Source organism: Cervus canadensis, chromosome 23 (genome assembly GCF_019320065.1).
Source record: "Cervus canadensis isolate Bull #8, Minnesota chromosome 23, ASM1932006v1, whole genome shotgun sequence".
Classification (NCBI taxonomy): Eukaryota; Metazoa; Chordata; class Mammalia; order Artiodactyla; family Cervidae; genus Cervus; species Cervus canadensis.
The window spans coordinates 23,418,641-23,706,998 of NC_057408.1; the positions used below are offsets into that span (position 1 = coordinate 23,418,641).

General features: G+C 42.5%; 3 protein-coding genes and 1 pseudogene across 11 annotated transcripts in view; 2 read left to right on the forward strand and 2 right to left on the reverse strand.

The window, feature by feature from the left end:
- Positions 1-15,777: 15,777 nt before the first annotated feature.
- Positions 15,778-48,411, reverse strand: SOCS6 (suppressor of cytokine signaling 6). 3 transcript variants are annotated; one of them, XM_043444028.1, is made up of 3 exons: positions 48,270-48,411; positions 42,586-42,772; positions 15,778-21,425 (listed from the first exon to the last, which is right to left on the reverse strand). In XM_043444028.1, exon 3 carries the CDS (start codon positions 21,294-21,296, stop codon positions 19,719-19,721), a length of 1,578 nt encoding a protein of 525 aa, XP_043299963.1. In that variant the 5' UTR covers positions 21,297-21,425; positions 42,586-42,772; positions 48,270-48,411; the 3' UTR covers positions 15,778-19,718. The 3 variants fall into 3 exon arrangements, with proteins under 3 accessions (XP_043299963.1, XP_043299964.1, XP_043299965.1); XM_043444029.1 differs by lacking the exon at positions 48,270-48,411 and adding an exon at positions 47,567-47,880; XM_043444030.1 differs by lacking the exon at positions 42,586-42,772 and having other exon boundaries at positions 48,270-48,396.
- A 57,553-nt stretch (positions 48,412-105,964) lies between these two features.
- RTTN (rotatin) lies at positions 105,965-224,696 on the forward strand. Of its 4 annotated transcripts, none has more exons than XM_043444405.1 (49): positions 105,965-106,192; positions 106,501-106,688; positions 107,533-107,710; positions 109,919-110,008; positions 112,047-112,140; positions 113,491-113,605; positions 114,548-114,698; positions 118,403-118,568; positions 120,447-120,610; positions 123,148-123,263; positions 129,705-129,875; positions 134,993-135,205; positions 136,427-136,539; positions 138,314-138,440; positions 140,129-140,254; positions 140,808-140,924; positions 141,736-141,875; positions 144,885-145,056; positions 146,599-146,698; positions 148,673-148,761; positions 149,344-149,461; positions 151,042-151,138; positions 151,781-151,849; positions 153,980-154,168; positions 154,819-155,058; positions 156,280-156,424; positions 162,514-162,668; positions 164,018-164,237; positions 169,231-169,359; positions 169,824-169,934; positions 171,838-171,996; positions 173,173-173,244; positions 184,936-185,125; positions 186,584-186,675; positions 196,361-196,454; positions 198,803-198,995; positions 200,516-200,606; positions 203,754-203,907; positions 204,923-205,060; positions 205,374-205,591; positions 206,084-206,189; positions 207,148-207,245; positions 208,933-209,010; positions 212,369-212,495; positions 213,550-213,752; positions 216,889-217,156; positions 222,147-222,250; positions 223,243-223,312; positions 224,389-224,696. In XM_043444405.1, exons 1-49 carry the CDS (start codon positions 106,162-106,164, stop codon positions 224,472-224,474), a joined length of 6,675 nt encoding a protein of 2,224 aa, XP_043300340.1. In that variant the 5' UTR covers positions 105,965-106,161; the 3' UTR covers positions 224,475-224,696. The 4 variants fall into 4 exon arrangements, with proteins under 4 accessions (XP_043300340.1, XP_043300341.1, XP_043300342.1 ...); XM_043444406.1 differs by having other exon boundaries at positions 112,050-112,140; XM_043444407.1 differs by lacking the exons at positions 105,965-106,192; positions 106,501-106,688; positions 107,533-107,710 and adding an exon at positions 107,753-109,236.
- Positions 128,339-129,204, reverse strand: LOC122425788 (annotated as a pseudogene).
- A 43,435-nt stretch (positions 224,697-268,131) lies between the features above and the next one.
- The window catches only part of CD226 (CD226 molecule), a 102,052-nt gene continuing 81,825 nt past the window's right edge, over positions 268,132-288,358 (forward strand). For all 4 annotated transcript variants that reach the window (XR_006265001.1, XR_006265002.1, XM_043444410.1 and 1 more), the window contains exons 1-3: positions 268,132-268,702; positions 273,094-273,258; positions 273,587-273,922. Coding sequence is in view for 2 of the 4 variants with exons in the window: in XM_043444410.1 (XP_043300345.1) it covers positions 273,213-273,258; positions 273,587-273,922 (382 nt within the window). In the remaining 2 variants the exon portion in view is untranslated. The remainder of the gene's footprint in view (positions 268,703-273,093; positions 273,259-273,586; positions 273,923-288,358) is intronic.

The following is a 288,358-nucleotide window of genomic DNA, read 5'->3' on the forward strand; positions in this document are numbered from 1 at the left end:
TACCTGCCTCACTGAACCCACAGAATAGACTTTCATTTGTGAGTTAAGCTGCAAGGGCATGCATGCTCAGTCGTGTCCGTCTATGCGACCCTGCCAGGCTCCCCTGTCCATAGGATTTCATGGAATCTTCAAAAAAAATCATATGACAAACACTGATTGTAGTAGCTCCACTAAGCTTAAAATCCCATGTAATTTGTTTTTTTTTAATTGGCATTTCTCCCTACAAGTTTAATAAAAGTCATTTTTAAGACTGGAGACGAGAAAGGCTACCCACTCTAGTATTCTGGCCTAGAGAATTCCACGGACTGTATAGTCCATGGGGTTGCAAAGAGTCGGACACGACTAAGCAACTTTCACTTTCACTTAAAGACTAGGTAAATTCTGGCTCAGTAATGCTATCAAGAAAGGAACCTTTAGCACTTTAATTGCCTAAAGTCCATGTACACCAGAAGCCTTATACGGGAACTGAGCCCCTCCCATGTTTGGCAAACAATAGTGGTTTATAAGGGCAATTAAGATATTTCTGGAGCTATCACTGATTATTCTGTTGAACTAGGAACCCTCCTCATGTAAGTAAGTTTATAAACTTTGTTTTTTAATTAGCTTAATCAAATGTATCATACGAAAATCCCCGCTGTGGAGAGAATACACGGACAGATATTTGACGAAGCAAACACAGTAACATTTTAATTATAGAATCTAGGTGATAGTGACATGGATGTTGACTGTACAGCTCTTTCCACTTTTATACTTGAAAGTTTTTACAGTAAAATGTTGGGAGAAAGATCCCATTTTATAAAATATGTATTGTATATTCTATGAATGGGCTTCCCAGGTGGAGCTAGCAGTAAAGAACCCACCTGCCAATGCACATAGATACCAGAGACAAGGGTTCCATGCCTGAGTCAGGAAGATCCCCTGCAGGAGGGCATGGCAACCCACTCCAGTATTCTTGCCTGGAGAAGCCCATGGTCAGAGAATCCTGGCGGGCTACAGTCCATGGGGTCACAGAGAGTCAGACACGATGGAAGAGACTTAGCATGCATCTCTACGAATACTTCTTGACTCCTTACTATATGCCAGGCACTGGTATATGCTGAACACTGAGCTCGGAGTTTGATGCAATGATCCTGCAGCGTTGGCTTAGGCTGGACTTAGAGCCCACGGCAGAGGACCAGATATCCTTTCAGTTGAGACACGAACACCCCCATGGCCTATCCGTGAGAAGACTCCCCCCCCAAAAGCCTAAGGACAGTTAACCAATCCAAGACTGTCAAATAAGTTTGCAAGTCAGTCTGAAGACTCCTCACCCACTACCCATTCCTACCACCTCCAAACTATTTTCAAAAACCCCACCTGAGGGAACAATCCCTCCCAAATAGGACGATGACCAAAGACTGAAATTTCCTCCTTTTACTCTACAAAATCATCCTTTCAAACCCCTTTGAGTCTCTTCATTGTTGTTTAGTCACTCAGTCATGTCTGACTCTTTGGGACTTCATGGATGGTAGCCCGCCAGGCTCCTCTGTCCTTGGGATTGTCTCAGCAAGAATACTGGAGTGGGTTGCCATTTCCCCCTTCAGGGGATCTTCCCAACTCAGGGATTGAACCCCAGTCTCCTGTGTTGGAAGGCGGGTTCTTCAGCGCTAAGCCACTGGGGAACCTTGAGTTTCTTATAGGAGTGCAATAGTAATGGACTCCCTCTCAACTTGGATGAGCTCCACAGGTGATCTTCAACCTTCAGATAGTCCTCAGCTACCATCTACATGCTCAGTTAAAATCAGCTGTGACAACCCTTCACAAACAAATCGGTCCTTGTTAGTTATTCTTTCATAGGTTCTTGTTGGTTATGCATTTTATATATAGCAGCGTGCACATGTCCATCCAAAACTCCCTAACTACCCCTCCGCCATCCCTCCCCCAGCCCTGAACAAACATAAGTTCATTCTCTAAGTCTGTAAGTCACTTTCTGTTTTGTTAGTAAGTTCATCTGTATCTTTTTTTTTTTTTTTTTAGATCCCACACATAAGGGATGTCATACTGCATTTCTCCTTCTCTGACTTAACTGCTTCACTCAGTATGACACTCTCTAGGTTCATCCACAGTGATGCAAAGGGCATTATGTCATTCTTTTTAATGGCCGAGCTATATTCCATTGTGTGTGTGTGTGTGTGTGTGTGTGTGTACATATATATATATATATATGTACCACATCCTCTTCATTCATTCCACTTTGCTTTTTCATTTGACTGTGCCTTAGTTGTGGCACACAGGATCTTTGATCTTCATTGGCAGCATGTGGGATCCTTAGTTGCACCATGCAAGCTCCAAACTGTGGCTTGTGCAAGCTAGTTCTCTGACTGGGGATCAAACCCTGGGCCCCTCAATTTGGGAGCACCAGGGAAGTCCCCTAAACTCCATCACACTTCTCTTGCAAGGTGAGCTGCTGAAGTCAATATTTTATTGACTACAATAAAAACAGAGAGAATATCCAGGATAAGGATGCCAGGATACGCTTCCTATTTTCCTATCCGCAGGAACTCTTCTAGAAGTAACACACAGAATTGATTGTGCTGTATATTGCCTAGTGATAAGGTCATCCTATGCCATTCTTCAACTAATTAGAGCCAACAAAATACAAACTTCACTATAAAAGCATGGAAATCAGAAACAGTGATTTAAAAGGACAGACCCATGAATTTCAGATGAATTCCAGCTGTCCATAAACTTATACCAAACACGTTTTGGACAGAAAACTCATAGTCCAGGCACCTTTGGTCATTCAGAGCCTAGAAATGAAACTGTTCACACCTGATTCCTAGAATCTGAACTATTACCCCTTTAACTGGGGCTTCCCAGGTGGTACAGTGGTAAAGAATCCACCTGCCAACGCAGGAGATGCAAGAGAGGTGGGTTTGATCCATGAATCAGGAAGATCCACTGGAGAAGGGCATGGCAACCCACTCCAGTGTTCTTGTCTGGAAAATTCCATGGACAAAGGAGCCTGACGGGCTACAGTCCATGGGGTCACAAAGAGTCAGACATGACTGAGCGACTGAGCACACAGACACACACAGCACACCCGTTCAACCTCTCATCATTATTTATAAAATCAATAGCATCAACAGTTGCCTGCCCCCTTCACAAGGCAGTTAAGAGCAACAGATCCCCAGTGGTAGAGCTTTACCCCTCGATTCTTCAGCTTGCACAGTTTTGTGGTGCTTTGGGTAAATTTCAAAGCGATTTAAACGAACCTGCTCTGTTCACCAACACACAGGAGCTGATCACCTTTCGTGTAGCCAAGCTGGGAACCCAACTCTTCCATGCTTGGTAGGAAGTGTCAGCAGCCACCGTTGTAACTTTCTCCGTGTCTGTTCCTGAGCCGGGGAGGCTGTCGTCAGATGCTGCCGTCTGTAAACAGAGTAGAAGCCAGAGAGAGAAATAAAGGGAGCTGGTTAGTTGCAACAAATGCTTTGGTCAGCAGTTCCCCACCCCTTCTCTCCCACCTCCAAATGCAGATGCCGAAAAAGCGAGAGCCTTCCTTTTCCAGCCACTTATGTGGCTCAGAAAGGGAAGCCATGAGACCCCTTCTGCCCAGAGAGATGTAGGCAGAGCGACCTCCGGGAAAGATATTTCTCCGCAGATACAGGAGACAGGTGTGTGGGAAGGGTGGCCTTTTCCACCCTGACAGCCCTCCTCTCCTGCATTCACACTTGGGCATGTGAAGACCTGCTGTCTGTGGGTGTGGCAACCACCTGGTGACCTTGAAGCATGCCACCTAAGGATAAAACGAGAACCTGCTACAGATGTTGAAACATAAGGAAATGTGACTTCCCTGGTGATCCAGTGGCTAAGACTCCGTGTCGCCAATGCAGGGGGCCCAGGTTCGATCTCTAGGCAGGGAACTAGATAAAGCGTTCTCATGACACAGTGAAAGATCCCGTATGCTGTAACTAAGACTGGGCACAGTCAAAATAAATAAATAAAAGTAATTTTTTTAAAAAAAGGAAACGTAAGGAAAGAAAAGAGCACGGGACTCCCATGAAACTAAATCACAAACCAATTCAGAAGCACCTCCCGCTAAACATCAAGTTAGCAATAAATGTGTTTTCTTAACAGGACACCTAAAAGAACAATACTGACTCAGTTTTAGCATTGGGACCTACCAAATCATAGGGGTTCTAAAAATACAACACAAAAATAACTCAAGACCTGGCAACAGTAACGGCCAAATCCACGAACAACCAGTTTAAACAGCTTGTTCATGGAAATATTTACCTGGCAAGAATAAGAACCTGCTGGAACAATTCCAGAGTTCCTCAGCCTCCAGGTCAATTCAGAATGAATGCCAGACTTCTCTGGAAGGAATTGCACAACACCCTCTTCATTGAGAACGTGCTGACTTACCCTACAGACACAACTATAAAGACCAAGGAGGGACTTCCCTGGTGGTCCAGTGGCTAAGACCCCACGCTCCCAAGGCAGGGGGCCCAGGTTCCATCCCTGGCCGGGGAACTAGATCCCACATGCTGCAACTAAAACCTCTCGCATGCCACAAATGACACCTGATGCAGCCAAATAAATATTTAAAGTAAAGATATATTCTTTTTAAAACAGACCAAGGAAATAATGAGAAGTGTTTCTTAGATAGAAAACACCTCCAGAAAGATTGGCAATTTTGTTTTTAATAGTAAATCATTGGACTTCCCTGATGGCTCATCAAGTAAATAGTCTGCCTGCAATGCAGGAGACAGGAGACTTGGGTTCAATCCCTGGGTCGGGAAGATTCCCTGGAGGAGGAAATGGCAACCCACTCCAGTTTTCTTGCATGAAAAATTCCATGGACAGAGGAACCTGGCAGGCTACAGTCCATGGGCTCACAAGAGTCAGACAGAGTCTTTGCAATATCCCAGTTGGGGTGGGATAAAGAATAATTACTGCCATTTTACAGGGAAAAAAATACAAATAACATGAGATTAAGTGATCACTTATACATCATAGTCAACATTCAGCCCCACGTAAAGATAGCCAGGGACTTCCAATAGTTAAGACTCCACGCTTCCAGAGCAAGGCGCCCACCTTCAATCTCCTGTCAGGGAGCTGATGGGAAGATCTGACTCATTGAAAAGACCCTGATGCTGGGAAAGATTGAAGGCAGGAGGAGAAAGGGACGACAGAGGATGAGACGGTTGGATGGCATCACTGACTCAGTGGACAGAAGTTCGAGCAAACTCGGAGAGATGGTGATGGACAGGGAAGCCTGGAGAGCTGCAGTCCATGGGGTGGTAAAGAGTCAGACACGACTTAGCGACTGACCGATGACCTGCCATCCAAATGCCAAAGTCTGTTTTAAAGTATTTTATGAGTATATACTATTATTTCTGTATTTCTTGTTTAAGCCTTAACATTAAGACAAATATTTAACTCTTCTGTGTGCCCACACATTCACATCATACCTACTCCTCCTTTCCCCATTCTACCAATTTATCAATGATTTAACCAAAAATTATATCCAATTTTTGGTTAAATCATTATCCAGGTGTTTACATTATTAGAAGCATGTAAACATTTTTAGGCTTCCCTGAGGGGTCATATGGTAAAGAATCCATATGATTCTATGCAGAAGACATAGGAGACACAGATTCCATCCCTGGTAAGGCTGCTCCCTGGAGAAGAAAACGGCAGCCCACTCCAGCGTTCCTGCCTGGAGAATCCCACGGACAGAGGAGCCTGGGGCCTGCAGTCCGTGGCGTCGCAGAGTCGGACACGACTGAGCACACGTCGTGGAGACCGGGGGTGGGGGGGTGGGGGGGGGTGGGGTGTCCACAGCAGCCCGGAGCCGCGGGGTAACAGAGGACGGCTGCGGAGGCGTCGCCCAGAAGGGCACCTCCATCGTGGCACGTTCTCAAGCAGATCACTTTTAGAAAACAGCAGACACTTGCCAATCTGGGACATGGTTCTCTTAGAATATCCATGCCTCCATGGTTGAGAATAGTTTTCATGTATTTTACCTCTGGACTTAATCCACACGCTTCACACAGTTTGAGGACCACTGTTTTAAAGCATTAACTCTTTCTGGTAACGTGGGATTCAAAAGGCAAAAAGAAATAAAAACACGAACTTTCTTATGCTCTCCTTATTTTTAACTTGGCGCCTTTACTATTTTTTTTAACAGAAACAAAGAGCTTTAGTTACTTCGTTCTTCTGAAACACTTCCTCCTTCCACCTAACAGAATGGGGTGGGCAAAGTGGCTCAGCAGCTTCGATGTGATCCCGATGTTCAATAACCTGTAATTCCCTAGAGTCTAGAATACGCCAATAGAATCATCAACGATGACCATTTTCTTTTTTTCTCATTTAAAAATTTTAACTGGAAATGTCTATGGTCCTGTTGGCAAGATGCGAACATTTTAAGATGTATATGTACACTATAGACAAAAAAAAAAGAGAGATTCATGATATTTACAGATTTTAAGATAAAGATGATTTTAAGAAGTCAAGATAAAGAAGAAAAGAAAGATCTCAATAATTTTCCAATCACCCTTATCTTTATTGTGAACACTTTTGGCATATGTGCCTGCTAAAGAAAATTATTATTAATTTTAGTAAAATTTTAAGAAAGTCACCAAATCCTAGATGCTGAATATTATGGAAACATTATAACTGTACTTTCCAGGTTCTTATCATCTGTTTGTGGAGACCAGACAGTTAATCAGTTAAACAGTGTATGATTAATTGCTGAAATGAGAGCTATGAAAATATAATATCTTAAACAAAAGAAAATATCTGATTCAGGATCATTAAAGACTTAGACTATTAGGAAATTTGCTCCAGAACTTTATCTTTCATTTATTTAGATGAAAAATAAATTTGACTAAGCTGTGAATTGCTGAGAAATGCAACTGAAAAGTTGACACTAAAATTCATACAGATTACCTTAATATATATTCAACCTCTGGGTCTAAGCATATTCATTTCTACCAGAAGTTCTGAATAGAAACAAACATGATACTAAAATTGAATTTTAGTCTAATGCCAACACAGAAACAAAAACTGAAAAACAACAGCACAATATGGTACATTTATTTCTTTTATTCGGAGTTTTGTGAAGAGTTTGAAGCTATTTGAACATTCAGACTTCTTACATTTTAACTTCCTCTGAAAACAATAGACATATATTCCCACCCTGTTACAATTTTATCTCCCAGTTCCTATAGAGAAATCCTTTCAACTGAAACAGTTTACAAAAAGGTTAAAATCCAAGATTCTATCAATTAATGATGAAGTTTAGCAATTTAGTAGTTGATAAATGTTACATATTTAATGTACTTAGATGAATTCTTTCATGCCCTTGAGCTAATAATGCAAATTAATTAAATTATTAATTTAGTTAAATGCAAAATTAACATTTAATCTTCTTGTTCCATGGCAAACTTATCTTTTCATCACATGGCAAATGCTGATAACTTGAAAAGCCACAAATGATTAGATATGTGTGTAGCTATTTCAGTATATAGAAAAGAAAAAAATTTAGTATCTGGTTCACATTTTTCTAAAAACTCAAGTTCAGACTTCCCTTTTCAGTCAGCATTTGCCACACCTCTGGATTCCACCAATTGTCTCTAAGTTGTAAGCAGTGAAAAACTACTTCTTCAGAAGTAGACCAAGAAAAGAAAGAAAATGAAATCCCCTTTAAAGCAATGAAACCCAACCACCGACCATCATTACTAGGGAAATAAGTAGTCAGGGTTTCAGTGAGACCCGAATATAAACTTCCGCATACCACACCTGAGCTGTGCTTCTCATCCGAAGGCTCCAAAAATTACATGGTTTCTAACAAGTGAATTGGGCTTCCCTGGTGGCTCGGTGAAGAATCTGCCTGCAACTCAGGAGACCCGGGTTCAGCCCCTGGGTTGGGAATATCCCCTGGAGAAGGAAATGGCAACCCACTCCAGTGTTCTTGCCTGGAAAACCCCATGGACAGAGTAGCCTGGGGGGCTACAGTCCACGGGGTCACAAAAGAATCAGCTATGTTAGCGGCTCAACAACAATAAGTGAAATAAATTTGTATTTTTTCCATAATCAAAGGATATAGATCAAAGTTTGAGTTCTTTAAGCAACCTTGTTGCTTCCTGAAGTGGCATTCTCATGCAAAAATGAGGCCATCACCGGGTAAATCAAGACACCAGCTCAGAAAGTGATCAAAGTAGTGAAAAAGTCATTTTGTAAATTATTGAGGGGTATGCAAACACACTCTATTGAGAGTTCCAAGGTCACAGCAGAGAAAAGTATTGAAGTATATTTTTGCCTTGTGCTTTATCATTTTCATTGAAACGGCTTCATTTGGAGGCCTATAGGGAAAGGCAGTGTTGTACCAAAAGAAGGTAAAGAGGCTGTAGATTTTAACATTTCATGGAATCATTTAGATTTCCTTTTTTACCTTTAATCTATTCATGTGGAAGAAATATTTTGGAAATGAGCCTCTACCTTTCCCCGAAAATCAATTCTTGTTTTTGAACAGGGAATTTTGTTAGATATTGCTCATCTTGCACAAATCAATATAGAATGAATTAAAATGTTATTTCTGGAAAGAAAAAAAAAAAGGCTGAGTTACAGTTGGAAGACTTCTGGATGGGGGGTGGCAAGAACAGAATAAAAGCAAATTAATAACAGGATGTTTTCCATCCTGAGCTAATTCATCTACTGACAATGAAAGGGTTGGAAAAAATTCTCTTGGTTATGGATTGGGTTCAGAACTTTTAAACAACCAAAAACACTGTTACAAATCATATGCGCCATGAGAAACACTGTTACAACTAAACATTTAACTAAATGGGAAAAAAGTTCTGCCCATTAGGCAATGCTAAGTTCTTAACTTTGTTATAATGAAAGTTGTCCCTTTAAATAATTCAGTAAAACAAAGGCTTTTCTTTATTTCCATAAATGGGTCAAAGGTATATGCAGGAACTGATAACACTCTATATATAGAGTAAGCGCTCTGAGCACAGCAGTATTCATACCCCTGCAGACAATTCTTTTAGGAAAAAAAAAGAAAACAAAAAATAGAAATAACGTAGAAAATTTCATTCTAAGGGAATCTTGTATCTATTCTGCAGCTAATACACCTAAAAATTATTAGTTATCAAATGATTGTCAATCAGAATTATTTTTAATTCAGTTCAGTGCAGTCACTCATTCGTGTCCAACTGTTTGCGACCCCATGGACTGCAGCACGCCAGGCCTCCCTGTCCATCACCAACTCCGGGAATTTACTCAAACTTATGTCCATTGAGTCGTTGATGCCATCCAACCATCTCATCCTCTGTCGTCCCCTTCTCCTCCTGCCCTCAATCTTTCCCAGCATTAGGGTCTTTTCAAATGAGTCAGATCTTCACATCAGGTGGCCAAAGTATTGGAGCTTCAGCTTCAGCATCAGTCCTTCCAATGAATATTCAGGGTTGATTTCCTTTAGGATTGACTGGTTGGATCTCCTTGCAGTCCAAGGGACTCTCAAGAGTCTTCTCCAAAACCACAGTTCAAAAGCATCAATTCTTCGGTGCTCAGCTTTCTTTATAGTCCAACTCTCACATCCATACACAACCACTGGAAAAACCATAGCTTTGACTAGATGGACCTTTGCTGGCAAAGTAATGTCTCTGCTTTTTAATATGCTGTGTAGGTTGGGTCATAACTTTTCTTCCAAGGAGTAAGCGTCTTTAATTAATTATTTTTAATTAAGATACTTCAAATTGTTTTAAGTGTTTTAGTTTAGGCAATATTTATTAAAGTCAAAACATAGAAAAATCAGAAGTGAAATTCAAATAACCTCCTCTCTGTTCCTCATTTTAATGAGATGACTTTATTCTAAGAGGATTTTCACTTTTCTTTGATCTCTATCAAAACTCAACATAAACTGACTGATGTAATCACTAGACTTACAAGGTTCATAAGTGGTAGCTGGAGAAAACTAACAAGAGAATTTCTGACTAGCGGAGGGAATCTTTTAGAGTGAGCAGAAACTTTTCAGTCAATGAAGCTCACCTGCCACTAATGGGTCAATAATTGTGTGCACTTAGTCGTTTCAGCAGAGAAGGCAATGGCACCCCACTCCAGTACTCTTGCCTGGAAGATCCCATGGACGGAGGAGCCTGGTAGGCTGTAGTCCGTGGGGTCACGAAGAGTCAGACATGACTGAGTAACTTCACTTTCACTTTTCACTTTTATGCATTGGAGAAGGAAATGGCAACCCACTCCAGTGTTCTTGCCTGGAGAATCCCAGGGATGGGGTCGAACAGAGTCGGACACGACTGAAGTGACTTAGCAGCAGCAGGAGTCGTTTCAGTTGTGTCCGACTCTTTGTGACTCCATGGACTGTAGCCCACTAGGCTCCTCTGTCCATGGGATTCTCCAGGCAAGAATACTGGACTGGGTTGCCATTTCTTTCTCCAGGGGATCTTCCTGACCCAAGGATCAAACCCGCATCTCTTATGTCTCCTCCACTGGCAGGCAGGTTCTTCACTAGTGAAACCTATTGAGTGATAGTTGCTCAGTCATGCCTGACTCTTTGCAACCCCATGGACTGTAACCCACCAGGTTCCTCTGTCCATGGAATTCTCCAGGCAAGAATACTGGAGTGGGCTGCCATTTCCTTCTCCAGTGAAACCTATTAGAGGTAGTTTATTTTTAATTATAATACAAAGGCACTGAAAAGATTTCAAATGTTTTCACATAATTTTCCAAGAAATGGTCAACACTGATATACTGTCCCACATCTATGCCTTCTAGATACTTTATTATCTGATGGGGACAAGTTAGCCAGGTAATCTCACCATTCTATAAAATAAATAAATCTAATCATGCCTACAGTAGCTAATCCTACTTGATTACCTCGTAAAATACAGTGTGGAAGATCTACTGCAATATTTAAATGTGCTTCATAAAAAGTGATACTTAACACAAGCTATTCATGGGAAAGTACTCACATTTTTATACATATTGAACTATTTTGATTTTATTAGCACGTGTTTTGGTTCATTAACATAGTGAAGCATTAGGTACCACCTTCCCCTCTGTGAGCAAGAAGGGGCAGGTCTAGTTGGAACAGACTCCTGTCTTCCCACCATGGAGTAGCCATGTGACCCCACTGGATGCATCTGAGAATTTTATTATTCTGGCCACAGAGATTCGTTCAAGAATGAATATATGATCCAGTTTAAGCAAATTAGGAGTCTTGGCTAGGATCACTCTGCTGTACCTGAGAGGAAAGAAACACCTTTACTCCACTGATTACAAAACTATAACAATGTGTCTTGGGGACTACCAGCAGTCAGGTCCCTCATCACATGGAAAAGCTGGAGAACAGAGCTGACATCCAGAGACGACAGGTGAAATGAAAAGGTCAGGATGGCATGGAATCCCTGGTTCGAGCTCTGGGAGTGAGCCACCCACCAAACCATGAAGTTATAATCTATGATTTGGGGGAGTAAAGGCATTGCTTATTTAAAGATGGAATAAACTATCTTCAGTTCCTTGATAACCACCTCCCTCAAGATTACATTAGGTCTTACTGAACCCTACCTTTCTTTAACACTCATCTCACTTATAATTACTTTTACAGTTTGGACACATAATAGAAGCTCAAGAAATACTTTTGGAATCAATGAGTGAACCAATGATAAAGGAATCCACTAGCAGTGGAACATGAAAAGTGTGAAAGTGTTAGTCGCTCAGTCGTGTCTGACTCTGCGACCCCATGGACTGTAGCCAACCAGGCTCCTCTGTCCACGGAAGTCTCCAGGCAAGAGTACTGGAGTGGGTAGCCATTCCCTTCTCCAGGGGACCTTCCCGACCCAGGGACTGAACCTGTGTCTCCTGCATTCTAGGCAGGTTCTTTACCTCTAAGCCACGGGGGAGCCCATAAAGCAGGTATAAACCGTTATTTCCCAGAAATGTGGAAAGGAATGTTCCTTAGATTGATCACGGCATTTATCATATGAACAGGTGGTATATTTTTCTACCCATTTAAGTGAAGGCAAAGAAGCTAAAGACAAGAGTTTAAGTATAGCTAGAACTTCTTCTGTAAGGAAGTTCTTGCTCAGGGTGTGGAAAGAGAGTTGGCTAAGCACTGGAATAGGAAATGAAAGAGAGAAGGTGGACAATCACGGCTACTAGTACAATAGGGCAATTTCATTATTTATTAGCAAAAAAACCCAGAATTAATGCTTTTCCTTATGCACCAAACATGTGGAGAAGTCCTCCCAAGAGTTCAGCTTCACTGAATCTTGTTCTTATGTTAGTATGTTAGGTAGTTAAAAGAAAACTTGACGAGACCATACAAGGGACAGCAGAGGTCACCTCCCTCAGTAATAGAAGATAAAGCCCCCCAGATACACCACCAGCCAGGCTTCTGTCAGTCTTTTTCTGCCATTGCTTAGACAAGAGTATTTTTTGCTTAAGCCACAGAGTAATCCCCTAGAGAAGATAGTAGGTCATTCATTTACTTACGCTACAGTTCTTTCCCAGACAATCACAGACAGAAACGCTCCAAATAATAGAAAGCCCCGAAGAAAGGAAGGAAGTATATCCTACAGGCTTCAAACATAGATTTTTGGAGCCAGACCGTATGACTTTAAAACTGGTGGGGTTTGTTTTTTTTTTGGTATGTGGCTAAGGGAAGGTTCACCTCTGTGTTTCACTTTCATTTTTTATAACCCTCAAGTGTCTGCCTTGCATGGGGCTTAGGAAATGTGAAATAAACGTTAAGCGTTAGAGGTATCAGGTATTAGAAATATGACTTAGCGGACACGACTTAGCGACTGAACAACACTGAAGCACAGTTCATTTGCTATCATAATTGAGAAATAGTGCCAAATCCAGTTCTCGTTTCACCTACTGATTCCATTAACTGTATTCTGGGAAAACTCGTATTTTCTTGCAGACTAATGGATTCTTCTGCATTTAAAGATATATCAATGCATCTGTTGATTTTCTGGGCAAGTGTCACACCCCATGGTCACAGTTAGGCTTGTAATTCTCAGCGCCAAATGGGGCTAACGATTTGCCAGCCACAAGAAAAAAGGTGCCAAAGACTCCAGTGAGAAATGGGCTGCAGTGAAGGCCATTTAGGTGAGAAGGAGGCTTCACAGTGACACTTCTCAGTGGGGAGGACCAGAGACTCCACGTTCTGAAGCTGTTACATGTGCAGTGGGGACAGAAGGCAGATTATTTACACAGAGGAGGAGAGGTTCTCTTTAATGAGACTCCAAGATGGAAGCCCATATACTTAAAAGAACATTTTATGGGCTTCCCAGGTGGCACCAGTGGTAAAGAAAAAGATCTGCCTGCCAGTGCAGGGGATGCAAGAGACAAAGCAAGGAGACGCAAGACAATGGCAGGAGAAGCAAGGGTTTGCCCTCTGGGTTGGGAAGAGCCTCTGGATTGGGAAATGGCCACCCACTCTAGTATCCTTGCCTGGAAAATTCTACGGACAGAGAAGCCTGGCGGGCTACAGTCCATGGGGTTGCAGAGTCAGACACGACTGAGCACACACACACACACACACAACTTATGACCTAAGCTGTTATCAAAAACTAGTGTGTATTAGACTTCCATAGGGTCGCAGAGTTGTACACAACTGAAGTGACTTAACACACTCACACACACATTAGACTTACAGAACAGAGACCAGAAAAAGCTAGCCTCCTAAAAGAATCTGTGCTTCCTAAAAACTTCCTTGGTGTGAAATCCATGGCTCGTGATCGGAGTCTCTTTCCAGCTTGAGATGTACCCTTATTTGCAAGCCAGTTAGCAAGGACAGAATTTGACGGCCCCAAATGACCTCTAGGCCAAGGCAACTGGCCCTGTTCATAAATCCTGTAAAAGTATTGATAATCCCTGCTCTGGTCAGCCTCTCCTGGGCTTTTACAATCTGAAGGAGCCTCTCCTAAGAGGAGACTCCTCTAATTCTTCCGGAAGAGGTGGGAGGCTACCTGGTATGAAACAGGGAAAATGCAATTCAAAACAAAACTCCAGGAGTCTAACGACTACAAACTTCAGCTGTGCCCAGATATGGATATTTAATGTCGATGCTACTGAGCTCTTTGTCAGTGTCAGGCTCTGGTGCTATCAGGAGGCCCTGGATTCTGGGGAGGTAGCTTGGGGAAGGGGGATGGGGAAGGCGGATGAGGCCAAAACATCCATTAGCAAGACAAGTCATGCAAAAACAGCAGGAAAAACAGAAGTCAATTTTTTTTTTTTTTGAGATGTTACTGGTTAGGAAGCCCTTAAAACTGGAAAATGGAATACAAATACCAAAAAGAATTAAAGGATTTTTTTTTAAATGAAGTTTAAGTGAAGCTAAAGAGTTGAAAAAAGACTGGAGATTAAAATAGCAGACAATAAGGACTAAATTCAAGTGAAATAAAGGTTAAAATATTTTTGATTCAGAAAAGTTGAGAAGCATAAGTAAAACCTGTGGGGTTAAAAAAAAAAAGAATTTAAAGATGAGGTGGCAGCGAGTACTGTCTGCATGACCATCAATTAAGAGGAGCTTCATCTGTATTATTTCATCTGATTGATGACTGTCATTTATCACTTTATAGATACTTCTGTCTCGGGTATTCCTTTGGAAAAGGTGTACGGATTCATTACCTATTCTAATGAATTGTTTATAGGTTATAAGCTAAAGTCAAGCATGTATCTGCTGATACTTTTTAAGTTGACCTGTCTTTATACTTAGAAATGTCTCTTAATAGTAAGCTACCCCGGTGGCTCAGATGGTAAAGAATCTGCCTGCAATGCAAGAGACCTATGTTCGATCCCTGGTTCAGGAAGATCCCCTGGAGAAGGAAATGGCAACCCACTCTAGCATTTCTGCCTGGAGAATCCCATGGACAGAGTCGGACACGACTAAGCGACTCTCACTCACTCTCAGGATGTTCTCAGTAAGTCATCTCTACTGTAGAAACAGGTCTGCTCTGTTTGAAAGAGTAAGAATCTATTTGGCTAGGGTGTTAAGTCTGTAAAGTCTAAACTTCTACATAGTTCTTGAGGCCTGACGATCTCTTTTCCTTAATTTCCCATTTCATTAGCACCACCATCAGCAAAGTCTGATACTGGAATCAATCCTGTCAATTGATACCAGTCCTAGAAAACATGGTTAGAACAAGACATTATTTGCATTCTATGAAAGTCAAAATTTGTGATATATTCTCAACCAGGTCATTAAAAAATTTATCTTTGTATTAGCTAGAATAAAAGACCTGTTAAAATGTTAACTGAACGACAAATTTTGAAGTGAACGTTCAACCCGATGTGGTGTTTCAAGAACTTCATAACACATAAGGCAACTCAGTGGCTATCAGAAATCATTTTCTATGAAAGGATTTTTAAGTAACTCCTACAGAAAAGATCACCTGATTCTATTAAATACCATGAAGTAATAAGGGACATATTTTTTAAATGTCAAAATCCAAACATTTTTATCATTTGGCCTAACATTCTGTTAGAGAGGTTTTATTATTACTGTGTTCACTTTAATTAGTCTTTGTTTTGCAAATGTTCTGCCAACTCTCTCCAGCCTTTGTGCTGAAGGCTTTAGGATATTAGCAACACTGACTGTCTCCCCTATCACCATTTCACTCTTCCCGTTTTACTAAAACTTGGTCCCTACCTCCAGTCTCTGCCCAGTTTATGGGACATCCAGAAATTATCTAGTTAGCCCTATACTAATTACAGGTCAAACTCTGCATCTGATTATTAAATAGACCACAAGGCAGATCTTGTGAACGAAATTTTTATTTACACATTGTATCTAGAAGCAGATACATAAATTCTTTATACGATTAATCTCCAAAAATGTGCAAGAAATTACTATAGTTTGTTTACAAACCAAAACACGTATTAAAATCAATGGACTTTGGATAATTCATTCTGTGGTGTTCTCAGTACAAATGGTACACACCTGATTCGAAACATACAGAAAAAGTGTAAACTACAGCAATCTGGATTGCAAGTATTAATTCCATGGCACTCCGACAACTATAAAACTTCTTTAACCCAACATGTATACTTATTACAAAATTCTATAAGAATTTTTCATCATCTCTGGAAGTAGAGGTTGGATCACTTTTCAGAAACAGCAACTACACATTCGCCATGTTATGACTGATTAATAAAAAGGATGTTTATAAAAAATCTTCTTTACAGGATTAAAAAAGTATTAAAAGAAACCGAATTTGTGATTACTAGCGTACCAACACTTTGTTTTAGAATTTTAAAGTTATTTATGGAACTGGCAAGTGTTCCTTATTAGAGTTTTCAACAAAACTGTCTATTGCTGGTAGTGTGATTTCAAATTAAGACTTCACATTGGATGAAAAGCCATGAAGATTTAAAACGGATTATTTTGAATCATTCATAAAGCAAATCTCTCTCATATACAATGTGAGCTGTACAATGATGAAAATTGGCATCCTGAAAGCATTGTTAAGAAAGAGATTCAGGCTGGTAGCACTAGCAGGGACACTGAATATAACCTACTGAAGATTTCAGTAAATTTTATCCTGTTTTGGTAATACTGGCTCAGAAATTATCATGTATATTGTACTTGGGTTTTATTTCCTATATTCCAATGGTTTAGCCTTTTGGCACGACTTCTTTTAACAGCAAGATGGTTGCCCTGTGTAGCTGGTTTCCTTAAAAACTCTTTTAAATTCTATGATCGTTTCCTGTGACATTTTTTGACCTTCTAAAATTTTCAAATTATTGCACCAAAATGGGGCACAGTTTTCCTTAGGAAGAGAAAGGAGACTTTTTCAAGTACTTTCTATGCTTTCTTATTATTTGTTAAAAAAAAAAAAGCACAATAGTGTCCTAGTAAGCCTGGAAATAGCTTCTGGCTTCCATCATGTCTCTGGGATGTAATATTTGATAAAAAGCAACTCTGATTCATTTCGTACGGCAGAAGGATACAGCTTTCCTGTGTTTCTCTTGCCTTGAGCTCAGATTTTCAGAAGCAAACATTTAAGAAATCACTTATAAGCAGCACCCATGTCATCTAAGCCACCATTCTACGGAATCCAGAAATTCACCCAAATGCTACCTGCAAAAAAACTACAGGGTGAAGACTTCTCTTTTTCCCCTTTCCATTTTTAACCAGACCATTTTACTAGCCTATAAAGCCAATTGTTCACATTATGTTGTGCTGCCTCAGCCAAATGGTTCTCTCTAAACAAAAGCAAAATAATTTGCAATATTCCTTTCTGTTTGTAAATGATTTCTTGGCAAACACTTTTATTTTTATTGATACACTATCAGACCCTAGCAATCTGAAATTGGATTAGAATAGGGCATTTTACTTAAAGGTATTTTATATTATGAACATACAAAAGTATACTACGAATTGGCTTTCTGAATTAGAACAGTATCAAGACTTGCCCTCCATAAAAACACAAAATACAATTTTTAAGACATTTATATGGAAATCAGGATGATCTTAACTTGAAACCAAATGGCTCGATCTTAAACACATGGTTATCATGAGGAAGGCGTGGGGAACAGGCTACGCCCACACAAGACGGGGTTCAGGGCAGTCCAAAGACCTCTGTGCACCACGGTCTCACAAAGAGTACATGTCAATGCTTCTAGAAACACGGAGAAGCCATCTCAACACTTATTATTAACACACAGTGACTCTGTGACAATGCCTGCCATCTAATATAGATGCACAGGGACTTTTAACTCACCCTAGATATACTTTAAATTGTTTAAAAATAAATAGTTTTGCAAAAAAATAGTTTAAATGTCTTGCATTAATTTGATAACAAGTTTACAACTCTGTAATAATTCTTAATCCAAATAGCTTATAATGAACACTTAAATTATATTATTACAGTATACTCCATATTCCATCTTATTAGGTGAAAACATATCAGAAAATGAATGAGGAGTCTTTGCAACAAGGTACAATCAAACATTCCACCAAAATTAAGTACCTTTTCCCCTTTAAGTCAAAATACCATAACACAGGTATTAATACACTGGGCCTTTTCTTGGTAATCCTCAGTTGACTCTAAATAAAAAAAACAAAAACAGAAAAAAAAATGGGGATACTGATATGTCTGAATGACAAAGTTATTAAATTTGACCTAAGACCTTTACTCTGTTTTTTTTTTTTTTTTAAATGGGGTTAAGAGATAGGAAAAGGAAGAAATGTCTTAAATTACATGTTTCATTGGAAGGGGAAACATTTCCTTTAAAATTATGTAGCTAGAAACATCTTCTGGATGGAGCAATTTCAAAACACTAAAGAATCTGCAGTAAACAGGCACTGCATTTCAAAATAACTAAAAAGTATTGGCTATAACATACTACCCCCACCCCGCAAGGGCTGAATCAAAAGAGATGAAAAAACTAATGATGCTAATTTACTTAAGACTTAGCTAAATTAAAAACAGAAACCCTATTGGTAATGGCAGTATATATGGTAGGTAAATGCACACACCTGACTCAGTGTTAACATTTCTGTTACACAGTGCGCCACAATTTCCACAATTTTTCAACTAAAGTCACTGGGATTTTTTTGGTTTTGTTGCTTGTTTTTTTGGTGGGGGAAGGAAGTGTTAAATCTAGCACATTTTAATGGTGACGACATTAAAGAAAAATATAAACCCAACTTTAAAACATTTTCTTTCTAGTCAGATCAATTTAAAACTTTATATAGACTTTAAACGTTGCAAGAGGATCTAGTCCATTTATGAAAAGCATTTCGACATCAAGTTCACCCAAGAAAATGTTGTCTAAGCTAAAGAAATCACAGATAAAACATTTTACCAGAGGAAAGTATAGACAACAAAAAATTGCTTATCACAGGAAACTAAGATCATCTAATAATTTCTTTAATAGTTCTAGTTCCATAGGTCTTTATACATTAAGCCAATTTGTACCAGAGTTTAATGACAGAAAAGGCAACAATTTTTAAATTGGTGGTATACATTTCTTTACAACTTTTTAATGTAAGGCCATTTATTAAAAACAGACGAACCACAAGATGAAAACGAAGGCAACAGAAACATCCAGCTTCTAAGAACCAAAAGACAGCACAACCTCAAACATCGTTTAGAAACGAATGTGGCAGAAAGATATGTCGCAGACCTGCATTCTATTACCCAAGGTGATGTCAGTTCACAATTCTAAATAAACCTTTGTAGAGCATGAAATTAAAAATCATTTTCGCTGTAGGTGTAAACTCTTGTGATGAATCACACGGCTATGCTGACTCAACACTATCTTTGAAGATGGGCCATTGAAAGAGAGACATAACAGGTTCATTCTGCAAGTTTCATTCAACTTTACTCAGGATTGGATACACATGAAATGTGCTTTTAATGCATAAAATCACAGTGGATAGCAGCAAAGGACTGGGGGTGGGTGGGTAAGGAGAATCTGATCATTCACATTGTGATTATTCTGCGCGCTGATGGAAGAGACTTCACACCTCCTCAAACCTCCAGACTTCCCTTTGTAAAGAACGAAAATGAACCCAAGACACCTCGCGGACGGTTCCCCACCCCTAAACGGACTGGACACTCTTTTACACATAAAACTGAAATAAAGAGTATGGCAGCAAAAGATTCTGATGGCGATGAAGAGTCTGTAAACTGTATCTCAGTCTCTCTCTCTCTCACTCCCAAAGTGCACGATGCCGGGCTGCGGTCCTGTCAGTAGTGCTTCTCCTGTAGGTAATCCTTCATTTTGTTGGGCAGGGGCAGCTTCTGGATCAGGTCTATCCGGGTGTACTGGCGGATGACGAAGCGGCACAGGTACTGCAGCGAGCGCACCTGCATGAAGCGCGACACCGGGTTGGTGAGCCGCACGGGGTAGGTGGCGGAGCCCGGCAGCCGCGAGCGCGAGTAGCAGAAGGCGCCGTTCTCCGAGTCCCTGATGGAGTGCTCGATGAGGTCCACGATGGACGTGTGCCCCTCCACGTCCGGCTGCTCGTAGAAGCTGAACCGGCCGTTCGAGTGCTCGATCCGGGTGTGCAGGGTCTTGCCGTGCGAGCGGAAGCTCAGGCTGAGCAGGTAGCGGTCGTCCGAGCTGTCCCGCACCAGGAAGGAGCCGTCGGGCACGTTGGCCAGCTTGCCCTCCGCCTCCCAGCGCGTGATGGGCCCCCAGTACCAGCCCTGCCGGGCCAGCTTCTTGAGCTCCTCCGTCAGGCTGGTCACCGCCAGGGGCCCGCTGCTCTGCACCGAGTCGTACACCCTGGCGACCCCGGGCGCCGAGGTGGGGTCGAAATTCAAGTGGCAGCGCACGCTGTCGGCCGCGTGGGCATCCGGGCCAGCCAGCCCGGAGAAGGTCCTTTGGCTCGGGTCGGTCTGCAGCGGAGGTAGCAGCGGGGAGAGGGGGGGCCCGTCGTCGGGGCCCGCCCGCGGGCTCGGCAGCACCCCCGCCACGGGGCCCGCCAGCAGGCCGCCCGCTGGCGGGTCGCCGAAGAGCTCGGGCGCCTGGCGCCCGGCGTCCTCATCGCGGCGGGCGGGGCAGGGGCCCCCGGCGGCCGGGGGCGGCGGGACGGCCGAGACCTCCATCGGGGAGGAGCCGTCCAAAGGCACGGTGTACGGGAGGTAGTCCTGAGGCAGCAGGCCCAGGACCACAGGCACGTGCTCGCCCAGGCGCAGGCGTAGGTCCCCGGCCGCGGGCACCGGGCTCCCGGGCGCGGTGGGCGGCTCCGGGCACGGGCAGGCAGGCTCGGCCGCCGGGCGGAGCTCACCGAAGTCCTTGCGCACGCCGTTGAGGGCCGGGCCGGCGCCGGGCGAGTGCACCAGCGCCTTGACCCGCACCTCCATCCGGATGCACGTCTCCTCCGAGGCGGTGGGCCGCAGCGGCCAGGGCGTGGGGCTGTAGTGGTGGCTGCGCAGCGACGTGGACCGCATGGGCCGAGGCGCCCGCGCGTCCTTGAACACCAGCGGCGCCGACGAGGACGAGAACGTGTCCTCGTCCGCCGCACCCCCCGCCGCCGCGCCGCCCTTGCCCTTGGCCTTCTGCTTGGCGCTCAACCGCCTCTTGAGCGTGCCCATGAGGCTCTCGCTCTTGGCCCGGTTCTTGCCGCCGCCGCCCTTTTCGTCCTCGCTGTGCAGCTCGCAGCCGGCCATCTCCTTCCCGTAGCAGCTCCCGAACAAGGACTCCTCTTTGCCGAAGTCACCGGCTAGTGCTGGCTGTTGCACTACCATGAATTCCGCGTCTTCTTTGCTCTTACTCAAGTTGAAAGATTTCCGGAAGGTCTTAAGGCTGATCTTCTTCATTCTGACGAGCTACCTGATCCGAGGGGCTCAATTTCTCTCGGGGAGATTATCCGCGAACATCTGGGCAGGCTGCAGGCGAGGCTGCATCCATGCGTTTTTCTAGCTTCATTTCCCCTCTGGAGTCACTGTCTAAAATAAAAAAAAAAAATTAAAAGGTCACATTAAATAACGTCCCCACAAGTCTTGGTTTTAATTCTTCAGCTTCTGAACAAGGATGCCTGAGTATAAAAAGACTGCAGCAGATTTTTTTCCCATTTCACACAGCACAGTAGATCGCTGCGTATTTGACCAACATTTGATAATGCTTCAGGAACAAACCCTAACTACCTTTTGTCCCTGCACCTCTCCTTTGGTTTAACCCTAATTATGGTCCATGTGCCTGTCCTTCTGAACACTGAGTCAGTTGCCCTTTTCACACTGACCCACACCGGTCCTGCCGCTCCTGCCACCAGCCTGTCCTGCAGACAGCCAACACTCAGCAAAGGAGGCACCACGTCGGTAACAAGCCCAACCGATTCTTCAACAACCTACATGTATTTTTAAATGTTTAAACAGCTGTAAAAATGAATTAAAGGAAGTCCATAATCTGTGACAAATTATCTGGGGAAAGCCTAGACATGCCCTCCATAGCCAGGAGTCTACTGAGAACAGTCTGTCCACCTGCAAGATCCCAGAGCCCGCCCAGCCCAGACCTCCCAAGACAGGCGCTTTCCCCGGCAGGGGACACCCATAACAAGAGGTACAGTTCTTCACAGTAGGAGAAACTGCGTTATTTGTCTTAACAGGCAGAAAATGGTGATGTGAAGACTAATAAAAAACTCCGAGTGTTAAGTGGTCATTTTCTGGCTCACTAGCAACGAATCCAATTTTGTCCACCAAAAAAATCGCCATCAATTTACAGAGATTAAGAAAACTTAATTACCAATATCCATAAAACTAGAGGCAGTGAATACAAGAGAAAACAAACATGCTTAGCCCCCACAACAGAGATGCTGTAAAGAAAGTACCGTTTATAATAAGAACCGAAAATCAGCAAATTCTTGATAAACTAGATCAATGGCTCAGTATCCAAAATGGATTATGTCTGGTGTGTCTGGAGTGTTACCCCAATATCTCCCAAACCCAAGCAGGTAAACCTGTTGTACTTAAAGCTTGACCTAGTGGGTCAGGCCCCATCGGCTTTCTATGAATGGTATAAAATGTTAGTTCAGCTCTCTATTATTTAAAAAAAAAAAAGCAAACCAAAACTACAATGAGGTACTAGCTCACATCCCTCAGAAGGGCTGTCATTAAAACCTCTACAAATAACAGGTGTTAGAGAGGATGTGAAGAAAAGGGAACCCTCTCCTACACTGCTGATGGGAATGCAAGTTGGTACAGCCACTATGGAAAAGAGTATGGAGGTTCCTTAGAAAACTAAAATCAGAATTACCATATGATCCAGCAATCCCACTCCTGGGCATATATCCAGAGAAAACTCTACTTCAAAAAGATACATGCACCCCTTTGTTTATGACAGCCCGATTCACAACAGCCAAGACATAAAAACAACTTAAATGTTCATCAATAGATGAATGGATGAAGAAGATGTGGTTTATACACACAATGGAATACTACTCAGCCGTTAAAACAGAACAAAGTAATACCATTTGTGGCAACATGGATGCAACCGGAGGTTATCATACTAAGTGAAGTAAATCAGAAAGAGAAAGACAAATACTGTCTGATATCACACATACGTGCAATCTAAAACATGACACAAATGAACCTATCTGTGAAACAGACTCACGGACACAGAGAACAGAACTGTGGTTGCCAAGGAGGATGGAGAGGGGAGGGACGGACTGGGAGGAGGAGTTTGCAGATGTAAACCATTACATACATAACGGATAAACAAGGCCCTACTGTGTAGCATAGAGCACAGGGAACCAGTCAATATCCTCTGGCAAACCCTAATGGAAAACTGCCTCATTTGAAAAACAGATGAACATTTCTGAATAAAATGCAAGATGTTAAAATGTTAAAAACAATCGCCTAGAGTCATTTGGAGCACTCTGGGAGGGCTATCCAAGCTTTCCCAGCACTCCCTGTAGCCTCTAAAATTTTCTACCAATGAATGGGCAGGAAGAGCTCAAGTTCAACACATAAGCACTGGAGAGACTCAAATATGAGTCAATTGCTAACATCTAACTTCCATTTGCAAGTAATTCTTCATAAGGTCCCAATTTTGTGACATAATTTTAGGGACATTAAGTAACATTCAGCCTCAGTTCTGGCAGGCAACAGCTGCAGCTGCAAACCCTTCTAGGGCCACCAGTTACGGCTATACTTATCATTAGAAACATGTGTGTGCAGACACAGTTAATGCAGCGAGGAACACACACAGACGTGTGCCAGGGCTGGAGGGAAAACCTCTGCGGCACGTGCCACATGCTGTAAGTCCAAGCTTCAGAGATGCATAAGGAGGTTAAGTCCTGAAAAGCAAGCCCAGAAGATGAAGAAAGATCCAGAACACGATGCGGAAAGGAGGCCTGACTAGGAGAGAATCCGCGGCAGGATCTGGACTGCCTGATCCTGCCCACAGACACTCTGGTCTCCCTCAAACCCTGCCTGCCCCACTGCAGGATGACCTGAAAGAGCTTCTGGGCTCCCTCAGTACAGGACACAGGGGCCTGAGGCTCCCGTCCTCAGCCCGTTCCTCCTGGTGCTCAGAACACTATAAACTCGCTGCCATCGAGGGCCTGGGTGCTGGCTGCAACATTATAACCCCCCACCCCCAGCTTCGGTCAAGTCTTCCCAATGGTCACCTTTTTGATGAGACCTGCCCTGATCATGACATTCAGGCTGCACCACAAACCCTCTTACCCAGGACAACCGAAGTGTCTTGCTGTAACAGGCTCTCCGTCACTCCCCTCCTCTTCCACTCACTGACGTGTCCCAGGCATCCAGGACCGTGGAAGGGGCCCAGGAGTTGCAGTGATCGGACACCCCGCCCACCTCTACTTCCCTCACACGTCACCTCAAGAGGTAATTCATCATCACAGGAAAAGGTTACACAGCTCCTTAACACGGTCAATAAAGTTCTACACGGTGTGGCTGTCCTGGGTGATTTCTGCTCCACTCATATTCACCATATCCTCATTCAACACAGAACTTTTTAACACATTGCTCCTTGGACCTGAACTGCTTCTGTATTCCTTCTCCTCTGACTAATTCCTTTGAACTTCAGCTCACCTGTCAGTTCCTCAGGGAACATAAGCTGCTCTTCCTGATTAGGTGAAATCCTCCAATTAGGGGATCTGAGGACACTGCACACCTCTCCAGCTTCTAATTTCCATCTGGGATGTGTGCTTACATCTATCTGTATGATTACGTGATTAATGTATACCTATGACCCCAGAAGGCTATAATTGACACAAAAGCAGAGACTAGTGTCCATTTTTTTCTCAGCATGTTATCCCAGCACCCATCATGGGTCTGGCCCAAAGAAGGCACGCCACAGATATCTGTTGAATGAACAGCAAAGTAAAATGAGTGAGAACACTCAGAGGAAAGGTCCGCAGTGACCGACAACTCGATGCTGATGTGTGCAATTGCCTCAACAGCACAATCAGTAACCAACTCGGATGTGCAAGTGTCATTTCAACTCACCCTTACTAGGTCTGGCTTCCCTCGTAGCTCAGATGGTAAAGATCTGCCTGCAATGCAGGAGACCCGGGTCCGATCCCTGGGTCGGGAAGTTCCCCTGGAGAAGGAAATGGCAACCCACTCCAGTATCCTTGCCTGGAAAATCCCAAGGACAGAAGAGCCTGCTGGGCTGCGGTCCACGGGGTCGCAAAGAGTCGGGTACAACTGAGTGACAACACTAACTAACTACTAGGTCTGTGGGTCAAATGTCCCTGCTTCCCACTGTCGCATCCATCTCACAGAAAACAAGACTGGTAACTACACTAAAACTACTTGGTAACTATCCACTTGATGATAATTCCTTTTTTCAACTATAAATCCATATGCAACTTAATAATAACACTCAATAAACAAAATTCAAGCCCAAACATAAGAAACTACACAAAGTTCTATCAGGCCATATGGTCTTTTATCTCTTCCTTTCCTTTCCTAGGCAAAGATTACTCTGGAATTTTTAAGAGTATCTGTTTTTCTGTTTGCACTTCCAAAAATATATGCCATCTTTTTATAGGACTACCATCTGTCTCATCATGCCTAAGTACATGTTCTGAATTAGTTTCACTGCTTTTCTAATTGTAAAATTTTAAGTTTACACATGTATTGGCTTGGCCAAAAAGTTCACTCGGGTTTTTCCATAAGCGCTCACAAGAAAACCCGAACAAACTTTTTGGCCAACCCAATACTCGCACATGTGCATAAAGGTTCAAGGGGAAGTTTTAGACGTGAATACGCCACCCAGGCAGAAGATAACATCTTCAAATAATTTCACAATCTCTTTTTTAAGAAATGATGGGTGGTAGTCATGCTTGGCACTGTAATACCTAATGAAAAAACTTTAAAAGACAACATCAAAACAACTACTTAACCTTCAACGAACAAAACAGCTTTATTAACTGTCAATTTTACAAGTAAGGAAACTAAGTCTCAGAGACAGAAAATTTGCCCCAATAGATTAGATAACTTGCCTCTAGGAAAAACAGCAGATCCAGGCCGTAAAGCCAGCTGTTAACTCGAGACACACACTTTCTCCTCTAACAGCCGCCCTGTTGGTCACGATAGCGCTGAAGTCAGTGGTTCCCAAACTTCCGGGTCTCGGGACCTCTTTTTCCTCTTAAAAATCACTGAAGATTACAAAAAGCTCTGTCTATGTAGGTTATATAGAAATTATTTCTAAAGTCAGTTGCTCTGGGAAATCTGAAAGCTTTTTTTTTTAACCCTATTACATTCAATTCCTATTAGAAATTAAAACTGAGATTTAAAAACATTAATTCATTTAAAATGACAATGTACTCATTACATGTTAACATAAACCACTTTTCAAGAAAAATAGATACGTTTTCCCAAAGAATTAAAATTCAGAGAGAAGGGGCACTGTTTTACATGAGTGTAAATCTTTTCCTGTCCGATTTATTAAGACAACTGGACTCTCCTCTGTGTTTGTACGGAATATGTTACAATATGTTGTCTTAAAGTGGAAGAAGAAAACCCAACCTCTGACAGAAGCAGAACTGGAAAGGCAGGATACTTTAATAACCTTCCGTGTAACTGTGGGTGGTCTTCTTGTGATAACAGAGCAAAGTCAAGGGATAGTTTCTTAAAAGTCAGTATTGCTGAGAAATCTACAACCATATCATTTTTTTTTACTCTATTACATTTAAATCTATCGGTCTAGGTTACACTTTGAATGAATCTTTTATACATGCCTGAGTTTTTAACATCATGTATTAGTTATTTCATCATACAATATGAAAAAATTACATTTACTATCACCACTGATCTCATAAGCAAAGTCTTTAAGTATTGCGAAGCTGTGAAGCCAAGAGTGGTAGGCAGAAGAAGTTTTGCAGTTGATTTTTGCTTGAAAGCTTGAATTTAACATGGGCAACAACACTGTCAGTGAAGTGAAAGGCTGTACTTTGACCATTTATGAGAAACCATCTACTAAACACTCAAGATGATTAAGTATCATCTGTCAATTGTTCTTTTAGGTAAAAGCAGTGCATCATGAAAAAGCAGCTAGTTAAGTCAGTTGCTCACACAAGGCTTTACTGTGGACACCTTCTCTAGTATGTGGTAGAAGTGCTTCCTACACACTTCCATTTCATCGTAAGGATTTTTAAAAGATGTGTACTCAGGGTCAAAATTTGATAAAAATAATAATTTTTATAGCCACCTCAATGACATTCTTGAATGTAACAGGAATCTTTTTCCTACCACAGTGCTTGGAGGTGAAGAACATATGGCCATCATGAAAGTTTAATACGATCACAGTCAGTGCCCAGCCTTGTTTGTGAACAGGCACCATCATTTTTATTCACGGCACTTTTGCACCTTCAGCAGAAATGGCAAAAACAGTGGAAAAGGCAAATAATGTTTCAGCATTATGATGAAAGGGGATCCACAGACCGTATTTTGAGGATTGATAAGTGAAAACTATCTGTGAAGACAGTTTAAAAGAGAAAGACTTTTAATGTAGGCAAAGTATCCACATAAAAAGTCAACAAGACAGGAGGCTGGTTCACCACTGTAAATATCTCTCTGCAGGTCAACGTCCAGCCAGTCTTCACGCACACTATGGCTCATGCCTTCCAGGTCAGCGCCCTGGATCCCACTCCCTGCTCCTGAATCTGCCAGCTCACTACCTGTCATCACCTTTACCTAAAAAAAGGGAAAATAAAAAACAGATACAAAAGCCTTTCCATGAAGGGAGAAAACAGAAATGAGAGAAAGGAACAGACCAATAAAAAAGAAAAGAAGGGTAATGGCCAATGTAAATGAGATGGAATTTATGGCCCAGGGCTTGCTGCGACAGTAAATATGAAGGGGGTACCCCCAACTGTAAGAAGAGAGCGACTTTCAGAGCTGGTTTTTAAAACTCCAGTCATATGTTATAATTTTTTTATCAGCTGAATTATATCTGCTTGTTTACTACTTTAGATCTGGAGCACTCACTATTACTTGGTCACTAGTTGGACCCTATACCTGAAATAGTTCCTGGGCACTGCTGACATTCATCCAAACTTTGCTAAACTTAAGATTCATTGTTTTTTTTTTTTTAAGTTCTTTCTATTAAAAAAAAGTTAACTGATTTGTAAGCACTAAATAAATGCAGACAGCTGTAATTTTTTTCTATGGAATTAGATGTAAGCAAAAGCACTCTAAAAAACTATGAAAACAGTACCTTAAAAAAAAAGAAAAAAAAAATCTAGGCCTTTGTATGAAGACTGCTTTGCAAATGTGATTAACTTCTAATTTTACTTAAAACTTAAGTGCCAAACTGGAAAATCATAGATGACGCATTATGTAAAGCCAGAGATGACATAATTCAAACCAAGTTTAGTCACTGAATATTTAAAGAAAGACATTGGTCCTACACTTGGAAACAAACAGTGCATATTTACTTCTTTTAATTTAAAATAAAATGTTTAAAAGTACAAGAGTACATACTTTCATGCAATTTTTCAATGAACTAGTAAATATCAATACTAATTATTTTCAGAAAAGATCCTCTAACAGAAAAGAATGAAAAAAGGCATATGCTAACAACAACTGGCTGTGAGAATCAGGAAAAAGGGGGGAATGGATTCATACAAAATTGGAAATGGAAAGAGCAGTTTAACAATAAATCTATAAGAAATCAAAATATGTAAAAGTACGTGGAGATGCTATGAAAATTAAGCTGAAACTCAGAAGAAATGGACAATTTTATGGCTAATATATATTTTTACACCAAATTCTATCAGAGGAGGCAGGAACCTAAAACAGGCTGACAGCTGTCAAAGAACCTGAGAAAGTTACCCAGGAACTACCATGGCCTTCTCTTCCCCTGAGGAGAAAAAATGACAAGTCACTGAAGACATACGTCCAATATTCCCATACTAAACTACGTCCAGTACTCACTAAACTACTTCAGGGCAGACAGGGAAAAATTGGCTCCCAGATTTATTTTTGAAGTCAAAAGAACATTGATACCACAACTGGACTAAGACAACAAATTAAAAAAAAACAAAAAAACACCCAAAACACCAATCTAACTTATGAATACCAAAACAGAACTCTTAAATATTAGCAGACATTGAGAGTGGTAGGGGGAAACAACTCAAATTAGATAAGATACATCCCAGGTTTGCTGGTATTACTGTGTATTTGTAAATCTACTAATATAATTTACCATAGATCAAGAAGAAATATTATGATCACAGCTGGAAATAACAAGAAAGATCTGAAAAAAATAACATTAATTCTTGATTCCCCTCAAAAGTAGTCTTTGCAAAATAGAAACAGATGGACATTTAACACAATAACTGTAACAAAATATGAGCCATAATGAATAAATGCTGACAGGCGGCAACAAGGAGGCCAATTATCAATACTATTAATTAGCATTATTTTAACTGAGTAGACAGTTAATCTGTCAAGAGTAAGAAGCATAAATATTGGAAAGGAGGAAACAAGTTGTCATTATTTACAAATGACATGATTGAATGAACACTTGGAAATAACAGATGCAGCTGAAAAACTACTGGAGGGGGAAGAAAATTCAGTCAAGTAACTACTTACAAAATGTATACATAAAAATCACTAGTAATTCTATATTTTTTAAAAAGCTGATAAAATATAATAAAAGACTAGATTCTACTTATAATGGTTTTTAAAAGATGGAGGGTCAGGATGGGGAACACATGTATACCCACAGGGAAAAAAATGAAGAAACTAATTTTTTAAATGTCCCGAACTTTATGAAAAAAATTCTTCAAACTCCTCAGAAGGGAGCATAAAAGACCTAGACACATTATGTTCTTCAATAAAACAGTTCAATCCTCTCAAAAGACTAGTTTCAAGAGCCCTTGAAAACATCAGTGATGTTTTTGCAAGAAACCTGACAAGATGATGTTGAGCTCAGACATACAAATGATGAAAAGAGAACTAAGGAAGACACTACAGGACAAACAAAAAGGATGAGCTGCACAGGGTCACCACCCACTGCCGGAGCTCAGACCCGAAGGAAGCCTGGAAAGTCAAGAGACAGACCACGACGCACGGAAGGAGTCTGTGACGAGGAAGACAGCTTGAACTACTGGACGGAAGGTGGGTTACTAAGGAAGCGATGAGAGAAGGCTGGAAAACCACTTGAGCATGGTGGGGAAAGCAAGACTTTGACTTCATTTCTTATGCAACTATAAATTTCAGAAGGATCAAACTCGCAAACAAAACAGATAAGTGAAAGTTGAAAGAACTCTTTAAAAACTTAAGACGGCAAGTTTCTATGCATAACATAAAACCTTGACTCCATAAAGGAAAAGATCAACAAACGTTAACAATGCAAATGTACGGCATAAATAAACCCAAAAAACAAGCTGGAGGGAAACTGCGACACATATGTTGCTGTTGTTTTGTCTCTAAGTTATACCTGACTTTTTTGTGACCTCTGTGGACTGAAGGCCACCAGGCTCCTCTGTCCACGGGATTCTCCAGGCAAGAATACTGGAGTGGGTTGCCATTCCCTTCTCCAGGGGATCTTCCCGACCCAGGGATCAAACTTGCATTGGCAGACAGATTTTTTGGGTTTTTTTGTTTTTCTCTAAAAAACACACTGAGCCATCAGAGAAGCCTGCAAACACACACGACCAAGGATGAATTTCTATCACAGAGACCATGCTCTTAGAAATCAGCAAGAGGAAGGTACACGTTCTAGAAGCAAATGAGCAAAATATAAAAAGGAAAAATTGACACAAAAAGAACAGAAGGAAAGTCAGGAAAACAACAAGAGAGAAATCAAGCAATCAAGAGAAGGAGACAAATTCAAGTGGCCAGTCAACACCCTAGAAGATCCTCAACTCATCCACCACGAAGAAATTAAAGGAATCTGGGCATGATGGGAACTCTACTGATACACTGAGATTGTGGTGGTAGCCACATGACTGAGTGCATTTGTATAAACTCAACAGATTGTACACTATACAGGGTGAGTTTCACTGTATTTAAACTATTAAAGAGATGGGAATACCAGACCACCTTACCTGCCTCCTGAGAAATCTGTATGCAGGTCAAGAAGCAACAGTTAGAACTGGACATGGAACAACAGACTGGTTCCAAATCAGAAAAGGAGTATGTCAAGGCTGCATCTTGTCACCCTGCTTATTTAACTTATAGTGCATCATGTGAAATATTGGGCTGGATGAAGCACAAACTGAAATCAAGACTGCTGGGAGAAATATCAATAACCTCAGATATGCAGATGACACCACCCTTATGGCAGAAAGTGAAGAGGAACTAAAAAGCCTCTTAATGAAAATTAAAGAGGAGAGTGAAAAAGCTGGCTTAAAACTCAACATTCAAAAAATGAAGATCATGGCATCCAGTCCTATCACTTCATGGCATATAGATGGGAAAACAGTAAGAGACTTTATTTTCTTGGGCTCCAAAATCACTGCAGATCGTGACTGCACCCATGAAATTAAAAGACACTTGGCTCCTTGAAAGAAAAGCTATCACCAACCTAGACAGCATATTAAAAAGCAGAGACATTACTTTGTCAACAAAGGTCCACCTAGTCAAAGCTATGGTTTTTCCAGTAGTCACGTATGGATGTAAGAGTTAGACTATGAAGAAAGCTAAGTGCCGAAGAAATGATGCTTTTGAACTGTGGTGCTGGAGAAGACTCTTGAGAGTCCCTTGGACTGCAAGGAGAAAAACCTGTCAGTCCTAAAAGAAATCAGTCCTGAATATGCATTGGAAGGACAGACGCTGAAGCTCCAATACTTTGGTTACCTGATACAAAGAACTGACTCATTGGAAAAGACCCTGATGCTGGGAAGGACTGAGGGCAGGAGGAGAAGGGGATGACCAAGGATGAGATGTTGGATGGCATCACCAACTTGATGGACATGAGTTTGAGTAAGCTCTGGGAGCTGGTGATGGACAGGGAAGCCTGGCGTGCTGCAGTCCATGGGGTCGCAGAGTTGAACTGACTGAAACTATATGTTAACTTTAAAAACTCACTAACAAGAAAATTCAAAACAAAACAAGACAATATCCTTCACCAGTGAGTTTGAAAAAACTAAATCAATAACAATGCTGGCAAGGGTATGGGGAACTAGCCCTGACAGTTAACCAACTGCTCAAGTGTAAACTGGTACAACTTGTGGAGGATCACTTGAAAATATTTATCGAAATTTTAGAATTCACATATGCTTGAGCGAAGTAATTATGCTATTAGGAATTTGTCTTTTAGATATATATACATGCCAAAAACAGGGACATATGGAAAATGATGTGCTGCAGAGAATTAAAAAAAAAAAAACAGAAATATTACTTCATCATTTACCTAGTAATGACCTACTATTAGCAAATATAGGCCACATATTGGCCTACTATGTACCAGGCCTTGGAATATACTGCGTCTCATTCAATCCTCATAACCCAGTGAGTTTGGTTCTAGGCACAAGGAGTACCAAGTCTGACACAGCGGGACGCACTCACCTGGAGCCAGACTGCTCCGGGTCACCTGCATCCCAGCTCCAATTTCATCAGCTGTGTCATCTCAGAGGTATCAGTGTCCATCACCCAAGTTAGCGGTGAGATTTCAATGTGCCCATATATGTGATGTCCTTAAAAATGCCACCCACAGATTAAGCTACACAGGTGCTCGCGGCTAAAGGCAGCAGGAACATGAGTAACGCCAGCTCTGTACGAGTGGGGAAGCTGAGGCAGAGATCACGGCGCTCGCCTGCGATCACACCCTGATTCTGCAGGATGATCTGCTTAATCTAAACTGCGCGAAACTTCTGCTGCATAATGCATTCTGGTAAAAACGTGGAATTGATCTGAATATCAGGGAGCAACAGTGAAAATACACATCAAAAGTTAGTGAACTAGTTTAGTAAGTTATAGTCCATCAATATGATGGAGTATTATATACATAAAGAAAGGGGTCCAAGAGACACTGGAAAAAGGCAAGTTACAAAAGAAAAGGCAAATATGATCCCATGTGTGTATTTATATGGCTAAATATATACAGTATATTTACTGTATATCACTGTGTATCAGCGACCACACGTCCAGGTGGACGACACGGGATCAGGAAGCCACAGCTGCAAGGAGACACACGTTTCCCACAGAGGACCTTCCCGTGACCACGGAGCAGGTTTTACTTTACACAGAGGCACCAACACTGCCTCCTCCCCGCGGGCTAGGGAAACAAGTGTGTGTCTGTGTGTTTTCGCCACCTGGGTCACAAAAGCAGGACGCTGATGCCCTCGGGGTCAAAGGTCTCAACAGCTTTCCTGAGTCGCCCATCTCTGTGGACCCTCTTGAACTGCTTCCAGTCCTCCCAGTTTCCAAACTCGTGATGCACCTGCCCCCCACCCCGGGCCTGGCCTGGTCTCACCCCCGGTACCTCACTGTCTCAGTCTTCCGCTTCCCCACTAAGACTCCCCCCGGGCTCCGCTCCTATGAACAAAAGCCCTGGCGCCTGACAACCCCAGGACCTGAGCTCAGCCCGGACAAGGCGTCCTCACCGCTCACTACGGTTTCTGTAAGCTCCCTTAACCGCGCTCACCTCTTTGCCTCCCTCTCCTGCGGTATTTATCACTTCAGCTCACACACGTGTCTTGACACTGATAAAACACTGCACTTCCTCCACCAGTGTGAGGCGAGAGCTGCAAACCAGGGATGAAAGATAAAGTCCTGACCCTCCAGGGCCTTCGATCCTAGTGCAGAAGGTAAGTAAGCAAACATTTGCAGAAGGGTTGTAAAAGACACATATTTACAGCCCAAATGACGCTCTCATCCTTGAGAGGAGAGACCTCGCTCACACCAGGAGGCAGAGGCTTCTTGTCACCCACTGCGATCACTTCTGCTGCCAGACTACTTCCAACGCCACCGCAACCAGCAACCCCAGGGGGATTACTGAGCACAAAAAAATGCACATGAATCTTCCTGAATCCTCACAAGAACTCTATTTTCAAGGTTCCAGCTTTATTTCTGTTTTATAGAAGAATAAACTAAACCTTAGAATGTTTATCAGTTGGCCTGAAGTTGCAAGGGAATTTGCCAACCAACAGACACAAGAGCTGACTGTCGGCAGTTCCCGACAACGTGCTGTTTTATCTAACTGCGTTAACGCCGAATGGAGCTGGGAGGACAAAGCCTCGCGGTTCTGAGCAAGACTCTGCAGTCACCACTGCCTAATGACCCTGGGCCCCACGCCTCAGTTTCCTCATCTGAACATGAGAATTTAAAAGCATGCACCAAGAGGGATCCACTTCTGGCATGATGGAAAGGGAGGCTGGTAGATCTTCTCTCTAAAAAGCAGAGAAAAACTCTGCAAAAACTATAAAGTTTTTTTCCTCTGTAAAAACTATAAAGCTGGGCCAAACTGTCGACAGCAACCATTTCAGCATTTTAAAGATAAACTAACAGAATACAACTGAGAACTGATTCATAAAAACCACTAAGCACTGGGACTTCATTAAAATTAAAAACTTACATGCTCCAAAATGCATTGTTAAGAAAAAAGACAAGCTACAGATCGGGAGGAAATATTTGCTTACCGTGTATCTGATAAAGGAATTGGACCCACAACAAATATATAAAAAACTCTTAAAACTGAATGATAAGACAATCTGTTCTTAAGTGGGCAAAAGATTTAAATAAGACCTTTTACCAAAGACATACAAATGGCTAGTAAGGACATGAACAGGTGCTTGACACTACTGGTGGTGAGGAAAATGTAAATGAAAACCGCAATGAGGGACCACTACCCAGCCCAAGGAGGGCAAGACCTAGGGTCAGCAAGGAGGGAGAGAAAGTGGAACCCTTCTACACTGCTGGTGGCAATGTAAAATGGGCTCTTTTAAACACTCTTCCTTTTTTCCTTATTATAGGGAGAATTACTAAAATGCATAAGTAGATGTGCACATCACAAAGGCTTATGACAAGGCAGGTGCGTTTCAGACCCCTAGGACTCACCCCGTCAGTTATACAGATCATCTACTTTCTTTTTTCTACACTGTATAGTACTTGTGTCTTGACTTCTTCCTCTTCTTGTGGTGTCCTGAGGAACTGAAGTTTCTCAATGTATTTCAGCCGAATCTGTAAGTTTTCTTTTATTGTCGGCTGCTTCTATTGTCTTAAGAAACACCTTCAACACAGAAAGCATGCTATCTCCTGTTATTTTCTCTAGAAAAGTATTACAGGGTTTGTTTCTCACAGGTAAGTTCTCACAGGTGAGTCCTTGGTTAATACTTGGTTAGTACTGACTCAAGTGTGAGGAAGGGATTAATTTGCATCTTTGCACAGGGGTAACCAATTAGCTCGACATATTCAGAGAAGAACATTGACCCTCTAAGAATCCAAAGAAATGCAAATTAAAATAGTAGTGATTTTTCACAAATCAAATCAGCAAAGATTTTTCTAAACAGTGATATGCATTAGTTGAAAACACCTTAATATAGCTGTAAAACAGCACCTGGCTATATGCAACTCTTAAAAACATACTCTTTGACCCAATAATGCTATTTTTATGAATCTTGAATATAAAAACAAAGCATAATAACATCCCCTGCGTTCATAACGTGGTGAAAAGATAAAATAAATTTTAAAAAATCAGAAACATTCTGATTTCCAACATTATGAGAACTGTAAACAAAATTCTTGCACATCTACACAATGGAACTTTAGGGAACCACTAAAATTGATATTTAAACAGAGTTATAAATAACATGGGGGAAAAGTTCATATTGTTCATTTGTAACGTGCAAAAACACAGGAAATGAAATCTTATGTAAAATGTGGCCTCGATTATGTAGAAAGAATGGGGAGGAAAATCAGACCAGAAAGAAATACAGCATAACTGTCAACTGGATCACAGAAGACTTTGTAAGTATTATTTCCAATACCTTATTTTCAAAATATTCTACAAAAAACATGGAGTGTTTTTTCCAGAACAAGGTCTGTAGGCTTGTTTGTTGGTAAGGCACTGTTTAGAAGGGGATGGCTGAGTAAATCCATCAAGTCAGAGCAGAGTGCAAAGCCTTTCCTCGGTTCTCAGGCACGGCATGATCATCAAATAATAATGCAGGTCAACAGGTAAAAAGTTATTATTTTTGCTGTATTAAGAACCTAGACAGCCTCCTCCTCCTCCTCAGCCCACTTAAAATAACTTTTTGCCAATCTGACATTACATTTTATTTAGTGTATATGTAGTCTGGACTGAAACATTCGGAGTTTAAACGTTAAGAGTAATAGGCCCACCAGCTCTTCAATGGCCTTACCCCGGCTTGTATTCCACGGTTAATCACCGTCATTCCATAGAACATTCCTTCAATTCCCTTCCCCCATTCTCACTCTGAAAAACGGTCCTGGCAGAACCACAACCCTGGGGACACCGGCTGCCTGCAGCCTCCCCAGGAACGGGGCTGGAGAACCCGGCCGTCTGGCTGGTCTCAGTCTGCAGCCGTCTCCGTGAGCCGCAGGGCAGCCTGAAGGCACGTGGAAGTCAGGCTCCAGCCCCGGGCCACTCAGCTCTCCCCTTCCTCGCCGGGACCGTCTCACGTCTCTCTTCCCGCAGACCTCTGACATCTCCCCACCCTTCGATCTCAGCTGAGGGCCCGGCTTCCCACTTTTCGGAGACAATCGAGACCTTCAGAAGCAAAGGCGAGGCTGCGGCCCGCGTCAGCCCAGGCCCACCCTAGCCCAGGCCCGCCCTGTTACCGTAAACCCCGGGGCCTTTCCACAGGCCGCTCCGCTGGTGCGCGTGACTCCTTCTGCCAAGCGGCCCCTCGCTGGGTCACTCCTCAGGATGCCCCTCCACAAAGACACACACCAGCCTGCCCCACCGTCTATGCTTCGCTCTTTAATCCCCCCTGCATCTTACCACACGTATACTTGAGGACTCCCTTGCCCCCATTTTTCTGAAACTCCCACCAGAGACCTTCTCCCCCGCGGTTACAGGGACCGCTCTCGCCAAGGTCACTAACGCCGGCTCTGCTGCAAATCCAGCGCCCGCCCTCAGGCCTGCGCTCGCGGACCAGCCGCACCCCCGACACGCTCGGCCAAGCACTGACTCGGGTCGTTTCTCGTCCGTCTGCACTCACATCCGTCATCCTCACGCACGAGATCACAGATGTGCAGCCGGCTCCCGAACCGCCCCTCTGTTCAGTCCAGTTCCCGCCAGGTCCTCTTCTCTGGACTCTGCCGCTGCGCTGTCTTACAGATACCTGAGACTCAAGCACGTTCAAAATGAAAATTTGGATTTTTTTTTTCCCATCCCAGCCCTAAACCTGATCAAGCTGCACTCTTTCCCACTTTCATTCATGGCTACTCTGTTCTTCCAGCTGTTCAGATCAAAACCTTCAGCACCATCCAGGGCTCTCCTCTTTCACTCCACATCCAATCTCAATCCCTATCGTCAAAATATATGCAGAGACCGCTCACTTGTGGGTCCACTCACCACACCGGCCATCACGGCCGCAGCCTCCTCACTGGTTTCCTGCTCCATCTCCCCCCGGCCCCACATCTTCCCTCCACATGGCACTGGCAACAGATGCCTGTTACCATCCTGAGTAATAAAGGCCTTTATCTCTGACCCAGGAGTCTCATGTCTTCTGGCAGCAGCAATGAAACTGTTTTTGGCGAACTTGGTAGCCTGCAAGTAGCATAAAATCTCTGACTCTTCACTAAATAAGTGAAATGCAATAAACGTAACAGAATCGCTTTGACTTCTTTTAGAGTCTCTGATCTTTGCACAATAAGCTTTAAGAAGTCATATGAATATTTGCATGGCTATAAAGGTAGATAAGTGGGTTTCCCAGGTGGCTCAATGGAAAAGAATCCCCTGCTAATACAGGAGACGGGGGTTCAATCCCTGGGTCGGGAAGATCCCCTGCAGAAGGAAACGGCAATGCACTCCAGTATTCTTGCCTGGAGAATCCCGTGGACAGAGGAGCCTGGTGGGCTACAGTCCACGGAGTTGCAGAGTCAGACACAACTGAGGACGCACACACTGTGTTGACTTAAGTCGCAGAGTCATATCCGATAATCAAGTTAAGAAGAATGGACTTAAAGTTGCCATATAATTTAAAATTAAGAATGATGTTTATGAGTACAACAAAAGCTCTAATAAATTTTCAAGTTCCAACTCCCACTTGTGGGCTAGATACAAAACTATACCGTGGCACTAAGTTTTCTGTGTGACACAGTCCATCTCCAGTCTCAAATCTCCCATATAAAATGAAGACGCTAATCTCTAAAACACATGCAGCTCTAAAATTATCTGATTCAGTGAGAACAAAAATGTGCAGAGACTTAGAAATTTAACCTGTAGAGAACTTTTATGTGAGCACTTCTAAATACATTTTCCTATTACTGTGTCCAACACATTCCTATTAAATTGAATACAGAAAAATTCATAAATTCAGTCATTTAAACCATCAATGGAGCTAGCTTATAAGATTTGATTACTGAAATAAACTCGCTCCTCGATTTTTCAACTGAGATTTTAACACTTTGGATTTGAAAAGTGTGTGTGCGCGCAGTTGCTCAGTCGTGTCCAACTCTTCGCAACCCCATGGGCTGTAGCTGCCAAGCTTCTCTGTCCATGGCATTTTCCAGGCAAGAATACTGGAGTGGCTTGCCATTTCCTATTCCAGGGGATCTTCAGAACCCAGGGATCAAACCCACATCTCCTGCATCAACAGGCAGATTCTTTACCACTGCACCACCAGTTACCCATTAAAAAGCAGTACACCTATTACTAGTTCATTACTGTCTCTATGTATACATGCTAATGTTTATTTATTTTTATCATTTATTTTCAAATTAATGCTATACTATCTAGTGTTATTACACTGTCTGTTTACTGTGCGGGGTCTCTGTTGTTGCTCGGGCCTCCCTTCTTGCTGAGGACGGGGGGCGCCTCTCTAGCTGCGGTGGGTGGGCCTCCACTCCTGCTGAGGACAGGGCCCCCTCTCTAGCTGCGGTGGGTGGGCCTCTCGCTGTGGCGGTGTCTCTTGTTGCCCGAGAACACAAGCTGAGGAGCTGGCATGCGTGGGCTGACGTGCTCCACAGCATGTGGGGTCTTCCCGAACCAGGGATCGAGCCTGTGTCCTGCACTAGAAGGCAGATTCTTTACAGGAGGCTGTGCATCTTCTGAATATATACATTTTTACACCTTTCCAGGCACTTACCAATGTTTTAGCTAAAAAACAGCAAATTTCCAAATAATCTCACCACTTTCACTGCCGATAAGAAAGTATTAAACTATTGGTTAAACTACCAAGTAGGTAAGATCCTTTGAGAATTCCTGACCAACTGTTGACAATTAAGCAGGGCCCAAGTATCTGTCTGTTATTTACTTTTATTCAGGGGCAGGGGTGCTGTCCTAAACAGTGTAATGATGAAGTTCCTTCATTACTTTTCATTCTTCAAGATTTGTTTCTACACAAGGTCTATGAAATATACTGAACTACTAAAGCAAAAATTTTTAACTCCTAGTGGCAACATGCACATAAAAATAACTGAAAAGTAAAGCAACTGCTTTGACTGTTTTCAGCCTTTCGGTCTTAACACAAAGCTCCAATCTAAAAGGCAATTTGTCAATTACGTGCTCAAACGCTTTTGCACAAACATTTAAGTTTTTCATTTGATTTGCATTAGAGAATAAGAGTTTTTAGCTAAAACAATCTTTTCCTCATTTTATGTAAGTATACACAAATAAAGAAGAGCACATTTGAGATACAAAAAGTAATCCACATAAGATTTATTAAATGTATATTAACAGTGAATGTAAACTTCATTCATTGATAAGTAGCGATAAAGGAGATCCCATAGAGCAATAATTATTCAAATGAATGATACAGCCCTATTAAGCAAATATAAATATCTTACAAAACGGAAAAGGTCATACACATTGTAAAATGGTAACTTAATTGTCAAAAGTAATCACTAATTCAAGGCTGCCAAACAGGGGACATTTAATACTTTTAAAATGATCCAAGTGAAAATAATTCACATTGCCCACTGCTGATCAGCAGGTATTTCGTAAATTAAGTTCCACAAAGTTCAGTGGCATGGGTGTGGCTTCATGACAGCACTAACTGAAAACACAATGAAAATCTTTATTTAAAGAAAAATCAGACTCGGGTTTCCCCGAAAGTAAAAGACTTTATTATTCCCTGATGCTGGCAAAACAAACACTTTGGACAAGCTTCTGATGAAACATACACTTCTTTATCACCACAAAAAAACCCACAAGGAATGTGGAATTTCCTGGCGATCCAGTGGTTAGGACCCGGTGCTTCCACTGCAAGGGGCCTCGGTTCAATCCCACCAGCCACTGAGCCAAAACATTAAAAAATTAAAAAAAAAAACAGGAGGACAATGAAAACTGGAATGCAAATAACAGCAGATGACAACAGTGTTAACCAGCTCAGACAAATGAGAGAAAGCTGAAATTTAAGCCTGCTACAAGGGCAGGCAACAAAAACAAACCTAAGAAAAAATATCACAAATCTGAAACAAGAGTCAGATGCTAGTCATTAAAAAGTGGGAGTAGAAAACAGTTAGAAAACAAAAACTCTTACAGCCAAAATTAAAATTCAATAGAAGAAAAACTGAGAAAATCCTCCCCCCCAAAAAACCCCCAAAATAAACTGACTTAAATATTTGAGAAAAAGCTAAAAAAAAAAAATTAATACATCAGTCTAGGAGACCCAACACCCAACAAAGAAGAGTTTTAATCAGGAAAGGAAAGCAAATGAAGAGGGGGAAAAATTATAAAAGAAAATTTTAAACTTTTGCCCAAACTGAAAAATGCAGTTTCCACACTGAAAGACTCCATGGAATTCTCAGTACACACACCCAAGAAAAAAAAATAATAATCAGGCACATCGCGGTGAGATTTTAAAATTTAGGTGATAATAGAAGAGATATTATAAAGTTCCAGAAAGAGAAAAAAATGTCACGCACAAATGAATGGGAAAGAGATGGCAGCTGACACAGTGGCAACACTGAAAGCTAGAAGTCAGCCTTCCATTTCAGGAGGAAGCCCGCTCCCAGTGCGGCCCACGTGCACGTCACCAACTCTGCCTGAGCACACCCCCCGCACCGCACCCGCAGGGCCCCGTGAGGGCTTCCGGCCAACCGACTTCCAGCAGCAAGGGCAGTCACTTCTGGGCGAGACAGCTCGTGCCAGCTAACCAGCTCTCTTCTGCACCTGCTGGGGTAACCCGGAGCCACCAGGCGACACGATGGGGGACTGCAGGAAGGCGCCAGGGGAGCCCCCGGCAGTGGACTTGGTGAAAGCGAGCAAGAAGCATCACTCACACACGGAGGTTTCAGACTTTCATCTGCCACTGCAGCAAAACCTATCCTGTGCCGACTAACACAGCGACCTCGCGCTTCTCCAGGCAAGAACACTGGAGTGGGTTGCTGTGCCCTCGTCCCGGGGACCTTCCCGACCCAGAGACCCTGGTCTCCTGCGCTGCAGGCAGATTCTTTACTGTCTGAGCCACCTAGGAAGCCTGAACACAGCCAGACAACAAATCAAATATTTAGAACACAGACATTTTCTGACATGTAAGATCTCACGCTCCATCACCTTTCTAGGAAGTTACAAGGAGGATGAGCTCCATCAAATCAAGGAAGTAAACCAAGAAACAGAGAACGGGTAACGTCACCTAGAGAGAAGAGAAAGCAGCCTCTAGGTTGACGGCTCCCGCTGCTCAGCCTGTCTTCGATACTGTCCTTTCACCTACAGCCCTGACGAATGCTGCCCCAGAGTCAGCTCAACTGTGACATCCTCCTTGAAGACACAGTCCACGTTCCCTGGCTACCAGAAGTAATACATCCTGCATCGATGGCCAGGGGAGCTGCATTCTGAAATCTGCCAGCGACGTGGTACGCGACTCAGGCACGCTACATTAGCACTCTTACCTGCCTCCTCATTGTCTGCATGAGGATAAAGTTATCAGAAGGTGCCCTCTAATTCGAGAAAGGCAGTAATTCTTCAAATGAACAAAAGCACTAAAATCCTAATATAATTCTTTGTTTGGTATACGTTATACACTCTGACAGCGATACTTGGTAGTAATGTTATTCCCTAAATATATATACGTATATTTTTATGTTAAAAGCAATGTCAATAGACAGAAATGACTTTCATCAGAGGGACGATACCTTCTTTAAAACCAAAACTCAGGTATAATAACAGACACTTTCATTATTATTATAAACATCAAAACAAAAGGGAAGTCACATGAAGTGACAAGTCTACCAGTAAAAATTCATCTTCCTTTTTTAAAAAGAGTATTCATTAACCCTGCTGCTCCCACCACCCAGCATGTTGCTGATGTGGCCAGAATACCGCCCATCACAGTAAGGACAACAGCAGGCAGCATCAAATGATGATCTGCAGCACCTGCTGCATACATCTTTTCCAAACAGTTCGAAAGAGTAACATTAAACTGTCTTTGCAAGAACTGTTGTCTAAGAGCAGGTATATATTCCACTGCCTTCTTGGAAGAGACACTTTACACACAAGCGTGAGATGCCACTAAACCGCTCCAGACAGACAGACATCTCTTCACATGGCCAGACTCACCTGGTGGCAGGCTTCAGGACGGCATGGTGACGCCGGCAGGGTTCTGACGCCCGACGCCTTCGGCTCCCAGGCCTGCAGAGCTGTGGTCTCGTCCTCTGTGTTCCTCGTTCTCTACTATGCGAGAGTCGGCTCCCCAGGACAATGGAATAGCCACCGCTCCCCAAACATAGTCTCCAAGTGTGATGTCCTTTTAATAATTTTAAGAAAAAATTTCAGTGGGATGGCTGTTAAGAGTGATAACACAACATTAAAACACATAGGAGGAGAACAAGCGCCAGGGACCTTGCAGGTAGCCGTGTGTGGTATGTTCCACTCAAGATTTCCCACCAATCGACCACGATGACCCGGGGCCAGTTAGCCCACCGCTGCTCACACTGTCAAAGTGTCAGTCGCTCAGTCCTGTCTGACTCTTTGAGGACCCCATGGACTGTAGCCTCTGTCCATAGAATTCTCCAGGCAAGAATACCGGAGTGGTTGCCATTCCTGTTTCCAGGGGATCTTCCCAACCCAGGGATCGAACCCAGGTCTCCTGCACTGCAGACGGATTCTTCACCACCTGAGCAGCTAGGGAAGCCCCAGTGTAGCCACGTGTAATCCTCAAACTCTAGTAGCTGCACCAGCAGTACTTCCGTAGACGCCCATTCTCCTTCCTCTTTTATATCCATTCTTCTCCTCTTCTTGGTTTCACACCCTTTCCCCACAGAAGGCTTGCTCAGCAAGAAAAACCAAGTCTTATGCAGATACTGCAGGTTAATCAGAATACTTCTTTTAACTAATCATGGTATAAGGGAAGTGGAGTCGCTCAGTCGTGTCCAACTCTTTGCGACCCCACAGCCTGTAGCCTACCAGGCTCCTCCGTCCATGGAATTCTCCAGGCAAGAATACTGGAGTGGGTTGCCATTTCCTTCTCCAGGGGATCTTCCTGATCCAGGGATCGAACCTGGGTCTGCCACCTTGCAGGCAGACGCTTTACCGTCTGAGCCACCAGGGAAACCACCCGTCATGGTATAGCTTAAACTAATTATTACTGTTGTGCGTGCTCAGTGGCTCAGTCGCGTCCGGCTCTGTGACCCAATGGACTGAGCCCACCAGGCTCCTCCGTCCACGGGATTTTCCAGGCAAGTGTACTGGAGTGGGTTGCCATGCCCTTCTCCAGGGTATCTGCCTGACCCAGGGATCAAACCCAAGTCTCCTGCATTGCTGGTGGACCATCTGAGCCACCACGGAAGCCCCTTACATACATCATCTCATTTAATTTTTACACCAATGTGGAAGAAGACACACTATTATTATTTTACAAGAAGATAAATAAGATTTTTATTTTATTTTAAAAATCACTGCCCCATAAAATCACAGGGCTGAAATTCAGGCCTTGATCTGCAGCCCTATGAGAGTGCGCCTTCACCAGCTACGCTCAGAGTCACCTAGGTCTCTGGCTGGTCTAATTCCAAATGAGTTCTTCCTTCCTGCTGCATCCTGAGGGTGCCAGAGGTTGCAGACAACTGGAGTCTCATCCCACCAAGTTCTGTAAAGCAACTTCAAGGGAAACGTGCCCTGGGGCGGGTCCTCTCATCACACTCTAGGCAACTGTGATTCCAGACGAGACAGACCAGCCAGCCGGGTGCGTGAGTGAATTCATACAAACACCTCGGCCCGACAGGTAGGGGTGACTCTCTCCACGTGCGGCTATGCAGGCCATGGAGTTTCAAGAACTCAGGCCTCATTAGTGCTATGATTTATTCAGCTGAGCAGATCAGCACAGCCAGGGGTGAAGAAGAGAAACAAAAAAACCAACAGGCGTCCACGATCCAAGCTGCACACAGCTGCCTTTACTGTGTGGACAACCACGTGGAAACCACAAGAGCTTTCTGCACCCGCATCCCCACCCAGGGACAGGAAGCACGAGAAGTGTGAGGCGGACAGAGGAGGAAGACCACAGCCCAGGCCCTCCACAAGTAACTCAGTAATGAACGTTAGATCAGAAACACACCAACTGATAAATGGGATTCCTGAAGGAGCTGTGAGGAAGCGGAGTCATGGAGGGCTTCCCTGAGACGGTGACCCTGGCGATACAATCCGAGGATGAACCAACCTCAGGAGGAGCCAGTGAAGAGCAGCCCTGGGCAAGGTGAGGACCGAGATGCAGCCCGGAATGCCGAGGGAGAGAAGGGCTGGACCACGACCGCGCGAAGGCAGAGAGAGGTTCTTCAAGACGAACCGAGAAGTCAGGCAGAAGTCTCACTTGTGACAATGGTAAACAGCTTGCACTCACAGTAACTCTGTCAGATGGATTATTACCCCCATCGTAGCCCCAAATGAGGTATAAAACTCCGAGGGGATATATAGTGTGTTCAAGGTCACAAGCTAGCAATGTACACTCCCCTCCAAAGACTTAACGCCTCCAAAATGTCCTCTGTATGCAAAGGGAGTGCGGAAAACTTCAATGACTTATCTGTCTCCGACTATTCGTCTATTCTTCAAACATCAACAAGGCCAACAGTCACCCAAAACAAATGTCACAACAAAGTAAATGTAAAGTCTGCATGAATCATCAAAGACGACCCCAACGGCGGTTTAAGGGGAAATAGGCCCTAAGTCCAAACGTCTTCCCTACTTAACAGATAAAGCAACATGTTATGCAGCATAATAAATTAACCATAAAAACACTAATGACAATTTCACTCTCAGTACACTTTAGAACACGTCCCACTGTTGTTTCTCTTTTACTACCTGGATAGCTTTTTTTTTTTGATAACTCTTTCAATCAGGCTAGTCATACAAGAAAGTTTCCCCTTAGCATGACACACTAATATTATAAATGTCTCTCTTGCAAAATGACTTTCATAATTTTATGAAAGTACCTGGACACCACAGATGTGCCATGTCCACAAGTGGAAAAGGTTAGGAATGAGGACGGAGAACTGAAATAGACAATCTTCATTTCCCATAAAAGATGCAACAAGCAGAAAACAGAAAAAGGCGATCTTTTTACCTCTAGGTCATTTACCTACCTGCCCTTTTTAAGTATTAAAATAGATGCATACACATCCATTAGTTACACCAGATTATAAATAACATGGGGAATCTGACCTCACGTGTGTGTGTTAGTTGCTAAGCTGTGTCCAACTCTTTGCAACCCCATGGATTACAGCCCACCAGGCTCCTCTGTCCATGGGATTCTGCGGGCAAGGATACTGGAGTGGGTAGACATTCCCTTCTCCAAGGGATCTTCCCAACCCAGGGATTGAACCTAGGTCTTCCGCCTTGCGGGCAGATTCTTTACCAGCTGATCCACCAGGGAGGCCTCATACTTCAACATATTTGTTGAATACCTGACTTCATACTTCAACATATTTGTGTGTATCTTGTGTGTGTGCATGACGCATTTTGCATGACTGCATATTTATGAGCGAATAATAACAGTAATTGCCACAAACTCAGAAATGATCCTCACAGTTTCCTCGTTTTTGGAGTACTCTATTAGTTGCTCGGTTGTGCCAGACTCTGCGATCCCATGGACTGTAGCCCACCAGGCTCCTCTGTCCATGGGATTTCCCAGGCAAGAACACGGGAGTGGGTTGCCATTTTCTTCTCCAGGGGATCTTCCCGACCCAGGGATCAAACCCGGATCTCCCACATCGCAGGCGGAGTCTTTACTACCTGAGCCACCAGGGACTTGGAGTATTGTATGTTATAACTCTGAAATAAGATCACACGATTACTTCCATGAGCCAAATAAAAGAAAATACCAGTAAAAAAACAGCTTCTTGAAAACTGATCACACTGAAGAAAACTACCTGAGTTTTCTCTAAAGAGTGACGGTTACCTAACAAGACAGGCTTAAGAAGATGCTTGCTTCTGCTCCCTAAAAAGAGGGCCATTAAAAGGAGCCTGAGATGATTAGGAATCCAGTCAGCACTGCTGAGTTTTCCTCCCAGGGCACTGCCCAGCCCAGGCTGGCTGTAGCCCAGGTCAATGGCACCCCAACCCCTGCTTGGCCACTCCCCTGCAAGGTGCTACAGGGGAGGGTGTCAGGTGACACCCAAGGGTGTGCCCCTGGGTCCTGTGAGGCCATGTCTGAGGCCTGCCCATCTTCCCACTAAGAGAAGGGAAAGGGGCAGGGCCAGGCACTTCCCACCAATTCAGGAGGTATTTAAAGATCCTAAGGGGGAAAAGTGCTTCAAAAGAGATGCTGAAGGGAGGCCCCAAAAAGGTAAAGGTTCCGGTGAATAAGGTGGGGGATCCTATCCAGACCAGAAGAAAGTACTTGCCAGGTCACAGGTGAGCTCTTCTAAGAATCCTAGTTACGTCCAAGGTCAGTCTGACAGCTTCCCCAAAGGCAACAAGAAACCATGAGGGACACTGTGGGAACCAAAGGGTTGGTCACATATTCTGCTTGGAGCAGGCGTGGCCTCTGAAACTTAACCATATCCATGCTACCTGATGCAGAAATACTGAGAAATAAGACAGCACCGGAAGCAGATCACAGGCTGTTTCCAGGTTTTCTCTGTGAAACTTGATAAACAGCGCCATTCACGTTTTTAAATAAAACATTCCCCACAGCACTACATATTCCACTGAACATTCATTCATTCAACTAAGCTAAGTAGATTTCATGTTGTGATATTTGTTGCGATAACCAGAAAAAGGAAAAAAAAAAAAAAAAAATCAAGATCACTGCACATCTACCGCGACTGGGAACACCTCGGACGTTTCATCTTAAAGAAGAGGGCAGTTTACTTTTGTTTGATGACAGACATGTGTGTGGCCAAGGACCGCCATCCATGAAGAACGTATTTGGGCAACGTTTTGTGTCTCATTCACATCGTAACTGTGATTACTACGTTCTCCATCCTCATCCACAGGAAAGTGGCAGGTCGCCTTTTCCAGGGCAGACGTTTCAAGAAAACATTCGTGGAACTGAATCCAGCATTATTATATTTCACTACCGGAAGCCTGAGGTCTGCCCCCATATTCCCACCTGGCCCTGAGTTCCAAAAAGTGGGGCTGGGAACCCCGAATTCCACACGCCGACTAAACGTGAAGTTGGCCTGCAGACGACCGCACACGTTCCAAGTTCTGGGCCGGGACCTGCCCGAGGAGAAATGTCAATAGATGCGACCCAGAAGGGAGGCACCAAGGTGTCCCCAAGCGAACCGAACGCCGCGGCCCGGCCCGGCCCCAGGGGCGGGCTCCCGTCCGCCAGTCCCCACGGCCACGAGGGTCCGGCGGCGCGTCCCCGCGCGGAGCCCACCGGGGTCCCTGCCCCGCCGCGACCCGGGCCTCCCGTGCGCGCCCGCCGGCCGCCGGCCCCGGGGTCCGAACACGCAGGCCCCGCGCCGCCGCCCCAGGCCTCGCCGAGCCCCGGCCTCTCCCCGCCGGGCTGCGGGCAACAAAGGCGACGGCCCGGGCCCGGCGCGCGCGGCGAAGGGCCGGAGGCCCCGGGGTCGGGCCGGCGCGCGCGGCGGAAGCAGGCCTCGGGCCTCCCCGGCCCGGCGCCCCGGCCCGGCTTCCCGGACGCCGCTCCTCGCCGGCCCGGCGCCCGCCCGCGGACCCGCCGAGGCCCTGGCCGCTCCCCGGCCCGCCCGCGCCGGAGCCGCCCCGCGCCGGCCCGCGGAACCGCGGCGCCCCCGGCGCCCGAGGGGAGCGGGCGGACGGCCCGGCCCCGCGCCGCAGACGCTCACCCGGCGGCGGCCGCTCCGCGTCCTCGCCCCGCGCCGGCGCGACTGCCGCGCTCGGCCCTGCTCGCCCGCAACTCCGCCTCCCGCCGCCTTCCTCCTCCTCTTCCTCCCGCCTCGCCGCCTCCTCCAGGAGCGGCGCGCCGGCCGCCGGCCCGAGCGGAGCCGCCGCCGAGGAGCCGAGCGGGCCGCCCCGCGCCCACCTCTCGGCCCGCGGCGCAGGCGGGCGTCGGCGCGGGGGGCGGGCCGGCGGGCCGGGGCGGGGCCGGGGCCGGTGCGCGCCGGGGTCCGGGAGCCCGCACCCGCCCTCCGGCGCCCCCGGCCCCTGCGCGCCTGCCCGCCCGCCGCCGCCTTTACAGCCTCGCCTCCGCGGCGGCCGGGCGGACGCGGGAAGGACCATGTCCTCGGCCCTCGGGCGCCGGCCCCGGCCTCGTCCCCCGAGGTCGGGGGTCCGCTCACCTGGCGCGGTGGCCGGGACAGAGTGGCCGAGCGCGCGCGCCCGAGCCGGGCCCTTCCCACACCTTTCTCTAGCTTAACCGTGAGATGTGCTGATTAAAAGAAAAACTTACTCCTTGTTTCAGCCCATCTGCTTTTCCCTTTAGTTCTTGTTAGTGGGTGTTTTTTTGTTTTTTTTTTTTTTTTAATGCATGGGTTTTTTTATGCGTGTTTTTTTTTTTTTTTTTTAACGCAGGAATAGTTTATTGTTTGTGCCGCCGAGTTCCAAGGCAGTGTGATGTCAAGTTGAGTGTTGGTAACTTGACTCACTTTTTGGAAACCAAACCCCGTTGATTCTTTGCTACCTGCATATAGAATTAACAGCAAATTGGACTTTTGTCAACGAGAAGCTACAGGAACATTTTTTATTTCTCTTTTCATCCGAAGAAAAGTGGTTAAAGATAAGTATCATTAAAATCTAACTTGAGAATTAGTGTTGGCTTTGAAAGTTGTATTTCTTGAATAGCATGGAGCCTTTAAAAAGGAAACAAGGCTAGGGGAGAAAAGTCGTAAAGTTTTTCCAAAGTGAATGTATATCTGAGTTATACCTCAGTAAAGCAGTTAGTTTTTTAAAAGTTCAAGTAATTGATCTTAATTCTTATGAATGTTGGATATATAATTCTAATCTAAACACCAAGTCTAGATTAATAATTTAAAAATTGCATTGTCAGGTGATTCAGCTGGTTTGTATGACTGAATAGTATATATATAAGGTTGATGTCATCTGTTACCTGTGATTCACCAGACCTTTATCATCTTTAGTTCTTATTTGAATTTGTTATTAAACTCCTACAGGATCTTCCCTGGTGGTCCAGTGGTTAAGACTCCCTGCTTCCATTGCAAGAAGTGCAGATACCATCCCTGATCTGCGAACTAATAGCCCGCATGCCTGGAGGGAGGCGGAAAAATAAGTAAAAATAAACTCCTATTATTAATCTGATTTAAATGCAACTCAGTTCTCGAATATCCAATCACAGTGAATGTTGACTGAAATAGACCTGTCAGAGTAGTGAAAATAGTAAGTAGTAATTAGAGATGAAACAAGACAGAGGATGAAATGGTAGGATGGCATCACTGACTCAATAGACATGAGTTTGCGCAAACCCTGAGAGAGAATGAAGGACAGGAAGCCTGGCGCGCTGCAGTCCATGGGGTCGCAAAGAGTCAGACAGGACTGAGCCACTGAGCAACAACAACAGAGATGAAACAAACTTTTCAACCCACCCCTCCTGTGGTTCAGAAGACCGTTCAGAAGGAGAAGGCGCGGGACAGGCTGGAAATCGGACTGGTGTTTCCAGTCCAAAGAAGGCCAGTAGTTGGAGGCCAGGGAGCAGGGCCGATACGCACAAAGCTAGCAGTGGGCTGGCTGCTCCTCCAGGAGACAGGATCAAGACCCCGGCTTCTGAGTCTGGCAGAGCTGGTGTGGCGCTCAGCCTTGACAGTTCATGCAGATGTGTGAGCTCAACCAAGCTTCTCAGTTGTAACCTCAATTTCTTACAAGAAGCGGGGTGAGAATGGCGGAGGCATTTTTTATATTTTTGTATTAACTCTATTAAATCAGTTCATTTCCGAGTCTTTGAGACCCCACGGACTGTAGCCCAGGCTCCTCTGTCCATGGGAGTCTCCAGCCAAGAGTGTTGGAGTGGGTTGCCATTTCCTCCTCCAGGGGATCTTCCCGACTCTTATATTAAACAGTTGTGGCGATTGCTTGAGGTAGTGCTCAAAAATGTTTAACTCAGTACCTGGTCCATAATGATTGCTGTTACTAAGTAGTGTGTATTTTACAAGCAAAGTATGCAAATATTTGGGGGCATATATTATCTACTTTAACAGTCAATTTGTAAGATCTGTATTATCATCATCCTCACATTACAGGTGAGAAAACTGTGCCTTCTTGGTTATAAGTAGTAAGTAACTTTCCCAAGTCACACCCTGCTAGGAGGCAGAGTTGGAATCCAGACTTAGGTCTCTCTGACTCCAAAATATGAGCTTTTAACCACTAAAATAAAATAACAGTGATAACAGTATGAATAATACAACAACAACTTTAGGGTAGAGATACCCCAGTGGATAAATACACTATTAAAGTCTCCATGCTAATCTAAAGAAATGGTACTGATGAACCTATTTGCAGGGCAGGAATAGAGATGCAGACGTGGAGAACCGACATGAGGACGCCGTAGGGGAAGGAGAAGGTGCAACCAGTTGAGAGAATAGCACTGACATATATTAAATAGATAGCTGGTGGCAAGCTGTTGTATCACACAGGGAGTTCAGCTTGGTGCTCTGTGATGACCAAGAGAGGTGGGATGGAAGGGGGTGGGAAGGAGGTTCAAGAGAGGGGCTATATGTAAACATACAGCTGATTCATTTTGTTGTATAGCAGATACTAACACAATATTGTATAGCAATTATCCTCCAATAAAAAATTAAAAAATAGAAATAGTGCTGTAGATAAGAAAGAACACACTAATTACTAAAAAAGTTTTTTTTTTTAATAAAGTCTCCATGTTTGGCTGAATTCCAACATTTTGGCTTTAGTCAGCACTGTCTGATAGATGTGCTCAGTCATGTCCAACTCTTTGAGACCCCATGGACTGTAGTCTGCCAGGTTCCTCTGGCCCTGGGGTTTTTCAGGCTAAAATACTGAAGTGGGTTGCCATTGCCTCCTCCAGGGGATCTTCCTGACCCAGGGATTGAACCTGTGTCTCCTGTGTGTCCTGAATTGCAGGCGGTTTCTTTACCACTGAGCCATCCGCTGAGGAAGCCCCTGTCTGATAGACATACTTGCTAAAAGACGGTCCTGGCAAAGGGGCCTATTGGAAGGAGCTCAGTTCTGCCTCTTCCTCCTGATGTCACAGCTTGTAGGGCCAGAAAGAACCTTCTGGACCATGGTCAGCATCCTCATAGTATGGAGGAGGAAAGAGATTCTGAGAAATCATATGACTTGCCCAGGTGACAGACTTAAAAGTAGCTGAGTCATGACTTCAACTGCCATCTCCCAATTTCACCTCTGGCTTGATTTCTAGTATTAAAGATCTTATTTCCACCAGAAGAGGAAAAATGTGGACCTTGGACTGGAGAAAACTGGGTAGAAGCAGGATGGGACATGGTGGGTAGCCTTACAAACTCATCCTGACATTGCAAGTCCATCCTTGGTGCTAAAAGTCCTGGGGGAAATTGGCCCAAGTAAGCAACCCTGAACACTTTCTACATCCTTCTTGCTTCCCACTGCCGTTCTGCTGCCTTGCACCTTCTTGTCTTTGAAGATCTTGAGAGGTCCTCCACTCATGCAAAGTTCCCTGATCGATATGGGATGGAAGAGTGTCCCCAAAGATTCATGTCCTTCTCGGAACCTCTGAGTGTGAACTTGTTTGAGAGTGGGGTCTTTGCAGATGTCATTAAGTTGGTACGTGGTCATACTGGAGTAGAGTGGGCCATTCATCCCATTTGATTGTTGACTTCATAAGAGGAAAAGAGACACAGAGACATGCAGAGATGCTCAGGGAGAATCCCCAGAAGGCAGAGATGGCAGCGATGTGCCCACAAGCTAAGGACAGCCAAGACTGCTGCCAACACCTGGAGCTGGAAGAGGCAAGGGAGGATCCTCCCCTACAGCTTCAGGGAGAGCATGACCCTACAGGCAGCCTGATTTCTGCTGCTATCCTCCAGAACCAGGAGAGGAAGTACTTCTGTGGTGGTAAAGCACCCGGTTTGTGGAGCTTACCCAGTGGCTCAGTGGTAAAGAATCCGCCTGCAATGCAGGAGACTCATTTTCAACCCCTAGGCTGGGAAGATCCCCTGGAGAAGAAAATCGCAACCCACTCCAGTATTCTTGCCTGGAGAATCCCATGGACAGAGGAGCCTGGCGGGCTACAGTCCATGGGTTTGCAGAAAGAGGTGGACATGACTGAGCAATTAAATAAAAACAACGCAGTTTGTGGTGCTTTGTTGTGACAGCCGCAGGGACCCAATGCACTGGTCCTAGGCCTGCCCACCCCTCCACCCCTGCCCCTTCCACCCTGAGGGCCTGTTCTCGGGAATGAAGTCACTGCAGTCGCCTCCCAGGCAAAGCTTCTCCTTGTAGAGCTTCCTAGTTACTAGAGTCACCGAACGCCCCAGTTTGCCCAGGATGGCACCAGGTTATAACTATCGGTCTGGCAAAAATGTGAATGGTGCGCCTTTCATCCCAAAGTTGTTCCTGTTTGGGAAATAAATTCTGTGTTCACCCTGCCTTCTCCATAAAGCACAGAAGAGTGACTCAGTTACTTGGCATTCAAAGAGAGAGTTGGACCCAACCCACTTCTCCAGCCCCGCCATCCACTGTTTCCTCATATTACACTTTGCCCGGCCAAGCCGGGTAGCTCCATCTGCAAGCAGTCCCGCCCTGGGCTTTTCTCTTCGCCTAGAATGTTCTTCCATCTCAGCGCACCGCCACCCCGCCAACAAACACACCCTCTGATTACTTCTATACATTGAAAACCTTACTCATCATCTGTCAAGGCTCAGATCCACCCCATCAGAAAAGACGTCATGCTATCGAGAAAGCCCACGTTGGATTTTACAGCACATCCTATATTCTACCCTGAATTGTAGCAACTCTCTCTTCTCCTTTTGAGTGCAGATACATTATCTTATTCATCTATTATGCTATTAGTACCTACAATGAAAAATGTTCACACAGTAGGGACTCAGGAAATCTTTGATAAATAAATTTGAATATTTCATTCCTCTCTCCATCTATTTGAGAATAGCCTGATGATAAATGAGTTTTCAAAACCCCTTTTAAAGATCCACTTTAAGATAGAAGAGTGGCTAGTTTGTCGTTCGGGAAGTAACAGGTACCTGATCTCCAGAGCATAATTATGTGGACTCCCAAAAATATTGCCTGCCACGTCAGTAAACGTCCAACAAGTTGCCCACTGTCAAGCCTTCAGCCACAGTCGCAGCTCTGAAGGTGCACCCCGAGGGGAATTCAAGATGAAAAAACAAGATACTGCCACTAGATAGTTAAGATGCTTATCAAAGGAATCATCTCCACGAAGCCAAACACTTGCATCTTCCCATACATGGAAAGGCACTAAAATCATTATCTTGGGATGCCTGGATGTTTTGGTGTGATTAGCACTAGGTTTTTGACGTTCAACTACATGTGTTTGGAGCAAAAACTGCTGTATATCCTTGTGTGTGAGGGGGGATGTGTGTGTGTGTGTGCGTGCGCACGCATGCGTTCAGTCGTGCCCAACTCCTTGTGACTCCATGAACTGTAGCTTACCAGGCTCCTCTGTCCATGGGATTTCCCAGGCAAGAATACAGGAGGGGGTTGCCAATTCCTTCTACAGGGGATCTTCCTGACCCGGGGATCAAACCTGCATCTCATATGTCTCCTGCATTGACAGGTGGGTCCTTTACCTGCAAAGCTTCAGTATATCCTTACTCCTCCTTTAACCCTTTGGAGCAGTTCCTCAGAGTTCTCCAAGAGGCTGAAGCTCAGGCTATTGTCCTCAGAAAGCCACTGAATAAAAGATAATTCTCAACTCCTAGCTTGTACTGTTTTTTTCAGTTGACAATTATTAAGAGGAAGTGCTGCAGTCCATGGGGTCACAAAGAGTCGGACACGACTGAGCAACTGAACTGAACTGAATCATTTTCCTGGGCTATTTCAATCAGTAACTGGATTCTGCTCAGTGGGGATATGTTGACTATAAAGGAATGGTGCCTACCTCCCAAATGATGGGATCTGAGGGTTTTTAAGACCTGGCAAGAGGTATGTGGGAACTGATTTGTTTGCTCAGAAAGGTGGCACTTCCTCAAATTATTGTCCCTACATGGTGACAGTCCCTTGTAGGCTGTTTCCTATTTATTCTTCATTTTCCTATATTCCACATATATGTGTTATTTTTCTCTTTCTGACTTACTTCCCTCTGTATGACAGTCTCTAGGTCCAGCCACTTCTGTGCAAGAGAATCCCATTTGTTAAAAAAACTCCTCTTTATAGCAAGATAACGCACTGAACTCAAAACCTAGAAATCCAAAGCAGGATCAGCATTTTATAGAAAAGTAAACTTCTACCAATGTTCATAATTTTAAAGCATCAGGAAGACCTAATGATCCATAAACAAAGAGAAAAAATACTGTACTTTCTATGGATGGATTAAAATTTTGTATTAGAGCATTGTTCCATTATATTTGGTGTCATTAAAGTACAAATTTCTCCCTAGAAGCAATATCAATTTAATCATCAGTTGTTTATATTCTGTAACCTAAATATTACTATCACATTGTTATTTGATTTTTGCATCATTTTTAACTTTTCACATCTGTTTCCCCATTCACCTATAGTTTATATGAAATTCATTTTGCTCTTTTTAATGAACAGCAGACATTTAGAAGGTGTGAGATTTCTCCGAGAGCAAGAAGAAGTATTGGTCATTCAAGTGTCTTGTCGTATAACGATAATGAACACACCTGAAATTGGCATGCACACCTTTTCCATCCTGAGTCACGTGTGAGTGGCTGACAGAGAACTTGAGATCAAAAGGCACTCTCTTTGAAACAACACCCGCCATAAAATTTCCTGTGAATGACTTTCCAACAGGATCCATTTGAATGTCCCCCTGGCCTTGAGTTTTGATGGAGACTGGGAATCATAGGCATAGGTGTTAAGTGCTAATCTAATCGCAAAAGGAGTGACTGCAAAACCTGTTTTGCCTGAATTAGCCAATCTGCATAGCTTCAGGGTGCAGAGGAGGCTCTACGCATCCCTTCCTCCAGTGAGGGAGAGAAGGGGTTGTCCCCTCCCCATTTGAAATCTTGTAAGGGAAAGCTTCAAGAAAATCAGAGCTCTGGACCTAAGCCCTTGGAGGACCTGCTGTAGGACAGGAAAATGCTGAGAAGATAGCCCGACCAGAGCTGCCCTCCCCCAGCAGAGAAAGAGGGGACCGGCCCACACCCCCGAGCAAGGCAAGCGACGCCCTTGGGCTTTGTGGGCATCCCTGCTGGCTCAGTTGGTAAGGAATCCACCGGAAATGCAGGAGACCCGGGTTCGATCCCTGGGTTGGGAAGATCTCTTGGAAAATGAAATGGTAACCCACTCCAGTATTGCCTGGAGCATTCCAGGCAGGATTCTTGCCTGGAAAATCCCATGGACAGAGGAGACTGGCAGGCTATACCGTCCATGGGATTGCAAAGAGTCGGACAGGACTGAGCATCTGAGCATAGAGAAATAGAGATGCGAGCTGGAGGCAGGAAATGCAGACGACTTCTTTCTGTTCTAAAAGGGTACTAAAGAGGAAATACAGTAAGTCACCTACGTACAAACATTCTGAGAGTGCCTTTGTAAGTCCACTTTGTTCGTAAGTCCAACAAAGTTAGCCTAGGTACCCAACTAACACAATTTGCTATATAGCATTGTACTGTAATAAGTTTTTAATACTTTTCACAGAAAGTAGTACATAAAAAATGCAAAAAATAAAACATGTTTAATCTTACAGTGTGGTACCTTGAAAAGTACAGTAGTACCAGTACTATTTCCCTGGTGGCTCAGTCAGTAAAGAATCAGACTGCAATGCGCGGGAGAACCGGGTTCGATCCCTGGGTCGGGAAGATCCCCTGGAGGAGGGCATGGCTACCCATTCCAGGGTTCTTGCTTGGAGAATCCAGTAGACAGAGGAACCTGTCGGGCTCTGGTCCACGGGGTCACAGAGAGTCAGACACAACTGAGCAACTAAGCGTACCAGCTATACCGCCGCTGCTTTTATGCTTGCTTCTGGATATCCTGGGCTGGAAATAAAGACACTGTATACTACTGTGGTCTATACAGCGCCGTACAGTAGGTTACACGAAGCTCAACCACTTGCAGAGAACACACACATATGACCATGCACGCTGGACACCTGAACTAACTGATGTGATTGGACATGTGAACACGTGTGCATCTTTGCAAGTTTGAAACAGGAAGGTTTGTGTGTAGGGGACTTACCGTTCTCCGACACTTGTTAAAACAGTAAGTGAAGTCGCTCAGTCGTGTCTGACTCTTCTCGACCCCATGGACTGCATGGCCTACCAGGCTCCTCTGTCCATGGGATTTTCCAGGCAAGAGTACTGGAGTGGGTTGCCATTTCCTTCTCCAGGGGATCTTCCCAACCCAGTGATCGAACCCAGGTCTCCCGCGTTGTAGACAGACTTTACTTTCTGAGCCACCAGGGAAATGTAAGGAGGGCTTTATTTTGATACGTGTCAAGACTACAGCAATAGGGCAAAGTGGTTGGGCTTAACTCTGGGAACAGTAAAGACAGTCAGCGATTTATAGCCAGGGAGCAGGGTGAAGGGAGTCAGTACACGGAAAATTATTAAGAGGAGGCATGAAGGGCAAGGGGGGTTCTTGCTAAACCACCCCCATCTTGTGAGGGGACTCATGCAGCCTGGGAGGAAGAAGCCCACGTGGACGGGAACAGAGGCCCACACCCAAAACCCACACCACACAGTGAAGGTTACTGGGAGCCCGAGCCGCAGACAAGCCTTGGAATGACGCAGCCCACACCTTGACCGCAACTTCCTGAGACCCTAAAGCAGAATCACACAGCTAAGCTGTTTCTGAATTCTTGACCCAAAGAAACAGATAATAGGGTTCATACCCCGCCTTAATCATCACATACTGCATCTCTGCCCCTGAAAGAGAAGTGTGATGTGCAGTCTGGGGACAAATAGGATTTCTAAGTAGCCAATAGCTATCCGGGTATCCCAATGACACTATTGTATTATATGATTGTTTTCAGAATTTTAAATAAACTTTAGAGAAAAGTAGCTGATTTTTGTTTTAATCATCAAGGCTTTGCAAGTATTTGAATGTACTCAGAAGCTGACAATGCTTGATTGAATGTTTTATAATAAAGATATTATTGGGGGGGTCAGATCTTAGTTCTCTGACCAGAGATCAAACTCACACCCCTTGTGTTAAAAGTGTGGAGTTTTAACCACTGGGCCACCGGGGAAGTTCCTATAATAAATATTTTTCTATGCTTTTTTCATTAATTTTGTGTGGGGGGAGGGGAAGCGGGAATATATTTCTTTTACCCTGATTAACCTCCCGTCTCCATTCGTATGAGCCTAGATTATAAAATTTGATTTGTGATAGACTGAATGGTTAATTTAAATAACCCAATGAAATATAAACATATTAAGAAAATAACATTCAACATCCACTCATGAGATTTCAAAATATAGAAGCTGCTTCCTTGTTCTCATTAAAAAACCAACCAACACCCCACCACCACCAAAAAGACCCCCACACCCTCACCTCATTCTTTTCGAATCTCTCTCCCTAGTTTCTCTTTACTCTTGACGTCAAGATTAATCCCTTGCTGTGCCTGTGGTAACCATGTTTTGCAGGGAAGAAATGATGCAATAATTATATGAAAAAAAGGGGGGAGGGGCTGACCAGTTTTCAGCGTCATCTTATTGCTAAAACTTTTGCTCCAGCGGCGCTGGGAATAACTTGAAAGTAGAGTTAATGTTGATCACAACTTGGTAAATGCTGAGTCAGCCACCTATACACTTCTTTCCTCTCTCCTTTTCTTACCCTGTGGTGGTCCTCATGAAAAAGTGTGACTTCAAATGAAACCCAGAAGTAGAAAAGGCCTTACACTCCCTTAAGAATAGCACTTTGCAAAGAATTCTTCATTATGCAAGGAACTAAGGAAATGTCTAGCAATAAATACCCATTTGACTATTACATTTTCACTAGCACATAGTGCGTACTTTAGTAAGGTAACAAACTAACGCCAGTTAAAAATAGTCGATGAATAATTGGGACCCAGGTCTTCAGTAATAGTCTTCTTACAGATTCGCCCTTTAAAATAACTGCTGAGTGTGCGTAAACTCAGGAAAAATCTGGCACCTCCAGGATTTAACTTGAAAAGAGAAAGCTGCAGAAGACCTGGGGAGCTATTAAGGAAACATCAGTGTGATTCAGACTTCCTTCTGTCACTGACTATTTTCAGGTTCAGTTTTGTTTGAAAACAATTCTCCTGGGATGGGGAGCAAACAATAGCCGTCCCAGCACTTAGCTGTTCCTTTTCAGAGGACTCGCTGGAGCCCTGACAGGTCACCACCACAGAAACACGCCTCAGCTCAGTCACTGCTAAGCTTGAGAGGCAGAAGTATAAACACTTGATTCCTGACAAATGGCTGGAGTGTATTTAAGTCTTTATTTCCGGCCAGTGCAGAGAAGTCGGCTTAACTTTGGACAGACACACACAGGGAAGGTTGAGAAAGCCCACAAGGATAGATCTGAATTCAAGATTCTTCCTACACTGGCCCACAGGTTGTTCCAGGGCCTTCAGGAGGGCAGACCGAAAACACCCTTTCATTTTACCTCTGCTCCGTCATTCTGACAGGCAATGGAAGGCCCAGAGTTCAAAATCGTGCTTTAACAGGGCAAAAAGTTTTACCAACTAAAACGTGTATAGAGCAACACAAAATTCAGACATTTTCTGTGGGGTGACATAAATTCTCTTTGTATTTCCTAAGGTTCTTGCTGATTTTACACCCTTGAGTGGCCCTTCTTATTTTGAAAGAGGAGTTGATAATCCATACAGTAAAAATGAAGAAATACCCATGCAGGTTTAAATAACACCTAAATTTCAGAAATACTCCGGTTAAACATTTTAACATGAATGCTGCCCGTTTAGAATGACTCATTGTTTCAAAAATATTTTGGTTGAATTTTAATGTTGGTTTATTTTAAACTAGTGAATAGAAGAATCCAAAAGGCAATTTCCTCTCTAATCTTATTTATACCTTTTAGTTTCCTGCATCAGAGGCTTTTAAATCATTTACCTAATATATACATAATATTTAATTCCATCTTGTAATTCAAGACTGTTACAAGAATGAAGTGTTTCCTAAGTAATTACTACAAGAAAGGAAGGAAAAAACTAAAATTATTTTACTCAAATTCATACTTTATAAGGCAAGGCCAGAGCTTTCTTGTTAATTTCTTAATTAAATATCATACCAAAGAACAGAAAGAAAAAAATTTGACAATTCCTTTCAGATCATCAAATCAGTGGAAATAGACACATTGAAATGGACATTCAGTTCTAATAAAATTAATTGATATCAATAGCTTAGTTTTGAGAAACTCAGGTAGGTTGCAGAAATGTTTGCATAGGATTTCCTATTTTTAGTGTTTGTAAAAAAGAGTCAAATGTTTGTCCAAGAGTAGTAATGCTCTTTATCAGTGTCAGAATAAAAATTCAAATTTTTAACATTCAGAAAGAAGCAGAATAGTGTTGTTGCTTTTTTTTAACTGAAAATTGAAACTGTAACTCTGTAAAATGCTTTCAGCTGTTTATCAAAGCTACCTTGAAGCCTGAGTTTCTCTCAAGATAAAATTTTCCTCATCCATGCCAGTATTAAAGATTTCTTGTTACTGAAAATATAGCCACATTCTAGGAAAGCATCGATCAATGAATAATTAATAAATAGAAAACCCCATCACTAAATTAAGAAGAAAAAAAAAGAACAAAAAAATCTTTATCTCAAGGTCTGAAACACTCAACAAAGATGCCTCATTTTAAGACTATTTGCGAGATGTTCCAGCCACTAGGGATCGGTTCAGGAAACTGGCTTCATTTGCACTGTGGTTAAAGTCCTTGAGAGAATTTCTTAAAAAAAAACAGAAAAACTACTGTAAAGGCCATTCTGGGCTCGATTCATGGGCTCGGGACCAGCGCTGCTGCTTGGCATCCAAGTCAGAAGGTCCCACAACTGTCGGTTAAGGCTCTGTCGTGGAATTGAGTGGCTTTCCTTTAGCATTTGAGTTTTTTGAGTGAAGCGTGCTCTAGGGCTTGGAGTCTCAGCTCACACGTACTCCAGCTCCCACTGTCTCCTCGTCAGGTTCTAAGTCACGCCCTCCGGTTCTCCGGCCTGGTCTTTGCCTGAGGTCCACACGCGCTGAGATGCAGGCGGGAACTGGGGCCTGAAGCGCATGCGCAGCACATCCTGGCGTGGGGCGTGGCTCGCCCAGGGCTGGCTGCCCCTTGGTTCTTCGTGGATGACACACAGGAGTAGGCTTTTGCCCTCTTCCTTCCAGCTCCCTAGAGCACCCCTCAGAGGAAGTTGCAACAGTCTTGGCCTTTGGGAGGGGGCAGCTGGCCCAGGGGCAGGAGAGACGTTGCCCCTGCTTCCAGGCAATGCAGGCAAGGCATGATGGTTTGATGCCAGGGGGCCAGAGGCGCAGAGAGGGAGCGGGGACCCAGCCGTTGATGACCTGCACGCACACCAAGTCGGGGGTAGGGGCATCTGTGAGGGTCTGCACTAGCTTTGTGAGTGTCCTGGGGCCCGAGGGAGCATGGCATCGAACAGCAAATTAAAACACACCAATATGGCAGAGAGACAGACCCTTAGGAACAAGTATCTTCTAAATAGTATTTCTGAGACATTTGTCAACCCTTGTAAAATTTACACAATTCTGTTACTGATTTGTAACTTCAGTGGGATAAGAATGAAAAGAAAGTGAAGTCGCTCAGTTGTGTCCAACTCTTTGAGACTCCATGGACTGTAGCCTACCAGGTTCCTCTGTCCATGGAATTTTCCAGGCAAGAATACTGGAGTGGGTTGCCGTTTCCTTCTCCAGGGGATCTTCCCAACCCAGGGATGGAACCTGGGTCTCCCGCATTGAGGGCAGATACTTTACCATCTGAGCCACCAGGGATAAGCAACTGTCTATTCAGGTACAGATGTTGCTTATGAGGGGTTTCCCAGGTGGTGCTAGTGGCAAAGAACCCACCTGCCGATGCAGGTAGATATAAGAGACATGGGTTCGATTCTTGGGTTGGGAAGATCCCCTGGAGTAGGAAATAGCAACCCCCTCCAGTATTCTTGCCTGGAGAATCCCACGGACAGAAGAGCCTGGCAGGCTACAGTCCATAGAGTCGCACAGACTCAGACGTGAGTGAAGCGACTTAGCACGCACACATTTGCTTATGTAAGGGGGCTATTTTGGTATAGGTTGTTTTTGGCTGAAATCCACCCTGAAGCTTCTCCTGTCTGTGCTGTGTTCTAGGAGGCTGCCCTCTATGGGTCACCGGTGTCCAAGTAGGTCCAGCAACGTTAGGAAAGAGGATGTGAGTAGAGACCCACAGTGGAGGGAATTTGGGAGCTTGTTTCCCTGGTCTGTCCTTGCAGAGGCTGCCTTCCTCGGTTCTAGGTCTTCTAGACACGCCTCTCGGCCACCTCTCCCTGGTTCACGGGGGTTGTTCCCTCTCCTCTCCATTTTGGTTGGTAATGGACTTCCCACTCTTGCCAGTTCCCGGGTGTCATTGTCTGGTGTTAGTCCTTACCCGTGCTCACCACGCTGTGTACTCTTCCTTGGTGTGGTGTCCAAGTTGCTCAGTCGTGTCCAACTCTTTGTGACCCCATGGACTGCAGCACGCCAGGCTTCCCTGTCCTTCACCGTCTCCCGGAGCTTGCTCAAACTCATGTCTGTTGAGTAAGTGATGCCATCCAACCATCTCATCCTCTGTCGCCCCCTTCTCCTCTTGCCTTCGATCTTTCTCAGCATCAGGGTCTCTTCCAATGAGTCAGCTCTTCGCATCAGGTGGCCACAGTATTGGAGCTACTCTTCCTTCCTTAAGCTTTCTTTGGTGAAGCCCTTTGGGTCTGCCTTCTGTTTTGCCAGAACTCTGAGTGAGACAGCACCTCTTACTGACAGAGTGTCCAAGTGGCTGCAGCTCAGCTTTCTAGTTTGGAGGGGTTTTACTGGAGCATACATCTTAGAAATGCTGTCATTTCATTTCTGGATAATCTCTAAGCATCCTCTGGTGGCCTGGCAATATGCTAACTTGGCTGAGACGAACCAGCAGTTCCCGGAATTCTCTTCCCGGGGTATTTCTGGTTAGGGCTGGCCACAAAGACATTTGAAAAGGGGAAGTGAAGTCGCAGTTACATTACTTGTATGCCTGGGAGATCGGTGGAGAGGCCTACGGGGCAGTTCACTCCTGATGTCGTGTACCTTCCAGCCCACCTCGTGGGTGTCCGCAGCTGCTCCATCATCCCCCATCCTGCTTTTCACTTTTGTGGTACCTGGACCAGGGGTGTGTGTTTAGCTCTAAGATGAAAAATGCCAGGTCCCCGTGTGTCTCTGTGGGCTCCAGCTCAAGTTCATGCACCCAGTTAGCTCCCTTTCCTCCCCTCCAACCCTTCACCTCCTTCCCTTTCTGCCCCTGGCCCTGTAGACAGAAGGTCAAGCACTACCTAACCAGTTGCTAGGATTGTGGGAGGTCAATCTTCATAACATAACCTTATTTGAATGATAAAGAATATATATATATATATATATATATATAGTGGTTCTGTGTCTCTGCTAAATCCCTCACATAGTGACACTACTATTTTCTTATCTTCCCATATGTACATTAGATGTTCAAATCCTTTTGTTATATTTTTATCTCTCTTCTTCATTAATGCCATTTCAACTCATTTCAGAGACTCATTACCTTCTAAAATATCTTAGAAATAGCACTGTAAGACTGTATTCTCTTTGAGAACATAATTAAGTAATTAGCATCAGTCTGGATGCTTGATTTGAGGCCATTAGCATCCTCCCAGAAGCTAAGATTTGGACATTAAAATTCAAATTAGCTATTTTTCATTTTTCTCAAACTGTTGTATGATAGTTATTAGGTTTTTTAAAAATATTTTAAAAATCATTAACTTATAAATTTGAAATGTTCTGTGCATTTCACTTAGCTGTGTTAATCCTACTCTTTCTCATCCTGTTTCTCTTTTGTTTATGGGTGCCTAAATTGGTCAGAAGTACTAATGTATTACACCATAGTGGTGGTTTATTCGCTCAGCCTTGTCTGATTCTTGCGACATCATGGCTGCAGCCCGCCAGGCTCCTCTGTTCATGGAATTTTCCAGGCAAGAATATTGGTTTCCTCCTCCAGGAGATCTTCCCCACCCAGGGATTGGATCTGCATCTCTGGTGTCTCCTGCCTTGGCAGACGAATTCTTTACCACTAGCGCCACATGGATGTCTAATTTGGTCAGAAAATGGGTGTTATTTATTCTTTTCCTAAACTAGTAAGCAGTATCCTTTCATTCATTATTTTACCAGTGGAAGGTAAAGACTTCCTATTATTGGACCAGTAAAAATCCATCCATGTGAACACATTTCTGATTGTGACATCCTTTGCAATCACAGAAACATTTTTCATATTCCACATATTTGAAACTCATTATTATGTCACCCATGCCCTTTGTGGGCATAAGAAACAAAGGATGCTAATTAGTGTACTTAAAAATAAATCCTAGATGTGGCTACATTCCTATTTCTTTTCTTACTTTGGAATTTATCCTTCAAAGTTAGGACTCAGATGCATAGTTTATTCATTGCCTGATATCCACATCTGATTTTAAAAAAAGGTGATATGTTAGGTAATAATATTCAGAACAAATTAGGTCAGGATTTTTTTTTATGAACATCTTTGCTTTTATGGATTATGTGATGTTGTGGATTGCACCCAAATATTTTTATATTAGAAAAGGGAAACATTTATTTTTTCAAAGATAAGTGTAATAAACATAATCAGTATACCTAAGAATCATAAGATCTTTTGTTTATTTTATAAAGGAAAGTGAGTGAGCAAAACCTGAATCTTAGCTTGTTAATTTGTGAGGTTACCTAAGTATAGCACAATCATTATTTGGAAAAAGTTATACTTCAAATATCTTTTTATATACACCAGTCTGAAAAATATTATTTAATATAACCATTTTTTTTGTTACTATGTGAACTCCATCTTAAGAGATAAGTAAGAACATTCATATTAATAAGGACATGCATTATCTTATTTAATTAAATACCATCCACAGTGGAACTCATCAATCTGAAGAGGATACTGCACTTGAGTAATGGTAGACCATTACAGAAACTTAGCCAAGACTTTCTTCTAATTTTAAAAATCATTTTCTAAATCCAATAGATATATTGGCACAGTGTTCATTTTAGTTAAAAGATGTTTGCTTTAAAAGTGATTGACACAGAACCTGGCCAGTGTTCTAATACACTAATTTTATACTCCTGGGCTACTCACTACAGAGATGAGAGGCATGGTCAGTTCTGAGCAAGAACTAAGTTTGTAATTAACATGGAGTTTGTTTGGATGGTCTGAAGGAAGGAGAGAGAAATAAATTCATAGCAATGGCATCTGAAATTAATATTAAACTTTCCATACTGAAATATATTTTGTATAATTTACCACTAGCAAATTGGTTTTATTTGTGTGATATATATCCCATAATCCTTTAAAATATAGACTAGCATGATCAACAATGATATCCAAAATAGTCATTACCTAGATTTTAAAAAGTCACTGGAAAAGAAGCAACCAATTTCTGTTTTCAATGTGTAGAGAAAGGAAGGGACATTTGCCCTATGCATTTAATTCCTTGCTTAATGGAACAATTATTGGACATTTTGGAAAAAAAGAAAAAATTAATATTTCAACAAAAGAAAATGACCATGTAATCTTAGATCCAGAGTTCCTGGTGGGATTCCAATAGATAAATTAAAGTGCTACTTTCTTTTTCAGGAAAACAGAGTAATTAAATTATCTTCTTTTAAATAAGATTGATTTTTTAAAAATTCCTTTTACATTGATCTAAGGGTGGCTCAGACAGTAAAGCGTCTGCCCTCAATGCGGGAGACCTGGGTTCGATCCCTGAGTCGGGAAGATCCCCTGGAGAAGGAAATGGCAACCCACTCCAGTACTTTTGCCTAGAAAATTCCATGGATGGAGGAGCCTGGTGGGCTACAGTCCATGGGGTTGCAAAAAGTTGGACACGACTGAGCAACTTCACTTTTCACTTTAAGGTGATTTCAATATTTTCTAATTTGTAACATTGAAATGATCCTTTCACATAGTGTGATAATATTAAGCACATTATTTTTCTTGGATTAGATGCCTAGCATTCTAGTTCAAATTAAAGTTATATATTCACTTTCAATCCCCAGTACCTTACTCGTGGGTGCTAGCTCTTTAACTTTCTTAATATATTAAGATGAACAGAGCAAACATTTCAGTGCATCAGTGTGAGCATATTTACATGTCTGGAATTTTGACCAGACCCTCACTCTGTTGGCTTCAGCAGCACCAAGTTACAAGAGAAATTTTGGATGATGCCGTTCAGATTGATTTTCCTACGTGAATTCAAAGACAAAGATGGAGGTTTAAGTCTAGGAAATTTTATTGCCAGAAACAAGTCTTTAGTGTTCTAAGTCTATACAAAAAGAGTCACTGGACTTTTTCTCACCCATATTTTAATGTTATGAAGTAAGTTACCTCAACTCTCCTGCACGGGTTTCTACTCCAGAATATAACTGCAATGCTAAGCCTTTAGTAGAGGCCAATCTATTTGCAGAATTGTCTGTCATGAAATTACTGATTGATCCCTTCGATTGAACCCTGTTAACTGATTACTTCTCTTTCTTTTAGATAGATTAATGGACCTATTAGACATCACATAAAGCTAGTAATGTAGAAATGTTCCTCAACAAGGCTGCACAGACCATGTTAGAAAGTATGATGTGAAAATTTTAAAAGCAGGTTTAGAGTCTAGAACCACCTTTAACATTTTTTTCCTTAGAAAATTGCAAATCCTTGAAAATAATGAGAACTTCTTAAAAATAAATTAAACAATATAGTGCATCAAAAACATACATGAAAAGCTTTCTTTTGACATTAATCATACACTTCTTGCCACTTATTATATTTTGATGCTTTTGCAAATTTCTTCTGTGGTCAGAGCACAGTAGAAATTTAGAAAATTCTAAATAATCAAGCGTTACAACTTAATATTTTATCTGAATTTCAAGATAATTCTAAGTGTGTTTAGTTTTTAAAAGGATCTTTTGTTACATTGATGAATGAGTTGTTGATATCCAGCAGTTTGTGAACTCTTTGGGAAAAAGGCCAGGATCATAAGGCTATGGCGTGGTTTCACTATATCAAGTCATGCTGCACCAACCTTATTTCTTTTTTAGGCAGCGTGACTAAAGGGGAAATTAAGGGGCATGCTATAGACCCAGGGTTTCTGGACTTGAGCAAAGCATTTGACGAGTTCTCTCACATAATGTCTTTGAGGATCAACAGAGAAATGCTAGCTGGAGGCAAAGACATATTGCTGGAAGGAGCTCTAGATTAATGATTATCATCAAGGGCAAACTTGGTCTTTGGCCCTTTGCTGATCGAGTTTATTAGTGATTTAGCTAAAGAGCCCTTTAATTTACAGCTTGTATAAAAAACTGAATAGAATGACCTGGACAATTGGGTTGAACTTACAAAAGTGGAATTTAATCCAATAAATTCATAATCCTTGGTCTTTAAAATTTTTTTTTGAACAAGTGTGGTTGGAGGAAATTTAGCTCAGCAATTTTAGTGAATATATGAATCAGCCATATGATATGACCTCAGCAAAGCTACCCTGACCTTGGGCTATATTACTGGCCCTATAATATCCAGAGTGAAGAAGACAATTGTTTCAACCCACTCAATCAGACCCCACTTGGGAATTACAATTTCTGTGTGCAAATTGGAGCCTGTTCAAAAGAAAGCAACAAAAATGGTAAAGGAATTCCAGAAGCATATGATCTGGGAAACAGCTAATGAAATGGGGGTGTTGAATTGGGAGACAAGAAGGCTAGAGAATATAAAATCGTGGCTTTACAGCATTTGAAGGATGGCCAGGAAAACAAGGATTAGACTCCTGTCTCGTCCAAAGGGAAAACACTGATGATTCTCCTTACAGAAGCGGAAAAGCTCTTCCTGCAGATCAACGTTAGCTTATTAGTCGCTCAGTCACGTCTGACTCTGCGACCCCATGGACTGTTACCCGCCCGGTTCTTCTGTCCATGGAATTCTCCAGGCAAGAAATACAGGAGTGGGTAGCCATTCCCCTCTCCTGGGGATCTTCCTGACAGAGGGACTCGGGGATCAAACCCAGATCTCCCGCATTGCAGGCAGATTCTTTACAGTCTGAGCCACCCAGGGAAGCCCATAAATGTAAAAGGATGGATGGAATTAACAAGTCAGCCCTTCACTAACTGTGATTGAAATCACTGCCTCCAGCCAGGATAATCAATGGACACTAAAACTAGGAAGAGAAAGGTTGGTGAGAAACAAGGTATTCATATGGTATCAAAAGCTTACTTTCTGCTATCACACTTATTTTATTTTTTTCTCTTTTTAAAACCCACATTTTGTGCAGGCATGGAGAACATACTTGTGGACACTGTGGGGGAAGGAGAGAGCGGGATGAATTGAGAGAGTGGCATTGACATATCTACATACATTCAAATTTGTTTACTAGAAAAAAAATGAAAGTAATTACTGTCAAGTCAATATTGTAGTGCCTGATATTCAAAACTACAGCCCCCTTCATTGAATCATGGGTTTCAGGGAATTATATTGGAAGGCCATGAAATAAATAAATGGTTCATTTGTGTGAAACCTGTGATGATAAGCCTTCCCTGGTGGCTTAGGCAGTAATGAATTCTCCTGCAACACAGGAGATGTGAGTTTAATCCTTGGGTTGGAAAGATCCCTCAGAAAAGGGGATGCTACCCACTCCAGTATTCTAGCCTGGAGTATTTCTGGACAGAGGAGACTGGTGGGCTACAGTTTGTGGGGTTACAGAGAGTCAGACATGACTGAGCGACTCACATTTTCTATGATGATGAGGTGAGAAGGGTATTCTGAGGAATAATAGCATTGGTGTGAAAAAATAAGCAAAGACTTTTAGGGACCATTCGTTAAAGTAGGACAAAAGCAAAATCTACTAATATGTTGGCACAAAATCTTGATTCTAAAAGAATCATTGTGAGGTCTCTGTGCCTGCAAATCTTGTCTTGGCCATAACACATCAGTCTGCCCTACTGCTGCTGCTGCTGCTAAGTCACTTCAGTCGTGTCCGACTCTGTGCGACCCCATAGACGGCAGCCCACCAGGCTCCCCTGTCCCTGGGATTCTCCAGGCAAGAACACTGGAGTGGGGTGCCATTTCCTTCTCCAATGCATGACAGTGAAAAGTGAAAGTGAAGTCGCTCAGTCGTGTCCGACTCTTAGCGACCCCATGGACTGCAGCCTACCAGGCTCCTCCGTCCATGGGATTCTCCAGGCAAGAGGACTGGAGTGGGGTGCCATTGCCTTCTCCGCCCTACTGCTTAGAGAAGACTATATCAGAGAAGCTACTGTCATAGAAGTTCATCTCAGGTAAAAGCTATCTCAAGTTTTTAATAAGACAGATTCTTTTTCAACTAGTAAAAAAGATAAACTCATTAGGGAAAAATGTCAGTTACGTGGCCTATGTTATATAAATCTGATTTTACTCTTTAAGTTTTAGAACCAAGTGTGATAAACCGTGATCCCACTGTAGTCACCTGTGATTTATTACAGCTCTTCACCACTGACAGAGCTTTGCTTTTTTTAGACTTTGGCTTTTCTTTGAATTGTTCTTTTTACATTTTCTCTACCGACGGGAAGGAAGTCAATTTTATTTACATAAATCTAAGACTGCTTAAATATCAGCTTATTTCCCAAACCCAAAAATTGGGGATCAGTATATCAAAAGTGAGGCTTCCCTGGTGGCTCAGATGGTAAAGAATCTGCCTGCAAGGTAAAGAATCTGCCTGCAGTGTGGGAGATGCAGGTTCAATCCCTGGGTCAGGAAAATCCAGGTCAGGAAGATGCTACTCTCTCAATTCTTAACCCTTATTATGACTTCTGGGATTCCCTGGTAGCTCAGACGGTTAAGAATCTGCCCACAATGTGGGAGACCTGCGTTTGATCCCTGGGGTCCACAAGAGCCCCTGGAGAAAGGAATGGCAACCCACTCCAGTATTTGTGCCTGGAAAATCCCATGGACAGAGGAGCCTGGCGGGCCGCAGTTCGTGGGGTCACAAAGAGTCGGACATGACTGACAGACTAACACACACGTGTATAAAAATGGGGGCTTCCCTGGTGTCTCAGGTGGTAAAGACTCTGCCTGCAAGCTAAAAAATCTGCCTGCAATGCAGGCGACATGGGTTCGATACCTGAGTCTGGATCAGGAAGATTCCCCTGGAGGAGGAAATGGCAACCCACTCCAGTATTCTTGCCCGGAAAATCCCATGGACAGAGAAGCCTAGTGGGCTACAGTCCATGGGGTTGTGAGAGTCAGACACGACTTAGTGACTGAACCACCACCATGTCAAAATTATAAGACAAATTGTTACCTTCCAGTTTTTTATTCAGAACAAAATTTTCGTATAATAGACTTGACCTCTGTCTCAGAGAGTCACAGGTTAGAGCAAAATTAATTCTTATGGAGAAGAGTACTGGGGAAATGGGAACTGGTTCTAGGTTCTGAGTCCTGTGGGCTGTGAATGAGACAGAAAGTGGGGGAAGTGAGCCTGGGGTCACAGTGGCCGCCCCAGATAGGGGCTCTCATTGCTGCTACGTCTGACACCAGCATGCTAGAAAAAAGAAAGAGGATTTGGAGACAACATTGAGAAGCCAAAAGGACTAGTACATTTCACACACTGGTGGATGCATACATCTTGGAGATGATTTTTTTGCATCATATTTTTTTAAAGTATTTTTTTGATGTTCACCATTTTAAAAGAATATTTTATTGAGTTTGTTACAATATTGTTTGTGTTGTGTTTTGATTTTTTTTTTTTTTTGGTCACATGGCATATGGGATCTTAGCTCTCTGACCAGGGATTGAATCCACAGCCCCTGCATTGGACAGTGATGTCCTAACTACTGAACCACCAGGGAAGTCCCCTTACACCATTGTTTATAGTCAAAATATGTCTATTATTTTTGCATAACAGATAACTTATCTCTTCCTCCCTGAAATCTGTAACTTCCAGAACTCTGACGTCTCAATTTTAACTGAGAGCTGGCCACAGTTTACAGTTTCTTTCTTTCTTTTTTGCCACGCCCCGAAGCTTGTGGGATCTTAGTTGCCTGACCACAGATCAATCTCGAGACAGTGAAGCAGCAGAGTCCTAACCACTGAACCACCAGGGAATCCCCTACAGTTTGCAGGGTCTTGACTTCATGTTGGGAGCCTTCCCTAGACCATAGATACCATCCATCCTCTGTCTTCAAGGGGCTCAGTGTTGGAGATGGGCAGGAGGAAAGAAAGAAGTTCATTCCATTTTTTTCCGCCTCTTCTCTTCGTTGATTATGGCTTATTTGATTGGTATATATACTTACTCTGCACGCTCCCACCACATTTCTAAAGCAGTCGAGGAAACTGTCCCCCCACTCTGCCTTTTTGTGGCCTTGGTGTTTCCTCAAGGGAGACTGAAATTTATTTAACTACATTTCAGCTGGACTAAACTGATAGTTAGGAAGAGAAAGAAGCATATAATGTGATTACGTGTGCTCCAATACTTCCTAGAAATAGCCCCGTGGACCAAATTCCCCTAAGGAGACATTTTGCCCTTGTATAGTCCACACAGCATCTTATAATTATATAGCCATTTATTCCTTTTCCTGCTCCCAATCTGACTGATTAACTTATCTAACCATGCCTTTAAAACCCATGTATCATTTTTCACCATTAATCAGTTATTCATGAGTTTTATTCATGTCTGAAGTATGTTCATCAGGAAAAATGGCTTCCATTTGCATTTTAATTGACCAATATATAGTGGGATCTGATAATACACATGGTGATTTCTGGCTGAGTAAAAGCTGATGTTTAGGAAGATTAAAATTATCTTTATTTGACAGTTCTCTGATGTGATTTTCATGAATGAACTAAAGTAAAAAGTAGGAATTGCTTATATGTTAAACTGTTTTTAACAATAACCATCCAACTAGGATTGCCAGATAAAATATAGAAGAATTTAAATAGAAAACAAAAGTTTTTTCTATTTTTTCTAAATTTCTAAATTTTAAGAAAATAGCAAATAATTTGGTATATAAGTACACATACAATATTTCAGGGACATATTTATAAGAATATTGATTGCTTATATGAAATTGAAATTTAACGAAGTGCTCTGTATTTTTATTTGCTAAATCTGGCAATCCTGAATACATATGTATGTACAACTACGTACAAAATCAAAACAATCACTTTAATAGCCTACTGTTAACAAGGGTTTCCTATGTTAACTGTGTATTCATGTTAACCGTGAATACTCTTTAAAGTATATTTTTGATAATTTTGAAAGTAATTGCTTTACTTGAAATTACTGAAGTCTTTTCAGATTTCTTTGTCTATAAAATATAAACAGACTTATCTCTATATAATCTTGAATGACTTTATCAGTAGCAGCAGGAAACAGTGTTGACTTTCACTTTCTACAAGGCCTTCTAGAACTAACACCAAAAAATGATGTCCTCTTAATTATAGGGGACTGGAATGCAAAAGTAGGAAGTCAAGAGATACCGAGTAACAGGCAAATTTTGCCTTGGAGTACAGAATGAAGCAGGGCAAAGGCTAACAGAGTTTTGCCAAGAGAATGCACTCGTTATAGCAAGCACTGTCTTTCAACAACACAAGAGAAGACTCTACACATGGACATCACCAGATGGTCAATACTGAAATCAGACTGATTATATTCTTTGCAGTCAAAGATGGAAAAGCTCTATACAGTCAGCAAAAACAAGACCAGGAGCTGACTGTGGCTCAGATCATGAACTCCTTATTGCCAAATTCAGACTTAAGTCATGAAGAAAGTAGGGAAAACCACTAGACCATTCAGGTATGACCTAAATCAAATCCCTTAAAATTATACAGTGCAAGTGACAAATAGATTCAAGGGATGAGATCTGATAGACAGAGTGCCTGAAGAACTATGGATGGAGGTTCGTGACATTGTAAGGAGGCAGTGATCGAGACCATCCCCAGAAAAAGAAATGCAAAAAGGCAAAATGGTTGTCTGACGAGGCCTTACAAATAGCTGTGAAAAGAAGAGACGCTAAAGGCAAAAGAAAAAAGGAAAGATATACCCATTTGAAAGCAGAGTTCCAAAGAATAGCAAGGAGAAATAAGAAAGCCTTTCTCAGTGACCAATGCAAAGAAATAGAGGAAAACAATAGAATGGGGGAAGACTAGAGATCTCTTCAAGAAAATTAGATATACCAAGGGAACATTTCATGCAAAGATGGGTACAATAAAGGACAGAAATAGTATGGACCTAACAGAAGCAGAAGATATTAAGAAGAGGTGGCAAGAATGCACAGAACTATACAAAAAAGATCTGCATGACCCAGATAACCATGATGGTGTGATCACTCATCTAGAGCCAGACATCCTGGAATGCGAAGTCAAGTGGGCCTTAGGAAGCATCACTACAAACAAGATAGTGGAGGTGATGGAATTCCAGTTGAGCTATTTCAAATCCTGAAAGATGATGCTGTGAAAGTGCTGCACTCAATACGCCAGCAAATTTGGAAAACTCAGGAGTGGCCATAGGACTGGAAAAGGTCCATTTTCATTCCAATCCCAAAGAAAGGCAATGCCAAAGAAGGCTCAAACTACCACATAATTGCATTCATCTCAAGTGCTAGCAAAATAATACTCGAAATTCTCCAAGCCAGGCTTCAACAGGACGTGAACCGTGAACTTCCAGATGTTCAAGCTGGATTTAGAAAAGGCAGAAGAACCAGAGACTAAATTGCCAACATCTGCTGGTCATCAAAAAAGCAAGAGAGTCCCAGAAAAACATTTACTTTTCCTTTACTTACTATGCCAAAGCCTTTGACTGTGTGGATCACAACAAACTGTGAAAAATTCTTAAAGAGATAGGAATACCAGACCACCTGACCTACCTCCTGAGAGATCTGTATGCCGGTCAAGAAGCAACAGTTAGAACTGGACATGAACAATAGATTGGTTCCAAATCAGGAAAGGAGTACATCAAGGCTGTATATTGTCACCCTGCTTATTTAACTTATAAGCAGAGTACATCATGCAAAATGTCAGGCTGGATGAAGCACAAGCTAGAATCAAGACTGCTGGGAGAAACATCAATAACCTCAGATACACAGATGACACCACCCTTATGGCAGAAAGCAAAGAAGAACTAAAAAGCTTCTTGATGAAAGTGAACGAGAAGAGTGAATAAGCTGGCTTAAAGCTCAACATTCAGAAAACTAAGATCATGGCATCTGATCTCATCACTTCATGGCAAATAGATGGGCAAACAATGGAAACAGTGACAGACTTTATCTTCTTGGGCTCCAAAATCACTGCAGATCGTGACTGCACCCATGAAATTAAAAGACACTCCTTGGAAGAAAAGCTATCACCAACCTAGACAGCATATTAAAAAGCAGAGACATAACTTTGCCAAAAAGGTCCATCTAGTCAAGGCTATGGTTTTTCCAGTAGTCGTGTATGGATGTGAGAGTTGGACTATAAAGAAAGCTGGATGCCGAAGAATTGATGCTTTTGCACTGTGGTATTGGAGAAGACTTTTGAGAGTCCCTTGGACTGCAAAGAGATCCAACCAGTCAGTCCTCAAAGAAATCAGTCCTGAATACTCATTGGAAGGACTGATGCTGAGGCTGAAACTCCAGTACTTTGGCCACCTGATGTTAAGAACTGACTCATCTGAAAACACCCTGATGCTGGGAGAGAGTGAAGGTGCGAGGAGAAGGGGACGACAGAGGATGAGATGGTTGGATGGCATCACTGATGCAATGGACATGAGTTTGAGTAAGCTCTGGGAGTTGGTGATGGACAGGGAAGCCTGGCGTGCTACAGTCCGTGGGGTCACAAGGAGTCAGACACGACTGAGTGACTGAACTGAACTGAACCTGCTGTTGAGATAATCATGTTCTATCTTTCCAAGTTTTCATTGTGTGAAACCATGTAATACTTGCTATAAAATTTCGTATCTATCAGGTAACAAATACACAAAATTTTGCATAGCTAAGTCTTAAACATTTGTTTAATTGACGTGCAATTTTCTTCTTTCTTAGAAGAGTTAAAAACAATCTTTTGAGTCAGTTCATGTCCCTACTTCAGAAAAACAATGAACATACTGTAATCTAAAAATAATCATCAGATCACCCATCTTAATTTTTGTTTCTCATTTTCCTTGACTTCAAGGGAAATATATTAGTTTCCAGTTACTGCTGTAACAAATTACACAACCTTAGTGGCTTAACACAAGACACATTTACTCTCTTTTAGTTCTACATGTCACAAGTCCGAAATGAATCTGATGGGGCTAAAATCAAGACGTCAGCAGGGCTGGTTCCTCCTTGGCGCTTCTGGGGAGAATGCATTTTTTTACTTTCTCCGCTGCTAGTGGCCCCTGGCCTTCCTTGACTCATGACCCTGTTTTCATATCACCCCCACTTCCTGCTCCATCATCACATGTCGGAGGACTCAGTCTGATTTTTCTGTTTCTTCTGTCTGGTCCTACTGACCACATTGGGTTCACGCTAGGAATCCAGAATAACCCTGATCTCAGAATCCTTGATTTAACCACATCTGCAAAATCTCTTTAGCATGTAAGGTCACACGGTCACATGTCTGGAGAACTCGGATGTGAATCTTTGCAGGAGGGGGCCAGTATTCAGTCAGACTCAGGGAGGGATTTCCACAGCTGTTTTATGAATACATTATATATACACACACACACACATATATGTTACAGAGTTCAGGAAGTCCCAGGGTCACGTACAAGCTGGAGGATCAGAAAGGCTGATGATGTACACTGAAGTCCAAGTCTAAAGTCCTAAGAAGCTGGAGTGCTAATGTCTGAAGGCAGGAGAAGGTGGACGTCCCACCTCAAGCAAACAGCAAATTTTCACCCTTTCCCTGTGTTTCTGTCCTCCAGATATTGGAGGACGCCCACCTGCAAGGGAGGACAACCTTCTTTACTTAATCTGCTGATTCAAATGCTAATCTCTTCCGGGTAACACCTTTGCACCTGTTCCGAGAAACGCCCTCAGAAACTCACCCAGGTATAATGTTTCACCGGCTATTGGGGTATCATTTAGCCCTGTCGACTAGAGACATAAAACTAACCATCATGCTGTCATTCTTCATTGAGTTTAGGGCAGGTTTATAATTCTAGGTTGAAATCTTTCCTCTAAAGGGTGACCGCACGGCCCCACCCCATGGTCTTCCAGCTATTGAATTCCCTGCCTTTACATAGAACCTGTTTTTGTTTTGTTTTTCCTTCTAGGAGCAAGTAAGATCCTCCTCTTTTCCCCATTGCTTTGAAATTTCATAAAATAGTTTCTGTTTTATCCTAGATCTTTTTAAAGACTTAGACATTTTTTTATTTCTGTTTTATTTTTTATTTGTGGCCGTGCTGGGCCTCCGTTGCTGCTCGGGCTTTCTCTAGCTGCAGCGGGCAGGGGCCACTCTCCAGGCGCAGGGCTCGGGCGTCTCTTCGTGGCGGCTTCTCCTGCTGCAAAGCGCAGGTTCCAGGGCTGGCGGGTTTCAGTCACTGAGGCACGTGGGCTCAGCCTTTGTGACTCGGGGGCTTCAGTGTGCAGGCACAATAGTTGTGATACACAGGCTTAGTTGCTCCTCCACACGTGGGACCTTCCCAATGAAAGGGTTAGAATGGGACCTCCTAACCCTTGTCTCCTGCACTGGCAGGCAGCTTCTTTACCACTGAGCCACTGAAGCCCCAGTCATTATCACTATTTTTTTAATGTGGACCAATTTTAAAGTCTTTATTGAATTTGTCACAATAAGCCTCTGTTTTATATTTGGGGTTTGGGGGCACAAGGCATGTGGGATCATAGCCCCTCAACCAGGACTCATGCCCTCACCCCTTGTCCTAGAAGGGGAAGTTGCAACCACTGAATCTCTAGGGAAGTCCCACCAAGACATTCTTTGACGTTGGTCTCTTCCCATTCATTGTGCTGTGCTGTTAATAGGGGGTTTATTAGTCTTACTTTTCAATCTGTGTGATGTTCTGTTACACCTTTGATAAGTCTATTTTCTCTGTTCTCTGTTCCTGGAATTCTTACCAGCTGGATGCTGGGTCTTTATTTTGTAACCTTATTCTTTTTCATACTTTTCTCATATATTCTATCTATGCTTGTAATTCTCTGAGAGGTGTGCTCCCCTTTATCTTCCAGTCCTTCGATTGCATGTTTTATTTCTGCTATTGTTAGGGGAAGCACACTGACCGAAACCGCCCACCCTGGCCAGGCCCTTTAGTAACCATTCGCATGAGTTGTTTTAGGACAGGAGGTCCTGGTAAGGAATACGGAACTAATAAGCCGCCACCAACTGGAAGAGTTCAGGAAAGGTTGAAAGGAGACACCGCATGTCCGTCCACTTCCCAGAATCCCTCTCGCTAGCATCCATCTTGGCTGAACGAGGCGTGCGCCACTAGGAAAGACTCTGAGTCACAATGATTGGCCAAAGACCACCCGGAAACTAATCCCATCACCATAAAACCCAAGACTGGGAGCCATGCGGCAGAGCCGTTCTCCTGGGTTCCTTCACCCTGATTCTCTCCACCCGGGCACCCTTTCCCAATAAAATCTCCTGCTCTGTCAGCACGTGTCTCCTTGGACAATTCTTTTCTGAGTATTAGACAAGAGCCCGCTCTTGGGGCCCTGCAGGGGGGCCTCCCCCTTCCTACAATACTATCATAGTATTAATTTCCCAGAGCTGTTTTGGTTTTATGAACGCTCCCTTTAATGCAAGACCAGACTTTGTTTCATAGAGGAAATATATTCTTGTGTAACTGAGAATCTATTTTTTTTTCCCCACTGCTTCCCCCTTTCCAGGTTTCTTTGTTTCGTTCTTGATCTTTCATTTCTGTGGGTGTGTGCTCAGTCGCTCAGTCGTGTCTGAGTCTTTGCGACCCGTGGGCTGTAGCCCGCCAGGCTCCTCCTTCTGTGGGATCTCCCAGGCAAGAATACTGGAGTGGGTTGCCATTTCCTTCTCCAGGGGATCTTCCCGACCCAGGGATTGAACCCGCATCTCCTGCATTTCTGAGTTTCTTCAAATAAGTAGTGAGCGCTCCTGGTCTATTCCTACTTTAAAATGAGGCTGTACAAGAGTTTTCTGGAAGCTCTATATGTTTGAGCTGGACTTTCTGTCTTGGAGGTGTCTGGGACACGGACCTATCTTTAATGTTGGCTTTTTTGTTTGCGTGTTTGTGTTCTCTTTTTTGACTGGCTGGTTTCCTCAGAAAGGAAGACGTGGCTGCTTACATTCTGAAGGAGGGGACAGAAGACACGTTCCATAATGAGGACTTTCACTTAACCCATTCCCCCGTTCTCAGCACAGGGGGAAGTGTGCATCTGTTTCCTGCCAAGGCCCAGCCTGCTGTACTTTTGGCGTTGCTAGAAATCTGTCATCAAGAGCCCTCTACTTCAGTGCATTCCACGAATAAACCTCTAGTCTTCACCGTACATGGAGGGAGGAAACAAGTGTTGAATTCGTACAATAGGATACAAGTTATCTACAAATTACTCTGCCCACATCCTATTTCCACATACCTCCTATATGTTTATATAGGCATTCACAATATCTGGAAAAATATACATTGTGCCATTAACAGGGTTATCTCTAGGAAATGGACTGTGGGGAGAAGGAAGAGAGTGGGGACTTCCAGTTCCTAGTTCTTGCAGCTCTACACTTTCCACGGCTTTATCATAATTTTCAGAAATAGCTCCCAGTGTAACTGTGATGTCCATCTAGACTTGGAACCACTGGCCATGATCTGACTTCTAGGTTCCCGTCTCATCAGTATGTTGGCTATAATAGGAATTACAGCAAAGGCTGCATGCGTAGATGAAATAAATTCTGCAGAAGTCTTCCTGTATGACGCTATGGGAATGTGGGTGTTAGCAAAAAGGAAATGGTAAGCTTGGAATTCATGGGTTTTTTTGGTTTTTTTTTTTTCATTTGATGCATTTTTGGCATAAAAGTGTCTGACTGGTTATTTTACAGAGTACTGTGGACATTTAATAGGTATTGATAATTATACCAACAGTCTACCCATGATCCTGAGCAATGCTGTAGAACATGATGCAACACAGCTTTAAGTTGAGTAAACAATTCTGTATAAATGTTCTCTTATACTTAAAATATACATACTGAAAACCATTGATATAAATTGATTCTTTTTAATATCTATATATCTCTACTTATCTTTATGTGTGTATCTATCTATATCAGAATATTTGTAAAAACAAAGAAAGGCATTAATAACCTGACCACCTTAACACAATGACTATTTTAAAAAATATTTCTTTACATCTGAGGTTTTGATACATTCTCCATGTCAATAAAAGTTCTTACATTTTGTCTGACTTTTACGGTTCTGAAAATTATTTCACTTTTCAATACATGTCACTTTTTTGTACACTGGTTTTTTTAACAGATAAACTGCAATATGTTTGAAAACTGTTAAATAAAGAGTAAAGTACTATGTTTCTAAGTGTCTGTTGTTACTCTTTCCACCCACTAAAAAAACATTCCATTGCTACTCAAAAAATGTCACTTTTTTTTTCCTGAAACATTGTCAGAAATTCCTGCTATAGTCTTTTTCTTCTCTTAATTCTGTACTAGGGTGGAACGGAGTGAATATTACATTGTAGACTTTTGTCTTGCACACCATTGTGATTAGATTGTAAGAAACATAATTTTAAGAAAGAAATAAAGCACCAAATACTTTATTTGTAAGCACAGTTAAATCATGTGTGGATCTTTTGTTTCTGGATATGGAGAAGGTAAATAGAGCAGTTCCTCTTATTACTCTGTGGCAGGTTCCATTAAGTTTTCACGTGTGCCCAAGTTAGCAAACAATGTCATTTGTTGGTATTCACTGTTAATTATTGGTCTTCACACAAATCCAGGGAATTATTTGTAATTCCTTCAAGCTCGGTCAATATTTTGCCTTGCATTGTAATGCCCTGCAAATCTGTGTATAAAGGAAAAATGCCATATTAAAAAGAATTACTTCAAGACTTTCAGTGAGACTATTTTTTATCTGTTTCTGGCTCCAGTTTGAACATCAGAGTAAGCAGTGCACTGATTTGTTAGTTTTCCATTGTCTGTGAATTAGGTATCCTCTTATGCTTTTGTTTTTGTAAGCCTTTAACGCCATGCGGACTGTGGGCTCCGCCACACCCTAGCTAGTTTTTATTCACAGAGGCACACCTTTGAGAAGAATGCAGCATGCGCTGTCAGTTTTTCCTTGTTATACAATCTCACCATGGAGTAACGATGCTCTTGGTGTTTAAGCAATTACATAAAGCTATGATGAATAAAGAGTCATTTCTCGTTTATTCTAACAGCAGTGCAATGGTTGGAAATGGCTATAAATGTTCAAATGGAAATCATTCTTGCCAGACTTTCATTTATTGAACGTGCCCTTCAAAGAGATTTTTATCTCAGAGTTCCTTTTTTCTGCTCCCGAACAAGTTGGAGTTACTCAAGAAGGCCAAATGGAATGCTTTGTGAGCCGAACTTACCGTGTTTTACTCTCTTTTATCAGATTTTGGTAAGTGTCCTGTCCCACTGTTCCTTTAACCAGAGAGCCTGAAGGATGTATCCCAGAGCCCATCTGCCCCCAGGATCCAGGACTCAGATGGTTGCTCAATCCAGGCTCACGCACCAGAGGCTCTGCTTTAGGCCCAAAGAGCCAGACGTCTCCTGCTGCTGCCGGTGTTGAGTCCTGTCTGACTCTTGGGGACCCCACGGCCTGTGGCCCGCCAGGCTCCTCTGTCCATGGGATTTCCCAGGCAAGAACACTGGAGTGGGTTGCCATGCCCTCTTCGGAGTCGATCCCTCTTGACCCAGGGATCTAACGCAGGTCTCTTAAAGTCTCCTATGTTGGCAGGCAAGAAGCCCCATATTACTCTCCACTTGACATATTCATGTGACTTTTCCCAACTCTTAATGACTCTGGTGGGGGTTTCTCCAGGAGTTGCTTCTTCACTAAACTGCTCCCCTTCATCATGAAGTCAGGCCCTCTTTGATACTGTGGGTGAATTTTACCTTTTTCTTCTCACTCGTGTTTCCACCCACATTTTATGAGGAATAGGAACGGGACATTCTGTGATTGGTTTCTTTCCTCTGCCTAAACTTCCCGTCCACCCCCACCTGATGTAAGTGGGAGTATGGCTGAACGACACGACGTCGTTTTGCCCAGGTGACTTACCGCCAGTGAGCTTCAAAGCAAGCATCTGAGTGGGGCTGACTCCCAGCCCCGCTCTGCCCGCCCCAGGAGTCGGGAGCTCCATGGCCTCAGGGCCCATCAGGTGAGGGACTGGAACCAGCTGAGCGGGGAGGTGGGCAGACCTGGGGCTCAGCGACTCCCCAGTGCCAGGTTCCCGGGAAGTCAGCCTGTGGCTTTTCACTCCATCTATAGCAACTTCGGCTTCCCAGGGGGCACTAGTGGTAAAGAATCTGCCTGCCAATGCAGGAGACACAAGAGATGTGGATGGGTTTGATCCCTGGGTCAGGAAGATCCCCTGGAAGAGGGCATGGCAACCCACTCTAGTATTCTTGCCTGGGAAATCCCGTGGACAGAGGAGCCTGCAGGACAACAGTCCATGGGGGTGCAAAGAGTCAGACACGACTGAGTAACCCAGCACACACAGACACACACAGACACACACAGACACACACACAGACACACACACAGACACAGACACACAGACACACACACACAGACACACACAGACACACACACGCAGACACACACACAGACACACACAGAGACACATACACACAGACACACACACACAGATACACACAGACACACACACAGACACATACACACAGACACAGACACACAGACACACACACAGAACACACACAGACACACACAGACACACACAGACACACACACAGACACACACACAGACACACACACACAGACACACACAGACACACACACGCAGACACACACACAGACACACACACATAGACACAGATATACAGACACACACAGAGACACATACACACAGACACACACACACAGATACACACAGACACACACACAGACACATACACACAGACACAGACACACAGACACACACACAGACACACACACAGAACACACACAGACACACACAGACACACACACACAGACACACACAGACACACACACAGACACACACACACAGAGACACACAGACACACACACAGACACATACACACAGACACAGACACACAGACACACACACAGACACACACACAGAACACACACAGACACACACAGACACACACACACAGACACACACAGACACACACACACAGATACACACAGACACACACACAGACACACACAGACACAGACACAGACACACACAGACACAGACACACAGACACACACAGACACAGACACACACACAGACACAGACACACACAGACACAGACACACACACAGACACACACACACACAGACACACAGACACACACAGACACAGACACACACACAGACACAGACACACACAGACACAGACACAGACACACACAGACACACACACAGACACACACACACAGACACACACAAACACACACAGAGTAACTTCAGATTCCTTTACTTGCCCTGGTTGGTCCCTGTTATCAGGATCTCAGCAGAAATTAAATCCAGGTAAAAGAGGCAAAATGGTGATTTCATACCCACAGACAAGCTGTCAGCTGGATGCTAGGTCCACTCACATTTTCCATCTGAAACCAGGGGAAGATGAATCATGTAAAAAAAAAAAACTGAAACAATTTAGTGATGTGTTCATTGACAGGCGGATTCTTTACCCGTGCACCATCCTAAAAAAAAGATGATTAAACTTCCTCAAACATGTGATAGCCATTGAATTCAATACTGCTTTGAGAGGCAATTTTTCAATTAAGAACAAAACTTATTTGTTACCTTATTCCCATGTATGGAGAAAAGTGAATAAACCATGTATCAATAGAACTTAATTTGAAAATAGTCACAGAATTTTAGTGACTGTGATTGGGAAATACAGTCATTTGGGCTTTCAGATAGAAAGCGATGCTGAGTAAACTGTAGATGTAGCCACAAAGGAACTTATGCATTATTCAAGACACATTTACTCAGAGTTTAAGAAATCTTAATGTCATTTTTTCTTTCTTGGCTGTTTTCTGTGATTTTTTTTTCAAGACTAAAAATATAATAACTGTGGGAAAAGCAATAAATTAACCACACTGCAATTCTTCATAAACTTATTTTTGTAAGATCTTTGTGAAATTCAGAAACTTCTAAGGAATTTACTACTATTTGCCTGTGTTTGACAAAATGGGAGTGAACTCATCTAATGCTAATCTTCAGTTCAGATACATATATCATATTTTGCTTATCTTTTGTGTGGTGATCAATTCTCAAAATTGGAAGGCAGCATAATTCACAAGCAGGTTATTGACAAAATTGTTTTGATTTATTTTCTAAAGGCAGATCTATTTTAAATACATTACTTTTCCTCTCTGGAAGATAGATTGGTAAATACTAGAGCAGTATATTTACCAGGTCTTTTCTCATGCATCACCACTTTTGATTTTCATAATACTAAAAGATAAAGAAGTGTTCACATCATTTTCACTCCGCAGATGGAGGTGGAGGTCCAGGGATGGAGTTCAGCCACCCAGCCAGGGCAGAGCTAGATACTGAATTCAGATCTTTTGACTCAGTAACCCATTCTTTTTGAATTAGTGAACATGAACCTGGTCAGAGGGCCTGTTGGCATAAATACCCAAAGTGAAAGTGTGGGTTTCTTTCCTAAATTTGTAAATGATTGCTGGGAGGTAATGAGAGAACTTTTGGAACTCTCATACCCACTTTTTTTTTGTAAGGTATATATTTTATTTTTATTATATTTAAAGTCAAAATTAATATATATAAACACATCCAAATATTTTTATAAGAACACGACTGGCATGAAAAACACCAAATATTGAGGTGCTTTCCTTTGATGGGAAATTATTGGTAATTATTGGGAATTTTCAAATAATTGTTAGTGTTCTATACATTACAGAATTTCTTATACTGCATGTGTGTGTGAAAATCACTCAGTTGTATCCAACTCTTTGTGAACCAGTGGACTGTAGCCTGTCAGGCTTCTCTGTCCATGGAATTCTCCAGGCCAGAATACTGGAATGGGTAGCCTTTCCCTTCTCCAGGGAATCTTCCCAACCCAGGGATCAAACCCAGGTCTCTTGCATTGCAGGCGGAGTCTTTACCAGCTGAGCCACCAGGGAAACTGCACAAACATTTTTATAAATGGAAAAATATAAATGTTATTTAACAGTGTCATTATTTAATAGACTTCAAGATACTTCTGATTAGAAACAACATACTAAAGTTTATATTTCATTGACCCTAAGAACCATTTTCACTGAAGTCTCATACCTACTTTTGATTTGCAGAGTCTGATCCTTACTTTCTTTGGTGAAGTCATAAAAACTATCTTAGAGTCTTGAAAAATACCATGGATGGGACTCTCCTTATATTACTTAGAGTTAAGGAAAGGCACTGTTTATCAGATGCTAAAATAGCTCAGTTGGGAGATAAGCAGGCTGAAGATCTAAAGGTCCCTGGTTCAATCAGGGTTTCTGCAGTTGCATTTTGGGCTTCCTGGAGACCTTGGTTTGATCCCTGGGAGGGCATGGCCACCCACTCCAGTATTCTTGCCTGGAGAATCCCATGGACAGAGGAGCTTGGCAGGCTACAGTCTATGACAAGACTGAGTGACTAACATTTTCACACTTTCACGGTTACCAGACACTGGCTTTGCTTGATTCCTTTTCCATCTTGGCAATTGATTTTGATCTCAGACATAGTAGTGACTTTAATTAAAAGTATAATGAGGGAGGGGGGGTGGGAGGGAAATTGAACATGGCGTGGATGTTGATTCACACCGTTGTATAGCAAAAACCAACACAATATTGTAAAGCAACTATACCCCGACTAACCATATCCCAATAAAAAAAAATATTTTTTAAGTGTAATGATAGGCATGCTACAGAGTGGCATGGTTTTCAACAGGAGGCTTAACATCAGACTTTGAACCAAGAGGTTCTCTTGCTGCTGGCAAGTTCCAGAGTTTTACACAGTCGTGACATGTGTAATGACCCCTTGAAACTCTGGGAAAAGAAAACATTTCTAAGGAACACCAGCTCTTATGCACTTTTATGGGGAGAGTGAGACTCTCACTTACTAGTTGTGTGTGTGCACATGTGCTCAGTCGTGTCAGACTCTTCGTGACCCCATGGACTGGAGCCCGACAGGCCCCTCTGTCCACGGGATTCTCCAGGCAAGAATACTGGAGTGGGTTGTCATTTCCTCCTCCAGGGGATCTTCCCGACCCAGCAATTGAAACCCGAGTCTCCTGCATTGGCAGGTGGATTCTTCATCATGAAGCCCCCTGGGAAGCCAATTCTAGACAAATGTCTTTAAGCTTTTTAACTCATTCTACTCATGTGTCAACAACCTCCTCATAAAATCATGGAGATTCAATGAGGGATTAAGTTGTGGACACACATATATTCAGTTCAAGTCATAATTATTATTAAACATAAGCATTTTCAAGATGGAGAGTCTGTGAGGTTAATAATTATTCCATAATCTTCCTGAAATCCGAGAGCCCTACCACTGAACTAAATATAGGCATGTTTACTCACTGCACTGCTCCGGTTAAGCAACCTGCACGCCCATCAGTCATTTAAAAATTGCCAGGAATTTCTGATTTTAAAGGAGGTACAGTCTTCAAAGTATTATAAATAAAACTCTCATCTGTTGGCACAATCATCGTTTGTTTATGTCTATAAACTAAAACTTCATTAAATTCAATTACTGCAACCAGCAATAACAAGTTCTTAAAAGTTCCTACTGTAACCACATCAACAAAAAACTAATTTAAGTGGTTAAACAGAGGAGAAAACTGTAGATTATCCAGTGAAAATAATCTGGAGAGTTTGATCAATGACTCAGTTTCACTGGAAAAAAATTCTTGTTTGACTTTACCTTTTCTGTAACCCTGTGTATGTGCTATAGACAGTGCTTGAACGTGTGGATTAAACAGATAACATATCGTAGGTACTTTCTCGCTAAGGCGGGATGCAGAGACCAGACCGGATGAGTAACATTGTCACAGTATTTCCAAGCCCTACATTTGGATCTGAAACCAGGCGCTTTCTCAAGCCAATAATTGGATTCAAAGATTGTAGAAGGAATATGAATGCACATGAAGGGTAGAACTAAAATCTTAGATTTTACTGAACTCCAAGTTCAGTAAAACTTGGGGCAAGGAGAAGTAACATTTTTTTTTTTTGAGAAGTAGCATTATTTTTATATCTCTGCAAGAAAGACATTTTGAATGGATAATTGATAAATGCATAAAAATTGTTATATCAAATATATTAAACAAAAATCTCTCTCTCTTTTTTTTGTGTGGCACACGGGATCTTAGTTCTCCGACCAGGGATCAAGCTTGTGCACCCTGCATTGAAAGTATGGCGTCCTAACCACTGGACTCTCAGGGGATTCCCTAAAGTGGTTAAAATCTGGACATGTATCCTTCAAAAAATGTTTTCCCAATGGAGACGACATTTATCATTGGTCAAATGATATTCTTCATGAAAACAGCATCTCTTGTTATAGTGCACAATTCTTACATATTCTTCTATTACGACAGAGGCGATAAATCATTATTATTTTAGCTGACAGATATGTAAAACTAAAGAAGAGTATCATTATTGATATTACTAATATTTGAGCAAACTCTGGGAGATAGTGGAGGACAGAGGAGCCTGGCGGGCTATAGTCCATGGGGTCACAAAGTCAGGCACAACTTAGTGACTGAATAATAACAACAACAAATATTACTTTGAAACCACTTATAATAAGTAGAGTGTGCAGTTAACAACTCTTTGAGGCCAATTCTAGGTTTGGTTTTACTCTGCTTTTTTTTTTAAGTTTTTATTTTTTGGGGTGCTCAGGGTCTCTGTCGCTGCTCACAGGCTTTCTCAAGTTGCTGAGAGCTGGGGCTACTCCTCTTATGAAGCATGGACTTCTCACTGCGGTGCTTCTCTTGTTGCAACTCAAGGGCTTGGTTGTTCTGTGGCGTGTGGGATCTCCCCAGACCAGGGGCTGGACCGTGTCCCCTGCGATAACAGGCAGATTCTTAACGGCTGAACCACCAGGGAAGCCCCAGTTTTACGCTGCTCTCAGTAATATGATGCAAACCTGCTTAAAGTTAAAACAGGGAAGATGTAACCTCGATGGATTGTGGGGTTTTTCCACCAACTCTGTGGTCTCATTTAAGCAATATGACGCATATTCTTCTGTGTTGTAAGAAGTCATACAGAGTATATGGGGCTCCATTAACATTGCATATTTCTGGTTAATTATTAAAATTTCAATATAGTCTTGAATTTCTACTGCTATTTAAACACAATTCAAGCTACATGGGTACGTGCGTGCTAAGTCACTTCAGTCGTGTCTGACTCTGTGCAACCCTATGGATTGCAGCCCGCCAGGCTCCTCTGTCCCTGGGATTCTCCAGGCAAGAATACTGGAGTGGGGTACCACGCCCTCCTCCAGGGGAATCTCTCAGACCCAGGGATCAAGCCCACATCTCTTGCATCTCCTGCGGAGGCAGGCAGGTTTTTCACCACTAGCACCACCTGGGAAGTCCCTCAAGCTGCAAATCTGTGATTAATGATATTGATATAATTTCCTTGATCCTTACACTGAGCTTTATGCTACAGAAGTAACTAAACATAGCCAGTGTAATAATATACCTTGAATGGAATTCCTTTTGAACCACAGTCTAAGTATTTCAGTAGAAGGATGGCATCAAGGAAAGAATTGACAGCCAGATGTAATAGCCCATGGGATGGAGATAAAAATTTACACGGCAATGGAGAGCTACCCTTCATAGATTTGCAGAAAATGGAGCAGTTACTAGAGGTTTAAGCTTAGAAGTATCTTACCATTATATTCTAACAAAAGCCACCAATAATAAACCTTTCTGAAAGCCTGAAAGTAAAAGTGGGTTATAAATTAAACATTCAGGAGGATAAAGAATTGACCATTAGCTGACAATTCATGATAGTTTTCCTATTCAAGAGAGGAAAAATATATTACTCCTTTGGGGACCTATTCTTAGGCTTCACCTAGACTAGAATGCCAGTTTACCACACACAGAAATAAAGATTGGCCCTCGTCACTTCAGTGCACATGCAGCCTGATGTTGGGGAGGAATTGCTGTGTGTTTTTTAATAATAATATTGTGCTCAGTCCATCAGTCGTGTCTGACTCTTTGCGACTCCCATGAACTGTATACCCCACCAGGCTCCTCTGTCCATGAGATTTTCCAGGCAAGAACACTGGAGTGGGTTCCTATTACCTTCTCCAAGGAATAAAATTAATAACATATAAGAAATTATCCAACCACAGTGGACAGAATGGCAGTACTAGTTACTGAATCATTGGTTGTCAGTGCCAAAGCACCCTCTCTACAAGGCTTCGTGACATGGGGTTGGGGTCTCTGCAACCCACGTCTCAGCTCTGCCTACTGGTTCTCCGGGGGTCCTGCCTGTGGTGGGGGCAGGGGCGCTGGAGAGAGGCTGGTCAGCTGGGGACAAGGACCCCCCGTTCCTGAGGGTCCAGTCTGTTCCTGTTACTCCAAGCACCACCCTGGCAACAACAGCAGGAGACGAACCAGTCTGCAGTTTTTCTAACCCATGAAGGGCTAGCCTCAAAGTACCTCCTCGAGACACACTAGCATCAGCCAGCTTGCAGAAGTCTTGATCCCAGTGCCAAGGAACAAACCGTCCTCAGGGTGTCAGCTCTAAGGGACTCCCCCCCACCCAACAAGTTTCTGTTTAGTTCCTCAAAGAGGAGGGAACACCCTGCAGTTGTTACTGTGGTGGTGGGTTAGTGTTCCCCTTTTTACCTTTTCAGCACTTCAGACACAGTGAACATCAGTCTCTTTCTTTCTTTCTTTCCCCTTCCTTTCTTTCGGCCTCACTGCTAAGCTCAAACGATCTTAGTTCCCCAACCAGGGATGGAACCTGCGCCCCCTGCAGTGGAAGTAAAGGTCTTAACCACCAGACCACCAGGGAAGTCCCCATAGTTTACAATTCTTTCTGTTAAACTATGTTAAAAAATAAATATCATTTCTGTCTCTTGACTGACACAAGTATACTTAGAAGAAAGGGATGAAAACCATTCAGCTATTAAAAAACCATCAACTATAATGGCTGGGACTTTACAGACGTCCACAGTTACTTGGAAGGTCAAATGTCTAAGCTTACGATATTTTATAAAAAGGGGAAGTCCAGTTTATTTTTTCCTTGGTTGCTTGCACTTGTGGTGTCATATCTAAGAAACCATTGCCTCAGTCAAGAGACATTACTTTGCCAACAAAGGTCCATCTAGTCAAGGCTATGGTTTTTCCAGTGGTCATGTATGGATGTGAGAGTTGGACTATAAAGAAAGCTGAGCGCCGAAAAATTGATGCTTTTGAACTGTGGTGTTGGAGAAGAGTCCTGAGAGTCCCTTGGACTGCAAGGAGATCAAACCAGTCCATCCTAAAGGAAATAAGTCCTGGAAGGACTGAGGCTGAAGCTGAAGCTCCAATACTTTTTGGCCACCTGATGCAAAGAGCTGACTCATTTGAAAAGACCCTGATGCTGGGAAAGATTGAAGGTGGGAGGAGAAGGGGATGACAGAGGATGAGATGTTGGATGGCATCACCAACTCAATAGACATGAGTTTGAGTAAGCTCTGGGAGTTGGTGATGGACAGGGAAGCCTGGTGTGCTGTAGTCCATGGGGTCACAAGGAGTTGGACATGACTGAGCGACTGAACCGAACTGAAGTCAAGGTCATAAAGAGTCAGACCTAGGTTGTCTTCTAAGAGTTTTATGGTTTTAGTTCACACATTTATTAAGCAAATAAACCTGTACCAAAAAAAAAAATTCTAAAGTAAAAGTAAAATATAATTTCCCCTTTTTTTACCTTTTTGCAATTTCAAACATGTCTTTCATGACAATAATCATTTTGCTATAAAGTGAAAGTTCCAAGCATATAATTTTAAAAGCCCAATGATCTAGAACTATTTGGGAACTTAAAATACCCAGACTGAACTATAAAAAGGACAATTTGTTCTTTCAAGAGCTTACAGCATGTTTGTTTCTACAATGCTGAAAATAAAGCTGCTGCATTTAATGTCAAATTGACATCAGTTAATTGTACATTTTTTTCTTTTTTTTTTTTGCAAATTCTAATGTTAAGTAGCTCAGGCGCATTCATTTATATACTGTTTAGATTCAAATCATTTCCATATTCTACTTACTAGGTTTGTTTTTCTTTTTTGGCCAAATAGGTTTCAGTTTTGTTTTTATTCCTCATTAAAGCTTACTCATGCTATACATTACTATGGAGAATACTTATATTGCTCAATAATTAGTGTATGTTGTTTAAAAAAATTTATGAGCAGCAAATTGTGCATTTGACACGCAGGAAGTCATTTTTATTTCTCTTGGGGTAAATAATTCAAATTCTGGCTGCAGAGTTCAGGTCATTATCAGGACAGTCTGATCCCTCAAAACTCGTGACTAGTCATTTCATGCATATGAGGAAAAACAAATCAATGTCTCTTACATCTGCTGTCCACATCGCCTGAAGCAGATTTATATTCGTGCATAGGGCTTCCCTGGTGGCCCTGTGGGTAAAGAATCACCTGCAATGCAGGGGACACAAGAGAAGTAGCTTCCCTCCCTAGATCAGTAAGATCCCTTGGAGGAGGGCACAGCAACCCACTCCAGTATTCTTGCCTGGGTGGTCCCATGGACAGAGGAGTCTGCCGGGCTAATAGTCCAAAGGGTCAGATGCAACTAAGTGACTAACACTTTTTTCATAAGAAAATGATTTATTGCTTGAATCTCCCCCATCCTTAAAACTCGCCTCTCACTAGCTGAATCCTTTGAGCTGATGCTGTGCAGAGGTTGGAGTGTATCTGAGCTCCTTATCCTGTAAATGTCATGGCTCCCTAATTGGAAAAGGGCTTTGCTTCTAACTTCATTATGGAAAGACTATGCCCCATAATTTAATTAGCTGGTGATTCTAATTTACTAGTTTAACTTCTTTTGAGCAGTGTGTCACTTGGCTCAACATTTTGAGACTTCATGGAAAAGCGCACAGTTTCCGGGCAGGGTGCCTTCATTCGCTGAACCAATATGGCACCATCATTATTTGAAATAACTCTTCTGTTCTTCGGGAAGGACTGGAAGGTGTTCAGTCAGACCTATTGATGTGTGCTCTGAGTGGCCAGTTGTGTACAAAGCACCTGCTTTCCTGAGAAAGGATCTTATTTCTAAAACACAGCTAGTCCTTGCCAAGAGGCGGGCTTACATTTCGTTGGCTGGCTCGATGCTTTATCAGGGTGCCTATTTGGGCTTTGTCGCTGCGGTGCTCAGTCCAAATTTCTTCCTTCTCCCTTTGTTCTGGGAAGGTCCTGCCACAGTGCATCAGATTCCAACCTTCCTCTCAGAAGCTGGATCGTGCTGTGCCCGGCCCTGCAGCGAGATCGTGCCGTGATATGAATACAATGGTTCTAGTTCCTGCCACCTTCTCAGGGGAGTTGTTCCGGTCCAAGGACAGGCAAAGAGATACAGTCTGCGCCTCCCCCTCCCCACCGCGGCCAGCAGACACCGCCCCTCCCACGGGCCCCCTCCCCGCCGCCCGCCTCCCTCCCTGCTGAAAGGACTCCCGTTGGAATCAGGGGGCAGGGCCCCGCAAAGTCAGGGGTCGCGTTATCATCTGTTCCTTTTGTTCCAGGACAGATGGTTCCAGCAGACCCGTCTGGAGAACGGAAGTACTCCCTCAGGGGGAATCACCTGAAACTCAGCGTACCTGAGCGGAAAAGCCGCCGCAGACTCTCCCCAACTAACTCTGTGACCTTGGGCTTGAAGCCTCCTGTCTTCACATCTCAGTTTCCACATCTGAAAAAGATGGGAGTGAACTAGATTACTTTATTTCCTGCAAATGGATCAGCGCTTTGGGAATCTGATGAAACCCATGGACTTTCTCTTGAAATAGTGCACACAGACAAATAAGAGAAGATGATAAAAAGTTAGGGATTGGCTGGCACCCTGGAGGTCCAAGGCCACTGGGTTAAAAAAAAAAAAAAAGAAGAAGCAAATAAGGAAAACCAGAAACACAGCCTTTAAGTTCACTTTGGTGTCTCACGCCCTGTGGTTCCAGCCCCTTCGGTCCAGGCTCTTGAGCTGCCTTGAGTATCCTCAGCTGTCCCGATGCCTCACTTCTGGGGGACCTCATGGATTTGTTTCCCTTAGTTAACTGTGAAGCCACACTTGGGGGCAAAATCATGAAACCTTGATGAGACACTACAGGACCGGATCATTGGCCATTTCTTTTCACTTTCGAATCTTATCCCTCCTTTTTATTCTTACTTATTTTGTAAGTAAGTAAGGGGTCTTCGTTGCTCAGCGGGCTTTTTCTAGTTACGGTGAGAGGGGGCTCCCCTTGCTGGCGGTGCATGGGCCTCTTGATGCGGTGGTCCTGTGTTGCGGAGCACAGGCGCTAGGTGTTTGGGCTTCAGTAGTTGCAGCACGTGAGCTCAGTAGTTATGGAACACAGACTTAGCTGCTCCGTGGCATGTGGAATCCTCCCAAACCAGGGATCCAGCCCCTGTCCCCTGCATTGGCAGGCGGACTCTCAACCCCTGAACCTCCAGGGACATCCCCATCTCTCTTTTTTAAAAATTATTTAAAAAATTGTGGTAAGATATACATTAAAGTTCACCATCTAAGTTATTTTTACCTGTAGAGCTCATTGGCATACATATGTTCACACTGCTTTGCAGCCATCACCATTATTCATCTTCAGAACCTGTTTTCTAATCTTCCTAAACTCTGGACTCATTAAACAATAACCCTTCATTCCTCCAGCTCCTGGCAGCCACAATTCTACTTTCCATCTCTTTAAAGTTGACCACTCTAGGTATTTCATGTAACTGGAATCATACAGTATTTGTCCTGTGTTTTCTTATTTTGCCTTGGTCCTTGTGGTCCATCCACACTGTAACATGTATCAGAAGTCCATCCCCTTTTTTAAAAAATGGGAGTATAATGGCTTAACAGTGTTGAGTCCATTTCTGATGTACAGCAGCGTGAATGAGTGGTAAGTATGTGAATGTGTATGTGTATATCCCCTCCTCTTGGGCCTCCCTCCCGCCCTCCCATCCCCGCTCTGCAGATGACCAAAGAGCGCCGAGCTTGGCTCCCTGCGCTAGACAGCAGCCCCCACTAGCTTCTGTTTCACACACGGCAGCCTATACATGTCCGAGCTGCTCTCTCGATTCACCTTTCTCGATTCACATTCTCGTGGACCTTCTCCTCTCCCTCCTGCATCCACCCCTCCGTTCTCCACGTCTGAGTTTCTATTTCTGCTCTGCAAATAGCTTCATCAGTACCATTGTCTAGATTCCACATAAAAGGCTGAATATTATTTCATTGTATATGTGAAAAAACATTTTGCTTGTCTGTTCACCTGTTGAGGGACACTTGGGTTGCCTCTGTGGGTTGGCTATTGTGAGTAAAGCTGCTAGGAACAGGTATAAACAAATATCTGTGTAAGCCCTTGCTTTCAGTCATTTGGGGTCTATACTGGCGATTCAGTGTTTCATTTTTTCAGGAACTGCTCTACCAGTTTCCACAGCGGCGATACCATTATACATTCCCACCACCACTGCTCAAACATTCCAATTTCTCCACATCTTGGACAACACTTATCACTTGTTATATCTATATATTTTTATAGTAGACATCCTAGTGGGTGTAAGGTGATATCTCTCTGTGGTTTTGATTTGAATTTCCCTAATGATCAGTGTTGTGGAGCATCTTTTCCTGTGCTTATCTGCCATTTGTATTTCGTCTTTGGAGAAATGTTTATTCAAGTTCTTTCTCCCTGTTTAATTCATACCTCGACATTTTTCTGTGCTTTATTCCCTGGTCCTTTTCTCTGTTTTAGATTTTTGCTTAGTCAATGGTGTTAAATACACACATAATTTAATTTTGTGGTAGACTTTAGTGTTTAAAAGGGGGCTTCCCTGGTAGCTCAGCTGGTAAAGTATCCATCTGCAATGCAGGAGACCCCGGTTTGATTCCTGGGTTGGAAAGATCCCCTGGAGAAGGGAACGGCTACCCATTCCAGGATCCTGGCCTGGAGAATTCCATAGACAGCATAGTCCATGGGGTCACAAAGAGTTGGACACAACTGAGTGACTTTCACTTTCACCTTCACTTTAGTGTTAAAAAAAGGAACAATTGCTTAGTTTTCTCTTATTTATTACTATACCTGTTATTGCATTTTTGTTCCTGAAATTGAAATGAGTCTAAAATATAAGCAATAGAAGAAACTTGCATGTCAGTTATAAAACAATTCTCATTGCCTATCTGCCTACTAATGTAGACACACTCTGAAGATTTTATGCGTCTATCAGATTAACTTACCTATTTCCATTGGTGCCATTTCACAGGGTTAAATTTAATTAACACTTTGCTCACTAATTGTTAAATAAATGTCTACAAAAAATTACACCATGGTGTAACACTGAAACCAGAAGATAAAGATCTCACAGAAGATTGTTATATACCAGGGAATATAATGAAAAAAAAAAAAAGAAAACCGGCGATATCTGCCAAATTATCATAGAAATTCATTGGAAATTATAAAATGCTCACGAGGAAGGAAAGGAACAGGCTGAGCTGACTCCATCTTGAGAAAGACGGAAACTGCATCTTGCACTTTCAGTGAGCTTTGGGCTATGTTCCTGGTAGCCATGGGGATCACATACCTACAGCCAAACTGGCTTCTTGGACTGATAAACCCCAGATTCCATACCAAGATTTCCCATCACCAAAAAGAATGCAATGATCCCCTGTGCGGTCAGTCACCTCTGTAATCTTTAGGGCACCCAGGGGTTTAGGCCACAATGTAGAAACAGCTGGCTCTTCTGATTATGCCTCATGGCTGTAACCTGCTTGTATCTCCCTTTAATACTTTCCAGGCTATGTTTAAGGAATCTGGGGATGTGGGCTTGAGCAGTACATTTAGGGTATACAAGGTTTTCACAAAAGTCAGTCAGGGCCCTTGGCTAAGAGGAGACTCTGCCTTGGGCCCGCCGGTGTAATAAACCACACTCCACTATCTGCATTGTCCTTCTGAGTGAGTTTGTTTCCCAGGACGTGTGACTACAACACTCAGAGATAAGCATTACATGCCAAAAATTTGGGGACAAATCTAAAGCAAAATATAAATTTATGCCTTTGGATACATTGGTCAGAAAGCAAATGAGAATAAAGGCCTTCCCTGTCCTTTGAGATCAGACATGTCCTAGAATAGCTGCTGACCTCTGAAATGCAAGACATACAAGCAGGCCTCACACATCTGTATCGCCTGCTGATAGCTGCGCTTTTGTGAGATGGAAATAAATTTCTGTCTTATTTCCCTTAAATATTTATGCGGCTGCACCTGGTCTTAGCTGCAACATGTGGGATCCAGTTCCCTGGCCAGGGATCAAACCCGACTCCTCTGCACTCAGCGTGCAGTCTTAGTCACTGGACCAGCAGGGAAGTCTACATTTCTATCTTTCTTAAGCCACAGATAGTTTGGTCTCTGTTAGAATAGCCGAGCCAATATCCCAATCAATGGAGATCTACTTCACACCTCTTAAAAGATAAATTCCACCTCTGTGAAGCGGAAGCCTGATGGAACAGGTAAGCCATGACACTAACCATGGAAGGCAAAGGAAATGTCTTTGAAACTTGGGGTGGAGGAGGTGTTTAAAAGAAGACCCCCAAAAGTACCATACATAGTGACTAAAAATGAGAGAGGTTTGACTGTGTAAAAATTAAGTGAAGATCTTTGTTGAATGAAGGACAACACTGAAAAAATTAAATGAGTGACAGACAAAAAAGGATATTTTCAATATCTAGAATATAGAAGGACCCTAGTCAGTCAACAAGAAAAAGATGGGGAATGGTATTCATTTTCTGTATGCTGTTATAACAAATGACTAAACTTGGTGCTTTGAAATAACACAGATTTACATTTTACCGTTTGGTAGATCAGAAGTCTCATGTGGGTCTCACTGGGCTAGAATCAAAGTGTCTGCAGGGTTCTGTACCCTCTGCAGACCCTAGAGGAGACTCCGTCTCTTAGCTTTTCCAGCTTCTAGAGCTGCCAGTGTTCCTGGGCTCATGGCCCCTTCCTGCATCTTCAAAGCTAGAAAAATCAGGTTTATCTCGCTCACATTGCCTCACTCTGACCTCCCTTTCTAGCTTGCTTTTCCACCTTTAAAGCCCCTGGTAACCACACAGAGCCCACTTGCACAATCTCGGACGATCTCCCTGTTCTAAAAGTTAGCTAATTAGGAATCTTAGTTTTCTTTTGCCCTGGAAAAGAACATACGTGCCAGGAGTTAGTACATTGACATCTTTGGGAGAACCATCGATCGGTCCACCAGGAACACACCAGAACAAGATGGGGGTATGAGAGCCTCTAGAAAGAGGAACACTAATGCTTAGAAAATTTGGTTCCAAAACTGCCGGCACAATGACCTAAGCAGCATCAGGAAATTCATTCACTTATTCAATCAGAATATTTACTAAGCAGATATCATGGACGAGATTCCTACAGAAATGGAGAGTTTCCAGGGATCTGCTATAGGCCCCCTTGAGACCCAGCCTGTCCAGGGCCATAAGAGGTGTCCTGAAATACTATAAATAAAAAGTCTATTGACTGTGGACACCAGCCCTTTGAAAGATGTTCTATTTCCAAGACTTCTGTCTTTATTTGGGAGTCAGAATGACACAGGGTTTAGTCTAATGACTGTGCAAAATTACCTTCCCAATTAAAGAGAAGATCAAAATTAATTTATTTTAAAATTACCATGTTAGCTCTGGACTACGTTTTTGCCTTAACTGATATCTCATTCTTCCTTAGAGATACCTAACTTTAAAACTGAGCCAGAAAAAATATCTGCAGTATCAAAATGCATTCTGTGGCAGTGATTGGAATCAGTATTTTATTTACAGAGCCCAAGATACATTCAGCACAGCCATATTCATCAGCCAAAGCAGGACTGAAAGTCAGGGTCATTTTCAGAACATAGATTAAATAGATTACTTTCAGCTGGAGCACAAATGAAATTCATTATTACTAAAGTTGAGTTGAGAGAGGTTACCCACATGGGAATCACCTGAAGATCACAGGAATCTATATCTATGTGCTGGATCTCAAAGGAACCGGCTTTTTTTTTTTTTTTTTGGAGCTGGCTTTTATTACATTTTCCTGAAAGTAACACTTGACCAGCATCATATAACTGATGGTCATAATGAGGTTATGTGAATTTACAGGTTGAAAAAATATCTGAACATAGTCACAATATTGCTTTGAGCTTCCCCTGCACTCTTTATCCAAGGCCTTCCCCATCATTAGCTGGTTAAATCTCACAGTTTGGAACTCAAAGTATACATTTACCTCATTTTAACAAAGAGAATGTTTTGGGAAGTTAAAATACAGAGTAGACAGTTATCCCAATGGGAAGTAGAGGAATGCGGCAGGTGCATCTTGCATTTACTGAATAATGTAGATAATAAACGTAATGAATCTTCAGGGTTCACATAGGGACCACCCATCTAATCTATCACTTTAGAAGGGCCACATTTAAATGTCACCAGATAGAGGGGAAAAACGCTCTTACAGATTTGTGGGAAAGGATGCTGTGTGTCTTTATGAAAATAAGCTCATTATAAAAGAAATTCTTGTTCTTAATGTCTTCTTACTGCTTTTCATTTTGTAACACTTATTTGAGATATAATTCATGTAGCATATAACTCACTAATTTAAAGAGTACATATCAATGGCTTTTAATATATTCACAGAAGCGCAACCATAACCACAAACAATTTTAGAACATTTTTATCATTTCACAAAGAAACCCTTCGCCCCTTAGCTATTACTACTCTGTGCCTCCAATGAACCCCAAATCTAAGGAAGCGGGAAACCAGTTTCTGTCTCTACAGATTCGCCTATTCTGGACATTTCCTATAAATGAGATCATGTAACTTGTGGTCTTCTGCGTCTGGCTACTTTCACTTGACGCAATGTTTCCAAGGTTCATTCATGCTGTGGCATGTATCAGTATTTCATTCCTCTTTTAGCTACATAGTATTTTATTGTATAGCCATGATTTACCCATTCCATACATTCTTTGTTTCTCTTTTCATGACTTGATGGACCTTGGGTTGTTTCTACCTTTGGGCTCTCATGAATAATGCTGCTCTAAACATTTGTGTGTTAAGTTTAGCAGTTACATATGTTTTCACTTGAGGGGTATACACTTACAAGCAGAATTGCTGGGTCATATTCTAACTCAGTGTTTAACTCTTTGAGTCACTGTTGACTATTTTTCAAAGTTGCTGTCATTATTTTACATTTTACCAGCAGTGTAGCAGGGTTGTGATTTCTCTAGATTCTCTCTTATTGTTCTTTGACTTTTTTTTTTTTTTTAAGTTTCAATTAATTTTTTTCTTGAGGGAACATTCACATGACAGAGAGTTAACCTTTTAAAGTATACCAGTCAACTGCATTTAGTACATTTCACTATGTTGGGTGACCATCATCGTTATCTGGGTCCAAAATGTCTTCAATACCCACAAAGGACACTTTGTAGTCACCCATCAGTTATTCCCCATCCCCCTTCCCACCAACCCCTAGCAAACAGCAATCTGCTGTATGGGTCTGTAAATTTGCCTATTTTTGGATATTTCAAGCTGTTATAAACTCAATGGCTTGCCCCCTAAATCCGTATGTTGAAGTTCTGACTCCCAATGTGATTGTGTTGAGTTGGCCAAAAAGTTCATACAAGTTTTTCTGTCCAATCTTATGGAAAAGATTGGACCCTAGCAAACTTTTTGGCCAACCCAGTATTTGGCAGGAATAATAAAGAAAGGGTTTCCCCGGTAGCTCAATGGTAAAGTTTGCCGATTCAGGAGATGCAGGCTCAATCCCTGAGTTGGGAAGATCCCCTGGAAAAGAAATGGCAACTTACTCCAGTATTCTTGCCTGGGAAATTCCATGGACAGAGGAGCTTGGCAGGCTACAGTCCATCGGATAGCAAAGAGCTGGACATGACTTAAAGCAACAAATAAAGATAAAGGAAGTAATTAAGGTTTAATGAGGTCAAAAGGTGAGGCCTCAATCCAAGAGGACTGGTGTCCTTATAAGAAGAGGAAGAGTCACCAGAAAGGTCCCTCTCCCCACCACGCCTGTCCCCCCACCACTTAGACACAGAGGAAGGCACATAGTCAGAAGGCAGACTTCTTCAGGCCAGAAAGACAGGCTTCCCCAGAAACTAAATTTTCAGGCATTTTGACTTCTTGCCTCAGGAACAGTGTGAAAATATGTTTCTTTTGTTTATGCCGCTCAGCCTGTAACATTTTTGTTATGCCATCTGGAGTAGACTAACACACAGATAGTTGGAACCATGAAATATGTGGCCTTATGTGACTTGCATCTTTCACCAAATAGAATGTTTTCAAAGGTCACCCATGTGGTGACATAGATCACTCCTGCATTCCTTTTTCATGGCTGAGTACTATTCAATCATACAGATATGTAGTATTTTGTGTTTCTATTCCTCCATTTATGGACATGTGAGTTCTTTTCACCTTTGGCTATTGTAAATAGTGCTGTTATGGATACTTATGTGCAAGTACTTCCTTGAAATCCTGTTTTCAATAATCTTAAGAGTAGGAGATGCCAAAGACACAGGTTTGATCCCTGGGTTGGGAGGATTGCTTGGAGGAGGGTGTGGAAACCCACTCCAGTATTCTTGCCTGGAGAATCCCATGGACAGAGGAGCCTGGTGGGCTATGGCCCAGAGGGTTGCCAAGAGTTGAACACAACTGAAACGACTTAGCATGCATAAATCTAGGAATGGAATTGCTCAGTCATATTTGATTCCATGGGGCTTCCCAAGAGGCGCTAGCAGTAAAGAATCCGCCTGCCAATGCAGGAGATGCAAGAAACTTGGGTTGGATCTCTGGGCTGGGAAGATCCCCTGGAAGAGGAAATGGCAACCTGCTCTAGTATTTTTCCTTGGAAAAATCCCATGGACAGAGGAGCCTGCTGGGCTACAGTCCATGGGGTTGCAAAGAATCAGACATGACTGAGCAGAAAGTACACACACACAAGTTGATTCTGTGTTTGTCTTTCTGAAAAACTGCCAGGCTGTTTTCCACAGTGGCTGTACCATTTTCCACTTCCACCAGCAATGTATGACATTCACAGTTTCTCCATATCCTTGCCAACAATGTTATCTTCAACATTTTTTATTATAGCCATCCTAGAGGGTGTGAGTAGTATCTCATTCTGGTTTTTGATTTTCATGTCTTTGATGACTAATAACATTTAGGATCATTTAATGAGTTTACTAGCCATATCTATATCTTTTTTGAAGAATTATCTATTCAGAATCTTTGTGCATTTTAAAATTCAGTCATGTGTCCTCTTATTGTGGAGCTGTGAAGGTTCTGTGTATATTTCTGATAATAGATCTTTATTAGATATATGATTTGTACATATTTTCTTTCACTCTTAGGTTATCTTTTCACTTTCTTGATAGTGTCCCTAGAAACAAAAAAGTTTTAAATTTTGATGGTCTATAAATTATCCCTTTTTTTTTCTTGTGTTTTTCTTTCATGTCTAAGAAACCATTGCCTAATTCACACTCCTTAAGATTTATGCTTATATTTTCATGTCAGAATTTTATAGTTTTAGCTCTTGCATTTAGGATTTTATTTTGAGTTAATTTTATAGATGATGTGAGGAAAGGATCCAAATTCATTCTTTTGCATGTGGATATCCAATTCCATTTGTTGTTAATAAACAAACAAACAAACTATTCCTTCCTCCATTGAATTGTCTGGGAACACTGATAACCAATTGACTATACATGTGAATGATCACTTCTGGATTTTCAATTCTATTTCATTAGTCAACATCTCTGTCCCTATGTCAGTAGCAAGCATTCATGAATACTGTAGCTTTGTAGTAAGTTTTGAAATGGGGAAGAATAAATCCTTCAATTCTGCTCTTTTTGAGATTGTTTCGGTCAGTCTGATTTTCTTTATTTCCACATGAATATTATTTTCCTATAGATAAGCTTGTCAATTTTCACTGAAAAGGCAGTTGGGTATTTGATAGAAATTGCTATGCATCTGTAGCTTAATTTAGGGAGCACTGCATCTTAAAAGTAGTAAATATTCCAGTCAAGGACACAGGATGTCTTCCCATTTATTTAGGTCTTCTTTAATTTCCTTCAATGATATTTTATAGTTTTCAGTGTAGAAGTCTTACATTTATTGTCTTAAATTTATTTTAGGTGTTTTATTCTTTTTGATGTTATTGTAAATGGAATGACTTTCTTAATTTTTGCATTTTTTATTGCTAGTATATAGATATATAATTGATTTTGTATATTGATTTTGTATCCTTTAACCTTGCGAAGGTCTTTTTTTCTCTAATAGTTTCTGTTTTGATTCCTTAGGATTTTTCTCTATATAAGATCATGTCAATGGCAAACAGAAATAGATGTACTTTTTCTTTCTAATCTGGAGGACTTTTCTTTTTCTTGCCCAATCACCCTAAATAAAAAGTTCCAGGACAAAATTGAACAGATATATCGATAGCAGACATCTGTGTCTGCTTTTCTACATCTATAAATAAGACCCTTACTTATTAAATTATACAAAAAACCAGCAGGGTTCAAATTTATGTTGCTCTGCTATTTGAAATGGAACATGAATATATCTTGTTTCCATCCTTCCACTTTAAAGGGGCATGAAATATTTATGAACCTTCTATTTTGGTATGGGGACAATAAATTAGAATTTGACAATCCCCTTAAAAATTAAATATTATGTAAATTCATAGGACAAAGTCATGGGGCATGATTAGGAAAATTCATGAGTGGGGAATGAAACCTCAGGCCTCAACCACTTTTCTTTCTTAGAGATCAGAATTATTAATAAATCATGATCTTCATTTTTAAATAAGGCAGGCTGGGGTCCAGGTGACTTTCCTGGAAGGCACGCAGAATGCTTGCTGCCCTGGGGCACTGTGGAGAACTTCCACACAGCTGTTGGGTAGAGCTCCTTTTGTTTAGGAATCCTGCTTTCATTGTCTCCATAAATAAATTAGTATCCCAATTAATATAAAAGTAGCCTGAAAAGGATTTCCCCTTTGGACCAATAATTTCTTCCCTCTGAAAAATGAGGAAAAGGGATCGAAGCACTGCATTTTTTTTCCCCCCTCACTGGAAATTTCTCCTGGATATGGCTCTACAAATGGCTGTAAGGCTGAGAGCACCTCCAACGATGCAGCCTCCCTCACTGAGCAGCAAGGTCATTTCAGGGGCCTCTGATGCTGGTCATTTCAGATGCCTCTCTGACGGAGCATCTACCTTGTGGTTACACTTGCAGGTAGCACTGGGATATGACTTGACATTGCATTTGATTCCTAGAAAGAGGATTATTTCAGTCCTTTGGGGCTACTATAACAAAATAGAATGGATGACTTGTAAACAAGTGTATTTCCCATAGTTCTGGAGGCTGGAAAGATCAACACCCTGGCAGATTAGTGTCTGGTGAAGACCAGCTTCCTGATTCCTGCGTGCATGCTCCGTCACTTAGACGTATATCTTTGCGACCCCATGGACTGTAGCCTACTAGGCTTCTCTGTCTATGGGATTTCCCAGGCAAGAATGCTGGAGTGGGTTGCCATTTCCTTCTCCAGGGGATCTTCCTGACCTAGGGATGGAACCCATGTCTCCTGCATCGGCAGGTAGACTCTTTTACTGCTGAGCCACCTGGGAAGCCCTCCTGGTTCTTAGATGGCTGTTTTTCTGTGTCCTCACTTGGCAAAAGGGAGGAGGGAAACCTTTCCTCTCGGAAACCTCTTTTATAGTAATATAAAAGCACAAATCCCACTCATGAGAACTCCACCCTCAGGAGCCAATCTCCTCCTAAAGGTCCCACTTCCCAATGCCATCTCAGTGGAGATTAGATTTTAACATGACTTTTTTTTTTTTTTTTGGTGTGGGGGTAACTCCAGTACTCTTGCTTGGAAAATCCCATGAACGGAGGAGCCTGGTAGGCTGCAATCCATGGGGTCTCGAAGAGTTGGACATGACTGAGTGACTTCACTTTCACGTTTCACTTTCATGCATTGGAAAACGAAATGGCAACCCACTCTGGTGTTCTTGCCTGGAGAATCCCAGGGACAGGGGAGCCTGATGGGCTGCCGTCTGTGGGGTCGCACAGAGTCAGACACGACTGAAGTGACTTAGCAGCAGCAGCAGCAACAGGACAAACATTGTCCATGGCAAAGATCCTTGCATCGTATCCTGTTATAATATCTAGTTATCCTCTTCTGCTCTTAGATAAGGGCTTCCTTGATGTGGGCTCAGATGATAAAGAATCTGCCTGCAATGCAGGAGACCTGGGTTCGATCCCTGGGTCGGCAAGATCCCCTGAAGAAGGGAAGGGCAACCCACTCCAGTATTCTTGCCTGGAGAATTCCATGGACAGAGGAGCCTGGCAGGCTACAGTTCATGGGGTCCAAAAGAGTGTGACTGTGTGAGTAACTCACTACTGCTTAGAGAGTGAACAGGTAACCTAGGACCAGGTATGGAATATTTCTTGCTGTATCAGTAAATGAAGACTATCATGGTCTGCAGCAGTTGCAGCCACCACCTGATGAGGAACTCAGGGAGGGAAGGCTCCCTGCCACCTAGCAGCCATCAGACTGCAACCTCTGGCCTAGGGCTGTGAAAACACAGGATACTGGCTCGACAGGTGAGTCGCACGTCACAGGAGGGACGTCAGTGAGCCCAGACACCTGCATTTCCTCATGTACCTAGAAAAGCACGCAATTCCTTCACTTGAGATACCCGGTTTTCCGTTCAGACTACCTGCCCTCAGACTAACTGCTTGTTGTTGCAAAACTTCTACATAACCCGGCTCCCCGCTTCGCCTCCTTGGAACACTTCTCTCAGGGTTTTCCTGAGATTCTGCCTCTCGGGCTTGAAGTTTTAAAAATTCCCACCGAATAAAACATAACTCTCAGCGTTTAAGTGGTGCATATTTTTTCAGTGGGCACCAGGCCACCTTAGGTCCCCGCTGGTGGAGTCTTGGTTAAATATCCCCCCTTCCCCACTCCCTCGATTTCCTCCTGGCCTCTCCCTGGCCAGAGCTAACTCAGTGCTGGAGGCCCCAGTGCCTGGCTGGTGCAGCCTTTTCACGTGGACAAGTCAGTTACCTGCAGGTCTGGCAAGTGGAGCGAAGCCACTGGAGGGGCCACGTGGAGAGGAACGGGCAGGCTGGCTGCCCCTTCTCTTACTCCCAGACCTCACCCAGCCACCAAGACTTTCTCGTTTTCAGAACGACTCTGACAGACTCACTCTGATTTTGGGCCTTTGCATATACTGTTTCCAAAATTAACTGCAGATGGTCACTGCAGCCATGAAATTAAAAGACGCTTGCTCCTTGGAAGGAAAGCTGTCACCAACCTAGATAGCATATTAAAAAGCAGAGACATTACTTTGCCAACAAAGGTCTGTCTAGACAAAGCTGTGGTTTTTCCAGTAGTCATGTATGGATGTGAGAGTTGGACTATAAAGAAAGCTGAGTGCAGAAGAATGGATGCTTTTGAACTGTGATGTTGGAGAAGAGTCTTGAGAGTCCCTTGGACTGCAAGGAGATCCAACCAGTCCATTCTGAAGGAAATCAATCCTGAATATTCATTGGAAGGACTGATGCTGAAGCTGAAACTCCAATACTTTGGCCATCTGATGCGAAGAACTGACTCATTTCAAAAGACCCTGATGCTGGGAAAGATTGAGGGCAGGAGGAGAAGGAGACTACAGAGGAGGAGATGGTTGGATGGCATCACCGACTGGATGGACATGAGTTTGTGTAAGCTCCGGGAGTTGGTGATGGACAGGGAGGCCTGGCCTGCTGCAGTCCATGGGGTCGCAGAGTCAGACATGACTAAGCCACTGGACTAGACTGAACTGAACTGATATACTGTTTTCTCTGGCAGAAACTCCCTCACCCCTTTTCACTGCATGGAAAACAAACAAAGCCCAAACTCCTACTGACCCCTCAAGATCCAGCTCAAATGTCAGCACACCACAAGCGTGGGTTTTGCCTATACACTTGTAGAAGCAGCCGACTCCAAAAGGCGGGACGAAGAAACTTAAGAGTCCTCAGTCAGCCACTTACTAGTCGGTGTGACGGTGCTCCACGAACTTCTCAGATTTTAAGTGCCTCTCTCCTCTTTTGTTTTCTCTTCAAAATAAGAATGGGAATTGGTGCCTCGACATCCCTTTTCCCAGGAGGAACAGGTCCGCGAGGTGAACTGTTCTCTAAAATGCAAATCACTTTACAGATTTCCTTTTATCATCGCTTTTGCCATTGCTTAGATTTTTTTTTTTCCTATTGAGATCGAAGTGCAGCAGTCAACTTCAGTGGCATTCAAAAAAGAATCCAAACCCCTCCTCAACCCTTTTCTTTGCACAGCCCCCTTCTCGCCTGTGCACTCCCCCTCCGCCGCACTCACGCCTTTTTCCACTTGTTTACTCTGAACCGTGACTTCATGGGTTACATCAACCTGGATGTGTTACATCCCACAGTTAAAGACGTTGGGTCGTTTAGTCACGGGAGGGAGACAGGTAGGGGTGGGGCGGGGTGGGTAATCCTAACACATTCTAAATGGTAAAGGAGATGGACTTCTCTGGGCGGTGAGAATTCAGACTGGTGGGGTGCTGAGCCAGCCCCTCGCGGACGCAGGACGCAGGGCGGGGTTGAGTTTCTGCAGAACCCGCGGCGCCGCAGCCCGCGCGGGCAGGCCGGAACCGCGGGCAGGCCGGAACCGCGGGCTGGCTGGAACCCCCGGCAGGCGGGCGCGGGGGCGGGCCCGGAATTCCGGGAAGGGCGCACTGCAGCGCGAAGACTACAATTCCCGAGATGCACGGCGGCACACCCCGTTCTCTCTCCGCTTGCCCCCTCTTTCTGTCCAGTGCTTATGATGGAGACCGCCGTCTATGAACCGCATACTGGTAACCGTCGAGACCGTATACGCTCTCCTGGCAGCGCAAGGGCCGGGGACAGCTCACGGAGTATGCCTTTCACTCTTTGGGTCCTTCGCGCACACGGTGCGGAACCCGCCTTCGGAGCGGCCGGGTTTCTCGGGGGGACGGAAATTGTGGCCGGACGCAGTGGCGCGGCGGTTTAATTCTCCGGCGGCGGCCGAACGAGTGGAGAAGAGACGAGATGGTCCTGACGGGGCTTATCCGGAAGCTCGGTAACCGTCCGCGTTCCCAGCTGCGGCGGCCGCCTGCCGAGGATGGCCGGGCCACGTTCGCGGAGGCCTGGCCATCCCGGCGACGGCTTCCCGTGGCGGCCGGGCAGCCCCCTGGGGACCCACGTCGGACCCCCGGCGTTCGCGTCGCGGGTGCTCCCGCGGCCTGCGCGTGTAGACGGAACCGGCTTGTTCCTTTGCCTCTTCGGCCCGCTCCCGCCCCCGGCGAGGATCGGGAAAGCGTTGGGGTGCCTCCTCGGCGGGCGGCTCTCGGGGTCGGGAAACAGACGTGTGCTGTGCTGCTTTGACAGGTCACCCGCTGGCCGAGATCCGGGAGCGCGCGCTCAGGAGTATTCTCTGCAAGCTCGAGCACAGCTTGGTCTGCGGCGCGGACCTGGCTCCGCACAGGCTGCTGTTTCTCCACCTGCTGGAATGGTTCAATTTCCCGTCCGTCCCAATGAAGGACGAGGTCCTGGGTCTGCTGAGCAGACTGGTTAAGGTTAGCATCCCTTCGAAACAAGCAAGTGTTCCGTAGTCGCTTAGTTGGAGCTTCGGTTGAAAATTATTAATTAAAAAAAAAAATCACAACTGGAGATGTTGAATTTTAATTCATCAGGATATATAATGTTCCTCCTTTTGTCTTCTGTGTGATGTTGAACCTCACAGTGTCTCTCATGTGCTCTGAGTTAACACGGTTTCTGAGCTCAGGGATGTCCCCCCCTTTTTGGACATCATCTTGGAAAGTTAATATTTGTCATGCTGTTTCCCCTTATGGTCTCTTGTTTATTACATATTAAAAATTAGAGGTACTTTTGTATGAAAGAGAACACATGAAAGATGATGTTACAGATCACGATGATGGACAGCACAAGTGTTGTTTTGTTTTTTTTTTCTCCCCATACCCGGTTTTCAGGTTATTTTTCTGTCTTGAGAGTAGTTCGTTGTCAGGGTCAAAGAGCTGAGTGCTAGTTTAGGGTTTCTAAACTTTAAATCACATGCAGTTGTAGGGGGTACTTATTACTTTGGCATCCTGTGAGTGGTTGGAGGTAGGAAAGGATAGGGCCAGTGTCAGTGGAGAGAAGTAATCCGTGTAATAAATAAATAAAAGTAGGAATTGATAATATGCATTTCTAGTGTTCATTGTCTGGGCTTTTCTCTCGTCAGTGTTACCAAATATTTGATATATGTTTGTATAAATCCATGTCTCATGTACATCATTGCAAGTTTTAAGAAAGGAACATCTGATATACTAAAAATAGTTTCATGTTTTAATTGCTGTAACATAAAGCCTAGAGATTTTGATATTCACAGTTTTTCTGAAGACTCTTCTTTTCTGGTTTCAGTATCCCCCAGCAGTGCAGCATTTGGTTGATCTTGGTGCGGTCGAATTCTTATCTAAACTTCGCCCTAATGTGGAGCCGAATCTGCAGGCAGAAATTGATGGCATTCTGGATGGACTTTTTAGTCTTCCTTCAGAAGTTCCTGAAATGTATTCTTCATCTTACCAGACCAGTCAAACTGGTAACTCTCTGAAATCAATCTGATGAAGTCAATCAGTCAATCATTTTGTTAATATATTGGTTCTAATGGTTAATTCTAAGGAAAGGGACCTTGGTGGTGGTGGTGGTAGGTGCTCAGTCATGTCCGACTCTTTGTGACCCCACGGACTATAGGACACCAGGCTCCTCTGTCTATGGAATTCTAAACCTTTCCCCACTCCCCTGTCCCACAGCTTACTTTTCTTATGTTAACTTATATGAATTTGACCATAATTCTCCTCCTCTAACATTATACAAGGAGTTGTCTGTAGGTCATATTGTAAAGAAATTTACGTGCAGTGCAGAAGACCCAGGTTTAATACCTGGGTCAGAAGATCCTCTGGAGAAGGAAATGGCAACCCACTCCAGTATTCTTGCCTGGAGAATCTCATGGACAGAGGAGCCTGGTGGGCTACAGTCCATGGGGTCGCCAAGAGTCGGACACAACTGAGCAACTAACACCACCAACATTATAGAGAGGAGGACAGTTGTATAATTTTGCTTTTTTGGTTGAAGGGCATAAAAAGATGCAAGTGACTTTCTTTTTGTGAGACTACTTTGACCATTTGTTTTTTAAACAATAACAAGAAATATTCATTGAGCACTCATTACTATGTGCCAGGCATTGTTTTAAATGTTTTATACTTTCATTTAGGGACTGTGTTCTTCATATAGAGGTAATATCTGCCCGGCCCATGATTTTGTTATGGGATACAATGAAAATGAGCTACACATTTAGTGTACCTCCTAAAATCAGAGTCAAGGACACATGGATTTGTGTCCCAGGTCTGCCACTAGTTGTGTGGTCTTGGCTAAGGGCCTCAGTCCCCCCAGGCTTTGTTTTCTCCTCCAGAAATTGGTACAATAAACGAGAACATTCTTACAAGATTTCTGTGAGGCTTAAGTGAGACAGTACTTAGCATAGAGCCCAGCATATATTAAGCCCAGAACCCCTATTTGATGTCCACTAGTTCCTTGCTCATGGAAAGCATTTAAATTGATCTGAAGAAAAGCAAATGCTCTTGAAATTTATGAAAAGTATAAGATTTTCATACTTTTGAGTATAAAATTTAAGTAGAAGTATAAAAAAATACGTTTTTGCTCACTTAATCTGTTAGACTCGACTTTTCTCTATACCAATGCTCTGCTGTCCCTGCTGTGACCCTCAGTCCCACTTTCAGCAGGAGATAACAATAGCAGCTGCCATTTACTGAATTCTTGTGTGATTGTGATTTTTAACAGTGTATTTTAGAATTTCTTTGTAAGGGATAGCAAAGAAAGTGTAATCTTATATCATGAATTTTCAACCTAGTTCGTGCAGGTGGGATTACAGGAATGGTCATGGGCTAATTTGTAGCTCTCTGTATCAGTCTGAGGACCACTGGCATGAGAACTGCAAATGGAAAATTGCATAACTGAGTTTAAGCGTTTTCTTCATCCTCAGTCTCACTGCAGCTGAAGTGCTGAATGTAATCACGTACGGTAGGGGATCGTCAGAGTTACCGAAAGGTAGTCCCTGATTCTTGCTTTGGCAACTTTTATCTTAAAAAGCATGAATGAAAATTGAAGTGATGGGGACTATGTAGAATGAATGGAGGGAGATGGGCTGAGAAGCAGAGGTGAGCAGCCCTTGAATTAATACCTTGTAGCAAATTCTTTAGAAGGCAATGGCACCCCACTCCAGTACTCTTGCCTGGAAAATCCCATGGATGGAGGAGCCTGGTGGGCTGCAGTCCATGGGGTCGCTAAGAGTTGGACACGACTAAACGACTTTACTTTCACTTTTCACTTTCATGCATTGGAGAAGGAAATGGCAACTCACTCCAGTGTTCTTGCCTGGAGAATGCCAGGGACGGAGGAGCCTGGTGGGCTGCCGTCTATGGGGTCACTTAGAGTTGGGCACGACTGAAGTGACTTAGCAGCAGCAGCAAATTCTTTTTGTACATTGTGCATGTTTTCATTCTAAGGAATAATTGCAATTAATTAACAGTAAAAGAAGAAAATCCCTCAGTTTGAAATTGACTCAGCAGTCACATTTTTTTCCTATTTAGGAGGACAGATTATTCAGAGAAACATAACTGCATTATTTTTCTAATTTTTAAAATGATCCAGAAACTTAAACCATTAATATTTGAAAAGAGCAAGTTTCAATTTCAGTAATGCACCAGTAACGCATACATTTTCTTTTCAGAATTGCCGCAACAACCTGAAATCTTAACAGGATATTTTCCGCAAGACAAAAGTACTTTGCCGCAGATGGAAATACCTTCACGACCTGTAGGTGAGTGTCTGTGGTGAAGTAGATATTGTTGACCTGGGAAACTGAAACATAAGGTACTTTTCCTCATTGTCCTGAAGACATATCGTGGTTAGACTTAAATGTTTCGGCACCAAACTGTTTATTTCCTGTAATTAGATTAGGATAGTCTAAAGGGTCCAACTTAAAAAAAAATAAAGGGTCCAACTTTATTGTTCTGACTGCCTTTGAGGCGCCGTGTGGGTGTGGTAATGGTGGCCGAGGTCCTTGGTGCTTGGTGAGCGGGGAGTCTCTGTCAGGAGCTGAGCTGTGCCCTGTCCTGTCACCTCGTGAATTCTCCAGCTCACCCAGCAGGACTGTCCATCCAGTGACGTTTGTTTCTCCCTCTGTCTTTATCCCCACGCCCAGTTGACCGGTGAGTTCTGGTTTGGAGCCTCCCGGGAATCTCATCCAGGGCTTCCTGTGTCTGGCCTCTGCTCACTTGCCACCTCCTCAAAGAGGCCTTCCTGTGGACTCCAGCCAGGATCACTTTTTCTCTGTCTTTGGTTTTCTCCTTACATGTATTTGTTAAATTGTGTGTTTATTTACGTCTTGTTTGTCTCACTCATTGAAAGCTTAATGTCAGCCACCGGAACTGCTTCCTCCGGTGTGGGTGTGGGCAGCAGTGCCAGAAATGTACCCGGTGTTCAGTCTGTATTTTTGTAACGAATGAGTGAATCTTCCTGGAGTCCCAGATTGATACTGTTAATGACCCCATTTTCCCAGTGAGGACCTTGAGACTTAGAAAAGGATAAAATCTTTGTACTAGATGACACGGTTCGGGCACGGTTAAGTGAGCATGAACTTTATATTTTGTTGCCTGTGAAGTTGAAATGAAAAGTCTGTTTCCAGCAATATTTCTGTGGATGTCAAGTATTCAGTTCCATTCAGTTTGGAAGCCCTCTGTTAAAGAAAAGATTTTGTAGAAATTCTCAAATTGAGTCCAGCATAAGCAGGAACAGAAAACTTGCTCAGCTGTTAAAATACTTGTCATTTCCTGCCTGTAAAAGTTTTGTTAGGTTTCCTGGGAGCTTAGGTTTGATACGGTAGTTCTTTGTGTTTGTGGCTGAGAGGCTTAATGCAGTGACAACCGGAGACATCTGAACGGAGTGTCTCCAGGGCTGGGAAGGGTGGGTATTTGAGTGAAGCTGTTGAAAGCATCTAGAAAGATTGAGATGGTGACGCATTTTTGTGTCAGTTGTAGTTTGTGGGTTTGCTGGTGTGGTTTCTTTAGACACATCTTTACATCCTTCCCAACTCTTGCTTTTCCCTTAGACGGTAAACCCTGCTTTTATGTTAACACTTTGAAGGAAGCAACTGTGCTGTGTTTGGGAATTTAATAATACCATTACCTGAATTTAGCAATCCCATGCTCTTTTCGAAGCATGTGGCAGAAAAACTGTTTGTCGTTTGGAAGGGCTTATGTGTTGCCACCTTAACTTGTACACTAGGAGATCTGTTTAAAGATAATCTGAAGGAGGGTGGTATAAAGTTGGATTCGGTTTCTCAGATTTCTCTTAATCTTGTTTGAGCACTGATATTTGATCTTTAACCTTATGGTCTTCAAGTCATCCTCAAAGAGTAACCGTTAAAATATCAAACACTATTTATGATATCTGAGCTTGACTTACTAAATACAGTGTATGATTACATTTATATCGTTTTTAATTTCTACAGTTAGAGATCTCCAAATACCAGTTTCTTTTTTGTTTACGGTCTCTGTTCTGGTTACCCACGTCGTAGAATAAAAAATTTAATTGATGCTATAAATATCGTTCAATATTGGTTTGTGTTTAATGCCCTTCTTCTAAAAATAATAGGAGTTCTGTTTTAATTGTGAAAAGAGATCTGTTATTTATTCTTTGAGGACACAAATTTGCAGCTGGTCTTTTTGACATACTTCAGGGAACTGTGCGCTGTAATTTTACTTGGGGACTTGTTTTGAAGGCAAAGTGTTCCTCGGGACGTTGTGAATCTGTCCACCTTGCCTCCTTCGCTGCCTTATGTTTTGGTTTTCCATTAGCAGCAAATCCGACTGCGAAGTGTTTGAAGTTTTCTACTTTCCCCTGGCTCCCCCTGACCGCAGCTGACAGACACGTTCTCTCGTCCAACGAAAGGTACTGTGCCTGATGTATGGCAGGTGTTTTGGCTTCTGGTATTTGTAGCCGTGAAGTCTGAGAGTTATTACTATACATTTTCATCAGGAAAAAAAAGATTCTAAAAGTGGCTGTGGTTGGTAGTAAAGGGAATATATGAATCATTTTCAGTATTTAAAAAAGCAAGCCAGAAAATTCCCCTTCGCCTTTAATCAGGCTTCACATCAAGTTTCTTTTTTGTGCTTGGAATCCTGTGCACTCTTTGGTGACATGAGTCATCTTTTATCAACCAGGTTAGCTGGCCATTGCTTAGGCCCTTGGAGCAATTAAACATAAAATGCGGTCTTTTTAGTAGACAATATATTTCAAAACATGGACTCTGTTAGGAGAAGGTTGGGGACCTCTGATCTGATTTTATGTAATGGATTTTATTTGGTCATTACTTCTAATAGATGATATCTAGAAGTTTGGAGAGTGTTTTAAAGTCTAGTTTCACTTTTTGCTAAAACTGCATTTCAGTGAATGCCACATCAAACGCGTTGTCTGCCTTGTTTGGTGAGAGTCTGAAAAATAAAGACCAACTTCTAGAGTTCGGGCCAAATAGGGGGATGCTATTAAGTGACTTCCGATGATGGCCTTTCCAGACCAGCAGTGAATTCTCTTGGAACAACATGCTGAAGAGGTTGCATGCAGCTGGGGTTGAGGTGGGGATGGCATTGATCTGTCAGTTCTGAGTTGGTTGCTGAGGAGGAGATGAGGTCTCTAGGGGGTGCGTGTAGGTGGTGAATGGTGGACGAGCTGAACTGAGAGCGGGTTTGGTTTCTTGGGGTGAGAGGTGAACAACCGCCATCGTGCTGGGAAGGCAACTGCTGTCAGAGAAGTTGAGGGGTTCATGAAGTTAAGGGGTCCCATGTGTCCATAGGACAAGAGAGGAGTACCAGCTTGATTCCCCCCAAGTAGGGAAGAGGAGTTAAGGAATCTAATACCTAGAATTTATTTCTCTATTATGATTTCCTCTGTCTTACATCCTGATTCATTTAGCAGATTTCATTGATCTCATTTCATGGCGCTGTGATGGTCTCTGGGCATACAAGGGGTGGGCACTGTGACGTCCCTGCTCTTGAGGAGGGTCCAGGGGTCTGTGGAGTAGACAGGCAGTAGCCGCAGCACAGATTCTGGGCACGTTGAAAGAACACCTCTCCCAGGCTAGCTCATTGGTTAGGGGGGAGAGCTGGGAATGTTTCCCAGGGGACAATGTGTCAGCCGAGACCTGAAGGGTTCTGATAGTGTCATTATGCTGCCTGGTTCCTTAGAATCTGGTATGGGTATACGCTTTTTAAAAATAAATACTGTATTTTGTATATTTTGCAGCTCTTTAAGAAGTAGTAACCACACTGTAATCTGGAACACCTGTGAACTGTTGAAAGATGTTATCATGCAAGATTTTCCTGCTGAGATATTCCTTCAAAGGCCAAAAATTGTTCAGGTGCGTCTCCTCTGTAATTGTTTTGGATTCGAAGTGGGGGACTTTTTGCAGTGAGACACAGTGTGCAAACAGGCGTCCTTGGGGGGGAAACTCACACTCTCACGTTTAGATGATGAACCGCCTGGCTTTTCAGACCCGTTATTCTTCAGCTTACCTGGACAGAGGTGGTCCTCCTGATGCGAGGTGGTCTCATTTGACACGCTCAGTCCAGTTTGACCCCTTTGACCTTACCACTGATGAACCACTTGAAGGGGAGAACGGACGTGGGGCACTGAGGCTGGGCGGCCCTGACCAGCCTGATTGGTAGGACTCGCATCGCTCTGAGCGTGTGGGTTCCTACGCGCGGTGCCGGCTGCCGTGGGAACGCAGAGGTGCGCGGTGTGGCTGGTCTCAGCGCTGCAGCCTGCCGCACGCGTGTGCAGCAGAGGCGCTGGAGCCTGCGCTGGGCTGCAGCCTGTCCACAGCGTCCGCAGGCCCGGCACGCTTGCTCCGCCGTCACCAGGCTGAGATGGGCGCCAGTGCGCGGCGGCTGTGATACATGCTGTCCCAGCTCCGAGTGGTAGCAGAGGAACAGCTGTCAGTCCTCAGAATGTGCCAAGTGATTTAGCTGTTTGACATGAAAAAGGCTTGCTGTGCTTTAAAAAAAAATACTCTGTAACAAAGTCTTGAGTGGGGACTGTTTCCTGTGTTCTTTGGGATAGGTACTCAACTAACAGTTCAGATATGAGAAACACTGACTGTTCCCCTTAAATTTGACCTTCGACCCATCTTCCAGCGTTACGCTAAGTCATTTTTACCCGTTTCTGCTGCTTCTCTCTTATAAATGTTTGGCACCTTATCGTGATTCCTTCGATTGTTCATTTAACCTTGCGTAAGCGCCACATCCTTCTTTGAAGTTGAGCACTTTGTTCCGTTGATCGTTTTCATCACTCTTCATTTCAGAGCCTTTTATCTCTGTTGAAACTGGCCTTTGGAGGAGATGGAAAACATCGTCTGGCCTTACAGTCAGTGTCCTGCTTGCAGCAGCTGTGCGCATATTTGAGAAACAGACTCAATTTCCACAGAGATCCAAGTTTTTTCTCTAATAAACAAGGTATTTCTGTTTGTTTATTCCTTGTGCACTGGCAGTATTTGTAGATTCTTCAAGAACTCCCGTCAGGCTTACGGTGTGTGTACATTTTCACAGCAGGAACGCCCCATTCCTGAGCATTTATCAAATCATAATCTTTGAAAACAGCATGTTAATGACAGAAGCACTCATGAGTCCATCCTCTTTTTTTCTTTAAACAGAATGAACTCCTTAACTTTTTTTTTTGATTTGTTTGTTTGGCTGTGTCTGGTTGTAGTTGTAGCACGCGGGGTCTTCCTGCCTCATGTGGGACCTTGGGATCTTTTGTCGCAGCGCATGGACTCTGTTGTGGCTCGCGGGCTTAGTACTTGCGACATACTAGCTTGGTTTTCCCCGGCGTGTGGGATCCTAATTACCCGACCAGGGAGGGAACCCACGTCCCCTGCATCGCCAGGCGATTCCTGGACTGCCAGGGAGGTCCCCGCATCCTCTTTTTTGGTACGGGACGGCTGCACGGTGTTTTTCTCCATGCGTGCAGTGGTGACAGGAACTAAGGACTGGGATTGTAAGTCCAGCTGATCACGTTGGGCTTTGGGCATTTTAGCAGGTTATGCATTGTGTTAAGAAGTTGTTCGGTTTGAACAATGCCTGTCTGTATTTTATGGAAACTATTTTAATGCAACTTGTGTAGGCCATGTTTTCTATTGATTTGATAGCAGTGCCAGACTTCTCGGGGAAAGAGCACCACCTAATGGCCAGCAGGAGTTCTGGGCTGGCCTTGCCACAGCCGCACTTCAGTTCAGGGTTTCTGTGTCCTCACGCAGTGTGCACTGAAAGTCGAATGTTTGATCACAGTGACTTGTCGTGCTTCAGAGTTACGCTCTGTTTTGTTGAGAGCATCACTGATCCTGTGCTACTTGAATACTTACGCTTTAATTAGCTTTATTATGGACCCCAGGGGACATGGAGTTTCCGCAGTAACTTTCTTGAGAACTTGCGGGTACCCCATATTTCAACAGAGAAAGAGTTAAATGCAATTTGGTTGGTTAAAGTAGTGGATAAATCAGAGGACTTATTCATCTATTAAATAAATGTTTATCACCTATTCTGTGCCAAGCAGTGCTTGCGGGCAGGGGTCCTCAACCTCCGGGTGGTGGACTGGTACCTCTTGTCGGGTAAGTGGCAGCAGTACATTAGAGGTAAAGCACACAGTACATTAATGTGCTTGAATCATCCCCAAACCATCCATCCACCTGTGGCCTCCTGTCCCTGGAAAAACTGTCTCCCGCAAAACCGGCTCTTGGTGCCACAAAGGTTGGGGACCACAGCTCCAGGGGGCGAACCACTGAACAGGGCAGGGGAGGCCCCCGCCTGCCTGAGCTCATGCTGTGGAAGGCTGGCACACGCCGCAAACACAGGAGCGTTGAGGTAGGAAGTGCCCGAAGGGGATAGGAAGGGTGCTGTGACAGAACGCGACCCAGGAGACGGGTCATCTGGATGGGATGGTCAGGGAGGGCCTCCCAGAGGAGGTGGCCTGGTGCTGAGTAGGAACCTCCACTTGAACAGCTGCAGGAGGAGAATTCAGGGAGGCCAGAGGCCTCAGGCACGAGGGCGAGCTGCTTGAGCAGCAGGAGCCAGGCTGGAGTGAGTGAGTGCGGTTAACCGGGTGCGGGTGCAGGAGGGGAAGGCGGACGGTCCGGGAGGTGGCCTGGGGCAGCGAGTACTGGGACTCGCAGCTCTTGGTACAACTTTGTATTTTCTTTGAAGTGCAGTGAGAAGCTCTTGGAGAGTCGTTAATGTTCCTCCCTCTGTAAATGTCTTTGTTTTACCTAACTCTTTTTAAAAATTATGGTAAAATACACATAGCATAAAATACACCATTATAAACATGCAGTTCAGTGCATTAATTGCATTTATGCTGTTGTGCCCTCATTGCCATCATGTGTTTCCAGGCCTTCTTCATCACCCTAAACGGAGACTCTGTAAGCATAGCAGAATCTCCCTTTCCCCTTCTCTGCAGCCCCGGTAATCTCTAATCTATTTTCTGTCTAGGTTCTTCATCTAAGTGGGATCGTACAATATTTGTCTGGCCTATTTCATTTAGTTTAGTGTTTTCAAGGTTCATCCGTGTTGCAGCCTATGTCAGAACTTTACTCACTTTTATGGCCGAGTAATATTTCATTGTATATACACACCACATTTCTGTTCATTCATTCATCTGTGGATGGATGTAGGGGTTGTTCCCAGCTTCTGACTATTGAGTAACGCTCTGGTGAACATTGGCATATCTGTTCAAGTCCTTGTTTTCAGTTCTTTTGGGTATATACCCAAGAATAGACGTGCTGGGTCTTGTGCTAATTCTGTTTATCTTTTTGTGTGTATGCATGCTCAGTCATGTCCGAGTCTTTGCTACCCTATAGACGGTAGCCAGCCACGCTCCTCTGTTTGTGGGATTTTCTAGGCAAGCATCCTGGAGTGGGTAGCCATTTCCTTCTCCAGGGGATCTTCGGCCCAGGGATCAAACCTGTCTCCTGCATTAGCAGGCAGATTCTTTACTGATGAGCCACCTGGGAAGCCCTTAGCTTTCTGAAGAACCATCAAAATATTTTCCACAGTGGCTGTTCAATTTTACATTCCCACCAGCAGTATATGAGGTTTCTAGTTTCTCCACAGCCTCTCCAACACTTTTTTCTTTTTAATCATAGTCATCCTAGTAGGAGTGCGGTGGTATCTCATTGTGGTTTTTGATTTGTATTTCCCTAAGGCAATGGCACCCCACTCCAGTACTCTTGCCTGGAAAATCCCATGGGCAGAGGAGCCTGGTAGGCTGTAGTCCATGGGGTCACGAAGAGTCAGACACGACTGAGCGACTTCACTTTCACTTTTCCTTTCATGCATTGGAGAAGGAAATGGCAGCCCACTCCAGTGTTCTTGCGTGGAGAATCCCAGGGACGGGGGAGCCTGGTGGGCTGCTGTCTGTGGGGTCGCACAGAGTCGGACACGACTGAAGTGACTTAGCAGCAGCAGCAGCATTGACAATTAATTAATGACTAGTGATTCTCTAGTGACTTTTCATGTGCTTATTGGCCATTAATAGATTTTTAGAGAAATGTCCATCAAAGTTTTTTGCTCATTTTTAAGTTGGGATATTTGACTTTTTTTTTTTTAATGATGAGTTTTGGGAGTTATTTATTAGCAGGTGTTTGATTTGCTCCAGTTCTGTAGGTTGTTACTTTGTTGATAATGTCCTTTGATGCATGAAAGTTTTAAGTTTTGATGAAGTCCAGTTTATCTCTGTTTTCTTTGGTGGTTTGTGTATTTGCTGTCTTATCTAAAAATTCGTTACAAACCCAAGGTCATGAGGATTCACCCCGATGTTTTCTGCTAAAGAGCTTTATGGTTTTAACTCATATTTAGGTTGTTGTTTAATTTTGAGTTAATTTTTGCACATGATTTGAGGTATGGTCTTTGAGAGGGCTTTAGGCAGGAGAGTAGATGATTTGTCTCTGCTGTTGTAGGTGAATGGTGTTGGCTAGAAGGTTCTGTGTAATCAGGTCAGTTTTATATGAACCTCATGTGCTAAGGGAGTTCTGCAGAAAAGGTTGACCTTCACTTTCACCTCAGGGAAGCATTTCTACTATTTTCATTTTTTTTTTTTTTAAATGACAAAGAGTCATAGTCAGTCGTTTTTCTCTACCAGAGAGTAATTTTATTCTTTTCTCCCCCAGATGCCGTGTCCCAGAACTCTTCTCTGTCTTACTGTCCTGACGTCAGGGCGGCTCCGCATTCCCAGAACCCGTCTCCCGGAAGCAGCAGCCCCCGGCCCTCCGTGGTGGGGCGCACCGGCCAGCGGCCCCGGGGGGATGGCCAGGACTGGGACGCCGTGTCCTCCAGGTGACCGGGGCCGAGGGAGCTTGAGCGCGTGTTTCAGTTTAGAGGGAGGTCGTCTTTCTCTTCTGTCTTATCTTTTGAAGCATTAACTCAGGTGTTGGCCCTGTGTTAACCAGTGGCTTTCACACTTTTTTGACTGCAACCCAGGACTCAGAGCACAGACATATACCCTGTGTATGTGTGTGTGTGCCCCTGTGTCCGTACTCCAAAACAAAATGTTCACAAAACCGTTCTTTGATTCTGCATGTCACACAATGAACTGCATTATTTGTTCATTTCTGTTTCATCAAGAAAATGGCGATTCTGACCCACTGAACTGTTCATGGCAGCCACAGATGGAGTGTGATCTAGTTGAAAAGCATAGTTTTAAAATGTTGGATGCATCTTGATAACATTTTAAACCCACTTTTGGACTTCATTTAATTATAATTTAAATGTATTGGTGTTTACTGTTAAAGGGAATGATTGGAGAATCAAAATAAAGTCCCCTTCAGGGTGCAGAGTTGATGGTGTTCATGGTGTTTTTTTGTTTGTTTGTATAAAGAAAGATTTTTACACATTGTTTCCTTAAAGGAGCTGGCACGGTGTTTGTGTGTTATCTCATCCTTAGGCTACGAGTGTCTTGAAAACTTCTTAGTCTTTTCCTTAGGTTCGTTCCGCTTAGTGCTCCCTGAGACCAGCACTTGTGTGTCGGCCTGATTCTTTTCTCCTGACACAACTAGTGTGTCCGCTCCAGGCTAACACCGACTCACGCTTGCCATGTTCCTGGTGTTACCTCAAGGGCTTCACGTGCTTTGTCTCCTGTGGTGTCCTCACAAGAGTCCTGTGATACGATTAGGATGATTATTGTCATCATTGTATAGAAAAGCCTGAGGCAGGGAGGGCCGGGAGCCGGGTCCCGGGCCCCGGTTTGCAGGGCTGGGGGCATGCACACAGGGGCCGGCAGCGCGGCCCGAGCTTTGCGCCTCTATTTGCAGGGCGGCTGCTGTGGATCAGCGTGGTTTTCCTCCTCAGCTCGTTCTCTGAGCTGTAACTAGTGTGCTGCGTGCTTGTAGGTTTTCACTTCCAGGCCCTGTCAGAGTTAGAGAGAAGCCCAGCTCATTTCCATATTTTGGGATGCTGGGTATGTTTGAATTGAAGGGATGACAACGTGTTCAGTAGCGTCAGTGCATCTCTGTGATTCAATTCAGCTGCGGGTGACATCAAAAGTCAACACTTTGGGGTGCTTTGTAAACATGACGTTCAAGCCTTTCTATGGTGCTTTGATCCCCACCCCACCCTTTATACCCAAGCTAAAAATTTTTTTTTTTTTAATAAAGAAAGCTAAGAAAGATGGGATGTTCCATTTTGGGTACATTTTCAAAATCATACGATGTTGACTGTACTAAATAAAGTAATCCATTTCTCATCATGTTTTTCTGGCATTTTCTTGCGTTCTTCAGTTGCTAACATTGGCTTACTTAGAACATTTGGTGAAAATCACAGAAAGTCTAGAGAGCCATATGAACTATTTAGTTTTTGCCTTTAGAAGTTATGGAAGAACTTTGCTATGAATCTGTTTGCGTTCCTTTAGAGATGGATGGGTTTTCAGTGCTTATGTCTATTACTGCTACAGGATTATTGACATGTTTGGAGAATATCAATTTGAAGAACAAAATATAAATGCATTCTTGGTTTCGCTTACAATTTTGAGCCATTTTTATGGAATTTAATCTCATAAACTTGTCAAGGTTTCTACCAATCTGACCACAGTTGTTCTGTGGAACAATATATTGGAGCCGAGTTTGCAGCTTCTTAACATGCCAGACAGCAGCCATGCAGTAGTCTGTCTGGGGCGGTTTCCCCGGCCCAGGGTCGTGACTGTCCTTGCTTACTTCACAGTGGAAGCAGCAGCCACGCGCACGTCAGCTCGCGGGTCTCCGCCCCGTCGCCCGTGGACCTGCCGGAGCTGGCCGAGGACGCGCTGGAGCTGCGGCTGCAGCAGCTGAGCCTGCCCCAGCTCTGCCTGTCCGTCCTGGAGGCCGCCGCGCCGCTCCTGAGAACAGGTCGGTGCTCCTGTTCTGAACAGGTCCAGAGCTCTTTGTGTGTGTACACTTCGTGTGTGTTCCTGTCTGTTTCCTGGGACTCTCGTTTTTCTCTTTTTCACCTTCTGCCTTACCGTCTTTAAAAATCTGTATTTACTTAGTAAATTCACATTACTGAGGACTTAGTAAGGTCTTTATTGTCTCTCAGTTAAACGTGGATGTCATGGAGCACTGTTCAGATAGAGTATCCCCTTTGACTTCTGGCCTTTTATGGCACAGATGTCCACGTGTGTGTGGCTATTTAAAGGTAAGCAATGAAAAAAAAAAAAACACACTGGAGTGAGTCAGAGAAGGTGGACTGGCATGAATAGACCAGAAGAAAAAGCTCCTTGGCTTTTGCTCTTTAGAGATTTTTTGAGTTGCTTCCAGTTGTTCAGTCTTCCCACTCAGTTTTGACTTGAGTGATAAGTGAAAGTGAAAGTCACTTGGTTGCTTCTGACTCTTTGTGACCCCACCGGCTATACAGTCCATGGAATTCTCCAGGCAAGAATACTGAAGTGGGTTGCCATGCTCTCCTCCAGGGGATCTTCCCAACCCAGGGATCAAACCCAGGTCTCCTGCATTGCAGGTGAATTCTTTACCAGCTGAGCCACAAGGGGAGTCCAAGAATACTGGAGTGCGTAGCCAATCCCTTCTCCAGCAGATCTTCCCGACTCAGGAATCGAACTGGGGTCTCCTGCACTGCAGGCGAATTCTTTACCAACTGAGCTATGAGGGAAGCTTGAGTGATGGGGACATGTTAAAAACCAAAACAGTCCCAACGCTGGACTGTACTTGCGCAGTAATACCGTCCTCTTAAGAAACAAAGCAGAATTCCTAAAACCCAAACCTTCTGGTATGACATTTCCTCACCACTGAGCTGGGTAAGTTTGCACAGATGTCCTGCAGTGAACTCTGGGAGGTGGCTGTGATCTTCCTGGAGAAAGAGCGGCGTGGCCAATGTCCAGGGCAGTCCCGCGGTCAGCGAGGTTACCGCGCTTCGAGGCCCTGCTGTGTTCAGCTGCTGGACAGGGTCTGGTGCACATTTGCCCACGTGCTCCTCACACCAGCCTGTTCGGTCCACCCCTCAGTGGTAGTTACTGCTCTTCTCCCTGTTTTACAAGCAGCTGAGGTTTAGAGTGCTCTAGAAACTCACCCAAAGTCAGCGAAGAGCAGAGACTTGAACTTCAGTTCTGAGGCCAAAATCCATGCACTTAGCACATTGCAAGGTAAAGGAAGATTTGCAATCTCCTTTGTATTTGTATTCTCTAAGTATATACATTTTAAGTAATTGATAAACTTGTCAAAATATAAACACAAGACACATTTTGTTTTATTTGGTTTATATTGGCCGAGTGATAAGGGTATCCCATGCTAATGGTTCTGTAAGTTCTGTGGCTATTTTTTGCTTGCCTGGAAGTGATGCAGAAGAGGCAGGAGGTAAGTGTATATTTGGGAACATTAACAGTTTTTATTCTGAGAACAGTATACCTAAACTTCTTACTGATTGGAGAACTCTACTTCGGGAGTGAGGAGAACAGATTAATTCATGTACTAGTAAAGTGACATGAAGGAAGATCTGAACTTCTTCAGCATCAAGTGTATATGTTTGTCTGCATGGTGTACTGAGGAGAACAGTTTTAGATTCAGTGGTTTTGCATTTAACCTTTTCTTAATTTGCTGTAGAAAGTCAGATTGATAATTATAAAGCTGTATCATGGTACATAAAATTTTCTAAATGTTCTCTTGCCCTTTGGTAAAGGCACATTATTGCTTAATTTGTAATTGTTCAATGTCATTAGAGATTTCTAAGAGAATTTGCCCCAGCTGTTCTAGTGAAGCAATTAATCTGGACCCTCATGATCCAGTAGTTTGTTTTACTCTCATTCATTAGAAATTGACCTTTGTAATGTGGGGCAGGAAAGTCTTGATTGAATACTCACCTCATCAAGAGTTACGGGTGGTGGAATTCCTTTGTTATTCTGTCTCTGGAGAAGAAGGCTGCTCTGGTGGGTTGACAGCACCCTTTCTTCTGGAATGTTTTTAGACTTTAAGGTGAGTGTAGGTTTCCCAGACTCCTGTGTGGGAAACTTAATTCATGACAAGGCTTAAACCTAGTCCTAAGTGGGGAATTTATTAGACCATATCTTCTCAGCTGACCTGTGCCTTGTCACACATTACATGTAAGGTGGATGGTCTCTGAATTTGAAAACTGACTCTACTCTGTCTCACAGTGCTTGGAGTTATATTGTTATTCTCTTCCTGGCTGTTTTTCCTACTTATGAGCACATTTGATTTTTTTGTAGCTAAATAGTGTTATGATTGAAACAGAAGCCTAATAGTGACTGTATACTGTGGCTTCCCTAGTCATCTCTCTTTTAACAGTTCTAAAGATATCAAAAAATAAGAAGAGAAATAGGAATTTGGGGGCATTAGCCAACCAGAGGATTGAGCAGTATGCTATTCAGCTTTACCTGGAAGTTAACTTTTTTCGTTCTGTCTCCTGTTTGTATTTCCAGGTAGCAGACAGATGATAATACAAGTTCTGGAGTTGCTCGCAGAAGTTGTGGTGCTTGTCGGTGAAGCGATTTCAGCACATCTGTGGGATGACAGCAGTCTTTTTGCTATAGATATGGTGAGACTCAAGGTTTTCCTTGCGGCGTGGATAATAATATCAGTCTTTTGTTTTATCTTGGTCCTTTCAAGCTGGCTTCATTGTCTCATTAGCCTTTGAAATCTTTGTTTTAGGTACAATAGATCCCAGGCTTATTTTGTATAGTGTCTGGAATCGACTATTTCTCCAGAGATTCTAGTTACTTTTAATGCGGCTTCCATGTAATGGAAACCATATCATTTTTTACATTTCCCATATATCATAAATCATTTGCTTTTTTATGTCTTTTATTTTCAAATTATCATCTGATAAGCTTGCTTTTCTGAGCAGAACTGGTGTTTTGTTTTTCTATTAATGTAAATTTGTAACTTATGCCTCACTTTTCCTTTTTTTTTTCCTTTGTCAGAGAATTGGAAGTAAAATTTATTAGTTGTAAAAATATATATCGCCTCCTAGAATTAGCATTTTTTCCTCTTTATGTTATTTTGATCTACCTAGATCTATCTAGATTTTATTAAACCTTGCTATAGGCTGCCTGAAATCCTTGTGTATAGGCGTTAAAACAGAAAAACTAAATAAAATCCTGATGTTTACTTAATACCAGTATCTATGTGTGAAGAACTCCCCCAGTTTTCTTATATACACAAATCTCTTGAGAAGAAACAGGACTTAAATCTTTTACAATAGGTTTAATAAATTGTTTCATGTCCTTCAATTTCCTTGTTTATAAAATAGGGATTATAGTTCTTAATCTTAGTTTTCTGATAGTTCTTAAGGTTATCCCACTATTTTGTAGTACTTTTAGAAGATTTTCACATATTGAAGATTTTCAACAAGTGAGTTTTTCCTGAGAAGTGTGAAGAATGTTTTATCAGTTGCTTCTTAAAATAGCTTAAATTTCTTGGCCAGAACATTTATCTGTAAAAGTTAGTCATTCACTTTTAACTTTTGGCTGCTGATCTTTTATGATTCAATGAATTATTTTTATTTTAAAGGTTAAATCTGTTGTACAAGAGCCAATTGGTATGTTAGAAATGTTAAATAAAACAGTACTGCTTGAAATTATATTTGATTTACTTATTTAAAGGGAAAAAAATGCTCCCTAGGAAAAAATCTCATTCCTTTGGGTTGTATATTAATAGAATCAGACAATTAAGTAAAATTTCTTAATGTCCTTACTTTTGCAAAGTTTAAAAAGAAAACAGAGGTATATTTTTGTTGTGTCATTAAAGGAACAAAATAATAAAAGTTGAGTAGTTCAGTAATTGAATACCTGAAGATGTGTAATAAACTCTCTAGAACTTTCCAAATATTGCTAATAACACTCATGAAATTCCATAATTCAGTGTGTATAAGCATAGTCAAAGACTTTTTTTCTCTATAAACTGAATATTTTTATTTCACTTGAAGCAAATAAAATATTTTCACTGAAATTGTTATATTTTGTTAAAATTAAAAGTTTATTGATAAGTGTTTGTAAACGTTAGAAAGACCCGAAGGATGTCATCCCTCCTTTGCCTCTCTAGGAAGTTGTGTTTATTTTTCCTTATTTGCCTGGTAAGTTAGCCTCACAGAGTGAGGCGCTCCTTCCTGTGCCAGCTGGCTCCAGACTCCTGCGACTGCTTTTGTTCAATTTTTCCCCTTTTCCTCTCTGTCACTGCCGTCCTGCAGTGTCAGGGAAAGCAGTCTTTGCGCCTTCTTTATTACTCATTCTTTCTAAATTCCCACCTGACCTGCTGTGAGCTGGTAACTTAGATTTCCCGGTTTGTTAGAATTGCTGGTTGAAGTTCAAGTGAAATTGTAAGGATTGTGAAAGAGTCTAGAGAGAGGGGCTTGATATCCAGTAAGGGCTCAAGAAGGGTAGTTGAACCAGATTGTGAGTTTATTAGTTGGCTGACCGGAATCTCTCATTAACATATGCCTTCCCTGCCACCACAGAGACAGGTATTTTAGTCCACCAAACATTCTTCATACTGTTCGCAAAGAGTTGGACACGACTGAGCTACTGAACTGAACTGAAACATTCTTCGATGGCTTTGTTTATGCTTGGGCGCTGGGGGTGCAAGAGGAATGAGCAGCAATTCTTTTCACTCTTGTGGGAGGGAGAAAAAAACTGACTGTTCCCCATGCTGTACATTTCATCTTCGTGACTCGTTTACTTTGAAAGCTGAAGTCTGTACTCACCCGTTTCACTCATTCCCCACTTCCCTGCCCTCTGCCCTCTGGCCGCTCCCTGTTAGTTCTCTGTATCTGTGAGTCTGTTTCTGTTTTGTTTGTTCATTTGTGCTTTCTTTTTTTTTAGATTCCAAATATAACTGAAATCATACTGTATTTGTTTCTACCTGCCTTATTTCTTGTAGCATAGTACCTTCTAGGTCTATCTGTGTTGTCACAGCTGGCAAGATTTCATTCTTTTTATGGCTGAGTATTTTTCCATCGTATGTCTGTGTGTATGTGTGTGTGTCTGTCTGTTTGCCCCAGCTTCTTCATCAGTTCCTCTGTCAGGGGTCACTTAGCTTGTTTCCTCGTCTTGACTATTGTAAATAATGCTGTTATGAACATTGGGGTGTGTGAATCTTCCTGATTTGGTGTTTTCATTTTTTTGGATATAAACCCAGGAGTGGGATTGTTGGATCCTGTGGTTGTCCTCTTTTTAGTTTTTTTGAGGAACCTCTGTACTTTTTTCTACATGGCTGCATCAGTTTGCATCCTCACTGGCAGTGTACAAGGGGTCCCTTTTCTCCACACCCTTGTCAACATTTGTGTTTGTGGCCTTTCCTTGGTAGCCGTTCTGATAGGTGTGAGGTGATACCTGACTGTTGTTCTGACTTGCATCTCTCTGACTAGGAATGTTGAACATCTTCTCAGGTGCCTAGAGTGCTTTGAAAACACTCCCAAGCCGGCACTCTCAGGGAGGGATTTTGCAAATCATGGGATGAGCTGAGTTGAAATTATGAATATGTTTAGGTGAAGAAAGTAAAGGTTGGGTTTTTTAACCTGGTGACGGGGAGGAGTGAGGCGTGCTGGTTGGCGGCCAAGGGTAGGGCTCTTGGGAGGAATACAGACAACCAGAACACAAAAAGTGGGGTGGGTGGGCTGGGTGAGAGGCCCGGGGGTCCGCCGGGGTCTGCTTGCAGAAGGCCGTGGTGCTGAGGAGTGCCTGGCGGGACTTGCCAGTGGGACAGTCATTGGCTGCCTTGTGAGAGGGAGAGGGGGAGTGTGAGGCTGGAAGCATTTGGAGGAGTCACTGTGTCAGATGCTTTATAGCATCCAAAACCTGTTAATATTGTGCAGATAGCAGAGAAGTTGTGTTTGCACCGTAAATTTTGTTTCATTGGGAATATTTAGAATATTTTGCTCATCTGGTATTTTAATGCTATAATTTTGTTAAGCTTTAAAAATATCCTCTGAAAACTGTCACCCCAGCCCATATCTGCTACCTTATAGCTGTTTAAACATCTTTAACCCAGCAAATTAAAACTACAGGCCAGATAGTATTGTTTTAAAATCCTTTCTTTTTCTTAAACGTTAAAAACAAAAGCACTTTCTCTTTTTTGGCTTGGAAGAAGTGCTGGAAATAGTGAAAGGTACAAGATTGATTCTGATAGTACCTCCTTTTTTGCTGTTTTGAAAAGTTGATTCATCATTAGAATTAGCAAGTTTATTTGAAACAATTTCACAAAGTAAATAGATTTTTACAGAAAGCCCTGCAATACCGAGCACTTAAACATGTTCACTGATTTAAATTGTACATTGTCAGAGTTAGTCTTGAATAACAGAGATATGTTGTTTGTAGGTATTTAAAAGTATTATTTTAATGGAGAAGTAGTGTGTGGAAGAGCTGCCTGTTTATGTAATAAGGCTGTCTCTGTGTTTCTTGTTTTCTCTAGACCAGTGGTTTTTAATATAAGGACTATTAAGTTTCTCTATTTTAATTTTGTAAGGGTGGTCCTAGTTTTGGTTTAAATTTTTTTATTTTTAGTTTTATTTCTTTGGGCTCAGAGAACATAGTCTTAAATATACATTGACTTTGTTTTGTGATTAAAAGAGTTAGTTTTAGTCATTGTTCCTTGGAAACTTGAGGAGGTGTAGTCTTTGAAATGTTCAAAGTTTATATCTATTTAATTTATTAAGTTGAAAAAAGATTGAGTTAAAACCTAAAATCCAACTTCAGGTTTTGCTTGGTATTTATATTATTCAGACCACAAAGACTCATTCCTGTTGAGTCTTTACTCTCTATTACTCATTTCATCAATAGACAATTATCACTTCTATCTAATTCTTTTGTTCTGAATTATTCATTATTTACACTTTATAGATTTTGTTCATATTTCAGTACACTAATGTTTTTAATTGAAGTATAGTTGATTTACAGTATTGTTCCAACCTGTGCTACAAGCAGAGTAACTCGGTTATGCACATATACCCTTCCTTTTTCCCAAGTCTTTTCCATCATGGCTTATCACAGGACAGTCAGTGCGGTCCCCGTGCTGCGCATCAGGGCCTGGCTGTTTACCCATGCTCACCGGCACAGTCTGACCTGCCAACCCCACACCCTCGTTTCACCCCTTTCCTTCCTCGCGGCCCCGTGACGACCGCAGGTCTGCTGTGTGTGTCGGTGAGTCTGTTTCCGTTTTGGAGGTAGGTTTTTTTGGTGCCATATTTTAGATTTATCAAATGATCCATGTAACAGGTTAACTTTAAATAATTTTTCATTTTAGTTTTCACATCTTTCCCATGGAAAGATGAGATGAGAACCGCAGTGTTTTTTTCCTTCTACCATCTACTGATGCTGTCCTTTTAGCTGTACGTTTATAGATACATGTTGTTATGATTTGCCAGTCTTGTCTAATGTATTTTACCTTTCTCTTCATACTTTATGCATACCTTTCAGTTTAAAAGATACAACTACTATTTGAGTCGTAAGCTATCTAGAAATTTATGATGGTGGAACATTTGCTCTGAATCGGCCTTGTTACCTGAAGAAAGATTATATAATTTAATATTTCATTGTGTTTTTTTTTATAAAATGGAAATTTAATCTATATTGATTTTGACCACTTCCAAAATTAGCATTCCATAATAACTCTTAAAACAGTCAACAGTCCTTTGACTAAAAACACAAGTTATTTATAAACCACTTAGTATTTACTTTTGTATGTGGACTGTAATCCAAGAAAAACAAAATAGTAAATTATGGTTAAGATATCTTAGGCAGCACTTGACTTCTGGGCTTCAGAAAGATGTGGAAACTTTTTCTGAAGAAACTTTTCTTTCTTTCGTGCTAAACTTATCTTGCTTGCTTTGATGCGGGCTTGTTTCTCAATTCTCAATCTGACAAAACGTTCCACGTAGGGCATTGCAAAACATCGTTTTCTACTGTATATTTTATTTAGATACCAAGGTATAGGCCACTACTTGAACTTGTGCCAGATGATTCTTCCAAAAATGTCTCTTCTCCAAGCACCAGGTCTAGGCTTTTCTTGACCAGTCTGAAGAAGTCTGAGGGCATCTTCCCTTTCCTGGACAACTTTATCTAATGCATCCATGGAATCCACTACCTTTTCTAAGCGCTCCGGGCTTGGCATTGGCAGCCTCTGCCATTTAGCTTCCTGTTCTAGAGTTAGGAGCATGTTTCTTTCTTTCAGGAGAACATACCAAAGTTTATGTAAATCTTCATTACTTTTGTTCCTTAATTGCTGACAGGTCCATGAAGCTCCAGATTTCACCTTTTCTTCCCCCCAGTTCTTTGGGTCATCAAAAAATTCTTCCAGTCCTCTCCTAGACAATGTGGTATGAAGTAATCTACACTGGTGAAAAGATGTGACATCTGATGTATTCTTAGTCAACAGACTAAGAGAAAACCTGCAACCTGTGCTAGCAAGGGCTTGAGAACTTATTCACGACGTAGAAGCCTTCAGAGTGGCCGAGACTCTTCTGCAGAAACCAGTCAAACTGGCAGCAGCCATTTTTCGTATATCATTGTGTTTTTAATTATTTGGCTCTGGCTGTTTCATGTCTTAAGTAAATTTGGGATCCCTTTGAGGGCAGAGATCATGTCTCTTGAACTAGTGCCTTTTCCCCCACATACTTACCGCTGTGTTCAGGAGACAGTAAGTCCAATAAGCTACTGGATGAAAGTTGCATGTTGTGTTCAAAATTGGAACAATTAAGCACTAGAAACTAGGAGGAATTTATGGTTCCTTAAGTTTTTATATTTTGTTTACTTTTATTTATTATTAGAGTTCATCATGTTACATTCTTAAAACTTGTAGCTTTAAAAAAAATTTAGGTGTGCTTATTTTTCTGTCCTACCATTAAAAGAGTCTCATCATGTATTGTTTATTCTTACCGAGAGGAGTACATTTGTATTATTTAATGATAAAATTTTATGTCCATGACATTTGCCTGTTGGCCCCTACAGTTGACTGTGGTCCCTGATTGGTGTTTAAACGTTTGCAGAAAGAGAAGCTGCTGATGGTGCTGGCGTCCCTTGGAGACACCGTGTGCTACCATAAAAGCAGCGTGAGTCTGGAGCAGCCGGAGGCGCTGATCGTGCACCACAGGATGGCCTTTGTCAGCGTCGCGCTGTTTGCGGTCCGGCTCCTGCAGACGCTCCTCCCTGTGGAAAAGGTGAGGCGCCTGGTGTGGCTTGTTTGTAGTTTGCTGGGTGTTACGGCCCCTGTTGTAGCTCCTTCTGATCATTTCACGGTGTGCAGAGATTACACTGGAAATGTGGAAGTTGAGAAATGGCTAGTTTTAACATATTTGACTAGTTTTGACAAATCAGTTGATAGAAAAAAGCACTCATTTTGTAAAGTTCTTTTTTTTTTTTAAGGTGCTTTTAAAAAATTCTTATGACGCATGTTTAGAAAAGTGCATTCTTACTAAGCGACTGTGTTGTTGCTGTTCAGTCACTAAGTCGTGTCTGGCTCTGCAGCCTCATGGACGGCAGCACGCCAGGCTCCCGTCCTTCACTGTCTCCCGGAGTTTGCGCAGATTCATGTCCACTGAGTCGGCGATGCTGTCTGTCCACCTCATCCTCTGCTGCCCCCTGCTCCTTCTGCCTTCATTCTAAGTGACTATCTCTGTTTAAAAAGTGACCACCCCCCCAAAACATGAGGTAGAACACGGCCAGCATTCCACTGCCCCCTCCTGTCCTTTACCTCTCCTGCCCCCCCCTCCCATGTTAAAGGTGATTTTAATCAGTGTGACTATTTCTTTTAAATCCCCTTGTTGACTGTACTTTTAATTGGAGGATATATCTCTGCATTTGAATGTTAGTAGTAAAAATATCTCAAATGACTCATATGCAAATGTTGTACAGTGGACTTACTGCAAAAAGAAGGGTGTGGCATCATGCTTAACTGAAGGTATGGGAGAAATTACTGTAGCTAAATAACTGTTTCTTATATCTTTTATTGTCCTTTGTTATAGGTACTTTCCCTTTTGTTTCCTGGAATCTGCAGAGCACGTTGTCTAAACTATTTAATAACACATATGCAATATATGTAATATATTACCAGGTCATCTGGGAAAATCAAAATAAAACATTAAAATTTAAATATAGTATTTTGCTTTAGAGAAAAGTTACATCATTTCTGTTGATTTTAATTTTTAACTTTTATTCATTAGTCATTATATTTCTGAAAAGCCTAACACTCTGTTAAAGAGTGATAATTTTCCAAGACATTTGTTGTTGTTTAGTCACTCAGTCGTATCTGACTCTTTGTGATCCCATGGGCTGTAGCACGCCAGCCTTCCCTGTCCTTCACTATTTTTTGGAGTTTGCTCAAACTCATGTCCATTGAGTCGGTGATGCCTTTCAGCCATCTCATCCTCTGTTACCCGCTTCTCCTCCTGTCCTCAATCTTTCCCAGGAACAGAGTCTTTTCTAGTGAGTCGGTTCTTTGCATCAGGTGGCCAAAGTATTGGAGCTTCAGCTTCAGCATCAGTCCTTCCAATGAATATTCAGGACTGATCTCCTTTAGGATGGGCTGGTTTAATCTCCTTGATGTCCAAGGGACTCTCAAGAGTCTTTTCCAACACCACAGTTCAAAAGCATCAATTCTTCAGCACTCAGCCTTATTTATGGTCAACATTCGCATCTGTACATTACTACTGGAAAAGTCATAGCTTTGACTATATGTACCTTTGTCAGCGAAGTGATGTCTCTGCTTTTTAATACGCTGTCTAGGTTTGTCATAACTTTTCTTCCAAGGAGCAAGCATCTTTTAATTTAATAAATTCCAAGGCATAAGCATAATTTGAAGGATTTTAGTCATAAAAAACTGGAATTGCATTTAAAATATAGGTGTCTCACTTTACATAATATCATCATGTAACTGAAAACTTAGTAGTGCTACAATAACTTGTTAAGTATCACCAGACTCAACATTCTATATGCTGAATACTGTTGGAAAAGTTACTTGTTGTACCATGGAGCTCAATTTTTGCTTTTTTGATTGTACATGTTTTTCATCTATATGGTTATTTGGGCAGGAATCAATTAAAATAGAAATCAGTAATTTATTTTATTTGAATAGAATAATATAAAGCCAACTCTCCATGACTTTTTTTTCTTAAGATACTTACTTTTCTTGTTTTTGAGGGCAAATCAATATCTGCAGTTTTTGGTAGGTCTTTTAAATATATAACTTGGAACTTCATTAGAGCAGTAAATGGGTCAATGAAGAGATTGTAATAAAAGTATCAGTTTATAGATGGTTACAATTGCTTTGATTGAGAACTTTAAAGTGAAATGTAAACAAAAATGCTCTTCTTCCGTTGCTATTAAATTTGTCCTTTAGTTGATATAAATACAAGGTTTTGCTGCCCTCTGCCTGTTGCTAGCCCACCAGAAATTGAACTTGAATCTGAACTCTGAAACTTTCTACACTGAAAGTAGCTTTTAAATATTTGAGTTGCCACTTACCAAATATGTAATTGGAAGTTGGAAAACGATAGTGTGACTCTATGTAAGCATTTCCTGAATTTGAAAATTTTGACAGAATGCCCTGGAAGACCTTTTTTGAAATTGGTAATTGCTGATTTTTAGATGAATTTGGAGAATATCCGCATATAGGTTAAAAGGAGGCATTGGTAATCTTATGAAAAATGCTCTGCTTGGGTAAATCAAATTGGTGGAACAAATGATGTTGACTCTTTTACCTAATGGTGGTAATAGCATTCCACTGAAATATCTTCATTTTTAGTCCCACCTCACTGACATGTGATTAATGCCTGGAGGACTACTGTCTTCAGTCTGGGGTGTAAACTATGACGGGTCCTCTGGCCCTCGAGAGGATTAAATGTACCCCCTTACCTTGGTGCTCTGAGTTCCTGAGATGAATTTCAGATGTAGGTATGCAGAATGAAAAATGTCAGAATTCCTGAGTCATGGGTGAGAAGAGGAAAGAGAGGAAATTAATATTTATTGAGTGGGATATACCACATACTCTACTTGTTTAATCCTCACGTCAGCTATTTTTTTCTGCTTAAAGTCAGAGAAAGCTCTTTTAAACTAGAACACAGCATCTTTGGAGTTGATCCACTAGGATTTACTATCTCAGCGCAGTGCCCAACTCACTCAGTCTTTTTTGCTAATTCCTCTCTGTCTTCCTAACTTCTTTTTATTTTTATTTTTTTCTTCCTAACTTCTTAAAGGGGGAGTACCCCAACACTGGCCATGCCCCTCATGAAATGTCATCCCATTTTAAGTCTTTAAATGCCGTTTATTTGGGGACACCTCCCAAACTTATATTTCCAGACCACATGTGTCATGTGAACCCCAAACTCCTATGTATATCCTATATCTTTTTGCCTGCTTCACTTGACAGTTTGTATCTCCAGCTTAACAGGTCCCAAGCCTAGTTCTTCACTTCCCTCCCAAGCGTGTTCTTCCTCTGGTCTTCCCATCTCAGTAAATGACACTTTCATTCTAGTTGGTAGTTGATCATGAGAAAACCTTACAGGCATCCTTGATTCCTCTCTCCGATACACTTAGGTCCAATCCCTGGACAAAGTGTCTTTCTCCTTTGAATATCGGTCCAGAACCTGAGTACTTCTCACCACTCCCACTGCTACTGCCTGAGTTGAAGCCGCCATCCTGTCTTGCCTGGGTTGTTGCAGTGACCTCCTCCTTGGTCTCTCAGCTTCCACCATTGCCCGCTTCCACTTGTTCTGTTTGGACTGATCCTAATATTGGCCCGAAACCTTCCAGTACCCGCTCAGAGGACAAGTCCTTTTGATGACCTGCAGCCTTCCCTGATCTGGCACTACTGCCCCTGGAGGCCATCACCCCACGCTAGCTCCGCTGGCCTCCTTGCTGCCAAAGGTGCTCCTCGTCTGAGCCTTTGTGCTTGCTGCTTCCTCCGCTGTGACTGCTTTTCCCTCAGACATCCACGTGGCTCCTGACTCCCAGGTCTCCACTTCAATGTTGCCTTGTCAGAGGCCTTCCTCTGCGCCCCGCCTGTCACTTCTCAGCCCCTGTCCATCCTTCCTGTCTCCTGTTCTTAGAGTTTTCTCAGCACTTCTGTCCGCACCTGACAAGTGTGGCTTACTCTGCTTTCTCCCCTGGACTGTTAACTTCATGAGGGCAGAGGTTCTGTGTCTCTTCCCACTGTGTCCCTAGGAACTGAAATGGAACCCGCACACAGTGGGGGCTCAGTGAGCGTTAGCCAAGGGAGCGAATAATTAGTCATGAGGTAATTTAGCTTCTCTCTCTTTTCCGTTAGGAGTGTTCTTCATAGAATAAGAGAAATTTCTCTTGACTTTATCGTAGTTGCTGTCTTAATAGTTTTTGGTTTTTTTTTCCCATGCTTAATAACATAAAATTTTGATTCCTTTACTTTTTGACTTTCATTTGGCAGCTTTATTTCATGTAAAAGCATTGTTTAGCTGATTTAGCTCTTAGGCCTTCAGGCAGTTAATGCTTATCCTTAAAATAAGTTATCCATGAAAATATTATGTCCAAACATACTAAAATAAAGGCAGCATAGTACTGAGCTCTTCTCAAATGATTTTCTCTTAATGTTGAATTTTCAGTTCTTTTCATTTTCTCAGTTGATGCATAGAATCCTATCACAAAGCTAAAATCATTAAAAGAAAAAAATCTTAACAGGGTTTTCTTAGTTTTAAATCAATTAAGTTATAAAATGGGCCCCTTGATTTTATACTAATTAAATGTCAATTTTTGTGAGTGTTCTAGAACTGTTTTAAATATTATGTTGAATTTCTCCTTTCCCTTCTAAAACACAAAACCAAGTGGAAATTAATTTCTGTTCAAATCAGTGTATAGTTCTCCTTGATTTAGTGTTATTCAATTCAGTGTGTAGTTAATAAGGCCTGGGCTGCATCCTCGGGTTTACTGCATTTTTCCTGACCATCTTTGTGTGCCTGCACGGGATACTTAGAGAGAGAGGCCTTGCGCGTCCTCTTCAGCTGCAGTGGCCTGAACTAGGTGTGGGCTCCGGGGAGCGCGATGCTAAGGGTTGCTGTGGGGAAGGGGAGGTGTCCCAGACCTCAGGTTTTGGAAAGGAGTTGAAATTTGAACTTGGGATATTTTGGGCTTAGAAAAAATTGCATTGAATAAAAGTGTAGAGGTAAATCAAGTCTTGGGGGATAGAATTTTCTTTGAAAAAACACGGACTTTGTGATATAAAATTACTAAAAAAAGTTGAACTGCGTTAAGATTATAGTTTACTATGTTTATCTAACAATGGTTAAATTTTTTTTCTTAATTTATCAAGGCAAGCCACTTTTTACCGGAGCCTATGTCAGCAGCATTATTTTTTATTTCTTTGGACATGCCTGTTTCTTTGGAATATCCAAACATTCACGAAGCTGTTGTGGCCTATTTGGAACAGCTGAATTCTGAAAACTACAGTATTTATAAACGAACTGCAGAGGCCGCTTATTCAATTGAGTGTACCTGTAACTTCCTGTCTGATGTTGGGAAGGAGGTAAAAGGTTTTGTTAACGTCTCTTTAAAATTCCTTTGATAAAATGTTTAGAAAATTTAACCTATAGTTTTCAAACTGATGGCCATTTAACAATTGAATTCTTTGGGGTAGGATTCATTATTACTCAGTGGCCCAAATATAAGATTAAGGATATGATTTATATAAAATAAAATGAAGATTTGGATTAATGAATGGTGTATTTTCATGAGACCAGTGGTATTTTTTTAAAACAATTATTATCAATATCTTTATTAGATTGAGTTCCTCTTTGAAGTGGTTTACTGTGTGTGAACAGTGTGACAGGTGACATAAACAGAATTATAACGGCAAATTTAGTGCTTATTTGTAGACATATTTTCCCCTTAATATTTTATAGACCTTTATTTATTTACATAAAGATTAAATAAAATCTTGAACAGCATTATAAGGTAGAAGGTCTACTTTTGGTACCCTTTTATAGTAGTAATTATGTATTTGTTATTTATCCCTTTTAGGATATTATTTAGTATGTTATCTAAATAACATAAGTAGCAATTTCTAAATGAAAGTATTAATGAACCTTAAAATAGACATTGCTTACAATAGTTGTTTACTGTCTGAAATACCAAAATGGGTCCTGAAGATTTTGAACTATTAGGAGCAAAATTCTTACTCCTTTTGGCCCCACAGTGGACTTATTGGGAACCTCATATTTTAAATTTTCCTTATTTACCAATTATTGTTTATTTTTATTTTCTTTGCCCTTTATCTTTATGTCACTGTATCTTGTTTCCTCCATGACAGAATTTTGAATTGCTGTTTAGTTGAATTATTCCTGTGGCATTTTGCATGGCTAGTCAATCATACATGTATTGATCGTCCCCTGTTTTCCTCGAACCTGTCAGGATGTTAGAAGGGGGAGGTGGATCTTAAAATACATGGGTCCTGCCTTGAGCTGCAGTTAATAGGGAGACAGGGACACAGTCAAAGAGCCGTCAAAGAACATGCCACTCAGAGGTAAATAGTATAAAGTCTCAGGTGGTGTTGAGTTGGGCATTTTCCCCTCATTTTTCCTCTGAGGCTGACTTTTTCGGTCTGCTTGTGGAGATGGTTGACTTAAGCAAATGTGAACAGTGTCAGGGCCTCTGGATGATCTAATTTCTTGAAGCTGCTTTCTTAGCTGTTGAGAATCTTACTGTATATGACCTTGACATTTACTGTTGCATTCTGCTTCTTTTTTAGGGAGAGAAGAATCTCTTAGAATTAGTGGAGCTGGCAGATCAAGCCTTACGTAGCTTTTCCTACCATCAGCATTTCCCCCTAATAAAGGAAATCATCTACATTTGTTCAAAAATGTAATTTTTTTTCTTAATATGATTATATTATTATAGGTTTTGTGTGTGTGTGTGTAAGTTTAGGGACAATGAAAATGAAACTGGCTTTCAGTCTTGTTATTTTTTAGTTTAAATTGCTTTTATATGTTCTGATTTTTAAACTGGGTTTATAGCTGCATTAGGACAGTTAAATGTTTTCTTCAGGAGTAAACTAGAAATGTCGTGCTTATAGTCAACATGAATTATCCTTAGATTTTTATACTTTTGGATGTCTTTCCAAATAAGTGTTTAAATTTGTTAGTTTATCTTTAACATTGTAATTAATAACTCAAATTGAGGGTTTTTTAAATGTAAATTTCATTATTCCTATCTTTTATATAGATTTTTGGAAAGCATAATGCATTAACTTATTTTGGGGACATTGGAGCAGAGTTTGCTTTAAAACCTAGTATTTTCATTGCTTTTGGATAGAGTAAATTCCATGGTGATAAATATCCATTAAATATGGAATTTATTTTTCTATCTCTCTCGTGCTCTGTCAAGTTAATCACCTCACTTAATTACCTGGTGAGAACTACATTGAAGATTTACTCTTAATAAATATCAAGTGTACAAGACAGCTTTATTAACCACGGTCCCCAGAACTTACCTGCCCTGTGTAACTGAAACCTTGTGTCCTTTGACCCACATCTGCATTTCCTCCAGTCCCTGGCAATCACTAGTTCTACATTCTGCTCCTATGAATTGACTTTTGTAGATTCCACAGGTCAGATCATGCAGTATTTGTTTTTCTGTATCTTGGCCCATGCCACTTAGCATGTCCTTCAGCTTCATCTGTATTGTCACAAATAATAGGATTTCCTTCCTTTTTCAGGCTGAATGGTATTCCATTATGGGGCTTCCCTGGTGGCTCAGTGGTAAAGAATCCACTCGCCAGTGCAGAAGACGCAGTTTCAATGCCTGGGTCAGGAAGACCCCTTGGAGAAGGAAATGTCAACCCACTCCATTATCCTTGCCTAGAGACCCCATGGACAGAGGAGCCTGGTGGGCTACAGTCCATGGGGTTGCAAAGAGCTGGACGTGACTTAGAGACTAAACAACAACAATATTCCATTGTGTATATTTAAACATTGATTGTTTTCATGTGTTGGCTATTGTGAATAATTTTAGAGTGAGCATGGGACTGCAGATAGCTGTTTGGGAAACCAATTTCATTTCCTTTGGTTATATACTTAACAGTGGGACTGTCGGCTCATACAATAGTTCTTATTTTTAGCTTTTTGAGGAACTTCCGTACTGTTTTCCATAATGGCTGTACCATTTTACATTCTAAATATAGTTTTCTAAAGACATTTTTTTTGTACTCTTTAAGAGAATATTCTCTTTCTTAAACCTAGTCACGTGCTAAGTTGCTTCAGTCGTGTCTGACTCTGCTACCCGCGTGCACTGTAGCCCACCAGGCTCCTCTAAGCATAGGATTTCCCAGCAAGAATACTGGAGTGGGTTGCCATTTCCTTCTCTGGGGGATCTTCCCAACCCAGGGATTGAACTCGCATCTGCCATGTCTCCTGCATTGGCAGGTGGATTCTTTTACCACTGAGCCACCTGGGAAGCCCGACTGGTTTTAAGGCTACTTAAAACAAGTAGACTTGGCTAAAAATTAATTCTAGGTTGGTTGAATAAGACTCCAGGTGGAGGAGTTGGAATGGGAAGAAATCCCGCTCACTGTGTTTTTCAATGTCATGTTTGGTAACTGACTTGCCTTAGATGTCTTGGATGTTTACCTTCCTACCAGCTGGAAGTCTGCGCAGGCCAGTCCTTTACTACAAGGAGAAAGTCAGAGGGTGTTTCTGCGGATGTTGTCTCACCCTTTGCTACAAGTGAAAGTTGAAACCTACCACTGCTGTCTGGAAATTGTTAAGGTAGGTTGTTTTGGTTTTTGTCTTTTTTTTTGTTGGGAGGGAAGCATTAACAGTGGATTCTCTTATTATAACACTAAAACTAAGAATTATTACCATAAAATTAGATGGTAATTATTAGTCAACTCTAAAAAATTTATATTATTGCCTGCGTGCTGTGTGTGTGTGTGTGCGCTAAGTCACTTCAGTCGTGTCTGACTCTCTGCGACCCTATGGACCGTAGCCCGCCAGGTTCCTCTGTCCTTGGGATTCTCCAGGCAAGAATACTGGAGTGGATTACTGTGCCCTCCTTTAGGGGATCTTCCTGACCCAAGGATTGAACCCATGTCTCTTAAGTCTCCTGCATTGGCAGGCGGGTTCTTTACCACTAGAGGCTCTGGGGAAGCCCCCCAAAATTATTAGTCAACTCTAAAAAATTTATACTATTAAATTCTGTAACTGCCAACTTCTTTTAAGTCTAGCATCTGAATTGCTTTATTAGAAGTTTTATACATGGGTCCTGCCTTGAGCTGCAGTTAATAGGGAGACATTTATGTTGTTATTTAATGATGGAAAAATTGTGAGGGAAAGTTGATTTCTATCAGGTATTCAAAGTGATTTCTATGTGCAGGAAAAGTTTTAGGTTACAACAGCTTAAATTTTATAGTTTCAGATCTGTTTTCTTAGTAATATTTTTTCTTTTTTTTTCTTTCAAAACAAATATTTCCTATGTTTTTAAATTATAAAATATTTTAGGATAGAGTAGTATATAAATGTTAACTATTTTGATATTGAAAAGAACACTGTATTTAGGACAATATAAAAAAAATATATGTTCCCATGTATTCTTGAAAATGTTATCTTGTATTCAATACTTGTATAAGTACTATCTAGGTATAATGTTTACATTTTGCCATTTTATGATCATTTTTTATTCAGAGAAATAAAAATATTAGTTACAACTGAGGCTTCTTTCCTTTCTTCTGCCACCAATATAACCATTCTTAAAAATTGGTGTTTATCCTTCCCATCCATGTGCTTTACATACATATTTTACATATATGGTTTATAAATCATATATATTATTGTTTCTGCCTTTTTAAAGTATATAATTTCATGCTATACACATGTTTTTATGGCCTGTTCTTTTCATTTAATCTACCTAGTTCATTCATCTTAACTGCTCTTTACTTTGAATGTATTTTCTTCTATTTATTGTTAAGTATTTAGATTTGGTCTACTTTTTACTGGAATTAAGTTTTTCAGCATTTTCAATGACAGTCTGTAACTGATAGTGCATGTTTGGAAGTGTCTTGCTTTCACCTTACTCCTGAATGATTGATTAGCTGAATATAGAATTGTAGATTGACTGCTGTTTTTTCTTAGTGCTTTTCCAATGCTGCTTTGCTCTTATTAGGCTCTGTCATTGTTGAGAAGTGTGCTGTCAGTTAAATTACAAATTTTTTGTACTTGCTTTTAAGATCTTTTCCTTATCTCTGGTGTTCTTCAGTTTCATTGCAGTATAACTTTGTAATAGGTATGTCATGCAGACTCAAAACTTGTCAAGAGAATCTTTATCTCCTACCAGTTAAAAGAAAAGTTTTAACAACTTAAGTTCTAAAATTGGATTTGAATTATAAAGAGAAGAAAGAGGAATCCTTTGGAAAAGTCAGTGTCACTGATTTTTAAAAACTTTTTGTATTATTTTGCAGGAATGTTTAGGCATCCACAATATCAGTAAACCTGTGTCTTCCCTTTGTAATGGAATTCACTTTCTACTTCACCCAAAAGTTCTGTATGAAATCTCTGCATTTGGCATTCAAGAGCCCAAAAATGAGGTATGGCAACCTTCCTCTTAACCTCTTCCTTTTAACCTTCCTCTTAACAAAGAGGGAGTGTCAGTACAAAAGACTAATTCTGTAGCTATTCAGCTAAATCAAGGTAATATTATAATGTAACAAGACAGTAGGATGAGAAAGTAAAAAGAAACTTGTCTTTGATGTGTGGGTTCAGTTAAATTGTTGTTAAAAAAATGTTAATAAAGAAAATGAGAGTCAAAATACAGGATATCCTTGTTCTCAGAGAACTCAGATCAAACAGTAAGTTTTTCATGTAAGGTGTAGGAATGATGTAGTAGTTATAGTAAGAGTATTTCCATAAGGAACATTTTTATTCAATGGAAAAGTGCACTTTAAAGATAAAAAGAAAAGGGAAACCATTAAAGGGGGAAAGACTGGTTGAGAACAGAATGTAAGATGATGCTGTGGAAATAGGACCTCTGAAGGAAGAGGTGCTGACTGTAGCAGCTTCCCAGACCTCGCGTGGAGTGTCACAGGTACGTGAGATGACGTGGCGGCCACCTCCCTGGACTGCTATCCGTGTTGTTGGCAGGTGAGCGCCGCGGCCAAGGCCATCCTGCTGCACCTGCTGCAGGGCCGACTGCGGGTGACGGCGCCGACCTGGAGCAAGTTCATCGAGGCCCTGTGCCCCGTCGTCGCCGTGCTGCAGGTACTCTGCGCTCACCCGCCCGGGCGCCGTTCCTGGGCAGCGAGCGGGGTTGAAACGCACGCTGCGGGGAGACGGAGAGACGCCGGGCCGCTGTGCGGTCTGCCCGCGGGCGCTGTGTGTCTGGGTGGGAGGTTAGGAAGTGAGGCACTGGCATTCAGCACCGACTGTGGAAAATAGAGCTCAGCCTCATGCAAAGGCTTACAGGCAAAGTGAACCGTGCTTTTCAAGCGGACTTCATAGAATGACCCTGGCTTCGTGGATTCTACCTGTTCATATATGGATTAGCGTGATGGGTTGATTGCTGAGCTCTCAGAGACCCAGCTTTGTTAGCAGCCCTTCTGGGCTCAATTAAAGGAGTGAGTGGCGTGCAGGGCCCCCCTCCCTTGGATGAGAAGGTGGGGAAGATGGGAAAGGCCCACCCGCACGGGGGCAGTGCTTCAGAAGACAGAGCTGGGCCCTGGCCACTGCAAGACCGCTCTGTGCATGGGCTGGGGGGTGCAGGGGGCAGCTCTGAAGATCTGCAGGGGCCCCATCCAGGGCAGCCCCACAGCTAGACTCCTGGAGAAAAATGAGCACGTGTCAGGAGGGTTGGCACATTTTGCTGAAGTTCTCCAGTATTTTTTAAATACAGTTGGATGTAGGCTTCTTACCTCATGTTGGTTATTTTGAAAAGTCCTTATTCAGCTGAGTTGAAAGAAATTTGTGAGTTGCCTGACAGGTCAACACAGCTTCTTATTTTCAAGGTAAAGAATGAAGCGGCATGTTATGCATACAGTCAAATCGTAACTTGCCTCTTGATGAAATCCGTTAGGGCTATGCTGACACTGAAGACCCCCTGGGGAGCTGCATCCTCCACCTCAGCAGAGAGAGCGCGGAGACCGATGAAGGGGTGCTCCCCTGTGCCGCCCGGCTGAAGTCCATGCTGCGGCTCCTGCTGGTGAAGAAGCCCTCGTAAGTAGAGCAGGTCCTCTGAGTGTGCGGGGCCTCGGGAGCATTCTGGGAAGTGAGTGAGTCCGTGTGGGACCAGAGACGGTCAGGGAGAGTGCTTCTCCTATCAGAGGGCCCTGTGGGCGGTCTTGTGGACGCTTTCCTCGGTGCCCCCTCCTCCTCCAGCCTAGCCGCCAGGCCCGCCTGTGTTGTGGCTGCTGTCCTCACTGCGGGTCACAGCGCTGCTGCAGGCGGGGTGGAGCCGGGCAGAGAAGCGGAGGGCAGGAACCATAGAGCATTCGCACTGTCTTCTCTCTCTAGAGATTGTTAGTCTCCTGGAGTGAAACTTCTCCAATGAAATATTTTTTCATTAAAAATTAAAAATTTTCATTAAAAATCTAAGTTTTTCATGAAAGTGTCATGGACCGGTTGCCTCACATACCAGGGTCTGTTGTTGTGCTCAGCTGCTCAGACGTGTCTGACTGCAACCCCACGGACTGCGTCTTGCCAGGCTTCCCTGTCCATCACCAGCTCCTGGGGCTTACCAGTGTGTGGGTGTATTTTCATCTTGTTTAGCTTGTCCTCTTACCAGGGAAACTGAAGCAGTGTCCTGTCCTCCACCATTCGTGTGTCATTTTAACTAAAAGGAGAGGAGGAGGGAAGGATTGTCTTTCTCCCTTCTGTCAGTGCAGCATGAATCTTCTGTTACTCTCTTGGTGTAGCAGGGGTTAGATTTTCCCTCACCGAGAAGAGAAAAAACACAAGTCCAGATGGATAAGCAGTGACGGAGAAGGGACCAGCTGGAAAGGCTGGGGGACACAGACAGACGTTCTCTTGACGATGGGTAATTTTGTTTTCCCCTTACCTAGTCAGGATGATACAGTGGCTTCTTTGTAAACAGGCAGTCAGACGAAAAAATAAGGAAATAGGTGAAATAAAGTAGAACGATAAGAGAATGGAGGGAGGAAAACCAGGAGACTAAGAGCACAAGCCTCCTGCAGAGAGGAAGCTGTGGGTGATGCCGGAGTGGGCGGGGCAGACGCCGTTAGTGTACGTGTGCCCTCGGGATCAGGCTTCTGCAAACGCTCCCGAGACCCTGGGCAGTGTCTTTATTACTCCTGTGCTCATTTAGTATTCCCTTCCTCGAATTTGGTAATTTAGCAAAACAGATGTTTATTTCTGGATCTCCTCTCCCGGCCCAAAGTCTCCAGTAAACAGAAACGCTGTTCTCAGGCAGGACATCTTAGGGGCTTAGAGATCCCCTCCCAGGATCCAAGGACACGGGTGAGGTAACTCTCAGTTACACAGAGCTTAAAGCAGTGTAAATCAGTGCGTAATTGTTTTCATTATTTGACTAATCTTCTCTCATCTCACCAGACCATAAACTCCATTAGACAGGAACGCTGTCCACTGGCTAATCTTTACATCCTCAGACCTTCACTGACCACCTTGGGCATAAACATGCTCAAAATATATTCACTGAAAGAAACAAGTGTAGGGAAATAGTCGGATTCTGGTGCTCTTGCTAAACCTAAGAAAATGCGAAGTTTATCTCCCAGAGGAAGAGATGCATAAATCCATGTTTGACATGTTCCCCTCTAGCCTTTTCCCTGGGGGTGGTGGCTGCCCCTGCACCGGTGACCCCAGACGCTAATGTGGAGCATGGGCACAAAGGAAGAGCGTCATGTGGCTGACACAGCAGAGGCGAGAGGGAGCTTTGCCTGACTTCCCACACCATCTTGGAGCAAATGTTTGCCCTTCAAAGATGGTACCTGCTAGTAATACAGTAAATTCCTGCTTTCTGTCGATTTGGGAAGCCCTTGGGGACGGTGGTTGGCTGTAACCTGGCAGCACTCAACACAGACACGACACGGCCCTTCTAGAACTGGGCGTGTAGCTGAGAAGAGAGATCGTGTCGGTCATACTTGATTACTGATTGTCACAGAGCGAGACCAGTGATGGGGGCTTCAGGGGGACGGAACACAGGCTTGCTGTGGTAGGGAGGCCTGCGCGGGTGTGCGGGTTTTCACTGCAGTCTCACACGTGGAACCTGAAACCTGGAGCTCGATCACCACTTACAAGGCCCCAGTGTCCCTGTAGTTCAAGGATCTGTCTCAGGATCTCCCAGCTCTTTGCTGCTCGTCCACTTGCTGGTTTTTCTAGTTTTCCATTTCATTGTCCTAATAGTGTGCAGCGGTCAGTCTTTTCTTGGAATCTCCCACCTTCCCACTCAACTGGCTTTAAAGCTAATCAAGTCCAGATAAAATAGAGTTTTGATGGGAGCCAGAAGTATTTGCATTTTCATATTTGAGGGGATCTATTTCACTCCGAGTATCTTACTTTAGCTATTAACATGATTACTCTCCTGGAGGTTTGACCTGTTGTCTGGACTCTGTTCCTACGTTTGTGATAGTTTTCATGATTGATTGAGGTAGATCACTCGACATGGAGGCAGGAGTCAGGATTTTTAATTTTTAATTTGGAGATGAGGCAATATTGACTGTGAAGTTTGCAGTCACAGTAAGTCTGCATCTTCACTTGTAATTAGCAATTATTCTTTATTTCTGTTGCCTATTTATAAATGTAAAATGCAAGAATAATTGTAGATATACAGTAACTATTTTAATAGAAAAAGTAAAATGTCATCCATAATGTCAGTATAGTAGAAAATGAAAAAGTCAAAAGTGTTAGTCAGTCGTGTCTGCTCTTTGCGACCCCATGGACTGTAGCGTGCCATGCTCCTCTATTCACGGAATTCTCCAGGCAAGAATACTGGAGTGAGTATCCATTTCCTCCTCCAGGGGATCTTCCCAACCCAGGGATCAAACCCAGGTCTCCTGCATTGCAGGTGATTCTTTACTGTCTGAGCCACAGGGGAGCATGAGCATGGCTGATGATTGTGTTGATTTGTAATAATTCTTTGTGATTATACTTTATCACAAAGTATAATTTCTATACTTTGTTTCTTTTTTTTTAGCTGTTTATATTCAGTTTATGTTACAAAATGTTGACTTAAAGACTTTGTTTCTGCAGGGTCCGGGTGCTGGCCTTAAAGCTCTTAGCATCTCACCTTTCAAGGGAAGAGGGTGCTGATACCAAGCGCCCTTCAATAGATGCCAGAGTTCTCTCCAGAGTTACTAATTTATTTATTGTGAAAAAACCTATTGAACTCAAATTGGATGACCGAAGAGAACTGATGATTAAGGTGACTAACTTTCAAGTTTACTCATTTGTTTATAACTGTGTGATCTATTTTGTGTTACATTCTTTATTCCATAATACACCAGATAGGGAGAGAAATGGTAGCTTCATGTGTGGAGTTGAAGTTGTGTCCTGGCTTTTTCTGGCTTCTGGATACATTTGTTTATTGAACAGATATTTCTTTACTGCCCACTGTATGCCAGACATCGTGTTCCTTTTCATTGAGAATATGGACTGGAAAGGCAAGTTCATTTGAATAGTATCTTAAACACAACATAAGGCTAATCTTGAGGAAAGAAATTCTGTGATGACTCTTAAAAACAAATGTCACTGACATAAAAACTATTCTTTTTCTTCTCTTGGAAATGTTCGAAAAAGAAAATATTCCTGTGATAAAATTTTTCAGCCTTTTCATCACAGGAAAAGTATATAGAAGGCAAAGGCAGTTTCTCTTAAATGTTACAGTGGTTCTGAGATATTTTTTTCATCTCTTTTTCTGAATCTTTGGCTTTTCCCCTCTCTTCAGAGGTTTAGCCTTCATCTGTCTGCCCAGGGCTGCACCCGAATCATGGTGGACTCGCGGGATCAGTAACAGCTCGCTGTCCAAGTTACCTTCATTGGTTCATTCCCAGGTTTCATAGCTTCTCCTGTGACTCCAAGTGTGCAGTCTGGTGGTTTTTATTTAAGTTTAGAGCAGCCCTCGCGGCCCCGGCAGTGCTGTAGAGCCACACGTAATACAGTGGATTTTTAAAATGGGGAAACACGTTCCGCGTTCTCCTAACATGAGTGTTCGGGGCCATGTGATGGCCCTGACAGGTGGTTGGAGCACCTTCCACGGGCCTTAGACCAGGTCCTCTTGGCACCATCCTGTGTACTGAGCCCCTGGTGTCGTTCCTGGCCCTGTGTGTGGTGTGGAGGAGGGAGTGGGTTCTGGAACTGTCTTTTCCAAGTCCACGTCAGGGCTGCAGATGGCAGTGGGTGGGAGGAAGGAAGAGTGGTCTGTGTCCTCTTCTCTCCCCAATTCCTGTTGTGTTTTGCGTCCTCAGACTCTGTCCTGGCAGGAAGTGACGTTCGGGGACTGGTATGGGGCAGGGGCTGGTTGGAGAGCTGGGCAGCCTGCCGCAGAGAGCTCTCTGCTCCAGGGTGCTTGAGAGAGGAAGGGGAGCGGGCGGGGGAGAGAAACCACACAACAGAGCAGAGCATCTGGGGTCACTGTTCTCAGGCTAGTCGGCTTCCACCTGGAGTGATATTGTGTAACTTCAGTATTTTCTGTGAGATTGTTAAAAGTGGCTGCTAATGGGTTGTGAGTGACTTCCTGGCAAAAATGTACATTAAGAGGAGAGGCTTATTTGACATGATGACTCTGTTTTAGATCTGAACTCCCTCCCTGATCTAGCACATCTTTCTTCCAAATATAAATACATCGATTACTTAAGTTGGCTTTTGAGCTTTTGTTTTTATGGTATGAACTTTTAGAATGCTGTAGAATTTTACTGGAGAATTGGAAGTAGATGAAAAAATAATTTTTTTTCTTTTTGGTTTTCAGTTGGAGACCGTTGAGAAGGTGTATGAAATCTTTATCTCAGATGACATTGATCTTGTTTTGAGAAAGTCAGCCGCAGAGCAGTTAGTGGTGATTATGCAAGGTAATGTCTTTTAAGGAACGTGCTGCTGAGAATGGAATTTCGGATTGCTGCATACAGTAGTGCCAGGGGTTGGCAGACTGTGGTTTGTAGGCCATCTGGCCTGTGCCCTGTTTTTCTTTCGCAGTCTTCAAGTTAAGGGTGATGTTTACGTTTTTAACAAATATGCGACGAAGGCCATATGTGGCCCACAAAGCCTGATATATTTACTATCTATTCTTTACAGAAAAAGTTTGCTGACCTCTGGTCTAGATTATCATTATGTGACCTATGGAATGTCATTTGATAAGATTGTCTTCCTTTTAAAATGTTGATATAATTCGAACAGTAAATTGCATCTTCCTTTTTCTCAGTTTACCTAGTACATGGTGTTCTGTTTGTTCCCTCTTGCTTAAAGAAATAAATCAAATTGTACTTTGTGGGTAGGTAAGATAAAAATAATGCACTGTAACTATGTATTTTCTTTAAAGGTTTATTTTTAAAAAGAAGTAGCAGAATGTACTCTTAGCTTTGTTTGTAGTGTTGTTATTCTTAGTTTTTAGTTTTTTCCTATGTGATGTGTGTAAATTGCCATTAATGTTTGAGAGAAGTACCTTTGCATTTACATAAAAGTATTTTTTTTCAACTTGGAAGGTGGGATATGATGAATGTTACCATCCTGAGAGAGTAACATGGAAAGGCATATTCAACATATTTGTGGTTTTAATAACAGTAGTAGAAACTACAGAAAATCAGGCTCAAGCAAATGTGGAATGCCTCAGCCAAGAAGATTAAAAGAAGCTTTTAGAGAGTATTCTTTTAGTATTGTCTAATATTTCAAAAAGAAAGCTCATAATTTGGTATGCACTGTATTGGAGGGTAGTGGAAACTGCCTTTTTAAAGTGGCAGTTGAAGATAGTTACAGTGATAGCTACTAATTCAATATCAACTTTATGTTTGCATGTTTTTCTTAATGAGAATATAGGAGGACAAATTAAGAAAATTTGTCTGCAAGTTATGAAATACTTATATCTAACTTAGAAGCAATGAGAGTTTTTGGCCCTAATGGTATCTCTAGTACCTGTGTGTGTGTATGTCTTAGTCTTTTAGGGCTTCTGTAATAGAATACCACAGACTGGGTGACTTAGAAACAACAGACATTTATTCTCACAGTTATGGAGGCTGAAAGTCCAAGGTTATGGTGCCGTACATTCAGTGTCTGGTGAGGGCCCATTTCTTGGTTCATAGTTGGCTGTCTTCCTCCTGTGTCCTTACATGGAGAAGGGGCAACGAAGCTCTCCTCTTTCTATCAGGACACTAATCTCATTCACGAAGCCTCCACCCTCATGATTGATGACCTCCCAGAAGCCCCGCCTCCTTGAACCACCACTTTGGAGACTGGTTTCACACAGATGCGCTCTGTGGGGCACAGACACCCAGACCGTGCCAGTGTGCACACACACATCCGCACGAATATGTTTATTGAAACAGAGTTCATGTTCTTTAGAAATATGTGGAGTATGTTACAGGCCCTTTCTTTTATATTTTCTATTAAGAGTTTGAGATTAAAGAACTTGTGTTAATAGAAAAATTATGTTGCAAGTGATATTTACACATTAGCTTGTGGAGAATTTAAATGTTTTGAGATGATGGATGTGGAAAAGAGAAGAAATGCCAATGAAAGAACCTAAAATAATTTTCCATGTACAAATTAAAGGATTCATTTGTATACTTAAAATTCTGGTACTTTTCAGAATCTGAACTAGTTCATTTAATGATTCTCTTTAAATAGTTTCTTTACATTATAGAAGATGTGCTTGTTACTTAAAAGTTTTCAAATTGTTGAGATGTGTATAAAGTAAAAAGTTTAAGCTGTCATCCTCTAATTTTCAACTATTTTTAACAGTTTGAAAGTTGTATAGATGTCTGTTCTGTATTTTTAAGACTACAGAAAATGTTCTTTAATTTTTAGTAACTTTTTTTTTTTTTGGTCTACAGATATTAAAATGCATGCTGTGGTGAAAAAATTGTGCTTAGTTGACAAGATAATTGAGTATTTAAGTGAATGTGTGGGTCAGGATGGTGAGGTAAGACATATTTTTACAGACTGCTGTTTTTATTAATTAAATTTGAAATGAATTCACCTGGATTTGGATGAGTTCTTGGAGTGTCAGTCTTGAGTAACACCCACGACCTGTTCATTTTTTTTTTTTTTAATTTCTTAGAAGTGAGGTCTCTAAAGGAAAAGTAAGCTTAAAATTCCTATTCCATGTATAAGCAGAAGTATATACAAAACTTACTTTTAGTGGAAAACACTTCTTAATGTTTGCTTTTTAGTTTCACATAATTTTGGTGAAAAAGCATGAATTTAGAATAAGATAATGTTATATTTTGGAGCTTCCCAGGTGGCACAGCTGGAAAGAATCTGCCTGTAATGCCGGTTTGATCCCTGGGTCGGGAAGATCCCCTAGAGGAGGAAATGGCAACCCACTCCAGTATTCTTGCCTGGAGAATCCCATGGACAGAGGAGCCTGGTGGGCTCCAGTCCATGGGGTCATAAAGAGTCGGACATGACTGAGCACACACGCACGCACACACGTATGCAAAGTGTATTTAGTCTCGTCTTAGAACCGATGACCATAGAGAACTGTGTTTGCCCCGCCGGCCAGGTGGTGGAGTGTCTGGTGCAGCCGAGCCTCACGCTCCTGAGGAAGGTGCTCTGCGCCGACCCGGTCCTGCGAGTTTCTCTCTCCCAGCAGACTTCTCTCCTGACCCTGCTCTTCAGAGGTACATAAATTCTGATAGCAAGGAGCTCAGTCTTAAGCTTTAAGTGTTTATTCTTTAACTGTAGGTGACATTTACTTTCCACTTTACTAACAGAATATCAAAGTGGGTATGCCACTAAAAAACCCATCACAGTGGAAAATGTTTAACACTTCTGTGGAAATTTTCTTACAATCCTGTTTCAGAGTAGGCCTTACAGGCAGGAGGGCTGCAGCCTCTGACGGCCCCTGCGCGGTGAGGTGGCTGTCGGGGGTGCGCGGTGGTCAGTTCTGCCTGCAGAGCGAGGGGCTACGGCTGCCGTCACCACTGCCTTCTTCCCAGCATCTGTTTCCTCTCTGTTGTTTGTGTGTGTGTGTGCCTTCAGATCCGACGCTTTGCTGTGATAACCACTTACATTCTTAAACTGGCCTAGAGGGTATATAAACCCAGTCTGGGGAGTGGGAACTAGACCATCCTGAATGGCTCTGAGCATCAATGTGTTATGTTACATTTTATGAAGTGTGATTTTTTTTTTAACCCCTTTCAGTTTGGTTGTAATTGAGTAACGTATTTAGATGGGAAAACTCCATGTAATTTTTGTCTCTTTTTAAATTTTTCTTGCCTTTTCTGACTGTTCTCAGTAGAGAGCTTGGCAACATTATATGCTGTTTTCTTTCTTAGAAGTGTAGGGCCCCTGCTTTTAAATATTCTACAATGTCTTGATTGGATGTCTCAGTATGCTTAACCTTATCAGTTATTAGGCATATTAAGAGATAAATGATACTTGTGTTCAAAATATTCTTAGAATATAGTCATTTCATTTTAACATTTTCTTATCTTCTAATGATTCCTGCTTTCCAAGTTAAAGTTAGGACACAGTTTAAATAATATTGATAAAGCTTCTAACCAGGTAAAGTTCTAGAGACTCAGAGTGTTCAGCCTCATATATTTTGAGTAGTGTGTAAAATTTTATAGTTTTTTAAATAGATTGATGTGGAAGACTAGCAGTTATGGATCTGTAGTTTTCCTTCATCTCATTAATAATTATCTTCCTATTAACCTCATTCAGAAGAACTTAATTCCAGTTTACCATTTCTTTATGATTTTAACTATTCAAGCAGTCAACTAATTATGAGTGCCTATTAGATTCAAAGGTGTTTTCTAAACTAACATAATCTGTACCCTTTTTAATACTTTTTCTATCTCATTGATGTTTCCAATCATTACTTAATTGAGTCTGAGAATAAACAATAATATCTGTCATTAATGAATTTAGTTTCAGGGCAAAATTAGTTTTTTACCTAGGTACTCAATAAGGAAAATTAGTTACTCAGCAGACATCCGTTGACTTCATACTCTGTGCTAGACCAGGAGTGACATCCTCCCAAATGTACTACATCAGAACCTCTGTTAACAAACCCTACAAAAATTTGCATAGATTTGAAAGGTTGAGAGCCACTGTTTTAGTAATGTCAGTTTATCTGGGTTAACATTGCATTTCTCTGAGAATGGCATCTCTTCTCTTTGAGTTAAGATATTTTAAATTTGAGGTTCATTCTTTCTTGAGGTGAAAATATAAAATTATGCTTCTTTTTAATTCTCAGTTTCCTTGATATTTCATGAAGATTGTACCATTGTGACTGAAGTTGGAGCTTTGTTTTGTCTTCTGTTATTTGATGAAGTATCAAGAATGGATATGTGGTGAGCTATAAGAGTTTTAAATGAATTTTGCTCTGAAATATCTGTGTAAGGTTTCTGATGCAGTCTTGCAGCAATACATGGAAATTTCTGACTTAGGAAGCTTATGCTTTCCATGGTAGATATATGTGGTATGATTTTTGGTTTGGGTAGGCAGTATTGGTAGGTGCATTGGCTCAAAAAGTCACCCTGAACTTTACTTTTGAACATCACTAAGTATAAAATTTAATAATTACTATAGTAAATTCTATCATAAATGCATTTTTTAGTATATACTCTCAATTTTGTGGTTTTTTTTCTTGAATATTTAATGTAAAAAACCTTGGGGATGATGTTTAGGATGGTAGCATCTGATTAACACTGACCTTGAGCAGGATTACTGGGAGGGAGACACGGAGGCCCCCTGCCAGGATAGCACTTGCATCGTCTGAATCATTTCTTACATGGACTTCTTAAAGAAAAGCACTGTTTGATCTTTATAAGTAGATTGGGGAGTGGCGCCGTGTTGTAACTGGACTAAATGACAGAATCAGCTGCAGCTGTTGATCTGAGCGTCGGTTGAGGAGGGGATGCGGGTTGTGTTTGTTCAACATAACGACGGTCCACTCAGTTGTTCTTTGCTTTTATGTTTCTTCTGTGAAATAGGTCTGATAGTCCTTCCTGCAGACCATCCTCACCATCAGTCTTCAGTTTGCCTGTTTCAGTTTCTAGAAGGTAAAGAATTTCTTTCTTCGATTTTCTCGAAGGTAAAATACCGGTACTGAAAGGGAAATAAAAATCTGATTTGCTAAAGTTTTCATCTAGCTTTTCATCACATGCCTTGTAGCACTTTTGTGTTTCCTTCACAGGGGGGCTTCTGAAGGCTCAGTAAGTGTGCATCCCCTGTCACCAGATATTTGGTTTGGTGGTGTTCACATCTATAGCAAACTTGAGAGAAAACAGGCAGTGAACACTTGCATATACTGCAGTCTAGATTCAGCAACTGTTAAGACGTGGGCCTTCCTTCCTTCCTCCCTCTCTCCCTCTCTTTCAATACATTTATTTATTTTTATGTAATCTTTTTCCCCAACCAGTTTAAAGATAAGTTTCAGACATAATTTTACTTCCCTTCTAATTATTCCAATGTGTACCTCCTTAAATTAAGACATTATCTTATATAACCACTGTACCATGAATGGTCACATTTAAGAAAATGAAAAGCAATTCTGTAATTTGATCCAGTTTCTCTAATTATATCCAAAATATCCTTTATGGATTTTTTTTTTTTAAAGCAAGATCCAGTCAGGTCATGAATTACATTTGGTATTCATCTTTCTTTAGACTTTTTAAAAAGTAAGTTGTTTTTATGGAAGTGTACACAAAGTTTACAAATCATAAATTTTTCTAGATAAATACATGCATGTATCTAACACATAAAGTACAAAATATCACTAGCATGCCAGAAACCAGTTTCATGCTTCTTCCTTACTTCCAGTGCCCACAAAGGGAATTCTGCTTTCATTTCTGTTCTTGTACGTTGTTCTTGCACTTTATAAAGTGTATCCGTGTCTTTGACTTCTTTTGATTAACTTGGGGAGATTTGTCTGTGTCATGTCATGAAGCACTATTAGGTTTATTTTCATTGCTGTATAGTGTTCTGTGTGAGAGTATACAGCCATATAGTTTACATTCTACCCCTGATGGATGCTGGGTTTTCTGTTTGGGGCTACTATGAATAAATGACTGCTAAGAATATTCTTGAGCATGTATAGGTCAGAGGGTATTTACACGTTTAGCTTTAGTAGGTGCTCCTAAACAGTATTCCAGAGTGAGGCGCTGGAACCACCAAAGTGATTCACCCTCCCGGCCCCAGTGTAGCAGCCCCTGCCGCTCCACACCGCATATATTAATATAACGTCCGGATTCCCCCCCAGGCACGTCCATGGTTCACCTTTGATTTACCTGTTTCAGACCTCCCATTAGCCATTTCTCTGAGGAGCCCTGGTTACTCCTAAGGAAAATTCCAATCTTTAAAATTTACCTTTTCTTAAATTATGCAGTCTCATTTGTAAACAGAATCCTTACCTTATGATGCTTGAAATGAAGAAGCACACTAAAGTTCCTCTTAGAAATCCTACCCAAGTGTGTTTACCTGACAGTTACAAATATGTGAATTAGGAATTTGGGGTTTATTTTATTAGCAAAATTATTCTTTTAACATTTGAGATGCTAGACATTGCTGTACTGCTAAACACTGTTAAATTAACTTTAAGAGATGCTGCTATTGAATATTTCTTAGATCTAAAAATATTTCTGGGTTCTCTTGGTAACACAGAGTGATTGAGCTTATTGATGATGCTGCTGTGTTCTCAAGTGAAAATAGTTAAGTTGTGATTCTGTCACTTGTTGACTGCTATGAACACAGGCAATTCATTTAGCCTCTGTAAGTCTCATTTTGATCATCTGTAAAATGGATATGCTACTGCCATGCCGTGTAACTGAATAAAAGGTAACATACATTGTTAGCATACAGTGGACATTTGTGCTTCAGATGAACACCATGTATGTGTCGTTCACTGTAGCCATGGGCCTTGATCTCAGGGGCTGTCAGTTCCTTCTGCAGACAGCTCTGATACAACAAGGACTGTGGTAAATCCTCAGTTAAGTGTTTAATCAAGTGTTTTGGGAAGTTTGGAGGAGGGCAGAAGGATAAAGCATGACAGCTGCTCAAAATCGGGACCATGAGAGAGATCTTGGTGTTATTGTAAAGTGGGAGGCATAGAACTAAGTCTCTTTGTGGCTCGCCCTTTTGCATAGCATTTAAGAGTTTAAAAGTTCGTGATCATTTTTATTCCTTCTCTTCAGGTATCATCTACCAGTGCATGTACTTGGCCACCACGCCGTGAGTCCTTACTCCATGGTTTTGCCGTTATCTGCTGACTCTTTGGCCTTGAAGCCGGTATCAGATATGCTGAGGATGGCTTGGAACCTGTCGTGGTATCACGGGACTGACAGTGTGTTGAAGCAAGTGAACTCCGAAGCTGAAATCCAGGAGTAAGTGTGACACATGTAGAAAAGCATTCACATTTCATTAATTTAATTAGGTCTTATTTTTCCTGTAGATCAAGTAGCTGTTTTACTTACAGTCATCTGCTTTTTCACTGAAGATAATAATTTTTACTCTGTGTTATAGGTTATATGTATTCATTCCTTTTGAAAAACTATCACACAAAGAAATTTAAACACGTTGTTCTCTGCTGTTTTAGAGGTTGTATAAAGTTGGGTTAGTTAATAGATTAATTCACTAGGAAAAGTGCTCTGGGTTAGTGTGAAAGCTTCCTAAGTCTATGTGCATTTGTTATCATTACTATGATGGTGATGATTTTTAAATATATTGAAAATTAGTGTTTTCTTTTGGATGAAAATTATTTTATATTTCTCTAAGCAGGAAAATGTCAATATAAACATCCTCAAGCTACTGTCAGTTCAGTTCAGTCTCTCAGTCGTGTCCGACTCTTTGCGACCCCATGAACCGCAGCACTGTAAAACCCTAATGTTGACAGATACACATAAGATTTTTCTTTGGCTATGAGTCACCCTTTAATTAAAAGGAAGCAAAGATAAAACAGAATTTGGGGGAGCTAGTTGATAGTAAAAATAATTGTGAGCTTTTATTTAAATAGCTTCTATTGCTCTTTGTTTAGATTTTTAGATACACTGAAGTTATCCACCGAGGACACCCTTACTCTGAAGATGACCCACACACCCAGTGGACTCAAGGACTGTCTCCGCTCCATCGTTCAGGCCGCAGGCCACAGGGAAGTGAGGGCCGCCCTCACAAGGATGAGTTTTTATCTCCTAAATGACAGACTGTCTTTCAAGGGCGGCACTGGCCCGTGTGGAGTTACCCTGAAGTCCTTGTCTTGGCACACCACACTAAACAGGTCAGTGTCAGCTCAAGGTGCCAGGCCAGAGACCTGGACTGGATCATGTTTGGGTTCCTCTCCATACACTTAAGATAAGAGCGTGTGTTCTTACTGTTGGTATCGTGAGAGAGAAATGTGTTTTTTAGAAAGAAAAACTTAAGGATTTTTAGTTATCTGTAACACATAGCTAATAACAGCAAAAGAGAACATTTGAACATAATTACTGCAGTTTGGAGTTACAAATAAATTGTTACAATTTTTTATAGACATTAAAGTTATTCTACTTAGGTCCTATCATAGAAAATCTTAGTTTATCTTACAAAAGTAAGTGATTAGGATAAGACGGGGTAAACTGAATGCTTATCCTGTCCATATTATAAATGAGCTATCAGGGAATTGATTAAAGCCTTGGTAACCCGGGCTGTTTTATTTGCTTTTGCCTTTGTTTTGTTCTTAAGTAAATTATCTCATTGATATTTTTATTCTAAATTTCATGAAGTTGATAACCATGTGGAGGTACTTTGGTAGTTATTGGAAAACCCCGGCCTGTAAATTTAACACATTTAACTGATAGCAGATGGCTGCATTTGAAACAAGACGGATAAACAGCTGTTGCCAGCAATTTTACATTTCAGTCTTCATAGGACTTTAGTATAAAATGTATAACTTTCTGTTAAACAAAGTGTGCAGTTTTCAAAATGCAAGGTCATATGAGTTTCTAAGATGTGGACGCTCGTTTAGTGTAGCTCTCACAATTTGGATATCTAATTTGCCTTTTCCAGTGGTGTGTTGGAGTGAGCTAGGACCGCCTTGTTAGAGAGCTGCTGGTTAAATTATCTGAATTTTTGCAAGTTAGTTGTTAAACACAATCACTCTTAAAAATTATATTTTGTAAACTTACAGCCAAATTATATGAAAGATAAAGGTAACAATTATGCAAAGTCATCACTTCCTAATTATTTTACGACATTTCAGTGTTATCTGTGTTCTCGAAGCTGTTTATGTGGATCTGTCTGTGTCACTGGATGCTGTGTGACGGTGAGCTGCAGGCCTCCCCACACAGCTGGGTGGTCCCTTGGTGGACGGCAGGCAGACACGGCCGGGAATCTACATTGTAGAGGTTGGCAAGCACAGCAAGTCAGCCTCCCCCTCACTGCTCAGCCGCTGGTTAAATGCTTATCTGCACACCACTTACTTTAAAGAGCTAGAATCCATGGTTATGGTTTTCTTTTATCGTAGGTTTTTGCAAGTTCTTCCTGCTTGCACTGAAGATGAGAAGCTATTAATAGATATCATACATTTTCTCAATAAGTTATTGAAGGAACAAAGGAAAAATGTACCTGTAGAACTTCTAAACTGGCTTCTAGAATTACTTCTTAGACAAGTAAGTGCTGTTAAGGAATTTGAGTTTTAGGTTTGACAGATGATGTGTTTATAAAGATTATTAATACTGTGTATGGAAATATGGAGAAGTATAATTTTTACATAGCTCATGGTTAGCAAAGTAGTCCTTCTGTGTAATCGATAGCTTTTAGCAGTATGCCTTCCTAACATGACTGAGTTTAAGTTAAAAGTCTGTGGACTAAATGGGACCTTCTGTCTTGGTGTTCAACAAAACCTGATCTCTGCATGAACTTTCAGCTTGCAACTGTATTTTTCAGTGAGGTTCTTAGAGCGGAGAAGTTCAGATAGGCCTGTGAAGAGGCAGGGAGCCAAGCCTGGAGGCAGAGGGACAGTGCTGGGGAGGTTGGAAAGAATGAGTCAGACTGTGCAGACTTCAATGTAAGTTTACCGTAGTATTTACCCTTCCAGCCCTTACTACTCTCTACTTTTTGTAGATAAATGTGTTTTAAGAAACCTGCCGAGAACCCAGGAAGCTAGCGTACTTTTTATAGCTGGTCTATGTGTTTTATTTTTACAGATACTGTGTGGATTTACTTAAGCTACTAAAGACAAACCTTTGCACAATCACGAGAAAAACACAGTAAAATTAGGAAAAAGGGCCTAACCTGTAACTGAAGATAGTAGACTTTATAAAACAAAAATGTTTCATTATATGTTAATGCATTGCAAAGCTCATTTAAAGACTCGATTCTGTATAAAAATGCAAGGTGCTTGCTCATATAATGTAAGTTAGAAATTCTAATTGAGAATGCTTTTAAAAGTAGTTATAGATTTAAAAGGTATGTATATGAATGTTTATGTGTGTGAAGCTTGTTTTGATGTTGATTGTTGTCTACCTTACTGTGATTGGTGTGAAGGAGGACTGTTTTGTTCACAGCTCCATACCCGGCATCTGCCATGGTGCAGTGGCCCACAGTGAGCGCTCAGTTCAGTCCTCAGTCGTGACTGACTCTCTGCGACCCCATGGACTGCAGCACGCCAGGCCTCCCTGTCCATCACCAACTCCCGGAGCTTACTCACACTCATGTCCATTGAGTCGGTGATGCCACCCAGCCATCTCATCCTCTGCCGTCCCCTTCTCCTCCCGCCTTCAAGTGTTCCCAGCATAAGGGTCTTTTCCAATGAGTCAGCTCTCCGCATGAGGTGGCCAAAGTATTGGAGTTTCAGCTTCAGCATCAGTCCTTCCAATGAATATTCAGGACTGATTTCCTTTAGAATGAACTGGTTGGATCTCCTTACAGTCCAAGGGACTCTCAAGAGTCTTCTCCAATACCATAGTTCAAAAGCATCAGTTCTTTGGCACTCAGTTTTCTTTATGGTCCAACTCTCCCATCCATACGTGACTACTGGAAAAACCATACCTTTGACTAGACGGACCTTTGTTGGCAAAGTAATGTCTCTGCTTTTTAATATTCAGAATGGTTGTCTGTGGAGGCTTTACAAATAGCTGTGAAAAGAGGAGACGTGAAAGGCAAAGGAGAAAAGGACAGATATACTCATTTGAATGCAGAGTTCCAAAAAATAGCAAGGAGAGATAAGAAAGGTTTCCTCAGTGATCAGTACAAAGAAGTAGAGGAAAACAGTAGAATGGGAAAGACTAGAGATCTCTTCAAGAAAATTAGAGATACCAAGGGAACATTTCATGCAAAGATGGGCACAATAAAGGACAGAAATGATATGAATCTAACAGAAGCAGAAGATATTATTAAGAAGAGGTGGCAGGAATACAGAGAAGAATTATACAAAAAAGATCTTCATGATCCAGATAACCACGATGATGTGATCACTCACCTAGAGCCAGACATCCTGGAATGCGAAGTCAAGTGAGCATTCAGTAAACATTTGTTAACTCACTAGTAAATGTAATATTAAGGAAGCTGGGTAATTAATTACAAGAAACACACATTACCCTCATTTCATTCTTTTTTTCCATTTATTTTTATTAATTGGAGGCTAATTACTTTACAATATTGTACTGGTTTTTGTCATACATTGACATGAATCAGCCATGGATTTACATGTATTCCCCATCCCGATCCCCCCTCCCACTTCCTTCTCTACCCGATCCCTCTGGGTCTTCCCAGTGCACCAGGCCCAAGCACTTGTCTCATGCATCCAACCTGGGCTGGTGATCTGTTTCACCCTAGATAATGTACATGTTTCGATGCTGTTCTCTCGAAACATCCCACCCTCGCCTTCTCCCACAGAGTCCAAAAGTCTGTTCTGTACATCTGTCTCTTTTTCTGTTTAGCATATAGGGTTATCATTACCATCTTTCTAAATTCCATATATATGTATTAGTATACTGTGGTGGTCTTTATCTTTCTGGCTTACTTCACTCTGTATAATGGGCTCCAGTTTCATCCATCTCATTAGAACTGATTCAAATGAATTCTTTTTAACGGCTGAGTAATATTCCATGGTGTATATGTACCACAGCTTCCTTATCCATTCGTCTGCTGATGGGCATCTAGGTTGCTTCCATGTCCTGGCTATTATAAACAGTGTTGCAATGAACATTGGGGTGCATGTGTCTCTTTCAGATCTGGTTTCTTCGGTGTGTATGCCCAGGAGTGGGATTGCTGGGTCATATGGCAGTTCTATTTCCAGTTTTTTAAGAAATCTCCACACTGTTCTCCATAGTGGCTGTACTAGTTTGCATCCCCACCAACAGTGTAAGAGGGTTCCCTTTTCTCCACACCCTCTCCAGCATTTATTGCTTGTAGACTTTTGGATAGCAGCCATCCTGACTGGCGTGTAATGGTACCTTGTTGTGGTTTTGATTTGCATTTCTCTGATAATGAGTGATGTTGAGCATCTTTTCATGTGTTTGTTAGCCATCTGTATGTCTTCTTTGGAGAAATATCTGTTTAGATCTTTGGCCCATTTTTTGATTGGGTCATTTATTTTTCTGGAATGGAGCTGCAGGAGTTGCTTGTATATTTTTGAGATGATCCTTTGTCTGTTGCTTCATTTGCTATTACTTTCTCCCAGTCTGAGGGCTGTCTTTTCACCTTGCTTATACCCTCATTTCATAAGATGTTGCAATATAATATAAATGGAAACTGTGGGCCATAATACGTATGTAAGTATATTTATAGAATAATAACTCCTAGAACTATAATTGCTGGAGTCAATTACAAATTGCAGAGACATGTGTATATGTGTTTCTGTTGAGTTTGTTTTAAATAGATAACCCTTATTTTGAATGATATGAAGATATTTACATGATTGGAGCTCTTTTGTTTCCTTTTCCGTGAATTGTCCCTTGATGCCCTTGTTAAGTTTTGCCCCACAATTGGGTTTTTTGTCTCCTCTAGCACATGTGTGCTCACACACACACACTCTCCCCCTTTGTCTTTCGCTTTTGGTGACAGAAGAGCCCTTCATAAATTAGATTAGCCGTTTATGCATGATATGGGTTACAAACTTTTTTTTTCATTAGTCTTCTGACCTTACTGTATTTTGGAGTTATTTTCCTATTTTAGGCACCCCTTTCATCTCCTAGCTTTTGTTAGTTGTTTCTACTTTTCATCTTTCATAGTACTTAAACTGTGCTCCATGACCATAATTTCTGCATTTAGGCATAGTCTACAGGGGTGTGTGTGGTGTGTGTATGTATATGCATGTGAGAGAATGAGAGAGAAGAATCTGACCTCTCACCCCTTGACCATTACTACCCCAGGCCAAGCCATCTAGTAAAAAGACATGGTAAACAGAAAAATACTTATAATGTAAATGAGAGACATAGTAAGTGAACCATGAACTTCCAGATGTTCAAGCTGGATTTCGAAAAGGCAGAGGAACTAGAGGTCAAATTGCCAACATCCGCTGGATCATTGAAAAAGCAAGAGAGTTCCAGAAAAATTTCTACTTCTGCTTTATTGACTATGCCAAAGCCTTCGACTATGTGGACCACAACAAACTGTGGAAAATTCTGAAAGAGATGGGAATACCAGACCACCTGACCTGCCTGTTGAGAAATCTGTATGCAGGTCAGGAAGCAACAGTTAGAACTGGACATGGAACAACAGACTGGTTCCAAATTGGGAAAGGAGTACATCAAGGCTGTATATTGTCACCCTGCTTATTTAACTTATATGCGGAATACATCATGAGAAATGCTGGGCTGGATGAAGCTCAAGCTGGAATCAAGATTGCTGGGAGAAATATCAATAACCTCACTTATGCAGATGATACCACCCTTATGGCAGAGAGTGAAGAGGAACTAAAAAGCCTCTTGATGAAAGTGAAAGAGGAGAGTGAAAAAGTTGGCTTAAAGCTCAACATTCAGAAAACTAAGATCATGGCATCTGGTCCCATCACTTTATGGCAAATAGATGTAGAAATAGTGGAAACAGTGGCAGACTTTATTTTTTTGGGCTCCAAAATCACTGCCCATGGTGACTGCAGCCATGAAATTAAAAGATGGTTGCTCCTTGAAAGAAAAGCTATGACCAACGTAGAGAGCGTATTAAAAAGCAGAGACATTACTTTGCCAACAAAGGTCCATCTAGTCCAAGCTGTGGTTTTTCTAGTAGTCATGTATGGATGTGAGAGTTGGACTATAAAGAAAGCTTGAGTGCCAAAGAATTGATGCTTTTGAACTGTGGTGTTGGAGAAGACTCTTGAGAGTCCCTTGGACTGCAGGGAGATCCAACCAGTCCATCCTAAAGGAGATCAGCCCTGAATATTCACTGGAAGGACTGATGCTGAAGCTGAAACTCCAATACTTTGGCCACCTGATGCGAAGAGCTGACTCATTGGAAAAGACCGGATGCTGGGAACAGTTGAAGGCAGGAGGAGAAAGGGATGACAGAGGATGAGATGGCTGGATGGCATCGCCGACTGAATGCACCCAAGTTTGAGTAGACTCGGAGCTGGCCATGAGCACGGAGGCCTGGCGTGCTGCAGTCCATGGGGCGCAGAGTCGGACACGAGCGAGCGACTGCCTGGGCTGACCGAGAGATGACATGCTCACTCCCTGAGTTCTCAGTTTGAGTTCCTCATGAGGTGATTGTCCTTCCAGAGGACATAGGCGTATTGTTCAAAGTTTACGATTCTGTTACTTTCCCAAGGATGCTTTTGAACTACTGAATTTGCTTTTATTTTCTCTTTTCCTTTAATTACTAAAAAATTAAGGAGACATTTGGAGGCAAAAATTGCCTGAAAAATTCCTGAATATTTTTAATAAAGCAAACAGGAAAACCTAATGTCATAGTTCTTTTAACTTTTAAGTCTGCTTAAGTATTTTAGAGATTAGATATTAAGATATTATTAAAATAATTTCTATAAAGCTTTTCATCTGAATGAGTTTTTTGATAACTTGAGTTTTGATCTGTACACTTTTTTATAACTTCATAATATTTTTGTTCATTTTAAGAAAAGAATAACCTTTAAAACAATCTCCTTCTTTGGTAGAGTTCTTGCACACTGGGAATTGTGGTGGCTTTGGTTTCTGAAAATAGATATATTTTGGGCTTTAGTTTTAGAATCTTTTCTTGAAAATCTGTACAATAGTTGAATGTTTGTAAATAAGGCTGTACATATTATATAACAATAGAAAAATTAAAATATATTTACCTAAATTGTGTAAGTATAGTCAATTAAAACTTTATATAATGATTATGAATTTTGTAGTATGTCATGAGTGGTGATATATATTCCATAATTTATTCCTAGTTTTGAAATTAAAATGAAATTTATTCACAGTGGTAGATGATGATACTGTAATGTTAATGCAGTTTTAGAAAAGGATTTTTGGTATTTGTTTGACTTTGTGTGGTATTAAAGCTGCTTTAGAAAACTTTTCTCTTGTCTTCTCATATATTATCATGACTAGTGTTATAAATAATAATAATACTTTTAAGCATGAGCAAAGTAACTTAAGGAGAATTTACTCTCTTAATATCATGCTACAAGGGTTAAATTATTAAGTGTTATGTTAAATCAATAAGTCTTAGTTTCTCCAGAACATGATTAACAACACCAAAAAATACAACCTTTTGGGGGAGTAGCATATAGCTCAATTAGAGAGTAAATACATGTTTTGCAAACTTCATTTTTTAGAGTCCAAATCCACTATTGGACCTGCTGGTTCTGACGGAGTCCCAGACGCGAGAGGAAATGGATGATGTCCGCACTGCAGTCAGGCAGCAGCTCCAGAAAGAGCTGATTGCTCTCTTCAGTACCTTGCTGCTCAGTTTTGAGGCCGTTACTGACAGGTACCATTGGGATCATTGGAGGTTTGGGGACATTTATGTAGAACCTGGTTTTATTTTGATTTCCAAAGAGTCTTTTCACTTGTTTCAAATTAAGAGGAGGAAAGATTTCAGTAAAAATCAGTTGTGGTGGTCTGTTTTTATTTCAGTCCTGATTGTAATTTCACATATACAACACGCGTGTGCACACTATTTTGTTGTCTCTAGGCTTAGTTCTTGGGGCTTCCCTGGTGGTTGAGATGGTAAAGAATCCGTCTGCAATGCAGGAGACCCAGGAAGATCTGGAGAAGGGAATGGCAATCCCCTCTAGTCTTCTTGCCTAGAGAATTGCACGGACAGAGGAGCCTGGCGGGCTGTAGTCCACAGAGTTACAGAGTTGGACACACAAACTCAAGAGTCAGACACGATGAAGGGACTAACACTTTCACTCAGTTCTTGGTTTCTCTTACTTTTCTACACATCTGACTGAGCAGTCATACCCATTTCTATGACTTCACAAATTTTTGCATTGATGATTTTCAAATGTATGTCTGTAACTCTGACTTAAAAGTTTTAAACTCATAATTTTAACCATAATTTTAAATTCATAGTTTTAATTTTAAAGTATACAGTTGAGTGGGTTTTGATATATATACAGTGTGCAACTATCACTGGTTAATTCCAGAACATTTTCATTACCCCAAAGCAGTCTGTCGCCATTCACCCTTACCCAGACCCCTAGTAACCATTGATTAATCTTCTTTCTCTATGAATTTGTGTATTCTGGACATTTCATATAACCGGCGTCAAGCAATATGTGACCTTTTTTATGTCTGGCTCTTTTCATTTAGCATCATGTTTTCAAGGTCTGTCCACGTTGTAGCAGATGGCGGTGACTAAATGATAGTCCATGGACAGATGTGCCGCGTTCTGCTTATCTGTTCACCTGCTGGGGGCCTTTGAGTCCTCCTTTCACTGTGGTGAATTGTGGTGTTACGAACATTCATTTACAAATTTCTGTGTTAATGTGTGTTTTCAGTTCTGAGTGTATACCTAGGACTGGAATTGTGGGTTCATGTGGTAACTCTGTGTTAACTTTTAATTTCATTATCAGTTGTCAACACTGGTACCCATTTATGCATTTTTCAGTGTAATTGTTACTTGTATTTTAGATTATATATTCTGGATGGTATATTCACTGTGTTTTCCTTGGAAAGACTTGTTTTAAGAGGGGATATTTAGTGCCATTTCCACTAGTTCCTACTTTTATGATACAGTGAATTGTTAGTAACCCTCTACCACCAGTAAGAAAGCCCATTAAACCCTTTAAATTTGTTCTGTGGTTGATTTTTTTCCCTCCTTCATGTACACAGAAAATGCTTGGAGCTTTTTTACGTTTTCCAAACACAGCTGGCCCTGAAACTACTCCAGTGTCTGAGAGTCACGGACGCTCCTCACTTCTATGGCCTGCCGTCCCTCGAGAGGACATTGCGGGGGATGGCCCACCTCACGGCGTGTCCGGGGTGGAGCGCACACTCTCCTCTCACAAAGCCACTCGACATTTGCGGGAAATACTTGTCAGGTCTCCTCGAAGTAAGTAAAAATAGCCACTGACTGTAAACAGCAATAATACAGCCCTAGATCAAAGCTGTTCACTGTTTATTGATCACTCGGTGTGTGCCAGGCACAGTATGAAGTGCATTGTGAGTGCCACTGTATTTAATGTAGATGATTACTGTTTGTGTTGTTGGCCAGTCTCTCAGCTGTGTCCGACTCTCTGCAACCCCATGAGGTGCAGCATGCCAAGCTCCCCTGACCTTCACTGTCTCCTGGAGTATTGTTTATGACTCATCATGATTAAATGTTTTAATGATTTTTATTATCAAATGTGTAACTAAGGTTACTTTTATGAATAAGCTCATTTTTAAGAAAAGTAAGGCTTACACTTAATTAAGCCCCTTTATTTGGGTAACTTGTTTATATGTGTTTATTAACCCTTTTGTAAATCATACTTCAGATGATATTATCTAGGATTTGTTTCCAAAAGTACATCTTACTTTTTTTTTAAATTTCAAAATTTTAAATACTCCCATCTGTCCTATAAAGTTTAATGTGACTATAATGTAAAATTTATTAGAGTCACTTTAGTGAACTATTTTTTTGAGTAATTATAAATACTGAAAAGGAGCAAAGTATCAGTATATTAATTAGTTATTTCATATTCATGGAGTGGGAAACAGCAACCCATTCCAGTATTCTAGCCTGAAAAATTCCATGGACAGAGGAGCCTGGTGGGCTACAGTCATTGGGTCACGGAGAGTTGGACATGACTAAGCATACACACACACACACACATCTCATATTTAAAGGTGTCTGTGGTCAGAAATATATGCAATTCTGGAACAAATATATTAAGTAAATACTTACCATTTTTTTAAAAAAGTCAACTCCTCCAATGCTTTTAATGTAATTCAGTCTACAAATATTCATTGGAAGGACTGATGCTGAAGCTGAAACTCCAATACTTTGGCTGCCTGATGCGAAGAACTGACTCTTTTGAAAATACCCTGATGCTGGGAAAGATTGAGGGCAGGAGGAGAGGGGATGACAGAGGATGAGATGGTTGGATGGCATCACCGACTCAATGGACATGAATTCGACTAAACTCTGGGAGTTGGTGATGGACAGGGAGGCCTGGTGTGCTGCGGTTCATGGGGTCGCAAGAAGTCAGACACGACTGAGTGACTGAACTGAACTGACTTACAAGTATCTACTTTATAGCTTTATTTATAATGCAATGTATAAATACTCCTTTATCAACCTTTTGGAACACATCGCCTCTATGAGGTGATTCTGTCAGTTACAAATCAGGAATATGTGAGGACCTGCTATAGCAGTAACTGAAGAAATATTTTGCTGTTTATATTTAGAAACCATCAGAAGTGCTTTTTGTTTGTAAAAGCTGTGTAAGAGGAGAGACTTCAGATCACATCTGTGTTTCAAACACCCAAATTAAAATGAGCTTTCCGTGTTATTGAAAAACAAAAAGGTTTAGTTGTAGGTAAAAAGTCAAGGCAAAAAGAACATACTATCACTCTAAGCTCAGTTGTATTTGGGTAGTGAAAAATCAGCACAGCTAAGGAATAGAAGAAAAGTATGATCCTAGTTTTATGAAAACTTTATTAACAAAGCTTTGGAATAAACACAGGAATGCATTTTATCTTCATGTCAGTATAACATCTTGGGAAGAAAATCTTTATCTTTAAATGACAGGACAGTAATACATATTTAATCTTATTTGGGTTCTTCTGCTTACTTCAGTAGCTAAACAGGTTTCTTTTTTTTTTTTTTACTACTGACTAAATTGATCCTTCCATAGTTTATTGTCATCCATACAGTCAAAGGCTTTGGCATAGTCAATAAAGCAGATATAGATGCTTTTCTGGAACTCTCTTGCTTTTTCGATGATCCAGTGAATGTTGGTAATTTGATCTCTGGTTCCTCTGCCTTTTCTAAAACCAGCTTGAACATCTGGAAGTTCATGGTTCACGTATTGCTGAAGCCTGGTTTGGAGCATTTTGAGCATTACTTTCAAGCGTGTGAGATGAGTGCAATTGTGTGACAGTTTGAGCATTCTTTGGCATTGCCTTTCTTTGGGATTGGAATGAAAACGGACCTTTTCCAGTCCTGTGGCCACTGCTGAGTTTTCCAAATTTGCTGACATATTGAGTGCAGCATTTTCACAGCATCATCTTTCAGAATTTGAAATAGCTCAAATGGAATCCCATCACCTCCACTAGCTTTGTTCGTAGTGGTGCTTCCTAAGGCCCACTTGACTTCACATTCCAGGATGTCTGGCTCCAGGTGAGTGATCACACCATTGTGATTATCTGGGTCGTGAAGATCTTTTTTGTACAGTTCTTCTGTGTATTCTTGCCACCTCTTCTTAATACCTTTTACTTCTGTTAGGTCCCTACCATTTCTGTCCTTTATTGACCCATCTTTGCATGAAATTTTCCCTTGGTATCTCTAATTTTCTTGAAGAGATCTCTAGTCTTTCCCATTCTGTTGTTTTCCTCTATTTCTTTGCATTGACCGCTGAGGAAGGCTTTATCTCTCCTTGCTCTTTTTTGGAACTCTGCATTCAAGTGGGTATATCTTTCCTTTTCCTTTGCTTTTCACTTCTCTTCTTTTCACAGCTATTTGTAAGGCCTCCTCAGACAGCCCTTTTGCTTTTTTGCATTTCTTTTCCATGGGGATGGTCTGATCCCTGTCTCCTGTACAGTGTCACGAACCTCAGGCCATAGTTCATCAGGCACTCTGTCTATCAGATCTAGCCCCTTAAATCTATTTTTCACTTCCACTGTATAATCATAAGGGATTTGATTTAGGTCATAGCTCAATGGTCTAGTGGTTTTCCCTACTTTCTTCAGTTTAAGTGTGAATTTGGCAATAAGGAGTTCGTGATCTGAGGCACAGTCAGCTCCCGGTCTTGTTTTTGCTGACTGTATAGAGCTTATCCATCTTTGGCTGCAAAGAATATAATCAATCTGATTTTGGTGTTGACCATCTGGTGATGTCCATGTGTAGAGTCTTCTCTTGTGTTGTTGGAAGAGGGTGTTTGCTATGACCAGTGCGTTCTCTTGGCAAAACTCTATTAGCCTTCACCCTGCTTCATTCTGTACTCCAAGGCCAAATTTGCCTGTTACTCCAGCTGTTTCTTGACTTCCTACTTTTGCATTCCAGTCCCCTATAATGAAAAGGACATCTTTTTTGCGTGTTATTTCTAAAAGGTCTTGTAGGTCTTCATAGAACTGTTCAACTTCAGCTTCTTCAGCGTTACTGGTTGGGGCATAGGCTTGGATTACCGTGATAGTGAATGGTTTGCTTTGGAAATGAACAGAGATCATTCTGTCGTTTTTGAGATTGCCTCCGAGTACTGCATTTCGGACTCTTTTGTTGACTATGATGGCTACTCCATTTCTTCTAAGGGATTCCTGCCCACAGTAGTAGATATAATGGTCATCTGAGTTAAATTCACCATTCCAGTCCATCTTAGTTCACTGATTCCTAGAATGTCGACATTCACTCTTGCCATCTCCTGTTTTACCACTTCCAATTTGCCTTGATTCATGGACCTGACATTCCAGGTTCCTATGCAATATTGCTCTTTATAGCATCGGACCTTGCTTCTATCACCAGTCACATCCACAACTGGGTATTTTTTTTGCTTTGGCTCCATCCCTTCTTTCATATGCAGGTCAGGAAGTAACAGTTAGAACTGGACATGGAACGACAGACTGGTTCCAAATAGGAAAAGGAGTATGTCAAGGAGTATGTCACCCTGCTTATTTAACTTCTTAACTTATTTAACCCCTATGTGTGGGACATTATATGATGTACATAGACATGTTTCAGAGGAGTCTGTAACATATTTTCAAGGATTTTCTAAATCAGATGGAAGGACTTTTTCCTCAAATGGCTGTCTCCTAACTCCCTATGTTCATTCTGGTTCAGCTTCTCAGATAAGGGTCTGTTGTTGTTCAGTTGCTAAATCATGTCCAACTCTTTGTAACTCCATGGACTGCAGCCCGCCAGGCTCCTCTGTCTCCTGAAGTTTGTTCAGAGTCATGTCCATTGAGTCGGTGATGCCATCCAACCATCTCATCCTCTGTCATCCCCTTCTCCTTTTGCTTCAATCTTTCCCAGCATCAGGGTCTTTTCCAGTGAGTTGGCTCTTCACCTCAGGTGGCCAAAGTATTGGAGTGTCATCATCAGTCCTTCCAATGAATATTCAGGACTGATTTCCTTTAGGCTTGACTGGGTTGATCTCCTTGCAGTCCAAGGGCTCAAGAGTTTTCTCCAGAACCGTAGTTCAAAAGCATCAATTCTTCAGTGCTCAGCTTTCTTTATAGTCTAACTCTCACATCAGTACATAACTACTGGAAAAACCATAGCTTTGACTATACAGACCTTTGCCCAGAAAAGGGCAGATAGCTTTAAATAAGAAACATTTCTTTTGTTGTTATTGACGGAAATATGTTAAATCCCTCAGATATGTGGGAGATGAAAAGCTGACAGCCAATGATTTAAACAACTAATATATATTTAGATATGGAATAGAAATCTAAGATGGCTTATGAATGGAGAAACTGTTTACATTTGAACCATAATTCTAGAAACCTAGCCTAACTCTGGTGGTTAGTAAGAGTTCTGTATAGCTAGCATTGTCTAAGTATACTTTTCAACAAGGTATTTATAAACTGAATTCTTACTTCAAAAGGATATTATAATATTTGAAATGTTACAAGCATATTTTAAATCACAGAATCTCCTAGGTGTATACTACACATGCTTTGTTAGAATTTTGAAGGAAAAAAAGTTTGTATGAAGAATGTTTACTTGTGATGCAATACGTGTAACGAAATTTTACCTTCTGAACCATTTTTAAGTGTATAAACTGAGAATCTGACAGTGTATGAATACTTTACGTGGTTAAGGTCCAGCTCAGACGAGTCAGTAGAAAGGTATATGTTTAGCCTCGAAGAGTAAAGCTGCCCCCGAATTGTGTGCGTTTGCTCTTCAGGTCATCACATCCTTCTACGTGGAGCGCGGAGGAAATGCGATGTCCTTCATGGGAAAAGGGGTCACAAAGAGCACCGTTCTCTGCCTGCTGCACTTGTCGCACGAGATGATGGCCCAGGCCCAGAGCTCGGTGAGCGCGCTCGCAGCCGCCTGTCCTCCCACGGTTGCCAGGAAGGGAGTCCGCTGTGTCTGATGTTTCAGGCCTGTCTGTTTACTCGAGAAAAATGTCTTTTCATGTCTCCTTTTTAGGAGACAAAAATGGTTTTTAACTAAGCAGTTTCTTAGAAGCTGTATTTTATACAAACCTGAATTTTACTTTTTTATTTTACTTGAAATCTACATGCCCTGGAGAACTGCCTTTTTGTCTAAATTACCGGGAAAATAGCAGTTCTGAAGAAACAAGGGACATGTGTAACTTCTTAAGGAGGAGCTGAGATTTTTGTTTGCCGTATGTTGGCTAAATAATGAATTAAAGCCAAGTCTTTAGTATAAAATTTTTACTTTGTTTTGCTTTTTAAAATTCAGATATTTTAAACTCTGTTTTTTTCCTTAGAAACTTACCTGGTGTGTTTCTGTTCCCTTTTTCCATTCTAGGACTGGATGTCACTTTGGTTCTTGCCTTTGGGGAGTCAGAGTGAAGACCATGCTCCCACTCAGCAGGGATTGGCTTGGCTGATTCCATTGTGGGTTGACCGAGACCCAGAGGTCAGTGTGAAGGAGAATCGAGTCTATTATGTGTGGATTAGAGAACAGATGAAGCAAAACACACATGTATATACATGTTCATATTTTCTAAATAAGATTATTTTAGTGACTAGACCTTAAGCTGTATTTACCCCCTATCTTGAGCAGGTTGGGCTGCATAATAAAGCACCATAGACTGGTTGGCTTGATCAAAGATACTTATTTTCTCACACGTCTGGAGGTGGGAAGTTGGAGATCTAGGTGTCCACCCACATGGTCAGGTCTGGCAAGGACTCTTTCTGGCTTTCATGTGGCTCCCTTTTCACTTCATGCTGATAGGACCTTTTCTCTCTTCCCCTTCTTACAAGGCCACCAGTTCTGTCAGATTAGGACCCAATCCTCATGGCCACATTTAACCTTAATCATCCCCTGAAAAGCCCTATCCTTAGATACTCTGGGAGTTAGGGCTTCCACATATGAAATTTGGGGGTACATAATTCAGTTCATGGCACCCCCATATTCAGCCAAATTCAGAGTGCAGATTAAAAATAGAAAGAGGAAGTATTATAAAATCTATCAGTCAGATTTATAAAGAACAGTGAAAAAATTATTGGAGAAGTCCAGCCATTTTTGAACAGTTTAGAGGAATAGTGGCCAAGTGACATTTGACTATCATTTAATAGAATTATAACACTACACTGCAGTGTTTTATATTAATGAGTTTTCCTGTTTGGCCATTTGTCTACTGATCTTATTTTTTTAAACCACTTTATTGAGGTATGGTTGCCATACAAGATTCTGTACATATTTGATGTGTGCATTTTCATGAATTTGGAGATAAATACACACCCGTGAAATATACCTCACCAGAATCAATGCCATAAACCAGTCCTCCACCTCCAAAAGTTTCATTTTGTCTTCTTTACTGTTTGTTTTTGTGATTAGAACACTTACCGTAAGATCTACCTCTTAGCAAATTTTTGAGTATATATTAATGTCCTGTGCTTACTTGCTCAGTCGTGTCTGACTATGTGTGACCCCGTGGACTGTAGCACACCAGCTTTTCTGTCCATGAGGACTCTCTAGGCAAGAATACTGGAGTGGGTTGCCATGCCCTCCTCCAAGGAATCTTTCCAACCCGGGAATCACACCCAGGTTTCCTGCATCGCAGGGAGGCTCTTTACCACACAAGCCATCAGGGAAGCCCATACATATTAAAGATATGTAGTGTTAACAGCTAGAAGTACATTCTTTAGCCACAGTGAACTTGGGCTTGTTTCTTCACTGTGTTATGACTGCATTGCTTTTTGTTACCCTGTGGTTATCCCAGGGAAGCTCTATTTTGTAATCAGAATTTGGAAGTTCACCAGAATACATAGCTAGAACAGCAGGAGTACTGTGGCAAACATATTATATCATATCCATCTTACTTGAAACATTTTTCTTTTAAAATAATTTTGGGGCTGAATGCGTTATAAAAAGATAATTCAGTTATTTCTTTTTGAAAAGAAATTTCAAAGAAATTTAAACTGTTTATTTGAAAGAAACACTGAAAAATTAAGGAAGGTAGAACAAAATAATAATATCCTCTTAAAAATGGGAAATAAACAAGAATCATGTTCATAAAAGATATGTAAGTACTGTATGCTTTCTCTCAAAAAAGGCTTTTAAACTGTGGGTTTTTTTAGTCTTCTTATTTATACCTGATTTTGACTTTTTGTGATATTTGCTTTTATTATTTATATTAGGTATAGAAGTTTTATTCATCCATAGATTTATAGGACAGTATTCTTTGTGTCTTATAATTTAGGATTTGCCAAGACAATGTCATAAGAATATGGTATTTTATGTACCAGAGAAATTAAGAATTCATATTATGAAATCAGGTTTTTTTATTTCACAACATTTTCTCTAATTTGACCAGGTGAGGTTCACTTCATTGGGATTAGGATCAGCACTAACCACCCTTGAAACTGGCTGTGTGGCCTTGGCAAACAGTTGTCAAAACATTTCTGGTGGGCTCTGGGGAACGGTGGTGAACATTCTTCTGGACCAGTCGGAATGCAGCATGGTGCGCCGGGAGGTAGGCTTGTCTGTGTGGTTCTTCCTTCCTGTTCCCTTGGAAATCTGTTGTGAATGTTCTTGTAAACCACACTCCCTGTTCACTGCGGTGGACTGATTGCTGACCTTTGTCTCTTCTGCTTGCAGAAAACCCAGATGACATGGTTGTAGAGAGCAGAATGGTATTGATTCACAGTAAAAGCTGGAGTCCTTTGCTCTGAAGGATCAAAGCAGAATTGAGTCTGTTTTAGTACGGATTCTTCTAATTTATTACACGTTAAAAAGTAGTTCACAGGAAAAAAATTATCTCAGTGTTCAAGTTTATAAAGCTTTTCTTAAGATAAGGAGCTGTAAAAATACTCATAGCATGTAAAGAGGAAAAGTCAATGCTATTTTAATTCTCTCTAGACAGTTTGTGATTTTCTTTACTGCTGCTTTTATCAGAGATGATTGACGTAGACCATTTTAGAAACAGTAATCCGATAGTGCTTAGAGACTTGTAAAGAAAACATCTGCTCCCAGGCCCACCATTAGCCAGTTTCCAGTTCCAAAATCCAAAGGCTGTAGGTTTCTTGTTAACTTGTTTCTTGGTAGTAATGCTTAACCATATAGCTTCTTCTTGATTTACCAACTGTTAAGATTATCTGTTGGCCTCCAGTGAAGAGTGTTGAAAATTTCCCTCCCTCCGATCCCCTGTTACTCTGGTTGTTCTCCTTTTATAATGTAATCTTCCATTGAATAGGTAATCAGTGTTCATATTAGTATGATTATTTAACTTGGCTGTCTTCAGGACCTAGGTCAAGTTGGATTTTTGTAATTTGTGTTTCTAATTTGCCATTTCTTATTGAGAGGAGCTTGTATGAGAGAGGTAGAAAGAGAGGAGGAGAGAGATGTGTGCATATGATCTGAAAGAGAGTAATAGAAACAGGAAATATATTTCTTAAATGCTGCCAGAATAGTTTATGTTTTACATATCATTTTTTGGAAAGACAACATTCTGAAATAGGAAAAAATATCTTTCCTGATGAAGTAATTTCTCCCACTATTATGGCAGTTGGGGAGTTCTCATGATGATCTCTTAGCATGTTCAGCTGACCAGGGATATGCTTTTTTTTGTTATTAAATTACAGTATATTGGTTATTTCAGATATGACAACAAGATGGCAGTATTGACATTTTTTTTTCCCTTTAATTTCAGGCTGCATTTATTTTTCAGAATCTCCTTGTAATTCCAATGCCTTCAGTAATTATAAAGGATTATACTTGGCAGGTAGGTGCCTTTAAATAGTTATCAGCCCTTGTAGATCTTTGAGATTAATTGATGATAGAGTTTCAGCATATATATTTTTATATTTGTATATATTTCTTTGGTGATGAAACTTCGTACAAGCCAACAGGATCCCTTAAAAGAGAATATAGAGATCTTTTTATGCTTGATCATATTTACCAGTTCTCTATGGTGTTAAAAATAATTTTAAGCAGAAATAATAATCATTAGCATGGTGTTTACTGTGTTCTAGGCACTGTTCTAGAAGCAGTATAAATATCAACTTGTATAATGGTTTGAGTTGCAAACCATTATTCTCCTCATTTTGTAGAATAAGAAAATTTAGCACAAAGAGTTTAAGTCATTTGCCGTACATCACACCCTTTTGCTTTCAGTCCAGCCAGTTTCTCTTTCCCACTGACTGTATTGTTTCTCTGATAATAAGCAGATTTGTTTGTAGGTAAATGCACATTGATCTTAACATCTGCTTTCTGGGTTAGTACACAGTGTCATAACTTAACCTTTCTTTGGCTTCTGTTGGATTAATTTTCTGTTTTATGTTCTAAACGTTAAGTCAGTAAATAGTTTTAGCTGACTTTTTTATAGCCTGCTGCTTTTTAGATGTTTGGAAGATAGAAAAGTGCTCTCTGTGGGGAGACGGGACATGCTCTCTGCCCCGTGCCTCATCCACATGTCCTCCTCCCATATGTGTGTGTATGCATCACGTTGTGGCATCTCACACCCCAGGGTCTTGGATAAGATCTCAGATTCCTTTTTCAGTTTTCGTTAGAATACATCTTCAGGGGAGTCACTGAATCTAGTTGAGGTGTATTGAGGGCAGCTTTATGGGCATTCAGGTGGTTGTTAAGGCCTGGATCTCCTTTAACTTTTGGAAAATTCATTTTTCCAGACTTTACAAACCTCGTAATGCTGCCAATTATTGAAAATCCCAGGCAGCTTTTGCCCTGGCTCCTCTTGTTTGTTTAACAGGCCTTCTGATAATGGTTGTTATTTACAGTCCGTGTTGTGGTAAACCCATAGGAGAAAAACTAGAAAAGAATATACAGGATTAATATTTATATTAACAGTGCAGTGATTTTAATGCCTATTATCCAGTAATCAGATTTAAAAATGTGTTGTTTTTGGCTCAAATGCGTAGAATCTCTACTCTCATTGTTAACCTAGTGACACTTTTATACTGTAACCTTGTTGATGTTCTGCCAGTGAATTTTTAAAAAAATAATTGAAATAAATGCAAAGGCAAGCCTAAGAAGTTTTCTTGGTTCTGTTAAATAGAACAGACCCGTGTTCTGTATTATAAGATAGAACCATGTGTAGAAGTTCACATTTTTTTTTCCTAATTAGTTAAATAGTCTGCAGTTCCTTTCTGATGCTGCTGATGTGCTCAGTGCAGCCTTGTGGTTCTGCTATGCTCCGCTTCTTCATCACAGAATTAGTTTTCTATTAAAAAGTTGAAAACAGTGGTTTACATATTCTTTCAGAGTCTTCTGCTTTGCCTGTGTTGGCTAGAATCAAAGATATTTTGGGAGCTACTCTAAAATAGTACTTGATGATGAAACTTCTACTAGTCTTAAGCAAAATTAGAAAAGTAAGTCTAATTTTCGGGGGGTCATTTTTAATGTATGCTCATTTTCTTCCTGTCTTTTTTTGATCTGCTTTGGTTATTAGTTTTTGTTTTTAAGTGTCCTCAGTTGGCAGTGTAAGTAGTTGGTAATCTAGTATTTGTCCCCCGGTTGTAAGAAGTCTGTGCTGTGCTAAGTCGCTTCAGTCAGGTCTGACTCTTTGCGACTCCATGGACTGTAGCCCTCCAGGCTCCTCTGTCCTTGGGATTCTCTAGGCAAGAATACTGGAGTGGGTTGCCATGGCCTCCTCCAGGGGTATTTGTCCCTCAGTTTTTAAAAAGTTTACTGGTGCTTTAAATCTCAACGTGGAAACAACTGCTCTAGTAAGGGAGAAAGATGGTCTTACGTGTAGAAAATGGAATTTTATAATCTCCAAGAAGCGTGACCTCCACTGTTTCACTGCAGCCAAGAAGGAAGATGCTCCTTTTTCAGTGCTTTAAAATTACAACTGTCTTTGGTAGAATGATGAATAATAATCTTATTCAACAAGATGTTTCATTTACTTGTCTTGATGTGTATTTTGAAGTGTTATGGGGGATGTAGCAGGAAGTAGCATTAGTATCTAGATGCTCATGGTTTCCAATAAGGGGTCACTGCTTCGGTGCCCTCTCAGTGGACATAGCTAGACTGTCTGCATGTGTTCATGTCTGTTGTATAGAGATGGCCGCCTCATTTATAGTTGTAGTATGTGCTGTTTTCATATTTAATGGGAGAATTATCAGTGCATATTTTCATTTTCTACTGTGTTCATCATAAATCATTATGGGTATTGATTTCACAAAACAGTAAAATGCTTGGTGTCAGAGAAACAATTTCATTTTAACTGAATTCTTAACATGTAGTTAGGAATTTCTTATGTATTTAAGGTCATTTTTTTCAATTTATACATTACATTATAGCATTTTACAAGTTTATATACAGCAAAATAATTCCTTTTTCTTCTTGAAAACATACTTCTTATATGTAATTTTGTTTTGCTTTAGTTCCTTTTGAATCATAGCTAGTGGGTATGTTAGTACCATGACATGTTGAAGTAAGAGGTTTAATTTTAATCATATCCTTAAAGAGAAGAGTTAAGGAGAAACTCATCTTAATGTAATTCTACCTTTAACTTGTAATTCTACCTTTAACTCTTACTTCATCTTCCTGGATAGTAAGTTTTTTTTCTTTGGCTTTTATTTATTTATTGATTTACTTTTCCATTTATTTTTATTAGTTGGAGGCTAATTACTTTACAATATTGTAGTGGTTTTTGTCATACATTGACATGAATCAGCCATGGATTTACATGTATTCCCCATCCCGATCCCCCCTCCCACCTCCCTTTACACCCGATCCCTCTGGGTCTTCCCAGTGCACCAGCCCCAAGCACTTGTCTCATGCATCCAACCTGGACTGGTGATCTGTTTCACCCTAGATAATATACATGTTTCGATTCTGTTCTCTCACAACATCCCACCCTCGCCTTCTCCCATAGAGTCCAAAAGTCTGTTCTGAACATCTGTGTCTCTTTTTCTGTTTTGCATATAGGGTTGTCGTTACCATCTTTCTAATTCCATATATATGCGTTAGTATACTGTAATGGTCTTTATCTTTCTGGCTTACTTCACTCTGTATAATGGGCTCCAGTTTCATCCATCTCATTAGAACTGATTCAAATGAATTCTTTTTAATGGCTGAGTAATATTCCATGGTGTATATGTACCACAGCTTCCTTATCCATTCGTCTGCTGATGGGCATCTAGGTTGCTTCCATGTCCTGGCTATTATAAACAGTGCTGCGATGAACATTGGGGTGCACGTGTCTCTTTCAGATCTGGTTTCCTCGGTGTGTATGCCCAGGAGTGGGATTGCTGGGTCACATGGCAGTTCTATTTCCAGTTTTTTAAGGAATCTCCACACTGTTCTCCATAGTGGCTATACTAGTTTGCATTCCCACCAACTGTGTAAGAGGGTTCCCTTTTCTCCACACCCTCTCCAGCATTTATTGCTTGTAGACTTTTGGATAGCAGCCATCCTGACTGGAGTGTAATGGTACCTCATTGTGGTTTTGATTTGCATTTCTCTGATAATGAGTGATGTTGAGCATCTTTTCATGTGTTTGTTAGCCATCTGTATGTCTTCTTTGGAGAAATGTCTGTTTAGTTCTTTGGCCCATTTTTTGATTGGGTCATTTATTTTTCTGGAATTGAGCTTCAGGAGTTGCTTGTATATTTTTGAGATTAATCCTTTGTCTGTTTCTTCATTTGCTATTATTTTCTCCCAATCTGAGGGCTGTCTTTTCACCTTACTTATAGTTTCCTTTGTTGTGCAAAAGCTTTTAAGTTTAATTAGGCCCCATTTGTTTATTTTTGCTTTTATTTCCAATATTCTGGGAGGTGGGTCATAGAGGATCCTGCTGTGATTTATGTCGGAGAGTGTTTTGCCTATGTTCTCCTCTAGGAGTTTTATAGTTTCTGGTCTTACATTTAGATCTTTAATCCATTTTGAGTTTATTTTTGTGTATGGTGTTAGAGAGTGTTCTAGTTTCATTCTTTTACAAGTGGTTGACCAGTTTTCCCAGCACCACTTGTTAAAGAGGTTGTCTTTTTTTCCATTGTATATCCTTGCCTCCTTTGTCGAAGATAAGGTGTCCATAGGTTCGTGGATTTATCTCTGGGCTTTCTATTCTGTTCCATTGATCTATATTTCTGTCTTTGTGCCAGTACCATACTATCTTGATGACTGTGGCTTTGTAGTAGAGTCTGAAATCAGGCAGGTTGATTCCTCCAGTTCCATTCTTCTTTCTCAAGATTACTTTGGCTATTTGAGGGTTTTTGTATTTCCATACAAATTGTGAAATTATTTGTTCTAGTTCTGTGAAAAATACCGTTGGTGGCTTGATAGGGATTGCATTGAATCTATAGATTGCTTTGGGTAGTATAGTCATTTTCACAATATTCATTCTTCCAATCCATGAACACGGTATGTTTCTCCATCGGTTTGTGTCCTCTTTGATTTCTTTCATCAGTGTTTTATAGTTTTCTATGTATAGGTCTTTTGTTTCTTTAGGTAGATATACTCCTAAGTATTTTATTCTTTTTGTTGCAATGGTGAATGGTATTGTTTCCTTAATTTCTCTTTCTGTTTTCTCATTGTTAGTGTATAGGAATGCAAGGGATTTCTGTGTGTTAATTTTATATCCTGAAACTTTACTATATTCTTTGATTAGCTCTAGTAATTTTCTGGTAGAGTCTTCAGGGTTTTCTATGTAGAGGATCATGTCATCTGCAAACAGCGAGAGTTTTACTTCTTCTTTTCCTATCTGGATTCCTTTTACTTCTTTTTCTGCTCTGATTGCTGTGGCCAAAACTACCAAAACTATGTTGAATAGTAGTGGTGAGAGTGGGCACCCTTGTCTTGTTCCTGATTTTAGGGGAAATGCTTTCAATTTTTCACCATTGAGGGTATTGCTTGCTGTGGGTTTGTCATATATAGGTATGTTCCTTCTATTCCTGCTTTCTGGAGAGTTTTAATCATAAATGGATGTTGAATTTTGTCAAAGGCTTTTTCTGCATGTATTGAGATAATTATATGGTTTTTATCTTTCAATTTGTTAATGTGTTGTATTACATTGATTGATTTGCAGATATTAAAGAATTCTTGCATTCCTGGGATAAAGCCCACTTGGTCATGATGTGTGAATTTTTTAATATGTTGTTGGATTCTGTTTGCTAGAATTTTGTTAAGGATTTTTGCATCTATGTTCATCAGTGATATTGGCCTGTAGTTTTCATTTTTTGTGTCATCTTTGTCTGGTTTTGGAATTAGGGTGATGGTGGCCTCATAGAATGAGTTTGGAAGTTTACCTTCTTCTGCAATATTCTGGAAGAGTTTGAGTAAGATAGGTGTTAGCTCTTCTCTAAATTTTTGGTAGAATTCAGCTGTGAAGCCATCTGGTCCTGGGCTTTTGTTTGCTGGAAGATTTCTGATTACAGTTTCGATTTCCTTGCTTGTGATGGGTCTGTTAAGATCTTCTATTTCTTCCTGGTTCAGTTTTGGAAGGTTATTCTTTTCTAAGAATTTGTCCATTTCTTCGAAATCGTCCATTTTATTGACATAGAGCTGCTGGTAGTAGTCTCTTATGATCCTTTGTATTTCAGTGTTGTCTGTTGTGATCTCTCCATTTTCATTTCTAATTTTGTTAATTTGGTTCTTCTCCCTTTTGTTTCTTAATGAGTCTTGCTAACGGTTTGTCAATTTTGTTTATTTTTTAAAAAAGCCAGCTTTTAGCTTTGTTGATTTTTGCTATGGTCTCTTTAGTTTCTTTTGCATTTATTTCTGCCCCAATTTTAAAGATTTCTTTCCTTCTACTAACCCTGGGGTTCTTCATTTCTTCCTTCTCTAGTTTCTTTAGGTATAGAGTTAGGTTATTTATTTGACTTTTTTCTTGTTTCTTGAGGTAAGCCTGTAATGCTATGAGCCTTCCCCTTAGCACTGCTTTTACAGTGTCCCATAGGTTTTGGGTTGTTGTGTTTTCATTTTCATTCATTTCTATGCATATTTTGATTTCTTTTTTGATTTCTTCCATGATTTGTTGGTTATTCAAGAAGCATGTTATTTAGTCTCCATATGTTTGAATTTTTAATAATTTTTTTCCTGTAATTGAGATCTAATCTTACTGCATTGTGGTCAGAAAAGATGACTGGAATGATTTCAGTTTTTTTTAATTTACCAAGGCTAGATTTATGGCCCAGGATGTGATCTATTCTGGAGAAGGTTCCGTGTGCACTTGAGAAAAAGGTGAAATTGAATGTTTTGGGGTGAAATGTCCTATAGATATCAATTAGGTCTAGCTGGTCCATTGTGTCATTTAAGGTTTGTGTTTCCTTGTTAATTTTCTGTTTAGTTGATCTATCCATAGTTGTGAGTGGGGTATTAAAGTCTCCCACTATTATTGTGTTATTGTTAATTTCCTCTTTCATACTTCTTAGCGTTTGCCTTACATATTGCAGTGCTCCTATGTTGGGTGCATATACATTTATAACTGTTATATCTTCTTCTTGGATTGATCCTTTGATCATTATGTAGTGTCCTTCTTTGTCTCTTTTCACAGCCTTTATTTTAAAGTCTATTTTATCTGATATGAGTTTTGCGACTCCTGCTTTCTTTTGGTCTCCATTTGCGTGAAATATTTTTTCAGCCCTTCACTTTTAGTCTATATGTGTCCCTTGTTTTGAGATGGGTCTCTTGTAGACAGCATATATAGGGGTCTTGTTTTTTAATCCATTCAGCCAGTCTTTGTCTTTTGGTTGGGGCATTCAACCCATTTACATTTAAGGTAGTTATTGATAAGTATGGTCCTGTTGCCATTTACTTTGTTGTTTTGGGTTCGCGTTTACACAGCCTTTCTGTGTTTCCTGTCTAGAGAAGATCCTTTAGCATTTGTTGAAGAGCTGGTTTGGTGGTGCTGAATTCTCTCAGCTTTTGAATTCTCCTTCATATCTGAATGAGATCCTTGCTGGGTACAGTAATCTAGGTTGTAGGTTATTCTCTTTCATTGCTTTAAGTATGTCCTGCCATTCCCTTCTGGCCTGAAGGGTTTCTATTGTTAGCTCAGCTGTTATCCTTATGGGGATCCCTTTGTGTGTTTTTTGTTGTTTCTCCCTTGCTGCTTTTAACATTTGTTCTTTGTGTTTGATCTTTGTTAATTTGATTAATATGTGTCTTGGGGTGTTTCACCTTGGGTTTATCCTGTTTGGGACTCTGGGTTTCTTGGACCTGTGTAACTATTTCCTTCCCCATTTTAGGGAAGTTTTCAGCTATTATCTCCTCGAGTATTTTCTCATGGCCTTTCTTTTTGTCTTCTTCTTCTGGGACTCCTTTGATTTGAATGTTGGGACGTTTCACATTGTCCCAGAGGTCCCTGAGGTTGTCCTCATTTCTTTTGATTCTTTTTTCCTGTCTGCTTCATTTATTTGCTTCATTTATTTACACCATTTTATCTTCTACCTCACTTATCCTATCTTCTGTCCCTGTTATTCTACTGTTGGTTCCCTCCAGAGTGTTTTTGATCTCATGTATTGCATTATTCATTTTTAATTGACTTTTTTATTTCTTCTAGGTCCTTGTTAAACATTTCGTGCATCTTCTCAATCCTTGTCTCCAGGCTATTTATCTGTAACTCCATTTTGTTTTCAAGATTTTGGATCATTTTTATTATCATTATTCTAAATTCTTTTTCAGGTAGATTCCCTATCTCCTCCTCTTTTGACTTGGTGGGCATTTTTCATGTTCCTTTACCAGTTGGGTATTTCTCTGCCTTTTCATCTTGTTTAGATTGCTGTGTCTGCAGTGGGCTTTCTGTATTCTGGTGGTCTGTGGTTCCTTTTTGTTGTGGAGGTTTCACCCAGTGGGTGGGGTTGGACAATTGGCTTGTCAAGGTTTCCTGGTTAGGGAAGCTTGCGTCGGTGTTCTGGTGTGTGGAACTGGATTTCTTCTCTCTGGAGTGCAATGGAGTGTCCAGTAGTGAGTTTTGAGATGGGTCTATGTGTTAGGTGTGACTTTGGGCAGCCTGTATGTTGACGCTCAGGGCTATGTTCCTGCGTTGCTGGAGAATTTGCGTGGTATGTCTTGCTCTAAAACTTATTGGCTCTTGGGTGGTGGTTGGTTTCAGTGTAGGTATGGAGGCTTTTGGATGGTCTCTTATTACTTAATGTTCCCTGTAGTCAGGAGTTTTCTGGTGTTCTCAGGTTTTGGGCTTAAGTCTCCTGCCTCTGGATTTCAGTCTTATTCTTCCAGTAGCCTCAAGACTTCTCCAACTATACAGCACTGATAATAAAACTTCTAGGTTAATGGTGAAAAGATTCTCCACAGTGAGGGACACCCAGAGAGGTTCACAGAGTTACATGAAGAAGAGGAGAGGGAGGAGGGAGATAGAGATGAGCAGGAGGAGAAAAGGGGGACTCAAGAGGAGAGAGACAGATCTACGCATTCTCTGTTCCCAAAGTGTTCTCCATAGCCCAGACACCCACAGAGATTCACAGAATTGGATTGGGAAGAGAAAGGGGAGGGAGGAAATAGAGGTGATCTGAGGGAGAAAACGGAGAGTCAAAAGTGGGAGAGAGTAATCAACACACTCCTGAGTAAAAATGGGTACTGAATATTGGATTCTTAAATGTCCAAAATTGATATCAAATACTGAAAAACAAAGATTAAAAATCTAGAATAGAGGTTAGACTCTTAAAAATACAATATTAAAAACAAAAACAAAAAATTTTAGAAATATATATGAAGTTCAGTTTAAAAATAGGGCCTCTTTTTTTTTTTTGCAAGGTTATAGTGAAATGAAAATGAAAGTTAAGGAGTAGTAGAGGAGTAATAGAGGACTTTAAAAGAAAATAAGAGAAAAAAAAGAAAAAAATTTTTTAATTAAAAAAACAGTAAAAATATGTGAAAATGAAAGTTAAGGAGTAGTAGAGGAGTAATAGGGAATTTTAAAAGAAAATAAAAGAGAAAAAATAAAAAGAAAAGAAAAAAAATTTTTTTAATTAAAGAAAAAAAAAGTAAAAATATATCTAGGAATTTCTCTGGAGCTGTTGCTGTCAGTGTGGGTTCAGTTCAGTTTCAGATAGCTCCTTGTTCCAGCTTACACTTCTCGATATCTATAGGCCCCTTCCGGTATAGTTGGTGTTACCTACAGGGATTTTAATCTGTTGCACCGGTCCCTTCTGAAGCGGTTCCCTTTGTTTATTTGGCTTCTGTTTGCCGGTCTCTTCAGTGTCTAATTTCCGCCCTGACACAGGCGGGCGGAGGTGGTCTCTTGTTCAGGTTCGCTGGTTCAGTCGCGCTGCGGGGAGGGAGGGGCGCTGCAGGCAGATATCGCTGGCGTGTGTGGGGAGCACTCGCCATGTTCCGGCCACACTGGGTTTGCCCCCACTCACGGGTGTGTGCTCTCCCCGTCTACACTGCTCAGGCTCCCGGCTGCTCTGTATGGAGCGGGCCCTGTGTTGCGTGTGGTTCCAGTTTTCGGGTCCTCCACAAAAGCGCGGACTCGATTGGGCCTGCGTTTTGTGTCTTACCCGCCCGAGCAGCTCAGGCAGCCAGGAGCTTGACGGCGCACTCTCCCCGGGTGCAGCGAGCCTTCTCCCCTCCGCGGCCCCAGCCTCAGTTTCCGCGCACACCAGTCCGGTGCGTGCGCCTTGTGTCTGTTCTTGGGAGCTTGCCTCTAGCCCTGACCCTCCCGGCGGATGTCAACCATACAGAATCTCAGGAAACTGGTTAGAAACTGGGAGCCTGTTTGCAGTTTGGTAGGGGGTGCCGTCTCTGGGGCCGAGTTTGCCCCTTTCCCCTCCCCACTGCCTCCTGCCCCTGGCGGCGGATGGGCTGGTCCGCAGCCGGCTAGCTCTTCTCTGGGATCGCTCAGTTCTTCCTTTGTTCTGCCAACGGCCCGCAGTGTGTTAATTTTCTCTCTGTCTCTTGCTATCCCACAGTTTAAGTTGCTGTCTCACCTTAGCTCCCTCCGATTGCCCTCAGGGCATTCAGGCCCGGTCTTTACCCTAAGCAATGCCGCCGGCTCCTCTCCGTTCCGCCCCCACTTGCTGGTGGTGGATGCGGGCATCTGGGGTACTTTTCTGCTGGGAGTTGCTTTTAGGCATGTAATCTGTGGGTTTTATTTATTTTTCCTCCCAGTTAGGTTGCCCTCCGAGATTCGAAAACTTCCCCCAGACCCGCAGGTGAGAGGGTTTCCTGGTGTTTGGAAACTTCCTCTATTATGACTTTCTTCCCGGGAAGGGTCTCCGTCCCTAGCTCTTTTGTCTCTCTTTTTATCTTTTATATTTTGTCCTACCTCCTTTCGAAGACGATGGGCTGATTTTCTGGGCGCCTGATGTCTTCTGCTAGTGGTCAGAAGCTGTTTTGTGAAGTTTGCTCAGTGTTCAAATGTTCTTTCGATGAATTTGTAGGGGAGAAAGTGGTCTCCCCGTACTATTCCTCTGCCATCTTGGTTCCTCCTGGATAGTAAGTTTTAAAGGTTCATCTTTCCTTGGTGATCAGGGGGCATGAGAAGTGTGGCACATATACAAATTTCATAGTTAATGCTATATTTGCAGACCTTTCCTGTTGGCACTTAGCTTTTTATTTTTTGTTTTTATTTTTCTCTCTCTTTAAAACAGAACTGTTTTAAAAGTCTGAACTATATTATCATTTTCGGAAAAATAGAAATAGTTTTGAACTCAATTCTGTTCAGTTCAGTTGCTCAGTCGTGTCCGACTGTTTGCGACCCCATGGACTGGAGCATGCCAGGCCTCCCTGTCCACCTGGTGATGTGATAATTTGCATACTTTAAACTGATCCTTGGCATACTTTTCACTGATTGCTTGGTTTTTGTCATTTTGATATTCCAGAAAACATCATGAGTGGCACCTCAAAAAATTATTTGGAAAAAAAAGTGCAAAGAGATTAAAACTATGCAATGGTAGATTCTTCTCAGCCTTCAGCTGGAAAATGTATATGTGTGTGTGTTTGTGCATACGCATGTGTTTGTGTTAGCGTGCACACATGTGAAATGCCCTTGGAAGAAGGGTTTCATTCAGTGGAAAATAAAGTGACAAACAGATTTTACTGTGGATATTAATGAATGTTTTCACTTTATCTAGCTTACTGATAGGCACAAAAATAATTTTGAATAAAATAACTTGAATCACATTGTTTCAGATATTTTAATACAAATCATTTCATTATTTTGTGTGGGTTGCAACATACTACTTTTACTGTATTTGTGGCTGAGGTACATAATTACTTGACTAGAGCTATACCATTTCATAGAAACGTTTTAATCTAAGTGGCCCCTCAAGAAAGACTAGATCAGCTTTCTGCCTTTAGTGGATTTTTTGACAGTAGAGAGCTGGATTAACTTCCCAGGTCAGGGTCAGGCTGGTGTACGTGTGGAAGGACAGAGAGAAGTGAAGGAGTGTGGTAGCATTTGTTTCCTTAAGGGGACTGTGGGGAGACAGTGGGTCTTTTTGAAGAAATTATGTAGTAAATTCCTGTCTCTCTCTCTCTTTTCCTATAGGGCCCCTGTGTCCATGATGAGGACTCTGGCCTCTCTCTCATAGGAAAACCTGCCCTCCAGGCTCTTTTATACCACTGCCATTTTTATGAACATTTGAGTCATATGGTAAAACATTGTTACCTGGGACAGTATGCATTTGATTTCAATTGTTCAGCTCCTAATGGACCTTCTGAAGGCAATGATTTAAATGGTAAGGGTATTATGTTTATATTTTTAATAAAATATATTTCTTAAATTGTTTAAAACCTTTGTGTTGGTTACAAAATGTTTGAAAAACAATGAAAAATACACAGGAAAACATTCATATCTAGTTCTACTACCCAGAGGTTGCCAGTGTTGCATTTAGGATGTGTATTTCCTTCTAGCCTTCTTTTTCTGTATAGCTTTTGTTTGTTTTATATAATTGTGTTCATATCTTATGTACATTTTTGTATTTCCTCCTTTCACTAAACGTTGCGTAAGCATTTTTCTGTGTTATAAATTCTTCATGAAAACCATTTTTGACATCTTATTAATGTTTCATAAGTTATTTCATGCCCTTCAGTAAAATTTTATAGTTTTTTCCTCTATTTATGTCTTAAATTTTTTTTTGGAAGGCTCTTCTCAGGCAATCAAGAATGAGACTTTTCCTACTAAATTTTCTAATTTGTTTTGCTAGTATATTGAAAACCTGTTTTGGCATATTACTCATCTATCAAAATATTTGCTGAAATCTTTTAATTTCTACTTGTTTGTAGATTCTCTTGGATTTCCTAAGTATAAGATCTTAGTGCCTATAAATAATAATTGTGTCTCATAAAAAGAAATAGCAATTTAATAATAATAAATAATTTAATAATGAAAAAATAGTTTTAAATATAAATAATAAAAATTTTAAAAATTTAAATTTTAAATTAATGTTAAAAAACCTTGACATAATTTCCCACAGAAAAGGTTTAAGAGTAGAACAAGGAATTCCCAGATATTAACATTTTACTGTATTTGCCCTCCCATGTGTATGTATGTACATACAAGAAAAATTTGTTTATTTATATGCATATATATATTTTTTTCTGAGCCATTTAAGAGTAAATTGTAAACATGAAATTTCTTTATCCTGAAATACTTAAGTGTACGTTTCTAACTCACTTTTCTGCTCACTTCTTGGAGGAATTAAGAAGAGAATGACATTTGATGAAGTTTCTGAACATTCTAAACAAATGTCCCTGTGGCAAAACACCCCTTTAATTGTTTGGATTTTCTGTAGTGGTGTCACTGGACGCATGGCCCTGGAACCAGCAGCGTTGACATCTGCTCCCATCTTGTTAGAAATGCAAATTTATGCCCCCCCCACCTTGATTTGCAGAATGGAATCGCTGGGAATAGGACTCAGGAAACCTCTCTAATAAGCTCTCTTTGATTCTTCTACACTTTGAAGTTTGGGAACTGGTGCTCTCCATAAATTATGTTAGATTAAGCTATAAAGCATAGTAAACTAATTGCTATTTTTTTGTGAAACATGCTGTATATATTAATTACGGATGATAAAAGTTAGGTATAAATACTCTTTTCTTTAGTTCTGGACTGGTTTCAGGTAAGGACTACTCTTCCTGTTAATTGTTAAGATGCCCAGAGACTGTTAATGTTGACAGTTTTCCTGTTGTCACAGGTTTAGATGACTCGTTCAAGTTCTGGAGGGCTCCATCTCGAATGTCCAGTCAAGATCGAGATCCAAGCTCTCTCTCTACATCAGAAACAATGGTACTTCCAAAGAACGCAGAAGTGCTGCATTTTGAATTTCTGCAAAAATTTGCATTTACATAGTGGAGGGATAAGAATGGATGTGAAGAATCAGGTTATGATCACCATGGCAACTGGGATTTAGTTGAAGTGCTGTCTGTCTAGAACTAGGTTCTACCTGGCTCAAATAAGTGTACTGAATATAATTTTAGATGAACTTTCAACCTATTTTCTACCTTTTTTTTTTTGATAGAAGTTCAAAAGTTTTAAAACATTTATCAGTAGTAGCAGAAGAAAGGGCTTCCCGGGTAGCGCAGTGGTAAAGAACCCGCCTGCCAGTATTACAGGAGATGGAAGAGATGTGGGTTTGGTCCTGGGTTGGAAAGATGCCCTGGAGAAGGACATGGCAACCCACTCCAGTACTCTTGCCTGGAGAATCCCATGGACAGAGGAGCCTGGCGGGCTACAGTCCACGGGGTGGCACAGAGTTGGACACGACTGAGCACACAGTAGCCGAAGAAAACAAACCCCATGTGATTAGCAGTGCTTGATTACCCTGAAATTTTGATTAAGGACCAGACAGTTTGAAGAATGTTGACTCATTCAGGCGATTCCAGTGTGGTACTGATGACTTTAAACACATTTCTAAATAGTTGCATCAGATAGAAGCTTGTCTTTTTTTTTTTTTAAAAGCTTGTCTTAATTATCTGAAATGCTTGATATTTATTTACACCTGCCTGCCTTTCTTCCTTTTTATTTGTAAGTTGCTTTGTTCTAAAAAGTTTGAGACACTAAGTATTTCTAAATAATAACATACTAGGTTTCATTTGTTTTGGAAGCATACAAAGTCATTCTCAACTGGAAAACATTGCAATGTATTTTTGGAACAATCACTGTGTAGTAGAACCAATTAGGAAGGCAAAGGTTTGACTCGGCTGCTTCCAGGAGCAAAAATAATATGAGAATTAAATAATTATACCGGCATTAATGAGATTCACCTCCCGCAGTTTCTCAAGAGAGTGGTACTTTTTGCTAAGTTTTAAGAGTCTCCCTCCCTCCCCTGCCTCCAGACTCAGAAGAGTTTATGTTTAGTGCTAAATTGAACCTTTATTTAGAAAAATAGAATAATTATGCCAATTCCAGTAGAAGTGATGCTCTCCTTTGCAAGCTAGAAATAGTATGTATCTTTGTTTCAGTAAGAGACATAATGATATGACTCAGTGCTAAAGAGAACTGTAGTAATTGGCTATTTAGTTCATAGAAGGACAGTGTTAGTTATGTGCTTAAAAATAGTAATTCTTAGGTTTACCCTTCTTGTTTAAAGGGCTATAGGCTAACTTTGAAATCTGTACTTCCTTCAGTTCTTTGTTTATAGAAGGTATGTAGTAAATAGTAATTGCTCTAAGTAACTTTGAGTTATCTTAGCTGCTTGGTAGATAACCAAGTTGTATTTTTTTCTATACAAGGAGACTTACAAAACCCAAAAGCAAATCAAGCATTTATATTTCTTTATTTTATAATAATATATAAATCTTGCAGATTAAGATACTAGTTTTTCTGAGAAACACTTTGTAAATATGTCACTTATTATAGTAATTAAAATAGAAGCACCTCTATTAATCCAGGACAGGGAAGCCTGGCATGCTGCAGTCCATGGGGTCACAAAGAATCGGACATGACTGAGTGACTGAACTGAACTATTTATGCAAGTCTTTAACTTGTTTATGTGAGGATATCACATAGACTTTGAGAAGTATATACCAATAAAATCTGTTGTTAAGAATTCTTTTGTATGCTACTGCTGCTGCTGCTAAGTCGCTTCAGTTGTGTCTGACTCTGTGCGACCCCATAGACGGCAGCCCACCAGGCTCCCCCGTTCCTGGGATTCTCCAGGCAAGAACACTGAAGTGGGTTGCCATTTCCTTCTTCAATGCATAAAAGTGAAAAGTGAAAGTGAAGTCACTCAGTCATGTCCGACTCTTAGCGACCCTGTGGACTGCAGCCTACCAGGCTCCTCCATCCATGGGATTTTCCAGGCAAAAGTGCTGGAGTGGGTCACCATTGCCTTCTCCGATTCTTGTGTATAGTCCTGTGTTTACTTCTCAAAAGACTACCTGTTAGAATTTTTACAGTCAGCTCGCTCTTTCTTTTTTGGTTTCCAAGCAGAAGAGTTTTGGTGTTGGTAACTTATTCACCAAATTGCTGACTTTTATTCACAAAAATTATTCTAATTACTCCAGTAATATGAATTGTCTTGTTTTCCTTATCATATGAGAGGTACTATATTTTTTTTATATATATTTTTTCCAGCAGGAGACAAATGTGGAGAGTTGTTATTCATTATGTCAGTGTTACTTTAAACCTAAGCACTCAGTACCCAGACCAACTAATGCTTCCTCAGGTATAAGAAAATGTTGAAATTACAAATTAAGGTATCAGTTAAAGGGATGCAAATCTTGCTAATAAGCGTCTCTGGTTATTTAAATCATAGTTTTGTATGTCTTCCAGAATTGAGAAAAGGCACAACTTGTTGATCGGTTTGTTCTCCCACTTTGTCTTTCCAAGGAGAGCATTACCTTTCAGTGTGGGTCCTGCCATTCAGCGCACTGTGCCTGGGCCATTGCCTTCCTTGTGGCCTGATGCCGCATTAGGTACTGGAATGGTGTTATCTAATGAGTATTGGTGTAGTTGACTGCAGCTTGTATGTTTTGTGAATTACAGATAGAGTAAGGAGTGTCACTCTTACCTTGGGGGTGTTGCCCTATAAATAAAGCCTTTTTAGAGATGGCTTTCCTCAGCTCACTGTCCCCTTCCCCAGGGCAGGGGTGGGAGTGGGGGGGTCAGGCATCAGCTGTTTTTCCTCCTGAAATCACATTTCTACTTCTCAGAGATATTCAAACTAGATGGGTATTTATGCCTTGGAAATACCAGTGTGTATTAACAGCTTTAACACCAAAGTTTGGTCTTTTCTGTGATCTTGAGCAGAATTATGTCTGCTTTATCAGTTTTCAAAGTAAAGGACATGTGGGTCATTTCCTTTTGAGCTTTTCTTTGTGAAATATGTGATTCTTTCAAACTTTCCAGAGCACTAATTTAAGGAAAGCTGATTTTATTTTAACATTTATAGAGAAATTTTACTCATGGGTCCTCATACCCTTTAAAAAACTGAAAATCATTTTTACTATCGCTATTTTACAAAAGAAGAGATGAAGGCATGGAATGAGTAACTATCTTGTGCAGGGTTCCAGCATTGCTGACTGGCCGAGCGTTACTTGAATCCAGAAGTGCATTTGGCCTTTGTGCGCAGGTCGTTGGCCGTGATGTCTTGCCCCTTCACCACAAGGCAAATGTGACTGGTGCCGAAATAGATGCGACAGGGAGGGTGCAGTGAGCTTAGATGAAAAGAAATGATGAAATAGGGGGTGATTTTGTGTGAGAAGTGGCAATTGAAATGTGCTTTAAAGGATCAACACCTTCTTTTTTATATTATGTACCCATTTACAAGGAGCTAAAAAGATATTCAAATATGTCTTAGAATTCAGTGCCCACATATGAGATTTGAAAGTCTAGTTGAGACATAAAGCATAATTAGAAAATAACTGAATACCAAGCTGTGTGGTGCTGGAAGCATTAGATATTCAGAAAATGCATGGAGTTGTTTGGAGTGTGGGAGAAAGGCTTAAGTTTGATTACTGGTATGACCAGATGGGATTAACCAGGAGACCTGAGTCTGGGTTTATGGATTTGAAGAGAGAATCTGTAATAGCTATAAAGATGTAAAGATACTTCAGCAGAGTGAAATGTCATGAAACATTATAATTGATATTAAAGAAATATGAATTGACATTTGTTCGATGGTAGTTAAAAGTTATTTTATAGACCAGGATGACAAATAACACATTCACATACTGGTGTATATTATTAAATATGATCAAATGAATGTCCTTTGCAGATTATTTTCAAGCAAGCAAGACTTGAGGACAGTAGAGAGCATGTCAGCTTAATACATTTTTATTTTTATCTATTAAAATAGTAATCCTTGGTGACTCAGATGGTAAAGAATATGCCTGCAATGCAGAAGACCTGGGTTCGATCCCTGGGTTGGGAAGATGCCCTGGAGAAGGGAATGGCAACCCACTTGAATATTCTTGCCTGGGGCATTCCATGGACAGAGGAGCCTGGCTGGTTATAGTCCATGGGGTTGCAGAGAGTCAGACACGATTGAACAACCAACACTTTCATGCTAATATAGCAAATTTTAAAAATGCAGATTGTTTAGTAGAAATATAAATAACCCCAGTCAGTTTTTAAAACACAGTATATTGGTCTAGAAAGACGTTCTTATGTTTTATCAACCAAATGGGGTGGGATAAGTTAGAATGCAACTATTAGATACTTTCTGAAATCATATTTTTCAAAATTTGTTTGTCCCTTCCTCGGCTGATACTGAGGAAGAGCCCAGTGTTTATGAAGGCCTGTTTGTTGCATTCTTCTAATGAGCCAGGTATTTAGTGGGTCCTCAGAGGCTTTCTTTTCCTGCAGTGAGTGTAATCTTCATCAGTAGAGAGGACTGCCTGAGTGTTCGTCAGTTGAAGCGATGTTCAGTGAAAAGACAGAGGATTTCAGCTCCTCGTCCTCTAAAATTTTTCCCCTATAGCCAAGGGAGCTCGTGGCTGGAGCCAGGCTCCTTTGGCGGTCCTGTGTGGCTGTGACGTCAGTCTCAGTGTGTGATTGTTGCTTCACAGACTGAAACTTACCTGGATGTCGATTGACAGGAACTTTTTTTTTTTTTTAAAACACATCTCTTAAAAAAATAAATAAATAAATAAAAACACATCTCTTATAGCCAGTTATAGGCAGATATAATTTTAAAATGTCTTTAGGTTTTTCCCTCCTCCTATGTGGATCTAATGTTATATGAAATAAGACATTTGGTACATGCTTATTTGTGAATGATTTATTGAGACTGAGATTTATCTAGCCTCCATCTGTAGATGACTCTCTGCTCAGCTTACAACTTTTGGCTGCAGCTTTCTGTCACTTGGCTGTTACTACTGTAATGTCATACTTCAAGTGGCGAGAGGTGATTGAGGTCAGAAATTGAAAGAAGGATTTTAAAAACTATTAATTTCTTGTGCCATTTTCTTCAAATTCTTTTTCTTTTTACTATCAGAAACTGCAAATGAAAATAACCTTAGGTTTTGCTTTCATCCTGTCAGATCAAGTCTAAGGTACCCTACATTAAGGATTAGGACAAATAGGGAATCAATGTACGGATACCGTGAGCTGTACAGTGTCTGGGTCTGTGGTAGGTTGTTTCATAAGTTCTGTTCACAACTTATTTGCGTGCATGCATGGACCTGGAGCTGACACAGGTATGGGACGTTTATGCTGTCTCAGAGAAAAGAAACTGATGGGAGGATACAGTAATTTTTACATAGGAGGTGTTTGACAGTTTGGGCTTTTTCAGCTTTAGAGTTTTTCAGTTCACTTCAGTCGCTCAGTCGTGTCTTACTCTTTCCAACCCCATGAATCGCAGCACACCAGGCCTCCCTGTCCATCAGCAACTCCTGGAGTCCACCCACACCCATGTCCATTGAGTCGGTGATGCCATCCAATCATCTCATCCTCTGTCGTCCCCTTCTCCTCCTGCTCTCAGTCTTTCCCAGCGTCTGGGTTTTTTCCAGTGAGTCAACTCTTCTCATGAGGTGGCCAAAGTACTGGAGTTTCAGCTCCAGCATCAGTCTTTACAATGAACACCCAGGACTGATCTCCTTTAGGATGGACTGGTTGGATCTCCTTGCAGTCCAGGGGACTCTCAAGAGTCTTCTCCAACACCACAGTTCAAAAGCATCAATTCTTCGGCACTCAGCTTTCTTTATAGTCTGACTCTTACATCCATACATGACCACTGGAAAAACCATAGCCTTGACTACACAGACCTAGTTGACAAAAAAAAAATTTTTAATTTTTAATTTGCTTTTTAATATGCTGTCTAGGTTGGTCATAACTTTCCTTCCAAGGAGGAAGCGTCTTTTAATTTCATGGCTGCAGTCACCATCTGCAGTGATTTTGGAGCCCAGAAAAATAAAGTCAGCCACTGATTCCACTCTTTGCCCATCTGTTTGCTATGAAGTGTTGGGACCAGATACCATGATCTTAGTTTTCTGAATGTTGAGCTTTGAGCCAACTTTTTCACTCTCCTCTTTCACTTTCATCAAGATGCTCTTTAGTTATGCTTCACTTTCTGCCATAAGGGTAGTGTCATCTGCATATCTGAGGTTATTGATATTTCTCCTGGCAATCTTGATTTCAGCTTGTGCAGCATTTCTCATGATGTAGTCTGCATATAAGTTAAATGAACAAGATGACAATATACAGCCTTGATGTATTCCTTTTCCTATTTGGAACCAGTCTGTTGTTCCATGTCCAGTTCTAACTGTTGCTTCCTGACCTGCATACAGGTTTCTCAAGAGGCAGGTCAGGTGGTCTGGTATTCCCATATCTTTCAGAATTTTCTACAGTTTATTGTGATCCACACAGTCAAAGGCTTTGGCATAGTCAATAAAGCAGAAATAGATGTTTTTCTGGAACTCTCTTGCTTTTTCGATGATCCAGTGGATGTTGGCAATTTGATCTCTGGTCTCTCTGCCTTTTCTAAAACCAGCTTGAACATCTGGAAGTTCACGATTCACGTATTGCTGAAGCCTGGCTTGGAGAATTTTGAGCATTACTTTCCTAGCGTGTGAGATTAGTGCAATTGTGTGACAGTTTGAGCATTCTTTGGCATTGCCTTTCTTTAGGATTGGAATGAAAATTGACCTTTTCCAGTCCTGTGGCCACTGCTGAATTTTCCAAATTTGCTGACATATTGAGTGCAGCACTTTTACAGCATCATCTTTCAGGATTTGAAATAGCTCAACTGGAATCCCATCACCTCCAGTAGCTTTGTTTGTAGTGATGCTTCCTAAGACCCACTTGACTTCACATTCCAGGATGTCTGGCTCTAGGTGAGTGTGAGTGATCACACCATTGTGATTATCTGGGCTGTGAAGATCTTTTTTGTACAGTTCTTCTGTGTATTATTGCCACCTCTTCTTAATATCTTCTGCTTCTGTTAGGTCCCTACCATTTCTGCCCTTTATATAGCCCATCTTTGCATGAAATTTTCCCTTGGTATCTCTAATTTTCTTGAAGAGATCTCTAGTCTTTCCCATTCTGTTGTTTTCCTCTATTTCTTTGCACTGATAGCTGAGGTAGGCTTTCTTATCTCTCCTTGCTCTTCTTTGGAACTCTGCATTCAAGTGGGAATATCTTTCCTTTTCTTCTTTGTTTTTCACTTCTCTTCTTTTCACAGCTATTTGTAAGGCCTCCTCAGACAGCCATGTTGCTTTTTTGCATTTCTTTTTCTTGGGGATGGTCCTGATCCCTGTCTCCTGTACAATGTCATGAACCTCAGGCCGTAGTTCATCAGATACTCTATCAGATCTAGTCCCTTAAATCTATTTCTCACTTCCACTGTATAGTCATAAGGGATTTGATTTAGGTCATAGCTCAATGGTCTAGTCGTTTTCCCCACTTTCTTCAATTTAAGTCTGAATTTGGCAATAAAGAGTTCATCATCTGAGCCACAGTCAGCTCCCAGTCTTGTTTTTGCTGACTATATAGAGCTTCTCCATCTTTGGCTGCAAAGAATATAATCGGTGTGATTTCAGTGTGACCATCTGGTGATGTCCATGTGTAGAGTCTTCTCTTGTGTCGTTGGAAGAGGGTGTTTGCTATGACCAGTACGTTCTCTTGGCAGAACTCTATTAGCCTTCACCCTGCTTCATTCTGTACTCCAAGGCCAAATTTGTCTGTTACTCCAGGTGTTTCTTGACTTCCTACTTTTGCATTCCAGTCCCCTATAATGAAAAGGACATCTTTTTTGCATGTTATTTCTAAAAGGTCTTGTAGGTCTTCATAGAACTGTTCAACTTCAGCTTCCTCAGCATTACTGTTTGGGGCTTGGACTTGAATTACCATGATATTGAATGGTTTGCCTTGGAAATGAACAGAGATCATTCTGTCGTTTTTGAGATTGCCTCCGAGTACTGCATTTCGGACTCTTTTGTTGACTCTGATGGCTACTCCCATTTTTTCTCGGGGATTCCTGCCCACAGTAGTAGATAAAATGGTCATCTGAGTTAAATCACCATTCCAGTCCATCTTAGTTCACTGATTCCTAGAATGTTGACATTCACTCTTGCCATCTCCTGTTTGACCACTTCCAATTTGCCTTGATTCATGGAACTAATATTCCAGATTCCCATGCAATATTGCTCTTTACAGCATCAAACCTTGCTTCTATTACCAGTCCCATCCACAACTGGGTGTTGTTTTTTCTTTGGCTCCATCCCCTTCATTCTTTCTGGAGTTATTTCTCCACTGATCTCCAGTAACATATTGAGCACCTACCGACCTGGGGAGTTCATCTTCCAGTGTCCTATCTTTTTGCTTTTTCATACTGTTATGGGGTTCTCAAGGCAAGAATACTGAAGTGGTTTGCCATTCCCTTCTGTAGTGAACCACATTCTCTCAGAACTCTCCACTATGACCGTCTTGTGTGGCCCCACATGGCATGGCTTAGTTTCATTGAGTTAGACAAGGCTGTGGTCCGTGTGATCAGACTGGCTAGTTTTCTGTGATTGTGGTTTCAGTCTGTCTGCCCTCTGATTCCCTCTCTCAGTGCCTACCGTCTTACTTGGGTTTCTCTTACCTTGGACGGGGGGCATCTCTTCACAGTGCTCCAGCAAAGCGCAGCTGCTGCTCCTTACCTTGGACGCGGGGTATCTCCTCTAGGCTGAGGCTCCTGACCTTGGACGCGGGGTATCTCCTCTAGGCTGAGGCTCCTGACCTTGGATGTGGGGTAGCTCCTCTTGGCCACTCCTGTGCCATCACAGCTGCCCCTCCTGCATGTGAAATTTTGTTTTCTACAGAATTTCTATCATGTTTAATGTTTCCAAAAGATGTTTTATGAAGTACAGTATAGTTATGAAGTACTGTACAGTACAGTACCAGCATAGTTCTTAATTTTTAAAAACAGTTCATTTGTTACACGGGAAGAGATAGAGAAAAATCTCTTAATACTTCTGCTAATTCTTTTATAGACACTATTAAAATTTGTGTGTGCCATTTGAAACTAAAAAGACTCTTTACTTATGAATTAAGAAGTGCAAATTAAAGACACAACAAATCATAGTTAAAGTAGTATGCTTCTTAGTCTCTCAACATTTGAGCATTAAGTGGGAATGGGCTTTGTGTGCATGTTCCGGTAATCTTCTCAACCTAGGGTTGAACCCACGTCTCCTGCATCTCCTGTTTTGCAGGCGGATTCTTTACTGCTGCGCCACTGGGGAAGACTGGGAATGGGCTCTGTCAGGACCTTAAAATCCTACATGCGCTTCAAATCAAAACTTTGCTCCTTTGAGTTAACTGACTTACATGAACTGTAACAGGTCTAAGAAGCAGAAAATGCCATTCCAAAAACTGTTATGACTCTCAAGACATGGAGTGCTTTTCAGTTATACTAACTAGTGTGCTTTTGTGATGAACCTTTTTGTGTGAGGATTTCTTGTGTGTATGTTGCTGGTGTTTCATTTCCCAGTTGGTGATGTTAACCAGTGAGTGCTCCACGTATGAAGTAACTGTCTTTGCTAATCCCTAGGTGGCAACTTCGTCGGGCAGTGCTGAATTTCAGTCCCTCGTCCTCTCCGCGGCGCCTCACCCTGAAGTCACACACGACCAGCTGGTGGCTCAAGGTATCCTTTTAGGAAGGCATTCTACTTTCAGAAAGAAGAGTGACAAGTTGATCCTGACAGATATTTGAAAGTAAATTTCTGGATAAAAGAACCAAATTAAGTCACAGAACAAACTGTCCAGATAAGAACAAAATGAAATGTCACAGAACATAATAGAATAAGTACAGAAATTAACAAACAAATACTCTTAACTAATAAATGGGAATTTGGCCATCAAGTAAATACCCTGATTGCCATATGGTTCCTTATTAGATAATAATGGATATTTGGTATTTGAATCAAGGAACTGATAGATGTTAATTAGCTTCATTTTTTTTCCCTTCTTTTTGGAACACACCTCAGTTTGCCACTTGAAAAGTGAATCCACTTGAAAGTGATGAGAAGTGGGTTCATAAGGATTTTTCAAAGCGTATGCTTTTGTTTTAAAGCACACAAAATATTTCGAGTCCTTATTTTATAAGAAGGTCGTGCTGAGTAGCCTAGGATTTATTTTTATTAATGACAGTGTGTATATTTTATTCTTTTGGGGACTGTTGCCAGCTCTGTCTGCTTCACACTTTATGTATTTGTATAGATTACTGCTCGCTTTTGTTTCTTCTAGGACAGTAGATAGGCCGTTATTCAGTAGCGTTAAACCCCTAATCTGTAATGAATATACTACCTAAAAAGAAGGTAATTTTAAACACTGAAATATGAGCATCTGCAGGGAAAATGCTTTCTAAAACTTCAGAAATATTTGCCTAAGTAAGACTTTACTCTGAATTTTCCTTACAGTGTTTGTTCCAGAACTTCCTGAACAGTGTCCCAATTTGGTTTTTAGTAATTTATGTTAACAACATATAAAAATGTTTAATTTTAGAAAGTACTCATCTGATCCTCTTAAGAACAAAAGAAGCAAACTCAGGTTGTTTTCAGTAGCTTAGGACACAGAGCATGAAATGAAGTTTGATAACGAATCTCATGAACATTTATTTCTAAGAGTATGTTGAGTTACTGTTTTTTACACAGCTTTATTGAGATATAATTCACATTCATACAGTTCACTCATTGTAAGTGTACAATTCCTTGGTTTTTAGTGTATTCACACAGTTGTGCAAACATCACCACAGTCAGTTGTAGAACACTTTTATCACCCAGAACAAAACTTGTTCCTGCTAGCAGTCACTCCTGATTTCCTCTGCTCTCCCCAGCCTGCTGCAAGCACTAGTCTGCTTTCCCTGTTTATAGATTTGCCAGTTTGGGATGTTTCATATAAATGGAATCTTATTTAGGGATCAGGGTGAGGGTATCTCGGGAATTTTTTTTGTACTTTTGTGTAAGTTTGGTTTATTCAAAATAGAATGTTTCCTTAAAATAGAAATAAGAAGTAAAGGTCATGAGGGAGTCTTGAGGCAGATTAAATTGTCTTGTTAACAGTCCCTTGCCGAGTCTTCTAGGAAAGTTCCATACTCTCGTATCTTCAGTTCTAAAATCCAGAATTTCTGAAAGTGAAAAGTTTTCTCAGAACTTAGGTGGCAGTAAGCCTTAGCTGTGCCCTAATACATTTGGTTACAAAATCTGACCAATTCTAGTTGGAAGTTGTACTTGCTTATATATTTGTCCTCCTTGTTATGATTACGTGTCTGCTGCACTGCAGAAAGATTTGTTTCCTTGTGGGGCGTTGCCCAGGATCCCACTGGGGTTGTTAATTAGTGTAGGGTGGTGGTGGTTCTTGTTTAGTCATTACGTCATGTCTGACTCTTTTGAGACCCCGTGGACTGTAGCCCACCGGGCTCCTCTGCCCATGGAATTTCCCAGGCAAGAATACTGAAGTGGATTGCCATTTCCTTCTCCAGGGGATCTTCCTGACCCCAGGATAGAACCCGTGTCTCCTGCATTGGCAGGTGGATTCTTTACCACTGAGCACGAGGATACATGTACCTTATTACTTTTCTAAAATCTAAAAATATTTTGAGTGCTGAAACGCTTCTGGCCCTTAGTTTAAAAAACAAAAAGAATTGTGGTGCATCTGTTTGTTACCCAGTGTCCGAGGGCGTGAGACACAGAACTGTGTCCTGCCCTTCTCGTCCTGGGGTACATTGTCACCCGAGGTGTCCCTCAGACACACGTGTGTACATGCACACGTGCGTGCTCACACACGTGCACAAAAACACACGCTGGAGGAGCTGGATGTCTGACAAGCTGGCCTCAGGCTTGAGGTGTGCTGAGCAGTTAGGGGAATTCCCCAGCAGACTGTCTCTCTTTAGCACTTGTAGGAACTTTCATCTGATTATCAGAACTTGTGAATTTTGTATGTAACCACAGGCTAAACACAGTGGTGATAATTTTCACACCTATCTCAATAATAGGTCAGCGTGAAGCTGCGTCTCCACGGCTTCCTCCTGATTCACCCCTCTCTGCTCCTCTGCCCAGGCAGTGTGTGTCTGTCACCCCGCCCCTCCTCTCCGCGATGTGCAGCCTCCTAGACAGTCTCTTGGTGACCACTCCAGGAGACACTGCCGGCGCTTTCCGACGAACCCGTCTCATTGAGCAGCTCTGTAGGTAAGCAGGGAGACTGAAGGTTTTCGCTTTTGCCAGATTTGTCTGGGCAGTTTTTATTTTCAATCTGTTAAAGCATTTGTGTTGCTTTGTTTCACTAACTGTTAAACTTCCCTTACCCCATCCTGATATTTTAAAACTCAGAAGTTTGTCCTCTGCCACACTCAAGGAATATGATACAAGTCTCCTTGATTGTTCAGAATGGAAGTGAAGGAGTTCTGGGCTTCATCTCCCTAGTGGTCATATCAGAATAACGTCATTGGGTTGAAAAGTCATTTTTAAAATACATTTGGAATTGTTTAGTTATGGGAGCCTGAAAGTTTTAATAGAAAGTAGTCTGATAAACTTTAAGGAAATCATGATTTGGTTCTTTGATGTATCTAATATTAATTGGCATCTGACTGGACTTTTTCTGATTTTCTGATTGGCTGTATGGTATAGTTAAAAAGGCCAAGGAGATTGGATTCAGTCCAACTTAGGGCCTGATTATGGTTCATTCTCTCACTAGTGTTGCTGCCTTGGTAAAGGCATTTTAATCTCTGATGCGTCATTAATAATACTAGTTAATGGGATGACTATTAGGATTAAAAAGAGGTGTTGTCTACAATACTCTCTTGAGTAAAGTGTTCCTTCCCTCGGGACATCCTGCTTATTCCAGCCACGTGTACCCATCTCCTCTTCCCCACATGCTCATTTGCATTTCTCTCTCTCTGTTTCTGCTCTTTGAACATCTGCTCTCTGAATTGTCTTCCTTCTCTTCACCAAATCACAGCGCTTTCTCTTTCTTTTTGGGATAAGGGCAGTCTCAAGAGGAAGAAGTCTGCCGTGCTTCACTTAGTGGTGTCTGTTTCTTTACTCTGCCCCTTATAGTAGGCAGGAAGACGAGACTGTGGTCTGTTTACATTTCTTGTCCTACTAGAGTTGGAAAACGAAACTGCTAGGCGATTGTCTTTCCTTCTTAAATGTTTCCTATCTCAAAAATGGTTAAAATGGAGTGTTAGGAATATTTTTGCTTCTGCAGAGTCTGTTAAGAGTCTTTTGTGACGTTGAGGGCACGGAGGTATTAAAGAATCTTATAGGAAAGGCTTATATTTCCATCCTTGCTATTTCTGACTTAAATTTTTTTGCTGTTTTTTTTTCTTTCTTTTTTTTGGTTTTTACTTTGTAAATCAGAACTTACTTCCTCAAAAGTGTTTTTCCTATTTTAAATAGGGACATAAGCACCAAGATCTTTCTCTTGTCTTTTCCTTCTGAAAGGACTTTATTATATTCTGCTTGTAATAGGTTTCACTATATATTTTCCTTAGAATTCTTGGTTTCCGACATTTACCTGATGATATCTTTTCCCATGTTCTGAAATATTTTAGAGAAACTTTTATAAACACTTATTTCCTTCATTTCATAAAAAATCCCTTTTCTTGAGTTCTGTTCATGGTCATATCCAAATTGTAAATTCGGATTTGTTCATCTTCAGTAACGAGCATCTCGATGGTCTGAAGGGTGCTTCCTCTCTTCCTTCACAGCATTGCAGATGCCACCCTCCTAGAGACAAGCGTCCAGGAGCTCCGGGCCCTGCTGCCCACGTCTCTTCCTGCTGAACACACTCAGGCTCAGGTGAGCACCCACATCTCCCTCTCACCTCGTCTGTATGTGCGTTTCTGTAGCCTTAAGTGCCAGAAACAGAAATCCTGATGAGGACATACCACAGGAGAGGAGTGAGAGTCTCTTAGGGTGTATGTGGTATGATGAGGTTGTTTGAAATTGGTTACTTAATATTCCAACCACAGACGTCTCTGGTAGCAAAGAGCAGTGAGAGGTTTGAGGTCCTAGATTCTACGCCTGGTTCCATCATTAACCAGCTGGACATGTTTCATCAAGGATCTGGCTACCTTTGAACACTGTATTAGACAAAGGGGAATGTTCACTGTATAGCCCACCTTCCCCCTCTGTGATTTTAGGTTATCTCTGTTATTTCTACCTAAATTAAAGTTGTAGAAATACTTAGTGAGTAAATTCTGTGTATTTTCAAAGCTCAGTTTAATTAGGATAAATTTATGTTTGTTTCTTCACAGATATTTAGTGAAGTTGTTGCTAACAGAAATGGTACCTTAAGATCAGATTTTTAAGAAGGGCCACAAGATTTATTTGGGGTGAGAGATAATAAGTGGCCCAGACCAGTATCTCTTGCTCTGCGGTGTCTTCTTTGAGCTTTCTGCGTAAGGCAGACCCCTCCTACAAGGCTGGGTAGCACTGCACATCATCTTCCAAACGCTGGTCCAGCGCAGGGTTTCCACTTGTGAGTGTGCTTGTTTGTGTGTTGGCCATCGCCCCTGATTTTCTGTCTGTCCATCCAGCCACGTCTTCACTGGGGGCCTACCGAGCAGCAGGATCTTCCCTAAATGAATAAAACAGAGAACCTTCCCCTCAAGTGGGGAGTGTAGACAGTGTTTGAATACATACATGCCTGATGATGTCTTAGGCAGACACCTGAGAGTAAAAACTAAAGCAGGAACAGGGAGTAGCGTCAGAGCTGGCAGCGCAGGGCTTTTCTGCGTCGAGGGCTCGGGGAGGGGCGCTCAGACAGTGACACAGGGCCTGCAGTGAGTGAGGAAGCCAGTCCGTGGGGCCTCACGGGGCCCCTGAGAGTCACCCTGTTCAGGAACCAGCATGGAGCGGCTGGTGCAGAGTCTGCGAGGCGGAGATGAGGCCAGAGGGTCCAGGACTCTGTGAAGGTGGAAGTGCCATTAGGGCCTGTTTTATAAAGGAAACGACGAGCCCAGCAGCGAGCAGCTTGCCCAGGACGGCTCCCACAGTGAGAGGCAGGGCCAGGGTTCCAGCCCGTGCAGGCTGCTTCTGGAATCCACAGTCTTACTCTTGCACTGTGTGGCCTGTGTGGACTGACTGCTTCTTGCCTTTTCATCCTTACATAAGATGGTTCATTCATTCCAGAAAACCCTGGAGCATATGCCCCGCTATATTGTGCTGTAGGCGCTAGTGATGCCTCTGTGAACAGAGCAGGCATGCCCCTGCCCACACGGAGTCTGGGTCCTCGGAACGGGAGACAGTAAACAGTAAATAGCAGTTACAGGTTTTATCAGGTGGTGATGAATGGTGTATAAAGAATCAGTGAGGATGGGTGATACCTCAGCAAAAGCCTCATCGAGGTGAGATGTGAGCAGAGCTGAGGAGACAGGCTGTGGGTGGGGAGGCAGAGAGTGTGGCAGAACTCTGTGGGGAACAGAGACATGAGGTGCTGAAGCTGAGGGTCGCTTGGTCTGGCCTTTTTTTTGTTTGTTTTTAAAGAAAGAATTTCAAACATTAAAAAAAAAAGATAGTTGCTTTATGAACTATCATACTGGTAGCTGACTGAATCTTCGATACGGTAGTTCACGGGAGAACCTGACAGCTCGGGCGTTCTCGCCCAGGCTTCCTGCTGGCTCTCCCCTCCCCTGGGTTGTCCGGTCATGGTCACACCACACATGCAGAGGGCAGACTCACTGTAACTGCAGTGGTGTGGCATAGCAAGGGGTCAGGAAGTACTTCACAGCGATAAGGAAAGTAAATGTCACCAACTGCTTGCATTTCACCGATAGGAAAAACGTAGAGCCACCTGTACTTTTGTGTAAAATGTGTCCACAGATTAGATAAAGGGAGTACCTTTCATCCAGAGAAGTAGGACAGAAGAACTCTTTGGAAGCAGTCTGACACCATTCACCATAGAGGCACTTTATGTTGTTTAGTCGCCAAGTTATATCTGCATCTTTTGCAACCCCATGGACTGTCACCTGCCAGGCTCCTCTGTCCATGGGATTTTCCAGGCAAGAATACTGGAGTGGGTTGCCGTTTCCTTCTCCAGAGGATCTTCCTGACCCAGGGAGCAAACCCGTGTCTCCTGCATTGGCAGGTGGATTCTTTACTACTGAGCCGCGAGGGAGACCCTGTAAGCACTTATGCCTCAACAAATGCCTGGCAGTCCCTGACTCTGAGAGTAACATGGGAGGAAAAACTGTGAGTGTGTGTGTGTGTGCACACGTGTACAGAAAGAGAGGCCAGAATGTATCTGTGAAGTTCATTTCTATGGATTGTCGCGTTGCTTGGACGTGGTAGAGAGATGTCATCAGAGTTTGTTCTTTAATTATTACATGTCCAGAGAATTTTTTTTTCTAAGTATTTTTGCCCATTAATACTTCTTATGGTATTAGTATCAACCAACATTCCAGAGGTGGTTTTATTGGTAATTTTAAGGAGGATTTAATTGTTCTTTTAAAACTAAGAATAGTATTTTTATGCTGAAGGATAGTTGAGGGCAAACATTGGACATGTTTTCATTTTATTTATAGCAGTCAGTAGGCTGTTAGGCTGACTTCTCCCACCCCTCAATTGTACACCTTGAAGAATATGTTACAATCTTTCTTTACAGAATTGTAGAGCTTTGGACTGCCTTTTTTGCTTCTTCCACAGTTTAGCTACTTGAAAACCATAAAGGCTTTCTCTCTCTAAATAGAATTCAGAATTTGGCTTTGAAAATGATGTTTTGTTTGGTATAATTATAGTTGACACTGTTAATGTGACCGTTAATGACATGCTTGTGAGAAAAATAATGCTTTGTCTGCTGTGTGTTAATTTTAGGTCTTTTAAAATTATGATGAATATTTTATGACTTTTTTGTTAACTTGTATTATAAAGAAGTGACACTTCATCACTGAGATGAGCTTTTCATATGACATGCTTTATTTTTACTGTATCTCCTCTTTCGAGCAGGTGTCCTTTCTCCTAGAATACCTGTCCTCCTTATCCCAGCTTCTGCAGTCATGTTTATTGGTGGATCCTGACCTTGTGATTCAGGATGAGCTTCTGAAACATCTTATCCCTAACATCATCCGAGTTCTCACGCTATGTACCAAAGATATATTAGGTGAGCTTTATTTATTTATTTATTTTAAAATTTATTTATTTATTTTAATTGGAGGCTAATTGCTTTACAATATTGTAGTGGTTTTGCCATACACTGACATGAATAAGCCATAGGTGTACATGTAGTCCCCATCCTGAACCCCCCTCTCACCTTCCTCCTCGGTGAGCTTTATTTTTATTTAAATTTTTTTGTTGTTGTTGTTTAGAAGTAAAGTAAATAATGTGACTTTGCACCAGGTATTCAGATCAAGGTCACATTTTGGGTTGTTCTTTGCTAGTGTTTTTGGAAGACTTTTCATAAAGTGTCTTACAGGTTGGATATTTTAAGTGGCTACAGGAGACTGTTTGAGGCAAGTACGCAGTGTAATGAAGGACCATTCACCAATGCTGTCATTTTAAATGAGGGTAAAGTTCTTTATGTAATGTTAGAAAGTACAGTGAGTGTTAGATGTTAATTATTCTTATAAGCTATGACTAAATAACAAGTTTAAGTCCAGAATATAATATCAGAAATTTCCAAAGGTCTGCAATTCTTAAAAAATATACTCTAATGAAATGCTGAATATAGAGCTTACTAGTGGGGAAAACTAAAGCAGCATAGCTTCTTTCTCAAAATTAAAAGATGATAGTTGTCTGAGAGAGTTTATAATGAAGTAATCATTCATTTGGTAACTCTCTTTGCCCATTAGCTCATTCTTGTTTAGGCCTTTGCATTTATGGCTTTGCAGGTTTGGGGTCTGGTAGGTGAAGTGGTTTACGACGCCCCGCAAAGGCAGTCTGCAGTCTCGTCAGCACCGCGTTACCCCAGTGCCGGGGGAGCAGTAGTTACTCAGGTGCAGGTTTGGCAAGTGGCAGTGATGTCCGCGTGAGCTGACAAGGTTACACCACGCGTTCCCTAAGAGAACGGGGTGAGACCCCCCCAGGGAGCAGGAGGTGATTTTTACGTTATTTTTCAAAAGGCTCTTTTTCTTCTTTGTGTTAATAAGTCGAAACATTTTGGTTGCTGTTTTTTACAGATGTAGAGTTAACGTCAGCTTTTTATCAGACGTGGACTCATCTGTTCAACCTTCTGGCCGCACTGTTGAGGCGAGCTGGCCCTGCCTCTTTCCCATCTGTTACCATGAGTCTGGCCCGGTCCTGGGCAGCGGTGATCGGTAAGGAGATGGTCTTGCTGGGCTCGGGGTGGTTTTGCTCATAAAATTAAGATAATCCCTTATTTACACACACTCACACATTCTTATAAATAGGAATCTATATAAAAAGAACAAAACGAAAATGAAATCAATTCCTTGATCAGTAGGTTGTCTTGGTACTATTTAATTTACCTTTAAACACTGCAGTTATTGCTGTGCTAATAAACTTCATTAGCATTAAAAAACCTATAAACTTTGTTGCTCAAATAAATTTGACTCACTTCTTTAATTTTGAAGATGTTTCCAGTCATTCATACATGAAATTATCTTTCAGATACATTCTGCAGGTGTGCACGTTTGTCTGCCACCAGCCCCGCTCTGTATACCGCCAGCCTGCAGTTCCTTTCTATTCTCTTGACCGAAGAAGCAAAAAGGCATCTCCAAGATAAGGATAAAACAAGCTTATGCCACAGTCCAACAGTGGTTTCACTTCTTGACAAAACCCAGGAAAGTCAGAACTCTCTGGAACGACTTACTGAAGTAATTCTTCAGGTTAGTGGTTCTTGATTTTTTTAAAATTTGGTTTAGTTTTTAAATAATTGACTCTCAGTCTTGGTCTTCTAAGAATTTTATTCAATCATTCGAATTAAAAAGCAATGCTTATTACAACCATTTAAATAACAGAAGAAAGGAGGAATTTGATAATCGTTCTCCAGTTCTTCTGTTTTCTAAGGGGCCTTTTAAATAAATTACATGTATGTACATGTATTCCCCTGTGAATTTGATTAACTGCTTAAACTTGCTGTATGTTAATGCTCAACATAGCTTTTTTCTTTAGAGGTGAGTCTTTGAGAATGATTTTCTCATTCAGATTTTTTATTCAGTCTCATCCTCACAGAACATTGTCAAATCTTAATGATTTATCAAATTCTAGTGGATTTCATGAAGTAGTTGAAAACTAACGATAGCTCATATTTTCATTCATAAGTGTTTTGCTACAGCTTAAGTTTTTCTCGAAGGCAGTTTGACTTGCATTCTTTGCAGTGCTATGAAGGAAAAACTTCCAAAGATGTCCTGAAGAGGGTCGCTGTGAACGCACTGATGTCGCTTCTGGCCGTCAGCAGAAGAGCACAGAGACACGCTCTGAAGGGTGAGCCACCTGACGCCTCAGCTGCTTTTAACTTGTATATTTTACCGCCTGTTTATTTTAGGTGTAAAGAGCTTTAAATTGTAGTGTCACTGAAAAGAACAGTTTTTTCCCCCATACAGAAACATAGTAAACATACTTTGTTATTTTAAAAAATTTTCTGTGAAGCATTCCATAGTTTTATTTGCAAAGCAGAAATAGGGACACGGATGTAGAGAGCAAACGTGTGGAAACCACGGGAGGCGGGGGGTGGGGAGAACTGGGAGACGGGCTGACACGTGGACCCCGCCGCGTCCAAGCAGACGTCTGGGGAGGGCCTGCTGCGCTGCACAGGGGCGCCCCTCGGCCCCCGGTGGGGCCTGAGCGGGGAGGGGGCCAGACGTGCGTTTCTGTCAGAGCACAAGATGACACAGGTGGGCTACTCTTTGTGCAGTGAGTCTTTCTCTAGAGTCTATTAAATCTTAGAGAAGTTTTTTAATGTAACATACCACTCAGTTTCATAATAATCACGTGTTAACCACAAGCACATATTGCACACACAAAGAAAACATGTAGTTTCAATAGGAATAATAACCACCTTAGATGATCCTAGATTTTCATATAAATTTCCCTCTGGAGTGTTGTAATTTCTCATCCAGATTCAGGGAACCACAGGTGTTTGAGATGAAAGAGAATATCAAGTCCACTGATTTCAGTTGTAACTTTGCTACTGAAACTCCACACGCCTCCAACATAAATGAGATGTGTGAAGAGTAGTACTAAGTTAAAAACAAGTGGGTTTTAGCATTTTAGTTCTCCTGTGTTTTTTTCCTCTGGTTCATTAATGTCTCACTGCAAATGTGAAAATAGAATTGGTTAGACACAGAAAATATCATTTTTTGAGAAATTTGATTGTTGAATATAGTTTTTACTTATTTGGAAATATAGTATCTTTCTGACTATTTTGGACGTTGTCTTCCAGCCCATCTCGTAGACAGCTGCGTGGAGCAGATGAAGCACATTCATGCACAGCTGAACCTGGGTGCTCTGAAGCCAGGGAGGGCAGCGCTGAAGAAAAAGGTCAGTGAGTTCTCAGACTCTGGGAAGCAGGGGTCACCATCTCTCAAGTCCTTGTGCTCATAAATGACACCCATGTTTGGTTGAAGTGAGTGTTTTAGAGGAAAGGTACAGCCACATAAATTAATGGGATTTCTACATTAGCAGGTTTGCGTTGGGATTTATTTGTATGTGTGTGCACCTTATTTCTCACTTGAAGATCTTTAAGTGAGATTTATATATGATATGTTGTTGTTTTAAGCCTTTTGGAATGTGTAAGATACATTTTTATTCTACAGAAAGAATATCTTTCTCTCATAGGTTCTCTAGAAATAGAATAACTTAGTAAGTGTTTTCTATACGGCAGGCACTGTGCTGAACACTTCATATTTATTATCCGCTGCTCACTCATGACAGTAATCACAGAACCAGTAATGCGTAAAGCCCGTGTCTGCCCCGGGTCTGGGCAGTTGCAGAGCCGGTGTTCCTAATGTTCATTTCCTTCTTAGTGACTTCTCAGCGTCTCTTTTTAGCACTGAGTCTGCTGGACTCGTGACAGGCTGTGTGTTCACTGTCAACTTGATGTAACATAGGTTTTTAAGGAAACTCTTTTATATCACAGTAACTTGGGTTTATAACACTGTATCAGTTCCATCTGTACTGCATGACCTCTGTTTATGTGCACACTATACCTACTCATCACCAAAAGTTTAGTCTCCGTCCATCACCAAACAGCCGACTCCCTCCACCACTTTACCCTCCGCCTCATCCCCTCCTTCCTGGTCACCACTCCTCTGCTCTCTGTGTCTATGTGGGTTTTTGTTTTTTGGTTCTGGTTTGGTTTGTTCATTTATTTTGTTTTTTTGTTTGTTTTTAAAAATATTCCACATGAGTCTAATCATGTAGCACTTGTCTTTCTCTGTCTGACTTATTTAACTTAGCATAATACCCTCAAAATTCATCCCTGTTGTTGCAAATTGCAAGATTTTTCTGTGGCTGACTAATATTCCATTGTATATATACACTGCATTTTTTTAATCCATCATCTGTCAGTAGTCCTTTAGATTATTTCCGTATCTCAACTATTGAAAATAACAGTTTTTATATAATAGCAGTGGTTAATAATAATAACTATGGTTAAAAAGATCTGCCACAAAAGCTTACTGAGGAAGTGAATATGTGTGTGTATTTATAAACATATCTGCATAATATATCTAAGACCATTATCACAGCAGTATGTATAATGACTTATTTCTACTGCATCTAATAACAAACCAAGAAGAAGCCTTATTTAATCATTTTATTGGTCTAGGTGCTTATATGTTTGTCAGTTTGTTTTCTTGCGTCTTTCCTTTTTCCTCTCATGCAAAGGCCCTTTACTTCATCATTGAGAAAGTCAGCCGATACCCGATAACGATTGAAAACCAGCCAGTACGTGCTTTACTTTGTTGAGATGAAACATGGAGCTTATCACATATCTCAGTCCCTCTGTGCCTGATAGAACAGAAATAGCTTTTTTGTGGTAGGTGCGCTTCTCGATACGTGGTCATCTTTCAGAGATCGTTAGCCTGTCAGTCCCCCCAAGCCGTGGTGGTCAGGCCCAGAAAGAGCATGGTTGTGGTGTTGCGTGACCCAAGGGAGAAGGAACTATTGTATGCAAAAGTGGATGCCATTGTTGTTCACATCTTTCAACTGCTTTTTGTTTAAACAGGAGGATGGTTTTATTAAAGAATTAAGCATTGCCATGCAGCTCCTAAGAAACTGTCTTTATCAGAATGAAGAATGCAAAGTAAGTAGAGCTCCTTCTCAGTTTTGAAAGCAGCGCTGTTGTGAAACAGTATAAATTTCATATGAGATAATTGGGAAACTGAAAAGCTCTTTGAAGTTTCCTTAGATGCATGGTTGATTGGTTCATAAGCTCAGTGTTGATTTCAGAAAAGAAGGCACCTAATCTTACCGTTGCTCGTCAGCCCTGATGACATTTCTTGTTCGTGTCAGCATTTTAACTTTATCCCTGAAACTTTGACTTCAGGCAGCTAAAGCAAACTTGAGTCTCTTTTTTCCTACTGTTAGCCCTTTCATTTTTTTTTTTAATTTAATTTTAACTAAGATGGCGTGAATGACTGTGTATGTCTTCTAGGCAGGATTTTTTTCTGCCTAGGCAGTTGTTAGGCAGTTGCCTAGGCACCCGTCCACGGGGAGGTGTCCATATGCACAGGAAAGATGAGGATGTCTCCTGCTTCGGAGGAGAGATGGTATTGCTATGTTGATGTCAGGGAGGTTCTTCAGTCCCAGCTCTGCTGCTCGTGGGGCCCCTGGCGCAGCCCCTCTGTCGGGACCCTCGAGGTGTTTTGCTCTGTCTGAGCATTGGTGCTGTCTTTTTACATAGCCATCGGTGCTCTTACATAGAACACAGTGTCTGGAACACTTTGATTTGCTTTGTCATAGTTATGGGACACTTCTGAAGCACTAACCTCCACACAGAATTACTGTGGAAAATGAGTAAGTCAAAGATAACTTATGGAAGCTTTCTTTTTTAAAAAAATTTTCCCACTTCTTTTTAAACTTTTTATTTTGTTTTGGGGCATAGCTGATTAACAATGTTGTGATAATTTCAGATGAACAGCGAAGGGACTCAGCGATATGTATACATGTATCCAATTCTCCCCCAAACTCCCCTCCCATCCAGGCTGCCACATCACATTGAACAGAGTTCCATGTGCTATACAGGATTACCTCTTTCATTATTTTACTTGTGATAAAACTGGAAAAAGTATACTATATCTTAGGAAATGAACGTTTGGAGCACATGTTCCTTAAACTGTATAAAATAATTTACTTAAGACACATGCCTAACAGTTTACATTTCAAAACAATTTCATGGGAATTAAGTATTGATATGTCTCATTAGTGATGTCATTTACTAAGTTTGATGGTGTCCTTGAACTGGATGCGGTTAGTGTTCGTGCATGACACCCCCCTCAGGCAGCACTCCAGCACACTCCCCAGGTGGTCTTTGCCTGTAGATTCAGGAGATGCCGGCCTGGGTTCCGGGTGTAAAGGTAGTGCTCACATTTGTAACACATTAGCCAGCTATGAAAGTGTAATCTCTCAACAGGTCAAAGCATGTGTGCATTTCCAAGTTGCTTAATAACGAATAAATCCAAAGAAGAATATTCAGATGACTCTTGAGGATAAACATAGTTCTGTGGGACAGAGAGCCTTAATTTCTTTTCCTGTTCTAGCTTACCTGAGGGGTGTCACACACTCCCAGTACTAAGTGTTGGTCACTCTTGTGGTGACTCAGTAAGTCCTCCACGCCCACGCCACCCTGGTGTTGGTAAACGTGTGACAATGAGGAGCTTTCATACTGGGATGAGCCCAGGGCTGGTGAGGTCGATGGACTGAGGGTTAGAGGTGGGGACGGTGCTGGTCAGGCAGGAGGTGGTGAGACCTTAGTCGTGGCGAGGAGAACAGGGAGGGAGGAGCGGACTTGAGGATCCGAGGGATGAAGAGATGTAGAACGACTTCCAGGCTCAAGTTTAACACAGGCGTGAGTTGCAGAGCAGAATGTAGGCATGAGTGATGCTCACGTGGGGTCCGCCTGTCTCAGTGCAGGGTCTGTGGGACATCAGGGTGGAGCACGGCCGGCAGTCAGTGGGTCATGTGGGCCTGGGGCTCTGAGGAGCAGCACAGACTGGGGGGGTCTTAGGAGTTAGCACTGGATAGAGGTGTTTGTAGCCGTGACTATTGTTGAAATTTCCCAGTAGAGTATGTAGTGAAAGCCTAGGCCATATCCTTGGGAAATGCAACTGTTTAAAAATGAGACTGTGTAGGGAATGCTGGAGAGTTTGGAGGTAATCAAGGATAGAGGGGCTGCATGAAAATGAAGAAAAAAGAGCCTTTAATAGATGCCACAGTGCCTGAGGGTTTGGCAGCTACAAAGGTAGGAACAGTTTTACCAGCATCATCAGTTCAGAAAAGAAATTGAAGATTAAGTAACAGCTGGGGAATGACAGCACAAAGCTTGGCTATGAAAAGCATCATTTGTAATTGAGAATATGTAGCTATAAAGGAAGCTAGCCTGTATTGACTTCTTCTAACAGGTAGCGCTTAAGTATAGCCAGACGTGAGCAAATCAAGGACTAGTTATTAAAGAGAGGAAGAAACGACCTCCTAGATGAACTCAGAGCCCTGAGGAGGCAGCAGGCTCTGTCCAGGACACAGATGGACGGATCAGTGCTGCCAGAAGGACTCTGGGTCCTCCCTGCCAGGCGGGAAGGAGCAATGGGAGGAGACCCAGATGTGCTGTGTGGAGTTGAGGAGGAGCTCATCCCTGCCCGGCTCTGTCTTCTCCGAGGGACAGCAAACGTGGTTGTCCACTGTGGTCATGGGGCTGCCTCCAGGCTCGTGGAGAGTGGGGAGCAAGGGGAACAGCGTTGGGAACAACTCGCCTCTCTCTTCCTGCGTGAAGTTGTGAGGGCATTGTACAAATGCCCACGTGTGTGTGCACGCGTGGGTCTACAAACTGCCTTGTCAGTCTCTTCATGAAGAAATAGCTGCATTTGCTGCCAATAGTTACATTTTATCCATAATACCGTGATCTTCATAAGAAAATCTAAGTTCCTTAAGAATTATGAGATAGCATAATATTTTGACTGAATTTTGCCATATTCAACTCATTTAAAAGCAGTGATCTTCTGATCTACCTGGCCACACACACTAGGTACGTATATGCACACAGGGAAAGAGCGGGCGGGGAGGACTCAGAGTTGGTCAGCGTGTTTCCTTAACCAGAGAATCCCTTTTCTTAACTGTATCACAGCATTTGCAAGGGCTCATTCAGTGCTGTAAGATGTCACTGTTTTGCTTGGTGTACGTGTTCAGAAGCTGGTTTTCTACATTTCTTACCTAAGTTGCACATCCTGGTCACCCCAGTATTGGAGGGACTTCCTGAGACTGTGGGCTCATGGTCACGGCAGTCCTGGCTGCAGGGTGCTGAACCTACCCATGAGATTCTGTTCTCCAGTCAGAACAAAGTGAATTCTGTTTTTGTCTCCTGTGTTGGTGAAGATGTTTTGGCTTTGATTTTCGTTCATATTTTCATTATTCAGACTAATGCCGCCTTGCCTCTCTTCCCGCCCCAGGAGGCGGCTCTGGACGCCCACCTGGTCCCCATCCTGCACGCGCTCTGGCCTTGGCTCTTGATGGATGACTCACTGATGCAGGTTGCGCTGCAGCTGCTGTGTGTCTACACTGCGAATTTCCCAAATGGTAAATTGAGCCCGATGCTGCCTTTCAGTAATGTACTGAAGTACTAGTGTTGTTAAGGTGGAAAAAGGAATATACATTTTGAAGTGTTTCTTCCACTTATTTCAAGGGTGTGTTGGTTAGAGGTATGCTTTCCTGTAGGGATTATAAGAGTGAACGGTTGTTTTAAGTACCTATTTGATAAGATAGAAGAATCATCAGACAGCTCAGGGCTTAGAGGGAGAAACTGTCCTGATGATACAGCAGGAGAACACTGGATATAATAGGAGAATTGGGAGAGGGAAAAGTGTGATGGAAGACCTTAAAACCCAGGTAAAGGTTAAGCTTTATAGATTCTAGAGCAGGAGGCTGGTGTGATGACAGGTGGTCCTGGGGTCGGGTGGCTTGGTGACAGTTGATGTCACCGGGCTGCCTCTTTCACTCACGCCTCTGACAGGCGTTTTATTGAGCGCCTCCCATGGGCCCTGTTGTTAGTGGCCGGCAGCTGAGAGTGAGAAAGGTGGGTAGGCGCCGACTTGGGAAGGGAGGAGAAACTGAAAACACTCTCTGAGCAGAAGAAACGGGGGCCTGCAGACAGTTATGCACTTCCTGTGTACACTCAGAGGCATGGAGTTGAGGTTTAAGCCAGCAAGTCTGGGGTTCGCCTGCTTTTTCTAGCAAATTCAGCAGCTCAGCAGTTGGCTTTTCCAAATATCAGAAGACAGAAGGGAGCAGAACTGGGGACAGTACACAGCCCGTGTCGTCACTGCTGTGCCGAGGGTGGCTCACTCCTGAGTCTGACCTCAGCCTCCACTCTGGAGCCGCCCGTCCTCGTGGCATTTGTCCTCCGGCCCCCGGATTATCGTGTTCCTCGATTTTTCCTTCTGTAAAACGGAGGCAGTAGCCATGGTGCTTTCGGTGCTTTATTGAGGTCGCCAGCCCCCCAGCCCATCAGATCACCAGCACCGGCCTTTAGGGCTAACGGCCACGTCCTTCCACACGCACACGAGCTCCCCACTCAGGTGGCTGAACCAAAGCGTGAAGCTGAGCCATCTTGTGACGGCTGCTGTTTCTGAAGGTTGCAGCTCCCTCTGTTGGTCGAGTTCTGGACAGCATCCTGTTCAAGCCGCGCACCGAGGGGCCCCCGGCAGCTCTCTGATGCTGTGTATCCTGAAGATGGCTTCCCAGGTGCCTCCAGAGAACACGGCCGTTCAGCAGACAGTGTTCATGATTCTTTCAAACCTGGCCTTGTCTCATGACTGTAAAGGGGTAATTCAGAAAGTGAGTATTACACTTGCCTTCCTGTCATAAAAAAGAGACTCCGTAAAATACCTCTACCACCCAGGACATATGTGAAAAGTCTAGAATTCAGTTTTTAGGGGAACTTATGATTTCAAGCATTTTATTTTAAAGGATTGTAAAGAGATTAGATGGGTTCACTGTGTTTAAAGTCTATTTATACATGAAAAGTGACGGAAACTAGAATATGATTGTATCGTTTCCTTTTAATTTATCTTCTTAGCTTTTGGATTGTATTTTCTGTCTCTCAAAAATGCTAGTTTTAGAAAGGCAGCTGTCTTAATCTGTCTGAGGTCATAAGAGTAGTATGTGCTGTGCTTAGTTGCTCTGTCGTGTCTGACTCTTTGTGATCCCTTGATTGTAGCCCACCAGGCTCCTCTGTCCATGGGGATTCTCCAGGCAGGAAGACTGGAGTGCGTTACCATGCCTTCCTCCAGGGGATCTCCCCAACCCAGGGATCGAACCCCGGTCTCCCACATTTCAGGCGGATTCTTTACTGTCTGAGCCACACGGGAAGCCCAAAAGTAATATATTGGTCTCTAAACAGACCAGATTGGGAAGTGACAGTTTCAGTTCAATTTACATTATCAAATGAATTTTGAAATTGCAACATTCTTTCCCCAAGTTAGACCTAACTTCATTATGACACAGGTGATTTTTCAGTCATCTGGGACTCCTGTGCCAAAGCTTGAATTCTTATTGCTGGTTTTAACTTAGGGCACTTTAAAGGAGGCTGACTGGTTTAAACAAAATCTACTACGCATGTTCAGTTAGACTGTATTTAGATGTATATAAACAGAATCCCTGGTTTGGAAGATCCCTGCCAAGACAAATTGAAAAAGTTGACAGTTCTCATAAGAATTGAGCCCCCTATCCCTCTATTGTATAATCACCCCAACCACCCCCCTCAAAAAAAATATATACTTTGAGTACAGTCTCTAAATAAAGTCTTACTAAAGAAAGATCTTTTCTCAGTGATATGTTGTGCTAACTCAGCATTGGTTCATGAGTCTCATTGATCATTTTCAAGAATTTTGCAGTCCAGCTGACATCATCATGGTATCTTGAAATCAGCCGTGGTGGGAATGTTCACTCCATGGAAATCAAGGACCTACTGCTTCAACCTCCGCTGTTTATTTACTAGCACATGGCTGGATATCTGGTCATGTGTATACGTGTGACTATCCTGGACTGAGTTTTTGTGGTTGCCATCCTTCCACATGTGTGAGAGCACAGCCTGGGGGTGGGGAGACAGTGCTTTCTGCCACTTCCTTACGGAGAGCATGTTGGAAGGAAGCGAAGTAGGGGTTTCCAAGTGGAACATAAGCTCTATTCTTGGATCTGACGTGTGACTGAACTGGTGCTTATTCTCTTTAAAAAGCTTCACTCAAAAAATGTTTAGGTCAAACAAAATGCTTTCTAAAGTATTTCAACTCCCAATCTCTGATCTGGCTGCTGAACTTCAGCATACTCTGATACCAGTGCGATCAGGCTCTGCTCCAGGTAGAGGTCAGTCAGGTTTTTTTCCCTCTGCTGCTCTGTCACGACGAGCCCTAGACACTTGCAGTTACACCTCCCGTAACTCTTCTGTAGTTACCAGAAAGCGTCCCGAGTGCAGTTATGTAATTGAGATTCTGAAACCTCTGTGTTGCGTCTGCCGTGGCATGTCTCTCCACACGCTCACCAGGGTGGGCGTCATCTGCAAAGGTCTGTGTGTGTGCACGCTTGGTCTCTCAGTCGTTCTGACTCCTTGCGACCCCACGGACTGCAGCCCTCCAGGCTCCTCTGTCCATGTGATTCTCCAGGCAAGAATAACAGAGTGGGTTGCCATTTCCAACTCCAGGGGATGTTCCTGACCCAGGGATTAAACATGCATCTCTAGTGTCTCCTGCATTGGCTGGCAGATTCTTTACAGGTCTTTAGGCCCAGCAGAAAGAGCGAATGCCCAGAGCTTATTTACGATTAAAACTCTGCCATGTATTTTATCACTGTTGTCAGCTCCAGGTCTCCAAGGCCACGGCAGAGCCTGGCTGAATGGGAAAGGCAAGGGGTGAGTCTAAACGGCCTTCGTTTGGGTGAGTGATGGCTGCAGGACAGGACGGGTGCAGTTTGACCGCTCCCTTGGTGCTCGGGTAGGGTGGCTAAGGCTCCTGTGGCTCGTTTTGTTCTTGCACTGAGTCCTTTTACATAAAAGTGCTAAACTTATTTTACAGATTCACGCCCAAATCTTGATGTAGGTGTAGGGGAACCCAAGAAATAAGCCCAAGTAGATTGTTAAACGGGAAGAGAGATAGGTATGCTGGAGAGTTGTGAAAGCTAATGTTCCTGTTTCTGAACCCTGATCAACATGCTCGTCTGACTGGTTCCCGCGCTGCCCCAGGCTGCTTCTTGATGACACTCTTATGCTTTCTTTCCTGTTGCACATAGATTATTCTAGGCAGTAAGTTACTGTCTTTCTCATAGTCCAGGGTTTGGTGTGGTTTATGGAAGGGGCTTTATTTGGAGGTTGAAACGACTCTTACAGTTAAGTAATGGAGCCTTCTCATCCCTCAGTTTACAAGAGTGACACGTAGCCATGACAAATCATCAGTGATGATAAGCGGCTGGGGTAAAGTGGATATAAGATAAACCCACAGATTAAAAAACAACAACACTTGGAGCTATAAAGATTCAAATAGCCTTGGTACTATTAGAGTTATAAACTGGTGTCCAAGACTGACTGAAGTTTTGTTTCTCTTGCGCTGATAGCTCTCAATGAGTAGCACAGTTGCCAGAAGGCAGACAGGAAGAGAAAAACCCAAGAAGCCTGAAACAGTCCCCAAACTGAATGATCAATCCTAAATAACTGAGTTGACTAGTTGCTTTATCCATTGTCAGGGATTGATTAGTAGGAATTAAAATTTGAGCACTATTTTGTTCTCCTTTACTTTTTCGCTTCTACTTGGAAACAGTGTCGATGGAGTATTGGGAAGGTATTGGGAGGAAGGGGAAATTCAAGTTTCTTAAATTTAAAGGAAAACAGGAACAGGATGCTGGTTAATTGATCTCTGTGGGACTCTGAAAGTAATGCAAAGAGTCAGGGAGAAAGTACAGTAACATTCTCCCCATTTACCCACAGAGTAACTTCTTGCAGAACTTTCTGTCTCTGACGTTGCCGAAAGGGGGAAACAAACATCTGAGTAACCTGAGCGTGCTCTGGCTGAAGCTGCTCCTGAACATGTCCTTCGAAGAGGACGGGCAGCAGGTGATCCTGCGGCTGGACGGCTGTCTAGACCTGCTCACGGAGATGAGCAGATTCAGGCACAAGAGCAGCCTCTGCATCCCCCTGCTTATTTTCCACAACATCTGCTTCAGTCCTGCCAACAAGCCCAAGATCCTGGCTAATGGTGAGTCTTCTTGTGCACCGCATGAATCCACCGATACATGTGCGTATCCACACGGCGTTCCGTTCGGGTTAAGGCAGAGTAGTTTTAGAAACAATCTGCCCGGTGTTCATTTAGCACCAGCCATGTTCAGGGCGCTGCCAGAGGCAGAGGCTGTAGGAGTGGATCGGGGGTGAGTCCTGCCCGGCGCTCACGGGTCACCCCACGAGGGCCGCGCGGGGCGTAGGAGGCAGCAGCTGGGAGAGTTAGGGCCCCTCTCCTTCCCCCATCCCTCCTCCTGGTCCTCTGACTCTTGCGCCTTTGGGCAGGCACGGCCCCGCCCTTGGAGCATTTCCAGACCAGCCTGCCTGCATGGTTGGTGACCCCCACGCCTGCCTCCTGCCTCCCCTACCTTCTCTCTCTGCCCCCTTCCCCCGTTTTATTTTCCTCCGGAGCGTCACCATCAGCTGATACGCTGTGTTCAGTGTACATCCGTGCATTCCTCCTCTGCCCGCACTAGAGCAGAAGGTCTCATGGGTCAGGAGGTTGCTGTCTCTTTGGCTGTGTGTACCCGGGGCAGCTACGATCATGCCTGTCACGAACGGGCCCCCGGGAGGCACGTGAGATGGAGAGAGAGAGCAGGCCGCAGAGTTGAGGACCCGGGAGCGCAGGATGACAGGAGCCCCACAGCAGCCTCACTCCCTGCCCTCGGGACAGATGGGGGCGAGGATCGGTGAGGACTCAGAGATTTTGAAAGGGAGAAGTGGAACGCTCTGTTTCTGCAGCCATGCGCTGTCCCCGTGAGGAGCGTGTGAATTTCAGGCTTTATAAGGAGACGTGTTACCATGAGAAAAAGTAGAGGGGAGGTGGACTCTAGACCCCACATATCCGGTGCTGGCTGCCAGGCCCTCGGGTGTTGCTTCTCTGGGTCCAGTTTCTTCATCTGCAAAAGAACCCCTCCTTTCCTGACTTCAGTAGGATCAGTTTTAACACGTAAAGTGTCCAGCCCTGTCTGTGGAACCATGGTAGGTGCTCCAGATGTATTAATTCTCTTTTCTTGTCATGTCTTCCACTTAATCTTTTCTTAGAAATGTTTTTCTACGAAACACGGAATTTCCCAAATGGAAAGCTGCTTACATTATTGTGTATAGTCATGATTCTATTTTCTGATGATAATTATTGAATTGTTAAAAATTCAGGGAACGATTTTAGAAGCTCAGCCAGCCTTTAACTTACCTGAATTAACTGTCACATCCTTTCCCGGGGAGGGGTCGAGGAGGGGGCTCAGGGGCTTTGTTTCCAGGTTTCCACCCTCCTTCACTGTGTCCCCCTCTGTCCTCATGTTGCTGAAACGAGGGTGACAGTAGGACCCTACCTCATGGGACACGAGAGCCTCTGGGAGGCACCTGTCCCCGTCCGCGGTCTCCTGTTAGCATCAGCTTTCTCAGGAGAAGTTTCTCCTTTGGGGACCAAAGACTGTTTCTTCTTTGCAGTTTTATTGTTGAGAGGGTCAGGAAGAAGTCAGGCTGTAGGGAGCTGAAGGAGAGAAGCCTGCATCTTCCGTTTCTGGATCACTCAGGATTTATTTTTAAGCATTCCTTGCATCAGCAGTATTCTCTCCACCATGAGCTTGAAGAAGGAGCCTCCCCAGCCCCACAGACATGAGATGAGGGCCTCCAAGGTGGCTGGGAGGCAGTGACTCTGCAATTTCTCCGTGAATGTGTCCCAGGCGCGGCCTCCATTTCCACCTGGGGATCCAGAGGAAGGAAGGAGCTTGGCCAAGTCAGGCAGCTGGAAGATCTCCCCGGCAAGGCCGCGTGACTGACAGCAGCAGCCAGCATCCGGTTTTGGTTTAGGTGGTCTGGAGTGGAGTGGGCAGTGGGGCTTGGCTCTGCTTTGAACAGATCCCAAGGGCGCCTTGTTGCCGGTCATGTCGGGCCAGGTCTCCTCTGAACAAAACAAAAACGTGCCAGATAAAATATATTAAAATTCACCTTAAAAAAAAATCAAATAACTGAAGATAGTGGGAAACGTCCAGGTCAGTTTTGATCTACAGTCTGTGCCCAGAATGGTAAGAAGTCTGGAGAAGTCTCTTCCGCTCCAAGGACGTTGGCAAGCCCGTGTGCTCGGGCTTTGGTCCAGGAGTACTGAACGGGAAGGGGTCGGTCCTCAGGGACAGACTCGCTCAAGTCTTATGGGCCATCCTGCAGATATTAAGCTGGAATCTCAGATAACTAAGCTCTTGGAAAAAAGTGAAAGTGAAAGTCGCTCAGTCGAGTCCGACTTTTTGTGACCGCATGGACTATACAGTCCATGGAATTCTCCAGGCCAGAATACTGGAGTTGGTAGCCTTTCCCTTCTCCAGGGGAGTCTTCCTAACCCAGGGATCGAACCCACATCTCCCGCATTGCAGACGGATTCTTTACCAGCTGAGCCACAAGGGAAGAAGGTGAATCAGAATTAAATTGGTGCCCTGAGCCTCATCCAGGCAGCGATAAAGAAAAACAGGTGCCACGCAGACCACCCCTCACAGCTCTTCAGCCCAGAAACGCACAGACAGGTGGCCCGTGACCTTGGTGGGAGCTGCGCCTCAGTTGAACTGCCCTCTGATGGGGAGGACAGGTTCATCCTGGGCCTCAGGGAACCTCCACAAACAGTCTTTCAGAAGCATCAGCCGATTCACAGTTAAAGCTGACCAGGCATGTCAGGAAAACGGCAGCGTGAAAGAGCAACAGCAACAGAGGGGCAGAACACCAGCTTACCTGCCTGGATTGCAGATGTAGGGATTGTGAAACACAGATTTTCAAACAACTTTAATGATGCCACGTTTAGATAAGCAAACACAAGCTTGGAAGTATTTGCAGGGAATAAGAAACTGAAAAATTGAAAGATGTGAAAAAAGAAGCAAACAGAACTTCACTGTTGAGTATGATAATATCAGCCCCTTACAGGTGTTTAAATGTAAATTAATTAAGATACTCAATTCGTTTATCACACTCGCTGCAGGTGGCTATTGGCTATCTTACTAGACTGCAGACATATAAATATTTCCATCCTTGTGGGAAGTTCTTTGGACCGGAGACTGTTACAAAACCTCAATAGCCAAAATTAAAAACTCAGTATACATGTCTGGCAGCAAGTGGGTGTAGTGGAGGAGAAAATTTAAGCATTCAAGGATAGGATAGATCAGGAAACAATATCCAGAATGTACCACAGAGAGCTAAAAAAGGTGAAAAAGGATTAAAAGAATAAAGGGTTATGAAAAAAAAAAAAGCTCAGTGACAGAGTGGATACACTGGACAGTCTGATTGCATGTGCATTCAAATCCTCGCAGAAAAGGGGAAGAGAGAGAAAGTGTTAGAGGCAGCTATCACTAAACATTTCAAGAACTGTTTTCATCAGACACTATTCCACAGATTCAGACTCACATAATTCCAAGCAGATAAATAAAAGTAAATCCACATCTCTTCCCTTGAGATACTTATATGTCTCTGTGAGAGTTCACTTCGTACCTCTTGGTTAAACTTAAAAATGTTTTATATGTTTTTTTTGTGTGTGCATGTTACATTTCACAGTAAAATGTGATTTTTTTTTTTTTTAATCTACTTGCATTATCAGAGGGGGCACTACATGAATTGTCCTATATATGTACTTTCTTTAAAAAATGTAAGAGATAGTAACTGGTCAGAGGAGTTGTATCAGCTTATTTAGACCACAGGTTATATGTTCTGGGGGCTTGCTGCGAAGTGTGAAAATGTCCCTGGCTGGTACTCAGATGGGGAACGCAGAACTCACCCTCCCATCTGATGCTGTTCCCTAAGAGTCTGCCACGCATCACCTCCCATGATGAATTTCACCAGAGCGCTGTCTTTGTAGGCTGGCTCCGGGAGGTTATGGTGCAGGAGAGGCAGAGCGCGCAGAGCAGGTGGTCAGGCAGGAGGGGTGGGTGGCGGGAGGCGGCAGCACCCACAGCGCCTTCCGCCCCGTCTGTCCCTTGGCTGCTCAGAGATCACTTTATGGAGCAGCTTTTTATTCATTTTTTCCTAGAGAAGATTTTACATTTCTTAAAATGTCTTTAAAAATTCTAGATAGGATCACTGAAACAGCATTCTTGTTTGCTTTCATCATGGGATCTTTCATCCAGCTAGTGTTCATTGAGCCCCTACAGTAAACTTGCTCTGTGAATATTCGCCAGTGAGCAGATTGTACACAGACTCTGCCCTCAGCATGCACAGGGAGAGAGTTCCCAATAAGAAGTGTTTCACCCCTAAGAATGCAGTATGTCTTGAAAATCACTCATTTTAGAGGGAAAATAATTTGATAGAGTTAAGTAATAAAATGGGTTTCTGTATTGCTCTGAAACTCTTGGACAGTCTTCTTGGGGCTAGATGTCTCTACTTTAAAAGGAGGAGGCTGCTGTAGATAATCTCTAAGTCTTGATTCCATACTCTGGCTAGCTTTGCTCAAAGAGGGTGTATCTTATATGTTGTTATGTCTTTAAATAACCTCATACACACACACACACACACACACACACACACACACAAATACTTTTGAAATGCTTAGTCCTTTCTTGAAAGGCTTAGCTAATATGGTATTTCTTGATTTTTTTTTATAGTAGCCCATGCTATTGATATGTTTATAATGTCTTTATAATTTTTCATAAAAGCAAGTTCTGGTTTCCTCCATGTGAAAATGTCAGCTGTGATTGAACAGCTCATTAATAAGCTCATTGTGTAATTACTTATTTCTGCCCTATCGTTGTCTTTAAAGGAGTGTGGCTTCGTTGAATTAGGGCCAAAAAAGTTAAGCATCCATGGCTTCTGTGGTTCTGCACCTGTTCTAAAAATAGTTTATTTTGGGGTTGTCCTCCCACATACCACATGATGTAAAAGACTGTTTTTGCCAACTTCGTATGTATTGGATGGGGGAAACGTGGGTATCTTTGACTAGTCTGAAATGTGAATACTGCTGTCTGCGCCTGACCTTTTTTTTTTAATGTGTTTATTGTTAGAGAAAGTCGTTGGTGTGCTCGCTGCCTGTCTGGAAAGTGAGAATCCGAACGCTCAGAGGATTGGAGCAGCCGCACTGTGGGCTCTCATTCACAATTACCAGAAGGTCAGTTGTTAAAATCGTTGTCCCTGGGGGGCAAAAGCCAAGCTTCTCGGGACGTCAGAGGAGTGTCAGCAAGGAAAAAATGGAAGACAAAGGCAGTGTTGCCTTTGTGCATTCACACCATTAGTAAACCGTTGGTTGGACTCTTTCATGTTATCATTTCCATAGGAGGGGCCTCAGTCCAAGTGTCTCTCTTGAGTGAATTCTCCCTTGTTAACAGAACTAGATTTGCCATATTCGGGCAGCGTTAGTATGAATCGTTTTTTCTAAAAGATGTGTCCAGGAGACATCTTGACATCCAGCCAGACAGTGAATTTTTATCCAATTGTGGGATTCGCTTTTCTCCCGGACATGTCATCGCTGAGTTTTGAAGTCCGCGCACTTGTCACAGGGCCAGCCCCGTGAGAGTGGCAGGCAGGTTCTCTGGCCTCAGCTCTCCTGATGGCAGGCACCTCACTCCTCAGAGAGATACCTGCGTGTCCCTGGCGGCTAGGTGGTGTCCCCGAGTGCTGCTCAGGCAGCCGGCCAGCCCCACTGAGGGCCTGCCCTCCCTGCCGGCTGGGTCAGCGCATGGGGGACAGAGGCCACTCCTGTCCCCAGCTCCCCTGGTGCCCAGGGCCCAGCACATGCTCGGGAGCTTTGGAGTCCCTCAGTAAATACCTGACCAGCTGACCAGCTGCTCATATTCCATATTGTTGACCTGAAATCTGAGGCTTGAGAGAAGAATGAAACACTGAAACTAAGATTGCATAGCTGAAAACAGCAAATTGAGGCTGGGGGAGTGGTGGGGGGACGGGAGGAAAGGGAGCGCGGGAGGCAGAGGAAGAGCCCGGGTAGACGGGGCGGGTGTGGGGCACAGCGGGCCGGGCCGGGCTCTCGGCTGCTCCCTTCTCTTCTGCAGCGCCTCCACGGGCGCGGCGTTAGTACTGTGCCGTCCTGATTCTTAAGCACGCGGGACTAAACCTGATTGATGGATGGCTCTGTATTATCTCTAGGCAAAAACAACTTTGAAAAATCCATCAATAAAGAGAAGAGTGGAAGAAGCATATTCCTTAGCAAAGAAAAGTAAGTTTTATTATTAAACAGATTATAGTTAAACTTGAAATCTATACAGACTTCCCTGATTAATGAAGTATTTGGACAGTTCACAGCAAAATGGCAGTTTCCTACACGGATGTTTTACACTGACATCTGAGGAGCTTTTTTGTGAAAGCATTCTGAGGACACAAACTTCTTTGTGAAGGCATTGGAAAGTGGGCCAGTATTTGGTCCATGCTTCTCACTGTAAATATTTTTTTTCAGTAATAAAATGCTGTAGTGGATGAGAATATTTGAGACAGTAGTTTCTCAAGACATGTCAGTGGTCTTTCTCTCGGTCATTTTTTTTTGTACCAAATTTCTTTCTGCCAATGGCTACCACTGCTCCAGTGTGTTCTCAGGTGGTAAGAGTTGGGCCCAATTAAAATTGACCTTGAACAGAAAACCTTGATCCAACCTCAGGGAGCTGAATTACATTCTTCCAAGAATAGATCCCATTGTCCCTACACCCACTCAGCCCTGTGATGTGATCATGGTATGAGGCAGGGTTTTCCTCTCAAAGGGCATTTTTCATTTTAAGTGACACCAGTTTTCAACAAGCTTTATTCTCTAAACCTTTTTTCTGTTAAGACACTGAACTGTCTTTCCTGTACTGTTCTGTGTCTATTGGTTATTAATTTGTGTTTTTATAAAGTGTGATTTTTTTTTTTGCAAGTGGTTCAGTTGTGGGGTTTTGGTTTTTTTCCTAGCTGTGACTGTGAGTTTCTGTTGATAGTGAATAACTGAGTTTTTGTGTTAGGGATGGTACATAAAAAAGCAAGACATTCATGTGGCCTTATAGGTAATAGTGTCCATTATGGGGGTATATTATTTTTTGTTTATATTCTTTGGCTAAACCATGAACTAAAGATAAATTTCACAATGTCTTAATGTTTAAAATCTATTTTAAATATTAAATTTAAAAATATTCTTACAGTGTTAGCACATCAAGAGTTGAGATGGGACTGGAAGCCACACACAGCCCTGTCCACATACGTTAGTGAGTGTGTCTGCTGCCCAGGGCAGTGCTGAAGTGTAATAAACTCGCTCTCCTGTGCCCGCAGCTTTCTCAGACTCAGAAGAAACCCCTCTCAGTGCCTATTATTTGAAATGTCTTGAAAACCTTGTGCAGCAGCTTAACTCTTCTTGAGCGCCCTGAGGTGCTCTGCCCCGAAGCAGGCAGCTGCTAGACCGGTGAGCCAGCCTTGAAGCAAGCTGTGTGTAGACCCGTCCCCGCAGACATGCTGAGCCTCCGCAACAAGAGACGTAGCGAGTCCTGGGAACACAAGCATTTTTACCTTTTTCTATGCAATGTGTTTTGTAAAAATCTTATTTATCAGTTATTTAATAAAATATTTTTAGTAACTGAAAATTGACTACTAATTTCTGCATGCAGGTTTTTATCAGTCTCATGAATATAAATTTTAGGAATGGGAAGAAGACATTCTGTTCTGATTTCCTTTTTTTAAAAAAATTTTATGTAAAATTTGGCTCATGTCAATACAAATCCTTATTTTTCAAAACATACACATCACTGAGGGGATATTTGTAGTAAATGTGTTTAGTTTGGTGAGTAGCTTCTTTTTGCAATTTTTAGTGATATTAACTCCTTTCCATATGATTTATAAATGTGTTATATTTTATTATTTTCACCTTTCAACTTCTGAAATGCTGTATAGTAAAAAAAAAAAAAAAGAAGAAGTGGAATATATGGCCATTTACACCTGGATTCAAATTCTGTCTCAGCTCAGAACATCATGAAGAAAAAGAATGTGAAAAACCTAATAGGACCAACTCTGTCATAACTCGTAAGCAACATGTAGTTCTGAACTCAGAACTTAAGGTCAGGAGTTCCCTAGTGGTCCACCAGTTAGGACTTGGCACTTCCAACCACTGTGGCCTGGGTTTAGTTCCTGGTTGGGGAACTAAGATCCTGCAAGCCACATGCAGGGGGAAAAAAAAAAGAGAACTTCAGATGTAATCACTTTCAGCAGTTTTCCTGACACTTTTGAAATTAAGAAGAGAAAATCTTGTCCAAGAAAAGAAAAAAAACAGAAATACATATATGTATGTGTGTATATACACATCTCTGTATACACACATATACCTCACATATATGTGATTTGATGATGATGGTTTAGTCATTCAAATCATGTCCGACTCTTGCAACCTCATGGGTTGTAGCCTCCCAGTCTCCTCTGTCCATGGGAGTTCTCCAGGCAAGAATACTGGAGTGGGTTGCCACTTCCTTCTGCATACACACTCCATTTATTTAGGAAAAATTTCTAATTAAATTATGGTTAACAGGAAAAAAAACTTATTAAGTGCTGTTAGCAAATTGCTATCATTAATAAGATAAACCATATAATGTTATTTAAGCTGGAAGCATGGGGACAAAATATATATTAAATACTGAGATAGAAACAGATAAATTTGTAGTGTCTGAAAATTATTGATTAGAGATCTGAGAAATAGATCTCGGAAGTTCAGAAGTTTCCAGGCAGCCCAAATTAATTTGAAGCAATGGACATGGCAGTATTCTGAAAAATTCTAAGAGCCAGGAACCTTGGGAATTATTTCTTCCTTTTTGCCTGGTTTCTTATATTTATGCCATTTCTGGGGTATTACCTTTCAAGTCCTCACTGACAAATGATAAAATGGATTTCTTTGTAGTTTCATTTAAAGAACTTCCTCCACTGTGTCAGGCACTATTCTCAGAATGTTTATTATTTAATCTGTCTTCCTCTAAAATACCGCCATTGTTCCCAGGTTGGAGGTGAGTGAGTGGAGTGGCTTGGTGGTTTGTCTGTGGCTGACGGACAATGCAGGTGAGGTTGGGGCCCAGGATAACTGCTGACTAGCCTGGGGGTTCCAACCACTGTGCTCTGCTCCCCCTGCTTCTTTCCTCCTCATTGATATCCCTGTCTTTGTGTTGGATCTTATAGATAACTTCCATTTTTTCTACAGAAGTTGGGTTTCTTCAGGGAAGTCATCACTTCCTTTATGGTTCATTGGTTGATTGAGTCACATCTCAGGGTTTGCTTTGCCTCATGTACTTGGAATCAGAGAGAACTGTAATTGATTGTATTCTCTTAGACTTCCCTGGTAAAGCATCTGTCTGCAATGTGGGAGACCCGGGTTTGATCCCTGGGTAGGGAAGATCTCCTGGAGAAGGCAATGGCAACCCACTCCAGTACTCTAGCCTGGAAAATCCCATGGATGGAGGAGCCTGGTAGGCTATAGTCCAGGGGGTCACAAAGAGTTGGACATGACTGAGTGACTTCACTTTCACTTTTCAGCAGTTCAGGGTAGTATGGGGGGATTTGTGACTCCGCAGGGACGTTATAGATGGGCCGCCACCCTGGAAAGTGGGAGGGGGGTCCTGGCTTCAGGAGAACGCATCCGAGGTGTGAACCTCATGGGCATGTGGTGTTCCAGGGCCCTGGTGGCCTGCCGCCTGTCTTGTCTCTTCAGCTTGTGTCCAGCCAACCTGTGGGGAAGCTGTTGAGCAGACAGTCCCTGAGGTCACTGGCCCGCCGTTTCGGCAGCCGCCGTGGCTCTACCTTGAGGAGGACCCAGCAGCATCAGAGTCCCCAGGATGCCTTGAAATGCAGATTCTTGGGCCACCTGAACCATAGTCTTAGGCCTGTGTCTGGAACGGTTAGCAAACTTGCCAGGTGATCTTGATCCTCATCACAACTTGAGAAGCACTGATTAATCCCTCAGCTTTACAGAAAAGTGCCTAGAACATGGAAATGCTCTAACATCACTCAGTCACTTGGTGAGGAAATCGGGGCTTGAGTTTGGGTCTCTTGCCTGCTAGCCAGATGTTCTTCCCATCACGCATCTCTCATTTCAGCAGAGGTCCAGTACATGACAGGGTCGGGGCGGGGACTAGCTCACACCTCCCCGTCTCCATACTTTCCATTTCCTGGCCATTTTCTTGGCAGGGTTAGTTTGTGTCACTGCTAAGAATGAGCTCAAAGACTGCCGTGTTAACCACAGCAGGCCGACACTGATCCTGAGGTGTCTGTGTTCTAAACCTTGAGCCCTCCGGGGGAGAAGGTGACCCCCCATTTTGAAAACAAAGGAAACAAGTTGAATAATTAGCTGACCTAGTTGGAGCCCTTCCTCACTCTTCCAAAAATTGCTTTCAGAAGTGAATAACTGGATGTTCTTTTTTTGGTATTCTGTAAATAAGGGAGTGAAAGATGGAATTTGCAGGTTTAACTGCAGGTCACCCGTGTCCTTTTGGAGTGCTGAATGCACTCATCATCCATAGTGATTTTCTATCGTCAGTCTGTGGCCTCCATCTCCTGAGATCTGCCTGACCCCTCATGTTTCCCATATCTGGCAGATTGATGGAAAAGAATAACAGTTGGCACCCCTGCTCTTGGCACGTGAGGTGTGTCCACGGTTCTTTCAGCAAACGAGAGAGCGTGGCGCAGTGGTTCAGGGTCTAGGGCTCTGAGGTCTAGGGACCCGGGGCCAGCCTGGCCTCACCCCACATGGCTGTGAGACCTGGGACAGCCTGTCGCTTCTGCTGTCCCTGGGGATACGGACACCCGCCTTGTAAAATCAGGGAGAGGACCGAGTGCCTGGTCCTCCCTGTCCGTACGTGATTGTCTCTTGGACGTTATCAGTGATTGATTATTCTTATGATCTCTACTATCTTTCATTAAAACATCAACACTTTTGTGTCCTTGCAACACTTCTGTCCCTTTCCAGATATGCTGGAAAGTGAGTTTTACTCAGAACTACATTCCCCAAAGATCATCCATTTCTGGTGGAAGCTCATGTCCACAGTCCTATGGTCACTAATGGCAGACACTGAGCAAGTCATCAGGGAGAGCTAAGTCTTGTAAAGCATTGCATAGAGGTGCTTTATACACCTGGGTGACTTGATGCTTTTTCTTCTTTGACCCATCAAGTTGTCTTGATTGAATGTCAGTTGGTAAAATATTGCTCTTTCTCCATTTGAATTGTGAAAATGGAAAACAGGAAATTATAACCTTAGCAGCCAAAAGAAAATCTTAGCCTAAAGAACCATCAGTTTAGGAGCTGATTTTTCCTCTTGCTACTTGTTGACCTCATGATCCAAGCAGTTAGGGAAATGGATGACAGAAGGCCATTATTTTGGGGAGTTAGGAGACTTAGTTCCAGGGGATTTAGAGTTTATTCTTAAATCAGAAGTTATTCATCCCAAGAGGTTCCTTTTAAAACTCAAGTAACAAGTCACCTGGTTCCAAGTGAGATGGGTATCCTGAGCTGAGGATGGTAGGCCTTGAGACCCAGAATGTACAGAAGACCAAGCCAAGACCTGGGTCCTGAGGCTTGGTAGTGAGATGTGAAGAGCTCCGCGTGATCCCGTTTCAGATGTTCTCAACAACGTCTATCTTTGTGTTTCGTTCACTCCTGCCTTTGGGAAGTCTGCCTGAGAAAAGAAATCTGCTCTTTTAAAACATTCCATATGGTGATGTTCAATAAATTTCTCTTTAATCCAAGAGAAGTGTATGTGTGAATGTAGACTGCAAGGAAGATTCTTTCATGCATTTCTCCATTTCCAACAATGTCAGTTGCCTTGTGGCTTGCCCGTGGCTGTGCCTTTGGAGGAGCATCTGCGTCCCATTCCATTCGTTCATGTAGGCAGCGATGCTCGGTGATCTGATAGCAGATTGCCAGCGTTCTGGGCACATTCTGGAAACATGACTTCCTCAGAACCTCTATTAGAACATTCTTCCCTTGGCTTACCCTGGGAAGAAACAGATTATAAAGTGAAAAACTGTTTTTAATCATTTTCTGATGATATTTGTAAAGCCTGAATTGCAGAGAATCAGTTTATGGATATGGTACCTCTTATAAAAGCTTACCTCTTCTATCTGTTAGGAAAAGCCATGATTGCTTTCTGTAGAGTATAAAGTCCAAAATGATAATGGCTTCAGTAAGAGAAGAGTTTTATTTTCTCGTTCTTTGTGTTTGTTTGTTTTTTGTTCCCACATCCAGGAAGCCTCCCTCACCCCCCTCCTGCCACTGGAAGGCAGTCCTCGGGTACCAGTGTCCCCAGTCTCAAGTGCCCATTCTTCTTTGGTGCATTCTTCCTCCAGCTAGTTATCCTGTGGACATCCGGAAGGAAAGACCTCCCCCAGCTGTCTGTTGCCCTTTCAGGAGCCTTGTCAACTCCCCTTTTATCCTCTTCACGTTCTCTGGCTTGCTTCTCCGTGCCCTTTCTCTTCCTGCCTCTTGTTTTAATTCTTCAACTTTCCTCCACCAGCGTGCCTCCACCCACCTTTCGTTTCTACTTCTGCCTGCTTTCAAAGGCCAAGAGCAAAGGTCACCTCTCCTGTGAAGCTGTGGCGGATTCCCCGACTGGCAAGAACGTCTTTACTCTTTGAGTTTCCACATCGATTTTAGTTTAGATTTTTTTTTAACCTTTATATCACTTAGCCCTTTTCCCTTGTATTATACTCATTTGCATAAAGTCATTTTTCCCACCATCTGCTTCAAAACATGACTTCTGACAGCTTGAGACTCCCTGCCTCCAACAGTGCCTCACAAATGCAAGTGTTCAGTTTATATTGATTTACTTGAATGAATGGATGGATGGATTTGGAAAATGCTTTATTAGTAAAAGCTGTTGAACTTCATCATGTAAGTTAGGCTAAAATTCTGTTAACTTTGTCAAAATAGGCATTATTATAAGCTTTTATGAGAGTAGATTTTTGTTAGGTGTTTAAAGAATGAAAGCAAAAAGCACTGCTTAAAAACACTTTAAAATCTGTAGAATTTTTTTTTTTTTAGTTTCGTAGAGAAAGAATAAAACTGCAATATTTTAGATATGATTTGAAAATATAACTGGCACTGACGTGGAACAGAGATTCTGATCTAAACTGTCAAGGCCCATTACTTATGAGGAATCTTATTTAGGCTATTCTTTTTGGGAGGCAGGATGTAGGTATCAACTTTTTGCAAACAGAACCTTCAATTCTGAAAGTTATATAAGCTGCAGCTCCAGCAGTGTGGAAAAAACAGAAGAAGCCAGTTTGCATCACCCATGCTGTGTACAAAGCACAAATCAACAGATAACCTGTTGGCTTCCTTCCAGTTTGATTCTTCGTGCCCACATTTTGGCAGCGGCTGGCAGGCACTGTGAGAATCTTTGGCGAAAATAAACGTGAATGTGACACAGCTCTGCACAGACAGGGAGGAGGGGACAGTGATCAAGGCCGAAAGGAAACTTTAATAGTTTGACTTAAAATGGGGGGAAATGCTTTTTTGGTTGGTACCAGTGCAATAGGGAATGAAGTCTGGGATTGCATTGCTTTGTGTTTTTCATGTATATTTTCTATCTCCAGCTGAAAATATGCAGTTCTGTCTACAAGGTGAGGAAATACTATAGTGCCTGCACATTTTGACCCAAATGGGGAAGTTTTAAGTATGCAGAGTCTAATTGAAAATTGATAGATCCAATGCGTATGACATTTACTCAGAATTAAAGATTTGGAGTTGCTAAGGAGATGGGGGCTGGTATAACCGCAGTGCTGAGCTCTCAGGACTGCGGGCCCACCTTCCCCAGTTCACTCCCAGTTGAAGAGGGAGCATGGTGAGCGAACCCTGGAGTCACGGAGCAGCTGTTGGGACCGCTGTGTGCAGTGGGCAGTGGTGTCTTGACTCAGAGGCAGAAGACAGCCTGTTCTCGCATCCATCAGCCATCGCCTTGAGGGAAGCAGTGCCTGCCTCTCTGTTCAGATCTCTGGGCCGGGGGGGCTTCCAAACAAACTCGAGGCTGCAGCGCAGAGTCCCTGCGCTGCCAGGGAATTGGTCTCTCTGATGCCCGTCAGGCCCTCCTGTGCCCTGACGCTTCAGGTCCCCAGGCCTCGACATGCAGTCACAGAAGCGTCCCTTTCTCACGCTGCTTCTCACTGACAAGTGGTGAGTTTTGGTTTGGGGGTGACTGACTGATGGGTGCCCCAGACACTCCATTCTCCACCCCTTGAGTCGACCGGGCCTTTACAGACCAAGGCCTGGCCTTTCACTGTGAGTAGTCTCCTGCTATTCCCTTGCCAAATATTGAATAACAAGACATTTGAGAACTATAACCACTTCAGAAGGAAAATCACATGCTGAAAATACATTTTTCAAAGTGGTAGCAATGTCAAAACAGCTGAGCCAGGAATTTTAAATTAGCCAAATAAGTACATTGAAAGAGATAAGAAATTAAAAATAAAAGACCTACATGAGGAAACATGAAAAGGTACAAAAATATGTACAATGGATATGAAAGTTGAAAGATGACAATGGGTAGGACAAGTAACATGGTAACATGGATCCAACTGAGGATGAATTAATCAGAAAACATGATTGAGGAAATTTTTGAGAAAGTTGTTGGGGTCCTTTAATGGACCAGAACCTGGTGGTCCAGAGTCGACGATGAGAAAGTGAAAGAAGGAAAGAGGCTAATATTCCCTGGATTACGCAGCCACCCTTCGCGCTCCAGGGAATCAGCCAGAAATAGAGAAAGAAAGAAAGACTCAGGGCCCCAAGCTCTGATGGAGCAAAGGTGCTTTACTGAATTCTGTAAGAGTATATATACCAGTAGCTTCTTTAGATAAAGATCAAGAGACCAGACTTTACAAGTTTACCAAGGAAGCAAGGAGCAATAGAGGCCATAAGGCCAAGAGGCGATCCATATCAAAAGAGAGTCGTAAATAACCCCTTTCACCAAATGGAAAAGCTAGTGAAGGAAATCCTATGCAAGCATCCCATGTCTTTGTTTTTGTTTTTTTTTTCATTTATTTTTATTAGTTGGAGGCTAATTACTTTACAATATTGTAGTGGTTTTTGCCATACATTGACATGAATCAGCCATGGATTTACATGTGTTCCCCATCCTGAACCCCCCTCCCACCTCCCTCCCCATCCCATCCCTCTGGGTCATCCCAGTGCACCAGCCCCGAGCACTTGTCTCATGCATCCAACCTGGACTGGCGATCTGTTTTACACTTGATAATATACATGTTTCAATGTTGTTCTCTCATATCATCCCACCCTTGCCTTCTCCCATAGAGTCCAAAAGTATGTTCTGTACATCTGTGTCTCTTTTTCTGCCTTGCATATAGGGTTATCGTTACCATCTTTCTAAATTCCATATATATGCATTAGTATACTGTATTGGTGTTTATCTTTCTGGCTTACTTCACTCTGTATAATGGGCTCCAGTTTTATCCATCTCATTAAGAGCTGATTCAAATGAACTCTTTTTAATGGCTGAGTAATATTCCATGGTGTATATGTTCCACAGCTTTCTTATCCATTCATCTGCTGATGGGCATCTAGGTTGCTTCCATGTCCTGGCTATTATAAACAGTGCTGCAATGAACATTGGGGTACACGTGTCTCTTTCAGATCTGGTTTCCTCGGGGTGTATGGCTCAGGAGTGGGATTGCTGGGTCATATGGCAGTTCTCTTTCCAGTTTTTTAAGGAATCTCCACCCTGTCTCCATGTGGCTGTACTAGTTTGCATTCCACCAAAGTGTAAGAGGGTTCCTTTTCTCACACCGCTCTCCAGCATTTATTGCTTGTAGACTTTTGGATAGCAGCCATCCTGACTGGCGTGTAATGGTACCTCATTGTGGTTTTGATTTGCATTTCTCTGATAATGAGCTGATGTTGAGCATCTTTTCATGTGTTTGTTAGCCATCTGTATGTCTTCTTTGGAGAAATGTCTGTTTTAGATCTTTGGCCCACTTTTTTGATTGGGTCATTTTTTTCTGGAATTGAGCTTCAGGAGTTCGCTTGTATATTTTTGAGGTTAATTCCTTGTCTGTTTCTTCGTTTGCTATTATTTTTCCCAATCTGAGGGCTGTCTTTTCACCTTGCTTATAGTTTCCTTTGTTTGTGCAAAAGCTTTTAAGTTTCATTAGTCCCATTTGTTTATTTTTGCTTTATTTCCAATATTCTGGGAGGTGGGTCATAGAGGATCTTGCTGTGATTTATGTCGGAGAGTGTTTTGCCTATGTTCTCCTCTAGGAGTTTTATAGTTTCTGGTCTTACATTTAGATCTTTAATCCATTTTGAGTTTATTTTTGTGTATGGTGTTAGAGAGTGTTCTAGTTTCATTCTTTTACAAGTGGTTGACCAGTTTTCCCAGCACCACTTGTTAAAGAGGTTGTCTTTTTTCCATTGTATATTCTTGCCTCCTTTGTCGAAGATAAGGTGTCCATAGGTTCGTGGATTTATCTCTGGGCTTTCTATTCTGTTCCATTGATCTATATTTCTGTCTTTGTGCCAGTACCATACTATCTTGATGACTGTGGCTTTGTAGTGTAGTCTGAAGTCAGGCAGGTTGATTCCTCCAGTTCCATTCTTCTTTCTCAAGATGCAAGCATCCCATGTCTTTGATCTCCATCCTGGGAGAGGCTTGCCTGCTCCTCTCGCCCGACATGGACTGATAAGGAACAGAGGGCTCAAGAGAGACAGGAGACAGCACACAGGAAGCCTCCTGTTAAATGCTTCCTGACAAACAGTGACTCGGAAATAGAAAATAAAAATATAAACACTCAGAGATGTGGAGGCTAAAAGTAGAAGTGCTCACATCTGGATGGCAGAAGTCTCAAAAATGGAAAAAAATAAAATTGAAAATAAGTCCTTGAAGAAATGTGGACATAACTTTCCTAATACTAAAAAGAGACAATAAAGTTTGTATTTAAACAGCCCAGAGAAAACTGAAGAAGAGAGGGAAGAAAAAGATATGTATATATTATACACTCATTGTGAAAATCTAAGAATGTCAAAGACAAAAAGCCCCTAAACAACCCAGTAGAGAGGATAATAACCCCAAACTGGAAACGACCTAAATGCCCATCAATAGAAATAAGTTAAAAATTACTGTACTATATTTATGGAATGAAATACTCCCCAGCAATAAAAAATAGCAATATCAATAACCACAACATCATGAATAAATGTCAAAACATTAAATTGGGCAAAAAAATAGCCTGACACAGAAAGAGAATGTACTGGATGATTCCACTTACATGAAGTCAAATGACACGTAAACCCAACCTCTGGTGGCAGGAGTTTATATACAATAATCTTTTGTCTTGTGTTAACTTAAAAGACACAAAGCAATCCCGGCTCTGTGTCTTGATCTACAGCATATTATCCCTTGATCCAGGTTGTGTTAACATGCATATGTAAAGTCTTAAAAATGTCCATGTTACTGTATGTATATTATAATAAGACACCAGAAAGAAGGAAAATTATATTTAGATAATATCAACAGCATGGACATTAGTGCTATTGCTATTGCGAGGGGAATGCAGGTATCAATTTTTATTTTTAGTGAGGATGAAAAACAAAAGCAGTGACAAATTGAAGGTCTAAGATGACAGAACCTTATGTAAATATATCAATAAAAGTAAATGGGCTAAACTCAAGTGAAAGAGAAACTTGAAAGATTGTATGATGAAATCTAAGTATATGCTATCTACAAGGTTGAAGTAATGATGAAAAAGCAAATGTAGCAAAAATAAAACTGATATTATTGTAAAATGAAATTGACTTTAAGATAAAACATATAGATATGAAAAAGGTCACTATAATGGTAAAAGATTCTATGCTTTAAGAAGATGTGGCAATTTTAACATACATATATCTAACAAAATAACCTCAAAATAGTTGAATCCCAAAGTGACAGAACAATAAGGATGAAATGATGAATCTGTTATTGCAAGAATAGCTTTATATCCATGCTGTTGATTTTTGATAAGTTTAAGTAGGCAGTAACTCAAAAAATATATAGAAAATCTGAGTAATACAATTGATAAACTTGATCTAGTGGATATTTACAGATTTCAGCAACCAAGAATTAGACACATTTCCCCCTCAATCCATGTAAAGCATTTAGTTATTCAAGTATCAGGCAACAAAGCCCTCAATAAATTTCAGAGAATAAGTTCATATGGAATGAGCTCTTACCACTTTGTGATTGAGTTAAATTTTAATAAAACAATAAGAATACACACTTGGAAATTTAAAACTTCTAATAACTGACAATGAAAAAAAAAGAAAACCACAATGGAAAGTCACTGAATGATAATGAAAACTCTACACGGAAAGAATTATGGGATGCGGCAAAAGTGAAAGTCTCTCACATTTTTTAATCCTTGAGAAATTTTTTGCTTTAGATCTGTCTAGAAGAAGGCAGCCTCAAAATGAATAAGCTGTGTGCCTGTCTTAAGAATTAGAAAACTAATGACAGAATAAACCTAAATTAAGTTGAAGAGATAAAAAAACAAGAGCAGAAGGTAGTGAAATAGAATCAAAGATATTACAAAACAGAAGACAAAGCAAAAACTGGTTCTTTGAAAAATATAGTAGACAAATTTCTGCCATAAATGATCAACTGAAAAAGCAAAAGGAGCACATGGTGTAATGAATATAGAGGGGGCCATAATACAGGTAAAGTAGCATGAAGAGTTTCTACAAAACATCAGCAGTTCTGTAGGAGCAAGTTTAAAAGCATAAATGGATGAATCCTTGGAAAGATACCATTTACTAGAATTGACCTAAAAAAGAATAGACTTCAATAGTCTTGTAGCTAATAAAGAAATTGAAGTAGTGATTATAATTGTCCCATAAAGAAAACACAAGACTAATGGTCTCATGCTGGTGCTCAGTCACTTCATAGGCAAGTTTTAGCAAACATTCCAAGGGCAATCCCAATTTTATTCAAGCTCTCTGCAAGAGTGATAGGAAAAGAGGGAAGAACGCCAATTCATTCTATGAAGCCAGTATAACTGATACCTAAACCAAACCAGGAAAGTATGAAGATGGAAAAGTATAGGCCCACTTATCTCATGAATAGAGAGACAAAAATCCTGAACAGTATTACTAGCATCAAGTAGACAGTATATGAAAAAAAAAAAAAAAGACATCTCTATGCTTCTCTTTGCTGATAAGATGTAGAAAAAGTACTTGATAATATTATACTTAATGGCAGACTCTTTTAGTGAATCAGAAGTAGAAGACAATATGTTAAAACTATAAGGAGTATATTTAAAAAACATAGAGCACCATCATTCTAAAGGGAGGAACAGTAGACGTACAGTTCTGCACTCTTGGATTCAACCAACTGTGGAGTAAAAATACTAGGAAAAAAATTCCAGAAAATCCCCAAAGCAGACCTAGATTTGCCACACACCCGCAACAATTTACACTGTATTTGCAGGCTTCCTTGGTGGCTCAGACGGTAAAGCGCCTATCTGCAATGGGGGAGACCCAGGTTCAACCCCTGTGTTGGGAAGATCTCCTGGAGAAGGAAGTGGCAACCCACTCCAGTACTCTTACCTGGAAAATCCCATGGGTGGAGGAGCCTGGTAGGCTACAGTCCATGGGGTCGCAAAGAGTCAGACATGACTGAGAGACTTCACTTTCACATTGTATTAGGTGTCCTGAGTAATCTAGAGATGGTTTAAAGTGAGAGGGGGGATGTCCATAGGTTATACGGAAATACTGCCCCATCTTATATGTGTATCAGCAGATTTTGGTGTCTGTATGGGTCCTAGAGCCAATACCTTGTGGATATTGAGGAGTGATAGTCCCTTGAAATTATTCCCACGAATGGGTGTTCTGCATGATAGCGACTGAGTTTCCTGCAGACGGTCGGCTTCAACAGCCAGTCAGTCATGTGAATAAAGAACCTTCACATGAGTCCTGCACCTGGCCACTGCACCCCCCCTTCAGCCTTTCCATCTGAGGCCCAGATGTCACGGTAGCTGAAAAACTGTCAGTGCTGTGCTTCCTCTGAATCCCAACCCTTGGATTCCTGACCACCTGCTTCATATCATTAAATTTAAGTTCTTCTCAAACTGATGAAAGTGAAAGTGTTAGTCACTTAGTTGTGTCCGACTCTTTGGGGCCCCATGGATTGTAGCCTGCCAGGTTGCTCGGTCCGTGGAATTCTCCAGGCAAGAATACTGGAATGGTAGCCATTCCCTTCTCCAGGGGACCTTCCTCCTGATCCAGGGATTGAACCCAGGTCCTCCCCCACTGCAGGGAGATCCATTATCCTCTGAGCTACCAGGGAAGCCCTCTCAAATTGATGGATAGGTTTAATTGCACCCAAAATGTCAACAGCGTATTCCTGGTAGAATTTGATGAGTTTATTCTGATGTCCACAAGAAAGAATAGTGAGATAGCCAGGACATTTTTAAAGATCAATAGCAGGAGGAGGGAATTTACCTTATTACCAAGCAGCGGAATTTCATATGAAATTATGGTAATTAAAACTGTTCGACATGGTGCGAAGATAAACAAAACATGTTTATGGAAGTTTGGTATATGTCCAAAGTGGCATGACAGATAATGGAGAAAGGAGGGACAGTTTCATTAACAGGAGAAGAGAAAGTGTTATCCAAATGGGAAAAGATGAAGTTGGACTCCTTCTTTGTAACATATGTAAAAACTACAAAGACAAAACATGAACACCCTTTAGACCTGGGGCTAGGAAAGAATTTTTTCTGACTAGTTTTTAAAAAGCATTGACTATAGTAAGATTGATAAATTTTAATAAATAAAGAGTAACTTTATTAATTAAAAAGCACCAAAAAGAAACTGAAAAGGTAAATTATAAACTAGGAGGAAATATTTTCACCATATGCTATTGACTGGAGAAGGAATTGGCAACCCACTCCAGTATTCTTGACTGGAAAATCCCATGGACAGAGGAGCCTGGTGGGCTACAGATAATGGGACCACAAAAGAGTTGGATATGACTTAGTGATTAAACAACAACAAATGCTACTGACAGTGGACTAATATCAATGATATATAAGTAACTTCTACAAATCAGTGAGTAGAACCTAAACAGTCCAATGGAAAAGTAGGCACAAATCATGAGCAGGCATTTCAAAGAAAAGTTCATATGCCCAATACACATATGAAAAGATCTTCAACATCATTTTCATTTGGAGAAGTAGAAATTAAGACCACGGTCCGACTGACAAAAAGTAAAGAAGTCTGACAAATAACAAGTATTGGCAAGGATATAAACCCACAGGAGTTTTTTTATACATCATTAGGGGAAGTATAAGGAAGTACAACCACACAGCAAAAACAATTTGGCATTTGGGGAAGCAGTGTCAAGTTGCAGAGTAGACCTTGAGCTCACCTGCTTCCATGAACACACCAAAACTACAGCTGCATATAGAACAACTCTTTCTGAGAACAACCTGAAGACTGGCAGAAGGGCTGTTCTACAATGAAGGCTGTAAAGAAAAAACGCAGTGAGACAGGAAGGGAAGAGAAGCCATCTGCTTGGGTCCCACAGCCTTGGTGGGTGACCCAGAAGAGGAGGACGAAGTCGCAAGCTTGGGGAGCCTCCCTAAGGAGCAGGGGTTTCAGCCCCACATTGGACACCTTAGCCCAGGGGTCCAGCACCAGGAAGTTGCGCCTCCTTGGCTGGTTTTGGAAACCAGCTGGGCTTACCAGAGGGCTGTAGGAAACCAGGACTCTACTGTTATAGCATGCACCCAGATTTGCTTGCTGCTGGTCCCAGCACAGAGGCATCCGTCTGAAAACTGGCTGGTGCTCTGGACCACCATACTGAGACCACTATAGCATACCCCCCAGCCTACACAGGGCTCTAGCTGCCAACGCACCCCAGGAGAGAACCTGCAGCTCACGCTGGACTGTGGCCCCAACTCCTCCAGCTTCAGCCCCACCCCCACCTTCATAGCTGACCTCTAGCACCCCCAGAAGAAGCCATGACTCATATCTGATACTGGCTGTGGCCACCACACCTGACTCCAACCCACCATCACCAAAGTGACAATCCCAACACATCCTAGAAAAGGCCCGGCCTAAATAAAACCCCAGGAAAAAAACCCTAATGAAATAGAGATAATTGATTGACCTGAAAAAGAGTTCAAAGCATTGCTCACTGAATGTGGAGAAAGAATAGAGAAATACAGTGAAAACTTCAGCAAGAATTAGAAAATAAAAGAAAAATTAGAACTGAAGACTACAATAATAGAAATTTAAAATATACTAGACGGAATTGCCAACAAAGGTCCACCTAGTCAAAGCTATGGTGTTTCCAGTGTCATGTATGGGTGTGAGAGTTAGACTATAAAGAAAGCGGAGCACTAAGAATTGATGCTTTTGAACTGTGGTGTTGGAGAAGATTCTTGAGAGTCCCTTGGAAAGCAAGGAGATCCAACCAGTCCATTCTAAAGGAAATCAGTCCTGAATATTCATTGGAAGGACTGATGCTGAAGCTGAAGCTCCAATACTTTGGCCACCTGATGTGAAGAACTGACTCATTTGAAAAGACCCTGATGCTGGGAAAGATTGGAGGTAGGAGGAGAAGGGGATGACAGAGGATGAGATGTCATGGCATGGCATCACCAACTTGATCCTGAGTTTGAGTAAGCTCTGGCAGTTGGTGATGGACAGGGAAGCCTGGCGTGCTGCAGTCCTTGGGTTTGCAGAGAGTCAGACCTGACTGAGCGACTGAATGGAACTGAACTGAGATGAAATTAATGGCAGACTAGGTGACAAAAAAGAATGCATAAGCAACTGGATGACAGAATAGTGGAAATCACCCAGTCAGAACAGCGAAAGAAAAAACTAATCTTTTTGGGACCTCTTGGGACAACATCAAGCATACTAACATTTACATGTAGGGGTCCAAGAAGGAGAAGAGAGAGAGAAAGGGGCAGATAATATTTTTGATGAAATAATGTCTGAAAACTTTCCTAACTGAGGAAGAAAACAGATATTGAGGTCCAGCAAAAGCTGCAAGCCAGAAGGGAGTGGCACAATACATTTAAAATTCTGAAAGGAAAAAAAATCTACAACAAGGATACTCTACTCAGCAAGATTATCGTTCAAAATTGAAGGAGATATAGTTTCCCAGACTTGCCAAAACTAAAAGAATTTATCATCACTAAATCAGCCTTACAAAAATATGTTAGAGTATTATTTAAGTAAAAGAAAGAAGGTCATAAGAAGAAATAATAAAATATATGAAGGAAAAAAAATCTCACTGGTAAAGGCAAATATCTAGTAAAGGCAACAGATCAAGCACTTAAAAAAGGTAGTATGAAGAATACAGGAGGGATATCTCTGGTGGTCCAGTGGTTGAGACTCTGCACTTCCATTGCAGGGGACATGGGTGCAACCCCTGGTCTGAGAACTAAGATTCCACATGCTATGCAGCATGACCAAAAGAAGAATAAAAGACAAAAATTGTAAAATCAACCATAACTGCAATAAACAGACAATATACAATGTAAAACATGGCATCAAAAACAAAACTTTGGAGGGGGGAGTAAAAAATATAGTTTTTAGAATGTGCTGGACCTTAAATCTATCCGTTTAAAATAAATATATAATGAATATTATGTATCCATTTATAATATATATCAATAGTATATCAATATATATGAACCTCATGGTAACCACAAACCAAAAACCTACAATAGATAACACTCAAAAAATGAGAAAGGAACCCAAACAAAACACTAAATAAAATCATTGAACCATAAGGAAGAGACTAAAACTACAAAACAACCAGAAAACAAGTGACAAAATGACAATAAGTACATACCTAGTAATAGTCATTTTAAAGATAAATGGACTAAATGCCTCAATTAAAAGACAGAGTGAATGAATAAAAGCAATCAAACAAGACCCATGTGTAAGCTGCCTGCAAGAGAGTTGGGCTTCCCTGGTGGCTTAATGGTGAAGAATCCACTTGCCAAGCAGGAGACACAGGTTCCATCCCTTGGAAAGATCCCTGGAGAAGGACATGGTAGCTCACTCTGGTATTCTTGCCTGGGAAATCCCATGAACAGAGGAGCCTGGCAGGCAGCATACAGTCCATGGGGTCGCTGAAGAGTTGGACACAACTTAGCTACTAAACAACAACACAAGAGACTCACTTTAGAGCTGGAGACAAAAACAGACGAATGTCAAAGGATAGAGATAGTCCATGCAAATGGATGCGAAAAGCAAGCAGGGTAGCAACGCTCATATAAAACAAAGTCTACGACAAAAGACACAGAAGGGCATTACATAATGAAAAAAGAGTCAATCCAAGAAGATATAAAATGTTCATAAACATATGTGCACCAAACATAGGAGCATCTAAATATATAAAGCAATTATTAACAGACATAAAGGGAGAGATTGGTAGTATTACATTAATAGTAGAGGACTCCAATTGCATTAATGAATGTAGATAGATGAGACAGAAAATCAGTAAGGAGAACAGCCTTAAGTGACATGTTCAGCTATTCGGAATTCACAGTTACAGAACATTCCATCCCCCAACACAATAAACTGGCTTGAAGTGCACATGGAACTTTCTCCAAGTCACCTGCCAGGCTACTAAAGAAGCCTCAATAAATTTGAGAAAATTGAAATTCTATCATTTCATTTTCTGACTCAAGGTATGAAACTAGAAATTAATTACAGGAAGAAAATTGGAAAAAAAAACCCAAACATGTGGAGACTAACCAACACGCTACTAGAAATCTTATGATCATCAAAGAAATCAAAGAGAAAACTTTAAAAATACCTTGAGACAAATGAAAATAGAAATGTAACTTTCCAAAATCTATGGGACACAACAAAAGCAATTCTAAGAGGAAGGTTAATAACAATACAAGCCTACTGAAGAAATAAGAAAAATCTCAAATAATTCACCTAAATTTCCACCGGAGGGAATTAGAGAAAGAAGAGCAAGCAGAGTCCAAAGTCAGCAGAAGAAAGGAGATAAAGTAGGATGAGCGACCACCACCAATAAGAGAAAAGATGAGTGAAATGATCTTCAAAGATAAAATTGAAACACTTTAACCCAGACTCATCAAGATAAAGAGAGGGGCCCAAATAAAGAAAACTAGAAATGAAAGAGAAGTTACAACCAATATCATAGAAATACAATCCTATGAGTATACTATGAACAGTTACACACCAATAAATTGAACGACCTATAAGAAATGACTAAATTCCTAGAAGCATATAATCTTCCAAGGCTGAATCAGGAAGAAACAGAAAATCTAAACAGACCAATTACTAGTAATGAAATTGAATCATTATTCAAAACACTTTCCACAAATGAAAGAACAGGATCAGATGGCTTCATAGGGGAACTCTACCAAACACTAAAGAAGAGTTAATACCTTGCCTTCTCAAACTATTCCATAAACTGAAAAGGAGGGAACATTTCCACAGTCATTCTATAAGGCCATCATCACCTTGAAACCGAAACAGGACAGAGACCCTACAAAAGAAGAAAATTACAGGCAATATCCCAGATGAACATTAATGTGAAAATCCTTGACAAAATATTAGCCAGCCAAACCCAGCAATACATCAAAAGGATCGTACATCATGATCAAGGGAGATTTTTTCCAGGGATGCAGTGATGACTTAGTCTGCAAATTAATCAACATGCTACAACATAGTAACAAAATGAAGGATAAAAAATCACATGATCATCTTAATAGATGCTGAAGAAACTTTCAGCAAAATCCAATTCATGATAGAAACTCAACGAAGCTGATACAGAGGGAACATAGCTTGCCTGTGGATGTCCAGTTGTCCCAGCCTCCTTTGTTGAGAGGAATACTGATTCTGGTGGCTATGAGGTTCATAACGCAAACCTTGCTGATCATGTTCCCCTTCCTCTTTTCCACGTGGGCTGCCCAGGGCTTTTGAGTGAGATTTGATGTGTGCACGGACAGTGGAAAGTTTTCTTCTTTCAAACTGTCAACTGTAGAAGTAATCACTTGGAGCTTTTTATTTCATTGATTTTGTAGAATCGATTCCTTCAGTTTACATTCCAAGCTATAAATATGTGATGGGTTTTTAAAAGTTCATGTCACAAATGCACAGAATGAAACCTGATAATACATATTCATGTGGTTTGCAAGTCTGTTTGGTAGACTGTTTAATTTAAGACTACTCTCTTGTTCCAGTTACATATGAGTAACACAGGAGAAAAGCATTCTTTGATGTAGGACTTGGCAACAAACAGAAACAAATTGGTAGAACAAGAAAAATGGAAATTGTATGTTTCTTTAAAGGGGGTCTAATGGCCAACATTTTTAAATTGAAAAGCTTAAAAGATGCCTTTAACCTATTGTTGTAATTTAGAAAGAACCTCTTGGATTTCATCATTATGAAAGCATACCTAGAGTTTGAGCATTATTGTCTAAAATCTCAAAAACAATGCTATGTACAAGTCTGCTGTGCATTTCGCTTGCTGTAGACTTGTATTAAGTCGGCACACATTGAACACTATGTTCCAGGCCTTGACGCCATGGTTTGAAACACAGAGCCCCTGGTTAAGCAGCTCCTATCCCTCAGGGCAGAGACCAACACATACAGACATCAACTGCTGGGTGACATGACCCGAATAAGATCAGTGAGCTCCTAGAGTCCAGTGGGTGAGGCAGCTAACTGTGCCTGCCTCAGACTGCTAAAGCTGAAGACGGCACTCATTTATGGTTAATGCTGACTTCGTGGGGCATCTTAAAACTAGTTCAGCTCATGTCGCTGTTAGGTTACATCTGAAATGAGAAGAGTAGTATTGGGTTGGCCAGAAAGTTTGGGTATTTCCATAAACTGGTATAGAAAAACCCAAATGAAATTTTTGGCCAGCCCTGTATAATTTGAACTCTTATTAGACATAATCCACAAATGACCTGAATGCATGAATGCTAAGTTGCTTCAGTCGTGTCTGACTCTTTGTGACCCCATGGACTGTAGCCTACCAGGTTCCTCCGTCCATGGTATTTTCTAGGCAAGAATACTGCAGTGGGTTGCCATTTCCTTCTCCAGGAGATCTTCCCAACCCAGGGACTGAACCCAGGTCTCCCGCATTGCAGGCAGATGCTTTAACGTCTGAGCCACCAGGGAAGTCTATTGGGAGGTCGGTGTAAACCCCTGACAGGGTTTCTGCCATAAGCCATATGAGGTCCCTGCGGAACGGCAGAGCAGGGCTCCTCACCTGCTTCGTGCGGGGCATGTCATTCACACACACAAGCACATTGTAGAGTTAGTGAAGTACAGCAGAAAACAGGTCTGTTAGGAGAACAAAGAACTACAACTCCAGGCATCCTTACCTTGTCCTGAAGAATCCCGGATGAGCCCCCAAGATGAGAGTTTGTTGCTGAACCACGGAAGACACTGGGATTCTTGCCTCCAGAGGAGAAGAATTCAATCTGGGGCCAGTGACGAAGCTTGATCGCTCAGAGCTTTTGTGTAATATAGTTTTATTAAAGTATAAAAGAGAGAAAGCTTCTGACATAGACTCCAAGCAGTGCAAACATCTTCAAGTTGATTATTTAATGCCCTGTTTGGGCTCCCGGATTGCTTGGAGCTGGGTGGGCCATGCTCCTGTGCAAACCCACCCCCTGCCCCCGCCCCCACCCCATGCGGCTCAGTCTCCAAGGTCACAGGCGGGGCTGCCCCTATCTGCTGATGCCCTTACTTGGGTCTGGCCACCTTGCACTGAGGGGAGGTCCTCCCACCTCCAACTTGAATGTCCACTGGTTCCCACAAGTAGGGTATTGCTGACCATACAGTGATGCTCAACCTCATTTTACGTTTGGATGCCAGACAGTAATCACCAACCTCACTTCCGGAAACATCTGAATTATGGGTTATTGTTCTATAGCCCAGTGAAGTTAAAGCTCTGCCTCCTCTCTGCTTAGAGCTGATAAGAGCACAGATCAAGTTAATACAGTTATTAAACTGAAAAGAAAACAACTACTGGTCTGTTTCTGTTCCTTACTCAGAGAATCACATATCCCAAGTTCTCGGGCAACAGCCACTAATTTCCTTCCCTCTGCTTGATCGTTAGGCAAGATATTTTGTACATCTGAATTCAGCATGTGTGCGTGCACCTTGTTGGCCCATAATATTCTTCTCCTAGCATTTTAGGATGGCTACATTTTTTATTACTTAGTCCTTCTTATTTAGCATACCTGTTGGTACTCTATGGAAGAGTGATGTTATTATTTATTGTTAGCTATAGGATGATCACTAACTTGAAAACACTGTGGCAAGGGCTTATGTTTCACTTTTATTTCTGCTCAGCTATGAGCTAGTTCTCATTTCTGAGAATTTGAACCCACCCTAAGATCTGCCTTCTGATCTTTTAAGGACCCTTTAGAAACGTATGGTTTATGGTTTGGTTGGTGTTATTTTTGGTTTAGTTTTACTTTAAACATTCTTCAGCTCTCTCTCCTCTGTACTTTCCCCAAGAAGTCATGTCACCACCCCCTCTGACTTCAGTTATTGCCTCTACTGGGAAGACCCTGGCTCTGCTTGTAAACCCTTGGCTCATTCCTACCATTCTTCTTGCTTTCCACGTGCCTCCACATTGGCCTGATTTCTCAGGTCCTTTTAGACCTAAGTAGCCACCCGTCCCCCTGGGGAAGGGCATGGCAACCCACTCCAATATTCTTCCTGGGAAATTTCATGGACAGAGGAGCCTGGTGGGCTACAGGGGTCGCAAAGAGTTGGACAGAACTAAGCAACTCACACACATACATACACAAACATATACACAGCCACCTGTTCCAGAGGAATTAAGTTATCCTCCCCTGGTGGCTCAGAGGTTAAAATGTCTGCCTACAATATGGGAGACCTGGGTTTGATCCCTGGGTCAGGAAGATCCCCTGGAGAAGGAAATGGCAACCCACTCCAGTATTCTTGCCTGGAGAATCCAATGGACGGAGGAGCCTGGTGGGCTACCGTTCACGGGGTCACAGAGTCGGATATGACTTAGTGACTTCACTCACTTTTCCACATCCCATGCAATACACTGAGGAATCATCCAGTTGTTAGCACTTGTTCTTTGTCCCTGTAACTGCAGTTTACGCAGGCTGACGTGACAGCGATCACACAACCAAGGTTATGAACAAACAGTCTCAGCAGGACACGCGCAGACAGTAGAGAATCATGACATGTACATAACTTGGAGAGTTTTCTGGTCTTCTTATCCATAGGTTTTTATGGGAGTTAAGGGCTTCCCAGGTGGGGCAGTGGTAAAGAATTCTCCTGCCAATGCAGGAGATGCAGGAGATGTGGGTTCGATCTCTGGGTCAGGAAGATCCCCTTGAGGAGGAAATGGCAACCCACCCCAGTATTCCTGCTTGGAGAATTCCATGGACGGAGGAGCCTGGCGGGCTACAGTCCATGAGGTCACAAAGAGTTGGACATGACTGAAGAGACTTTGCACATAAAGAATATTGATAAAGTAAATAATCTGGCTCCATGAGGTTGACTGAGCAACTGAGCACAAATGTGGGAATTAAGGAATAATAAAGAGATAAGTGACTTTGAAAAGGAGTAAAGTATATTACTAGAGACTCATGTTTATCTTTTCTAAAATGTTTCCAAATCTTCAACAGGCAACAATTTTGCTCTCTCATACCCACTGAGCTTGTCAGAAATTATACTAATAGCATAACAGGGACCTCCCTGGTGGTCCAGAGGCTAAGACTTCATGCTCCCAAGGAAGGGGGGCCCGGGTTTGATCCCTGGTCAGGGAACTAGATCCTGCACATCACAATTAAGATGTTGCATGCTGTAGCTAAAGATTCAGCATGCTGCAACTAAGACCCGGGGCAGCCAAATAAATAAATAGTTTTTAAAATTACAGCATAACAGAGTGCGCTTCATGGCAACTCCACCGAGAACACTCTCAGAAGTGGTCCCTTCTTTAATTTTCCACTCCCACTTCCTCTTCAAGGCCTCAGATCATTAGATTCAGAAAATTCACCCAACCTCATTGTGTGGGTGGCTAGATTAAAAGGCACCTCAGTGCCCAATTGTGTCATCAAATATACAATGTTGTTAATGCATTCATAGCCGACGGGGCTATCCAGCTGTCACTGCTCTAGACCCTTCCGGTGGATAGAGCCAGGAAACTTATTTTTAAATTTCATGAGTTTACACTGATAACTTTAATGTTAGCCTAGGAACACAGAGTTTTTCTCCTTGCCTCATTCCTTATTTGTACATCTCTTTTTCACAGTGAGAACCCTGGTTCCCGACAGCATCAGAACGAATGTATCTATCATTTCCTCTACCCTGCAACCCCAGCAAAATAGTTTCAGAATCACTCCTCGAGTGATACCACCTGCAACAAGTTGGTCCTACTTTATTACTAGGTAAAGTTTGAGTTTTTCTGTTTTGTTTTTCTGCAGTTGTTTTTGGTACTTAGAATATAGTCTTAGTATTAAAGTTCATAGTCAGAGAACTGAGTTCCAAAGTGGCTTGAATTAATTCTTCTGTGTGGTTATATTTTTGATGTATACTTAGGTTCATTTTTTTGTGATCAATTTCAGTTTGATTTCTTAAATCCTTTAATTTTTTTTCTTTTGACTGTGTAAAACATACATAACTCAAAAGTCAAAATCATCTAAAGAGAAATAGCCAGAGAGGTCTCCTTCCTATCCCTTTGTCCCCACCTGCTTCCCACCAACCACACATAAAAATACCACCCTTAGTTTATGACTTATCCCTCATATTTCCTTTTTAAATTTATTTTTAATTGGAGGATAATTGCTTTACAATATTGTGTTGGCTTCTGCCATACATCAGCATGAATCAGCCATAGGTATACACATGTCCCCTCCTGCTAGAACCTTTCTCCCCCACCCCCCACCCACCCCTCTACGTTGTCACAGAGCACCAGGTTGAGCTCCCTGCATCATACAGCACATTCCCACTGGCTGTCTATCTTACATATGATAGTGTATGTTTCCATGCTACTCTGCCAATTCCTTCTGTATTTCTTTTTGCAGTGTATATATTGCAATACATATATTGCTAGCTATGTATACATATATATAAATACATATATATATATATATATGAAATTTTTCCTCTTTCTTACAAAAAGGACAGCATGCTGTACATACTCTTTTGTGCTTTTTTCATTTAAAGTATGTCCTGGAAGTAACTCTCCATAAGTTCAAAGGGCTCTTCCTCATTCTTAGTACTCTAGTATATGGATGTGCCATACTTTATTCAACCAGTTTCTCATGAATGAATATTAAGTTGTTCCTGATGTTTTCCTATCATAATAATGCCACAGTTATTAAAAACCTGTTCCCCTGTTGTTTTGTACTCATACAGGTTCAGAGCAAATTCCTAGAACTAGAATTGCCAGGTCAAAGGGTCAGTGCAGATGGAGAGTTTTGTTGCTCCTCCCAGGTTCCTTTGTTGGGCGTTGGTCTCTGCCCCCTTGGCCACCACCTGTCCCTGGAGTATGTGTGAGCCCTGTCTCCCCAGAGGTGCTGTAGGATGCCTGCAAGCTCTGGGCCACACTCCCCAGCATGCCCGGGTCCTGCAGCTGCGATGCCCAGTTTCCAGGTCACTGACAGCTGCCCACCTCCAGCACTTGCGTCTCCATCCTCATCTTGAGGAGGAAGCAGGAGTTCACTAGACCCAGAGGGGAGGCCCGTTTCAATATGAAAGCACAGAGGTTGAAATAGAATGTTTTGTTTGAAGAACAGCTTGAAGTTCGGTGCTGTGAATGTGACTGGAGTGTGTAATTTGGTAATTCATAAAGATCCATTGTGGACAAATTGTGAAGGACACCGTATGCCATTTGCCCAGAGCAAACTCAAATGAGTGTCTGCTCTGTGGGACCAGTGTTCGCAGTCACGTGGTCTAAGTGAACTGCTTTTGGTGCATTGTTATCTCTCTGAATTTGACTTTAGCCGTGACTTTGTCTTCCTCAGAGCCAAGCACATTCACATCCTTTTTGTGCTCACATATTTTAGTTCAGAACCCATTCAGGTCAATCAATACTTATTGAAGACTTTGTCCATATTTTCATGGATTGTTTTACTGCTGTAGGTTATACAAGGCTGACTGCAGCACTTATTAATCCACTCGATAAATGATTACTCATTTGCCTTTTTCATTTAAAAATGTTCTCATCTGATTGTAATATAATACACTTTCATGTGAAATTTGTAACTAAAGAGATTCATAAATAGAAATATAAAGATTGCCTTTAAGGCATCAACCCAGACAACCACCATCGTTTATATCATGGCATCATTTTCATTTCTTTAATCCCCCAGTAAAGTAATTCTCTAGTGGCAGGAAAAATGGCAGATTCATTTTTTAAAATTCTTCTTTATCAAATGAAAGCATGCTCATATTCTAGAGGAAAAGAAAATATACCCATTCTACCACCTGAAGACAACGTAGTGTATTTCTTCCTACTCTTTTCTTTTTAAGCATAAGAGAAGAAACTCAAACGTTGGCCACTGTTTTACTGGTGCGGTGTCTTCTTTAACGTGCTAGTATTACCTGTGCTCAAGGATCCTGCCTGCACAATTCCCAGATTTCTTTTAAGTTATGGGGAAGAGGGAACTTTAATGTTTAGTATCTGTGGCTGCGTGGCACAGGGGCAGGGGCTGGGGGCAGCGGCTGCGCAGTGCGGCGTGGCGCAGAGGCGGTGGCGGCGCGGCGCACGGGTGGCGGCGGCGCGGCGCAGGGGCGGCGGTGGCTGCGCAGTGCAGCGCGGCGCAGAGGCGGCGGCTGGGCGGCGCGGTGTGGCGCGGCGCAGGGGTGGCGGCGGCGGCTGGGTGGCGTGGCGCAGGGGCGGCCGAGAGGAGCTACTCCAGGTCCAAATCAGGAGCGGCGGCGGAGAGGAGATACCGCCCTATCCAAGGTCAGGAGCGTCGGTGTAGAGCAGATACCCCACGTCCAAGGTCAAGAGCCAAGGCCCAGAGGAGATACTCCACGTCCAAGGTCAGAAGCTGCGGCTGCGCCTTGCTGGACCCCAGGTGCAAGGTAAGAGAAAGTCAAGTAAGATGGTAGGCGCTGAAAGAGGGCATCAGAGGGCAGAAAGACTGAAACTGCAATCACAGACAACAGGCTAATCTGATCATATGGACCACAGCCTTGTCTGACTCAATTAAACTAAGCCATGCTGTGTGGGGTCACCCAAGATGGTGGGGTCATGGTGGAGAGGTCTGACAGAATGTGGTCCACTGCAATGGCAAACCACTTCAGTATTCTTGCCTTGAGAACCCCATGAACAGTATGAAAAGGCAAAAAGGACGCTGAAAGATGAACTCCCCAGGTCAGTAGGTGCCCAATATGCTACTGGAGAGCAGTGGAGAAATAACTGCAGAAAGAATGAAGGGGTGGAGTCAAAGCAAAAACAACACCCCAGTTGTGGATGTGACTGGTAATAGAAGCAATGTCCGATGATGTAAAGAGCAATATTGCATAGGAACCTGGATTGTTAGGTCCATGAATCAAGGCAAATTCAAACAAGAGATGGCAAGAGTGAACGTCGACATTTTAGGAATCAGCGAACTAAGAATGAAATGGGTGAATTTAACTCAGATGACTGTTATATCTACTACTGTGGGCAGGAATCCCTTAGAAGAAATGGAGTAGCCATCATAGTCAACAAAAGAGCCCAAAATGCAGTACTTGGATGCAATCTCAAGAATGACAGAATGATCTCTGTTCCTTTCCAAGGCAAACCATTCAATATCGCAGTAATCCAAGTCTATGCCCCAACCAGTAATGCTGGAGAAGCTGAAGTTGAATGGTTCTATGAAGACCTTCAAGACCTTTTAGAAATAACACCCAAATAAGATGTCCTTTTCATTATAGGGGAAAGGAATGCAAAAGTAGGAAGTCAAGAAACACCTGGAGTTAACAGGCTTATTTGGCCTTGGAGTACAGAATGAAGCAGGGCAAAGGCTGATAGAGTTTTGCCAAGGGAACACACTGGTCATAGCAAACACCCTCTTCAACAATACAACAGAAGATTCTACATATGGACATCACCAGATGGTCACACCGATATCAGATTGATTATATTCTTTGCAGCCAAAGATAGCAAGCTCTATACAGTCAGCAAAAACAAGACCGGGAGCTGACTGTGCCTCAGATCATGAAGTCCTTATTGCCAAATTCATACTTAAGTTGAAGACAGTGGAAAACCACTAGACCATTCAGGTATGACCTAAATCAAATCTCTTATGATTATACAGTGGAAGTGAGAAATAGATTTAAGGGACTAGATCTGATAGACAGAGTGCCTGATGAACTATGGATGGAGGTTTGTGACATTGTACAGGAGACAGGGATCAAGACCATCCCCAAGAAAAAGAAATGCAAAAAAGCAACATGGCTGTCTGAGGAGGCCTTACAAATAGCTGTGAAAAGAAGAGAAGTGAAAAGCAAAGGAGAAAAGGAAAAATATTCCCATTTGAATGCAGAGTTCCAAAGAATAGCAAGGAGAGATAAGAAAGCCTTCCTCAGCCATCAGTGCAAAGAAATAGAGGAAAACAACAGAATGGGGAAGACTAGAGATCTCTTCAAGAAAATTAGAGATACCAAGGGAATATTTCATGCAAAGATGGGCTCAATAAAGGACAAAAATGGTATGGACCTAACAGAAGCAGAAGATATTAAGAAGAGGTGGCAAGAATACACAGAAGAACTGGACAAAAAAGATCTTCACGACCCAGATAATCACAATGGTGTCATCACTCACAGTCACCTAGAGCCAGACATCCTGGAATGTGAAGTCAAGTGGGCCTTACGAAGCATCACTACAAACAAAGCTGGTGGAGATGATGGGATTCCAGTTGAGCTATTTCAAGTCCTGAAAGATGATGCTGTGAAAGTGCTACACTCAATATGTCAGCAAATTTGGAAAACTCAGCAGTGGCCACAGGACTGGAAAAGGTCAATTTTTATTCCAATCCCAAAGAAAGGCAATGCCAAGGAATGCTCAAACTACCACACAATTGCACTCATCTCACACACTAGTGAAGTAATGCTCAAAATTTTCCAAGCCAGGCTTAAGCAATACATGAACTGTGAACTTCCAGATGTTCAGGCTGGTTTTAGAAAAGGCAGAGGAACCAGAGGTCAAATTGCCAACATCGTTGGATCATTGAAAAAGTAAGAACATACCAGAAAAGCATCTATATCTGCTTTATTGACTACTCCAAAGCCTTAGACTGTGTGGATCACAAAAAACTGAAAAATTCTGAAAGAGATGGGAACACCAGACCACCTGACCTGCCTCCTGAGAAATCTGTATGCAGGTCAAGAAGCAACAGTTAGAACTGGACATGGAACAACAGACTGGTTTCAAATAGGGAAAGGAGTACGTCAAGACTGTATATTGTCACCCTGCTTATTTAACTTATATGCAGAGTACGTCATGAGAAATGCTGGACTGGATGAAGCATAGGCTATAATCAAAACTGCCGGGAGAAATACCAATAACCTTAGATACGCAGATGACACCACCCTTATGGCAGAAAGCGAAGAACTAAAGAGCTTCTTGATGAAAGTGAAAGAGGAGAGTGAAAAAGTTGGCTTAAAACTCAACATTCAAAAAACTAAGATCATGGCATCTGGTCCCATTACTTCATGGCAAATAGATGTGGAAATAGTGGAAACAGTGGCTGACTTTAGTTTTCTGGGCTCCAAAATCAGTGCAGATGGTGACTGCAGCTATGAAATTAAAAGATGCTGGCTCCTTGGAAGAAAAGTTATGACCAACCTAGACAGCATATTAAAAAGCAGAGACATTACTTTGACAACACGGGTCTGCCTATCAGGGCTACGGTTTGTCCAGTAATCATGCATGGACATGAGTGTTGGACTATAAAGAAAGCTGAGCACTGAAAAATTGATGCTTTTAAACTGTGGTGTTGGAGAAGAGTCTTAAGAGTCCCTTGGACTGCAGGGAGGTTCAACCAGTCTATCCTAAAGGAAATCAGTCCTGAATGTTCATTGGAAGGATTGATGCTGAAACTGAAATGCCAGTACTTTGGCTACCTGATACAAAGAACTGACTCATTGGAAAAGACCCAGACAGTGTGAAAGTTTTAAGGCATAAGGAGAAGCCGATGTCAGAGGATGAGATGGTTGAATGGCATGACCGACTCAGATGGACATGAGTTTGAGCAAGCTCTATGAGTTGACGATGGACAGGGAAGCCTGGTGTGCTGCATTCCATGGGGTTGCAAATGGTAGGTCATGACTGAGCAACTGAACTGATGCTACTATATCACCATATGTTTGAGGTGAGAAAATCACAGGCAGTGCAGGAATTGTAACTCTCAAAATACCCTTCTTAATGGCACCTAACAGGTGAATGAGGCCCCAGTTTCATGTCTTTGCAGGCGACCCCTGGTGGTGGATAACCGGAGAACCATCGAGGTTGTGATGTGTGATTGCCTTCTCTCTTTATTTAAAGTGAATTTTTCACTGAGATAATTGTAGATTCACATGCAGTTGTAAGAAATGATATAGAGAGACTCCATATGTTTTTCACTCAGTCTTACAAGACTTTTTCAACGTCTTACAAACCAGAGTACAGTATCACAGCCAGGACACTGACGTTGGTGCAATCCACCTGCCCTGCTCAGCTTTTCCCAGTTTTACTTGTACGCATTTGCGTTTGTGTGCTTGTGTGTATAAGTTCCAGTGTGTTAAGGTGTATAAGACGTGTTACGTATATCATACTAATACAAGAATAATTGCATTAATTATTTTAAGGTCTATACAATATTATCACCTATGTAGATCTGCGTATCTCCCAGGCGTTTAGTCAAGATACTAAACAGTTCCAACATCATGAGGATTCTTTGTGTTGCCAGTCATAACAAATACTTCTCTTCCACATCACTCCCAATTCTTAACCTCTGGAAACTTCTCATTTGTTCTAAAATTTCTAAATTGCAAAAAATGCTTTGTCATTTCAAGAACATTGTATAAATGGAATACATTCTGTGTGAAACCCTTGAGGCTGACATTTTTTACTCAGCGTGATTCCCTGCAGACTGATCCAAATTTTTGCATGTATCATAGTTTGATCCTTTTTATTGTTTAGTAGTAGTATCCAACAGTATAGAGTATGCCAGATACCTGTCTTTTATTTTATTTGGAGTGAATGTAAATGGTATTATGTTTTAAATGTTGGGCTCTCTGTTATTAGCATATGGAAATGCAGTTAGTCTTGTGGTGTTGATCTTGTATACTGCAAGATTATTGATCTTGCTTATTAGTTCTAGATGGAGAAGGAAATGGCAAACTCTCCAGTACTCTTGCCTGGAGAATTCCACGGACAGAGGAGCAGGACAGGCTTTAGTCCATGGAATTGCAGAGTCGGACATGACTGTGCAACTAACTTTCACTTTCATTAGTTCTAGAAGACTTTATAGATCTCTTGGGTTTTCTACATAGACGGTCATGGCCTCTACAGGTATGAATAGTTTTATTTCTTGCTTCCTAATCTGTATGCCTCTTGTTTCTTTTCCTTGCTTTATTGCAGTGGCTGGAACATTCAGTGCTATGTTGTATGTTGTGGTTGTTTAGTTGCTGAGTTGTGTCCAACTCTTGAGCAACCCCATTGACTGTAGCTCGCCAGACTTCCTTGTCCATGGGATTTATCAGGCAAAAATACTGGAGTAGGGTGCCATTTCTTTTACCAGGGGATCTTCCCAACCCAGGGATCGAACCCACATCTGCTGCATTAACAGGCGGATTCTTTACCTCTGAGCTACCAGGGCAGCCTGCCATGTTATATAGCAGTGAGTAAAGCAGACCTTCTTACTTTCCCCCACAATCTTAAGGGGAAAGTGTTCAGTCCTAGCTATAGGTTCTTTGCAGATGATTTTTTATCAAATTGAGATAATTCCCCTCTATTTCTAACTTATGAAGGGCTTTTAATGTGAATGGGTGATATGCATTTTTCTGTCAAATGCTTTTTATGTGTCAGTCAATATGATTACATAATTCTCTCTCTTTAACTTGTTGATGTACTGAATTACATTTATTTTATTCTCAAATAAGAAGCAACTTTGGACAGGTAAAGAAGGGAGTAGACTATGTAAGACTTTGAAAATGAAGGCAAGGTGTTTATCTATGAATCTATTGCACAGCATTTTCCAAAGTGTGTTCTGAGATGCAGGCTAATAGAGGATACAGAAAGATGTAATTTCACGGTCAAATGGATTTGAGAAATAGTAGCTTAAACTAAATTCAGGGGGATTCTTTGCTGCTGAATTTATCAGGACCTTTAACACACTGCATTGAATGATGTCTGTATTCTAAAAGGGGAATAAAGTGTGTAACGTTTCCAAAGCCAGTTTATCCACAAAAATCCACATTTTCCATAATTTCTGTGATAACTGGAAGATGTACTTTGGGAAACATTGCCATGGGAAATAATTTTTCCAGTGAGAATTTCTGACCTGGGGAGTGTCATTGAAGAAAAGCAGTGTGCCGTGATGGCTCTTCCACATGGAACTTCAGACAGTTTCCTACCTGCTGAAGGCTCACTTCATTATCTGTTGAGCAGAGAAAAAACCTGACTTCCATGGGTGAGCAGAGGTGAGCAGAAAAGTATGTGCTCTACAGTCCAATCAGTTCAGTTCAGTTGCTCAGTCATGTCTGACTCTCCCATGGATTGCAGCATGCCAGGCTTCCCTGTCCATCACCAACTCCCAGAGCTTGCTCAAACTCATGTCCATCAAGCCAGTGATGCCATTCAACCACCTCATCCTCTGTCATCCCCTTCTCGTCCTGCCTTCAATCTTTACCAGCATCAGGGTCAGTCCAGTATCTGAGTCCAAATTCTGGTTTTGCTACCCGAGAGGTGTAGGGAACATTGAGCAAATTACGTCAATCTGTGCCTCAGTTTCCTCAAATGTAATGTAAGAATAGTAACAATTCTTATTTTCTAAGATTTTAAAAAAGTTTTGTGAATGAAACATTTAAAGCATTAGAAAAGTGTCACTCAAATGGTGACCATTTAATAGTGCTTTATACCTGTGCTGTTTATAGTTGAAGGATTAAGTGAGATGATCAGAAAAATGCCTAACAAATTTTTTGCTCAGAAAGTGGTTACTGGGGAGGTGGACCCACAGGCAGTTGTAGGATGACTTAGAAGCAGGTGAATATGCTCTCATGTTGGATGTTTTGAGGACCAGCACAATGAGCGTGTGGATGGAGAGGTTGCATTAAAATATTTTCTTTGCCTCTGCAGTACTTGGTGATTAACAATGAGAGGTTGAAAAAGGCAACTCTAAGATGACACCAAGGTTCAGACTTGGCATTTGTGAAATGGCTATTGTACTCCTGCCCGCCATGTATGAAGTGTGTCCTGAATATTAATGTGTCAGCCAGATAATTGTAGCATTCCAATTAAAAAATCATAGATATTTCATTTTCTGGTTTTAATAAATGCAGGAAAGTAAAGAGTTTCGGTGTGTTATGCTAACATATGAAATCGGATCAATGTTGGTAAAGGAACAGTCTGATTACATAGCTGTACTGCAAGGAAAATTATGCCCGCGACACAACTCTGAGCTCTGAGGACGTCTCAGCTTCTTATTTAGGGCACTGATGTGGTGGAATGGCTCCTCAGAGGAAATTAAGAGAGAGAAAGGCATGCTAGTGCTCAGGATGAAGAAAAACAATACAACGAGGAAGAATTGGAAAGGTCCCTAGAGAAATCAATAAACATAACCTAAAGAATGGGAGACAAGGAAAATGGGATTGCAATTGCAGAGAAGATTGAAGCAAATGGGAAAGTTGGTCAAATGACTGAAAATAAGCCAAGTGTGTACATTTTAACACACACTGCAAGCATAGTAAGGGACTTGACTTTGAGTTAGAATATAGCCCGATCTTGTCTTCATCTTATTTCTCATTGTCTTGTATACTGCCTTTGGATCCCAACCGTTGGGAACCGACCAGAGAACAGGATGCCTTATCTGTGAAACTATCAAGTCTAAAACATTTGATCACAAAATATAAATATTTCAGTGAGTTAGCATTTTAGTCAATAAATGTGCATGCATTTGTGTATGCTCAACTTTAAAGTTTTTGTTCTCTCTCTGTGCTTATTATCTCTTCCCCCAAATCACCTTTTCCACCAGCCCTCAGGACACCAAACTACAGCTCTGAACATCATGAATGAATTTTCTCAGATGATATTGCTTATTTCTGTGTGAAGTATTAGGGCTTTGAATAAACCAGAGTCAGTGCTTTGGGGAAGAATGAAGGAAATCAATTCATTTGCATTTTGTTGTTGTGGTTGGCAGAATAGTGGCATCCCCAAAGTGTTCATGTCCTAACCCCTGGAACCCATGACTGTCTCACCTTTCACAGCAAAGGAGACTGCAGATATGATTAAAGTTGAGGACTTTGAAGTAGGGAGATGATTGTGGATTATCTAGGATGACCCAGGGCAATCACCAGGTGCTTAAAAGTAGATGAGGGAGGCAGAGAGGAAAGTCAGAAGGAGCTGAGACCAGGGAAGAATAGTCAGAGAGAGGCAGTGTTGTTGACTTGAAAGATGGAGCAAGGGCCTCCTCTGGACCACCCATAGCTACCTGGAGCACGGATGCAGGGCGTTTCCAGGGAGACCCTGGCGAGGAGGCTGCTTCCAACCTCCTCTCTGCAGAGCCCTAACAGCTGCCCACCACAGCTGAAGAACAGCAGTAAACATAGTTTCACAGAGAGCATGACTTCAGTTCAGCAGAAACAAAATCCTACTTCTGTTTTGATTTCCAGATCTTGTGCAGGTGCATTTCTTTGGCAGAATCTAACTTAAAAAATCCTGCTGCCAGGGGTCTGGTAAATGCAGTGCCCAGTGTTCTAGCTCCTGGAACACAGGGGAAAACATGGGAGGAGAAGATGGCACTGCTCGGCCAAGAGATGAGCTGGTACATCTGGTCGACCACAGTATCCTGGCTCCTCTCAGGACTCCGTGAGAGTCCAGGAGGAGAAGGTGCTTCCCTGGTGGCTCAGATGGTAAAGAATCTGCCTGCAATGCGGGCGACCCAAGGCTGATCCCTGGGTCAGAAAGATGACCTGGAGAAGGGAATGGCTACCCACTCCAGCATCCTTGCCTGGAGAATTCCATGGACAGAGGAGCCTGGCGGTCTTCTATGGGGTTGCAAAGAATCAGACAGGACTGAATGACTAACACTTTCACTTTCAGCAGGAGAAAGCCTTAAACTCAAACCGACACTCTTATTTTTTGCTTGTTTGTTTTTTGTTGGCCATTGAGATTGATTTCGTTACTGCAGTATAACCTCCCAACATCTGACTAATGCTTCATCCCCCTCACCCTCCCAGCATAGTTTCATCATAAATATCGAGTGTTTCCATGGTCATGGTCGTGCACATGCTCTTTCTACATGGTCCATCTAGGATCTCTGATGCCGTTCCTTTCTCAAATCACTCTTTGTCTTCCCTGAAGTTGATTGCTGCATTATATTTCATTTGCTTAAAATTTCATGCTCTTATTACTCATTCAATCCTCAAATTCCTTCCAGTCGTCTAAATCCCTTCTCAAATTATTCAGATCTCATTTCTTTCAGAAACCCCTCTGCATCTCTGGAGGGCTTCAGTCTGAACCAATTGATCTCTGTGGCTAGTGCATAGCTATCACCTTGGGGTCACCTTGAGGTTTTGTTTGCCTCTCTTCTGCCAACACTTATTTATCGAGCTCCTATGGAGCATTTTGGCCCCTTTCCCCTCCCCTTATTCTAAAAACAAACTTGAAAATAAACATTTGATCAGAGTTATTATTTATTGAGCACCTGCTGCATCCTGGGCATTGCTCTTGGGTTGGGGATACAGTTAGAGTGACCAGCTGCCCAGGTATGCCCAGAACTGTCCTGGTTTTAGCACTGAAATCCCAGGTCCTGGGAAACTGCTTGGCCTCAGGTAAACCAGGACGGCAGGTCATGCTTGCCACAACCATAAACAGGCAGTATTTGCTCTCAAGGAACTCACGTTCAAGTTGGAGAATCCAGAGACAGACACAAGACATGAGAATAAGACATAAGGCACAGTTTTACACATAGTGCAACATCAGGTTAGGAGACATGTGAGCTATTTATATATTGGTTCATCTATACACATTTCTCTATATTAATTTTGTATGCTAGCACATGCATGTTTTGTGCTGTTTTAGAAAGTAAAAAATTTCTTTCAGTGCCCTGGGGTGCAGCAGTATTGAGACTGCAAGAAGCCAAATAAGATATTCAGAGCTTTGGGTCTGCAGTTCCCCGTGTGGGTGGAGGGCCTTGGCTGGGGCAGCGTGAGGGTGGGGTTTGCCGGCCTGCGTGCTCCCCAGGGGCTGGCAGGGTCCGTGCTCTCAGCAAAACGCTGGGAGCTGGAGGCCCCACGGCGCGTCCGTGAAGACGTGGGGTTTGAACTCCAGTGTCGTTGCAAAGCCCACACTCTTGTTTATGGGGAAGTGACTCTCGCTCTTGTCACTCACTAACCTTGGTGCAGAGGGAATATTGTCACGTAGCAGCAGCCCAGAGAGATGTGGGAAGCGGAGGAGGAAGGAAGGAGCTCAGTCAGGGGACGGCTGTGGGGATGAGATAGAAATATCTGCAAGTCCCCGTCCCTCCACGGACAGTGGCTTCTCCTGTTTCCTGGGGCCTCTGAACAAATTCCCAGAGAACTGAGTCCTCACTTGGGCCTGATGCTCAGGTCGGGAGCCCTGAAAATGTCTCTGCAATGTTTGTTTTCTTGAGACCCTGAGACCATCAGGAGAGAGGTGAGGTACACACAGAGGAGGAAGAAGAAGACAGAGGCCAGCAGAGGCCCAGGTGCAGTCTGCTGGGCCCAGCAGCGCCACCAGGTGAGGACAGGCCGGGGCTCCCGACCCGCGCAGAGCTTTTCTGAATGGCTGTCTTATTTTTAGGAGCATAAGTAAGTAAGTGTTAGTTGCTCAGTTGTGTCTGACTCTTTGTAACTCTGTGGACTGTAGCCCACCAGGCTCCTCTGTCCATGGAATTCTCTGAGCAGTATTCTACTGGAGTGGGTAGCCATTCTCGTCTCCAGGGGATCTTCCCGACTCAGGGATCGAACCCAGTGCATTGCGGGCAATTATGAGCACATGTGTGTTGAAAAAAGTTCTTCACTAGTTATGTGATGTATTTTGCACATTTAAGTAGAGGTCTGCACAACCAGTGAAGAGCCGGGGAGTATCCCAGCCTATGGGTTTAGCATCATGATCTGAGTCAGGTCCCTAGAGAAAGGCACGCAGAGTTCCCAGCTTTCATTCAAAGAAGCGGTGCTGCAATAAACATTTAGGTGTTTAAACACAGATCTTTGCTAAATTCGTTGTTCTGTAGGATAAATATCTTGCAGTGGCCTTACTGGGTCAGATGAGACAGTAAGTCATGGCTTTAGTCTTCCATGTAGAAGCTGCAAACCTGTTTGTGTCTGCACTCACGGAATCTGGCATTTGTGTTTCTATCCACTCTTTTTTTAAAAAAAAATTTTATTACTGTCAGTTTATTTATTTGTTGGCCGCACTGGGTCTTGGTCGCTGCTCGGGCCTTTCTCTATTGCGGTGCGCAGGCTTCTCACTGCGGTGGTTTTGCTTGTGGCAGAGCGGGCTCTAACCTGCATGCGCTTCTGTAGTTGCAGCTCGCAGGCTCTGGAGCGCAGGCTCAGTAGTTGTGGCGCACAGGATTAGTTGCTCCACAGCATGTGGGATCTTCCTGGACCAGGAATTGAACCGGTGTCCCCTGCATTGGCAGCTGGATTCTTATCCACCTTGCCACCAGGGAAGTTCTCCATCCACCGTTGTTAACAATGACCACTTTCATTCTTTTCATTTACATATTTACATATGTGAAGTCAAAGTCACTCAGTCATGTCCAACTCTTTGTGACCCCATGGACTATACAGTCCATGGGCATTCTCCAGGCCAGAATGCTAGACTGAATAGCCTTTCCTTTCTCCAGGGGATCTTCCCAACCCAGGGATGGAACCCAGGTCTCCTGCATTGCAGGCAGATTCTTTACCAGCTGAGCCACAAGGGAAGCCCAAGAATACTGGGGTAGGTAGCCTATCCCTCCTCCAGCAGATCTTCCAGACCCAGGAATTGAACTGGGGTTTCCTGCATGGCAGACATGACATGCAAAAATTAGTTGGTCCTTGTTTTCATTTATTACACCTGTTGAGATTGAACAGATTTTTACATTTTTCTGTCTGTAATCCTTCTGATGTGGATTGATGTTCAGCACCCACTGCCTGTTTTGTATTGGGGCATTTGTGGGATTGTTTTGGTCATTCATGTTTAAGTACTTTGCATTTAGTAAATATTACACTTCTGTCATATCCCTCTCCCAATTGTCCCACCTTTGGCTTTACTAGTGTGTAATTTTTGCCAAGTCAGAGTTTTAAGCTTTTATGTAGGAAAAACTATCACATTTTCCATGGCTTTGGCATTATATGTGTGTGTGTGTGTGTGTGTGTGTGTATTGTTGTTTAGTCGCTGTCAATATATATATTATTTAATCACCAAGTCCTATCTGATTCTTTTGTGACCCCATGGACTATAGCCCTCCAGGCTCCTCTGTGCATGGGATTATTCCAGGCAAGAATACTGGAGTGGGTTGCCATTTCCTTCTCCAGGGGATCTTCCTCACCCGGGGATCGAACCCACATTTCTTGCATTGGCAGGTGGATTCTCTACCACTGAGCCTCCAAGGAAGCCCTATACATATATATTCAGTTCAGTTGAGTTCAGTCGCTCAATCGTGTCTGACTCTTTGTGACCCCATGAATCGCAGCACGCCAGGCCTCCCTGTCCATCACCAACTCCCGGAGTTTACTCAAACTCATATATATATCTTAATATGTGTATCTTATATATTTTACATATATACATATTGTATGTGTATGTAATCTCAAAACCAAAATTCTGTCCTCACTCTCAGGCTTATAAAACTTATTCTCCCATTTTTAGAATATTTTTCCTATTCAAATTATCAATATGTTTGAAATGTCAGCTGCTGTGAGAGCTGAGTGCAGGGATCAGGGTTCTTAGTCATAACTTTCCAAAACGCTTCCGTCTTAAGTCGAGAAGGAAGCAACTTGACAGGGGACGCGGAACAGGCCTCAGAGTGAGTGGGGTGAGTTGGGGGGAGCCAGCTCCGTGCCGTTGTACCGGCCACAGTCCCCCAGGGCTGCCCCCCGGGGGCCTGGAAGACACCCCCGCGGCTGCCGCTTCGCACCGGCCCCGCCACCAGCCGCACGGGGATGCCCGCTCCGCTGCCCGCAGAGCGCAGGCGCTGCTGTCCAGGCCACGGGTGGGGCTGCAGCCCAGCGGCCTTCCGGCCGGAGCGGAGCCTTGGGGCCCTCCTGATGCCCTGCTTGGAATCCTCAAGCTTTGGAGTCCGATTCTGATGGAATAAATGTATGGGCGGAGCCTAGGTCTGCGGGCCCTCAGTACTGCCTGGGGGTGGCGGACGTCCATGGGCAGGGGTGGGAGCCAACGTCAGCTTTTCACAATAGCTAGGCACTTTCTCTAACACCACACAGTAGGCAGTGCATTCCTCACCCCCCACCCCCGCCCCACCCCGTGCTGAAATCTCACAGTTGTCACGGGCTGAAAATCTGCAGTTCTTTTTTCTTAAACCCCAATTGGGCTTAGTCGCTCAGTCGTGTCTGACTCTTTGTGACCCATGGACTGTAGCCCACCAGGCTCCTCTGTCCATGGGATTCTCCAGGCAGGAATACTGGAGTGGGTTGTCATGCCCTCCTCCAGGGGATCTTCCCAACCCAGGGATCGAACACAGGTCTCCCTCACTGCAGGCAGATGCTTTACTGTCTGAGCCACCAGGGAAACGTGAAAGTGAAAGTTGCTCAGTTGTGTCTGACTCTGTGCGACCCTATGGACTATACAGTCCATGGAATTCTCCAGGCCAGAATACTGGAGTGGGTAGCCTTTCCCTTCTTCAGGGGATGTTCCTGACCCTGGGATCGAACCCAGGTCTCCTGAATTACAGGCAGATTCTTTTACCAGCTGAGCCACACCAGGGAAGCAAACCCCAATTAATTCTGGGTTTATTTAAAAGAGGCCGACAACCTGAGCTGCAGAGCCACTGTCTACTCATTTCCAAAAAATTGTCTTCCCTGTGACCTAACTATACTTTATTTGATGCAACTTAATTATGAGAGAGGGCTTCCCTGGTGGCTCAGTGGTAAAGAATCCACCTGCAATGCAGGAGACATGGGTTCAATCCCTGGGTTGGGAAGATCCCCTGGAGGAGGGCATGGCAACCCACTCTAGTATTCTAGCCTGGAGAATCCCCAGGGACAGAGGAGCCTGGCGGACTACAGTCCATAGGGTCGCAGAGTCAGACACCACTGAGCAGCTAACACTTTCAGTTTACTTTTCAATTACAAGAAAACATTTTACACATATGTGGACCATCTACCCAATCCTGACCGACTGAAACATCGGGTGACACAGGAAATGAGATGTTAGCGTTGAAGAGCTGGTGAGCCCTTCACCTAAGACAGAGAAAGCCCATTTAGTGAGGTAAGAGGGTATTCCACGTCCCACAGGTGCTGGGAGCATCCAGGCGGGCGGGCCCCTCTCCTTCTGCACGAGGCCGCTCCGCTTGGCCCACATCCTTCTGCGGGAGATGAAAGGGCTTCTCACGCGAGCCGCGCTTCGGCCACAGACCAGCTTGCTTCTCTCACTCGCTCCCTCGTTAGCCAGAGGGAGCTCTGATGAAACAGTTGTAGACCGGCTTCCTGCAGGGTTTGCTGCTTATTATGACTCCAAGCCTGACCGAGGCAGAATGGCCATGCCTGTGCAGGTGTCCTTGCTGTTTCTTGGCTGAAGGGATGTAGCAGACCCCCTCTCCTGTCCCAGGAGAGGGACATTTCTTTTGCAATTGTTGAAGGGATCCTGGTTTCTATTCAGAGCTGCTCTCTGGGCCACATGAGATCACTAGACCATCTTCATTTTTCAGGTTAGCAGCACATTTAGGCCCAGTGAAGTAAAGTGAAGTGAAAGGCGCTCAGTCATGTCTGACACCTCCACCAGACGTGGGGGGAGGGTGTTGGTGTAAGGAGGGCAGGCCCCGCACATCTTCGTGGCTGCAGCATCCGCCAGCATCACACACTCAGCCCCGTGTCACAGACGCTAGGAGCTGCCTGTGGAGGAGGTCATGACTGTTCTTTTCTGATCAGCTGCGCTGAATCTTGACCCCTGGACATCTCTAGTTCTTCGGGTCTGCCTCTGAATTCTCCTTTTCACATTGTTGCTTTATCTTGCATTTTAACATCTGGTAGTGCACGATGACCTCACTCCATTTTTCTTCTTATTAAAAGTGCACTTTGCTCTTAGGCGTTTAAACAGAGCTCTTACTCATTGAGAAATGTTTGTTCTATGAACATTCATACACACCAACCACAGCGAGTGCTGATGAAAAGAACCCCGACTGCCTCCCATGGCCTTCGCCATCTCATGAGTCAGCAAGGTTTTCACAATCAGTCTCTCCCAGCCCGACCTGCTCAAGAATATAAAAGATTTTAAAATCCCAGGTAAATTGAAACATTTCTGATATGTTTTCCCAAGATTGGTTCTTGCTATGGAGGAACATAGCATGGTACCTTTATTCAAGACTTATATGTTATTTCCTTCAGTAGAACTCACAGATTTTGTATAATTACTACATATTCTTGTGGAACATTCATATATATTCACACATACATATGTATATGCATAGACTTGCATATATATGTGTTCATTTTGCTGCTCTTTTGATATGATATAAAGGAAAGCTGTTGAGCCTTATGAAATAATTTCGCTAGACATACCATTTATTCTTTTCTCAGTTCCTTTTTTTTGTTTGATTTCTGTGGTGTTCTCCACATACATTTTTTTATCATCTGCAAATAATAGTATATTTAAAACAATTCAACATTTACAATTTTTTATTCTTTTTTTAAAAATTTAGAACATCAGTGAAAGCTTCCAGGGCAGTGTCAAATAGTGGCATTTGATAGTAGTCATCCTCATCTTGGGAATTTAATTCCGATCCTTCTAGTGTCTCACCATCAAGTTCGCCATGTGTTTCTAATCAGTTTTCTTTATTATGCTAATTGGATTCCAAAATCATTCTGAGTTTTTATCAGGAAAAGATGTGCGTTTTGGGCATTTGCTGGATTAAATGGAGTTTTCTTATGTTGACCATAATTTTCGTTATTTGTTGAGAACCCAAGACATTTGTCCTGTGGTATCTCTTGCTTTCTGTGTTCAGTTCCTTGTTTGCTCAGGGTCCCATCCTTCTAGTACCCAAATCCCCAGACGCTAGAGGCTGGTCCAGATGCAGGTTCTGTCACTGGTGGGAGTTATTCCCGAGTGGTGCTGTGTTCCTTCTGCTCCCTCACGTCAGGAGTCCCTTCCTGTCTGGGTGGACTATTTTAGTTTAAGTGGACTAGTTAGGGTTGATCAGGGGGCTCAAGTGTTGTCAGTCAACAGCACATGTCGTTATAAAACCCCCACTCACCTTTTGCCTAATGGCTTTAGCATCTAGTGACAATTGTCTCAAGCTATTACTTTAATAGGTGTTGAAAAGCAGTGATTTGAAAAGATCTGTTATTGTTTTTTTCCACTCAGTAGCTGAATTTTTCTTCAGAGAGAAATGTAGGTCACTCTGAAATGCAATTTGTATAGCAAAGGCATTTGTTAGAACTTACCACTTGTTAGAACAAGTCGGCGCCCTGACAACCTTCGAGGAGGAAGGAGGTGGCAGGTGAGATAATGCTCTGTGCAGAGATGTGAGGATTTTAGCTGTGCTTTCTACTTCTGTCAACAAATGGTAACATTAAAGAGTCTTTTGACTTTTAAACTGTTGAAGAAGTCCTTAATAAGAATCAGTGAAACCACTGGAGGGAGGGCTTTTGCTCATCTCTCCAAGTGGCAGATACCATTCATCCTGGCCCGCGGCTCTTCCTCGTCCTGACAGCACCGTGCCGGGTGACCACTTACAACTACCATTGTCTGGAGGGGTCAGGCAGTTTCATTCTCGCAGGGTGCTGTTATTGTCTGTTTTGGATTCATTATTGATCGTGTGCTCTTTTAACATTTCCCCCACTTGCTGAGTAAGACCTTGCTGGGGAGAACGCTTCCTGGGGCCAAGACATTGAGATGCCAGTGTCCCCGTAGGAGCAGATGCAAAGCTGATGGTTAGGTTCTCACTAGATTCCGAAAGCTGCAAGAAGCAGCCAAAGAGGATCCTACAGAGAAGCAATAGAAACTGCCTCCGTTCCTTCTTCCTTAGTAACAGCAATAAACGTACTATGATACGGGTGATGATAAGGCATGTGTTTGCAGGTGGACGAAAACTTAGGAAGTGAATATAGAGGAGTAATTGTGGAAAAGCCCCTAACCTGTGTGAATCTGGATTTTGTGTGGAGGAATGAATTTTCAAGCCTAAGACCTAAGAGATGTAGATAAATAGCACCTACCGTTACAGCAGGCTCTGATAGTTGGCGCGACGTGAATCATCTGGGTAGATGGGGACGGTTCCGGGCACTGTTTGAGCTTCAATTCAGGGCCTATTGTGTCATTTTGAGAAAGGGTTGGCCCCAGACTGCAAAGTTTGTCTTTGGGTTGGTCCTGAAAAATCAGTGTGCATTTTGGACTGAGGCTTCTTCTTCTTTTTCTTTGTCTTATTCATTGGAGAAATAGAAAGATGAGACAAAAGAAAACAAAATCACACCTTGGAATCGGAACAGATTCCAGATTGTAGTTGATCACGTGTTGTGAAATCTAACAGAAGTCATCACTTCACCCACCCGCTACACGTTTTGATGGGACACCCACCACATGCTGGGCACCGTGCCAGGCCCTGTGGATACGGCGCTGGACGAGAGCGCATTCTCACCTTGAAGGGGTTTAGTTAGGTATCATAAGAAATGCAGCAGATAAATGGGCCATTGCAAAGGATGTGGTATGTGTTTCTGTCAGGATGTGCCTAGGATTCTCAGGAAATTCAAAGGAAGAATATCTCTCTGTCTTGGGGGATGCACTCAGGGAGAGGACTCTAAAACAGACGTGTAAGCTGAGACCTGCTGGTTGGAAGAGCAAGAGGAGTCACAGCAAAGTAACCTCTGCCCTTCAGAGTATGTTCCCCAAATTATCAGCCGTTAGGAGGGTCAGGAGTGGAGGAAGGGAGTGAGCGGATTTGTAAGACATGCGCCTCGAAAAAACTGGCCGAGTTCAAGTGTTCAAGTGTCAGCGAGAAGTTGGATCTTCTTTTTGAGGATGGTGAGGCATTGAAGGGACAAGAGTCAGGCAGGTGCTTTGGGAAGCTTCCTTTGTCCCACAACAACCTGCCCGAAAAACACTTGTGTAATAAAAGGTAGCACTTCAAGGTCTTTTGCACGCTTTCAGACATCCACGTGGTCTGCAGAAGAGGCCAGCCTGAGGCTGCAACCCACTGTTCAACGTTGGGGCCAGGTCATGCCTTCTCTTCTGTTTGATGGCATGTTTTCTCGCCAGTATTTCCACAAATTGCATGAACTCAGCCTCAGCCACAGCCCTGTGTGTTAGTTTAACCTCCATCCCCTACTAAATCAAAAGCATGGATAAAACTAACTCTGCTGTCTTCTGGAACAGCCTAGAAACTACTGTGTGTCTGAGACAAAGAAGCTGGTAGATTTGTGGGGAAGGTTCTTAGGAAACCGCCAACCCATGTTCTTTCTGTGTCAGAGAGTCGGAGAGGCAGAAAACAAAACTGAGAAGGGTATCTGGGAGGCAGCACTCAGATCTGGGCAGAGATAAGCTTCCTGCGCCTCAGAGACTTCTGCCTCTGAAGTGCTTTGATTGGCAGGAAAACGAGTGGGGAAGAAAAGGCAAAGTAACCAATTTCAGGTTTTTTCTTTTTGTGCGTGTAGTTTCAGTTCAGAGTGAGAACACTGACAGTGAAAGTGCATCCTTTCAAACTGTCGAAGCTTACCAGGGGGAAAGAGAGGGGCCAAGGTGTATGTGACTTGGGAATGGGTCTGAGTGGCTGAAACAGTAGAGATGCTCCCGGAGAGAAGCAGGGCTGCTTGTTGATTGGTTTGAATCCTCCTGGGTGAAATATCAGTGATTTAACTTCAGCTCCGACCTGAGAGAGCCCTGGTGTGGAGGGGGCGTGGGACCAGGGGGCCCTCGGACGAACCAAGCCCCAGCTGCCCCCCAGCTGCCCCCTCAGGGGATGAGCGAGGTGGGGAGATGGCCTCGACCAAGAGGGAGTGAAGCCAGGAGGCCCCGATAAACAGGAAGCCCTCACCCGAGACGCACACCGGGAAGAGGACGCAGAACGTGCCGAGCCCTCCCGTCTCAGGGTTGGTGGTGACCTTCCAGACGAAGGCTGCATGTGGTCGCGCTCACACTTTCAAATTTAATACTGATCAGGGAGAGGGGGCTGTGGATCCAGAAGGATGACCAGCAGGGAAGGCGGGCAGGTTGCTGCGGGGAAGAGCTGTGACTGACTCCAGGACGACCATTTCCACGAACATGTGAGTTTAATGACGGGCATAGTTTAGTAAAAGGGCGTCGCTCAGAGTCCTTTTTCTGTCTTCCTGGGGAGATCCGATAGTTTGGATCTTGAGAATAAGAAAACTGGGCCTTTTTACCAGCTTTGGGCTACCTGGCTTAACCTGGTGATGGTGGTTTTGTTGCTAAGTCATGTCCAGCTCTTTGCGACCCTATGGACTATAGCTCTGTCCAGGGGCATCCTTCAGGCAAGAATGCTGGGATGGGTTGCCATTTCCTTGTCCAGGGGATCTTCCCCACTCAGGGATCAAACCCTGGTGTCCTGCTTTGCAGGCGGATTCTTTATCAACTGAGCCCCCAGGGAAGCCCTCTGGCTTAACTTAGTACCTGCCGTCAAGAAAGCCTGAACAAGGATATCTTAGCCATAAAGGTTTGATCTCCAGGTGTAAATAACCCTAGGCAAGGGCTGGCGAACTTCTGCGAAGGTCTGGAGAGTTAACACTCTGGGCTCTGGAGGCCGCGTGGTGTCCAATGCAGCTCCTCAGATGGCATGAAACAGCCAGACGGGCGTGTCTTGAGTTCCCGCTGAGCTGTCTCCAGAGGTGGGAGAGAGGGCTGGCTTGTTCTGGAGGATCCCAAAGCAAAGTCTCTGCCTTGAACGGAAGTGAGTTTCCGTGGCCCCTCAGAGGCAGCAGAACCTGTCCCAGGGGGAGGTCTGTGACTGGCCACCGGGCCCTGGTGGGAAAGGTTCTTTTAAGGAGACTCGGTGAAGCAGGAGCAGCCCCTAGACCCTGCTGCTCCCCAAGCGGCTGTGATCAGGAGCCTCTTGAGCAGCCAGGACCCCCGGCCACAGGCCCCGTCAGCTCTGCCTCTGAAATCCGGGGAGAGGACAGAGCGCACGCAGTCCTGACCCGCCCGCCCCACTGCTTTGTTCTCAGGGCTTAGCCCAGGCTTTCTGTCTCATGGTCCTCGGCTCCCGGGCATGCAGGTCGTTGTCCAGGCCGGGGAGGAGGAGGTGGGAGCAGGGGCGGGCTCCCGGACGCACCAAGAGTCTTGGCAGGAACCCGGGAGGGCGGACTTGGGGAACCGAGGAGAGAGCAGGATCCTCCCAGTCTCACCGGTACTTGGAAAAGCAGAACGTCTCAGTGTGGCTGAGGAGGTGAGGGGGTGGTCTGTGAGGACGGCCAAGGGGGGACACCCAGCCCAGGACACCTGGCGGGCATCAGCCCTGCGTGATGAAGTCACACTTCTGTGGTTTGCGGAAATGCAGTCAACTGTAGAGAAGTCAAGGAATGTCTTGATTAATGCCATCCTCGAGAATGGGCTCTTTTACACAGACGGCTCTATTAGGAAAAATCCTCAAGCCCAAATCCCTTCATAAATCATGCAAAAAAAGTGGCTGCCTGCACAGCACAAAATAGATCCTGTGCAGTTTCTGTTTGTCTTCAGCGAGATGTTGATCAGTAGGGCTCATCCTTAGCAAAGGTGTCGCTGCTGACCCTTATCTCCAGCCCCGTGTCTTTCTGCACCTTTAATTCTCATCTGTGACCTCTAGGCCCCTTGGTTTAGACGCTTCAGAAAGCAAGTGCGCTCTGCTCTCTTCACCTGTTAGTAAGTTGGCTGCGGATGCCTTGGGAATGAAGGGGTTACTACACGTTGTTGTTTACGCACACCCCTTTCCCGGTCAGCCTCCTGCATTCCCCAGTCCTCACTCCCAGGGCGAGGAGGTTCCCTGAGGGTCTTTCTGATGTGAAGTGTAGATCATTTCCTTGATTCTTCTTGGGTCTGCTCAGGCCCCACTAGGCTTCTCCACCTCCAGCCCCCAAATCTGTCATAGTTCTCAGTGGAATGGCTCCGATCTGTCATGATATCCCAGTGGTGTGGGAGAAGCCAATGCCCAAACTGGAACAGGTTTTTGTTAGGAGTGCGGAGAGGAAGATGGGTGATGCTCAGTTCTCTTTCTAAGAATTTAAAGCAGACCATGTAATTTTGGTGTCTTAAGTGCCTCCAACAGCTTCCACTTGATCCTAGAATTGTATCAGAAGGTCTTCGAGGTCAAACAGCCTCATCCTGTCTTTCTGCACAGTCTAATCTTTTGTCATTTTCTGTCTCCATCTCCCCTCAATGGCTCCAGCTGTAGTGATTTTTTTACATTTCCTCCCAGAGCTGGGATCCTTCATGCCATGGGACACATGTCCCAGGAATCGTGCTTGGCGCTGGAACAGCAGTGGTGAAATAGCTGCCAAGTCTGACCTCCTCTCTGGATGTCATTTAAGACCCTTTGGACCCAGACCCAACTTCATTTGTGTCCCTTCCCACTCCCCTAGACTGTAGTCTCATCATTTCCTGAAAATGCCCCACATTATGCACCTTTATCTCCTCTTTCCATTTCTCTCTGTCTTTTTAATGATATCGTTCCCAGTTTTCTTTGGCTGTGCCTGTGGAATCTTAGTTCCCCGACCAGGGATTGAACCTGGGCCCCATCGGTGAACGCGTCCAGTGCTAGCCACTGGACTACCAGGGAATTCCCCCCTCTTCCCAGTTCTCCACTTGGAAAGTCTCATTCAGTTGGGAAAGCCCAAAAAGAGGAGCCGCTTTCCTATGAAATCTTCCCTAAATCTGATAGAATGAATTTGTTTCTCTTTGGGATGTCGTAAAACTCAAACGACTTGAATAGAAATGATTTAGTTTTGTTATCATAAATTGCTCCTTGTATCTGTCTGGCGTGATGTGTTATGCATTACTGGAAGGCAGAGACCATGCTTGTGTCTCCAGGACCTAATCAGGGTCCCTGAGATAGGGCTCAGTAAAATTTTTGTCAAATTGTTTCATCACATTACTTACAAAACAAAGACGACAGTTGCCTCGTCTGACTATGTCACAGAGCAGTTATAGGCACAGATGACAGAGGGGAAAGGTTTTGGAAAACAGAGTGCTTTGTAGACATAAGGAAGCACTGTGCAGTATTATATGGACACGTTAGAGTTTTGTTCTGATGATCGTTATAATTTTTTTTATAATTTTGTTTCTTATGTTTGGCTGTGCTGGGTCTTCACTGCTGTGCTTGGGATTCCCCCAGCTGCGGCGGGCAGGGGCGCCTCTCTGGTTGTGGCGGGCAGGGGCGCCTCTCTCGGCCGTGTGCGGGCTGCTCACCGCGGTGCCTCCTCCGGTTGCGGATCACAGGCTCTGGGCGCTCGGGCTTCAGTAGCTGGGCCCCTGGCTCCAGAGTTTAGGCTCAGTGGTGGTGGTGCATGGGCCTACTTGCCCTGCCACGTGTGGGATCTTCCCAGACCAGGGATTGAACCTGTGTCTCCTGCATTGGCAGACTCTTTACCCCTGAGCCACCAGGGAAACCCTATCATTACATTTCTGATGTCACACTTGAAGTTCCCACATTAGATACTGATGTGAAGGAGAACTTTGGATGGAATCACGTAGGCTCAGAGTCAGCATCAGGCAAAGGCGCCTTTAATGGTTTCGGCTCCCCATTTTCTCCATTTTTTACCCACCTTTTATTTCAACCCTTTCATCAGGGGTCAGGTGGATTCTTCTTTATTGTCTCTTGTTACAAAGGCAATAGTATATTTTCCTGCTGACATGGTAGTATGTTCCCAGCAAGTTCTTAGGAAACTGATGATTGCTGTTTTACAAGAGAAGGAAGAGATCAATGATGCACCTACTCAGATCATGCAAGACGGAAGCATCAGGAGAAATTGGGTGAAGGGTACACAGACACTCTGTACTTTTTCTGCAAATTCCCGTGACTTTACAGTTATTTCCAAATAAAAAGTTAAGTTTAATAAAAAATCAGCAACGGTGGATTTACATATGATCGGAGCCATGATACTCTGGTATCTGAAGGGCCTTCCGCAGTCCATTAATTTACCCTCAGAGCACATGCCTGAGGTCAGCAAAGAGGCAGAGGTGACAGGCTGGCCGTGACCGCGGGCCGCTCACTCGGGTGGAGTTAAGGCCCCTCCCCGCTCCCGGCAGACTCTGCTCCCCGCTCCTGTTCTCTGTAGACTCCCCGGCCCTGCTTCCAGGGGGAACACCAGCCCCTCTTCTCCATCCACTGCCCCCCTGTGTCTTCCTTCATACACTCACCACCTCCCTACACCCCGTACTTCCTTATTTTATTTTCTGTCTCCTCCCACTAGAGGTTAAGGTCGATGCTGGCAAGGAATTTTTTTTTTTTTTGATTTATTGCTCCATCCTCATCACCTAGAGCAGAGCTGGGCACCGAGCATGCACTCAGACCACGTTTGTTTGATGAATGAATTTTTTTGTAGAAAATGAAAGCTTGAAAATAAGCCATTTCCCCGAGAGAGAGAAGTAATTTCAAATCTACCCATCCTTGCGCGCGAGCGAGGCTGACTTTGAAGCTCAGACCTTTTTTCCTGTGTTCACACTTCAGATAAAGAAGACGCTGCTGATAGAATCTGAGAGGAAGGAAGCAGTGCCTGGTGCCAGGGCTCTGCAGGTGACATTATAAATTGTCCTTCTAGAGACCGGCCTCCCAGACGGCTTCCAGAGATGGATCACCTCACCTTCCTCTTGGCAATTCTTTATGTGTACACAGGTAACGATAATGTCTTCATTTAAAGAATTTACTCCTTTTTCAAGTCTTTTTTTTTTTTTTTCTTTTTCAAGTCTTATACTGTGACACGTTCAGAATTTATGACTTTCTGGGTTGGTCTAGATAACTTCTCACATGTTCAGAAAAACTACAGTTTGCGAATGCCAATAATCTGCAGTGGAAGCCTTTTTAGGCTAAGGTAGAAACTGCCAGCCTTTACTCCAATTTATTTATTAATATTTATAATACTATCTTCCTGGTCTACAATAAGCTTCTGATATCTCTCTGGTGTTTCAGTCTAATTGAACTCACGTGATGACGTGTCTTTCAGCCCCATGTGAAGAGATTTCTTGGGACACGACTGTTAAGCTTGCTAAGAATATGAGCCTAGAATGTGTGTATCCTTTAGCGGACAGTGTAACCCAGATTGAGTGGTTCAAGATTAAGACGGAGAGAGAGTCCGTGGCCATTTTCAACCCCATGTTCCGTGGGATCATAAGAAAGGCCTACACTGATAGGGTCTACTTCTCAAATCACACCGCGGCCTCTAATGACATGACCCTGACCTTCTACAATGCCTCTGAGGCGGACGTGGGCTTCTACTCCTGCTTCCTGCATACTTTCCCGTTCGGAGCCTGGGAGAAGGTGATACGAGTGGTCCCATCAGGTAAGTGATGTTTTCATTTACCTTTCACCCACCTCCGGTATTTGGTTCTATGAAGACCATGTAGAAACTGTGAAATGCCTTATCCTATTTTTGTGTCATTTCCCAGTTGCATTTCTAGATTCTATATTGTTGTTTCAAAGAAATAATACTGTGAATCAATTCCATTTTTCTTCATGAGCTATCATCTCATGAATTCAAATGTCATGGGAGAAAGCACAGGCTTTACCTTGTCTTGATGAGAACTTGAACCTCAATGAAGCTGGTGTGGACAGTGTTTGGGTTCTGGGGCCAGTGACCCGCTGTGTGGTGGCCCCATTTCCATTTGCGAGACTCCAAGTGCTTCAGCCCTGCGCATTCAGTCCTTTCTGTGACAGCAAATCTGGGTTTATTAGTGAGTCCTAAGCAGGGTTCAAGCCCTGGCTCCCGTTTTCTCTTCACCCAAGTTTCACTGGAGTAGTTGCTTTAGAAGTTGCAAGCTTCATTTCAGGAAGAATCGAATGAGCTCTTTAAGTGTTTCCTGCCAGTGACTGTGGTTCAGTGCTTAGTGAGGGAGTGAGTCCTGCGAGCAATACCCACATGGATGGGGTGTTTTATTTGGAAGAACTCGGTTTTAAAGCCTTGACTTCCTTTATAACCTTAAATTAGCTGCCCAGTCTCCCTGAATCTCAGGTTCCTAAGCAGCAAATTGAGTCAATAAGAGAATAAAGTCAGTAAGTCAATAAAGAGAATAGCTGCATTCTCTTTGTTGAATGGCTTAGGGATCAGATCTGTAAAGAACCCGGTCCTCGATAGCTGGGGAATTATTATTATTGGTAGGTATTATTATTGCTTGTGCTTTTACTTTATTTTTTAAAAATTTAAAAAGTTTTTCTTCTGTTATTTTTGGCTGTGCTGATCTTCATGGCCGCGTGGGCTTTCTCTAGCTGTGGCAAGCCGGGGGTACTCTTGTTGCGGGGTGCCGGGTCCTCCTTGCGGTGGTTTCTCTTGTTGTGGCTCGTGGACCCTGGCGCGCTGGCTCAGTCATTGCGATGCACAGGCCTGGTTGTCCTGTGGCATGCAGGTTCTTCCCAGACCAGGGCTCAAATCTGTGTCCCCTGCATCGGCAGGGGGATTCTTTACCACTGGACCACCAGGGTAGGCCTGTGCTTTTGATGCAAAGTGACTAACGATGACATTTTTAGATAGACTCGGGAAGGGAAAAATTCGGGACTGTGTGTTTCCTGTCTCAAGTTATATCCCAAACAGACCTCCAGCAGAGCACATCCTATGCCACCTGACACAGTGCTCTCCTTTTAAGGAGTCCGTGTTATAAAGGAACAGCTTACAGTGGTATATAGGAGCCGAATGGCCCGGAGGTGAGACACACTTCCATGTGTTAGTTTTACCTTTCTCTCTAGATGTAGCTAAGCTCAAGAACAACTCTGTGGGTAGGAATGAGCCTTACAGAGTGTCAATCTGCAAAATCTCTCCTTAAATACCCACTCGTTAAAGACCCCATTCGTCACCCAAGCTCTCATTTGCTGGTGAAAGCTGTTAAAAGCTGTTTGCACGTCTTCAGGGCCTCGTCCACTCTAATGAGCCATGCAGGTGGAGCAGGGGATGGCAAGGGTCTTACGGGTGAGCTCTTGGACACACGGCCTGAACCACCTGGGCCAGAAACCGACATGCTTCCCCACCCTGCCTCGGGTGGCGAGATTTTGTAGTTTGGGTTCCGAGTCAGGTATTCTGATCTCTGTCAAAGAACAGTCAGCTGAAAACAGGTGCACCTGAAACTGACCCAACACTGTAAGCCACCTGTCCTCCAGTGAAATGAAAACATGACAATACTGTGTTATGAAGCAGCAGCAAGGTAATTTATTGTTCTTGGGTGTATTTGAGATCTGTGCAGACTTTTCTGCTTCTTTCAAGGTCTTGATTCAATAAGATTTATTAGCACTGTCTTCCTCATATGAAAAAGAAAAAATGCTTTGTATAAAAGTTTGTATTTTTCTGTCTTTAGAACTGACATGTATATACTCAATTGTCTTAAAATAACCACTGTGAGTGAGAAAGGCTTTTCTTTAAAAGAAGAAAACAGGTAGATCAGTGGTTACTAGGGCGGGGAGGTGGGAAGTTGGGGAGATATATGTTGGTCAGAGTTCAAAGGTGAAGTCACGTAGATGGAATCAGTCTAGAGACCCAATGTCCAGTGTAAAGACCATAGTTAATACCGTCATCTTGAACACTGGAGGTTTGCTAAGAGAGTAGATTTTGGGTGCTCGTCTCAAAAACAACAGCAAAATGTAACTGTGTGGGGAGAAGATGTGTAAATTAGCTTGACTATAGCAATTATTCTATATATCATTTTGTGGTATAGGCCCCAAATACATACAATTTTCATTCGGAACAAAAACATGTAGCTTGACCTCTTCTGAAGGTTTACAGATACAGGGTAGCACTAAATTATTGAGAACTAAATTATGGTTGCCACCCCAAGGTAGGATTTTTAGCATCATGTATGAATGATTTCAGCAATATTTTCCTGTTTAGCTCATCCAGATTTACTTCTCCCTGTTGTTATTTTGAGGAAAAGGGAGATCTCTGCTGTATGGGACTTTTTCAGAAACTGTGGTGAGATTATCAGTCAGTCACCAGTCAGAGAAAGGCCAACTGTCCTTGTTGCCGGAATTCTGATGATGGTATCCTTAAACATATTTTGCCATTGTTTTTGATCATTTATATTTTTAAAGGATAGATTGCATTAGTCAGCCAGTGAGAGTATTTCATTCACTTTTGAGATTTGGAGGGTTTCATTTTTCCTTTTAAGCTAAGAATGATAGTGAATTTATGAAATATAGTAGCTATATTTCAAAATTAATCTTAAATATACTTAAACTCTTCCATGCGTGCTTTATTTTTTAGGACTTACTTATTTGCCTTGCGTGGGCTTTCTCTTGTTGCCGCGGGCAGGGGCTACTCTCTAGTTGCGGTGCGCGGCTTCTCATCACAGTGGCTCTCTTGTTGCAGAGCGCTGGTGCCAGGCATGCAGGCTTCAGTTGTTGCTCCGAGGCGCGTGGAATCTTCCCTCACCAGGGATCGAACCTGTGTCCCCTGCCTTGGCAGGGGGACTCTTAACCAGGGGACCACCAAGGAAGTCGCATGTGTGCTTTAGTAACAACATGTCAGGGTCTACAAACACCACCTGCTTGCATAACACAGAGGGGTAGTCGATCTATTTAACAGTGAAAGATTGGACTCGGAATCAAAGATCTTCATCTGTACAACAGATTGTAAGATCTTCAAAAAAGATGAAAGAATTGAGCCACGTGCGCTCTAAATATACAGATTTCTTCTCTTTACGGAAAGTTGACAGTGTGTGAGGAGCTCAGTCAACGTTACCGAGGTTGTCTCGTTTAACACCCCCTCCTTTCCACTTGGAGGTAGACGTAACTTTGATTTGCGGGTGAGGACACCGAAGGGAAGTGAGGTCTAGTACTCTGCCCAAGTTCTCAGGCTTTGTGTCTGCTGGATCGAGCTGCAAGTAGAGGACAGGAAGTGCCGGCTCAGGGGACACGCGAGCAGGCAGGGGCTGAGGGGACACCTGTCATCGCTGGTCCCTGCGGTCCTTCTCCTCCTCGAGTTTTCAGTGCAGAGTTGAAGAGCACGTTGAACATCTCATTCTGGGTAAATGATATTGTTAGTGCAAAATTACGTGAACACGTGCGTTCCCTTCAGAGCAGGCATTTCTTAATCAGTAACTGATTTAGAGCATTTAATGGCAAGAATGGCTACACTTATTTCAGTGCCTCATGGAAAAATACACTGAGGCATCTCGAGAGGGGACAGTTCAAAGGCAACTGTTTCACGGAAGAGTTTGTGGAGGAAGTGGGGTCGTGGAGAAAATGACTGTGTAACCCACGTGTCTCTGGCCTCACTAGTCAGGGTGAATGTAGTTACATTGATGGAAATGTCCCCCCAAATGTGTGATGTACCCCAAATACTCCACCAGCTAACTCTGACCAGGTTAGCTAACTCTGACTCATGCCAGGTGTGCATGAGGTAGATACTTATCCTCTGGTTTAATGCTCATGAAACAAGGTGGGGGGCGGAGTTCCCGACGTGTGTGTGCTCAGTCGCTCAGTCACGTCTGACTCTTGCCGGCCCCATGGACTGTAGCCCACCAGGCTCCTCGGTCCATGGGATTTCCCAGGTAAGAGTACTGGAGTGGGTTGTCATTTCCTCCTCCAGGGGATCTTCCTGACCCAGGGATTGAACCACATCTCCTGCATGGGGAGGTAGGTTCTTTACCACTCTGCCACCTGAGAAATCCAAGTACAGCTGAGGAAACCAAAGGGTCATTAGCCAATTCAAGGTTGCCGAGTTGCAACACCAGGGTGAGACCAGGTGGTATTTTCAAAGAGGCAGGAATGAGAGGAAAGAGAGCTGGACGCCAGCAGAGTGGGTGTGAACAAGGAGGCTTGGGAGGAGCAGGTCCAGCTGGACCCGGAGAACTTGGGAGGATCTTTTTAAAAACTGAGAAATGATTGCTGTACAGTATGATATAAGCTGGGCTTCCATGGTGGCTCAGATGGTAAAGAATCTGCCTGCAACCCTGGAGACCCGGGTTCAACCCCTGAGTCGGGAAGATGCCCTGGAGATGGGAATGGCAACCCACTCCAGTATTTTTGCCTGAAGAATTCCATGGACAGAGGAGCCTGCTGGGTCCATGGGGTCGCACAGAGTTGGACACAACTGAGGGACTAACACACACACACACATATGATATAAATTACAAGTGTACAATGTAGTGATTTGCAGTTTTTAAAAGTTATACCTCATTTATGGTCATTAAAAAATATTGGCAATATTCCCCTGGTGACTCAGATGGTAAAGAATCTGCCTGCAATCCAGGAGACCCAATTTGATCTCTGGGTCAGGAAGACCCTCTAGAGAAGGGAATGTCCACCCGCTCCAGTATTCTTGCCTGGAAGATTCCATGGACAGAGGAGCCTGGCGGGCTACAGTCCATGGGGTAGCAGAGTTGAACATGACTGAGCAACTAACCCTGGGTTGTACAATATATCCTTTAGCTTATTTAATACATAATACATTTTTACAAGGAATTTTTTAGCATAGCCTGGGGGAGGGAAAGAGAGAAAATGGAGGGAAAAAAGCAGGGGTGCTGATGGCCAGGAGAAGGGCGTGGGGAAGTCTGACTCAGGCAGACAGAGACTGGATGGTGTGACTGGACGGCAGAGCTCCAGGCCTCACCTGAGCTTCATTCAGGGCCCCTCACCACCTGAGAGGCAGCCTCGAGGTCATAGAAGGAACTGTGACGGTGGGACCCTCGCGCTGCGCTCACAGGTAAGGTTTTATACAGTAGATTCTATGTTTAAAAAAGAAACTGAAGCCCATGGAGCAGTAGAAAGTCAGAGAAGAGCCTGGAAGGATTGGGCAGCCCAATGTCACTGTGCCTAACAGAGTTTGAACTTGACTCTGCCGTGTAGACCGTGGGAAGTCTCTGAATGTTTTCAGAGGGAGACACATAATAACCCATTTTCCTCACCACCTAGGTTAAACTCATTGCAGCCTTATAGAAGGGGAAGAGTTGAAGGGTGGGTGAACAAATATTAATAGTATTTTATGAGTTGGAATGCTTATCCACCGGTGGCAGAAGTGCAAGTTGGTGGATCTGTTGTATTAATGGTGATGGTAATACTCAGGGCTGTTCAGAGAAGCAGAGTCAATTGTGTCTGTGTATAGAAAAATTAATCGTGAGGAATTGGCTCATGTGATTTTGGATAGTGCAGGGTGGGCCAGGAGGACCCGCTGATGGGCAGATGGCATCGGAAAGCAGCCTGCTGAAGGCGGGAGGGGGGCGGTCTTTTTCTCGTATTCAGACCTTCAAGTGATTGGTTGAGGCCCACACACATTAGGGAGACCAGTCTCCTTGCTCAGCAGTCACCGATTTAAATGTGTGAACTTAACCAAAACCGACTCATTGGAAAAGACCCTGATGCCGGGAAAGATTGAGGGGCAAAGCAGAAGAGGGCCGCAACAGAGGATGATGGTTGGATGACATCACTGATTCAATGGACATAAACTTGGGCAAAGTCCGGGAGATGGTGAGGGACAGGAAGGCCTGGGGTGCTGCCGTCCATGGGGTCACAACGAGCTGGACACGACTTGGCAACTGAACAACAACTTAACCAAAACCACTCTCCAGATTAATACCCTAAATTAGCCATCACATCTATTTTGGAAAATGATACTGCTTTAGTTAAAGAACCCGATTCCTAAGACCTAATCACTCCACCCCATTGTCCCTTCTGGGGATTGTCCACGTGAAGGAGAGATGCCTGAGAAGGTTTAGGCAGCAGGTTGCTGTGACCTCCTATAAATCAATGACTGATCACGGCGCTCCCTGACCAGGATGGATTTGGGGAACATCATGTGAAGGAAAAAAGCAAGGGTTTCTGGAGAACACATAGGGTGCAATTCCTTTCCTTTATGGTTTAGAAAGATGCAGAACTAAGCAATATGTTCCTTGGAGATGCACACGTGTTGAAACTCTGAGGAAAGCAGGTTCCGAAGCTCAGGCTGGAAGGAGATGGAGTCGGAGAGACACGAGGGTCTTCAGAGTTCCTACTCAGGTGTCTTTCTTATCCAGGAGCTTTGTTTCCCATCTGTCTTAAAAATGTTTTATGAAATTCCTCTCAAATCTATTGAATTTCTAATAATAAAAAAAAAAAAGAAGAATGCACTTGCGATTTTGAGCAGTTCACAGATAATTATCTAAATTAAGGGTGAGATCTTCATTCTGATTTGGCCTGGAGGTCCAGAAGAGGGAAACAGTCCAAATTTTTATGATCCAAGGGTTGAAAAATGACGGTTTCATTTAAAAAAATGGGAACTTAGGAGACTGGCTTGTTTTGGAAGAGAGGAAGTAAGTGCAAATGCTTTCAAATACACTGAGTTGAAAGGTAGCCTTTGACCAGCTAATGGATTGAGACTGGAACAGGAAACCAAAAGAAAGTTGATTGAAGACATTTGGATGATCACCCAGCACATGTGAAGATGATGGTTAACCAGTGAAGTTCTTGTGGGTGGGAGGAAGCTGAGACCATTGCACCAGAGGATGGTCACACTGAGGCTGGTGGGGAGCATTCGTGTTAAACACTGGGGAGGGCATGGAGGTGGGGAGGGGGGAGTGGGGGAGACTCGAGGGCAGGACGGGGGGCTCTTGGTGTGGAAGCTGACCTGTTCACAGGTGAGGTGCTCTGTGTCGCTGTCTCACGTAGGTTTCTCACTCTGTTTTCTTCCACACTCCAGCCCCACCTCCTCCCATCTCACCTCGGACAGTGAGGATGTTCCCCACTGTTTCCTTTTTGGATTTGTCCTTTCCTGGATGGGGTGAGGCTCCCTGTAGGTCGTCCACGCTTGGCCTTAGATGGGTCTTATCGCTACTCCCATCAATGTAAATGTTTGCTCTTGTCTTGCCAGTTTCTAGAGTTGGGGTATCTCAGGATTTAAATTTTACTTAAAGCTGTAAATGGGCAAGTGGCCCAGATCTGGGAGGTAGACCTGGCTGTGCTGATCTGTGGGACCGACGTCACTCATCCACTAATTCACTCATCACGGCTTACTGAGAGCCTGCTCTATTCAAGATAATGTCTGTGCTTGGGAAACCAGAGAGACATGATCTTAGCTCTAAACCGTACACAGAGTATTAGGGGAAATAGCAGTTGTATATCACAAATTATAATTTAAAGCCAAGAGTAAGTGCTATTTACTTTCAACTTGGAAATTTGGGATAGATTTCCTGGAAACAGGGAATTTGAACTTTACCCTGATGGAGGTAAATCTGAATATTTGGATATGGAGATGGGGGGAGTAGCATTCAGGAGAATCGCTTCAAATATTATCTAAAAAATAGATAACTTTGGCTCTGCTTTAACCAACTTTGTAAGACAGCACCTAGGCATGGGCTTTCCTGGTGGCTCAGACAGTGAAGTATCTGCTTGCAATGTGGGAGACCCGGGTTCGATCCCTGGGTCGGGAGTATGCAGTTTATCCTGGTTTACAATTCATGGCTTGGTTTATTTCAACGTGTTGTTGACTTAACGCTTCAAGAGGCATAGGAAGCCAGATGTATTTGGAAATTATCCTTTACAATCTATCTCAAGATATTTACATACTCTCATTTCAGCTGGTGTGTTATCTATCCCAAATTCAGAAGAAAGGGAGAAAACAGAGAAACTGACACTACCTTATATATTAGTGACAAGAGATGGAGGAGGAGACTTAGTCTAAAAGGCTTCTTTGTCTGTCAGTGGTAATTCCGGACGGGCCTAAGAAGCCCCGGGAAGGGATCTTTCCTACTCTCCCGTTACAGGTGCCCCAGGACACACCAGCATGTCTCATCCCTGCGTTCTTTCAGCTATGCCCATCAGATGCATCGCTCTTGCTTTGAAGTTGGTGGTTTGTTTTTTTTTTTCAAGTGAGGTAGAAAAACAAGAAAAAAATTCTTTCATATTTACTATTGAAAGGCTTAACAGATGATTACTAATAGATAACAATAAATGATATTAATAAATACCAAACTCTCTTAAGCTCCATTCTTACAAGCTCAGAAGTAAGTCATGAACGTTTCCCCCATCTATACAACTGTGTGTTGTACACATATATGAGAAGAAAACTGGGTTCTCTAACATGTTACATTTCAGTAGTTTTTCATTTAAGGAAGGGAAAAAGATATTAAGCAGTGTCAATAAGAAATAGCCAGCTGAGGAAAGCAGAAATATTTTAAAGGCTGAGAAATCGCACTCCTTAATGAAATAAAATAGCAGATAGAGGAGGCAGACGATAAAGAGCATCTTAAGACGTGTGGAGAGCGAGTTCACGGTCACTGCGCTTCTCAAGGGTGAAATTAATGGGAGCCTGGAAGTGGAACAGTCGCCAGTAGGCGCGGGCTGTGCTTGCTTCTGTTGACTGGCTCTCCAGTTGCTAAACCAAGAGGAGATGCTTGAGGGTACACATCACCATGAGATTCAGCTCTCGGGCTTCGGGGTAGAGCTCTGTAATCAAAAATCAAAAAGGGAGACATAAAAAAAGACTCTGAAACAAGGCAATACTGGATTTGTATACAAAATTAAACTCAACAATCGAGTGGCTGGTGAAGTTCAATTTTGTTCTTGTCCCGTCGCTCAGTCCTGTCCAACTCTGTGTGACCCCATGGACGGCAGCACGCCAGGCCTCCCTGCCCTTCACCGTCTCCCGGAGTTTGCTCACACTCATGCTTGTTGAGAGCCATCCCGTCCTCTGCCTCGGTTTCAGTGCGAGTGGTTTTTTCTGTTCATCCAGCCCAGGGCACAGACCCCTCTCCGGGGTGCTGCCTGCGAGCCCTGTGGGGTCACGAAGTCCCTCCCACGCCGCCGGGCGTCCGCATCCCGGGAGAGAAGGGTCACTGCAGGCTCGTGGGAAGATGCACCCGGGCCGTCCAGAGCAGGGAGGCCACTGGCCGCGCTCCTTGCCCACGGGCGTTTTTGTTGACTTCACAAGCTGCTCTCCTCCCCCGGGGTGGGGTGGCTTTGGCTCGCCCTCGGCCCTTGGAAATCGCTAGTGCCGCGCAGACCCACAGCTCTCGGGTTTTCCTCCGCCAGCTCACACCTCCTCTGTCGCTCCTGACCACAGCCCTTCTCTCCCCAGCGCTCAGGCGGCTGCCAACCGCAGCCTCTGGAACACGCCTCCTCTGCCGAGTGGGTGCAGCTGGCGTGTGGGTGTGAGTGCGCGGTGGGGACTGTGGCTCCAAGTGTGAGTAAGAGCCAGCCCCTCCCCGCTACCCCCGGATTCACCGGAACCCCCACAGCCCACACACGCCGAGACCCTCCCCTCACCATCTCAGCTTCTAGATTCTTAAAAAAAAAAAAAATTCCTCCCATCAAAGGGTGAGAAGGTGTGTCCACGGCACCCTTGCTCAGAAGCTTCTGGTAGGATTAGAGGTGGTGTCAGGGACCTTCAAAGAGACCTCATGAGGACAGGCATCCTGACAGTACTGACTGAGTATAAAGTGATACTTTTGCATTTTGTTAGACAAAAATGCTGGAATTCGGATGTTTAAAAGCAGAGAAATGAAATTAAATAACTGAAGCAACGGGAAAGGTCAAGCTGTCAGGGCCAGAGACATGGGACTCTGCAACCCACTGTCTCTTTGAGCCGATGCTGGAGGAGGGAGCTGGTTTAGCATAGACAGAAAAATCACTTGGTCTCCAAGCTCTGCCTTTGGTTCCTGGTTTTTGTTTTCATTTAGTTTTTAGAGGGAGGGGAGGTCGCAAGTAGGATGGTTCTTCTGTTCCTTCGGGCACATTTCTGGAGACAGTTAAGATTTTGAAACTGTTAAGAATTTTAAGTTTATCAAGCCCATCCTTCAGGGATCAATGCGAAATTATTCCCCCAGGCACCATCTCTTCTCCTTACTCCACAATAGTTTTAATTAAATAACGTAGCTGATGGGGATTCTGCTACTTCCCTGGAGAGATTATTCACTACCCAATAAATCTCAATGTGAGAAAATTTTCCCTGACTTCAGCTATTTAACCCACTTACATTAAAAAAAAAAAAGTCTTCATAATCTGCCTAGAGAGAAAGACCTGTGTTCCATAGAAGATTGATAGAGAAAGCTTTCTAAGGACGAAGATATTAGATGCAGAATTCACATTTAATAACTCTGTGAAGAGCCACATGTGTCATACCTGCTAGGCTTAGTGGGGCCAGTGAGGATGGTGTCTGAGCATGAATTCTGTGAGCGTTTATGTGCACCGTTTAACTACCAGAATACTTAAGGAACTTAACATTCTCATTTCCGCAAATTACCTCTTAAGACCACATTTGTCCCATTTCTTGCCAGGCTACATGAAATCCTGTATGCTATTAATACCAACACTGACATTTGCAGACTAGTGTACCGAAGAGGCATGCCTGTGTATAGGATAGTTTCCTTCTTGACATAGAAAGACCCCAAGGCTTCAGAAAATTTTAGATCATCTACCTAATCCATTCCACTAATGGAGAGAGTACATTTATTTCTCTACAAATCGGTTGCTACAATTGAAAGTGGATGCACCTACCATTTTACATCTGAGAAGCAGCCAGGGATTCCACACTTGTCTCTGACGCAAAGCTCAAATGAGGTTATTTTGTGTGCCATTAGTTTGTGACACCACAATTCTCAAGTTACGTCCCTGCTGTCTTTTAAGAAACATAGTCGCTCATTTAATAAGTAAATAGCATATTTATTTAACATAGGACTTGCTACTTCTTCCTCCCATTTTCCTGAAATCCTACAAATGTTTCCAGAAAGAATGAATATTTAATAAGATAGAAACATTTCTAATCAAGGCTGTTGTGTTTCTTTAAGCTGACACAGTGTTTGAATTTTTATTCTTAACACAGTCCTGACTGTTACGTTTTCAGTGAAAGTAGTACAACTGAACGAGAGGGCTAGTTATTATACCTTATTGTTCGAATGACACTTTGAGATGTTCTTCTTTTATTGGATGAATGTTGATAACAGTAATTTAAAGCATTGTAAGTCCTCTCTGAAGATATTGAATAGACATTTACAGTTTGCTGTGAGGAGAAGGAGAGTATGAGTAGGAAGGTCCTTATTTTTGAGAAGTTTATAACCTAAGATGGGGAAGTAGGTCCTATGCCTTATGTAAACACATGGACCAAGTAACCGTGATGTCCGGTGGAAGTTGATGAGTAGCGGAGAACAACATGTGGGGGCTAGCTTACCATTTGGGGTACCTTGAAAGATGTCTGCACCGACTGGGAATCTAGGTGTGATTCCAGGGGAAAATGCATCATGGGAAAAATCCCATAAAAGGGAAGCACTCTTTGCATTTGGGGCAAATGAAAAATACATTCGATCACAGGTGTGGAGGAAGGGCAGTGGTGGAAGGTGTGGCTTTGAACTTCTTCGGTGTTTAATAAAGTTTCCAAACCATGGAAGTGGCACGTCAGTCATGATTGCAGCCATTATTTGGGACCGTTACTGCGGCGTGTGGGATCACTTGGAGGCAGGGCAGGGAGAAGCCAGATGGGAGACTAGGAAGCAAGGGGAGGGAGTGTGCATGGCCCACCAGTGCAGTCTTCACGGAGTCTCTGTTTATCTCCCTAAATCACAACCAGATAAAGCTTTCCCCTCCTCAGGTGCCTGCTTCCCGCCCCCTTCCAGCTTTCCTTCAGTGTATAGTTATGGAATGCTGGCTGTGTGCCAGGGGCTGTATGAGGTTTGGGGGTACACAGAAGTGTCCCAGTCTCTGATCTCCAACTTAGGGATCATTTGTAATGCCATTCAATATGCAGAAGAGGTGCTGCTAGTGACAGGGTGGTGGGGATAGCAGTGTGTGTGTGTGTGTGTGTGTGTGTGTGTGTGTGTGTGTTGCTTGAGCTTACTCATAGAGGGAGGTTAGAAACCTCTCAGGCTGGAGGATGGTCCTGTTTGCAGGACAGCCCTCCTGCTAGAGGAGCTCATGCTAATAGTCGCCGTTTCTCAGTTGCTCAGTCATGTCCAACTCTTTGCGACCCCATGGACTGCAGCATGCCAGGCTTCCCTGCCCTTCACTATCTCCCGGAGCTTGCTCAAACTCATGTCCATTGAGTCAGTGATGCCATCCAATCATCTCATCCTCTGTCAAACCCTTCTCCTGCCCTCAACCCTTCCCAGCATCAGGGTCTTTTCTAATGAGTCAGCTCTTCACATCGGATGGGCAAAGCCCTGGAGCTTCAGCTTCAGCATCAGTCCTTCCAGTGAACACCCAGGACTGATCTCCTTAACGATGGACTGGTTGGATCTCCTTGCAGTCCAAGGGACTCTGAAGAGTCTCCTCCAACACCACAGTTCAAAGCATCAGTTGATACTAATAGTACCAAAAGCAAATTGAGACTGGTGTGCTTGGGTTCCAGGCTGCTGAGTAAAGCCAGCCTGTAAATTAGTTTAAATGGCTAGTAACCCCCAGGGGCAAGCCTGGAGGGGTGGAAAGCAGCAGAGAAGAAACTTGTTTTGTTTTCTGCAGGGGTTCCAGGTTTTGATTTGGACATGGTGGGGGCAGTTTTCAGAATACTCGACTTGGAGCTGTGTGTACAAGGCCTCCTTCGGGCTTAGAGCGCAGCTTCTTTGCTGAGGGGCGGGAGCGAGGGTTCACGCTGGTTCCATCCTTGTATCACAACCGTACTCCATTCTAAGGGGTTCTACTTTATTTATTTTCTTCTAGGCAATGAGGAGCCATTAAGAATTTTGATTAGTTGAACGGTTTGCAATGTAGAGAAATCAGACAGGAGTCTACAGGGGGTGAGAGGTGAGGGGGAAGTACGGAGGCGGCAGTGGGCTGAGTCGCATTCCCCCCAAATTCATATATTGAGGCCCTGATCCCCAGTACCTCAAAAGGCGGCTGTATATGGAAATCGCCTGTAAAGAGAGAACCAAGCTCAGATGACGTCGCTGGAGTGGGCCTTAATCCAGTATGACTGCTGTTACAGGAAGCGGACATTAGGATGCACACACACGCAAAGCCAGGGCACGTGAAAGCCCCAGCAGGAGCTGGCCAGCCATCGAGAAGCCCAGGAGGGTGGCCTCAGGAGGAGGATGCCCAACTTCCTGCCTCCAGCCTTGTGAGAGCATAGATCTCTGTGGTTTAAGCCACCCCGTCCGTGGCAGAGTCACACAGAGGCTAGAGAAATAGGTCAGACAAGAGAGGAAAAAGAATTACTCTGAGGCCACAGAGGTGGGGCTGAAGCACAGGGGGCATATTTAAGAGAGAGTCTCCTTTTCTTTTTGGTTCTTTAAAATCTATTTTTTTATTTTACTGGAGGATAGTTGCTTTACCGTGGTGTTAGTTTCTGCCGTCCAGCAGCGTGAGTCAGCTGTGTGTATACATACGTCCCCTCCGCGTGGGCCTCTCTCCCTCCGCACCCCATCCCACCGCTCTGGGTCATCACAGAGTCCCAGGTGGGGCTCCCTGTGTTTATAGTCAGTTCCCACTAGCTATTTTACACCGATAGGATATAGAGTCTCTTTCTAGTGTGCTGCTCATTATTTTGATTTCTTCCCTTCCCAAAGAGTCAAAACTTACATTTAAAAAAAAAAACCAAAAAAACATTACAGCTGCCAGCACTTTGGCTCAGAAATTGCTGGGGCACTGCGCCCCTGCCTATGTGCTTTGTTAGGACTTTGTTCACCTGCCTCTCCTGGTTCTCACTGTCTATCCTAAGCTGTTTTTCCCAACACACACCCTCCCATCTCTCCCAGAATAGAGACACACAGTGGTTTCATAATCTGTATCTGACATTCTCATATCAAAAGGCTCTATTTCTAATGAGTTTCCCCCCCCATTGCTGATTCTTCCTCTTACTGCTTTATTTCCTTAAGTACTTGGCTGTTTCTGACTGTATGCT

What these genes read in the sequence shown, in the direction of transcription:
- SOCS6 (XM_043444028.1), bottom strand. Translation starts at nt 21,296, where the DNA reads ATGAAGAAGATCAGCCTTAAGACCTTCCGGAAATCTTTCAACTTGAGT.
- RTTN (XM_043444405.1), top strand. Translation starts at nt 106,162, where the DNA reads ATGGTCCTGACGGGGCTTATCCGGAAGCTCG. An exon ending in TGCTGAGCAGACTGGTTAAG is followed by an intron (nt 106,689 to 107,532) that starts GTTAGCATCCCT and finishes TTCTGGTTTCAG; the next exon opens with TATCCCCCAGCAGTGCAGCA. An exon ending in CTCATTGAGCAGCTCTGTAG is followed by an intron (nt 198,996 to 200,515) that starts GTAAGCAGGGAG and finishes CTTCCTTCACAG; the next exon opens with CATTGCAGATGCCACCCTCC.